The following is a 287312-nucleotide window of genomic DNA, read 5'->3' as shown; positions in this document are numbered from 1 at the left end:
TTGGTCATGGTGTATGATCCTTTTGATATACTGTTGAATTCTGTTTGCTAATATTTTATTGAGTATTTTTGCATCTACATTCATCAGGGATATTGGTCTGTAATTTTCTTTTTTGGTGGGGTCTTTGCCTGGTTTTGGTATTAGGGTGATGTTGGCTTCATAGAATGAGTTTGGGAGTATTCCCTGCTCTTCTATTTTTTGGAACACTTTAAGGAGAATGGGTATTATGTCTTCTCTGTGTGTCTGATAGAATTCCGAGGTAAATCCGTCCGGCCCCGGGGTTTTGTTCTTGGGTAGTTTTTTGATTACCGTTTCAATTTCTTTGTTCGTAATTGGTTTGTTTAACTTTTGTGTTTCTTGCTTGGTCAGTCTTGGGAGGTTGTATTTTTCTAGGAAGTTGTCCATTTCTTCTAGGTTTTCCAGCTTGTTGGCATATAGGTGTTCATAGTAGTCTTTAATAATTCTTTGTATTTCTGTGGAGTCATGATTTTTCCATTCTCATTTCTGATTATGTTGATTTGTGTTGATTCTCTTTTTCACTTAATAAGTTTGGCTAGAGGCTTATCTATTTTGTTTAGTTTCTCAAAGAACCAGCTCTTGGTTTCATTGATTTTTGCTATTGTTTTATTCTTCTCAATTTTGTTTATTTCTTCTCTGATCTTTATTATGTCTCTCCTTCTGCTGACTTTAGGCCTCATTTGTTCTTTTTTTTCCAGTTTCGATAATTGTGATGTTAGACTATTCATTTGGGATTGTTCTTCCTTCTTCAAGTGTGCCTGTATTGCTATATACTTTCCTCTTAAGACTGCTTTCCCTGCATCCCACAGAAGTTGGGGCTTTGTGTTGTTGTTGTCATTTGTTTCTATATATTCCTTGATCTCTATTTTGATTTGTTCATTGATCCATTGATTATTTAGTAGCATGTTGTTAAGCCTCCATGTGTTTGTGAGCCTTTTTGTTTTCTTTGTAGAATTTATTTCTAGTTTTATACCTTTGTGGTCTGAAAAATTGGTTGGTAGAATTTCAATATTTTGGAATTTACTGAGGCTCTTTTTGTGAGCTAGTATGTGGTCTATTCTGGAGAATGTTCCATGTGCACTTGAGAAGAATGTATATCCTGTTGCTTTTGGATGTAGAGTTCTATAGATGTCTATTAGGTCCATCTGTTCTAGTGTGTTGTTCAGTGCCTATGTGTCCTTACTTATTTTCTGCCCGGTGGATCTATCCTTTGGGGTGAGTGGTGTGTTGAAGTCTCCTACAATGAATGCATTGCAGTCTATTTCTCCCTTTAGTTCTGTTAGTATTTGTTTCACATATGCTGGTGCTGCTGTATTGGGTGCATATATATTTAGAATGGTTATATCCTCTTGTTGGACTGAGCCCTTTATCATTATGTAGTGTCCTTCTTTATCTCTTGTTACTTTCTTTGTTTTGAAGTCTATTTTGTCTGATATTAGTACTGCAACCCCTGCTTTCTTCTCACTGTTGTTTGCCTGAAATATGGTTTTCCATCCCTTGACTTTTAGTCTGTGCTTGTCTTTGGGTTTAAGGTGAGTTTCTTGTAAGCAGCATATAGATGGTTCTTGCTTTTTTATCCATTCTATTACTCTGTGTCTTTTGATTGGTGCATTAAGTCCATTTACATTGAGGGTGACTATTGAGAGATATGTACTTATTGCCATTGCAGCCTTTAGGTTCGTGGTTACCAAAGGACCAAGGTTAGCTTCTTTAGTATCTTACTGCCTACCTTAGCTCGCAATTGAGCTGTTATATACACTGTCTGGAGATTCTTTTCTTCTCTCCCTTCTTATTCCTCCTCCTCCATTCTTCATATGTTGTGTGTTTTTTTCTGTGCTCTTTTTAGGAGTGCTCCCATCTAGAGCAGTCCCTGTAGGATGCCCTGTAGAGGTGGTTTGTGGGAAGCAAATTCCCTCAGCTTTTGCTTGTCTGGGAATTGTTTAATCCCACAATCATATTTAAATGATAGTCATGCTGGATACAGTATCCTTGGTTCAAGGCCCTTCTGTTTCATTGCATTAAATATATCATGCCATTCTCTTCTGGCCTGTAGGGTTTCTGTCGAGAAGTCTGATGTTAGCCTGATGGGTTTTCCTTTATAGGTGACCTTTTTCTCTCTAGCTGCCTTTAAAACTCTTTCCTTGTCCTTGATCCTTGCCATTTTAATTACTATGTGTCTTGGTGTTGTCCTCTTTGGATCCTTTCTTTTGGGGGTTCTGTGTATTTCCGTGGTCTGTTCGATTATTTCCTCCCCCAGTTTGGGGAAGTTTTCAGCAATTATTTCTTCAAAGAGACTTTCTATCCCTTTTCCTCTTTCTTCTTCTTCTGGTACCCCTATAATACGAATAATATTCCTTTTGGATTGGTCACATATTTCTCTTAGTGTTGTTTCATTCCTGGAGATCCTTTTATCTCTCTCTATGTCAGCTTCTATACGTTCCTGTTCTCTGGCTTGTATTCCTTCAATTGCCTCTTGCATCTTATCCATTCTGCTTATAAGTCCTTCCAGGGATTGTTTCACTTCTGTAATCTCCTTCCTGACATCTGTGATCTCTCTCCGGACTTCATCCCATTGCTCTTGCATTTTTCTCTGCATCTCTGTCAGCATATTCATGATTTTTATTTTGAATTCTTTTTTCAGGAGGACTGGTTAGGTCTGTCTCCTTCTCAGGTGTTGTCTCTGTGATCTTTGTCTGCCTGTAGTTTTGCCTTTTCATGGTGATAGAGATAGTTTGCAGAGCTGGTACAAGTGACCTCTGGGAGAGCTTTCCTTCTTGTTGGTTTGTGGCCTTCCTCTCCTGGGAGAATAGCGACCTCTAGTGGCTTATGCTTGTCAGCTGTGCACAGACAGGGCTTCTGCTACCTGCCCATTTGCTATGGAGTTTATCTCCTCTGTTGCTGTGGGTGTGGCCTGGCTGGGGCTGCTCCTCCAAAGTGGTGGAGCCCCGTTGGAGGGGGAGTGGCCGGGAGGCTATTTATCTCCGTGAGGGGCCTCTGTGCTCCCTGTTGCCCAGGGGGTTAGAGTGCTCAGAGATACCCAGATTCCCTGCCTCTGGTCTAAGTGTCCTGTCCTGCCCCTTTAAGACTTCCAAAAAGCACTCTCCAAAGCAAAACAACAACATCAACAATGAAAGAGGGAAAAAAAAAAAAGGAAAAAACGCGCGATTTTCTTTGTCCTCAGGCGCCGGTCCCAGGCACCTGCTCACCAGCCCTGCCGCCCTGCCTCCCTGGCACTGGAGTCCCTGTCCCCTAAGGCCTCCAAAAAGCACTTGCCAAAAAGAAAAAAAAAGGGAGAAACGCGTGATTTTATTTTTCCTCAGGCGCTGGTCCCAGGCACCCGCCCGCCGGTCTTGCTGCCCTGCCTCCCTGGTATTGGTGTCCCCGTCTCTCCAAGGGTTCCAAAATGCACTCGCAAAAAAAAAAAAAAGGGAAGAACGTGTGATTTTCTTTGTCCTCAGGCACTGGCCCTAGGCCCCCGCCCACCGGTCCCACCGCCCTGCCTCCCTAGTAGTAGAAAAACACGCGATTTTCTTTGTCCCCAGGTGCTGGTCTCAGGCACCCGCTCACCAGTCTTGCTGCCTTGTTTCGCTGGTATTGGGGTCCCTGTCTCTTTAAGGCTTCCAAAAAGCAGTCGCCAAAAAGAAAAAAATAAGGGGGAAAAATGCGCGATTTTCTCCGTCCTCAGGCGCTGGTCTCAGGCACCCACCCACCAGTCCCGCCGCCCTGCCTCCCTGGCATCTGGGTGCCCGTCCCTTTAAGGCTTCCAAAAAGCACTCGCCAAAAAAAAATTGGCAAAACACGCGATATTCTTTGTCCTCAGGCGCCGGTCCCAGGCACCCACTCACCGGTCCTGCTGCCCTACCTCCCTAGCATCGGGGTCCCTGTCCCTTTAAGGCTTCCAAAAAGCACTTGTGAAAAAAAAACGCTCCGGTTTCTTTCCACCCACCGGGAGCCGGGGGGAGGGGCGCTCGGGTCCGCCGGGCTGGGTCTTGTATCTTACCCCCTTCGCAAGGCGCTGGGTTCTTGCATGTGTGGATGTGGTCTGGATGTTGTCCTGTGTCCTCTGGTCTCTATTTTAGGAAGAGTTTTCTTTGTTATATTTTCATAGATCTATTTGTTTTTGGGAGGAGATTTCCACTGCTCTACTCACGCCGTCATCTTGGCTCCGCCTCTGAAGATAATCTATTTAAAAAAAAATACTTATTATTCCAAGGTCTTAGAATTTTATCTGTATTTGATAATTTAAAAATTCTAAGATATGCTTAAACTTGGGTCATTCATTGCTTACTGATTTTTTCCCCCAAAAAGTAGTTTACTCCTTCAGGGTGCTTTCACACATCTATTTTTTGGCTTTTCAATATATTTTATTTTTGTATACTTTATGTACACATAAAGCTGTTACTTCAGTTCCAGTTGTCATTTTTTTCATGAATAATGTTTAGGCTTGATTATTTATTTTTGTTGCAGAAATTCGAGGGTTCACTCTGCCATAGGCTCTGGTCTAGCTACATGTCCATCACATGCAATTTCTCCCATAAATTGCTCCTCTGAGAATTTCCCTCTGTTCTGGTTTGATTTGTGACGTACTTTCAGTTTCTTTGCAATTCTTTTGTATCCTGCTCCTGTGTCTTTTCTTTTCACCTCAGCTTGTTATTCTCTTATCTTTTCATGTTTTATTCTTAAGAATACTTGTCCCTGTTTTTCCATTCTTTTGAGAATACCAGAAAGTTTTATGAATTAGTTTCCTGATTCTTGCATTAAATAATTTTCAGAAGTATGTTCTGTCCCTGGATCTTTGGATTGAGTTTCCTTCTCTCTCATTCTGCTGTATTATTTTAGACCCCGTTTGGTTTATTTCCTTTACTTTGGGATCTCTATGAATAATGGCTGTGTTGACTCAGAGCTTGCCAAAGATTTTGAGAATTGCTCCTAGCATTCACCACATCCCCTCTTCAGGTCTGCTGTGGATGTGTCCGGTTCTCTGCTTGTGGTAAACATCTATTGTTTTTGCTTCTTACGGCCCCACCTCTTTTAAGAACTTGGCCTCTCCCCTCCTCCATCCACAGTGGCAGTTTTGCACCACATTATCCCACCTCTGGGCCACTTTTAGGGCACCTGACTAAGGCTAGGCTATTCACTCTTTTCATACGAATTTGGAAATAGGAAAGACAAGCAGTGATATGTTTCTCTTTGACTGAAACTGTAACATAAAAGTTAGAAATTGTTTGCAGCCATATTTTCTATATACGGTTTGGAGAAGTGGAGAAAGCTGATCTAGAGAGAGAAAACAAAGATGGGTAAAACAGAAAAACAGGGAGAAACACAGATGAGAAGGGACAATATGGGCAGGGGGAGGTGAAAGAACCCTGAGGTGTTGGATTGGAGTTCAGAAGTATCAACATGAACTCATGGGTATGCATAATATATAAAATCTCCAGTTGGATACAGAGATGATTGATGTATATGTATGCATTTCCTTGGAGGAATGAATGAATTCAGGCAGGGGCAAGAAAAGCACAAAATGAGCCTGAAATATCTTATTGTGCTAGAAAGTAAGGTAGTTTTCAAAGAGTTATGTTTACAATGGCATCAATAAGAACAAAACACCTAGGAATAAAATTAACTACGGAGGTGAAGGCTTGTACATTGAAGATTATAAGACATTAATGAAGGAAACAGGAAGACACAAACCCATGGTTTGGAAGAATTAATATTGTTAAATGTCAATACGTTGAAAGGCAACTACAGATTCAATGCAATCCTGATAAAAATTTCAATGGCATTTTTCACAGAAATAGAACAAGGAGTCCTAAAATTTGTGTGGAATCCCAAAAGATCCTTAAGAGCCAAAGCAATCTTGAGAAAGAAGAACTAAGCTGGAGGTATAACACTACCTTTCAAACTTTATTATAAAGCTATCATAAAGAAGAGGATGATATTGGCATAAAAAGAAACCCATAAACTAATGGAACATGATAGAGAGCCCAGAGATAAATCCATGAATATATGGTCAATTAATTTATAACAAAGGAGCCAAGAATATACTATGGGGAAAAGATTGTCTCTTTAATAAATGGTGTTGGGGAAACTGGTGGACAGCCACATGCAGAAGAATGAAACTGGATCCCTCTTATACCGTACACAAAATCAACTCAAGATGAACTAAAGACTTGAACATAAGACCTGAAGCCATGTAAGTCCTAGAAGAAAACATATGAGGTAAGCTCCTTGACATTGGTCTTGGCAATGTTTTTTTGGCTTTGACACCAAAAGCAAAGGCAACAAAAGCAAAAACCAACAAGTGGGACTAGATCAAACTGAAAGGCTTATGCACAGCAAAGTCTTAGGTAGGGTTTGAAAGGTTTCTTCACAGTGAAGTTACTCCTCCCCGACCCTGCCCCTTTTTAGTCTACTCTTACTATGTGTAGTCCACCTTTAAGGAGTGGGAATTATGTTCTAGCCCCTAGAGGGTGGAACGTCTACATAAATTACAGTTGACTTTGGACAGTGCAATGGGTAGGGGCACCAACCCCCACACCATTGAAAATCTGTGCATAACTTTTGGCTACCCCAAAACTTTACTCATAGCCTGCTGTTGGCCAGAAGCCTTACTGATAGTATAAATGGTCAACAGATATTTTGTATGTCATATGTATTATGCATTGTATTCTTACAATAAAGTAAGCTAGGGAAAAGAACATGTTAAGAAAGTGATAATGAAGAGAAAATGCATTTACAGTACTGTACATATTGGGGAAAGGCCACATAAGTGGACCCGTGCAGTTCAAACCCCTGTTGCCCAGGGTCAGCTGTAACTGGACTTCTGGCTAGGTTCCTTTGTCTTTTGGGTCTAGTTTTGGGGATAAGTTCCCAAGTATTTTCAATTCTTATATTGAGTTTTTCATTTCTGGCATCATATTTTTAATCTCTGGTGTTGCCTTTTTTGTCCGTTGCTTGTTTGCTTTTTATGATTACCTGTTCTTATCTCATGTATGAAGTATTTTCTCTTATTTTTGCTGAAGTTTTTGCCCTGCAAACATTTTCTTCAAGTTGCCTTTGTCTGTTTGGGCCCCTAGCTTTCATATCTTTCAGTTCTTCCTCTGATCGCCTGATACTTGGCTGTCCCTTCAGATGTGAGAGGCTCTTGGAAGCCCTGGGTGGGAGGCTAAGCTGTTTTCTGTGGGTGCACTCTCAGCTGTTCCGGTTGTGTTGCTTCATTAGGGAGCTCCCAAAGTCGGTATGGATAGGTCTAGTTTCTTGCTCTGATTGGATGTCCCAGAGAAGCTTTCCTAATTTCCTTCCTGAAGTTACATGTCTGCTGTCAGTGATTTGGATGCCAAGAGGGAGAAGAAGCATAACGTTCTCAACATTAGGATCCTAAATTTTCCTTTAACCCCCTATTTTCCATATCCCTTCTCCACCACTGCAACTGTACCGTGGTGTTCCATGGTCCAGAGACCCTAAGTTTTTACCTTCTTCAGGGAACAAACTTCAGTGTTCTGCCTGGAAAGAAGGAAGGAGCAAAGATCAGCGGCATCTAGAGATCTCAGAATCTCAGACTTCTGTTCTGATTTTAGCTCTACCTTTACGCCTACTTCCAGAGATAGCTGGGCTATCCAGTGTTCCATGATGCAATGTAACCAGGTTGCTTCTCTTATGTCTCTACTTTTTTCTTGATACTTAAATTTCTGCAGACTGCTAAGTCAGTTACACGTTCATCCATCTGACTTTCAGCTTCCAACATTTTGTTCTATTTCTCTCCAGATCTCTTTGTCTTATGGGAGAGGAAGAGGAGAATAATAGGTACATGTTCAGTCTTCTGTCTTTAACCAGGAGCTCTTAAGATCTGGATACTCTAGTTCACGTCTCCTTCATGTTTGCATAGAGGAAGCCTTGTGCACTTGTACAGAATTAAACACAGGGTAAGAAGGTAGCATTTGTTTGGGCATAGTTGACCACCCTTCCCACCATTATTCTGATTTCTTCTGAGAGATACCAGGAACTCACTGAACTAAGTGGTCAGCTCTGTGGTACAAATTAAGAATTAAGGCTACTTTATAACTGTGAAAAATATTTCATTAATTGTAAATATTTCATTAGATTTTTCTAAGGCCCTATTTGGAAAGAAAGTAACTGCAAAGTTTTGTGAAAGTAAGGGTTGACTTTTTTCTGAGCCTGGATTATAAGAGCCACTCTGCTACCTGTAAATGGCTTTCCCTTTTCTCTCATGGAGGTAGGGTGCTACCTACAAATAGCATCTTTTAAATTCTGCAGTAGACAAGGAATGGTATTTGTGGCCAGCAGCATGCACCACTGCAGTAACTAAAGGCGCTAACTGGTTCAAGCACGCAACGTAGCATGCCTTCCCAGAGGGTGATTTTCCTCTCCTAAAGTGGGATTGTTTCCAATCTCATGATGTAATTTTTGGGTAGACTAGACCGATAGCATAATAGAAAAAAAAAAGGCAATCTACTGCAAGCCGTTGGAGGTGAAAATACTCTGTTCTGTTCCATGCCTACAACAACTTGCTTATGGGACAACACCTCCCAGGCTGCAATAGTGCATTTCTCAGGCTCCCAGCTGTGGGCTCCCTGGGCCTTGGGGCCCCTCTGGATGGACATAGAAAATTTGGCGAGAAGGGTTGGAGTGAATGGGAGTAGGATGTTCATCCCCAAACCAAGAACACAGTACATCACATGTGGAAGAGGAATGCCTTTCGCTTCCTGGATGTTAGTGAATTAGGAGGGAGGCAATGAGGGTCGAAATGAGGCTTTACAGCCTTTTTTGAGAAGGTCTTTATTTTATAAAGCAAGATCTAAGATAGGGTTGTCAGAAGTTCTGTGCAAGAAATATGGACCCTTATCCATAAGTGTGGGAAATACATTTTTAGTCAAAATATTTAAACATTTCAACTGATATTTTGTGCCTTTTAGAAAGAATGATTTCACTGCACATGAACCTCATGAAAAAAGATGGCAAAATTGAGTAGTTCATTTTACACATTTCCAACTCACATCCTGCTCCCCTCATCCACACATTATTATTTCTATTGAAAAATCTTTTCACACCTTCATTTGAGACAGGAACTGATACACAACATGAACACCATTTCAACAAATGGCAACACAAAAGTCAAGAAGAAATACATCAGGTCTATTTTCCAAAACAATAAAAATGTGATTAATAATAAAAGACATTTGCAGTTTGTAAATTTTCATTTTGCTGGGCAGAAAGCCAAAATTCTGGATAATCAGTTTAATATAGGACACTCAGAAGCTGGCTGGCAAAGGAAGGTTTTTCTCATTCTCCTCCCTTGGGTTTGTGGTCAGTGGCTATTTGTCCAAACTGTGACAGAGGCCTTCAGGGAACTGTCGGTGATGTTTCTCAGGCCCAAGCCTGGGAAGGGCCTGGAGGTGCCAACCCTGCCCTTTGCTCTCCTGGGGCCAGCACGCTCAGAGAGGAGGCCCAGGAAAAGTGGGTCAGACCCTGGGGGGTTCTCTAACCATTGCTGAGTGTTAAACAACTTCAAGCTACAGATCTCAGCTGTTTGTCTTAGCTCAGGTGAATTAGAGAGGTTATGTTACAGGCCTTCCTACTCTTTTTCAGGTTTCAGATTCAGGTAGGTGAGTATATTATTTTTCAAACTGAAGCATTTCATCAGTGAGACTCTTATTAAAAAAAGTAGTCACCAAACAATAGTGTTCTGCCTCTCTATGATTAATTGGTGGATCCCCTACCTAATTAACTAAAGCAAATTTCAGATTTGCTTCATTGCTGCCCTTCTGAGTGTTCTTGGCTCAGAACAGATGCTTTCCACTCTCTCCCCAGAACCTCCCCCACGCAGCCTTTGGAAACCCAGCTCACGTCCTCTATTCAGGCCTTGCCGTCCGCATGTCTATCAGAGCTCTTTCACAGACCGGTGGCCCTGACCAGTACTTGCCAGTGGCTGCCTTGTTCTCCAGAACCACCCCAAATCTCAACTCCCAGCTTCCTTCTCGCCTTGCAGCTCCAAGGGTGGTTCAAACATGGGTTAGTTTTCCTGGATTCCCAAAGCCTTTGCTTGCACCTTCTAGGAACGTTCCCTTCTCTGATGGCTGAGATAGCTCTTTGTGGGGAAATGCTAGAAGTTTCCTCTGAGCAAGGTCATGAGAAGCTCCCTCAAGTTTTGTATGACACCGTTTGATCTTCCTTACTGCTGCTGTCTCATTCAAAAAAGACTGGAATCCCCCATGGATGAGAGAATGAAAAATACCCGTGGTCCTCCCTTTTTCTTTATAAATGAAAAATTCCCCGTAAGTTACAGTCTACATGAACGTTAAGTGATTATATTGATAATATGGTGAAACCAACATTTTAGATTAGACTATAAAACATGAATTAAAATCTGCAGATATTTATTCCACATTTGACAGGCTCAATGAACCCACTTACAAAGAGTTGGGCAAAACTCTGATGGACATTCTGACCTGTGCGGTTACATATATGGGGTATGTGTCTATATGTATATATACATACATTGCCCATATATGTTTATTCTATGTATATGTACACATATGTATTTGATACATATACACATTCATGACTACTTACATGCATTGAAGACTAAAAAATATCTTTCATTTGTTTTGTTCTTTAAAATCTGGAGTTGGGGTTTGCACGGGGTCATCAGCCCATCTGTAAATTTTGAAGTGCTTTTATCCACACTAGTTTGATCCATCAAACCTGAGAGTAAGACAACTCACCAGTTTTAGTTCTATGTTATGAATGAATTGTTATCTCTATCAATGCTAACCACTTTCTCTGTCAACAACTTGGGAGAGGATCCAGGCTTTGTGACTTTGAGCCTTTACTTAAGTGCTTTTCTCCTCGTTCCCAGCTTGGCAGCAAACTCCCCCAAAACTGCAGTCATTTTATATGATTGCACATCACTTTTATTGAGTTGGAATTTTAATAATAACAAGCCGATAAGTAATTATAAAACAAGTTGGAAAATTCAGTTAATGTAGGTGATGCTTACTAACTTAAATGTAAAGATAGTTTAAAATGGTTTATTCTCATTGAGTTCAGGGAAGTTCTGTTTGTTTTAAAATTTTGCATTGTTTGCTTTTTAAGCGCTTTTGCTTCATAACCCAAGAAGCTTTATTCACTTGAGGTAGGGCAGAGATATATGGTACAGTCATCATGATTAATTTTACCTGTGTATGATGAAACTGCCAAGATATAAACAGTATAGAAAGAACAGGAAGGACCCCATCTTAAGGCTAAGATTCCATTTTAAAAACCAGGGAGTTAGGAGGTAAGATTCCTAACATTTTATGGTAATCAGCCGATAACTTATCCTATCTTAAGGCAAGGCAAGTAGTCCTAAATGGTATGTCCCCACTGCTTGAGGGTAATAACTATCGTGGAGAAGAACAGATCAAGAAATTCCTTGTGCTAAGTTTATCTTACAAAGTATCTAGAAGACAGACTACAGGTGATGACACGATATCTCTCACTGGAGGTAGGCACCCTGAGACCATAAGTCAGCCTATGCTCCTCCTGGCCCTTTGCCCCATTCTTGAAAGTCTCAAAAGCTGTCTTCTAAGCCCTTCAGCATGCCTCTTCTCTGAGGTTGCCTGCACTCTCTTTCTTTGAGTGTATACTTTGCCTTAAATAAAGACTTCTCACTGCTCAATTTACTGTGTTTTGTCTCTGTGCTCTTCCATTGTAAGTGTCTTTGTTATTTTGCTATTTCATTCAATTTGCTAGAGGGAGGAAAGGGAAGTTCATTGAACCCCTGCTCAGAATAAGGGCAGATCCCTTCAGCACTAACTAGGCTTCACTCTTGCTGTTCTACTTCAGACAAGTAGGGAAGGACTACTGAGAGCTCTGATTTGGGCTTGCAAGTTCCCATTGCCTGGGTGACCGGACAGGATGCTGTAACATCATGCTGTTTAGTAGCCTGCCTGAAAATCTCCTTTCTTTGCCTTTGGGAAGTTTTCAGAACATAATCTCACTCCATCTCGTGCTCTGTGGCTCCCCCAAATCCTAGGGTGGTAAGGCACTTGTTCTACGCTGTGCAGATTCAAGTGGACACTGGGCACCAGGTGACCACAGCTTCAGGAGTTGGCAAGGGATCTGCCATACACCAAGCAGGAGTTCAATGAGCCCCCTTTCCTCCCTGTGTTCTCCCTTGCTCTCTGTTGCCTGCATGGCTGCTGCAGTTAATTGCTACTCTAATGAATTCCTTCCTTACCTACACTCCTCAGACCTGTCTGAGAATCCTTTCTCAATCAGAGTCAAGAATCCTCCCCTGATCAGGCTGAGGTTTCACCTAGTGCACAAGGACAGACCTCCCCAGACGCAGCTGCCCGACAACACACTGTTTCTGAGAAGGGTGGAAAATTTGCATATGTGCTGGTTTCAGCAAAACATTTTTGGGTTTCTGTGTAAAGTGTATGTAAAATATTTACTGTATGGCGTCACCCAAGAGAAGTGGTACACATTGCCAATTTTGGACATTTTGTGATTATAGCCAGAGAATGCTAAATGGAATAGAGGGTAAGGGAAAGTTTTAAAGCCTTAACTACCCAAACAACTGAGGCATTCAGGCATTCAGGCCAGAGGTCTCCAAGCCCTGTGGCTTCTCTGGACACTGGGTTGACCAGAACAGCAGTGCACACAGTCAAAGCTTGACCTTATTTCCTCTGGGGGTCCCTTTCCTTCTTCTGGATGGAAGGTTTTTTCCACAGGCCTGTTCTAGTCGGGAATTCACTGCAGCAGGCCGTTGTCACTACCTTCCAAATATATTTCTTCTTGTCCAGGCTTCAAGGGAGATTGGCTGCAGAAAGGAAAAGTTGGGACTATCTAAAAGCAGGATGAGAAAACTGAAAAATCTGCTGAAAAGGCCATGTTCCTGAGAACTCCTTGGGAAACGCTTCGACCGCAGGGTGGGCGAAGGGATTAGACCCAGCCCCCTCCCCCCCCCCCAGGGGAGACACAGCGTGCTCATTCAGCTCAGGGCTCTTTCTGCCCCCTTTTCCCTGGGGAGTGAAGAGGAGAGAGGGCAGCCCTGTCCCCGGGTTCCCCAAGGAACAAACGGGAGGTTGCCCGAGGTGAAAGGTTAGACACTGGCGTCAATAAAATGAAGGGGATTTTGGGGAGGAGGCGTAGGTCAGCAGGGAAGTTGGGAAAGAGGCGGGGGGGGGGGGTAGGTGAGAGCGCTGGCATGCCTGTCTGGGAGTTGAGAGAAACCAGACTGAACGCCCCTCCCTCCAGCAGCTGTTGCCCTAAACGCGTGCACGGGTGGCTGTGCTCCTCTGTGACCCTGCCCCGTCCAGCGAGGCCGTTGGCCTTTGCCTCGGTGCTGCAGCATCACGCACAGCCCCGCCCGGAAGATGCCTGTTAGTTGCCCTGCCCCTGCCTAGACTGGGTCCTGCGGAGGTGCTGCTCGCCAGGCCGTGCCCTGGGGCGTGGGCCCCAGCTTGTCCTGTGGTCCTGCTGGCTACTTATTCCCTATCCTAACGGTAGGATCGAGTTTTGGATGAAGGCCCAAATCAATTTCAGAATAAAATCTGAAACTGGGGGAGAATGAAGCAGGGGCTTGTTGAAAGTGAGCCCCCTTGAAAACATGGAGTTTGAGAAAATAATTCATGGAATGATTTTGCGCTTCTCTTCTGTATGTATATTTTCCTGAAAACATTCCAAAAGATTTTGCTAATTGTTAGTACACTGGGGCAAGTGTGTGGCCTCACAGAGTGCGTGCTCGTCCTTGTAAGGCCTGTTGCTTGTTCAGAAAGAAAGGCGGTTTTCTTCTCTTGGAGTCTTGTTCCCCACTACGGACTCTTCCTGGAGAGCTGATGAGAGGCTCTACTCAGAGCTTAGGAGAAAAGCCCAATCACCTCTTGTACCGCATTCAGGCTGGGTGCCAGGACGCCTCCTTAGAGCCGTCCGCCCTGAAGTCAAGCGGGGGAAAGTATGCTCTGTCCTGGGGTGACGTGGAGGTACGCTTCCATCAGGGGGCCTGGCTGGGAGGGGCCTATCTGGCGGTGATGTTCTGATTTCCTTATTTGCTAGGTTCACCCCACCTTCCTACCTGAATGTAACACCTCCCCACTTTGGCTTGTATTTTCTTACTATAAAGTGGGGGCGGGAAAAAAGGATGATTTCTTTCTTTGTACGACCCAGGGCTACAGCGATGGCTGTGAAACTGTTAGGGCTCAAAGAAGACAAAGAGAAAAAGCAGCAGAGAATCACTAGGCAGGACAAGGGCAGGAAGCAATCCGGGGAAAGGACCCTCAGGGAGGAGGCGGGAAAGGAAAGCTGGGAGAAGGAGAAGAAAGAGGACAGGGGGAAGCAGAGAGGAGGTGAGTAGCAGGGAGGGATGCAGGCAGAGAAGGGGCAAGGGGAAGAATGATTCTCGTGTTGGGGAGGGTGGGGGGGCGGGCGCGCTGAGAGCTCCTGGGGACACAGGGAGTTGGGTCTGAAAATCTTCAGGGATCCATTTTTTCAGATGTCCTGGGGCCAGAACTCAGTGCTCGGAAAACCCAGGGAGTATTCTTCTGCGGTGCCTGGGACCCGAAGGATGGCAGGGAAACCCTCTGCAGGCCCGGGAAGTAATATATTCCAGCCTAAGGCTTGTTATGGGAACACAAAGCCTGAGGCCCTGTCAGGAGGGGACAGATTCTCAGGTTGCAGGGAGAATTGGTAAGTGTCCAAAGGAGGATAAAACTCCACTGTGCGTGAAATCATACATATATATATATATATATATGTACATGTATATGTATGTGTATATGTATATGTGTAAATTTAAAACACATTAAGATTTTACTTGCTATAGGACAATGTATTAAAAAAATCACTGTAAAAACTAGAAATGCCAAGCCACCACTGCCATGATGGAGTCATGAGTGAGCGTGTCCAGCCCTGACCTTCAAAACACAGGGCCGCTCTGTGTGTGGGGAGGCCCTGGTGAGCCCTGAAGGGTCCTTCAGCTCCGCTGTGGGGCGGCGCACTGCCTTATAACCGTCCTCTATCTCCAGCCCCGAATGGAGACGCGCAGTTTTGCACATGGTCTGATGCTGGGATGGAGTATTTCAAGCCGTGCAGTTCTGGGAAATCAAGGAAGGGACAGATTTCCCCACTGGGCCTCAGTGACTCGGCCTCAGGCCTGCTCCCCGGGTGGGAGCTTCCAGGGCAGCTTTGCTTTCCCTTTATTTCTCCGGGGGAGATTCTGAAGACCCCCCACCCCCAAGGGACCTTGCCCTGGGGAGCCCCCACTTGGCGCCTGGGCCTCCGGCTGCTCTCTTCATCCGCGAAAGGAGAAGCTGGGACGCCTGCCGCTAGGACTGAACCGGGGGAGGGCTGGCAAAATGCAAACATCTCCCTGCCCCCCGTGTGCCCCCACTTCCCATCCCTGCCGCACCCCCATGCTGCTGGTAATGCAGGGTGTAATCTCACTTCTAAACACAGAATTACAGAAACCAGGGGAAAAAGCCTCGAAAGGAATAATTAATTTCTGCTTCCTCATGCAAATCCTCTGGCCAGTCACTTAAGGCTCAGAGCAGCACCAATTCAGCTCCTGTGCAAATTCCAAACTGAAGGCATTTAGAAAAGAAGAGAGACCGAGAGGAGAGAAATTGAATGGATTTACTTTTCTAAGAACCAGAATTAACAAAGGTTCCATTTTCCATGGTTATGGGTCTGGCTAGACAGCCCTCACTGACAAGCTCTTCAAACACATGTGCTGGCCTGTTGAAAAGGCCTCGGTGTTGACTGACAGATAATTGAAGTGACAAATTGTTTCATTGTATTTGGCAGGCAGAGTGCTGTAGTAGATAATTACGGGGAACAGAGGCGCTCTGGGATCTCAGGTCACAAGACATGCCTGACCCCATTTTCTGAAAACTCTGAATGGGGTTCTGGGTCTCACAGGACCAGAATGTGAGGCTGCCCCTTTTTTTGTTGCAGTGGAGTTTTTTTTCTTCCCGTTTCCCCTCCCCCTCGGCCTCCACCCTCCACCCCAACCCCTTTTAAGACCTCATGATTAAGATCTGAAGAATATATAGAGACCTCCAGCACTGAGGAAACTCACCCCCCACCACCCCCGAGTCCATGCCTTTTAGGAGAACAGCTTGTGCATTTTATCCTAGGTAGCAAGTTTGCAAACTCTTCCTCTTATCAGCTGCCCACCGTGGCCTGAACAGAGGCTGGCTGTCCTGGAGGGCCAGGGCCTGGGGACAGATGAGTCACTTCAAATAGTTTCGGGACTGCAGTACATCCTGGCAGGATAAGGGGAGCAGAAATTCTGTGTGGCTTTGTGGCATGGGATGTTCTGTAATGCCAACAGCTCTTCCTGACTTTAGTTTTCTGGAAGGACAATTTGGGGATGGAAGAGGTCTAAAGATTATTCCCTAGTAGGACTTTTATTTTCCAGGTGAGCCCCCAGAGCCACCCAGACCTCAGGTGGAGAACAGGACCTCAGCTTGTGGGATTCCCTGTCCAGTGCTCTTTCCCCAGTCCGCAGCGCCTCCTGGGAGATGATGATGTAAAACAGTTCATTCAGTACAAATAACAATGTCCCCTTGGCCTTTGGGGCTCCCCGCACTGCTGGATGATCCTGAAGAAACTGGCAGTAACTTCTCTCCAACAACGTTCAGCCTCCTGGGTGGAGAGGCTGGAGAGGGGGCTTTGTCCCACAGGGAACTTCCCGCAGACCCCCGAAGCTCTGTCTCAGAGCAGAGGAGGCCCTGATGGGTTGCTGGGAGCCCAGGGCAACCAGAGGGGCTGGTGAAGAGGCTCCTACTTATAGGGGGAAGTGAACACCGGTCTTTCTGCTTCTGGCACAGCAGCCTTGGGCCTGCAGGCTCCCGGGTGAGGCAGACAGGAGGAGACGGGCTGTAAGGATTTGCAGCATAAACCTTGTTCGTGTTCTACAGAGCTTTGATGTGAACTGAACACTCACTTTCTTTTTAAACAGAAAGTTTTTAGAATTAGGCCAATTCTTTTTATTTTTTATTTTTTATAATAGGTAGTATAAGTAGATATATATATAAAGAAAATTGTTTTCAAGAAGTCTGAAATTATTTTTTTCTATTGCAGATAAATTATAAGACTGGTTCCATACTATAATAGTAAGTATTTTCTATTATTACATGATAAATTTCAAACAGAAAGGCCAGTAGTAAAGACAAATAGATACCTTTAATTCTTATATGTAAATAAGGCTTAAACCATATAGATATATAAATCATTTTGCCATTTTCCTTTAAATGTTTGGATATATTCTTGCTCTTCCTGAGAATAATTTGTTCTACATGTAGACAACATTAAACATATTGTAATAGAGCATAGATAGCAAAGAGTATGAAATAATCCAGGTACTTTTAGATGATTAAGTAGATTGTGGATAGTGGCATTTAAAGAAATTTTCACTCATAGAGGTGTATGCTTTAATTGATAATGTTGATGGAAATTCTAATTCTGCATTTATATTTTTAATACATTGCTTTTATTCAGACACCAGTATTTATTCAATGGACAGAACCATGAGGTACCCACTGAAAGTGGAAAGAGTATAAAATGTTCAGATTAAGGCCAGAGTTTTATGCAACATACTTGAAGTGGTTTGGATTTTCCTTATATCTTTCAATGCAGTCTGTGTCAATTAAAGATTCTTTTGCTTCTTCAGATCAGTAGGCTCTAGTTTCTGCACTAAGTTCCTTCCCTCTGTTGCATAGAACTTCCTTGTTTCTTCTAGGAATTTATTCTCAAAAGATTCTTGGTAAATTTCCAAATCAGAAGGCATATTTAAAAGTCTTTGAATCAAACATTGATCAGCCACTTCACCATTTCTTTCTTTTTCTGTCAACAGAAGAGTCCCATCTATAGTCTTGCTCTGAATGTTCTGATCACAAATTATGTGTGATTTAAATAATTCAAGCCCCATGTCCCAAATGGAAGATAGCACTGGAATCCAAAAAACGTAAGCTCTATCTAGGAACAGAAAAATGTTACTAATCATGATCTTTTGTTACCATGGTGAAAGAAGGGGTGCACCCTTCCTGGAAGTACTGCACTACCAGGCTGATGCTGCAGGGGAAGGAGCAAGCTCCTACTCCAATTTCCTGCTGCAAAAACCCATTTAATATATTGTTCTCAGATAGAGGATGTATCAGATATTAAACTGATAAGAACAGATACTACACTTGATCTTAGCCAAAAGGCGGACAAGCAATTAGGCCAATTCTTAAGATTCATTATTTTCTGCTGAATTTTCATCCCCTCCAACAGTAACTTAAAAAAAAAAGACCTCTCCAGTGTTGTGTTGCCATTCTCTGAGTCAAACCTTCTGCGCTCTAAGCTCAGGACTGGTTTTACAAAGAAAACTGTCAAACCCCTTTTATTGATTGATGTGTAGGAGGAGATACATTCTTAATGGAAGGCATTAATTAGAGAGATCATGAGTTTGAGGGAAGGGGGATAGAGATAGCATAGGGTTGGAAATGAATAAAATGGTTTTAGAATCTTGGGGTAAGGGAAGAATATGGTACTACTCTGTGTTAGACGAAGATGGCTGCCATCAGTTCCCTCCCCCCCTGTGTTGCATACTTCTTGTCTTACCAAGAGGTGGAATAGAATTCTCTGCCTCTGGAGTCCAGACTGACCTTAATGCCTTGCGTGAACAACAAGTATGGAGGAAGTGACTCCAGGGACTTCTAAGGCCAAGTCTGCAGCTTCTGTCTACGCCCTTTGGGACATTCCTTCTTGAGACCCAGCCGCCATGCCATGAAAAGCCCTATGGAGACGCCACATGAAGGTGCTCTGGTCACTAACCACAGCTGACCTCCAGCTGACAGTGTCCACTCAGCCACTAAGTGCACCATCTTGGACGTCCAGTCTAGAAAAGCCTTTAGATAACTCTAGCCCTGGCCCCTGTCTATCTGATTTACAACCCCATGAGAGATCTGCCCAGCTGATCCAGTCAACAGATCCATGAGAGACAATAATAAATTGTTCACCACAAATTTTGGAGTGTTTGTTAACCAGCAAGTTAACCAGAACAATAACACTTTTGTCCCTAAAGCTTTGCCTCTGGGAAGGTGCTAGAGAAGAGGCTCTCCAGAAGAGGTGGGAGAAATCAAGCACAGTCTACCCACAGCACCCAAAGCAAAGACCTGGGAGAAAGGGACACAGAAATTGCAGTGCGCCCAAGGACCTTGCCCAGCAGCTGACATAGGACATGCAGCTGGCCTTAAATGCTTTGAAGCACTAGGAAAAAACCTGCATTTTTCTCTCCTTTTTACGACAAGAATGCTTTTCCTCATGAAACAGATCTAAAGGATTCATCGTGATAGGAAGCAACACCCTGCCCCCTCCCCAACTCGAATCCACAGGCCACTCTGGCTGGCAGGCTAGCCTGCCTGGGGCCTCAGCCCAGGGCTCTGTGTCTGAAGAAGGAGATGGTGCAGGACCCACCCACCCACTTCTAATTGTCTTTTCTGAAAGAACAAAGAAGAGATGGACATTCCTCGAGAAAACCCACTATGAAAAATTCACGTTTGATAGTAAGTAAATCGACGTTATTCATACAAGCACACTTTAAATATAATTTGATATTAAAAAAATAACCAAGCTAGCGTTACTTCAGGCCATATTATTTACTCTGTGAAGTGAGAAGAACAGATGTTTATAACAAGGGAATCTAGCAGAATGTACCTCAGTTTAAAGACAAAGGGAGCCCTTGATTGATTTCTCACAGGCGGAGACATTTTTCTACCTTCTGAAGCTAAAAACAAACAACCAAAGAGGTGAACAAATGCAGGCTTTCGACAGTCAATTCACTTCACCAAGTACTTTTTAAAGAACGCATGTGTGCCTGGTGGAATATGCCAAAGATTTGCAAATTAGTGCAGGCTAGGGAAAAAGCCATCTTCAAAAATATAACAGGATGATACTAATTTTGCCATTTTAAAAGGCTGTAAGATGAGACAGATTCTTCAGTTCTTTGTTCCACACCATTTCTAGAATAATAGACTGATAGTCTTAGGTCTCAGGAATGGAAAATGAATTTTGCTAAATTGTCTGGGAAGAAATGTCTAGATCTGGAAAGACCTTTACATGGTAAGTTAAACTTCTGCCTCAGGCAAATTTGTTCTCAGGGTAAATCAAAATCAAACCTAAACAATCAAAATGAACAAACCAGGGGAAAAAAAGAACCCCAGCCCCTCCCCCAAACAAAAATCCAACAAAAACAAAAGGAAAGTGAAGAAAAATTTAAAAATAAAAGGCTTTGTGGAAGGAAACTACAGATAGAGTAGAGGGGAAAATGGGAGTCCAATTAGATTGATTCCATTCAATTCAACCCCTCCCAACCCAGTCCAACCCAACCCAACACCCAACCCAGTCCAGTCTGACCTAATCCAATCCATTCCAACCCAACCCAGCCCAGTCCAATCCAATAAATATTTATTGAGTGCCTACTGTGCGTTGGCAGAGTGTTACATTCTGCAGATTTAGATTTGAGTCAGTTTCTGCTCCTGGGAACCTATATTTGCAACATCTACAGAGGGCCATTCATACATAAAAAATGGCTCCGGCTAGCCCACGGGTTCCTGGCTCTCTGGGAAAGCCCTGTCCGTATGGCCCCATCTTTGCGCTGCCGGGTTTAGCACAGGGCCTTCTTGCCTCTGCATGGAAGGGGTACCACTGCTCTGTTGGCATGTTTGTGGGGGTATGTGGTGGCTGGTCAGGTATAACCTATCTTTCCCAGCACATCTGCTAGAGCTTGAATTTCATTAAAATCCCTTTTTTCTCTCCCCACTGTCAGTTTAGCACAAATAATACTTATTAAAGTCCTTTGCCCACTATCGAAATAAAATATAGCCAGAGAGCTAAAGCACAGCTGGTCCATTGAGAGCTGACTGAAGCTGGGTAAGACTAATAATTCAAAACAGATGAACAGGACAGCAAATACTATGGGCCAGTATCCCAGGCTGACCCGACCTTTGGAACTTGCTGAAAGTTATCCTTGAAATTCCCCAGAACTCCTTGAATAACTTCTGTAAAAGGCTTATTTATCACAAAGTTATAAATAATATGTGCTAGGTATTTGCCCCATCTATTGAGAAAATGAATTAGGCTAGAAGACATGAGCTCAGTGGCTGAGCTGGGGGTGGGGGTGGAGTGGCCAGGTTTGTGCGGTGACTGTTCACAGTTCTGGGCAGAAACAGGAGAGAGGCTTCAGCTTTCCATCTTCCATATGTGGAGGGGGCTGGGAGGCAAAGATAGAGCTCTCAAGGAATTTGGTTCAATACAGCAGATTTTAATTTCATTGCTTCTACACAGAGGTGGCTGTAGATGGCTGTCAAGAGACATAGCTCTGGTAAATAATTCAAGTGATACTTTTACAATCACCAAATTGTTTCTGGGCAAGAATCCCAAATTTCTGCCCAAAGAGCTATAGATGTTCTGGGACTGCCTTCTGTGAAAGCTGGGGGCTTGATGCATGCATTCATTCATTCAACAGATCTGTCCAAAGGCATAGTCCCTAGGTCTTTGGGGAATATAAAGATATAAAGGACTAAGTTACATCTTTCAAGGAATCAGCAGCAGGGAGAAAGGAAAATACACGAACACAATGTGGAAAGTGATAAGCATCTCAGGGCAGGGATGAAGGTAGAGCTACAGGTACTCAGAGGAGTGTGAGATGACTTCCCGCTCATAGGGCGTGGGGTGGCAGGAGGGGCAGGGTGGGACATGAGAGGATTTCTGGAGGAGGCCCCACTGGGCAGGCTCTGAAAGTGGGCAGGATTTGGCAGGGAAGAGGTGAATTCTTCCAGGCTGAAGGGAGTGTGAGACATATACAGAGACACATACAAGGTTTGGCCCCAAACAGGCTATGAATTTTAAAAGGTGGTGGTAGTGATTAAGGAACTAGGGCCAGAAGACTCTAACAATAGCCCTTAACAGCTGTGAGGAAGATGCTCAGGATTGAAGAGGAAGGGTTGATACACAGGTATTACGGGAGGTATGTAGTTCACAACTAATTGTGTGGGCCTTGGGGGAGGGGAAGGAAGCTGGATTCTCAAGCAATAATGTTAAGATCATTTCCTCTCTTGAGCATGTGCTGCCATTGAAGACAAACCTCACCCTTCAAGCTGTCTGCTGGGAATTGGGGAAGAGTTGAGACATTAGCAAGACACACCTGCTTGGGGGAGCACATCACAAAGGACAGCGTCTTATGCTGATGACAAATGGGGAGAAGGAAAGGTTCTAGGGTGTTTGCAGGTGAAGGAGAAATAGCTAGTGGGGGGAGAGGATGAAGATAGGGAGGGGGATGACACTCATAGTTGAGGTGTAAGAAAAGGAGGGATACCTGAGCCTGTGGGGGGAGAAATAAGATACGGTAAATGGATGCCCAGAAAGACTTAGAGAAGGAAATGGAGGGAGCTCGGTCCTCACTCTGGTGATGTCAGTGAGCAGAAAGGGCGACTTGGAGATCTTGGGTGTAGTGGGTGCTACGCACAGGTTGGTAGGGAACCGGGGGTCAAAACCTCCTGCATAATGTTTTGCCTCTGCTTTTATTCTGTACCAAGGACCAGCTGGGGGCTGTGCCTCTTCCATTTGTTCCTTGGAGAACGGAGCTCGGAATTAGGTAATTGAATTGTTTGGTTTCGCTAGGGAAGCTGGGGTTGGTGACAGCATGATGGCTGATAGATTGGGGAAGGCAGGTTGTGCATGGCCGGGGAGCTCTGCCTTGGGGATGCTCTGAAGATCCTCCCTTGCTTTTCTGTTGTTTTTTTTTAGTGGCTTCCGTGTGTTGACTACCAGGATCCTTTCTGCATGGCATAGGATTTGCAGTTGCAATGATGACAGCACTCAGGTGCTTATCATAGATTTCATCCTTGTCCTAGAGCATTAGAGTTACCAGGTAGCTTGGAGGTCATGCTGGCCAGGCGCCCCCAACCTGTCAATCCAGCAAACCAGATCTGGACTTAATCTCCCAGCAGCTCCCACCCTGAGAAGCCCTCCAGCTTAAGGAGGGAAGGGAACACGGTGGTGTACCTTGAATAGTGTATCCCCTCTCCAGTGCAGATAGTGATGTGGGCTTCAGAGAAGCAAGGACATGTGCCTCACAATAGGTCCAGGAACCACTCATTTAGAACACCCTCCACCTGACAACATCATGAGTATAGGGCCCAGTGCCTGGCACGGAACAGATACCCAATAAATATTTGTTGAAATAAACAAGTGAGGAAATTAATGAATTATGTTATGATTAGAGAAAGAAAAAGATTGGAGGAGTTAGGGTTTTTGGTTTTTAGTTTCCTCTCACTGCATCTATATGCCTTTTCTTTCTTAACATCATGTTCTTTAATAACATTGTACCTTAAAGATCTGTATGTCTTTCTCGTGCTTCCTCTCAAATTTCCTGTATTTCTCCCCAGGCCCGAGGACCTCAATATTCTTTAGGCACTTTGAGTGTTAGACCTGCATTCACTGTCTCCCTCACTCCTTGTTCATTCACTCCTTCTTTTCTTTCTTTCATTGTGTAGTTTATTCACTTGCACATCCATTAAAATTTTTATTGACCACTGATTAAAGAAGAGATATTCTTGATGTCCTTGTAAAAGGAATATAGTAGCTAAAGAAGCCTGCTTGGTAGTTCATTGAACCCTTGCCGTAGACTGCAGAAATGGCCACAAATTCATCCCTCCTCGGATTGACACCTGCTTCCTTCCTGTCTACCTCTGACTGCCCTCCCACTCAGTGCCTGGGCCTTATCACATGACTTGCTTTGGCTGCTGTGAAACAAGCAGAGGCTGAAATCACGTGTGTGGTGGGACTTGTTCCCTGTTTTGGAAACCTGGAACTGTCAACCTGAGCTGGCTTCTGCTGATGGGAGACACGTGGCCCAGGTGCCTCTGTCATCCCAGCCAATAGCCTGCCAACACCCAGATGTGTGAGTGACGGACCCCATGAAGCCTCAGAGCTGCTTGTTTTATGGCGATAGCTAACTGATATGACACCGTTCCTCATTATCCTTGGAGAGCCATGATAAAGGAGGGGCTAATGTATTTCTAACCAAAAATTTATTCTTGTGCCAAGAGTTGCCATACTTACAGCTCCAGATAATTTCATAGGGGCCAGTTACAAATCTTTTTGTTTTTTGTTTTTTTAAATCATGTTCACACTCTCCTGAAAGCCACTTGCTCTTTTAAAAACCTCTGGGCATGAAATCAACAATCAGTATTTATTGGATTCCCAGTCATAGATAAGAAGACACAAGGTGTGAGAAGTCGTCACTAGGTTCCCAGGTTTGATGGGAGTAGACACACCAGAGGCAGAGATGAGTATTTAAGGGTGCACAGGAGCCCTCTGCTTCAACCAAGGAACCCTGCACACTGTACTCTGTTCTGGGCAGCTCAGGGTGCCCCGACCGTACCCTGTGCAGCAGGATCCTTCGTCCTTGAGAGGCCAGAGGTGCCTATCCTGCTATGGGGCCACAAGGGGCAACATCTCTGTGTGACCACTCAGGATTCTTCCCTGGGCAAGGGCAGGATCTCAGTCTCTAGGCACAAAGGTCCAGCTGAGGAGTCATGCTTTGTTGTACTGAGGGGCTCTTTCCAGAGGGCCAGGCCGGAGCCTGCGTGTGGAGTGCTCTGTGCTCCGTGGGCTCTGCACTGGGGCAGGTGAGGCTTGCAGGGCAGGAGAGGACCAGCTCTGTACTGGTTGCCACACAGGATGTGAAGGAGAAGCAGTAGCAATACAGAGATAAATTGTATGGGCGAGGATCATGGTAATGCAATGGTAGTAGTAGCCACGCTGGACTCAGGGGGCTGCCCAGCACAGCTGGCAGAAGGGATGGAACTCACCGCACCTCACAGCTGGGTTTGCATGCATCCTGTTGTGGGCCGGCCCTTGTCAGGAAAAGGTAGAATTTACATTCACACCCCTTTCTCTGGGCCCTCCCACCTCCACATTCAGGCTCCTTAGTCTCCCTGACAGCCCTTGAACACCCAATGCCCCCTCCCCAAATCAAAGTGTCCCCATCCTCTGCTGTAATTCTTGTGGGCTCTGTTCTCTACTAACAGACAGTTTAGCCCTGATAGAAGTAGCCCCCCGAATCTGTCCCTTAGCGCATATATCCCCATCCCAGATAACAGGGGCAGACAGTTTGCAGGGCTCCTGGAGAAGGCCCAGAGGCCTCGAGGCTCAGGCTGGAACTCAGCTTGTACCTGGGGCTCACAGAGGAAACCCTCAAACAGATGGGGTCTCATTGCCTTTCAAACGGTCATGGACGTGGCAATTCTGGCTTCCTCTGTGTGTCTGATGCTGACTTCTGGGAGCAGACAGTCTGACTTGGGCAAAGTCAGGGGCTCTGGAGGCCTCTTAGAAGCTCTGTGACTTAACAGTTTTATGGAGTGTCTCGACTTCAGTATTTCTCATCTGGTAAAATGGAAAAATGATACCTATGGTGCAAACTTGCTGTGAGAATCTGAAAGAATATGTGGAAAGTGCATCCTGCTGTGGGTCTGCCACGGCAGCGTTGGGATGAGGGCACCTCTTGACAGAAGCCTGGGGTGTGAAGACGGGGAGCACCCCACGGGGCGAGCCTGTAGACCTGGCTCTGGGGCCAGACCCATGGGCTTGGGTGCTGGCTCTACTGCATGCTAGACATGACTGAGGAAAGTGCTTTTCTGGGCCTCAGTCTCCTTATCTGTAGGGACAGCATTGGTCCCTACGTTGCAGGGACTAAATGCAGCATCTCAGGCATGTGATGGAGCTGGCGTGGTGCCCAGCTGAAAAGATGGCCAGAGAGACAGGCCATGCGCTGAAGACATTTTGGGCTTTATTTGTCTCCATCCTTCCCAAGCTATTTTGGAGCTGCTGTCTCGGCTGCAAGCCCTGTGGAGCAAAGCCGTAGGGCCTGAGTTGTCCAGTGATGGCAGGTGCCTGCCCCGTATCCTTCAGCTCCAGAGGACAATGTCTGGGTGGTCTCAGAGGCTGAGGGGCCAAAGATCTCTCCTGAGGAACAGAGCGACCGCCCGAGGCCTAGGGGGCTGCACTGAGGCCTCTCCAGGAGTGACTGCCAGGGATGGGGAGAGGGCTGGAAAGCTGGAGGAAGGCAAGGGGGCCGAATGTTCATTTAGCACCTGCACCGTCTCCATGTATTGTCCCAGCCACCCAGCCAGGGTGTGTCATTACCGTCCCCGCTTTACAGATGAGGACCCTGCTCCCCTGCTGAGGTCCCACAGCGAGCTGGTGGTGGGAAAGACACGGGCACTTCTGCTCTGTCCTGTTGGGCAGTGGCCTGCAACACTGTGCACACGTCTTCAGTGACCAGGGAGGGGAAAACAGGCAGTGTGAACCCGGGGCTACCTGGGACCCTTTGGGGTATGGGTTCTGAATCAGATCAGTCACTCATATAGGCCTGGGACAGCCTGCATGGGAGGGCTGCTGTGCTCGCTGACTTGGGGGGAGTCAACAGTGCTGCCATTACTAAAGCTGACCCTGAAATTCTAGATGCTAACGCTCCCTTCTTTTTTCTTTTTTTCTGGAACTGTCCTTGACCACAATTTGAATGTCAGTTAGTTTTCTTGAACTGTTTCTCTTTTTCCTCCAGAAAAGGTAAAAGATCTAAAACCAAATCAAACCAAATAAAAATAAACAGCCCTAAAGCTTGGTGGATGTGAATCTCAGTGCACAGGGTCCTGGTTGACGGAAGCATCATTTCCGCATGCAGCTTTTCTTGCCGTGACTCCATGTTGGCTTTTGTGCATCTGTATGGCAGGGAGAATTTGTGCCTGCCGGTGACATCCAGCGCCTCCCTGGCTGATTGTTTGTGTCCCCCGCTGTGTGTGGTCGCTGTTAACTTCTGGGTGTCAGGGCCATGGAATGAAGGGCTGGCATACCGGTCTGTCCCCCAAGGGTTTCCTGTGGGGGCAGCAGCCCTTGAAGGGGAGTATTTCCTGGGGCAGGGCCAGCCCTTCTCCACCTTGGCGTATGTTTTCCTCATGTGTGATGAACGCCCTGAAGGGAGGCCTCAGGCAGGGGGTGAGGGGCAGGAGGAAGCCATGCAGAGAAGGGCTTTTCCCACCCCACCTTCAGTGAGCCAGGCCTCTGGTCACTAAGTAGGACACTGCGGACCCCCAGGACAAAGGGCTGTGTTCACACACTCCTTGTTTCTTCATTCAACCTTCCTTCCTTCACTCCCTCCCTCGCCTCTTCTGTGCACCTATCCACCGGTCCTTCCAGCCTTCGATGCCATTGTGCAAGAATTATTGGGGAAAGAGACAAGACTAGTTTGTAAGAGCCTCCAACTTAGGAAGATGGACGAGACAATCACCCCACATACAGCCAAGTAGAAAAACAGCAGAGCCGTGTACAGAGTACAAATTGCCGTGAGATTTCAGAGAGGAGATTTTGCTGATGTGGGTCAGGAAGGAGGAGGTCACTGAGTTGAACTTGAGGGGTAGGTGAGGGGGTTTCCAATGGTGGAGGGGATAGGATTAGCCTTTTAGGAGACAAAAATAACAACAGTAAATGTTGGAAGGCGAGAAGCTGGTGGAACAGGGAAAGGTGAGCTGTTGGGCTTGGCTGCAGAGTAGGCAGAGAAGCTGCAGGGAGAGTGCTGAGCCGAAGTGCACAGACCCCATGTCAGGCTTGGGTGCAGCAGGACGGATTCTTTATGGGTCTTCTCAGATGCCCAGTGGGTAAGTCTACACCCATCTCACTCTGGGACCTGTAGGCGTCCTTGCTGGGGCCCTTGCTGGTCAGGTTTGGCCAGCCAGCCTCCCTCTTCCCAGTTGGCTTCCTCCCCTTCCTGTCCCAGAATCTTTGGCAATGGCCAATCCGTGCCACACACAGGAAGGTGGGAATCTAGCCAAGGAACTTCCAGGCATGGCTAGCTGACTGATGATGGGCGGCCCATATGGAAGCAGACCATTGGCCAGAAGAACTTTTTAAAGTCTCTGGGATGCAGAGTTTGAGGCAATTAAACTTCATCAGTGACAAAGGCGGACATGGCTTAGTGGGTGTACGTGTCCCAGCTATGACCGTCCTTTTTAATGAGAGGTTGGCCTCCTTCTTAGGGTACTTTCAGGAGTGTTGAAATAATTGTCCACAAGAATCATTCCTCCATCTCCAGTGCCTCAAATGGGCACCAGTAAGCATTCTTTTGGTTTAAGGAATCAAGGCTCCCAGCTTGTAAGTCTGAGAAGGGTAACATGTTGAGAACTGTTGGGTCCCTAACCCCTGAAGAAATGGTTTCCTTAGGTTACCTAATCCAATGCTAACAGCTTCTGAGATCACCTAGAACTGAAGAAATATGGAGTACTTTTAGCAAACATTTAACAACACCTACTGCATGCAAAAGCTATGCTAGAGCTGGGGTTGGGGAGTAAAGATGAACACACCTCAGTCACTGCTATAGATATGCGAAGGGTCCTGCCATCCAGCAGAGAAGCAAGAGCATGGCTAACGTTTTGTAGGCGATGAGTGGTGTTTGACAGGCAGTGTTGTGTTTTGAAAATGCTTTAACACCCTTAAATGCACGAATTTACCCTTATAGGAGAGTTACTGGGATTGTTACCATTTTAGGCTGAGGAAACATGCTCAGAAACTTATGTAAACAGTGTTAAGAATCAAATGAAGGCGGGCTGGGGCCTGGGTGGGAGTTAGGGAGGGGCAGAATGGCATGCAGGCTCAGCTAGACTCCAGCTTCCGTTTTATAACTATGGGTGGAGAGGCCCTTCTGAAATACTACCTGGGTCGTGAGAACCAATCAGACCATGGGGCAGGAGAGCAAAGCAGGCAGGAGCCAGGGCAGCCCCTGGGCATGGGCTCAGCAGGGTGGCTAGCCACAGGAGGGACCAAGCCTTGCTTGTCTCAACAAACCCACGCTGGCATAGTGCTTGGTGCCTGGAAGGCCCTCAGTTCATGCTCTTCTTTTCTTATCAGCAAATTTGGGGAACAGGACCAAAAGATGTGAGTGTGGAGGTTTACTAAATTGTAGGGTTAACTCAATCAGACCAAGCCCACATCCCCTCCCAGGTGGGACCTGCCAGCTCCCCGATACAGGAGATGACCTGCCAAACTCCCACCCTTGGTGCCATGGTAAGTACTGAGGCAGCCCTGAAACTGATTGAAAATAAGTATCTCCCTGGTGGGTCCTGGGCAGATGTGTGAGTGTGCGTGAGTGCCCGTGAGTGTGCTGTGCATGGGTGCACACACTCAACCAAGCTCTTTCAGTCCCATGCAGACGTGGGGGCTCCTTTCCCTGGAAGGTCGCTGACAGGCCAGTCTCCCATTCAGAGGTCGGAGAAGAGACATTAATCTTCTTGACACAGCAGTGGTGGGGGAGGGTGCTGGGGGCCAGAATCCCTCAAGCTGGGGCACCCTTGTGAGCAGAGGGATCCTTGCCTTTTTTTAGCTGTGTGAATGAGCTGTAGCTCATAGGCCCAGGCATAAGAAAGTCAGGGGAGGGGGTCTTGAAGAAAATCAAGTAATATCATAAAAAGCAAAAGTCATCTCTCCTTTTTCTTCTTACCGCTTTCTCAGGAGTGGGATGAGGTGGAGGTGTCCCTGTGCCCGCAGAAGAACTCTGAAGTATCTTCCAAAAACAGACACCTTTGTTCTCAGCAGGAGGCAGTGGAGTGGGCAGGGTGAGGGGGGCTTGAGCTGCAGAAAGGGCGGGCCTGGGGAAGCCTCAGCTCATAAGCAGAACGTGACATATACAGTCGGCAGCTTCTACACACTTCTGGTGAGCTGGGGAGCCTTGCCTCTCCTCTCTGGGGTCCTCCCTTACCTGGGTGCCCTCCTGTGCTCAAGCTGGGGGCCTCACCTCTGCTCTGCGGGGTCCATCCTTACCTGGGTGCCCTCCTGTGCTCGAGCTGGGGGCCTCGCCTCTGCTCTGTGGGGTCACTCCTTACCTGGGTGCCCTCCTGTGCTCGAGCTGGGAGCCTCGCCTCTGCTCTGTGGGGTCCTCCCTTACCTGGGTGCCCTCCTGTGGTCAAGCTGGGGGCCTCACCTCTGCTCTGCGGGGTCCATCCTTACCTGGGTGCCCTCCTGTGCTCGAGCTGGGGGCCTCGCCTCTGCTCTGTGGGGTCCATCCTTACCTGGGTGCCCTCCTGTGCTCGAGCTGGGGGGCCTGCACCTCTGTTGTTTGGGGTCCTCCCTTACCTGGGTGCCCTCCTGTACTCTTCCTCTCTGTTAACCTGGGCTCTATCTGCAGCCATAGCACTAGCTGACCAAGAAGAACCAGGATCCAGAGGCTGGAGAGGCCCATAGGGGTCCTTCCTCCAGATTAGGTGTCACTGATCTGGAAAGAGAAAGGCTGGATTTGAAGGGAGCAAAGGGGAAGGTGGCCAGTGTCCAGATGCATCAGTTCCCGTGCCGTAGGATAAAGAGGCAAGTGGCTGTCGCACGCTGTGGCTGCTTCCCTCACTGTGTCATGAGCAGGCCACCTGCTTTCTGCCCCTTGCCCTAACCCCACCCTTCCCCGAGCTGGAGCACCCAGCCGCCTCTTCTCCGGCTAGCCCTGATGTAACCCAGCGTAGGTTCTGCCTGCTTCCTGCAGACTCCAGCCAAGTCCAGCCAAGCATCAGTCCCCCATCATGCCTTGACTGTTTCCTGTGTGACAGCCCTGGCCTCTAAGGGCTTTCCCCTCTTGTTGGGGAGTTGGAACTGTGCTTTACCTGCCATCAGGTCCCAAGGGAAATGTCACTTCTTCTGAGAGGCCTTCCCTGATCTAAGCCTTCCAGATATAATCACCTTGTTTGATTTTTTTTCCTTAGCACTTCACACTTTGTTACCATCTTCTTGTGTGTGTGCTTTTCTCGCCTCCTGCCTCTAGAAAGTAGGGCAAGAAAGCAAATTGCCTGCCTGTTCACTACAGTGGCCCCAGTGCGTAGGACAGTGCCTGGCACATTGTAGACCCTCAAAAAATGTGATTTGAATAAATGACTGACTGAATCCTCTTTCTCCCCAGTGTGGTAACCAAAGCACATTTGCTAATGGGGATTGAACAAATGGCTCACAGGGAAAGCAAACGGCACAGTGAGAGAGGGAAGAGGGAACTGTTAGGAGAGGGCTTGCAGCAGACCCAGGACTAGGGCTTGGGCCTCTTCACCCCACCCGTTGGTGACTCTGGGCAGACCTACCAGCCTCCCTGGGGCCCTTCCTCCTGTGATTCTAGGGCTCCGGAGGTGAGAGCACTTGAGATGCCTGGGCTGGCCAGCGGACCTGCCTGGGCAGCCTGTGCCCTGCATGCAGGGGAGCTTGGATGCACCTGGAGGCTACAAGGCTGTTCATGGAGCCACTGGAGCAGGCTTCATTAGTGAGGGGAGGGAGGAGGAACAAAGGGCAACCTTCCCAGTTATTAATAAGGCAGCAACCCCATCCATCTTAATGAGTCAGGGCAGAAAAAACCACGCTAGGCAGCCAAGGACACAATGGGACACAATGGAGACTTTGCTTTCTTTGTACAAAGGAGGAAAGAAAGACAGACAGAGAGGAAAAAGCCATGCAGATTGGAAAGCCGTTCCAAACAGCCACCTCCACGCACCTCGTAGATGTCACTCTGCAGCCACAGTGGTTTGGAATACACAGAGGGTTTGATGGTGGTCCTTTGCTGGGCCCTGCAGTGGGATGGGGCAAGCAGGGGGCAGAGTGACCCCCATCCTAGAGAGAGCCTTTGATTTCTGGGCACAGTGTGGCTCAGTGTGGCTGATGATCTCTGGCTGAGTGACACAGGACCTGCTAGGTTAAATGGGAGCTGAAAAGCTTCGTTAACCTTTTCGGTCATAGCTCCCATCCTTCATCCCACCCCACTCCTGCCAACACCTGTCAAAGATTTCCTGGGCCCCGCATCTCAGTTCTACTCACCAGCGCTGTGTGGCTCTGGGGAAATCACTGAACATCTCACCCTCTGATTTTCAGAACTAATTTACCTCCTAGACTTGCTGAGATTATGCTGTGCTTCTATCTGTATAAATGACCATCAAAGTGACTGACACAAAGGAGGCCTTCAGCAGCGCCCAGCAGACTCAGAATGGGAATCTTTTTCCAGCTGGTGGACAGGCTAGCGAGGTGTCCTCCAGGAGGCTGGGAATATCCGGGAGCAGGTCCCCCTGTTTACTCTGATTGTCTCCAGTTTAGCACAGGGGCCCACACAGAACAGCTGAGTGAATGACTCAAAGGCTGGAACTATAATCACTTTATCAAGATAAGGTGCTGACCAAGGGTCAGTTGCACCTTGCCAGGTGGAGAGTTGTGCTTCCTTCTGCAGAACGTTCCCTCTGTGTGGAGGCCCCACCAGCCCTGTGTTTCCTGCCCTCCTGCAGAGCAGGCCTCCCCCTCCCACCCTCACACGCTGCAAGGTCCAGCAGGAGCACCAGCCATGCCAGGCCACTTCTGGTTAGTAATCTCCACCTGTGTAGGAGCTGTGGGGGCTGTGGGTGGCAGAGGAGCTGTGGGGATCCTGGTTCCGGGGGTCCCAGGTCTGTACCCTAGCACAGGGCCTGGAGGCAGGACAGGGAGGGTTCTGGGGAGAAGAGGCTCACACTCCCATACTGATGCCCTGCAGAGGAGCTGTGGCTGGGTCCCAGTTAGATCAGGATCCCTGCCCGCGATTGCTGTGCGCTGCCAGGAGCCTCATCAGCTTGGCGGGAAACCCCAGCGAGCCTTGCTGGGTCCGGCCGCACGCCCAGACACTGCCCAATGCCCACAGCACCTCCTTCTCTCACTGGGTCACACAGAGCTTGTCCGGCATTTCCTCAGAACAAACACCCCCAGGCCTCAGCAGGAAACCCAAGTACCCTCTGTGGCACTCAAGGAAGTGTTTCCACCACCCTCCTGCCCTAGGACACGGTTCAGTCCAAACGGGAAAGGTGTGTTTTGTGTGGCAAGTTGTTACAGGATGAATTCCTGCAGCCTGGAAAGAGTGGCTGCCAGGTGCTCTCCCGGTACAGCAGGTATAGGGCCTTCCAGGTCTCCCCTCCTGGCATAGCCATTTATGGGTGGAGAACCTCAGGCTGGGCTGCTCCATGCCCAGTGTGGCCAGGAAGGTGGAGGGGCCTGGGGTGGGTGTGCTGGGAGGGAGTTCAGAGGCCTGGCATCTGCCTGCTGTGTGACCTCAAGCTGGAGATGAACCTTTCTGAGCCTGTTTCAAACCCTGCTCTGCTCCGTGTTCAGAGTCAGAGCTGGTGAAAGCAGCTTAGAAATCTTTCTTTTGTGAGGATGTGTGGTGCAATGAGCAGGCACCCAGACTGTGCCGGGATGTCCTGGGACGGCAGGAGGCCTCAAAGCAGACTGGGGTGGAAAGAGGTGATGCGGAGCAGCTGGGGTGGGGACCCACATCAAGGGCAGGACTTTGCACGTAGTAGGAGCTCATTAAGTATTTGTTGATTGATTGTTGGCCCAAGAGTTCTCTCTCCATACTTCACTTCTGTGTGGTCTGGACAGAGGCAGAAGATAACTCCCTATGCATCCTGACCTGGACAATGGGGGCAATTATCCAGAAAATGTGAGCCATGGCCCACCTCCCTCCCACATCGAGTCTTTTGCAATAATTACCTAACAGTTCACATGAAGCAGGATTTTTAAGAACTTATGTAATTGAGGCTAATATTAGAGATTCACATTGTTCTTTCTGGCTAAGAAAAACCTTTCTGCTATTTACCATCTTTTTTTCTTTAAAATTTATATATATACATGTATCTTTTTTCTCAAAAGTAGTATATGGTCATTGTGGGAATTTTAAAACATGAAGAAAAGCAAAAGGAAGACCATTTAAGTTATTTATGATTCCAACAAGCAGAAAAAGTTAACATTTCAGCATAGCTGTTTCCAGGATTTTCAACTACTGATTTCTTTCTTCCTCTCCTTCCCTTCCTCCCATCTTCTTTCTAGTCATTCTGCAAATTTTGAGTCATTATATGTATATATGTATTTATCCTATAAATACATAAATATTTGTATCCTATGTTCTGCATATGACATTCATTCATTCATTCAGCCTTTATTTATTGAGTGCTTACTAAATAAATACCAGGGCATAGCTGGGAACAAAACTGGTACAAATCTCTGCCCTTGGGAAGCTTGCATTTTGACGGTGGTGGTTGGGTGAAGATAGACAATAAAATAAACCAGCATGTTAGAAGCTCCTAAGTAGGTAGGAAGATAGAGCAGGAAAAGGGGTTCAGGTGTGGCAGAGGGGGCTGGGTGCAACTGTAAATGTGAAACACCTCTCCCCTCTCTGAGCAGGGGAGGTCTGAGTCTGAATGAGCAGGGCAATAGTCTCCTAAAATGCTCCACCTTCAATATCCAGGCTTTGGGTGCTTGGCCATGACTATCTCAGGTGCACACAAAAAGTCTAGGCAAACTTTTTGTATCAGTCATATTGGTAATGCAGTCGCCAAGAAGAAAAATGCAAAGGAAAGTGCTAAAAGCTTCTGACCCAGTCCTGAGTTTTTCCTTTATGATGATGACAGAATGTCCAGAGCAGCAAAGAGAATGTGTTGGGGGGAAGGCAGTGCTGGTTCGGGGGACACTGCAAGCACCTGCTCATCCCAGCTTTGCCAATGTGGTGGCTCATGTCTTCCCGCTTTGACATACATGTTAGAGGAAAAAGCAAACCACATCAGTTTGTGGTGCTGGCTTTGGTTATTCCATCCTGATCTTTGCCAAAGTTCACAGTTTCCATGAATCTCTGCATTGGCTTTTCAGTTTCTTGAGTCCTGTGTTTTCAGAGTTCCTAATGGAGTATGTAGTGGTCAAGGCAGTGTGGTCAGTTTTCTCTTACATGAAATTTGAAAGTTTGAAGGGGTCTAGAGCTTACCTGGCCCAACTTCCCCATAAATTAAGGACCCAAGGCGCAGAGAGGTGAGGAGATGGCAAATGTCGCTTGGACTCCTGGGCCTGGGAAACTAGACTCTTAACCTAGGGCCCTGTCCACGACTGTGTGTCCCACCTAGGTTGGTGTTATCCACAGCACCATTGCCTTCCAGCAGACGAGCTGGTTTCTCCTACGTAAAACTCCAGCTGTTCTGGAGTCAGCCACTGGACCAGGTCCCTCAAATTAAAAATGAAATCTCTCTTGCCTCTTTCCGGGGGCAGTTTCTTGGCGTGCTCTGGACTCTGCCCAGGGATGGGCCCGAGTGGCCAGTGTGGCCTCCAGGCTCTTTTCTGGGCATTGGGGTGCTTTGAGGATGTCGCCTGGCCCTGGTGGCCCAGCGCCTATTAGCCAACCCCTGGGAAGCCCTGAATATGGACTTTGTCTGGCAGGCTCCACTTTGCTCCAAAAGGACTAAAGACAGTCATTTGGCAAAAATCAGCTCAGTTGCCACCATTGTTCTTAAAGAGGCAGCCTGAATGAGCTGGGGACTAATGTATTCTATTATGCCCGGGCTGCATTCCACAGCCACCCCCGCACCCAAGGGTCCCCCTGCAGCCCCATCAGGCCCCAGAGGGGAGCTGCCCAGCCTGCTGATGGGCCCATGGGTGTCTCAGCTCCCAGGAAGAGCTGTGGGGAAGGCATGCCATCTGGAACCACTGTGGTGGGAAGAAAGGGCACTGAGAGTGGCCGAGAGCCCAGTAAGGGAGCCAGCAGTGGAAATGAAAGATGGTCTTAGCTGTAGAGAGGAGCAGGGAGTGGCGGGGAGCTTCAAGAGCCTGGGCACAGTGCCCCTGCCCCACCCTGACTCCCTCCCTCGCCTCTGCTCTGCGGGGTGGTCACGGTCCTGCAGCACGTGGCTGTGGCACCTTCCCCTCTGCAGCCTGCTGCCCAGCAGGAGCAGGCCTCTGGAGAAACAAGAGGGCTCGCGGGACTCGTTGTCAGCAGTCTGCAGAGTTCTTGTTCCAGGGTCAGTTGCACCCAAACTGAGAGAAATATGATGTGTGAGACTTACGGGGAGAGGGGTCTGGAGACAGAGAGCCGGGGCCTCCCCATATGTCATATGTGCCCTTTCAAGCACTGATGGGGGGCTTGTGGAGGCTCTGGGACATTCGCTCTGCATCCTTGTGTTTGCCAAAGCTAAGCCTCCATCCAGGGCTCCCTTCACCTCAGGGGGCTGGAGGAGACCTCACCGGAGTAGAAAGGAGGGAAGGCCAGGTGCCCCAGCAACAAGGCAAAGACTTGGAAGTGTGGCTTTCCTGGCCCCAGGGCTGGGTGAGCTCATTCTCAGAGCCCTCTCTCTTTTAGAACCTTGGCACTGCCTGGCTTTACCTCCCAGCCACCCTCTCTAATCTGTTACAAGTGTACTTGTTCACATAGCCAATGACCCAACCTCGGGGAGGATGCCGGGAGGCTGGGAGCAGACGTGTTTAGGATAGTTTGGGTGGGTTGAGGGCGTGGACAAAATTCTGGGGAGAGACAGAATCGTCCCTAACCTGACAGAGTTATAAACTAAGGGATTTGGGGGTGTGGAGTGCCACGCCACAGCAGGGAGGGGTGGATCCTGGAGGGCTTGTTGGAGGCGGGGGTCTGTGCTCCTAGCATGTCTATCAGTGCCTCTCAGGTGCTGGATGCGTGTGGGCAGATGTCCTGCCTGTGACCCCAGCCCTTTCCTCTGGACAGGCTGTCCCTTGGTCATTTCTGATGGGTCTCTTTCCTCCCCACCCCTACACTTTTAGGGCTTTGGGCAGATATCTTAGATGTCCTCTTTTTCCCACAGGTCCTGGCCCAGGCCAAGGTTACAGCAAGAGAAAAGAAAGGATGGAATTCAATTCTAATCTGAAATCCCCCTGAATTGTGAGGAGGCAGTTTCCTTGGAGTGGAGATGCAAATGCAACCAAAACTCTGGGAATGTGGGTGAGGTAAAATCATGTAGGATTTAGAGCGTTTTATCCTCCAGAAAGAGTATTTTATTCTCCTGTCAAGGCATCAATGACAATGGCAACAAAAGGAAACACAAGTGATGGTGTTTAGAATTATGTGGCAATTTAGGAAGCAGCCGGTTATATATTTATGGACTGAACTGGCTGGAAAACTCCTCACACCCGAGGAGTTAATGCAGACCTTGCAAAGTGCTCCCAGGCTCAGTGGCTCTACTTGGGAAGTTGTTATTTATGAGCTTTGTGCTGTACATCAAGCGATTTGGTGGTCTAGACTGCAGTTAAAAATAACAAAAGAACAGAAGGGTTTGTTTGATGGACAAATTGTGCTTTTCTGGGGGTTGGGGGCTATGGCTCTCTTGTAACACTGGAAGTGTTAGAAGAATTGATAAAAGTCGGCATTTGTAGGGTGACGGGTACTAAGAATGATAGAGCACGGAGCCGCAGGATTACAGATGCTCCCTATACACGGCTGCTTCTGTCCCAGCAGGTGCGGAAGGCACAGGGTGCGTGCGCCCCAGACTGCAGCTGTCAGCCTCCGAGGGGCTCAGGGGCAGCGGTCCTTGACTGCCTGCATTTCCTGGAACATCTCTGCAGAGCTGCTTCCTCAAGACAACAGTTGCCTGTCCCCATTTTTTTGCCTGATAACTTGATTTCATTTCACTGTCAAGGGGTTGTCTGAATGCTCTGGACTTTGGGTGGCTGAGGACCCTCAAGTAGTTCAGTTTCCTCCTCTGGAAAGCAGGGGTCCCTAAGGCCCTTCAGTGGGGTGTTGACCTGATGGATATGGAGCAATGCAAATGCGTGTGTGTGTGTGACAAACCCACTGACCCTTAACCAATGGGGGTTTGCAGCAGCAGGAATTGAAAAGGAGAGACAGACTTCCAGGCACATGGAAGAATCTCTTAGCATCATGCTTCTCATCCTTAAATCTGTTCAGGATTCACCCAGGAATCTTGTTAAAAATGCAAACTCTGATCGAACAGGTCTTTGGTGGGGCCCGAGACTTTTGCCTTCTGACAAGTTCCCAGAAGATATTGATGCTTCTTGTCTGGGGACCCCATTTGGAAGAGCAAAGTCCTTGGAGACAGTAAAAAACTGAATTTTCAGCCTCTGAGCTTCCTCCTGCTATGAGATTCTCTAACCTATAGACCCGTGTCAGTGTTATTTCTAGTGCATGAAAGAAAAAACCTGAATGGCTTCGTATTTCAACAACTGAAGAAGAGAGATAGGTCTCACCTAACAAGATTCCTGGGTGGGCCACTCAGGTCATTCCTATGATCCAGGTTCCTTCCAATTTTCTCTTCCTTCATCCTAGTGTGTGAGCATTTATCTTCATGCTTGTGGCCTCATGGTTACAAGATACCTGCTGTACTACTTGGCATCACATCTGAATTCTAGGCAGGAAGAGGGAGATGGGTCAAGGCGCATGTCTTCTGAGTCTGTTTCAAAATGTTTTCTAGGGTGTCCCACTTACCGTCCCGCACTTCTCACTGCTCAGAGCTGGGTCATAGGACCAATCTCACCCAGTGATCACATATGGACTGTGTACCTATCATGTGGCAGATACTGGGCTAAATACTGGAGGTACAAGGATAAAAAGATATAGTTTCTGTCCTCGAGAAGCTTCTGGAGAAGCTCTAGACATGTAAATAAACAAAGGGTGTTTGAGGACAGGTGGTCAGGTAGCTGTGGTGCAGAGAGGTGGAGAGAGGGCTGCCCTGGCCACTTTGAGCTGGGAGACTCTGGGGAGTGGCCAGCCCAGAGAAGGTGGAGAGCTGAGTCTTGGATACAGGACAGGGGCTGGGAGGACAGCAAGCCTGCAGGGCAGCATGAGCACAGGTGGAGATGTGCTGGGCAGTTCAGTGCACTCTAAGAGCCACGTTTCCACTCACACCTCTGATGGAATGACCTTGTGCTGGGATCCAGCTGCCACACACCTGGAGGGCTACACAGGTGGTGGTCATCTGGCACCCAATCTGACTGGTCATGCCATACTGGGTTTAAAATTTTTTTAATGTCACCCCTTGAGAGAGCATGGAACTCTGGAAATGTCCAGGCCCTCCACAGGACCGCAGATAAACCTCCCACCTAGTACCCTGGGCCAGCGCTTCATAGCTCTTTCTCTCACTTGTGTACAATGTGAACCCCTGCTTTCTGTAGGGCCCACACTCTTTTCCTCCCTGAAACATTACTTCTGAACATCCACAGGACAGCAGGTCAGCCACACGTGGTTCATGGGCAGCTGCCAGCACAATGTTCTGTGGCTGCCTCTGCAACCCAGGACAGGCGTGGTCACACCCTGTGCAGCAGCCCCACATCCCCAGCTTCCGGCCCCTGCAGGCACTCACTGCTCTACACTTCTCCTTTCCTGTCCCAGGACCCCACAGGAAGACACCTCATGTGCTGGCCCAGACCTTCAGACCTGTCTCATCATCCTCTCCCTCTTTCAAAATCACATTTTCCTTCTAGCTGGCCTCTTGGAAGAGTCTGATAAATGCATTCATGATTAGACATTAAGGATGCCAAAGGCTATCGGGGTTTCTCTTTCTGGGGATCAGCACTTAAAATAGCAATTAGACTAGTGCAGGATTATTGGGATTAGGACCCCAAAATCTAAGTTACTGACCTGAGTCTGTCCCACACCAGAGTTCTGTAGTAGCTGGACTGCTGGTAAAAGTTCCACCACTCTGAACCTCTGGGTCTTCTTCTGTAAAATGGGAATAACGAACTTCTGCGAGCTCAGAAGGTTTTCTGTGAGGCCCAAATTTGATAGTGCCTGGAGAGTGCACAGTGGGGAAGACTACAGAAGGCAGTGGGAACGGTACGGTGCCTTAGATGGGGGGAGTAGTGCCGCTGGGTGGGGAGGCTTTCCAGCCCACAGCCCGAGACCTGGCCGCGCACACAGCCAGCCTGGAGGGGCGGGAAGGGCTCTCCTGAGGGGTGGAGGTGGTGATGGGTGCTCCCCGACTCCTCCTCCGGCCCCTCGTGTGTATGCAGTTGTTCTGGCTCGTCTGGCGCGCCTGCCACGAAGGGTTAGGGAAATAAGCACATGGCTCCTTGGGGAATGCGTCCTGCCACTGGGCCACTGCCTTCCCTGAGCAATGTCTGCAGATTTATGGGCCTCCTGTCACCCAAGCATGCGCCACTTCACTTTCACTTCCCCCACACCGGAGGGGAAGGCGGCCCCAGAGGCCTGGTTTTACTGCTCTGGTGTCCCAGCCAAGCCTCCAGGTCTGAAGCTGGGACCGGGCACCAGGTGTCACACGCCTTCCAGATTCTCTTGCCTCTGTCCACTCCCAGGGACTGTCAGAAACTTCAGAAAACCCCTGCCTTCTAGGTACCAGCCTCTGTTTTTAGCAGGATTGTTAGGGCCTGGGGGTCAGGGTCCATGCAGAATTTACAGGGAGTTCGTCTGCTTCTGGGAAGTGGCCACTACATTCACCAACCTGCCCACCACCCACCCAGTGGCCCTGGGGCATGAGTGAGGTGCTTCGGCGGCTGGCTGTGGCATCCGTCCACAAGGTTGGCCCTGAGACAGAAGGAGGGTCATAAAAAAGACCCACCCTCTATGTACAATCTTTGTATAAGGTGCTGATGGTCAGCTGCCTTAGGATTCAAAGGTAGGTAGGATTTTCCTTTCCTGCAGACACAGAGAGCCATGTGAGTGCTTCATGCTTACTGGGTTCTCAGGAAACTGCAGTCAATGCTCAGACACAGTACCTCTCATAGTCAGGGTATTCACATATCTGCCTCTCTCTTCTACAGATAGAAGCCCGCAATGCAGTGAAGGGCCTTGCTGGGCATTTGCTGTATGAGTGCAAGAAAGTAAGATCCTGGCCTCTAAGAGCTCACAGTCACGTAGCAGATACCCCAAAGCATGTGGTTCTAAAAGCTGGACAGGAATGCCATAACGAGGTGTGCAGGGGTGCTCTGGGAGAAGAGAGCTGTCAATCAGGGTGGGGGTGGAGAAGGGAAAGGATGGGACCGGAGAGGGTCAGACAAGGCTGCCGGGAGGAGGCAATGCTCGAAGGCTGAGCAGGTGGGCTTGCCAGATAAAATACAGGACACTTAGTTCAATTTTAATTTCAGTTAAACAAGAAATAATTTGTAGTGTAAGTATGTCCCATGCAATATTTGGGACATACTTGTACTAAAATGTTAAAACACAAGCACTGTATTTTATTTCCTGATGCAGCAGGGTAGACAGTCATAGTTCTGTTTACAGAACTCTAAGGGCAGAGGGTTAAAGTGGCAGTCACCCAGCCTGTGACTGTCGGGGCCAAGCTGGGTCCCCAAGCGGCCTCCCAGGTGCCTCCTGGTGGAGCTGAGATCTTCTTTGCCCTTCCTGTCTCTGGGCCAGAATGCCTTTCCCAGAATCACACGGGACCCACCGCCACCCCGCTGCAGGCAGGAGCCCGGCTGCCCTGTTGCACTGCTCCTGGCTGATGGGAGGAGGGTGCTGCCTGTTTCTTTGGAGTGTCAGAAAATCACTGATGGTATGATAATGGAATGGGCAGGAGGAACAGTCTGGAAGGGCTCCCCTGTATGCTTTGCCCCAGTTTTTCTAGGGAAGGGCAGGAAGGAGTTCTGTGTGACGGAAGAGCACCATGTAGGCACCTGGGAGGCCCCTCGGGGACCCTGCTTGGCCAGGACAGTCAGCTCAGGGCAACGGGGAGACTGGAGAATGGCTGCTTCAGCTGGGGTTGTGAAGCGACAGGGAATGCACTGCCAACTTTCATGCAAAGGTATCTGCCAGTGTGGAAAAGTCAGAACTTTTTGGAAATGAAAAGCACATGTTGAAAGTTGTATTTTGCCCGTTTGGTTAAACCCATCTAGGAGGGAAGATGCTCCTGGCTCACAGAGCCAATATTCAAGAACCCTGGATTCTGGGAGCTCTGTCATACCAATAGCATATAACAACCTTTCTTCTAGAACTTTTTCCTCTGAACACACACATTCTTGCCATTAGGGAAGGGAGATTGGACTTTGAAAGGCAAGGTTTGACAGTACAAAAAAGGAAAAAAACTGTGTCAGCTCTAAAATGCAGTCTTGGGGCTGTTCCCCCTGGCACTGTTATACAATATGTGACTGGCAGCAGGCAGTGGGTCTTCAAAATCCCAGTTGTGGGTTAAAGTTTATCAGAGGGACTGAGACCTGGAGTCCTCCCTTTCTGGCTGGACCTCGGTGGAGGATCCCCAAATGCACAGGGTTTAGGATTCCGGGGTCTTACTTATGCCCACATGCCTTATCTGTTCTCAAGACAATTGTGTTCCTGGCATGGGCCAGGAGGCCTCTCTCTAAAGCAGAAAGATGGGGTGGGGAGTTGGGGACTGAGGGTTCATGAGAACAACCAGATACAGGCTCGGTCCTTCCATGAATGATTCCCAAATCAGGAGTATTTGAAATTACTCCTGACTTGAGACCTCCAGGATGGGTGGAGGTGTAGTCACCTGGACTAATTTCCAGAATTTTCCTTGTGGGCAGACCCAAGTCCTCTTGCCATTCAGGGAAACCACAAACATGAGTGGAGGTCCTTTAAGCTTGGATTCAAAGGTGAGAGGATGTTATTTACAAACACAATTCCTTTCAATGAGTGAGTAAACAGTCACATTTGGCTTGGGACTGAGGGCCTGGCTGTAGGAGAGAAAAGGACCCCCTACCAAACAGCATTTTTCTCTAAATGCCCCTTGAATTGAGACAGAGTTGCGCGGTCTCCTGCGGTCTATTCTCAGGGAGGAATGTCTTCCCCAGCTTCTCCGCTGAGCATTACCAATTGTTTAGGGGTTAACCCTTTGCCACCCAAAGTCTTTCTTGCTCTCTCTCTCTCTCCATCTCTTTCCCTCCATTCTGCCCCTCTTGCTTTAGTGTCCCTCTCCTGAGCCCAGCCATGGCCGAGAGGTTGACCATCTTCCTTCCGCAGATGCTTCCCACGAGCACAGTGGGCTCACAATCTCTGTGTGGGCACGAGTGCTTTAAGAAAAGAGCCTCACTTCCTCACAAACTCTAGTAGTTTTACTTGGAATCTGTCCATCTAGAAATTAGGTCTGCAGAGTCCAGAGCAAGTCCCCAGAGCTTTATAAACAAGCTGGCCAGCAAGGCAGCACCTCCTATGGTGTCTGCCTTGAGCTCTAAGATCTGTGGCCCATTTGCAATGTGGGGTGGCACCACACTGTTCAGGTACCGTTTTCAGTATCTTTGGCTCACTCTAGCCACACGTCAGGATACAAGCAGCCAGAGACCCAGACAACATCACAGCTGCTGTCTCCTGTCCGTAGGGTTAGTCCTGGTCACACACCCAGCTTTCTGGAGATTGAACCTCCCATTCCATGGAATGTTTGAAATATACATAGAAGTCCCAGAAACTCTGAGATGGCTAGTGCAGAGAAACTTCTGTTCCTGACAGTAGGAGAGTGCGTGAAGGCCTGGCTGTGTGCTTCTGCTAATAATCTCGTCATGCCTGCTGCCTTAACGGGGACCCTCGGTTTTGACTGAGGTTCCTGGGCCAGCCCTGAATGTAGCATGTGTGCCTGAGTGATGGACTTGATATTTACACAAGCCACGCTGATAAGTGCACATGTGTTTTTAATGTTTTGGCTTTCTACACCACAAACATGTCAGTGTGTGTATGCGTGCTCACACAGACATGCTGTTGGGCTGGGGCTTGAGTAGGGTTTTTTCCTTTCTCTTTTTTTTTTGCTCTCCTCCAAAGCTGATACCTTTGTGAGTAGTATTTCCCGCCACACATTTACCTACTGCCTTAGGAGTGTTTGAGGGCCATCATCCAGTTGCCCCAGCTGGAAAGGTGCTGCAGTTTTAAACCGGCAAACAGCCCAGCCACAGTCTCCCCTTGTCTTGGCGGGGGCGGGGCGGGCGGGCTGGGGTCTTGGAGCACCCCTCCGTGGGCTTTGCCTTCCCCGAGTCCCGGTTGGTTGGGAAAACATATCCTCTTTGTACTGCAGCGCCGGAGAACAAAACAGAGGAGGTGAGCTGCTTGTCTGCTGGTCGGCTGCTTGAAATTAGGAAAAAGTGTAAATGAAATTAGAAAAAAGCGTAAAAAGAAAATTCTCATGCCTTTGCAAGTCCTGTTGAGGTTCCTTGCTTTTCGGCAGCCAACTAATGTCAAATCCAGCGCTAAACATCCTCTTCACCCAGCCCACGCCTCTAACTATTCCCTCTTTCTTCTCTTTCCCTGCCTTTGTCGTCTTCTTTCCCCTCTTCTTCTTTCTTGTATTTATTTTCTTGGTTTTGTTTCTTGAGGGGTGTTGACCTGTGCTTGGGTCTAGTAAACCGAACCCTCTCCAGAGTGAAGCGATTGGTTGATCGAGCCGGTGACGGACGTGCCGGAGGAGCGCGGCCCGGGCCGCGGGGAGCTGATTGGCTGCGCGCGGAGGCTCCGAGGGCTTTGCAACCGGAGCGCGGGGCACTCGCGTCCTGCAGCCTCGGGAGTCGGTGCCGCGCGTCGTCCGCCGCCCGCCGCCCGCCGCCCTCCGCGCGCCCCCGCCCCGCGCCAGCTCCCGCCGCCGCGCGCCCGCAGGCCGAGGGCCGCCACCCGCCGAGCTCCGGGCCGGAGCGCGCGGCCGCCGAGCCGGGCCGCGGTGGGGACGGCGCCCTTTGTCCCCCCGAGACTCCGGAAAGTTTGCGGCGGGACGCACGCGGGGAGGCGGCCGGGGCAGCCCCGACGTCGCGGGAGCGAGTGCGCCGAGCCAGCATGGGCAGCGGGCGCGGCGCGGGGGGCCGCGGCGGGGCCGCCCCAGGCGTGCTGCTGGCTCTGGCCGCCGCGCTCCTGGCCCCCGGCTCGGCCAGCGAGTACGACTACGTGAGCTTCCAGTCGGACATCGGCTCGTACCAGAGCGGGCGCTTCTACACCAAGCCGCCGCAGTGCGTGGACATCCCGGTGGACCTGCGGCTGTGCCACAACGTGGGTTACAAGAAGATGGTACTGCCCAACCTGCTGGAGCACGAGACCATGGCCGAGGTGAAGCAGCAGGCCAGCAGCTGGGTGCCCCTGCTCAACAAGAACTGCCACATCGGCACCCAGGTCTTCCTCTGCTCGCTCTTCGCGCCCGTGTGCCTCGACCGGCCCATCTACCCGTGCCGCTGGCTCTGCGAGGCCGTGCGCGACTCGTGTGAGCCGGTCATGCAGTTCTTCGGATTCTACTGGCCGGAGATGCTCAAGTGCGACAAGTTCCCCGAGGGCGACGTCTGCATCGCCATGACCCCGCCCAATGCCACCGAAGCCTCCAAGCCCCAGGGTAAGGCCGCCCCTCCCTCGCCCGCGCGACCCCCGCCCGGGGCGGTGGGGCCCCGGGGCTGCAGCGGGCGCGGCAGACACCCCTGCCACCCCGACCTGCGCCCCTGCTCTCTGTCCCCCGCAGTTCGGACGTGCTTCCTAGAGTTTGCTCTCCAACTGCAGAGTGAGTTTTTGAAAGCCTCTGGTCCGTCCGAGGTGTCGCTTAGCGCCTCTCGCGACCCAGGCGCGCAGCGGGCTGGTCCCGCGGCGGCGGCCGCGCACACACTCGGCGCGGGTCCTGGAGCGGCTCTGCCTGGGACGCACTCTCGCTTTTCCATACTTGGAACGACGTCTTACGCTCCCAATAAAAGGAGAGCTCTTCTCACTGGGAGGGAACCGAGTCCCTGTCGAAGTTTTAAACATCCTAAACGGGATGCCCCAGGAGGAGAAAAGAAATCACCCCAAACCTAAAGTGTAGAAAGCTCAGATAGGTTGAGAAAACGCTGACGCACAGCTTTATTTTCATATGTTCGATGAGGATTTGTTATTTTTTTTAAAAACTTTCTTTAGCTAGTTTTGCCCCGAGCAGCAACAGGACTGCTGCAGAAGGTTTAGGAGCTGAGGGGATTTCCGGTTCTCCATCCCTTCCAGGTAACTGCTTCGGGAGGGTTGGGGGATGGAAAGCCTCTTCCCTTGCCTGCGGGCACACCTCTGCTTCTCTCATTTACACAAATCCTCAGGTAATTAGAAAGATAAAAATGTAATGAGCTCATTGTTCATCTCTCTTTGGGGGAATGGGGCTCGGCATTTGGAGTCTATCCTAACAGCCCTGGAGGGGGCCCGAGGCTCCTCTCCGACACCCTCTCACTTAGAAGTTCTGAGTGGGAGGGGAAAAAAAATCCGAGAGGCTAAAAACAACAAAAAAAGCAAAAACCCAGCGCAGTGGCCTGACGTTTATGGAACGCGAATTCATCCCTGAATTCTTCCGAAGCAGAGCTGAAGCCCAAAGATGTGGGGAGAGCCGGGGATGGGAAGCCCCAGCCAGGTGCGCCCAGCACAGGGGCTCAGGTGGACGGCCTTCTGAGGAAGGGGCGCAGGCTGCTTGCTGACTTGGCTAATCCTCACGTGATGCCGGAAAGAGAAATGTCCACTGAGGCGCGTGCTCGCCCCGAGTCGGGGAGGGGCCCGCAAGGGGGAAAGGGGTTCCCCGAAGTTTGAATGCTCTTGGAAGCAGTCAAGGAAGGAGGTGAAGGGTCCAGAGTGACCACGTTAGGTGGCGTGGGCTGGGCCGGGGGGGAAGGCCGCAGTGGCCAGGTCTGGACACCTCTGCTCTCCGTTTCCCGGGTGTCTGCACAGGCTTAACCTTCGGGGAAGTGCGGCCCTTTCGGAGCGAGAACTGGGTAATTACCTAGAGCAAACAGAACACTTCGTGTTCTGCGGGTGTGAGCCATCCCCTGCAGGCCACAGGATTTTCCTTCTCCTCCTCCGCAGGGAGATTAGCCCAGCCCAGCCCCGGAGGCCCTGGCCAGCTCAGCCGCCCTTCCAACCGTCTCATTCTGGGACAGCTGGTGGACGCAAAGTGAAGACTTTTGGGGGACATCTTCCGAGGGGGAAGATGGGAGGAATGCTGGGGTGCCTATTTAGGAAGGGGAAAGAAATCTCCCGACTCAATTCCCCAAAGGGCTGGGGTGGAGTGGGGAACACTGAATAATTGCTGTCTTCTCAAAGCCTTTGACTCCCTGGCTGCTGTTTCACTGTCTACTCCCTTCTCCGTCTGGTGCACCACCCTCCCTTCTCCTTCCCGCCATCCCAGGAGGGCCCAGGGAGTCACCTTCCCAAGACCAGAGAAAAGCTGAGAAAACCAGTCACGTGTGGGGCTTGGGCACTGCCTCTCTCCTCAGCGTGCTGAGGTTTCTCCCAGGACTGCAGCCCCGCGGTGGGAAGGAGCACCACATGACACCTCTGGAGCCCCGGGGCCCTGTCAGCTGAGCGTGCAGGGCATGGAGGTGGAGGGCTGTGTGTGTGTGTGTGGTGTGTGTGTGTGTGTGTGTGTGTGTACGCACGCATGCGCCCATGTGCCCTCACACATCTGTCTGAGGGCAGGTTGAGACAACCCAGACCACTGGTTCTCATAACCTTAACGGTTGGTGGCTCTAGAGCAAGAGCTGCTACTTTTGGATGAAAATAAGCCCACACGCTCTACTTTTATTCTCTGTTCTTTTTATTCTTAAAGCTGAGTTTTCAAAGCGATGTCATATCTGTGCATGCTGTGAACTGCTTTCTGTTCACACAATGGGGCTTGTGATGATTTCATATAATTTGGGCAGGTTTTTTTGTGGCCACGTATTGTTAAAGGCAAACTTGATAACAAGAACTGAGTCAAAAGACACTTTCCCCCCTCAAACGCCGATGCTCAAGCTGTATTAGCCTCTGTGATGGGCAAGACAGTCAGTCTTTTTCAAGGAAAATTATTTCTAGATCTTGCAGTTACATTAGACTTACCTACTCCCAGCCAATGAACCATTCCTCCACCTTGCTAGGTTCTATGGGTTAAAGTTGTATGAATGAGCACATACTTGGAATGTTGTGTTGTTTAGGTCTGTTGTGCATTAAATTGGCCCTGCTGTTTGAGTCACAGACACCAGAGACCATGGTGCCCTTGTTTTCCCTGAGAGCCTTCCTTAGGGTTCCTTCTTTGAGAATCCAGGAGCTGGCCAGGGATGACCTGTTCTGTGTATGTGTGTGTGTGTGTGTGTGTGTGTGTGTGTGTGTGTGTGTGTGTGCTTGTGTGTGCATGTGTGTGAGATAGAAGAGTGCTATATGCATATGTGCATTGATTTTTTAAAAATTTACTTAATCCTGATTCCAGTGTTGAACTTTCTCCTTATTCTCCCTCAAGTTTTAATGAAACACAAAATCTTTCAGCTTTTTGGTTCCTTTGCTTTAAATATTATATTCAATATACCTTAAAACACTGATTTAGTTATACCTCTCAGACGGTGACTGGGTTGATTTCTTCTGCAGAGGCAGCTGGTGGGGCCCCAGGGACCCACTGGAGGGGCACAGATTAATATTGCATTACACATTCTTCTCTTCTCTGGTGACGCTGCTCCAGTCAGCTGTAAGAAAAGTCGAGGTGGGGAAAGCCATGTTGAGAATACACAGAGCTCACCCCAATAAGCTCTTGCTGTCCTGAAGGCCAAAGTAATTGATAGGGCTGAGGAAAATGCCCCTTTTGGGGACCAGAGCCCTTGGCTGCCAGTGGGGTAAGAGAACCCTGTCCAGAGATGATGTTTATGGACAGACAGAGCCCTAGCGTTTATATTCTGATAACCCTGGCCTCCTACCTCTTTGGTCAAGATTATGTTAATAGAAACTTGCAATGTGATAACTTCCATGTAAAGAAAAATAAATAAGGAAAAGCACCAAGCACAGTTCGCTCTCCCAGTAAAGGTAACATGGCCCTTCCCATATTGCAAGACTTCCTTTGCCTGCTTTCCTCCCCATGGAAGCAGAAACTGTAATGCAAAATTCTGGGTCAGTTTTTCTCTTTGTCAGAAACACTGCTTCCAGAACTTAGTCTCAAGTTCTGGCTGAAGAGCAAATTTCCAATATCTGGGCCAGAAGACAGTCACCTAGTCTTCTGCTTGGTGTGTGACTGGTTCTTGTTGCACTGAGAATCTGGACAGTGTTTGACCATGGGTACAGAGCCAAGGTGGGAGAGGAATCTGCCAATAAAGACTTCGGTGTGCCGTCTCTGCGGGACCGTGTGGAACCCTGCTTGGAAGTAGTGGTGACTGTACATTGCCTCCCACTACTGCCAGCTTGCTGGCCAATTGTTGATCAACTGTGTCCTGTGGCCTGGCAGGACTGTGTAACTCCCTCCTTATCATCCACTGGGGGAGGCTTTGCCCATTTCAAAGGGAAGCTCACTGAGGAAGGAGATGCTGCTAGAGAAGCTACTGGAGAAGGAAGCAGAGGAGGAGGACAAAGAGACTTACATCTGAGTGAAGGTTGCTCAGTAACTCAGGTCACAGGTGACTGTCCTGTGCTCAACTCCAGCTTGACCAGGCCTCCAGTGCTGTGCCAGAGTTGGAGTGCCCTTATATTATGCAAGTGCTTTCCTGGGTCATGGATAAAACCCAAGTTGTCTGTTAGATAATGAGGGTATTGATAGTGGTGATGGTGGTGGTGGTGGTGATGGTGATGGTGGTGGTGATGGTTGTGATGGTGGTGATGATGGTTATGGTTATAGTGGTGACGGTGATGATGGTGGTGATGGCAGAGATGGTGATGGTGGTGATGATGATAGTGATGGTGATGATGATGGTGGTCGTGATGGCGGTGATGGTGGTGGTGATGGTGGCAATGGTGGTGGTGATGGTGAGGACGGTGATGATGGTGTTGATGGTGATGGTTGGGGTGACGATGGTGGTCGTGATGGTTGTGATGGTGATGGTGGTGATGACAGTAGTAATGGTGGTGATGGTGGTTATGACAGTGGTGATGGTGGTGATGGTAATGATGGTGGTGATGATAGTAGTAATGGTGGTGATGATGGTGGTGATGGTGACGACGGTGGTGATGGTGGTGGTGGTAATGATGGTGGCGATGATAGTAATGGGGGTAGTGATGATGGTGGTGATGGTGGTGATGGTGATGACAGTGGTAATGGTGGTGGTGGTGGTGATGATAAGCCACCCCATCCTCTGGAGATTCTCCTGTACCACTTTCTCCCTGCTCTCCCAGAGAGACACTTTACTTCCCAGATATCCCACTAGGGTCAGTAGCATTTGGGCTTGGAGAAGGCCTGTGCCCTGGCGTCAGAAGTCACCTCCCCTGGTGCTTAGCCACCTCCCAGTGGCCCTCTGCCAGCCAGCCACACCTCTTCAAAGCACTTCACAGCGTCATGAAAACACCTTCAGGGGGTCTCCCCCCTCCAGCTCTGGCCTCCCATTTGGCAGCTCTGGCTAGTGCTGCCCCGGCCCCCACCCAGCTGTGCCTGCGTCCGGCCGGCGGGAACTTGTGCTGCAGTAGCCCTTTTGTAGAGAGATATTCAGGCTGTGGCTGGCGTTTGTGAGTCTGGCTGAGTGTCTTTTTGGCTCCTAGAGAGCCGGTCAGATTGATGAGCTGTCTTGGTGGGAACTGGGGAAGGGGAAGGGGCAAAGAATCAGAGGTGGGTATTTAAAGGGAGAGGGGAAGAAAGAACAGGAAACAACTGGATTAGATGTGTTTCCAGGGACCCATCACACCCAATCAAATCCAGTTCGTAGAATCTGTCCCTACCAGCCCCAGGTGATGTTGGTTTAAATAGTTGTGTCTTATTCCACAGCTCAAGCCCCAAATTTTCAAGAAATGCTATTTCTGTTTATGGCCTTAGGTCCTGGGCTCCAGGACTCTTCTTTTCAGAACTTGCAGAAGACCTCTGACCACTTTCAGCCAGACCCTGGCCTGATCTCTTCCTCAGGGGAAGCTCCCCCTCACACTGCCTCCCGGTAACTCACAGCTCCTGTTTCTCCCCATTTCCCTTCCTAGGCACAGCTGTGTGTCCTCCATGTGACAACGAGTTGAAATCTGAAGCCATAATTGAACATCTCTGTGCGAGCGAGTTTGGTAAGAAAGCACCCCGGGCTACCTCGGGAGGATTGGCTTCCCCTGGCAACTCCTGGCCATGGTTCCTGGGGACTAGACAGCCTGCTGACGCATCATTTTGGATCCTTATATTCTCTAACTCCATCCTCCTCAAATGGCTGCTTCTCTCAGCTGCGGGAAGACTAGATTGGGGATGGGGGAATGCTGTCTAGTTTTTATTAATATCAAACATTACTTCTGTCTTTCCGTGCTTATGCTCATGGAACAGGTTTTGGGGAAACCTCTCTAGGAGTGGAGAGAGGCTGACTTGGGGACAGAAGCAGAGGAGCTAGGGGAAAACACCCCTCTTGGACGCCACCAGGAGGTACAGCTACCTCCAGCGTGGGCTACCCTCCCTCCGCACCGCCTCTTCCCCCGCCCACCCCTAGGTGTCAGCACCTCTCTGCCAAGGATCTGCAGCAGCTACCCGCCTGGGGGGCTTTCCCAGGAGGCTCCCCAGTTCACTCCTGGTTAAAGGGAACCCTGAGTCAGCACTTACAGCCCCCGGAGAAGGGCAGGATGTGGCCTGGGGAGCACAGTTCAGGGAACCTTTCAGGGATGGTCCCTTGTAGCCTGCCCTGCAGAAGGCCCCAGCTCCAGACACACTGGAGCTCTTCTCTGGGAAAAGTACATGTCAACCGTATCCATTTGAAGGCTGACTCTCTAGAGGCTGCCTCTGTCTTATATGGAGGCTCAGGCCAGGCTGCCTTTGCCCGAGGATAGGTTCAGCCAGCATGTTTCTCATGATTCCTGCATTGTGTCCCCAAGGCTGGATTTCATGCAGAATTCTTACTGGGAAAAGCAGAACGGTAGGTAATGTGAGTCTTCATGTCCATTTAGAGCCACTTGCTCCATGTTTTCACTAACAAAACACCATAAGGTATGCGAAAAGGCCTTGTCATGGCAAAGTGCCATGTCAGAGTGAGCCACACACGCACGTGCATGGACACACAGTTCAAGGGAATTGTACATATGACATATATTCTCAGGGTGTTTGTCATGACGACTGAAAACAAGTTTGGGAAATCAGCCCCTTCACTCCAGGCAGCTTCTAGAATGGGTACGTTTTGCGTGCTTTGTTTCTGCATCACGTGTCTGCCTGCCCCTGCTTCTGGGTGGAGGATGGCAGGACCTCTTCTAGGAAGATTTGGTCTACTATGCATGTTGCTGCTTGAGTTTGAGTCATACCCTTTTTTCTTGCCATTTTAAAGGAACTCAGAAATGTAGAGGGCACTGACAGGGATGTGAGCAAACCCTGATCACCCTTCCACCTAACGTCGGTAACACTGGCTTCCTGTTGCTCATGCTTGTTTCCTTGGGGGTACTGACGGCCTGGCTGAGCCTGGCACTGTGCTGTTATAAAGTCTGGCTGCACAGCCCCATGCTGCTGTAGCAACAAGCCTTTCTCCCACTACTGGGGCTGAGATTCCTTCCTGAAGATGCGTTTGGACATAGAGGAAAAGGACATAAATCAAATCAGACATTCTGACGAGAAACCTTTTGGTGCATGGCCAGGGCAGGAAGAATCTGCCGAGATATGGCTGTACTTCCGAAGAATCCTTCTAAGGGATAACTGAGGGGCTGCTTTTAGATTTCACTGATCCTCTCAGATACGGTAAATCAGCACACCCACTTTTAGAAGTCAGCCCCCCTGACATTTCAGCAAACCCAGATAATCTTTTTAGAGGAAACTCTGAAAGGGAATATATTAGCTGATGTTTCATGCTCATGTGATTTTGAGTGGGCTCAGTTCCTGAGAGAAACATCATGGAAAGCCCAAGAACTGAGTGTGTGAAGGTGACTAGCAGGCCTGCCTTCCTATTAGGGAACTCAAATTCAGTGTATCCAGTCATGCATTGATTTATGTTCTCATCCACTCAACATTTCTTGAGTGCAAAGCAATGAGCTAGATAAAAAATACTTAGCTCCAATGAATTAAGATTTAATTAAACGTTTTAGCTCCGACCAAATCAGTGATTTCATAGAGAGTTGTATTGTCTTCATGCAACTCCCTGGTGCAAGAGGAGGCTGTGGAAACTCAAGGTCAAAGTTGATTTGAAGCTGGTCTCAGAAGAGAACCTGTGCCTTTGTGCTCAGAACTTACCAACCTGAACTTGTCCACAGGTCTCCTCCCTCCTCCCACCAAAATCCTGGTAGCCAGGGACTTTTTGGCAACTAAACTATAGACAGTCCCTAGGTATGTGCTGACGAGACAGGCCTTGGGCAAGACATTGAATGTGGAAGGTTGACCCCACAGTGTACAGCAAGATTTAGAGGGTGCTCAGTAACCCACCCGGGGATGGACATCCTGCCCCATGGCAGCAGGTACTTACTAGGTCAGCAAGCCAGTTGGGAGGGAGGGGAAATCTTATTTTAATAACCAATCACTTCTTGGCAAATCTAAGTGATTAGCTGTCTGGGACTGGGCCCCTTTAGCCCTGAAATTATTTTCTTCTTGGAGTCACAGAACTTTTGAGTTCCTTTTGGAACCTATCGGCATCTTATCAAGACCACTAATTTCATGAATTAGGAATCTGGCTTTCCCAGCTGGAGTTCTTTTCCTCCCTGCCCTGCTGTCTTCCTCATTTAAGAGAAGACAAAGAGCCGCTGGGCTTTGCCCAGAAGCATTTATCTCCTCTGCATGGGTGTGGTGTCTGCCAGGTTCTCTGAACTGGATGCAGGAGAGACGTTTTGCTTTTTTGTTTGTAATATTATAAGGCCATAAATAGGTTTTCCTCCCCACTCTCCTCTGAGGGGGCTGAGCTTAGCTCTGCCCTTCTTAGCACCCTGGAGAATGCTGCCTTGTTGAGAAACTTGTTTCCTGCTTGGTTCATTTTCAAGTAAGTGAGGCGGTCAGCCACACTGATGGGATTCAGTTAGGAAACAAATTCAGCAATGCAAGCAGACACACAACAGAGAAGAAAAGGAATGTTTTACTGCCCACTTAGGGGTCAGGCTTTGCATTAAGTGGCCCTCACATCTCCATTGGGCAGACGTCAGGTTGTCAAAAGGCTCTCTGTGAGCTCCCGGAACTGGGGGCACAGCCTTCTGGGTCAGTGTGTGCCCTTGCCCTTCTGCCAACACATCTGTGGACTCCTGCAGCCTCTGTGGGGCTGGGCATGCCCAACCATTACCCCTCCCTGCACAGGGCCTTTTAACTCACTGGCAGGTCTGCGTGGCCACTGGTGTCCACCCGTGCACTGTACCCTTCAGTTCAGAGCAGGTATTTTTCCCCCCAACAGGGAAAAGCATCAGTAGAAACACCTGTGTGCTGATGCTCAGGAACGCAGCTAGATTCGCCTGGATCAAGCACCAGATGTGCAAAGCCAAAGTTAGGGTGGTGCAAAGTCTCCGAATTCAGCATGGTGGCCAGCCTGCCTGCTGTGCTTGGATCGGGATGCCCTCCTTAGTATTTTCTTTCTGCTTTTCCTGCTCTAGGACAAGAGGGTGCCAGTATAGTACTTGCAAGCTGCCACATAGGTAATTCTGCTGCTAACAACTCAGTGCCCAGAGCTGCCTTGACTCAGGTTAGCTTATCTCAGGGCTGTGAGGGTCTCATTTACAATTGCTGTGAGGTTAGGACCCTGCCTCAGGCCACCCTCTAGCTTCTTCTCCAGTATCTGTAAATACCTGCAAGCTTTTCTGCTAGAAGAGTGCACGATGATATACTTCTGCTAAGGCAGCTCAGATTTCCTCTCCTACTAGCTTCTCCTGCTTTTTGAGCTTGAGAGTTCAGGTGGCAACTTTTCTAGCCGGGTGTTTTCTTGCAATGGAAAAAGATTTCTTTGCCCCCAGAAATTTTCCTTGCTTTCTGGAAGGATTTTTCTTTCCCATTTATATGTTTCCTCATATAAAGTAAAGCAGTACTTTGCAACAGCAAAATGAGTCAAATAGGAAAGAAAACAAATCAGCTCCCACCGTGAGCATTTGGGAGTATTTCCTAGAAGAAATATTTTCCGAGGTTCCTGAACCTTCACTAATTTGTTCTCACTCTGCTTTGCTCATCTTTCAAGGTGTCTTGGCTGTGCTGCTGTTTGGAGGCACTGTCCTTTACTCTAAAAGGCACTTTGATCTCTTGCAAGAAGCAGGTTCTGTCTTTCCAAACTAAATCTTGGGAAAGGACTGGGTGCCAGCACCATAATTCTAACATCTGTAAGCTTCTTGAGAGCAGGGTCTGTACCTTGTACCATATTTTACCTGATGTAAGATACCCAGAAATTGTGAGACGTGCTATTCATTTTGTACCCCTGACAAAGAAAACACACTTCATGTTAAGAGGTGAAGATCATCTGTCTTAGAATGAACAAACAAGGCCTGTGTGTGCTTAAATAGCCCCTGAACAGTGTCTTATACATGGTAGGCATAAAATAAATTTTTGGTGGGAGAGTATATGAATGATGAGATGGGAAATTGGACTGCCTTATTTATAAAAGGGCAGAGCTCCTTTCCAAGTGAATATGTGCAGCATGTTTTTTAAGTTCGAGGAAAACCACATGACCTGTCTTGGGTGACTGAGTGTATATGTGTATATGTAAAAAACAAAACAAAAGTCTGACATCCAGGAATCTAGTTCCATCAAAGTAAAATTAAATAGACACAGGAGAGGGAACTGTTACCCTGGGGTGGAGTTGGCAGGCTGAGAACACTGGTTTTTATGGTCACTGAAGATCTCTAAAATACATCTCCCATCCGCAGATCTATAAATTCTTGGAACAAGTCATTAAGGCATTTCTTGTGTGGGAAAACATGGGGGGTCAGGTGCATTAAGTGCCCCAGAGTGTGGCCCTTGCTTACGGCCTGTGCCCCTTTCTAAGTAAGAAGCCTTCCCATGCATGGGGTGGGCTCTGCAGGGTGGAGGCCATGCAGAGCCAGAGGCCTTGGAAGCCTTTGAGTTGGCTGGGCAAGTTGTGATGTCAACTCACAACTCACAAGCTCAGCCGTGGTCTCCGTCGGAGAGTTCCCGATCAGGCCCCCAACCGGGCTTCTGGCCAGAGGAGTCAGGCCCTGAACATTCTGGACTAAGGTCACCAGGGACCACTTTGCACTCTGAAGCCACGCTGAGAAACCGTGAGAAAAAGCTGGGCAAAGAGCCAGGTTTCCTGTCTGGGGGATGTGTGCACTGTCTCTCCATCTCTGATTCTTTTTGGGCTCTGAGTGGCAGGAAGACACTTAGATCAGGCAAATGTCGATGAGAAACACTTTTCTTTAGCATATTTGAACCTGGGAAAGTGGCTGCTGTGTGAGGAAGGACACAGAGGCCCAGGTCTGTGGATAGGGCAGGGCAGGGGTTTTCTAGAAACAGTCCGTCCTCTAACAATGTATGTATGCCCTGCAACACTAGGCATATCTCTTGACCCCTCCAGACCTCAGTCTCCGCCCATGAAGGGCAGTTAAATTGCAGGTATAGGTTTTGTTGAGGAGCAAGTGAGGTGTCATGTCAGGAACCCAGCCCTGGGCGGGCACACAGTCTGCCCTCTAGATGTTCACTGCTGTGCCCTTCTCAGGGAGGGAAGTAGCTCAGCCATGTGCCCGGCAGACGAGGCCTCCCTTCGAGGCTGTCGCCAAAGAAGTGAGAGGTGCATTTCAGAAGACCTGGCCTCTGGTCTCAGTGCATTTATTGAGATCTTTCCTGAGCTGCCTCCTGTTTTCAGTCTTTCCCACTCCTTGCATCCTGCTGGAATGATTGCTCTTCTTTGTGCTAAGATTTGGGTTTGGGCATGACCGGTTCAGGGTCGGCTGGCACATGAGCTTCCTCCTTTGTGGTTAAGTCAGCTAGGTTCTCTGGGCAGCGGTCAGTTGCCACACAGCATGGTTTGGGTGTCCTTCGATGTACTCTGCAAGCTGTAATTCTGTGATTCTCTGTCGTGAGTGGCCCTGCCTCCTTGCTTAGCCCTCCCTATCTTTTTCTTTTGTTAATTTATTTTTGAAAATATATGTAATATAAAACTTGCCGTCTTAACCCTTTTTAAGTGTACAGCTCAGTGGCGTTAAGCATATGCATTGTGCAACCGTTACCACCATCTGTCCTTGTTTACTTCACATCATCCCAGACTGAAACTCTGCCCCCATTAACACTAATCCCTGTTTCCCCCCACCAGGCCCTGGAAACACTGGTCCACTTTCTGCCGGTGAAGTCGGCTCTTCTAGGTGCTGCGTATAAATGGGCTCATACAGCATTTGTCCTTCTGGGCCTGGTTTACTTCACTTAGCAAAATGTCCTCCTTATCATTTGATGGATGTGTAAACGCCCCTGGAGAAGGGAAGCCAGGGGAAGGATTTACCCTCAAGTTCACCTCAGTTCTCTGAGGCTTTTCTGGGGTAAGGGATGCAGTGGGGCGGGTACTGCTCACAGCCCACACAAGTGGCCCATTTCTTTGGGGGCTGCCTTGCTCTCCTGTACCCCTCTGTCATTCTAAAGGTACACTGAGCTGGGCAGGACCTCAAAGATCAGCTGGTCCAGAGCTCTCATGTTACAGAAGGAGGAAGGTAAGACTCAGATAAAGGAGTTAGTCATCTGGTTGCCCCGGGCCCCTCTGCCTGGCATCACTTACAGCGCTGGATCCCGCCAGCACTTACCTGCATAGCCAGTCCAGATTCCACACCCTTCCTCCGTCAGGTCCTCTCACGCCTGGCACGCTCCCATCCTGCCAGGGATGGTGAGGACGCTCCTGGGAAGGGGGCTTACAATACTCCACCATTGCTTTCAGAATTTGGAGCTTAGAACTGGACTGATGTGTGTGCCTAACACCTGGAAAATGTTCAGCAATCATTAGTTTCTTCCTTTGTGGATAGGCAGGCAGTGGAGTAGTGCAGAAAAACAGGCTTCAGGCCAGACAGACTTGGATTAAATCCCATCCCTGTAAGCTCAGTAACCACGAGAAAGTTTCGTAGCCTCCCTGAACCTGTCTTCTCACTGGTAAAACATGGATGGTGACTCCTGTGTTGTGGGGAGAAGGGAATCAATCGTGTTTCATCCCTGGAATATGATCGCTGCTCAATCCATAATAATTGGTATTTCTTCTTATTGGAAAGAATTGCTTCGAGATGGAAATTAAACCAGGTAGGAGGATTCTAGCACTAATGAAATCAGCTGGTGTGGCAAAACATGGAAGGAAATGGAATGGGATGTCCTGGTTAATTGTCCGGTTAATGGAGGATTAAACTGAAGAAGCCTTTTAAAAAACCCGTTCGGAAAACCTTGAAAAGTTTTATTCAGCTTTTAGGTATGAAAGTTAAAACCAAAACAAACCAAAACCCAACCCAAATCAAACCAAACCAGAAACAATGTGTATAGCCTAGAAGTCAGGAGATCTGGGTGTGAGTTAGATGGCCTCCCCTAAGTCATTGTAAAACTGGAAGCCCTCAGACAGTTTGCAGAACATGCAGAGCTTGGACAGAGCATAGACTGGTCCAAGGACACGCTCACTGGAGTTTTTTCTTTTGTTTTTGTGTGAATTTTAGAAGTCTTATTCCTCATATGAGTTTTCTACTCATGAGTTAGTGGGTCTGTTTAAGAGAGATGTTAGGGCCTTTGTGTACCCTGCTTCTCTATGCCCGCCTTCTTCTCAGGCAGTATCTCCAGGGCATTTTTTTTTCCCCCCAACAGCTGCCTTGTGATATTTGTGATTTGCATCCCCTTTAACTTAAAAAAAAAAAAGGCTATATTCAGAAGCAAATGAGCATTTAAGTATTGGTAAATTTCTTCCAGTTTTGCACAATTGAGCCAGAAGCTCCAATCTATATATTTTTTAAGAACAAATGGCCAAAGAAATGTCAGGCCCTTGCCCTGCCCCAGCCTGCTTAGAGCAGCCAATTAAACATGCATTAGCTTTGCAAGGCTTCTCAAAGGCCTATAGATTGCATTTGAAATCTTTGTTTAGTCTTTCATGAACACTGTCACTCGGATGATTTATCAAAGAAAGTTGTTTATCTGGCAGTAAAATAAACTCCGGGCCTGTTCAGACTAAGATTTCCCGTGAATTTCTACCAAGGTAAACACGGTTAACTGGCAGGTTGCAAATTCCGTGTGAAAGCCAGACACATACAATAAATATTTGAGCCTCAGCTTTGCTGTGTAAGAGGCCCAGCCTGTCACTAGTGCTGTCACTCGCGCCATGCCGCAGAGGACCTGGCACTGCAGCCTGCTTGGCCGGGCCACCAGAAGCAAGGACCAGCCTGGCCCATGTACGCAGGTGCGTCCCCTGCTGCTTGGGCCTCCCCGGGCTTGAGTGCCACTTGGTGCTGGCCCTGGGGACTTCCTGGTTCAGAGGGGGCAACCCTCGGGATGGCTTCCCTCAGCAGCCCACAAACAGCCTGTGATGAGTTAGGCGGGACGTGAACCAGAAGCAGCCAGCTTAGGTTTCTAAGAAAATAGACCTTTGTTGGACCAAATCGGCCGGGGGCTGGGACATGTTGAATGATTGGGAGCCGGGGCCAAGGCTTGGTGGAGGGAGGCGAAATCACCTTGTGAATTCTGTGGGGCTGGAATCCGAGTGGCGGGAAGTGTTCGGGTGCTTCCCCAGGGTCTCTTGCTTGGTGGTGGTTGGGAGAGATCCATTTGGGCAGAGAGAGTGCCGGTCCGGCTCTGGGAGCACCGCCGGGGTAAGCGAACCAGGGCCTGTTTGAGTGAGTGAAAGGGACAGTTGGATGGTGATGGAGGGCAAGAGGTGAAATGAAGCCCCTGGGCCTCCCACAGGAGGGTATTGTGGCACGTGTCCATCATGGCTTTCAGGTAGGGACCACTGAGGTGTAAATTGCTTGTTCCCAGTCCTGGTCCCAGAATCTGGAGCTCGTGGATGGTCAGCCTGGGGTTGGGTTTAAGGGCCGAGGTTCAAGGTGTTTGTGGGCATCTCCTGTAATATCCCCACTGCCTGGGCTTGTGCACAGAGCCCCGTGCTCACATTTGCTTTGAGAGTGAATGGTGTCAGTCTTTCAGGGTTGGAGGGGCCTCTGGTGTGTGAGGCCAGGCTGTTCTGACAGCTCTGTAGGTGTCAATGTGTGGTAATAGATGCTTACCGGCTTGCAGGGCTTTAGGGGAATAAAGGAGTATTTCTTTAAGGCAGGAATTAAGCGGAATCATTTATAAATTCTGAAAGGATGCCTGTGAGTTGTGAAGAGATGCCAAAAGAGTCCTTCGGCAGTGGGGAAAAATCAGCTCCCCTAAACTTTATTCATGCTCCCGCAGGCAGAATAAGAGAGGGGCCTTCTCTCTCTTTCTCGTTTTCTCTGGCTCTTCCATCAGCGTTTTCCCCAGGATGTTTCCTTCCGGGAGGACCTCAGATACACTGTCCTCAGTTTGTGATTCCTTTGGAAATTAGTTCTCACTGATATCGTCTGGACACAGATCCATTCAGCTTCTGGAAATGGCTACCTGGCTGAAGGAAACCCATACCTCTGTGTCTGTGGTGGCAGAGCTGGGCCTGGGGTGTGGGATGAGCACTTTAAACCCTCAGAGACAGCTGGCACCCAGGAGCGAGCCCCCCGAGGCTGCACCCTACCGGGCTTCCTTTGGTCTGCCGGTGCCTGAACGACTTCAAGACTCGGGTGGGTGAGGCAGGCCACGCCCCCCTGGTTTGCCTCTGTTTTCCTGTAACTTCAGATGCTTTAACGTGTAGTTCTGACTTTCAAGCCCGAAGGAGGGAGGAGTCTTCCGTGGGGACTGGAGAAATTCAGGGCCGCTTCCTGGAGAAGATGAGTATTCTAACTTCAGGCTTAAGTTTCATGGAAAAAGCAAAGAAAGGCATTCCTGGTATCTGGAAATGAGGGCTGGGAAAGGGAGCTACGACTCAAAACAAATAGTATTTCTTAAGTGCCAAAACTTAATTTGGTAAATAAATGCAGGTAAAGAATGTCATTTATCAGTTCCAGCAACTGAGTGTCCTGGATTAGGGCCTGCCGGGGCCAAGAACTGTGAGACTCCAAGCTGGACCGAGGTGTGATGGAAATCGCTGCTCAGCCTGACTCCCCACCGACATCTAATTCCAGCTGGAAGCGCGGTGGGCCCCACTGGAGTGGCAGTTGGCGTGAACAGGCATGTAGCAGTGGTGACCCATTCGGTGTGACTGTGGGCTTGAGTCAGAGACATCACCCGGCGGGCCACAGTTGCAGGAGGGAAGGTCAGCTGATAAGTATGGTTGTCTGCTCTGGGCAAGGTGCTGAGAAGTGGAAAGGACGAGAACAGCCTCTAACCTCCACAACGATCCGTGGCTGCTTCCACCCAGAAGGAGCAGAGCTCCCTGGCAAGTCACAGCCTTTGTTCTGAGAAGGAAAGGCACAAAGGGGCACAGGTGCCTACAGGGTGCCAAGTGCCAGCCAGCACCCATCCTCTCACGTTACAGCTTCTTTACTCTGAACACATCTTCATTTCAGAACAGGTGTGAGATGTGTGCGTGTGTGCGTGTGTTCTTTGGCAAACCTGTCTGCAGAAGGTACATACATGCCCTTGCAGATTTAATTCAACAGACGATGTTTGGGTTCCGGCCGAGCCCGCAGCCAGGCGAGTACTGTACACTGCATATGCTGACTTTGTGGTCAACATCCGAGGGGTTCCAGCTGTGCACACACATTACTTCATGTGTATCATTTCTTCCTGGAGCCTGGGAAGTGGGGAGCCCCACGGTCAGAGCCAGAGAGAATGTCTTCTTCCCTCCAGGTGCCCTGCACCCTGCCGGGAGCCCTTGGTAAGAAAGGTAAAACCTCAGTTTGCCAGAAGATAGTGCTTTACCTGTGCACGTAAGTACAGGTGGGAGAGGTTTTCAGTAGTCCAGTTCTGCCCTGTGCATGGTGACTTTTCCACGGGATTCTCAGTGAGAAGCCTGGCACAGAGCCACCACGGCGGGTGAGAGCACCATGCTTTGTCATGCCGCTGTCTGACTGGATAGGTGTTTTGGAGGTGGGCTGGGGTATGCCCAGTGAGAGTTCTTGGGGGGACTGGAGCACTTCCCCCTCCCTGTCCCTGGGGCTGGCATGAAGCCAAAGCTTTGACATCATCAGGGCTTCCCAAAGGTGTCCCTGTTCTGCCTCTGAGGCCCGGGCACCTGGCACTTGAGTCCTTCTCCACATGGGTTGCCTTGCCCTTGAGATGGACATGCCTCGGTGCACTCATTGCCTGTGTCAGAGATGGAATAAACGCCTGCTGAACTGCATTGGGGCTGTATCACCCATCACACTCAGTGCTGGTTGGTGCATGTAAAGATGGGGTTTCTGCCCTCGGAAGGCTTACCGTCTGGGGGGCTGTAGAAGAGAAAACAGATAAATATAAGACCATGTCATGAAATGCTGGAATTCCTGGAGTGCCAAGCAGTGGGCTCCATGGGAGCCTGGAGGAGGGAATGGCTCTTCCTGGGGAAGGCCAGGAATGGGCCCAGAGAGGAGGTACCTTGTGCTCGCCTCCGAGGAATTGGGAGGCATTATCAGGCCAGAGGAAGGCTGTGCCAAGTGGAGTGCCCAGCAGACACGAAGACAAGGAGGTGTGATGCTGCCTGTGTACCCTGGGGACTGGGGACTTTGTGGTGAGCTTACACGGTGCATGGTGTCGCGTATCTAGAAACGAGATGGACAAAGTAGGCAAGCTGGTTCATGAAGGGCCTGAGTGCCCCGGTAAAGGAGGGGGCATCTGTCTAGTTGGCGATGAAGAGACATTAAGAGCCTATTTTGAACTGTTACTGTACATCCTAAAAGCAGACCTTGGAGGGGGAGCGGGAGAGGAGGAGGCCTGAAGGAGGCGCTCAAGAATGCAGAGTGCCCAGGTGCTAAGGGCAGAGCTGCGGGCCTCGGGGGCAGGAGGGTCTGTGGTGGGGGTGGGGAAGAGGGAGCCCTTCCAGTGACGTCCCTTAAGAGCAGCTCAGGGCAGTGCTGGCCAACCCTGGGCCAGCCCGGGCCACCTACTGCAGGGAGTCCCTGAAGGCTGGCCTGCTGGGGTCAGCATGCGACCTGGCAGCCAGGCCCTCTGCTGCGGTCAGCGCCCCTAGAAAACCTTTGTTCTGGTCATGCTTGTGGGAGTTGGAGCCTGTAATCAACTCATATGTGGGACACCGCAGAGCTGGTCATTACTGAGAGCAGTTGTCATTAGAAGCTGTTATAAACTGCCCTGACTTTTCTCTCCAGACCTTGTTAGTGGCCCGGGCTGGCAGCAGACGCCCCTACCCTGGAGCCAGCCTTGTACTTGTGGGATGAGTAATGGCATTAGTCAGGGCCTGACGGCTGGGTCAGCTCAGATGTGTGGGGCTTTCTGGAGGGAGAGGCAAGAGGGGCTGTAGCTGCAATAAGGACATGGGATGAGGCCTTGGATGGGGTGTGTGTATGTGGGGGCAGCTCTGAAGTGTGTAGATGCACATGTGTAGCACAATGGGCCGTGTGTACATGCACACATGTGCTTGTCTGTGTGTGCACAGCATGTCCACCTGGAGAGCATGACCACACCAGTCAGCTGCCCGCACAGCTACTGGAAGCCTGCCTCTGACAGCTGCCCTGGCCTTTCCCTGTGCATAGCCTCCAGCATCAGAGGTCAGAAGCCTTCTCCTTGCCCCAACGTTCCAGAGAGAGGCCTTTGAGAACATGCTCCTGTTTCCTCTGACTCAGGACTGCTTTAGAGAGGCCCTTTGGGAAGAAGCCTTTATGCAGATCCAGGGCCATCTTTGTGCATTTGGGGAACACTCCTGGAGTCTTGGAGTTTTGTCTGTGTCTTGCCCATGGGTTTCAGTCCCTGGCAAGTTCTCTATGGATTCAGTGTGACCAAAGAAATGACAGTAGAATGTTCTTTGGGGTGAAAGGTTTTATTACCCGGCTTGTTCTCCGACGGTAGGCCAAACACTAACATCTCTGCCTCCACCCAGAGCACTGGGCCGAGCTCTCTATATAGCCTAATAATAGCTTATTGCCTAAAGGTGTGGAAGTGGTAGCCTAGCAACAGGCCAGTTACATCATCAGGTGGTTTAAGTTCAGTGAGGATCCTGGCCATAGGAACCCCAACTGCCCCACAGTCTGTTAATCCAAATTTGTGCAGGTTTTATGTTTGCCGCAAGTCTGTTCAGAAGTACCGGTTCCCTGGGCAAGAGTCACTTAGCAGATCTCAGTGGTTGGCTGGGATGTCATAAAGGGCATGGTGTAACCCAAGGATTTAAGACATACATGTGAAAGAACGTGCATAGCCTTAGGAGTCATGCAGACCCGAGTTCCAGGCCTGTGTCTACCATTGTCTGTGATAGCTCAGGCAACTGACTTAACTGCTCCGTGACTCTGTTTACCCACTAGTCAAAAACACATAAACACTTCTGTGATGGGATAGAGGGAACACACATCTGGAGTCCTGGGGTCTAATTCCCACGCTGACACTGAACCACTCTGTGACTCGTGCCAGTTGGTTAAAGCCTGTTTCTTTAGCAAATTGAAGGCATCACTCAAGTGAAACTCTCAGGCTACTCCCAGCTCTGAAATCATCTGGTTTGGTTGAGGAAACACTCTGTGACTTGGTTTCTTTTATTTTTTTAGGTAAAGGATGAAATTAAAATCCATTTTTTTTGTACTGGAATATAATTGGTAAGAATATCATATTGGTTTCAGGTGTACATAGTTCCTAGTGATTCACCCATTATATACATTACCCAAAGCTCATGTGGTGCTGATAGCTCCCCTGCTATGGTACTGAGACAGTGCAGTGTTACTGGTTATATTCTCTCTGCTGTATTTCCATTCCTGTGACTCATTTGTTTTATAATTGGAAGTTTATACCTCATTACTGCCTTTGCCTCTTCCCTCCACCTCCTCTGCAGTGACCTGTTTCTTGATAGACTCTCTCTGCTGGCCCCTGCCTGCTCCCCAGCTGGCCCAGGAGCCCTCAGCCTTCATAAGAGACACCTGGGCTGAGAGTGAGCACAGGTGAAAAGGGGGCTCTACTAGCCCTACTTGAAGGTGGGCTGGGGAGGGGTCTCAGGACCACTGGGAGGGCAGGGCATTGTTGCACTGGGGAGAGCAGGTCCCCACATCCTTGAGGACTGGTCTCTCCTTGGAATTCCTCTGCAACGGCTGCCTGGGCTCTTTCTTCCCTCCGCTTACTCAGGCAGGGAGGGTACAGTAGCCACTTTGCCTGCCTGGGAACACGGAGCCTGCTGGGAAAGCTGTTTGGAAGCATGGGACGCTTGCTTTCTGAACCTCAGCCTCCAGCTGTCATGCCCGCCCCACAATTTATCAGTTATAAACTTTGGTCAAGTCCGGTGTCTCTGTCAGCCAGACAGAGATAATCATGCACGCTTCTCAGAACTGGTGTGTGGGCCCCCTGAGTTGTCCCAAAGCATCCTGGGAGTGAGAGTGCCAGTTCACACCTAACATGTTGCTCACCCCATGGCAATTGGGCACATATGTCATCTTACTGCTGTGCTGGACATCCCCAGGAAAGTTTCTGCTCAAGGAGGGGGCTGTCAGCATGCCCAGCACGGCTGTTTTTCCCCTAAAGCATTTATAACAAAGTCATACACTTGGCTTTCCTTAAAAAGGAAAGAGGGTGAATGTGTTTTACAGATACACCAAATCTGACCCAGGATAGTAATGGGAATGTTTTTCTCAGAGTTGCCTAAGAAGAGTGCTAGAGGTTATTAAAATGCAGGCTGATCTAACCCCAAATGTCTCCAGGCTCACAAAGGCAGCCACTATTAACTGAAGCCTGAGGTGCAAACCTTGGGTGGGAGAGGATGCTTGGGAAATGTGGGCCTGCACGTTGTGCCAGCCTTGCCCCCAAAGAGGCGACAGTGGTCACGGCAGGCCCTGGTGCTGACGTGGCACACCTGGGGGGTGTCCATCCTGCAGTGGTGACTGACCTGTGCTTTTACTGGCACTCTGCTGTTCCCCTGCGCTGATGCCAGCATGTGGAATGTGTTCAGTGTCCCTTTGGCACTTAGTGGCCCGTGGCAGATAGTTTGTGCAGGAAGGAGCTCTGAAAAGGGGGCAGGGGTGCTGCCAAGCCATGATACCTTGATGTTCTGAGGTCAGGTTGGGTGTTTCCCACTTCCTAAGAGGCCTGGCAGTTCCCTGTCCATATTGTCCCTCAAAAGGACAAGTCTGTGTCTTTGGAGACAAGGTGACAAGACACTAGAGAGCTGAGGCTGTCTGGCTCAGCAGAGGGGAGACGTGTTCTGGTAGAAGCCAGCTTGTTGAGGAAATGAAACCTTGGTCCCCAGGTAGTGAGTCCCCACCATAGGAGCCCTCCAACGCTGGCCGGCCTGTTGCCGTGGTGCAGAGCCTCCCTTCTCTCGAAGGTGTCAGTTTTCCTGAGGAAGGTGGAAGAATGAACTGGGCCGCAGCGTATCGGTCACCCGGCAACATGGGTGCCACCCTTGCAGTGTGTGTCTGTTCCATCCCCGACCTCGCGAGCAGCTGCCTCTCCAGCAAGGAAAGGGGCAAATTCTGGGTGTGAGGCGCAGAACCCCGAAGTCGGTCTGAGTTGCGTGTCTTTGCGATGGAGACCAGATGGCTGGGAGCATTCTGGCCGGCCCCCTCGGAACCGTGCTCCAGTTGCCAGAGAGGAGGCCAGGCGGGCCTGGAACGAAATGCAGGCCCCGGGCTGGGCCTCCCTCCTCTGCTCTGTGCTACTGACCTTTCCTGCAGACAGGCAGGCCTAGCTGGCCCACCCCCAACCTGCTGGTATCAGTTTTCCTGGTGACTTTTTTAAAAACTCCTTTTCTGCCTTCACAGTGGTGGAACTGTGTGTGTGCTGGGGGAGGGTGGTGAGAAGGCTGAACAGGAAGCTGCCCCTTCTCTGGGAAGGAGGAGAATCAATAGATGGTGTTGATTTTTCCCTGTGACTGACAGCTCTTTGCCTGGAGCCTTCTTTTCTTACAGACTTAATGTGTCTTCTGGCAGATTTCCTCCTCTTGAGTGATTATTCAGGGCAGGGAACAGCAAGCGTGGAAGGGACGTGGGCCTTTCCCTTTCTTTTGCTAATCGTCCCATCCTGGTCCCCTGTCCAGGAGTGGGCTGGTGAGTGGGACCTGGTTTAGGCCAGCTGACAACGCTCCCCTGCGCGCCCTCCAGGGTCCTTCGAGTGGGGAACCCCACTTGAAGCCTAGAAGCTGTGCCTCCCAGGGAGTGCTCAGCATGGAAGTTCCTGGGGGGCCCAGACCCCAGGAAACTCAGGCAGGACCCTGGCAGGTGGCCCCCCTTCTGGGGCAGCCTTGGGGGCTGGTGGCACCCCCAGGTCAGATCTGGTGGCATGAGGCTGGGGAGCCTGTGTCCGTGCTGCTCCGTAATGAGGGCGCTCAGGGGAGCCTGTCCTGTCCTAACCCCCACCTCACCTCATTCTCCTCAGAGGAAAGCAGGCCCGTGACTCACCTGCACAGGCCCCAGGATTGCTCAGCACAAGTTTCCTGAGTTGGAGGCAGTGGATGCTGGGCCGTTGCCTGCTGCTGCTTAGCTGATGGGTGGTCCTGGGCCAGAGCGAGGGGCTGGGCAGCCCTTCTCCAGCTCTCGTTGAAGTGGGTGGGGGGCTGGCAGAGGAGGCTCTGGCCTTCCTCCCTCCTGTAGCCACCCTTCTTGAAGGAAGCGACCTGATAGTGAGCCGGGTGCACTTCCTCAGCCTGGTGGAGCCTGGTTTTTGGGGTTTTGGACATCGACACAGGGAGGGGTTGCTCACACTTGGAGGAGGGAAGGGAGGCCGCGTGACCACACAAGCTGGGGCCTCAGGGGCTGCGAGGTTGGCTTACTGAGACAGGGTGTCTGTGAAGACACAAAAATGAGAGAGACAGGGCTTGGGGACAAGAGAGAACACGGTGGCCATGGGCTGTGGGGGCTCCTGGTTCCTGGCCTGACCCCCTGCTGACTGCTGAGTCTGTCACTGTTTCCTCTCGGCTTCCATTTTCTGACCTCTGAAATGAGACTGGCTGATGGCCTCTAAATGCTGTTCTGTTCCAAGAATCTGTGCTTCCAGAGAAGTCCTCTTAGTGCTCTTCAAACCTCTCTTCCAAGGCAGTCTTACCCTGAACTCTACCATGCAAAGCCCGTCAGCACGGCCGCTGGGTTGGAAGAGCAGGGCCCACCTGATTTGCACTGTTGAGAAGTTCCTGGAGCCTGGGAAAGGGGTCTGAGCTCTGGGAGGAAGCACAGAAATGTTCCATTGAGACCCTCGTGCTCTGTTTTCTTCCTGGATGGGACATTGGGGTCTTTACCAAATGTCCCCTGGTCTGGCAGCCTGTGGGTGCAAATAATGCCATTTCTAACCAAACCATGCTAGTCTGTGGGCCTGCATCTGCTGGAGCTCTCCACCTGCCTGCTGGAGGCTCCTCACCAGGAATCCTCCTTTGCAGGACATTCTGCTCTTGTGCACCCTTGCTGGGCTCCAGCAAGGCCCCGTGGGCTGAGGACAAGCTTTGCTGAGGTCTCGTGTCTGCTGCCCCTCAGAGCCTCTGTCCCTGCTGCTGGGGCCAAGCTGGAGCCCCCCTGAGCATTCCCAGTCCGGCTTCTGGTGAGCAGCTGCAGCAGTGCCCAACTGAGGCTCCCAGATCTCCCACAGCCCTGGGTGCTCTGTGCGGCCCAGGGATTCTCTGCAAGACGGGCCCTCTGGCACGGGTCCCCGGGGCCCTGCTGTTACAGCCTGGAGTGCTTACCCAGCCCGCAGTCTCCATACTGAGGCTGGTCCACAGGACAGCCACTGCGCTGTACCCAGGGCCACAGTTCCCTCTTCCCGGCAGGTCCTGCTCCTGGGTCTGAGCTGATGACCAAGACTTACTCCTCCAGGGTGTCTCCAGTGACTGACTTCACACTCGCTCAGGGATGTCACTCCCGGCACTTCCTCCAGATGGTCTGCATGTGCTTGGATCCCACACACTGGAATTCTAGGGTTTTTTTTCTCCAGAGAGTTCTCTGCACTCCTGTAACTGGTCAGTTGTAAACACGTAATGATGGTGGGGTCAGGGGTGGGGAGGGTTCAGACATCAGCTGTGCTCTGCCCTCCCCCCCAGGGACACCTGTGTACAGTGACAGGCTGGAGAGAACAGTCAGTCTTAGCAAAGGAATAAGTGCTAATCAACCCTGTGTATTTGTTGAACTCATCAATAGATACAAGAAAATTTGAGGGGATGAATTTTTTTTCCATGTAGGAAAAAACTATTGATCTGGGAGGTTTTTACAAGCTCAGCACCTGATTTTGGTCTGCCTTGATTCCTGCCATTGGATTGTCTTTAAGTAAGTCTTGAGAATGGCTGAGAAAAGCAATCTGGTGCCGGCATGTTTTCTGTCCAAGGACAGTTTCACTGGGTTTCCGGTCCAGCTACCAGGTCTGCCTGATATGGAAGACTTGATGTTTTCCCAGGAAAAGGCCCAGCGATCATTCCCATCTCATTTCAAATGGGGAAGCCACACCTTTGTAGGGGGACACGGAGGAGGGGATGCATGTGAGTCGCCGTGTATCTCTTTAATTCCAACACATGTCAGGGAAAAGTACTGTTTGCTGTAGCAAAGGGAAGAAGCAAAGATGTGGCTGTGTCCGGAAGCTCAAGAAATACAGATATTGAAATTTAAATGGCAGAAAGAGGTGGAAACCAGGCACAGAGTAAATGTTGTCAAAGATCACATACAAAAAGCAAAAACTGAAGTCCAGCAGTGCTCTTTTCTGTGAAATAGAATCTTCACTCTTTTGGCAGTGGGATGAAGAAGAATGAGATCACTGATAATCACAGAGCTTCTTGAACCAAGGGACTCATAGAAAATGAATCAAAATTCTAAGCTAGAGTAGTTCTGGCCTAAACACAGTGGAAAATGTTATCTGCACTTTCCTGCTTCTCCCGAAGCCATGGGGTTCTTAAAAATCAGGCACAGAAGTTCAGGAGAATAAGATAAATGAGTGGATGAGTAAGGTATAAATAAAAACATAAGTCTATACATATGTATTTTATATCTATGATTTATTTTTGAGGATATAATTGAGTTTTGAAAAAGTATATTCACATAATAGGAAACAAAAAGTGTACAAAACAGTAGATTTAAAAGCAAGAGGAAGGTCACTATTTTCAAAATACTTTCTGATATATGACCTTATTTATTGAGCTTATTTATTTATTTTTGAAGCATAGGCTGCCCTTCATTTTTTTGATATACAATATTATATTGGTTCAGGTGTACAACAGTGATTTGACATTTATATGCATTAGGAAATGCTCACTGTGATAGGTATGGTTACCATGTCACCACACAGAGTTATGACAGTATTATTGACTATATTTCTTATGCTGGCCTTTCATGCCTTTGACTAATTTACAGGAGCTTCTTTTTACTTTGTGCCTACCAACACTCCTATGAGGTATGGAGAGTAGTAGAATCCCTTGTTTTAGGTTGTGGAATATAAAGCTCAGAAAGCTTAAGTGATTTGCCCAAGGTCACACAGCAGAGCTGGGAGTCAAACACAGGGTAGCCAGGAGTCAAACCCTTCGTGTTTCTCGTAGCTGACTGGCTATGCCTGTGGGAGGCAGTCACGCAGTAGGATTGAGTTTGGCTGGTACTGGCTCATGAGGGCTGCCATCCCAGGTCACCACACGCTGGGAGGCTTGAACAACAGAAGCTTCTTTTCTCACAGTTCAGAAGTGCAAAACCTGGGTTCCTCCTGGAGGCTCTGGGTGGGCATCTGTTCCCAGCCTCTCCCCTACTTTAGGTGTTGGCCTGTAACTCCCGTCTGCTGCTGCCTGCACATGGCCTCTTTCCTGTGTGTCTCTGTGTCTCTCCTCTTATGAGGACACCAGCCACTGGATTTAGGATCTGCCTTTATCCAGTATGGCCTCATCTTAACTGGTTACATTGCAGAAGACTAGGCTGCATTTCCCAATGAGGAGGTCACGTCTGCGGTTTCAGGTGGACATGAATTTTGGGTGAACCCTATTCTAGAACCACTACAGGGTACTAGAGCCAACTTACCTGCTTGAATCCTGGCTCCAGGTCACTTACTAACTGGTGTCTTTTGTTTGCTAAATCCCCTTGTCTTAAAAGTAGTATCCCCTTTACCAGGTTGCCATAAAGATTAATGTAGGGCCCTTAGAACAGTGCCCGCCACTTGACAGTCATACCGAGGGATCGCCAGGGTGGACTGGGTAATTGACAGTAGAGGGTGGTGGTTGTCGGATGCGATGACCTCATAACAAAGCAAAGCCAGCTTGATGTGGGGGTGGGGTCCTGGTGTGTGCATCTGGGAGGGGTTTCCACCGAAGCATCACCAGTTGGCCATGGCTGGCTTGGCTGAGGAAATTCTAGACGTGAGGTGTTAACCCAGAGGATTCTGTCACACATGGCAGGGCTGACTCCTGGTAGCCACGGGGAGGCAGGGGGCAGCTGGAAAAACAGGCAGTGGCCCTGCTGTCTGGCTGTTGGGGACAGGGTGCGACCGGGCCCGATTTCTAACAACATGACAGGCATGCTTGTGAGTGGGGCCACAAGGGCACTGTCTGCAACGGCCGAGGTGAGAGGCTGTCTGCTGGGCCATGCAGGGCAAGTCGGTGCAGACATGGAGGGCACCGGCCCCCGAGGTGGCCCTTCAGGAACCTTGTCCTAACGGGTGATGAGGGGCTGTGGAGCCAGCCTCTCACCTCACTGTTGGCTCGGAGAGCTCTGTCCCCTGCACTCTGAGTTGTCCCAACAGCTCATTCTAAATTCTTGAGAAAAATGACCATTTGACAACTGTTTATTTCTTGAACAGTACGCACAATATGTGCATTCACTGGAGGGAGGAACTTTGGAGGGATCATAATCGGGGTGGATCTGAACACCAGAAACTGGTCTGCAGTGTTGCTGGGTGATCCCAGACCTCTGACTGCATCCTTCCCGATGGGCCACGTAAGTGAGGTTCTCCATACAGGGGTGCATCTCTCTCCTCTGAACACTGCACACAGCCCCTCAGGCTGCTGATCATAATTAGTGGGCACACATGCCACTCTAAGAATGGTTTCACAGCGAACCCTTGGTTTATGACCCGTCGGCACTGCGCCAGTCATTTATGTGGTATCTCTACATGATTGTCCACAGAAGATACAAATGGGTGCTGTTGTAGCACCTGACACCTGACAGGATGCTTCCCACTTACAGCTTATTTGGACTCTTGGGATGGTAGCCATGAGCTTAAACTTTGTGTTCGGAATGCAAGGTGACATTCGTCTCCCACTGTCCCGCCTGTGGCTGTCCTATCGATCCTCCCATGCTGACAGTGAGGGGTGCTGTGACCCCATTTCTCTAGCAAAGCCCTGCCTAGCCCCCCAGACTTGTCCAGCTTTGTAGCAGGGGAGGCCTGGGCGGTGGGGTGCAGAGGCCTCTGGGAGGAGCCACAGGAGAAAAGCCTCTCCTGGCTCCTCGGGTGGGCTCGGGGCTGGGGACAGGGACTGGGTGGGGCCCAGCCAGGGCATGGCTCTGAGGGCAAGCTCTCCCCATATCTGGGTATGGGCACCCATGCAGGGGTGCTTCCAGGAACTTGCCCTGGCATCCTGGCCTGTCTTTAGAGGACCTGGGCACATTAAAGAAAACCTGCTAGTCTGGAGCCCTGAACTTAGTAACCCTCAGAAAGTTTTTGCCACCTGAATTGCAGGAGTGCACCTGGGGGCTGGGGGCTTCTCCCCAGGCTCGGGCCTGGACACCTGCTTCCTGCTAAGCCTCAGTCCTGCAGTTCCCTAGTCTTGATACCCCACCAGACGTCACGTGGGCTCTGGGCCTGGGGCTGTGTGTTGCCTCCTGTGAATGTGTAATGGCAAGAAGGAGGAAGATTTTGGACATTGGCTTCTTTTTTTGGATGGGGGGTGCATTTATCTGGTTATTATGTATGTATCCTGTTCATGAAAAATATTGGAATAATTTTTATAAAGAGAAAAAGGACCACAGAATGATGGGTCGAAAAGTAAGATGGTGACCGCTGTTGTACTCAATGTTATTATGAGCTTGGCCGTGTTTTTGTTTTTTGTTTTTGATTCCACATATACAAAAACTAGTTTCAAATGGGCCAGAGTTTAAGTTTTAATTGTGCATTGGTGGCTTTTCTGGGCTTTCTGAGCTTGGTACTTTCGAGAAGTCTACAATGAATGCAAGAGGTGCTTCCCTCTCCGAATCCTTTAATACCTAGAACACTGTAGGGATGGAAAAGGGACAGCGAGTCCTGAGAATGTCCCCAGACCTGAAAGCAGCTTGCCTCGGTGAGGACGGACACCCCTGGACACCAGTCTCCTGTGTCGTGCCCCAGATAGCTCTGGGCCAATCACTGACGTCCTCGAGCCTCGGTTTCCTCACTAAACAGAGGGAACTGGGCTAGGGGCATAGGACTGTTTCCTGCTTGATGGGTCTCTGTCCCTTCGGTTCTGCTCTTCCTCAGCCAGCCCTGCCTGCGTTTCCCTGCCCTGTGCTGCTTACCCTCTGACCTATGCACGCCGGGCAGCTCTGGAAGCCAGGAGGACAGGAGTGGGGCTGGTCCCTTCTGTTCACCAGGCCCCTCGCCACTACCTCCAAGCCAGCCACACCTTTAAAATGTACCCACTCTTTACACAGGGACCAATTTCTTGTGCAGGTGGCCAAATATTCTGGTTTGCCCAGGAGCCGGTCCCAGTTTATTATCCCTGTTGTCCTGGCAGAGTAATTCACTGCCCTCTTTCTGTCTCAAAAGTGTCTGGATTCAGAAGCTCAGTTATATGGGAGTCTGTGCTTCCTCCCTCTTCCCAACCCCATGACCAGGCCTTCTCTGTGGTGACTGCTTCTGGAAACGTCATGTGGTGAGAAAGAATTTGGATTTTTTGATGGAAAGCCTGGTCAAATGCCTGTGGCTTCGAAGTTCTCACTTGGTGTCCCCTGGGATTTCTGTGAGGACCTGCTTGTCCTCCTGAGGCAGCAGAACTTCTTAAAAAGAGCTGAGAGTCCCCTCTGAACCCCTGTGGGTAAGCAGGACGCATTGTGAGCTGTAGGTTTTAAACATCTCAATTTGCCCAAATCTTGTTCTGAAAGAATTTGCTACTTTTTTGGAGAACTTTTTTTTTTCGGTTCATAACATGCAACATACTTATTGCATGGAACTGGGAAAACAGTGAAAAGCACAGTAAAAAGATTAGACATCAGCCCTATATACATCACCCAGAGACAGCTGCTGCAAAAATTGTGATATATTTCTCTTTGGATCATTGATATGCACACTTTTACATAGTTTTTTTTTTTCCAATTAACTTTTATATTGTAGGCATGTTTCCTCCCTAAATATCATCTTGCTTATTGATGCCATTCAAGGGTCTCATAGGCACTTTTCTGTTAGTACTTCTTTGGGACAGTGTTTAGGGTGAATTTGCTGGAGAACATTCTCTGCATGTTGAAGACAAGAAATATATATAGTGAGGCCTAGAGTGCAGAGGTCACCTGTCAAGCCTCATGCCGGGTGGCTGGTTCATGGGGACCTTTGCTAAGCCCCGTCTGTGCTGGAGGTGATGGGCGATGGCGGCTTTGCCTCAGTGACTTCCATGTGGTTGACATTCTGTGTGAGCTGTACTCCCTGGGATCAAATCCCAGCTCTGCCAGCTGGGGACCTTGGCAAAGTACTTGAATGTTGTGCCTCAGTTTCCTCATCAGCCAACAGATTATGATCAGCATATTGGTCCCATAGGGTTGGTAGAACATTCAGTGAGTTCATATGTGGAGAAATACTTGCCTGGTGTAGCCAAGTGCTTGACAACTGCTGCCTGTGGTCGTAGTCGGTGCTAACGCAGAGGTTTGTGCAAATAATTCCAGTCTCGCTGCCAGGCTGTGAACTTCAGGGCAGTGGTGCACTGTTGACATCCCTTTGCTCCTTTGTGTTGTCAGCGAACGTTAGACTGACCTCTGATGTGCTGGACGTACACTTGCTGGTGCAGACTTGGGTGGGCATGGCTCACACTCTGCATGAGCTCACAGCGGAGAGGGGACAGACTCACAGGTCATGATCATGCTACGCGGAAAAGCAGAGTTCAGACAGGGAGGGCCATAAAATGAAGGTTAAGGCTAGACTGGGCTTGGAAGGCTTCAAGGAGAAGATGGTCTGTAGCTTGGCCAGAAGGATGGGTAGGTAACACAAGCTTTGCTGGAGTGCATCCTCTGTCTTCAGAGGGATCAACTGAGAAAACTAAAAAGGGATACGAGCTAAGGTGTGTCTGCCCAGTTCTCAGAGGCACTGACTTGATAGTGTCTCTAGGGCTACCCCAGCCAAGGGCCCCAGGCCAACCAGGGGTCGGAGCACGCCCCAGGCCTCTTGTCCCATCTGCCAAATGGGATAGCATGAAGACTCACTAGCCACCATGCTTGGAGTGTGTTGAATGCTTTTCTGGGCTTCTCTTTGAATTTAGACAACTTTACCAGCAGACCTGGACTTGGGCCATTGTGTTCACTGCAGGTCCTGGGCTGTGGTCCAGGAAGCAAGGTCCTCAAGCAGTGTGAGCAGGTGAGGGCAGCAGTACCATCTGACATGGGGATGTTGGACAGGTTTCTGTATATGGCCGGATTTCAAGATAGAGGAAGGAAATATGAAGATTAGGAAAGATGGCCAGTTCAGGAATAGAAATGGAAATTAACTGGTCCACATGGCTGCACTGAGATCCAGAGAAGTCAAGCGACATAACCAGGTTTGTGCCAGGAGTTAGCGATGAAGTGTGAACCGGAAGCTGGAGTCTGCTGACTCTTGAATCCTTTCCTCTGAAACATGCTGCTTCATGCCACCGATGCTTTTATTTTCCTGACTTTGCAAGAATGCACCTCTGAGGAATGGGGGCCCCCTTGATGTTGGCAGTTCTGTGAATGCTGCTGGCCCAGCTTGCCCAGAGTCAGCTGGGGGTTGGACATGCCCATGTGATCTGCCTGACTTCAGCCTAAGCTTCAGAGAGTTTCCTGGGCTTCTAGGACGTGTAAATACCATTCAAGAAAGAGCCCTCAGAATGCCCCACCGAGACTAACTGAGCTGCCAGTCAACAAGCCCACCCCAATCCCACCCTCAGGCCCTTTGAGCCAGTGGTTCACAAGTGTGGGCCCCAGACTACACCAATACCACTCGGGGGCTTGTTCACAATGCATATTCTTGGGCCTCTTCCCATTGTTACTAAATCAGGAACTCTGGGAATGGCTTACCATCTGTGCTTTTAATGAGCCCTCCTGTTGATTCCGATGACACTAAAGGTTGAGGTCCCCTCTCTTAAGCATCTTCAGAGCTGGGGATGGCTCGTGGCTTTTCTGACTCACTGTTTCTGGAACCCTCTGTCATCTTCTTCCTTCCAGGAGACCATTCCACACTTTAGCTTGCCATTTGGGTGAGCACTGGGGGGTGGAATGGAGAGGAAGGGACACCCAGTGACCCTGCGGCAGGAAAATGGTTTGCCTTGGCACGTTTGCATGGGCCTGGAGCCAGGATCCCATCAATCCTCAGGCCTGACTTTATTCAAGCGAATCTCTTCTCCTGTGTGTCCTGCTTGGGGAGATGGGGAGGAGGGATACGGGGCTTACTGCTGCGGAGGGGCGGAGCTCTGTGCCCCTCTTGGAGGCCCACGCCCCTACTGCCAGGGCTGCCAAAGCACGTCTTCCCAGATAAAACCACACCAGGAAGCTCTTTGCTCTGAAAGTGGGGTTTTCATTTTGCACCATTAGCTTAAATCAGTGGGGATTTAACACAATCCATGAAATCAAGCAATTAGGCTGCGGGATTCCAGAGGGCGGGCATTGCCACTGCTCTGTGGGCCTGAGTGTGTCAGGAGGGCCCGTCAAGGGGCACATGCCACTCCTGCCTGGCACACCCCACCTCCCCAAGACTCCTGGGATCCAGGAAACGGGACAACTTCTAGTAAATAATGTGCCCCAAGTAAGTCACTCAGGACCATTTCCTACATCTGCTGTTTTTCATAAAGGAGAGAAAAAGCTGCTTTCAATCTTTTTTTAAAATTTGCGTTTGTGTTTACCCTTTTTCTTTTTATTGTAACGTGTGTCCTGTAGTCAGTAAATGCATGTAAGTATGCAGACTATGGGTTGTGGTCAGGGGAAGCTCCTTTCTTTGCTAAACGAATTAATGATGCCAAACTCTGGTCTGTGCTGGGAGCAGAGGTGTCTGTGAAGCTGCTGTTTGTTGCAGGGCCTTTGTGAGTAGGACTCATTTGAGGCCTGATGCCTCAGATGTTTGCCACGGTGCCCAGACCCTCTGCTGAGTGCTGGAAGGAGGCTGCGGTTTCTCCCAGCCACGCCCTTACCCAGAGTTGTCACCAAATCTCATTTGCACGGTTGGGTTTGAGGATGGCACTTTCTGCCTCGGGGTCGCCCACCCAAGAGATTTGTGAAAATGGGGCCAAGAAGTAGAAAATCAGGTCCTCTCTGTCTTTATGGCATAGAGAGGTCTTGCTGTTTGACCAGGCTTTTTCCTTTGGAGGGTCCGTGTGGGGCAAAGCATGTCCACTGAGCCCACCGGGTCAATGCATGGGGTGCCTGACTGTGGACCCTTCCTGACCCAAGGGGCTGGTAACAGACCAGTTGTAAAGTTTGACACTCTTACCCCCCTGCTCCCCAAATCGTCTTTTTGGGAACTTCAGCCCACTCTGCGAGAGAAAGTCATTGAGGAAAAAAAAGTAGGTCACTGGAAGTCAGGGTGTATGGTCTGCTCTCTGCCCCAGGGTGATTTTCATTAGCACAAATTAGAGAAAATGCATTCATGTGCTTGCCCAGTTGTCCCCAGAATCTGCCAGGACCTTATGCGTCCCCTCTTGCTTTCCTGCCCCTTGCTCAGAGGAACTGGGGCATAAAGCAGAGCTCTGGGTGCAGAGTCAGGGAGCTGGTTCTCACCATAGCTAAGGGAGCCTCCAGCTGCGTGATCTTGGACAGGTGACGTGAGCATCAGTTCACCCAGGTTTAATGTCCCTTCCAGTTCAAAGTAAATAATCCACATTCTAACCTGATGGCTTTTTAAAATTTGAACAGTGATTGGGGTGACTAGCTCTGTAGAATGCCCCTTCTTCCTAAATAAACGCTTGAAAAGGCAGAATACTTACTCAAACAAAACTCTTAAGAAGCCCAAATTTACACCAAGCTGCTCTAGTTGAATGGAGAGTGGAGGACGTGGAAATGTAATCTCTGTGGTTCTTTTGAGACCTCAAGTTTTGTGATTTATCTATATTTTATATACAATGAAGTTCCTAACTACACTATATGCTTTTTAAAAATTTAAGCTTTTTTGCTTCAAAATAAATGCAGTTTAAAAGGTCAAATGGCTATAAAGGCTTTTTTTTTTTGGTATCATTACAATTACATGAAGAACATTATGTTTACTAGGCTCCCCCCTTCACCAAGTCCCCCCCACAAGCCCCATTACAGTCACTGTCCATCAGCATAGTAAGATGCTGCAGAATTCCTACTCTGTCTTCTCTGTGTTGCACAGCTCTTCCCATGCCCCCCCCCCCCCACATTACACATGCTAATAGTAATCCCCCTTTTCTTTTTCCCCACCCTTGTCCCTCCCTTCCCACCCATCCTCCCCAGTCCCTTTCCCTTTGGTAACTGTTAGTCCATTCTTGGGTTCTGTGAGTCTGCTACTGTTTTGTTCCTTCAGTTTTTCTTTGTTCTTATACTCCACATATGAGTAAAATCATTTGGTATTTGTCTTTCTCCGCCTGGCTTATTTCACTGAGCATAATACCCTCTAGCTCCATCCATGTTGTTGCAAATGGTAGGATTTGTTTTCTTCTTATGGCTAAATAATATTCCATTGTGTATATGTACCACATCTTCTTTATCCATTCACCTACTGATGGACACTTAGGTTGCTTCCATTTCTTGGCTATTGTAAATAGTGCTGCGATAAACATAAGGGTGCATCTGTCTTTTTGAAACTGGGCTGCTGCATTCTTAGGGTAAATTCCCAGAAGTGGAATTCCTGGGTCAACTGGTATTTCTATTTTGAGCATTTTGAGGAATCTCCTTTACTGCTTTCCACAATGGTTGAACTAATTTACATTCCCACCAGCAGTGTAGGAGGGTTCCCCTTTCTCCACAGCCTAGCCAACATTTGTTGTTGTTTGTCTTTTGGTTGGTAGGGATCCTTACTGGTGTGAGGTGATATCTCATTGTGGTTTTAATTTGCATTTCTCTGAGTATAAAAGGCTTTTAACAAAACACTGCAGTCCTCTGTCCCCAGGCCTTCCCACCACAACTCCCCACAACCCAGAGGTAATAATTTTCAACTATTTTAGCTATTTCTTGTGATACTTAGCAAAATGGAATAAATATCATAATTTAATTTTTAACTTTTAGACATTACTGATTTTCTATCATTGAAAAAAGATTTGTCTCTTTTATTTCTTAATTTTAATTATTGGACATTACATTTTTAATTAGATTCTTAAGCTTGATTTTTTGACATTATTTATTAATTTCTTATTATTGAAGATAAAGATTTATCCCATTTCTCCTCATTCTTTCCAATATAGTTATATCAAATTTTTGGTTAAATTAATACTCCTTGCTTAATGTATTAAAATTATGTAAATATTATTTGCAGCTGAGCCCTGTAGTATACTGCAATTCTATTTTATCTTGTATACCTTTCTGCTTTCCCTTGACAGGGTTGTTGCCCTATTTTATTTTCTAGTTCCTTATGTTTGCATTATAAATTCATCTCTAAACTTCTGTGCAGGTGTACATCAGGTCATCTGTCTGGGCTGTCTGTCTAGACTGACTGGTTGAGCGTTAGGCCTGCCATACAGTTGTTCTGGAAGAGCTATTTGAAGATTTCCATTGCTTTTATTTTATGTTAGATCTTTGGTTTCCTGAATCCTATGTCTTGTTCTGCATATTTGTAGAGCATATCATGGAGTAGTTTCCTAAGAAAAGATATATAGAATATAACTTTTTTTTAACCATTGAATGTCTGAAGATATCTTTATTCTACTCGCACACTATTGACAGTTTGGCTCACTAGTGAATCTGGGAATTTTAAAGGCATTGATATATTATGGTCCAGCTTCTAGTGTTGCTGTTGATAAATCCAGTACCATTCTGATACCTGCTCCTTTATATTAGATGTATACTCTCTTTTTCTTTAGAGGATTTAAAAGTTCTCCTTATTCCTGGCATTTCTCAGTGTCATGATTCATTGGGCAGGACACTGTTTAATCTGAGAACTCATGGTCATTTCTGGAAAATTTTTCTTCTTTTATTTCTTTGGTATATCTCTCCCCTTTGTTTTCTTGTTTTTCTCCTAGTCAGATGTTGAAACTTCTGGATTAATCCTCCAACTTTTGTTTCTTTCTCCTATTTCCCATCTCTGTCATTGTGTTCAGCTTCCCAGGAAATTTTTTGAACCTTATCTTAAAGTACTTGTATTGCATTTTTTACTTCTGCTCCTATATTTTAAATTTCCAAACACTGTATTCTCTGAACATTCCTTTTAATAGCTCTCCTATTCTGGTTTTATAACTACAATGTCATACCTAGTATTATCTTTGAGATAAGTTTTCTTCTGTTTCTATGCTGTCTCTGTTATCTTTGAATTCTTTTATTGTAATGTGTGTATGTGTGTGTTTTGGTCTCTGCTGTTCACCTGTAGAGTCTTCCTTAGGTGCCTGTCAATCTTTGGCTGGCCATTTGAATTTAAGTGAAGCACTAAATTGGAGGCTTTATGTGGATGTGCATGGCCTGTGATTCGTTGGGCCTCATTTTAGAGTTGTGTTGAGGGAGGGTAGGACTTTTCTTTTGGGCTAGTAATTTCTTTAGATGGAAACCCTTCAATCCTCTGACAGGGTATGTAAGTGCAGTGTTCTAAGCTCTGAGAGTTTCACTATTTCCTACTATTTCACTATTTCAGACTTTCACTTAATTCTTTTGTGCCAGGACAGCACCTCCACACCCGGTCCTCCTGTGTGTCTGGAGTCCCTAAGCCCACAGTCCATCTGGTTCAAATCTTCTGTGTAGAATAAACTGCTTGGCTGCTGCTGGAGTTGGAGGGGCAGTCACCTGGCTTCCCAGGCCGGGCTGGTGGATCTGAGTGGCCTTGTACAGACTTTTTACCCATTCCTCTATTTAATACAACCTCTGTAATGGGGTTCAGAAGCACCTCATGGCCCCAATTCATGAGCATATCTGGGTCCTGCAGTGTGTATCGGCTTGTTTCTTCCTGGCACCCCTATCTGTAAGCAGTTAGGTTTCAGCTTTTCTTACTCTTGTCAAGCCAGGTTCCACCAGCCATTTGCTTTCTATTATACTGAATGTCAGTATGTTCTTGTATTCTTGCATGTGTTTATAACCTTTTTAAAACTATAACTTTAAACTGTTCAGAAAGGAATGGAAATGACTGTGTGAGCTCGATGTGCTATGTTTGGCTAGATGTGACTGGTGGTAACTCTTTAGGAACATTCCAGAACCTGGGTGATTGTCAGTATGGCAAACCTTTCCTTTTCACTTCCCATTGGTTTTAGCACTCTGGCATCTCCCTCGGCCCATTGATCCTGGCTTCCCAGGTCATCGGAGACCCCCTGATGGCCAGGTTGAGTGATCTGGTCTCATGCTCATTGTGGAACTGTGCAGCACTCGGGATTGAGCAGCATTTCCTCCACTTGGAGCACCTCCCTCCTTTGCTTTCTGAGACACGTGGTGCCTGGTTTTCCATCTGTGCCTCCGGTGACTTTTGCAAGGTGCTGCCCCTTCCTCTCACCCCACTGAAGGTGCTCCTGAGGGTCCCTCATTCGTCTCTTTTCTCTGCACTTTACTCTTCACTCTATTATCTGTAACCAGGTGAGTCACAAATCTGGTGTCTAGTTCTGCCCATTCCCACCTTTCCCATCAGATCCTTCCTGCACCCCTGCAGCAGTTCCATGTTATTGACTGCATAAGTGACTGGCTCTCGGCCAGTGGGTGCCTTCCATCCATGCACCCTGTCCCCACGATGGGGAGAATGGTGGTACTGAGAGTATAAGCAGGTCAGGAGGAAAAGATGGTTTTGACAAGAGTGTGGGTTTGGGATGGGTGTGATGAGTTTCCTGTTCTTATGTCAGCCTCAGAAATATGGCTAAGCTTCTGGGGTGACTACCGAGGAAGTATAGTTTATGAGCAAAAAAACATACAGTCTTAGGTGACTGAACGTAGGGTGAAACTTTGAGGGTCTGCCTACATAGGGGTGACTATAGCTGAGAAAGACCCAGGCAGCCCCTAATTCAACCTTAAGTTTTGAGTTTTCAGAGTTTCTGGGTCTCTGAATTCTGGCTGGCAGGAACCAGTGAGGTGGCTGCTGGGAGTAATATTCTACTCCTGGAGGATGTTAACTTGTTGCTAAGAAAACCAAACAAGTGTTTTGTTTATTGCCTGGTTATATTAGTTCAGGATCCAGCTGTTACAGGTTGCTGAGATCCAGGGCCTGGTTGGCAGTGTCCTGCAGGGTGAGAAGGGCACGTGGCCATGGGGGAGCAGAAGAACAGGGTGGGGGCTGGTGCTAGAGGTGAGCTTGCTGGCTCCCCAGTGTTGCCCAGCCCAGGCCCCCTGGGTGGTGGTACCGTTGAGCCAGCTGGCAGACTGCACTCTCCACTTTACGGATGGCAGACTGGGACTCGGTGCTCAAAAGCAGGCTTTGTAGTCACAGCATTAGAAGCCAGGCTCCAGCCCTCCAGCCCGTGCCCAGCTGCTGCTCCAGCTGCTGCCTCCTGGAGCTTCTCTGGTCTGCTCACCACCGCCATGTGCATTGCCAGCTGTGAGCACCATCCCTGGGTGAAACCCCTGGGGTCCAGGCACCGTCAGCATGGTGGGGGCCGGCTGGGGAGGGGGAGTGGTGCTCAGTCCCGGGCTCCTCCGGGGCCAGCTCCCACCCCTGTCCCAGAAGCCCCTGGGTGTGGCGGGGTGGGGGGTTGTCCACATATCCACAAGGCACAGGGAAATCAACCTGGGACAGCTAATCGCCTATCCAAACATTGTTGGTAATCTGCATCTCTAAAATAAACCCTTGAAAGATGGAAAGATGTTAGTAATTTCTGGCCATATGTGCCTCCTCCTTAGTCTCCCCACCTCGAAAAAGAAAGTGAGCCAATGGCAAGAAATAAAGAGTCTAATGCACAACACATTTCCATCATTTGATTTCCTCTTTCCCCTTGCTGTCCCCCACCTATGTAAACGAAATTCCTTTACACGGTCATGGCAAAGGAACATTAATTTTTGATTTGAGTTGTGATTAAAAGCAACACAATCAAAAGAGTGAAATAGTTTCCATTGAACCAGTATCATTTGAAGCGCGGTCATGGTATAGGAGGAAGGGGTGTGGTCTGGGGGTTAGGTGTGGGTCTAATTCTGATTTTCTCTTTCCCAAACCGTGACCTCGTGTTGTCATGACTTAACCCGAGTCCTTCCCCTTGATTGTAATAAATAATAACGATGTCTTCTTAGTATGATTACTGTGAGCCTTAGATAAGGAACCATGCATAAAGCACCTAACCTGGGCTCACCTACAGAATCCAGCACTTGAAAAATGATTGCTCATGGCTCTGCAAGAAAAGAGGGTGCCTGCCCACCTTGTCAGCTGAGGCAGGCATGCGTCCTGGTGATGTAAGGGACAGCCCCTCGAGCAACGCTTGGTTCCAGCCTTACGTAGCTTGGGAGTCATTGAATACTGAGGGGCCACTGCACAGAGGTCTTGTGAAGCAGAAGTGTTCCTACTGCCTTTGCCTTGCTGCAGCACAGTTTGCTGCCTCTCTCAGGGGTTTCTCCCAGTCCCCTTTGCTCTGTTTTGCAGAGGGGAGGCAGGGATGGGGACCTGACTTTGCCTAGGCCTGGCAGCAGGTCTCCTTTTGCTGGTCCCTCACTCAACCTCAGGGAGTCTTTTCTCATTCAGCGAGCCACAGACTGGGATGGCTAAAGTCTTTTCCTAAGTGAACCACCGGCTACAAGGTTTGCAAGCCGACCAGGGAAGCTACAGCGTGGCCGCCTGTTCGGCAGGGGGAGGTCCTGGAAGGGTGGTCTCTGCTGCTTTCTGTGGGCAGCCCCTTCCACCTGCTGGTCCCCATTACACTGTCCACAGTGTGCGTAGCATGATCAGAGAGTTTAAAGAAAGGAACTCACTGGGAAGCTGTTCTCAGCTCCCTCCCCCGTGTGCAGGAAGCCAGGCCCAGCTGAGAGGTCAGCGTTAACCCCAGGGGAGAGCTTTGTGCTGCTTAGCGCCCAGCTCCTGAACCCCCCACCACCCCTGGGAGTGAGACATTTCTTAAGAGGGTCCAGGCCCTGGGGATTGTCGGGGTTAAGTAGACTGCCAGAGCTGGAGCTCTGTTTGTAAGAATGAGAAAGCAGTGGGAGCGTGTTTAATTTACTGACACATTCGTTAAAGATTTGTTCCTAGGCTTTTCCCCCTCCTCCTTATTCTTAGGTTGGCCAAGGGTGTGTTTTCTAATCAACTTAATACTAAATACGAAAGCCTCACCAACACAGTTTTCCTGTGGTCAGAGTGAGCTCTTCCAACCAAGTCATTTCTGTTTCCTAAGCCAAGTCATTCTGACGTGTTGGTGGGACTGGGAAGAGGCTGAGCACCTCCCTTTGTTCTCCCAGGCCATTTAGTCAGGACTCTAAATTTTGGGTTCATTGTAAAGGATTTTCCAACTGTAGAGTTAGTGTGGACAGCACGGTGATGAAAGTGCACATTCAGACAGGCGTTTACGATTAGGACTGTGACTTTGGGCAAGCAAACTTAACCCCCTATGCCTCATGGACTTGTTAGGTCTAATTGAGAAAATCCACGGAAAATACTTAGCCCGCTTCCTGGCATGCCTTAAGCTTTCATAATTGTTAGCTCTTGTTTTTTAGTTCAGACTCAAGCCTTTCCTCCTGGAGTGTGGGTAGAAGCTTTGAGTTATTTGCAAGAGGGGGCTTGGTAGTTTTGAGTTCAGAAGAATTCTGAACATATAGAGTTCACCTACACTAGCATCTAGAAAATGATTTGACACTCCTTTGGACAGTGTCTGGGGATGGCCAGTCTTGGAGGGGAATTGGTTGTAATGGCGGTGTGTTTTTAGCACGCTTACACTGACTGAATGCCCACACATGGACTTATCTTTACCAGCAGACCCTGCGTAGCCATCACTCTTGTACATGGTCCACACACTGACATTAAAAAGGTGATAACTCAGGGTCTGGCTTCCCTCTCTGCAGGGAGCTGTGTGGAGAGCAGCAGAAGCCCCCGTTAGGTCTGAGGACATCCTCACCTGGATTCATCTGTCAGGACTTTCCCAGGACTTCACAGGCTAATATGTCTGGAGGTCAACAGAGTTTGGTCTGGGTGGGTCCACACCGTGGACAGAGCATTTGTGGCCCTCCTTAGTGGTGGATTTGTGGTGCAGAACATTAGCAGTTCCTGCTGCCAGAGCTCCCGGAGGCATGAGGCAGGGACTCTGATTCATCGGTGCTCATGTTGGACACTGACGTATGATGCTGTCAAGCATGACCATTTGAAGTGCCCGTTCACTTCCCCTTGCCAGGTGGGCACATGGAGATTTTGTCTGTCTTGTTTACAGCACCCAACTGCCTAGGAGTTTTAGGTCCTTTGGATATTAAAAAAGCTAAACCAGTAAGTTTCTGTTTTTAAAAGGGAACTCAGGGTTAAGTTTTTTCCTCTGGATGCTGAGGTCTCTAGCATTAGATTATGCATTCTATTAGAGTACAGATTTGTCTCTTTCAAAGCATGGTATGACGTTCAGAGTCGCTGCAGTAAAGAGACATGGAAGAAAAAAAAAGGAGAAAATAGCTACTGCCAAAAAAAATTAAAAGAATAAAAAAGATACTTGGTTCAGTTTTGCAAATTAATTTGAGATCCTCAGGGCACTCTGTGGTGACTGTCAGAGATACCCTTAGACCTCACCAAAGCAGGGGGCAGAAGCAGGATGGAAAGGCTGACCTAGACCTTGGTACGACCTTGACCCATCCTTACGACCACCTCTTCCTCCGACTTGCCCCCTGCCTCACCTCGCGCCCTCCCTCCAGCGGGAAGCCCGGGTTATCTTCAAGACGAAAAGCTGTGTTCTAAAATGCTCTCTCCCCTTGTCTCCCTTCCTCTCCCTGCCCTCACCCTCTCTAGCCCTGAGGATGAAAATAAAAGAAGTGAAGAAAGAAAATGGCGACAAAAAGATCGTCCCCAAGAAGAAGAAGCCCCTGAAGCTGGGGCCCATCAAGAAGAAGGAGCTGAAGAAGCTCGTCCTGTACCTGAAGAATGGGGCCGACTGCCCCTGTCACCAGCTGGACGACCTGAGCCACCACTTCCTCATCATGGGCCGCAAGGTGAAGAGCCAATACCTGCTGACGGCCATCCACAAGTGGGACAAGAAAAACAGGGAATTCAAAAACTTCATGAAGAAAATGAAAAATCACGAGTGTCCCACTTTCCAGTCGGTCTTTAAGTGATGGTCAGGGGCCGGCTGGGGCGCGAGCGGGGCTGAGCTCATGTCCCTGGAAGCTGGCGGCTGGCACGCCCTGCTGCTGCCGGTAGGGGGCGCTGTAACCCGGTTTGCTTCGCTCTCCCAGCTCCCGCCCCCTCCCCTCCAGCCGCGCTCCAGAGCCCAGGTAGCCAATATTTAAAGTCGCTCGCCCAGGTAAGAGGAGCCCCATTTAGATTAGGAAGCCTTTTCAGTCTACTGTGTGGACCAGCATGTCACTAGTAAAAGGAGGTGCGAAACCGTTTTCAGCCAGAGACGTACTCACTAAAAAAGAAAATGTTGCCAGTTTAAGGAAAAGGGAATTAGGCAAAAACCAAGTTCTGCAAATTTCTTTGTGTCCTTAAAAATTGCTTATGGATCTATCAGCTGATCTCTGCCTTTGAAACTAGAATATATAACTCCTGGTAAGAGGCCTTGCTTTCCGTTTCAGAGAATTTCTCTGTCCACCTGCTTTAGACAGAAACACACACACACACCCACACACACCACGTTTACAACTTTTAAGATCAATTCCAGAAAGGTAGAGGTGCAGGGGGGAAAAGCCGCAAAGACAGTGTGTCACAGAACAAAGGGAGGTTATGCCCGCCCTGGCTTCCCACGTGATTGTCCTTCCCTCTGAATCAGCTGGTGTCTGGTGCCCTGAGAAGCTGGCATCGGCCTCTATGCTGATCCACCCCCCAGATATGTGGAGGCTGCACCAGCCTGCCTGTGTGTGAGGAAAAGGCTGCACTGTGGCCACCGAACCAGTGGCAGGAGAGAGACGATTTTAAGACTGAGAAGGCAATGCTTAGTGGTTTTTGAAACACATAGCTCAAGAAACTAGAATATTCTAACTCCTCAAGAAGAAACAAAGAGGAAAAGATCTAGAACAGTCAGGCAAATTGCTAGTCAGGGTGAATTGTGATTGGGTGAAGAGCTGAGTGTTCTAATTTCCTCTGTTCACCTTTTTTTTTAAAGAGAACAACAAAAACCCTGTTTGCTTTTCCAGGTTTTGAAAATCTACATTGAATATTTGAAAGATGTGTTAAGACCAGGGTGTCCTGAAGCTTGATTCCTATAGGTCAAAGAAATTGAGAAGAGCCAACCTGTCTGTCCTCCTGCACTGAAAAAAAAGTGTTTGTTTTCATTCCTGCAGAAGGAAAGTCAAGCCACAAGTGTCCCCTTCCAAGGAGAGAGTTTAAAAGGCAGCACAAGTCTGCAGATTTTCCTAAAGGCTCTAAGATAGTTCTCAAAGCCTTGTGTTTAGTAAGTGCTGAACTAAAGCCCTTCACTTAAGCAACTTTATTACCTCTTGTTCAGTGTATAGGAAGTCATTCTAAACAATTAATGTTAATTTCTCCCCCAAGCCAGAGTCTTAATTCTCTGTAACATCTAGAGAACTTCTGCAATCACCCCTCTGGGCGAATGTTTATACCCAGTCGGGAGGCTGCAGTGAGACCGGGAAGTGTTACCCTGTAGCGCTGACCTGACAGAGAAACAGAGCGACATTCTATTAATGTCTGAAGACTGCAGTCTGAAAATCAGCCTGTGGACTTTGTTCCCTGCCTGAGGGAGATCCTGATATAATGAACCTCTCATGATTAGTGATCCCATCATTTTAACATTTTTTTTTTGTTATCTCTGACCTTTAATCACAAAGTGTGGGGGACCTTGTGTGATTTGCCTGTAATTTTGGAAAATTTTTTTAAAGTGTGTATATATATATATTAGTTAATTAGAAATAATTCTACTTTCCTGTTGTCACCTGAAATTCAGAGCAATTTCATGAATTGATGGATCTGAATCTTAGTTTTGGTTGATTAACTGAAGAGTTCAGTGATCACATGTCTCTTGCTCGTTTTGACAGCTTGTCATGCAATAGGGCCCTCTGTCCAAGGCAGAGGCCTTAAGGAGAGGGCTTTATGTTGGATGTTAGCAGCTACCCCAGAAAGATTATGGAAGAATAGGTGGTCATGCTGCACCTTTCTGAGTGGGAATTGCCAGGTAGAAAGTGGCATTTTTAGAAAGAGCCCCAAATAAAATGGAAATGTGAGGTATAGCTGCAGGTTTTCCCCAACCTCAAGAGTCCTAGGACTTTGAGTTTTGCTGGGGATTTGAGATGCCCACCAGCTTTGTCTGCATACATCAGCAATTTCAGGGTGCAGAGGGAGGCTATGGGCCTAGTGCTGCGTTTTTATCAAAAATCTTTGTTTTTCTCAACAAAGGATATAACCCAATCTATGTGCAGACTCGTTGGCCTGGCCACTGGTTTCCAATAGGTCTCTGCTGTCTGTATGTGACTTGGCAATTATTGATAATGCAGAGGTCATATGTGCAGAGGTTTCAGATAATCATTCTACGTAGAATCCTGTGAGGTCATTGGCAGAACTAAGCTCAACCTTTGAAGAATATCAGTAGTTATCTTGGAAGACAAAAAGAGAAGTGAGGATCCCAAGAACACTTTATTTTCAGGATATCCTGTGTAACTCTTGGCTCTTGCTGCTGGCGCATTACCCACCAGGACCCCCTAAGGCAGGATCCCATCCGAACACTGGTTGTCGCTTGGATCAGTAACACACAGAAACCCTTTTGCCCAAACCTAGAATCTGTGTTTCTCATCAGATTCCGAGTAACTAACTGCTCTGGTTGGAACTCCATAGATGCGGTGGGCTCAGATGATCTGTCTTAGAAACACACCTTCCCTAACTCCCTGAATAATGTACTCGCCGTTGCGACATCTCACCAGCAGGTACATAGGACACAGATGAAATTCCTGTTTCCTCTAGTTCCTTCCCATGGCCCTCCTTTCTTAGAATCTACATCTCTTACAAAAGCTTTGAATACTGTGAAAATGTTTTACATTCCATTTCATTTGTGTTGTTTTTTTAACTGCATTTTACCAGATGTTTTGATGTTATCACTTATGTTAATAGTGATTCCCATATGTGTTCATTTTACTTTCATGCTTTTCCTGCCATGTATCAATATTCACTTGACTAAAATCACACAATTAATCAATGATAACGTGCGTTGTTACTTTTTCCCCCGTGACAATATACTGCTCCCTGTCTTCCACTGCACACACATACACACACACACACACACACACACACACACACACACACACACACACACACACATCCCTCTTGAGTTTTGATGTGTCCATGATGTTTTCTGGTCCCAGTTTAATTGCTTTCAAAAGATAACTGGATATGGGTGGGCTGGAGGAGCACCTGGGAGCACACAGGGCACCCTTCCCCGGCCCACATTTACCATCTGCTCTCAGGAATAACTTCCAGAAGGGTTTCTGCCGGCTGTGCATGTTTCAGATCAGAGAGGAGGTTAAATACTCGCTCTACAAGAATGTCTTTTTCAACCGTGCCTGAGTTTCTTTCCCACAGTTTTGGTTTCAGATGCTCTTTCCCCTCCAGCTAATTTAATGTTGACATTACCAACTAAAATTTGAGAACTCTCTGGTATCTGGAGTCTTAAGACCCACATGCGACCTTCGAGGAGACCAGGACCATCCCTCTAATTCACAGAGAAGCTCAGATGTGAGATGGTTAGGGCTGCCCAAGAAGTCCAGGGCTCCCTGGTCAGTAGTGTCACTGGAACTAGAGCCCAGGGCTCCCGTTCCTGGTCATGTGGGACCACTGTCAGAATTACTGCTGAGCTCCCCTTTGGACCCAGCGCATGCCACTGGTCACGTGGGACCACTGCTGAGCCCAGGCTGTTTCAGATTAGGTAATATGCTTTTTGCCAAAGGAACTCCTGAATGTGACTTTTAATTCTGAAAGCAATTGCAGTGACAATTTCAGTTGTCATTGCCTGATTTACAAGGCACCCCCAAACCTCAAAACAACTGGCAGTTTTGCCTAGAAATGAGCAAATACTCCCAAGTCACCCCAAACCACACGTAAGCACACAGACAACATTTTTCAGGCATGGTATGAGGACTTGTGACAATTCCATTAACGTCGTGCTCCTTTGAAGATTTTCTCATACTAGTGAACCTGACTGGTGAACTAGTAATATGCTAGCTCAGCCAAGGGAAAAGTGGTGTCTCCTTTTATTTCCCTGTGGTTAATGAGAAGGAAAATCTCCTTTAGGCTGGGTGTGGATGTCCTTGTCACCCCACTGAAGCCCTTCCACCATGACCCATAACTTCCAGTTGCTGTTTTTGAAGTTTTTTTTTTTTCCTAACAAATCAACAAAAAGGTGATGAGGTATGTACAAAGGCATCTTGGCTTCAGCTGCTGGAGTTGCCTTGGAGTTTGGGGTGCCCAAGGGTCAGGACTGCTTGTGCCTGTGCCTGAGAGATGCTGACAGCACTATGACCGACAGCTGTGCCCTCTGTGGCACCTACTCCTCTCCAAGGAATTATACAGGCACCCTCCCACCCAGGGGCAGAGAGATGAGGGCCACCATGTCATCCAGGGTAGGTTGGTCTGCCTTCTCCAATCGGTCCAGAAGTGCCACCAAGTCACTTTCACTCCCAAGAAGAGAAATATGTGCCAATCATCCGACAGGATCAAAGGAAAAGGGAGGACCATTCTTAAATTAGCACGTGCCACAGAGGGGAAGTTGCTGATTCACAGTTTCTGTCTTCCACCCCTGCAAATTCAGATTCAGGTTTGTCAAAAAGGCTTCTGAACTTTGAAGTAATGTTCTTGGCTTCCCAGCAGTCCACTGGGTTTTAGTTTGCAAAACTTCCTAGCAGGACATAAGCGGCTCAGGGATGTGAGGCAGATTGTCTTTGGTATCTCCTTTCCTCTCTCCACACACTTCATATTGCTGCCGCCCTTTCTGATGTCCTACATACTGGTTAATAAAAGGGGTAAGTTAGATAGGTGAGGGAGGGAATGAGTCTAACGCTTTCCTTTATTGCTGGGCACATCGCCTCTCCGAGGAGTGCTTCTCAAACTTGAATGCGCGTAGGAGTCACTTGGCGACCTGTTAAAGTGCAGCTTCTGATTGGGTACGTCTGAGGCAGGGTGGGACTCTGTGTTTCTGATTGGCCCCAGGGTGAGGTGCAGGGCTGACGTGGGCGGGGCTGACGCTGCTGGTCCGCAGAACACACTTTGAGTAGTGAGGCTGGAAAGGATATGTGAGAAGGGCAGCCTGGGATCAGTGGTAATGCCCCCTCAGGGACCCTACGTGAAGCCCATGTCCTCAGGACTCAGCAAATTAACAATGCTTTGGGTCCGAAAGAAACCGTGGGAGAGTGGCAGTTAGATACGCATAGGGGGTGGCCAACGCTGTGAGTCCACAGTTAGACTTCACTTCTGTCCCAGGCCTTGAAGGCTGATACTTTCCCCTCAGACTCCCCTTACTCCGGAAACTCAAATTCCTTCCTTTCATTTCTTTCCTCACTCAAACAACTATTAGCAACCCAGCCCCCAGCCCTGGACCACCAGGGATCGTTGGAGTTAAACCAACTGGTGGTATTTACCTCGACAGCTAAAGTAATATTGGAATTTGACAACAGAATCGGAACTCTGCATGTTGCATTGCCCACATCTGGGCAGTTTCAAGCTCAGGGTTTGGGAGAGGCCAAGAAAAGGGGTGGCGGGTGGTGGAAATCTCAAGTATTTTGGAGGGGAAATCCCACCCCTTTGATGAATCGAGGACAGCCTACCCTGCAAGCTGACTCACTGGGAGAACAGGAGTGAGGCTTTTCTGTCAGCGCAGGCTCGGGAAGGCTGCTTTTTGAAGGTTTGGAGAAGACGGGTACCAGAACCAGCTCCGAATAGGAGCCAAAAGCGCCTGTGTCTGTATCCATCTGTGGACTATTTAGATAAGAAGGGCTGTACTTAATCATGGAGAGAGTTGTTTGCTTAAATAAAAGGCGGGAACGTTGCATGTGTGTAAGCAGAGAAAGGAGGTGGGAGGAAGGAGAAAGGATCCAGCAGTTTCCACAGCTGAAACCCCGTGCGGTTTCAGTTAGGATGACCTTCCCATCACCTGAGCTCCAGAACGGGTGGTCGGGGCTACGAGTCCTCATGGCCCTGTCCAGGGGACTTAAGCTAAGCTCTGCTGTGGGCAGCCGTGAGCTCCAAGCAATGCTCTTGCCCTTCTTCCTCTGCAAAGCCTGAGTCCTGGGCCCTGGAGCTGGAATAGTCCAGGAGCTCTGCTCATTGCTGGCCAGGTGGGATCCCGGGCCAGGGCTTCTCTGAGGTTCCCTGGATGTCAGGACTTAAATAAAGCAATCAAAACTCAGGACTGTATTAGATTTCTTTTCAAAAAAAAAAATCTTCTTTCACTCTGCTGATGAACTCTGTTAACCTTTTTAATAATTCACACTCACTGTCACTATTTGTACCTGGGAATGGACTGAGGGTAGGAAGTGGCTTAAGGGCCTCTGTTTCTCTTTTTGCTATCTAGTTCTCTGGGGAATTTTTACATCTCTGGGTAATTTTGCTTAGAAGATTAAGCCCATAATATGAAAAATAAAGATGTCACATGCTAAAATGTCACATGCCTGTTTCACAATGTGGCCTACAGACAGCCAGGGTGGGTTGCAGAGAAATAGCTGGATTCTTCCAGGGTCAGCACTCCCTCCCAAGGCTGGCAGCTGAGGCCACCAGAATCCAAATTTGGCTGCTTGTCTTGGCAGGTAACTCAGTGTGGATAAAATGAGAGTTCCTGTGGCCAGGATTCTCACCTGGCTGTGGTTGACTAGCTCACTGCACACCTGTGGGCACTACATGACTATTGACTCTATATAAAGAGCTCCACCCAGTGCTCTGGGTATGACACGGTGGCACAGCTGCAAGGCTGCAGGAGAGCAGAGCAGAGGCTGGAGTGGTGGCAGCACAGAGGACAGAGGCCCAGACGATGGCTGTGTGGGACGACTGTGCAGGACGGCTGTGCAGACAGAAGGGCCCAGAGGTGGAGACTGGCTTGCTGTGTGTAGACTCGCTCTGAGTGAATAGGATTTTGGTGACTGACCTGCCACCTGGAAATAAAGTTGGGTATAACCCTTTCACCCCAAGAACGTTTTGCTGTCAATTTCTTTGGTCACACTGAATGCATAGCAAACTTGCCCAGGGCTGAAACCCATTGACAAGACACTCAGTGACTTCTAGCAGCAGTGCCACCCTCCAGCATGGCCTGGGGTAGGCCTCTACTGAGGACAAAGACAGGAGGAGGCAGCTTGGAGTCAGCTGGAGAAAAAAATAAGCCCCAGCCTACAGGACTGCAGTGAATATCAGCCTGAAGCCTTGCTAGCTCTGCCCACAACTTGTCAACCACCACCACGTGTAAGTTCTGCGTCTCTCATAATTCTCTCAAGCTACCTCCTTATTTTCGGATGCCTCCCCGCGGCAGAGCCAGGACTGCCAGCTGTTTATGAGATGAAGGCTGGCGATAGGGAAGGAAGGCATCCCACGGGAGAGATGAAGCAGGGACAGTTTAGATGCCTACCAGGACCCGGAGGCTTGCGTTTATTTCCACTCAGTGGGCTGGAAGGCAAGAACTCACCTTTCCAACCCTTTGCAATGACTTGCCCATGCCAGGGAGCTTGATGAAAAACGGGACAGCTGGTGTGTCCCAGGCAGTTTGGCCCCTAGCAAAACATTGCCACCTGAGACCCTCCTGTTTGTGATCCTACCTCCAGCCCCGATCTGGAGAGCATAGCTCTACCCCAGGGGACCATTCTCTCCACTTCTAAGTGTTTCTCACCAGTCCTCAGGCTGAACCTACAGCAGGCCCAGAAAAAATCCTGCCCTCTTGTCTGACTCACTGTTTCCTCCCTGCCTAGTCGATGGAAATATGTTCATTCAGAAGAAGTGATTTCAACTGTAGGGGAAAGCAATCCAGCTTTAAATCAAGTCAAATGAAATTCATGTGTTTCAAAAGGCACACACATGCACACACACACCCAGGGAGGGGCACAGCTTGGCCCCAGGAGGACTGTTTTTTCAAAGTGCAAACTGTTTAGGGTCTAAATTTGTTGCTATCGTTTTTATAATCACTGTGATGTGTTGGGATGATTGTGAGTGGCATTGGGAATGTTTGTTCTCATGTAATTGCTTGTTTCCTACTGAACTTTCCATGTCAGGCTCTTTCATTGTTCTCATTATTGCCTCATATTCTGCCTGCCAGGGAGGGCCTGTCAGAGCGCCTTCGGGATGGTTGGTATTGATTAGGGAGTCTGTGTGCGTCTACCCCACCCCCAGGCGGGCCGTCAGGCAGCTGTCACAAGGCGGCCACAGGAATTCAGGGCTGTGAACTCCAGCTCTGTCCTGACCAGATGGGGTTCCTGGTTTTTGGGCCAAACACTGGGGGACAAGGGAGACTTGACAGGGGCCTGGCCTGCCTTCTGATTGTGGATTAGGCTAAATTTGGAGTGCATTTTGCACCTCCCCCTCCCTCTCCAAGGATTTCAGAGGAACCCTGACCCTTGTGTTTCTGATTCATGTGCACTTAGCTCATTAAAATGCTGATTTACAGAGGGGTGGTGGTGTCCAGACAAACCTCCAGAGCCTCTATCCCAGCCCAGCCTTTTTGGTGAAGAGGGTATGTGGGAAGAAGGAATCAAGAATTTTTCTCTTTGAACCAGAAAGTTACAGTCTATCAGGAATGAAACTTGGACAGGGAGGATGGGAACACAGACCTTTGGCATCGATCAGGTTCTCTGCTGGGTGATCAGATCCTCCTGGACCTCCTCAAGGCCCAGTCACTCTCCGGGCAGTGTGAGGTGTTTGAACCTGACCTGTGTTGAAAATGAGTCAGAGAACATACAGAGAAAGACCACCATCCATGTCTGTCTATGGAGAGAACTTGAAATTCTGGGATGAACACCCCATGCTTGCCACTTCATCTGAAATTCTCTTCTTTGCCTGATATTCCAGCCACCACTTTCCCTAAATACTAATTTACTCCTTTAAAAAACCCAATCCTTCCAGGAACTTAGGGTGCATTTTCTGATGGGGTATGCATAAAACCTGTTTGCGGTGGGGTCAAAGGAAGTTAGTGTATTAGAAAATCAGCCGTAGGTGACTTCTTGGGCCACGAGTCTTTTTTAGGAAGCCCTGAGGTTTTGTCCATTTCTCAGTTCTTTCAGGGGAGGACCTTAAAAAAAAAGTGGATCCATGAATTGGTGTGCAAAGAGCACATCTGTTTTCAGGGTGTGGATGGGTGTCTGTAGGTATGCATGTGGGTGTAAATCAGTGTCAGAGTCTGTAGGTGTTGGTGTTGGGAAGTGTGCACTTGAATTTGCATGTGTGTGTATGTGTGGAACTGTTCCAGAACATGGGAGGCCCATGCCCTCAGGCCTCCATCACAGTGGAGGGTTCCTGGCTATGTGCAGGATGGAAATCAAATGAGTACCAGGTACAGCAAGAGGCAAATTAATGAAGGAAAAGGCACAGAACATCCAGTAGCTGAGGCGGGCCACCCAGTCAGAGAGGCCCCTTCCCGGGGTTGGTGGGAACTTTTGCTGGAAGGACAAAGTGTATGCGAATTAGGGGGTGGCATAATAATGATTTCTCTGGGAAGATTCTTAGAAGAGGGGTCTTTTCCTTCTTAGGTGTCTCCTGGGGGCTGTCATGACAACTGTCCACTGCCATGTCGCTGATGGGCGTGATTTTTATTTTACTGGGTAAGTGAGAGTTTAATGAAGTTAGAGGTCTATTTCTGGTCAAATTGGATGCCTCCCTGGTCCTGTTGCTGGTCAGTCCTGTCTGGGAGGTCTCCCTGCATACTAGGTGAAACCTCAGCCCAGTGGGGGAGGATGGACCCTTGCCTCTGACTGGAAAGAATTCGCAATCAGGTGGAACAAGTGCAAGCAAGGAAGGAATTCATTAAAGTGGGAGAGGTAGCAAGTGTCAGAGCTGTGTCGTGCCAGGAAGAGTGGCCCCTTTACCTGTGCAGCCATGCAGGTAGTGGAGAGCTGAAAAGAACAGAGGGAGGAAAGGGAAGTCATTGAACTCCTGCTCAGCATAAGGGCGGGTCACTTACCGACTCCTAAAGTCAGGGCCACCTGGCATCCAGTGTCCGCTTGTATCTGCACTGTGTGGGAACTATGTCCTTATTCCCCCAGGACTGGGGAAGCTGTGGAGCTTGGGATGTAGTGAGTTTATGGTCTGAGAACTTTCCAAAGCAAAGGAAAGGAGATGTCAGGCAGGCTTCTAAGGACCATGATCCCACGGCTGTGTTTGAGATTAGAAAGCTGAATGAAATAGCAAAGTGATGGGGACACTTACCCCCGGTGGTGGTTGTTGGCAGGTTCCTGTCTTGAAAAAGAATTCAGAGACAAAAAGCATGATAGGCTTAAGCAGTAAGAAAGTATTAAGGCAAAATACCCACTAGAAGAGGGGGCGTTTGGGCAACCTCAGAGAGGAGGTGTACTTAAGGGTTTAGGTTTGGGGTTTTATAGTGCCTTTGGGGGTAGGGGTATAAGGCATGATGTACAGGTGATTAATAACTCCTTTGAAGTTTTGTCTTAAGAACAGAACGATTTAAGTGACTGTGTTTATCCAGATCTCGTCATTCTTTATCCATGTAGGTCCATTTATACTCTGGAGGTCTATTTTCTGTCCTGTTATAATATTACTTAATTGATTAAGGGGACTGGAAGAAGGGAGAATGAAATAGAGGTTAAGTTAAAGAATAAACTAGGCCTTTGTTTGCAGGCTAAGTAGATTTTCCAGTGGCATGATCCCATCCCACGTCTCTGCTCTGCCTCAGTATGACCTGACCTGCTTCCAACCCGTTTCTTCCACAGCTTGTCAGTTTCAGGCTCCTCTGCCCAGCTCTGCCCTCTGTTTTCCCATGAGCCACTAGCCAAAGCTGGCCAGACCTGATGTCACTCTACCATTCCTCTGTTTCTCATAATGGGGCTCTGAAATCAGGACCCCGGGGTTCTCTCATCCTCACAGGCCTCCTCCTCTGCGAGTAGCACCCTGCCTGATGTACACACAATGGGATGTTAAATTGTGTGGAGCCACATCTGCCTTGTGTTGATCCCATTTGATTCTGGGGTGTCTTTTAATCACTCAACCTGTTGGTAGTATCATGAGGCATGACACTGGTAGAATATACATTACACTATGCCTGCACATTATAACACGTGCTAGTGTTTTTTTTTTGTATAACATGAGCTCCATGTCACCACAGCCACTGTTCTTTGCATGTGGCTTGTACGCGAGTAACTTGTACTGGATGTTAAGGAAGAAGAGGGATGGGTGGGAATATCGGGGATTGAGTGCTGCAGTCGTGACCTGTGTGGGCCTCCCAGGAGAAAGGGAAATCACTCTGTAGGGGGAAGACGTTGGCCTGCCTCCCAACAGCTTTGCTGCCCCTGCCTGCAAGCCCCTTCCTCACCTTCTGTTGGCACAATTGGGTTGAAGTGTCTTCAGTTAAACTAGCTTTGTTTTTCCATTGTGAGAGCAAAGTGGTGAATTCATGCCAGTAGGTTTGACTGTGTTAAAGGTGGGTCTGGCTTCACAGACGGTGTCCAGCAGCTGCTGACATAGCAACAAAATTGGGGAAGAGCTGGCTTTCCAGTCTTTCTTTGGCAGAGGACCCAGCAGCTGACAATGGATCAGAATTAAGGCTCATAAAGCAGAGCGCCAGCCCCCAGAATGTGACATCCTTTCTCAGAAGATCTTTCAACTGCTTATCTCTCCACACAGTTCATTGTCTGCACATTTAGCTCACTCCTCTTGGGGCCACTTATTCACTGATTAGGTTTATCTTTTCTGGTGCAAGTGCTGAAGATCTGAGTTGGCCTGAAAACTTGGGAGGTTTTCTTCTACATACCCAGTTCATTTTGGATCTTTTCTGTGAACTTAATTTTTCCGGATTCTGTGCTGCAGGACTGGAAAAGCATACTCAGAAGGCAGGAAAAAAACCACAGCCAGCAACAGAACAAAACCCAGCCAGCAACAACAGAACAACAAAACCAAAAGCCCTAACTCCAAATTTAGCACAGGTCTGCAAAGAAAGGGTTCTGATAACCTCATGTACAAACTCTGACACACAAAGTAACAGAAAGGAGCATGAGCCCCTAACCTGATACACACCTTCTCCTTAGGGGTGGGCCTGGGAGATGGGGGCACACACATTTCATTCATCAGGACAGGCTTTTGTTTGGTTCTCTCTCACTTGGGGGCATCTCAGGAAGAGCCACGGTGTTGAAGTTGGCTTAAACTACTGTTCCTTCCAGGCAACAAAAGAAAAAAATAGATAAATTGGTACTATATTGAAGTTAAAAACTTCTGTGCTTCAAAGGACACAGTCAACAGAGTGAAAATATAACCCACTGAATGGGAACTTTGCAAATCATGTATGTGAGAAGGGGTTAATATCCAGAATACATAACGAATCCCTATTACTCAAAAACAAAAAACCAACCCAATTAAAAAATGGGCAAAGGACATGAATAGACATTTCTCCAAAGAAGACGTACAAATGGACAATAAGCACATGAAACGATGCTCAACCTCACCAGTCATTAGGGAAATGAAATTGAAACCACAGTGAGACACCACCTCACACCCATTGGGATGGCTATCAAAAAACCAGAAAATAACAAGTAGAAATTGGAACCCTTGTGCATTGTTGGTGGGAATGTAAAATAGTATAGCTTTTGTGGGAAATAATATAGTGATTCCTCAAAAAAATTAAAAACAATTATCATGTGATTCAGTAATTTCATTTTTGGGTATGTACTCAGAAAAACTGAAGGAAATGTCTGGAAGAGATATTGGCACACCTGTGTTCATAGCATCATTATTTACGATAGCCAAAAGGTAGATGGATGGATAAACAAAACATGGTCTATACATACAACGGAATATGACTCAGCTTTAAAAAGGAAAGGAATTCTGATACCTGCTTCAACATGGATGAACCTTGAGGACTTTATGCCAAGTGGAATAAGCCAGGACAAATACTGTGTAATCCCACTGACATGATGTGCCCGGAGTAATCAAACTCACAGAGACAGAAAGTAGAAGGGTGGTTGCCAAGGCCTGGGGGCAGGGGAAACAGGGGGACAAAGGGTTATTTAATGAGCAGAGTTTCAGGGCTGCAAGATGAAAAGCGTTCTGGAGATTGGCTGCACAATGTGAATGTACTTAAATTCACGCTACTGAACTATGCCCTGGGACATAGTTAAGAGGGGAAATTTTGTTATGTGCATTTACAATTCAAAATAATTTAAAAAAATTGTTCCTTCTCTCTCGGGCATTTCTGGGACAACAGAGGTTTTCCGAAGTCCAGGAATATGTGAGTTGAAGCTATGTGTGCGGCAGGCCCCTTTTTCTGAGTTACTTATGCAGTTGAGTGGCCTCTTAATGGAAACAAGTTTCACGGAGTGCGTTTTCCACCTCCTCCTGCTCAGCACAGTGGGGATCGCAGCGAGGAAAACAGCTACGCTCAAATCAAAAGTGGTCAGACGTCTCGCAGTGGCAGGACTTTCTAACCCCAGCAGGCAAGCTCTTCATCCTGCCCCCAACACACATGCTCACACATTCACTCATGCATGCACATGTATGCACATATACACACACAAATACACACTCATGTAAGCACACAGGCACACATACACACATACACAAAGGCTCACATATGTACACACACTCACACACACACAGGCATGCACACACAGGCTCACAGACCTGCACATGTACACACACAAGGAGGCTCAAAGGCACCTACATGTACACACACATAGGCTCACAGGCATGCACATGTACATACCTGCTTGCACATGCAGGCATGCACATGTGTGCACGCACCCAGCTCAGCAGACACACTTCCTGAGATGACACGATTGCCCTACCGCCCTGCTGGGCTGCAGTCCTGATGTGCCTCCCTGGCCCTCCCAGGATTTGGGCTGCCTGAGAGCGAGAGGCAAGGGCTTCCAGGGGCTGCCTAAAACCTCACAGGAGTGCAGTCCTGCTCCTGACTCTTGTGCACAGATGCAGCTTGGACCAAGGCCCCTGCCTTGGAGTGGAAATGTATCAATCAACGAGGCTCTTCAAAATCGCTACCATGACACTTAAGATTTCCTTACTTGCCTTTTTCCCCTCTGTTCACTTTCTTTTTGCTTTTCTCCTTTCCATTAAAAAAAAAAGTCATCTTCCTTCAAATCTTCCCCTGGGCCCCTCCCTGCCGCCACCCGCAGTCTTCCTACCCATTTCCTTGCTCTGTCCTCGTCTTTCTCTCTTCCTGGGCTCTCCCTCAGAGCCAGATAGGGTCCTTGGTGCAGGGACTCTCGTTTTGAGGTCCGACACTGCAGGTCCAGCTCAGGGACCCTCTGGCAGACTGGGCTATACTCAGGGAATCTGTCCCTGTTGTAGAAGGCCAGGCCACCTCCTTGACCCATGCAAAGCCAGATGGGGGGCTTTCCCTGTTGCTCAGACTGCCTGTGGCTAGGGTAACCTCTCTGATTCATGGCAGTAGGTACCAGGACCTCTCCAAGGGGCAGCTGATATGCAGTGGGCACCCTTGGTGATCCACCTTGGTGCATCCTCAGACATGGGAACAAAACCAGGCCATGACTGTTTTCCATCAGGTGACACATTCCTACCACAGTCGTCATCCTGCAATCAAGCCCTGGGCCCACCACACACATGGGGGCCTAAACAAGAGTGGTTTGCCTTCACACCATGCTAGCCTATCTCCCATCTGTCAAGTCCGCTTTCCCCTCATGGGACAACTGGCATGGGGTTCTAACACCCTGCTGGGCAGTATGAGGCCTGAGAGAGATGAGAGGGAATGGCCTGTGTGACTGAGATGGGGGACAGCTGGTGTCCTCATTTTCTGAAGCACTTAGAGAGGCACAGAGCCCTTGCAAAGGCTCCACTTAGCAACCAGCCACTTTCCTTAGTGCTGTTGGGACTTCTCTGGCGGGGGTCCACCAGGGCCTGGACCTTCCTGGCACTTGGGGCGGGAAGAACAGGCACACAGCTATTTATCCCTGCCCAGCCTGCTCCAACCAGGCCAAGAAAGAGAGGGTTCTGTTGTTTCCAATCATCACTAACAGCCAACTTTATTGGGTAGTTGCCATGCTGGGATTAGGAAGTTTGCAAAGCTGAAGCAGAAATGCATTCTGCCCTCAGGTACCTTACAGTCTCATGGACATAAGAAGCCCCAGTGCTGGGTTGGAAGTGAGGTGCACAGTGTGAGAAGTGGGGAGGGACTCCCTTGAGAGGCCTTGGGGCAATGCTCTCCTGGAGGACCTAAAAAGTGGGGCAGGTGGCATGATGTTGGGCCCCAGAGAGTGGGTAGGGCTGTATATGCCAAGTCAGGAAGAGCCCATCCCAGGCAGAGGGAATAGCACAGATGCTAAGAGAGCTTTAGGGCCCAGAGCTGATTCGGGGGGACCCACTGAGAATAAATACCTGGGAGACTGACCCAATCAGAAGCTGCTTCAAGGAGGCTGGAGAGACTGAAAGGTGCATCTGGGTGTGTCAGATGCCTGCAAGTTTTAGTGCCTGGCTGCAGGAGATATGTGGTGGCGGCCATGTAATAGTCCCTGGCGGGAGCTGCTAACACTGCCCATCACTGGCACATGAAGAAGTAAGCGTAGACATTGCTGTTAAATGGGGGTAACTTTATCAGGGGAATCTAATTTGAGCTTGTGTTTTGTAAGCTTTGTTTTTATTCAATTTTTTCGGAATCATTTGTTTTTATCATAGTTTACAGAATATAGTTCCATGAGAGCCTGGAAAGATAAAACAACTGATCTTTCCTGACACATGGTCTGAGTAGCACCACCTTAGCTTATCTGTGCTATTCTTCCCCAAATAGGCTCCATTTCCCCCGGCGACATGGGCTCAAACTGCGCACTGGTTGCTGAGGCGTGGTATCTGAAGCCTAGCTGGCTCCCTGTCCAGGTAGCCCTGAGAACACATGCCTGTCAGAGTCCCACGCAGCGGGGCTGAGGCGCCTGTGGCAGCAGGGTACACTCCGCATGGTGGACACTCATGAGTACTGAGGCGGACCTGGCCCGCAGTCCTGCTAGGCCAGGCCACCAGCATGGAGCCAGGAAAGGCCTGCTCTTTGCCTGTGACCTGCTGTAGTCCCATGTCTTTTCCTATAAGCTAGTCTCACATGTTGGATAGTTGTGCCTGGCCCATGGAATGAGCTGGCCTCGGTGTGAAGTGATTTTCCAACTATTGTCTTTCCCACCTGCTCAGCTGGATCCCTATTCCAGGAACTCATGTGAATTCCATGACCTCTGGTCCCTTGCAGGACTAAGGAGCAGCCTCATTTTGTGTACCGGATAGTCCAGACTTGCCTAAAAATTGCTAAGTTCTTATTCAAGGTCGACTTCTCCTCCCACCCCCACAGTCTGTGAAACCCACGATGGAGACAAGACGGGGGGCCTTTCCCCCTCCTTGTCCTGTCTTCCCTTCACTGGTTCTCCTGGTTGTCGGGGGGTGGGAGTTGGGGTCTGGGGAGGCAAACCTGGGTGAAGTCCTGGTCCTCGGCTAACACACAGAAGTCTGGAGTAAGTGTCCCCTCATCTGGCTGGTGCCCAAAGCTAGGCTCTTTTGCTCACGGGTACTTTTGTGGATTATTGGAAATCCTGCCCCCTAGTCACCCAGTGGAAATCTCCCTCTTCCAGCTGACGAGCAGCCCCTCGGTCCCGGGTTCTGTCTGGGTGCTGGAGGGGGCTTTAGTGAGGGTAGCCCTGAGATGGGTTCAGCCCAGCCAGCACTTCTGGCCCGGAGAAAAATTCTGGCAGTGTGGCCCCATCAGGCCTTAGGAAGCCACTCCCAGTGCATCATTTCCTCACACGGCCTGTCCAAATAACTCTCTGCCGACCCGACCCACCACCGCCCTTGGACAGCTCCTGCTGAGAGCCAGACAGCTGGCCCCAGGACCTCCGACCTCCCGGCGACACATGTTGTACTCCCCTAGAACTTTCCTGCTGACCTCTGCTCCAGTCCCAGGGCCCCTCTGCTGAGCTGGGGAGAGGGAGGGAGAACATGCTTGTTTGCCTTTGCCAAGCTGCCAATCTGCTTCTGAGAAGTACATTCTCACCAACCCTCTCCCTCACCCTCCTTTCCTTACCTTTTAAACTGAAGGAAGGCGATTGGTCCTGGCAGGAGACAGAAAACACATTATTTTAATGGAGAGAACATAATATAAATAATTACTGACAGTCGATTTTCAAAATTCATTGGAGAACCGAACAGGCAAAACAAAATGCCACAGTGTTACGGAGGTTCTAAGTCTAGGGAGCAGTTACCCCCGGTCAGGGGGCAGAGGGCAGAGGGCAGGGAGAGGAATCCTGAACATTTAGGAGCACTTCTCCCCGTAAGTTGTAGAAGCATCTGTGATGGACCTGTTGCCATATTCCACTAGAAAACTGGGTGAAATAGATGAAAGAGCTATGGTCAGACCTTGGGAAACAGGCAGATCAAGACCGTGGTGTCTGAGACAAGGAGGTGGAAGAGATGAGCTCCACCGTCGCCCTGGCTCTCTGCCAGGCATTTATTTCTGAACCACGGTGCAGGGAGGGAATCCACTCAGAAGCCGGGGTCCTGTTGAGGTTAGGAGACAGAGACTGGGGTTCAGGGAGGCTGAGGCAGATGGAATGTGTGAGATAGAACACCAGGGATGAAAGGATTATACAGGGAGAGAGCTCTAGAGATGTGCATGGGGCCCCCTGTGGCTGTGCAGAATGACATCCCAGGGCACAGCTGCTGAGGAATGAGCTGCTGCTGGCTGAAGTATTCGCAGGGCTCACACAAGACTGGGAATCACTCCATGCTACCAGCCAGTGCGGAGGAACCTTGTTCAATACCATAAGACTTAACTAACCTAGAATGAAAGCTGCTCTAGACCTCCTGAAAAAAAAAGATTTAACAAAAGCCCCAGAAGATTAAACTGGTATGTAAATAACTTACCTGACTGGCAGAATAAAGTCCAACACTCTTTAAAGAAATATAACAAAATCCATCATTCAAGCATGTGAAATTCAAATGACTGATATTTATTGATATGATAAGGAAGGCAGGAAACTATAAACCTACCAAAAAAAACAAAAAAAACTATTCAAAAGAAACAAACTCAGAAATAGACATAGTGGAAATAGCTAAAAAACTACTTTAATTTTCCCTGTCTTCACTCCCATTAGCATGGCTGAGCTTATTAACTCACTTACAAAGAACAGAGTATGGAATGGGAAAAATAGTAATTTTATAGCAAGAGACCTGGTAGACATTACCTTAATCAAGCAATTAAAGTTCACATCCCCAATGACATATTATATCAGTGATCTCCTGGTTGCATATCATGAGAAGAGCACTTTATCTCTGTGGTATTCTTCCAAAACACTCCATAAAATCCTGGTCTAAACACGAGAAACGCTAATGGAGGAACATTCTACAAAATATCTGACCAGTACTCTTCAAAGCTGTCACGATCATGAGAACAAGGAACGACTGAGAAATAGTCACAGTCCAGAGGAAACTAAGGAGGTATGATGACTAGATGCAACATGGATCCTGGATTGGATTCCAGAATAGAAAAGGACATTAGTGGAAAAACTGATGAAATCCAAGTAAAGTCTGGAGGTTAGTTCATAGCAATGTACCAATGTTAATCTCTTAGTTTTTACAAATGTGCCATGGTTATGTAAGCTGTAAATATTAGGGGAATATAGGGGTTGGGCATATACAGAAACTTTAAATCTGAAATAAAATTTCACTGTATGGGGATACAGCAGATAATATACGGCAGAAGAGATCAGGGGACTTGCAGATGTAGCAATAGAAACAAACTAAAGGAAGCACAAAGAGAAAAATGACTGAAAAAATTGAACAGAGTTTCAATGACATGCAGAACAATAAATCAGTCGCTCATCACATATGTAATCAGGGTCCCAGAGAGGGGAGGGGCAGAGTGAATATTTCAAGAAATAATGGCCAACAATTTCTGAAACTTCTGAGAACTGGAAATGTGTAAATCCAAAAAGCTCAGAGACCCCAAGTAGAAACATATACACAAAGAGAAGCACAGCAAGATGTATCATAATCAAATTGCTGAGAACACATGATAAAACAAAAGTCTTCGAAAAGTAGCAAAGGGAAAAGACACATTACTTTTAGATGAGCAAAATTCAGTTTGACTTCTTATCAGAAAGTACGCTAACCAGAAGACGGTGGAGTACCAGGGAAGGGAGTCTGTCAACCAAGAATTCTACACCAGTGGAAATGTCTTCCAACATAGAAGAGACATGAAGGCTTTTTTAGACAAACAGTAGCTGAAGGAATTTGTAGCCAGGAGATCTGAACTACTAGACACTTTAAAGGAAGTTTTTCAGGTACAAGACATACAATACTAGAGAGAAACTTGGATATACACCCAAAAAATGATGATGCTAGAAATTGTAAATACATTATATAAAGGGTATTTTTCATTTTTTAAATTTCTTTGAAAGATTATTGACTATTTAAGGCAAATGGAATAACAGTACACTGTGAGATTTACAATAAATGTATAAGTAAAATGTATGATAACAAGCACACAAAGTCTTGTTATGGACATGAAAGTATGTTGTGAGGGTTTTACATGGTGTGTGGTGAGGTGTAATATTGTTGGAAAATAAATGTGATAAAGATGCACATTGTAAAGCCTAGATCAATCTTCAGAATAATTAAGGAGGTATAACTAAAGCCAATAGCAGAGTCAAGTGCAATACTAAAGAGAAATCCCATTAATCACCAAGAAGGCATAAAAAGAGGGTAAAAAATGATACCAAGACTAGATGGGCAGATAGAAAAACACCAGATGGTGGATTTGAGCCTATCCATATCAATGATTACTTTAATGTAAATACTCTGAACTCCAGTTAAAACTCAGAGATGGTCACACCTGAGAAAGCAACACTTATCCGTGTGCAACCTATGTGCACTTTGACAGAGTCATGGGGGAAATTAGAAAATATTTTGAACAGAATGAAAATAAAGCCACAAAATCCAAAATTTGTGGGATGCAAAAAATGAAGCACTGAAAAGAAAATTTACAGCTTTAAATGCTTATATGAGGAAGGAAAGATTTAAATACTGCGTCTAAACATAGATGGACCTAGAGGATATTATGCTAAGTGAAATACGTCAGATAGAGAACGACAAATACCATATGATTTCACTTATATGGGGAAGCTAAAAAAACAGAATGAGTAAACAAACAAACAAAACAGAAATAGACTCATAAACACCGAGAACAGCCTGTGGCTGCCATAGGGGAGGGGAAGGAAGATGGGTAAAGAGGTGAAGGGGGAAAAATGAATGAGAATGATTGATATCTTGAGCTGGGTAATGTTGCATTACATGAGTGGGTACACGTGCCAAAATTCAGCAAGCTGTATGCTAAGATTTGTGCATTTTATTGTATGTACCTGAATAAAAGAGAAAAAAATGAATGACATTAAAATTAAAAATAAAATCCTGGATCTTAGTGTCTATCTTAAGAAAGTAGAAAAAGGGGAGCAACTTAGCCCAAAAGTAGCTAGAGGGAAGGAAATAATATATAAGAAAAGAATAGAAGTTGATGAAAGAGAAAGGATAAAAGAGGGTAAAATATTAAAGAGCCCCAAGCTAGATTTTTGCACAGCACAATAAAGTTAATAAACCTCTAGTTGACCTGAAGTAAAAAGAAGACAGAAATTGCCAATATTTAGAATAGATAGAAGATATCATTAGAGATCCCACAGGTATTAAAGGGATAATAAGAGGATATTATTTTAAAAACCTCATGTCCACAAATGTGATGCCCTAGCTGAAGGGGACAGTGCAATAAAAAAATCACCAGTGACCAATGTTGACTCAGGAAGAAATGAGAATCTGAAATGACCCAAATCCATCAAAGAAATTGAATTTGTAATAAAAAACTTTCCTATGAAGAACACACCAGGCCAGGATGGCTTCAATGGGGATTCTATCAAACATTTTAGGAAGAAATTAATTGAGACCTACACAAATTGAGAATGTAGAAGAGAGGGGACACTTCCCAATTCCTTTTGTAAGGCCATTCTTACTCAGGCTATTCTAGTCACCGTCCCTCACTGGCCAGCGCTCTGCTGGCCTCAGGTGACCTTGGCACTCCCCTAAGCCTGCCAAGGCCCATAGAGCATTCTAAAGCCGCCTCCTCTGAACACTGGTTGTGCTAAGGACCCCAGAACCTCATCACACAGCACGGAGATGCCCTTTAACATTCATGTGAATCAGTGTCCCCCAGTAGAAGACTGAAGTTCCTTGAGTGTACATGTTCTGTGCATCACAAGGTTCCACATACACCCTGCAGGCCCGACCTGGGCTTGAGTCCCTGTGTGGACCTTAGTAAAGGGTCTTCACTTATGAACATCCCAGCCCTTAGCCCTTCCCAGGCACTGTCACACTCCTCTCTCTCCTGGGTCAATCTCTCTCATTTTGAGAGAAGATGATGTGAATTTCATCCTGGTCAACAGTGACCCAGTAGGCTGTGGAAGGTTCCAGAATCCTGCTTCCCAGCCTTGTATCAGGTGCCCTTGTGGGTTCTTGCAGGCCCTTTGGGGACTGTGGATCCCAGGGTGCCTGGGCCATTCCCGTTACACCTGCTGTCTGCTGTAATTCTTAATAGCGCCCCTTTTCATTCTCACAGTCTCCCATTTGAATGATCAAGGTATGGTCACCTTGGAAGCCCATGGGAGGTGGAATTAGAGACTCAGGAATGTTGTTAAGGGTTGAATTGTGTCCCTGAAAAATTCATATTGGCCTGTGAACCTCCAGGACCTCCGAATGTGATCCTATCTGGAAAGAGGTCATTGCTAGTGTGATTGGCTAAGATGAGGGCATGCTGCAGTGGGGTGGGCCCCTAATGCAATATGACTGGTGTCCTAGACAAGGAACAGCATGTGAGACAGACCTGCCCCTGGGAGAGCACCCATGAACATGAGGGCAGGGATGGGGTGACACATCTGCAAGCCCAGGAACCTCACAGATGGCCAGCAAACTCCAGAAGCCAGGAGAGAAGCCTGGAACAGATTCTCCCACAATGCCTCAGACGGCCCTTTCCACTGACACCTTGAACTTGGACTTCCTGCCTGCAGCACTTTGAGACTGAACGCCTGTCGTTCTGAGCTACCCTAGCAAGCTGAAGCCCTGGAGAGAGCTTGCAGCGCACCTTCATGCCAGCCAAGGAACTGAAGTATGGAGAGGGTGAGGTGGCACCAGGCCACCCAGCTGTGAAGGGCAGAGTCGAGACACACCCAGGGCTCAGCATCCTCAGGACTCTTGCTCGTTGAAAGACTGAGGCCTAGTCCTCAGGAGCAGTCAGCTGCCCTGGGGGTGCCTTTCCAGTGGCCCTGCCCAGAAAGGGCCCCTGGAGCCAGAGATTTACCTCCCCTGAGTGGGTGTTCTGAGTCTGGGGCGTATGACTGTGCTCTGCTGGGCTGAGCGCCAGGGCCCAGGACCTTGGGCATTCAAGGGGGGTTGTGCAGACCCTCGAGCTGGGTGAGAGGCAATTGCACATCGCAACTTTCTCCCGTTCCTTCCTGTCCAGAGCTGGGTGCCTCCTTCTTGGCCCAAAGATCAAACTGTAGCCTGTAGATCAAGTTCTTGCTCAGATGATAAGCTGCCTGGTGCAGATTCTGGCACATTTCTTCAGAAAGTTTTGCTGGACAAATGGCTGAAAGAATGGTCATCGCAACTCATTTGCAAGCTCCCTGGGGGCAGGGACAGTCTCTGTCTTTGCAGAACTTGGCTCTGGGGCAGGGCTAGGCCGAGAGCAGGACCCCCTTCTTTCTTGTCCTGTGGTTCCTGTTTCTGCCAGGGATGCCTGCTACTTTGGGTCACCCAGATGCAAGCCCCACTTCCACAACAGTTGACATGGCCACTGTCCCACTGCTGTCCCAGGACTTGGCACTCGAGCCAGCCAGTGCACACCCTCCCCCCCACCCGGTTGCCTCTCACTCACACCCTGCACCGGGGCCCTTGTTAGCTGTCGGCTGGGCTGCTGTGAAAGGGGCTCTTCCACCTCAGGCGTAGAGAGCAACAGGTGGCCAGTGACAGCAAGCAGTCTGGTCACTGATATATTCCAACAGTGACTGTATGTAACAGTGCCAGGCACTTGATCAGACATGCAGTCTAGGAGGTAAATCTCACAGGAGAAGAATGACCATTCAGTGAATACTAAGTGACAAATCTTTGCCCGGCTTTGCCTGTGAGATTAACCTCCTAGACTGCACGTCTGATCAAGTTGCTTGGGACTCCAAAACTTCCAGTTATTCACTACAAATAAAGTGCATTTATCTATATAGTTTGGCCCCAAATTGGGTGGCTTCTATTCTGCATTTGCTGTTTATCATGCTCATACTATTCTGTATATATGTTTTTGGACTATTACTACACAGTATGTATCCATAGCCCTGTGTTATAATGGTAATAGCATAATTTTGCATTTTTTGAATTTTATTTAAATGGAATCACACATATGGACATATATATCACTCTCTGACTTTTAAAACCTGAACTCTGTGTGATATTCCATGTTGATAAGTGCCTGGATAGGGTCTGTGGATGAGTGCTTGTTAGGGTATGTATTTAAACCATATGCTCTGTTATAGGTATGGCCATAGTTTATAAATACTCCTATTGATGGATAAATAATTTGCTTCTATTTTCTGAAGAAATCTAACAAGTCTCTCTGGGCTCCATTTTCTTCTTAGTCCTTTCCTGATCTTTACAATAAACACCCAAAAATTGAATTATGAGGGAAGGCAGAAATTTTCTTAGCAGTTGGAGGAGATGGAAGTCCTTGAATACTTGCATTGAAATATGTTTCTCCCTTTTACACCAACATATGTATGGGGGGCCTTTCTGACTATGTGCCAGGATCTCTGCTAGGCACTCTTAGGATGCCATCCTGCATTAAATAGTCTGGACTCTGCCCTTATGGAGCTTACTGTCCAGTTGGAGAGACTGGCATGAAGGAAACGCAGAATTAGAAGATGTTCTAGAAGGAGTCAAGAAGTGATCATGACTGGAAAGGTGTTCTTTGGTTCAGTCTCAGCAGCATGAGCTCAGGCCACTGCGTGTCCTTCCTGAAGACCTGCCTCGGTGCTGCTGCAGGCTGGAGCATCGGTGATGAGCCATGCACGGTATGGCTGGTGCCCAAAGAGGAGAGGTGGGGCCAGGTATGCAATCCTGCTCCGATGTGAAGGAGGGTAAAGGCAGAGGCCTCCATGACTGGTGGGCTGGACACCGAGTAGGAGAGCTGTGTATACAGATGTCGACAAAGGTAAGTGTGAGAACTGGAGAAGAGGACCTCGGAGCCAACAGGAATGCCTGAGGCTTCCAGGTCTGGACACTAGGGCATTTAGGTCCAGCTGCATTTGTGGGAAGGGACAGTTTTCTTCCATAAATAATCATTACAGTGTAGCCTTATCCTCACAGGGAGACCTTCCCCAGCCAGTTTCAAGAGAACCATTTTCTGAACCTAGTACTGGACAGTATCTGGATGTAGACACATTCCCTCATATAATTATAATGATAACTAACCACGTATCAGGCGCCATTCTAATTGCTTTCTCGGTTTTAACTCATTTCATCTTCACAATGACCTCAGGGACTGGTGCACATGAGGAAGCAGGGCGCTGAAGGAGGAGGTAATTTTCCCAAGTTTCCATAGCAAAGAAATGCAGGAGCTGGGCCTTGAACTTGACTCTGAAAGCTTGGATGTGTGAGAGACAGGGTGGGCCAGCGGCTTAGGGCATGGTTTTTAAAGTCAGATTGCAAACCCTAGCTTTACAACAGGTGCCTCTCCAATGACAAGCAATTCCTTTCCTGAGAGAAATGAATTCATATGTTCAAACAGATACTTCTACAAAAATACTTGTGCCAGCCCTTTTCATAATAGCCCTGAAGGGAAAACAGCCCAAATGCCCATGAAGAGGATAATGGATAAGCAGAGAGAAACCAATCAACAATAAAAATGAGTGAGCTACTTACAGACCCAACAACATGGTTGAATCTCAAATGATTTATGCCATGTGAATAAAGGGCATCACTAAAAAGTACTTGCTCTATGATTCTATTTCTATAAAGTCCAAATATAGGCAAAAAGAGCCTATAGTGAAAGATAATCAGATAGTGGTTGCTGATGATGGTGGATATATTCTGTCATCTTGGTTTGGGTGGTGGTTACAAGAGTATATACAACTGTCAAAACTCATCAAATTGAATAAAGTTTCGTGAATTTTATTGTGTGTTAATTATGCTTTAATCAAAAATAGAATCTTGGCTTTGCTGCATCATGGTGGTGTGATCTGGTTTTTAGAGTTACCTTTCCTTCTAAGCTTGAGTTTCTTGTTTATAAATGAAGGACGCTGAGAGCTTTTCCAGTTCTTATATGTTGTGATTTTATTCATTTTCTTAATTGTCTAAAAGAAAATATAGGAGGACATGTAACTGACCTTGGAATGGGGAGAGTGTTACAAGTGTAAAGCTGTGGGATATATCATCTCACAGGAAACTGTTGTTAGATTTAATGACATAATGCAAACAAAAAAACCAGAACTGTGTATTAAAAAAAATCCCTCTATGATAAAAATGAAACTTGAATGAAAAAATGGCAAAAATATCTGCAGTGAATATGACAGAATATACAGCCTGAATTATTTAAAGTCGAAAAAAAGATAATAATTCTCTAATGAAAAACAACCAGAGAAAATGAATAAGCAGTTCCTAGAGGAAATCCAAATGGCCAGCAAACCTAAGAACTGGTCAATAGAACCATTAATCAAAGCACTATGAATCAGAATAATGAGATACCATTTCCTCCCATTAATCTGAAAAACATTAAAAGCACTGACTTGTTTTTATAGGGCCTTTGCACAAGCACATTGCTGATAGGACTATAAATTCTTACATTTCTGGAAACGATTTGGCAGTGAGAATTTTCTTAAAAATGTTTATGTCCTTTATCACAATAACCCCACTTTTAAGTATTTCCTAAAGGACATAATCAGAAATGTGATCAAAGACTTATGTATAAGGATGTTCATCACAGTCCTATATATAATAGTTAAAATTATAAACAACCTGAATGTCTAAAAATGTTATTTAGCTATAAATAGGGTGTTTTGAAAAAGTATTTAATGGCAATAAAATATTTATCATGAAATATGAAGAGAACAAAGCAGTGTCATAAAACTTATTCCATGTGATTCAATTTTATTTAAAAATACAGTTTCTATTTATATATCCAAAGAGAAAGACCTGGAAATGTCTACCCCAAAATGGTAGTAGGGGTTATCTTGAGGAGGAGAAGTGAGTTTTGGGTGATCATCATTTTCTTCTTAAACCTGTTAGCATATTATACCTCCAAATTTTCTACAATAAATTACTCTTTGACTTATTTTTAATGGAGAACTATTACTATTACTTTTATAATAAAAAAATAAAATCTTAAAAAAGAACAATTTTTTTTTTTGGCCAGATTTGAAGGCACAAGCTGGGCAGGCAGCTGCTCTGAGCCTGGCCAGGGGCAGGCAGCAGCCGCATTTTCGTGTGCCGGGTGTGGCTGGGCGCAATGGATGCCCTGCTGACATTTGTCATTGAGCCTGATGCAGTTCCTTAGGGACTCATCTCGCTGACCCAGGACCCAGAGGATCCACGTGCTCGTTGTCCTGAGCTGTGGCTTCCCTGTGTGTGGCTAATGCCTGTACCTCTGTGTCAAGCCAGCTATTCCTCAAACCCAGGAATCACCATGAACTGGAAGAGAATGTGTGTTTGGATCTGTGTAAACCTGTTTCCACTGGGAAAGTAACTAAATCACAGGGCATCCCCCATGCTGCCCAGCCCTGTGGGGAGTGAGGAATGGTAACTACGTCTATGGTAACTATGTCTACGTCCACAAAGAGTGGACCCCAACTAGCGCCCCTGCTTCCTGAGCTTGTGAAACATCCAACTGCATACCACATCTGGCTTGCCTGCACTCACCTGTCCTGTGTTCCAGCCCCCTCCTGTGCACAGACTCCATCAAGCCCATTTGGTCAGCTTGACAGGGCCTTACCTTACGCTCACACTGGGACCCCCCTGTCTTCGGCCCTGGGGCTTCCCTGAGGATGCTGAACCCTAGGGCCTCCTTGGCAGAGATGCTAAATGTCCATTAAAGCCCAGTGTAGCCTTGCTGTTGGAAAATAGCTACCCGTCCAGGAAGCACATTGCTCAAAGTCACAAAGCCAGTCCCAGGTAGAACCACAACCACACCCAGTGATCTCTGATGGGGAAACACTCGTGTCCCCTAACCTGCTTCTCGGGCTCAAATCCAAGCCAGGTCTCCGGCCTCTGCATCCTGGCCCTACTGTTTATCAGTGACTTTGGGGAGTCACATCAGCATTCTGAGACTCTGGTTTCCATGTGTAAAATGAAAGAAATATCTGACTGACTTATTTTAAAGGGTTATACTTTTTCAGGTCAAAGGAAGTACAAAAAATTTTAAAAGCAAGTATTTGTAAACTATTAGTTGATCATGAACTTACAGCTTAGAGGCTGTACCCATTTCTTCTAGCTGTTTTGACAGAGAAACCTTATCATCTCACTAGTTGAACATAATAAAGGGTTATTTCTCATTCATCTAGAATCCTATAAGTGGGGTCTGGGCTACGCTCCATCTGGGCATTCAGGGATCTGGGCTGATGGACCTTCTGGGCATGTGATTTCCAAGATTGCTCTGGGTGCCAACATCCTACCAGGAGAGGAGAGCATGGAAAGGGCACTTCTGTTTATCACCCACTGAAGTCTGGAAGAGGTCCAGCTGGTTTCACTAGTCATTCCACTGGTGAGAACTAATCACAGAGGGTCTGGGAAATGTGGTTCTGGATGGGTAACGGTTTTCCAACAGCAAGGCTATGCTGCGCTTTGATGGACGTTTAGCATCTCTGCCAAGGAGGCCCTATGGTTCAGCATCCTTCTTTATTTAAAGATGCAAACTAAGCCAAGATCGGTGACACCACTTACTCAGGGTCACAAACTTAATAAAGGACAGAGTAGGAGCATGAGCATGGGACTCCTGACTTGGGCCAAGAGTTACTGTCGTTATTCTTGGGAGGGAACTCATGGGATAAACTCTTTCTGTTCATTTTCCATTGTAAAGGCCCAGCAAAAACAAGCCTGGGTGACAGTCATCTCTGGGTTTTCTGTAACATTGCCCAAGCTTTGCTGACAATCCAGTTGAATTGGGGTTGCCAGGACCTGTTCCAGATGTCGCTTTGACTGAAATCCCTCTAGGCCTGCCTCTCCTTTGAGCTGTGTGCAGCTACCCTACTTTAATGATGTTGCAGAAAGGGTGGCCTCTTTCCAGGGGCAGAAGCAGGCAGGATGCCACAGGAATGCCTCTTGCTCCCCATGGAGGCAGGCCCATTGCTTTCCCCCTTCTCCACCCATTCGCTCCCCTCTTTCTTGCATCCATGGCTTGCTGCGGGCTGTCATGACCCTGCTGGTAAACATCAACAGAAAGGTTTTGTGGCTCACCATCTCCCCTTTCTCTCTTCCCACGGACATTTCTGAGGGACACGTGAAGAAGCGACAACTTCCCTTCCTTTGGACAGTTGACCAACACATCAATTTCTTTGTCTTTAGCTGGATGATGCCAGTGCAGGACAGGAATGCTGGCTTCCCTGGGCTGGTAAGCTGCTTTGATAATGTTCCTGGGACTTAATTCAAAGGTCTTTGGGACTTTAATAGGGGGATGAGTTCAGTGGCCATGACTCTCTGTTGTCATGTCACTGACACCAGACCTCAAGCTTTTTATCTCGTTTGGATCAAGGAAGGCCTCAGGACGCTGTCCATTTGCCCCAGTTCTAGAGACATCCAGGATCTCTGCTCTCCAACTCAGCAACATGCCTGTTTCCTTTCTCTACAATAGACCATTTCAGCCACACATAGTGTGGGTCACCTTTGGGTCCAGATTTCTGTCAAGCAAACTGTCAGAGTCACTAGCAGCTCCTTGGGTTAACACACTGACTCTGAAATCTGCTCCGTGGGCCACATCAATCAGTTTGGCCGGAACCAACCTTATTTTCCCTCCCGTCTGATCCCAGACCAGTGGGAGGTATTCCACACATTCCCAGCTTCTTATCAACATAATTGGCAAAATCGTGCAATTCTTTGGTGTACATCAGACTCCCTCAAGGCTCACACTTTGTGCTTTATCCTCCGGGGCCTGGGGCCTTGAGTCTGACTGTGAATCTGGAAGCCCTGAGAAATGGTGAAGGTATAACTAGGAGAGCATAGCTTTTTGCAAGGCAGCTGCCCCCGAGGAAGTCCCTGTAGGTCCTTTGGCCAAGGGGAGATCAGTCTCCCCATTCATGGGTGGGAGGACTGGAAAGGAGGTTTGGCAGAATTGAGGGGCTGGAATCTGCCCATATGGCTCTGTCCCAACTGTCAGGGTCCCTTGCCTTCGAAACCAATGTCCTAACTAACGTAAGAACCTCTGTGAGGCTGACAGTTCAATTTGTACTGCAATTTAGCTACCTGCAAAACTAGACTTTGGGATTAGTTTTAGTCTCAACCAAGTGGCTACAAGAGACAGGTTTATTTGGGGACCATAATAGAAATTTCAAGTCCCTTACATGAACCGTGACCTGGAAACGTAAAGCCCTGATCTCATCATTTTCTTTCCCTAACTTCTCTAGTGCACATAGAAACAATTAACCAGGTCCATTAAATTTATTTTCACTGAGATTTCCAGTGGCAGCAAATACTTGGTCACCAAATACTTGGTCACCAAAATTCTTGCTTTTTATAGGCACTTGATTTTAATATCTGGTAACTTAGGTACCTAGTTTGCCCCTGAATACCAAGGACTACCAGCACCCTATTTACCACTGGAAGCAGGGTCGTTAATGCCTTTAAATATAGTTGGGTCAGAAAGACAATTCCAGAAAAACCAGGCCTAATACAGAGAAACCATTCTTAGGGTCTGTTCCTCTGGAACCTTCCAATACCACATCCTGCATCGGACAAAGTTCGATCAGAGAAGCAGAACCGCTAGGGGCTGTACACAGTAAGAGATCCATTAGGGGAATTTGGCTGTAGGCTATCGTGGATGCTCTTTGAAAAGTTATTGCTTCTGAAACTGGCTCTGGACCCTGAAGCCAGCAGGGCAGGCATTCTGGAAAGATGGTCATCAAGTGGGGGAAGCAAGGACAGACTGGAACCTACACAGATGATCTAGAACTTGCAAGAATGAAGTGGAACCTATGCTGGTCTCTCAGCATCTATGCCTGTAACTTCGGTGATAGGCATTCGGCAGGAGAGACTGGTGCCCTTTGTCACAGAGCTAAAGCACGCCTGGCCCACAAGTTGAAGGTGCTGAGGGAGGCGATCTGGAAGGATCTGGCATTCCAGGCTTGGCTGCTTCCATGTCCTGAGGTGAGCTGCAGGGGAGTGACAGTGTGCCTGGGCTGTGACAGGCAAGCCACTGGTATGGAATCAGACTTTTGCTTTACTTCCAGTTCCTCGAAGTTGAGACCACACATATCCGGCACAGTCTCAAAGCTTGCGAAGTGCTATTCCTGAGCCTCCACTGTCCCTTCAAATGCTGACATCTCAGGAGACAAGGAACTTCTCAGCTGAGTCTCTGATAATGTTGCCGTGCCGCTTAGCTCTGCGCTGAAGCTCACACCTAGCTGGGGCAGTAAGACCTACCTCGGGGTGAGTGGGCGCTCTCTCTGGGGTCAGGGTTGAGAATAGTCACAGGCCTCCTGTCCCTTATGTCCACCTGCCTCAAGGTCCTTGGAGGACTCTGGCTGGGGTTCTGGGTGCCCATACCCAAATCCATGACACTGTTTCAACTTTGAAAAGTGCTTTCACCTGTATGTATTTTCCTGTTAGGTCAGAAACTGAAGCCTGAAGAGGCTTGACTAGTCCAAGTCATCTCCAAAGGCAGGGTTGTGTGAGGGTCCTGAGTCAGGCATCCTGGGTCGTTTTTACCTGCAGAGAATCTTGTTCAGGGCTAAGAGCCTTAGGCTGTTATGAATTTTCTCCCTGGCAACGTGGACAGGAATGTGCACAGCCAGGAAACAATCATGTTAATTACTTATCACTTCGGTTGCTTGGGAACCAATCATGCTTTGACACAAATCCAGGAGGCCCTCAAGCGGTTGGGTCTCCCGAGCAGCGCTTTGGAAATACACATCCTTAGAGGGAGGGCTTCATATTTTCAGAGGCATGCTTGGTGTGGGAAGCCGAGGAGTGCTGTGTGGGCTTCTGAAACCTACTCCTGCAATTATGAGCCACTCTTTTCTTTTGACACTCAGCGTAATGCCTGGGGATGACTGTTCTAATAAAAATTAATTTTTTCTGGCAAAGGGGCCTATATAGTTATAGTGATATGCAAATATTAGTTGAAGGCCTTAAAAATAGACTTAAATCCAATGTTGACATTAATTCAAGGGACTGTGTATCTTGGTGATTATAATTTATAGGCCTTTCTGGACTCTTTACAACAAAACTGTGTCCATATTCAATCAGAGGGCCCAGAGGAATTCTACAATGTACATCTTCTCAGAGCGAATTCTCCTCAAAGAACATCTTGGATCTTCTCCATGAAACAGTCATTTCCCATCATGGCCGGGCTGATGACACGTCTGCACCGCGGGTGAGCAGGGAAGGGAGAAGGTGAAGCGGCCACGCCTTTTGGATTCCTCCTGTTCAGCCATTACTTTTATCAGCCCCATTCTTTCACATTGGTAACATGCCAAGCAACTAGATCAATCTCCCAAATCAAACACTAAAATAAAATAACCTTCCAGTTCCAGATTTTTGAGAAGGCAGGTGGAATTTACATAAATCACCATGTCCTCTTTTGAATTCAGAAAGCTTTTTTTTCCCCACTGGTCAATTCACTTCTCAGCAGACAGGCTCAGCTCATGTTCCCAGCTGACCCCTGCCAAATAGGTCAGCAGAATGCAGAAGGTCCTCATCTGGACAGTGTTGTTTCCTGGCAAATCCAATATGCTCTTCTGCTTCTAGAGGCCCTCTTGCGTCTACTAGGATTAATGCCTAACACAGAGTAAGTGCTCATAAGTATTTGTAGTTGAGGGTGATGAAGGACTTTACCTCAACTGGGTAGGAGGCTTCCAACCTGATTATGGAGCAGCAGTATGATATACTCAGTCATTGGAACCAGCTATAATAAAAATCCATTTCTGAAAAACAGTAACTTTTCCAAGGGTTAATATGTGTGTCTTAGGCCTTCCTGGCCCCCACCCCCACCCCTCGGAAGTGCAGTTTTCATCTTCCATTGAAATCTATACAATTTTGGAAAGGAGGATGGGTACAAAAATAGGGAATTAAAAAGCACGTGTTTACTGAGTACTTAATGTACCCTGAGTACCACACTTGCACACATGGGAATACTGGGAATAGGCGAGATCTATGCTCTCAGGGAATCACGGTGCATCTGGGGAGAGATTCACCCGTAGAACTTGGTATGTGGTGTGGTTAACGCGTAGGGTGACTAGGGAGGTGAGAGTGGGCAGGGAATGTTCTAGGGCAGCTGGATGCTGAGCCAGGGCCTTGGACCGTTGATGGGATTCACAGGTGGAATGCAGAGGGAGGCTGAGAGAGCAGAGCAGGGTTCCCTGAGTGTCCAGGCGTCAACAGTAGCTAGTCACCACTTCAGGGAGAGAGATGCCGCCGTCCCTCGGTGGTTGTGTCTGTGGGACCCCCTCTCAATTCTGGCTCTTTCCTTGTTCAGGGCCAGTCTTGACCATGGCAAGCACATCTCATGATCCATCCTCTTTCCTTTCCAGCAGGTGGTCTTTCTGTCCATAAGCCAGGGGTCCTCTGACCTCGGTAGGGCTCTTCTCTTCCATCCTGCTGTGCGTACATCTAGATGGCTACTTAATTCTTCAGCATGTGGTCTGACTCCTCTGCTGAGGTCCCAAGTACCCAGGCAACCTCTGCCCTGAGAGCCGGGCCCCACTGCTTAAAGCTCTGTTGCGGGTGGGAACCTGTTCTACCAGAGGGGACAGAGGCAGCACCTGCGGCTGGGCACCTGCCCCTTGCACACCGCTTGCTGGGGCTCTGGCTGTGGGGTTGATCCCACCCTCTTGGGATGGCCCCAGGACCTATGGACCCATCCTTGCCAAGGCCAAGTGTCCCTGACTTCAGTGGGTCCTTGATGATGGTGCATGTATGAGCCAGTCATTGGGCACTCTGTGATGTTTTTTGCCTCCCCAAATCCAGGGAGGCATAAATTATTACACCCTTTTGTGGAGAATTGTGTCCCTAAAGAGATATGTTCAAGTCCTTACCCTCAGCACCTGTGAATATGACCTTATTTGGAAATAGGGTCTTTGTAAATGTAATCAAATTAAGAAGAGGACATACTGGAGGAGGTGGGCCCCAGATCCAATGGCTGCTGTCTTTATATGAGAAAGGAGAGGGAGATTCAGATACAGAGGCAGTCGTGGCAGAAAGGCCACATGGCAACAGAGACAGAGATTGGACTGGCACAGCTACAAGCTGAGGAACTGCCAGCAGTGGCCGGAAGCCAGGAGGAGGCAAGGGAGGCTCCTTCCCTGGGTCTACAGTGGGCGCACAGCCCTGCTCCAACCTGGATTTTGGACTTCTAGCCTCCAGAACTACAAAAGAATGTATTTCTGTTGTTTTAAGCCTCCCAATTGGTGGTACTTTGTTATGGCAGTCCTAGAAACTAATATGAGTGCTTTTTATGGCTAAAAAAATAAAGACTGAGAGAGTCAGTGACTTGCCGAGGGCACACAGATTAAGCGTTAGGCATGGACTTGAAGCCCACTTTCTGTTTCAAAGCCTGGGCTCTCTCCTGCAGACCACAGCTGGGGAGTCAGCAGCCTCACCTGCACATGGCGGGCCTCACCTGTGCACTGCGGGCCTCACCTGTGCACGGTGGGCCTCACTGCTAACCGTCCGCTCTTCTAATACCTCTCCCTCATCCAGATGCTTTCTACAGGATTTGGAAGGACATTTGTCACCTCACACATAACATGTGTCCTTGTATTAAGTCAAAAAGAGAGCTAAAAATTGCAGCCCATGTAAGCGAGGCTTCGGACAGGCCCTGCCAGCAGGTAGATTCGCACACATGGGAAGAGCTGTTTTGGTCACTGCACTGTACCCTCAAAGGAGCCGTAACTTGGAGAAGCTTGTACCTCCTTTGTGGAAGTTTAAAACTGATTCAATATGTAACAGCAAAGATGATTTTTTAAAATTCTTTCTCCTCTCGTGGTGCTCCTGGAATGTAGTTCAGCACAACAGGAATTAGGTCAAAGTGTGGTCCCCGAGGTAAAAGTTGATGCTGGTGCTGTTCTGGACAGTTGCCCAGGCTTCACCAGCAACCTGGGGGCCCCTGCTGCTTGCCTGCTGAGGTCTGGGAAGGGCCTGTGCCCCAGGAGCCGGGCTGCCAGCCCAGTGCTGTGACTGCAGCTGGCTGGACTTCAGGCACAAAGGACAGATGTTCCCTGCCCGGCAAGTTGACAAGCCCCTGTGTGCGCCAGGTGGCAGAGAATCAGCATCTGCAGTCTCTGATTCCAGGGGTTTAGGGTCTCAGTGAGGGCTCGGGATGCATTTCCCCAGATGAAAGGAGGCAGCCCGGCTTCAGGCTGGAGGAGGCCCGAGAGACGGCAGTGGGGCTGCCTCCTGGCTTGCAGCGGACGCGGGAGTCTTCCTGCAGAGAAGGGTGGGCAGGGCCCTGGCAGAGGCCCGCAATCTGGGATGCCTGAGGAGGAAGGTGCCCCTGAGGCAACCCAGAGCCCAGGGTGCTGATGGGGGAGCCACACGGGAGGCAGCAGAGTGCAAGATGCTGGCTGACGTTGGAAATCGGACGAGGGGCAGTCTGGCCACTGGCAGCTTCTTTTTCCTAGTTCTTAATGGGGAGCCTTGGGGCTGGAGGCGGTGTGGGAGCTGGGGACGTGGGCTGCGTCCATGACCCTTGCCAGCGGCGTGCCTTCCCTAAGGCTGGGAGGCGCCCAGAGCTGCTGTGGCTCGGTTGCTTTTCTTGAACTTACTGGATCATTATTTATGTACTTGCTTTGCTTTGTTTTGCAATATTAAGTTCTTAAGTCTGGTTATGAGAGCTAAAAGGCCCCTTGTGGGGAGGTGGGCTTGACTTAGTTTCTGGTTCAGCCATTCCTGTTCTTTGGGTAGGGTAGTGTGTGTGTGTGTGTGTGTGTGTGTGTGTGTGTGTGTGTGTGTGTGTGTGTGTGTGTGAAGTCTTTGTTCTGAGCGGACACACTCATAACCTTATGCCTACGTCTTCCGTGTCTGTAAGATATCTGAATAAATAAAGCACGGAGATTATTAGCCAATTTAGACCCCATGGCAGAAAATGAGAAAAGCCTTCTAAATTCTCTGCTAATGGTGACTTGGCCAGAACTCGCCCTGCAGTTGGTAGGCTGGCCGCCCTTCCTCTGACCCAAGCTTGCTCCCTGCTGCCCTTACCTAGACTGACTGAAGCCAGGGGAGCAGTGAGCCCCCTGCGCTTGGCTGCTGAGACCCCCAGAGAAGCAAGGAGGGGGCCAGCAGATGCTGCCTTTTCTGAAGCTGATAAGGTGCCCTCCCTGCCCTCAGTGCCCTGGTGGCTCTGGCGTTGGTTCCCATCCCCCTGGGCTCAGTGTCCCAATGCCCCTTCCCCTCCCAGCCTTGATTCTCCCCTGAGGCACCCCTGGGAGGAGCCTGACACGAGCCCTGAGGCACTTCATGGAAGTGCTGAGACTGGGGTTCCGACCCTGGCTCTGCCACTCACCGTGTGACCTTAACCTCCCCCAGCCTCAGTTTCTCTTCTGGGAAAACACCCGTGTCATGGGGGCTGTTCTGAAACTTAAATGGGGTGTTTGGCACCTAGTAGGGGCTATTGGGTCCCAAAGCCGGCTGCTGATTCCAGCTGGGAAGTCTTAGAGGATGAAGCACTCAGCCAGGTGTGCTCCTGGGGGCACCTCGGACTGGGGTACTGCCTAGCATCTCAGGACAGGAGTAGCTGAGTCAAACCTGAGGGCTGAGACAAAGAAAACCAGTTCCTTTCCTCCGAACTTTTGCTGTGGGTGCTCCGTCTTGCAAAGGACGGTTCTGGGGTAGTGTCAGATACTTCCCGCAGGCAGTCCTGGCGCTCTCACAGCCTTGTGATCTAAGGTGATGGAAGAAAGGGGAGCCTCCTCCACCCACAGAGTATTTATCCTTCCCTTTCCATTTTATGTTTTGCCCTCTCAATCATCCTAAATGTTTATTTAACGATGCTCAAAGACCTTTTAAGCTTCCTTGGTTTAATGTTTGCTAAACACCCTGTCACTTTCACTTCTACTGATAATTTCCTGCTTGCTGCAAAATGGCCTGTGCTTATGCACCGTCTGGAAACTCTTAATGAAATGACTAAAGGCTCAGCCCCTCAGCGATGGGCTCCCCACATGTGTGTGGTCAGCCCATGAGGTCAGGATCTCTGAAGCAGAGAAAGTGCAGAGGCATTCACTTGGAATTCAGGAGTTTCTAAGACTGTTGGCTAAAAGTTTCAGATAGATGGTGGCGGTTGTCAGAATCCGAGGCAGCAGCAATCTGGTGCCTCCTAGATGGCCCCAGGCCCGTGGTTTGGCCCAAAGCCTAGCCCAGAGTTTCTTCACCATGAGGCTAGACAGAAGGGCACGACCAGATCCCAGACGGTGGGTTGGTGTGCTTCCATGACATTCAGGTGCCGAGGAGCAGACATTGGCTCCTCAGGCCACAGGCTGAATGTTCAACCACATACCAAGCTTAGCTCACCTTCTGTGTGATCACCCTTTTTGTCCTAGTGGTCCTACATGGACAGCTCTAAAAAGATGGGCTCCAGGCCACCAGGGCAGTAGGGCACTGGACAGTATTGCCAACTGTGGTTGTACAGGTTGTGCACTGAGCAACTCTGGTGGGTAAGTCACATTGTAGTCTAAGTGAATGTCACTCTCTAGACCTGAGCAGAGACATGGATTAGCTCTAGACCCAGAAGCAAGCTGAGCAGTTCTGTGTCAAAGAACTGGGGCAAGGCTGATGGCGATATCTGCAAGGCCAGGACAAGGGGTCTTAGACAGGAACCTCCTCAACACACTAGCCTGAGCTCAGCCCCAGTGCAGCAGTTCCAGACTGGAAAGCTCCTGAGAGGAGTACAGTAACCTAGGATTGTTGGCACTGAAGCCAGGAGTCCATTCATTCATATTTTGAAAAATTCAAAGCGTTTCTCCCCTTCAAAGCTTACAGTGCAGTAGAAGTTATAAAACATCAAATCCCGGGCTGCATCAGGACTTCATGGTCAATAAGGTTACCAAAGAGCAAGAGTGAGAATATTTCAGAGCAGAGGCAGATCAGTTTCAGCTGGAGTGGTTAGGCAGCACTTCTGGAAAGAGATGCATCTCCACACACGGCTTGGAGAGTGGGTCAGTTTGCATGGGAGCGGGGGACCAGGGGAGCAAGTGTGAACCGCACTGGGGTGAGCAACAGAGGGCAGGAAGCAGGAGAGCATCGGCCTGGGTGCAGGAATGAGCAGGGGTGGCCATCCCCAGTCCACTCTCATGCCTAGTGATGGCAGACACTGAGTGAGGTAGCCAAGTGGGGCCAGATTTGAGAGACTTTAATTTGGGGGAGCAGTTTGGAATATATTTGTTGGGGATCCATAGAAGGCTCCTGGGTGGGACATGCTTAAGAAGGCTGTTCTGGGGGGCCTCCCTCCACAGTCTCTACCCAGAGCCTCCCAGCTTAGGGAGAGCTCGGGAGGTCCTAATGGGAGACCCTAGTGGGGAGTTAGTGAATTGGCTTAAGCTGCTACTCTGCCCTTCCCCAAGCCATGTTCCTTCCTCTCAGGGCCACGGTGGGCCATTCACGGGGACAGTGGGTAGCCATCCTCCCTGGAGGCTTAGCCAAATCTCTAACAGTGGCTGGTGCACAGTGGGTGAGCCCTGCTGACAGAGAGCCTGGCATTTCACATGCTCTGTACAGGCTTGTCCTGGCCATGGGCGGGTGAGGGGAGTCCAGGCAAGAACCTCAGTGAAGCCCAGGAGAAGGCTCAGCTACACAGGGGCTGCTACCACGCAGCCTCACTGTCAGGGTGGCAGTGTCCAGTGGCGTGCTGGAAGCTGCCACCTGACCATACACGCCAGAGCACACGTGTATCAGAGATGAGGCTGTGTGACCCAGCTGCGGCAGTGTGGGTACTTCAGCCCCAGCTAGTTTTAGGAGCATGCTGGTCTCCATGCTGGTCAGCTTTACTCTCTCAACCTCTCCTCTCCAGTTCGAGTCTTTGGAGAGCCTGCATCTCCTCCTGGCCAGGCTGGGGTTCCTCTGAGAGTCACCCCTGGGCTGCTTTCTTCTGTGAGCCTCCCTGTCCAGCTCCTCTTCTCAGTCTGAAAGCACACTGATGATGGACACGGGCATTGGGTTCACCCTGTTTCTATTCAGCCTGTCGGTGACCAAAGCCATCTGCTCCCAGTTACTGCTCCAGAGGCTGGGCAGCGGACTGACAGGGCTGTCGCCTGCGCTGATGGGGGAAGCCCACTGAGCTGTAGCTTCCCCAGAAAACCATCACTCATCTCCTTATCAGCCTGGAGGAGCTTCCACTGACCTTGGATGGTGACTGTCATCTGGTACACCCAGACCCATAGCATGAAAATAGCACAAGTGTTTCCACTGCAGCAGTTCTCAGTGCTGACTCCCTAGGCTCTTTTTGCAACCAGTGGGAATCTGTGCTCAGAACAACGGGGAAGTAGACAAGCAGTGCCAATCCTTGGTTTCTTGTGATTTTGGCATGCAACAGAGACCCTGGTGAAGCCACGATGTAGTACCATTTCAGAGCAAAGAAAGGCACTCCGAGGCCTCACAGATCTGTCAGACTCTGGACTGTGGAAGGTCCTAGAAATGACAGCCTTTCTCATCTCTGGGTTAGAAGACCTCTAACATATTCTGTTCCTTGGAGAATGGAGAACTTGAATTTCTCCATTCTCCTTAGTGGCCTTAAGCCGCTAAAGGTGGTTTAGCAATTCTCTTTCCTTCCCAGCTGAGAGGACTGAGTCACTGTTCATTGTATCCAAGAAGCATCTTAAATCTCTTCGTATGCCCTCCCTGGATGGACCTGGAGGAACCGAGGCCCAGGAGGCAGAGTGCTTCATTCAAGGTCACGTAACTAGTCAAGGAGAAGGTGGGCTTTGGAAACTGATCCCATGACTTCCAGCCCTATGTTCTTTGCACCCCACCAGACTGCCTTCCACACTCTGAACATGTATATCTCAGTCAGTGCCAGGAAAGAGGTGGAATTCCACCTTCTGGGCCTTGGAAAAGTAGCCTAAATCCACCCTCTCCCCATGCACACATTAGACAGACACAGCTGATTCTGATGGAAGGTGACGTCGAAAACAGCAATCCTGGAGCAGATGCCTGGCCTCAGCCTAACCTGTTAAATCAGAATGTCCCTTGTGGGAGGGCCCAGCTCTCCAGGTAATTCTGAAGTACAGCCAGCCTTGAGAACCAAGGTCCCATTAAGGCTTTCTGAGGCGCTACAGGACAACAGTACTTCTCTGGTGTGGGTTGGGGACAACTGGTGGCCTTTGTAGGGTGGCTTAGGGGAGAATCTTTGCTTTTCAGTTCTTTGGAGGCAGGATGGCTGATAATAAGGAAAGAACAGGTGGTAGTAGGTGAGACCTGGTGCCATAGAATGCAAGTTCTTTGAGGGCAGGAAAGCCCTTGTGTGTCCAGTCCTGGCATGGTGCTTGGTATGCTGTCCGCCTCTGTGACTGTTACTAAGTGAATGGGTGCAGCTGCCAAAGTTGTGGTCAGGGTGGAAAGGCCTCCAGCCTGCATTTTGGCTACTGCCTGTTCAATCCCAACAGATTCAGCCAAATTCAGGCGGCGCTCATGGAGCCTCTGCCGAGTGTGGTCCAGGGGCAAGGGCCAGGCGTATCTGCATGATCTGAGAGCTCTGACCTCCAGTCACCTCGCCCTGGAGAGGGAAACCTCGCAGCCAGGGCTCATGGAAGATTAGTGAACTGGGATCTGAATCACAAGAGCCAACCCAAGTCTTAGATTTTCCTCCAACGACCTTCTTAGGAAGTGATCGCATAGGTCTAGTAGTATGTGTGTGTGTGTGTGTGTGTGTGTGTGTGTGTGTGTGTGTGTGTGTGTATGTGTTTGGCAGAGAACTTCCCTGGGCAGTCCTGGAGTGCCCACTCATTTCTCTTGGCCCCTTAGCAGTGATTAGTATTTTCAGAGTGATTATCTCATCATTGGCAGTGAACTGTTCTGTAGATGAAGAAGGTGAGTATGGCCAAAGTCAATCCATCAATCCATCCATGGTTTGTTAGTAATATTGCCTGAGGCAGAGCAAATGGGCATGTACTTAAGTCCTCAAACAGGTGACTCACTGAAATGGAAAGAATTCAGCATGAAAGAGGGCAAGTCCCCTGGATGGTGGGGCTTGGAGGGGAGGTTAGCAGAATGTCAGAGCTTTTACAAAAGTGGAATTCAGAAAGGTAGGACTTCTGGAAAACGGTAAACCTTTTGGCCTCAGGGCAGTGAAGGGTGTTCTGATGTGGACTGTGAGTATGGGGGTTGGGGGTTGGGGGGGTGAAAGTCAAGTTCTGGGTAATCCTGTGTCTAAGTCAGGGATTCAGATGTTTAGCCAACTGGGAGACTGAGACCTGGAGATTTAAAAAAAAAAATTATTTTTCTTTCTAAGAATTGTGAAGAACCTGGCTTCTCTAAAATTGGAAAGTTTGTTACCTCTGAACCAGCCACCCCTCATGTGCCTGATAGTATAGTTTCTTTCTGGAGGGTGCAAACTCCTGTCAGCAGCGCCGCTTCAGCAAGCCTCCGAAATCCTGTCGGGCACCGTGCACCCTGCTCCTGGGGGTGCGCCTGTGCCCTCCAGGGCTTGTGCTCAGCCAGTGATTCCCCCTCAGACGCGGGGAGCTCTCCTGAGGGGCCCTGGGCCCGCCTCTCCCTTCTGTCTGGGAGCTGCGTGGCTCTCATGTGGCCACAGTCAAATCGCCCTGAAATTTGTCCAATCTCTTTGTAGTTTACAGTGCTTACCCTGCACCATCTCACTAGCTTCTCACAGCAGCCCTGGGCCACAGGGTGCGGGTTAATTTCACAGTCAACAGATTCACGGAGAGGGCAGCTGTCCAGGTTACTTCCTTTGAGAAGGAGACGGAAGCCCTCTGAGAGTAGGGCCCTGCCGGGAGTCTCCTGAAGGTGTTCCCAGCTCTTAGCAAAATGCCGGCCGTACGGTGGGTGCTCAGCGAAAGAATGAAAGAAGAACGGCTGTCAGGTAGGCACTTACGTTCCCTGTACATAAGTGAGGGGCAGGCTGGGCAGGCTTGCCTCCGGTCACCAGTGAGGGCACCGCGGGTGCCAGATGGGGGCCTTCTTGCCCCGGAGCCAACCCTTCCCCTGTCCACAGGCCTCCTGTCCAGGGCTGGTAAGAAGAGGTGCCCGAGGCGGTGTGGCCGCCGGAAGCCCTACCTGTCCCGAGGACAGTGGCTCGGAAGCAGGCTGGGGGCTTGTGTGTGTCATGAGCCCGTGCAGAGTAACCTAGAAGGCTTCCGGGAACTCTGGACCCCTTCCCAGAGCACCTCAGCCAGAGGGAGAGCCTCTCGAGCCGGAGCCGCCCGGGCTTGTTTGCCTCAGGAAGTAGCCCCTGGAGGACTGGGGTGGGGCCGGGCTGCTGGCCAGGACCCCGGGCTGCGGGCTGCGGGCTGCGGGCTGCGGGGCACTGGGGAGCAGAGCGTGAGCCTTGAGGGTAGGGATCTGCAGGGCATGGCCAACCAATCCCGCACGGAGCTTCTTCTTGCAAACAGCTTCCTGGGAAGGCTCCTGGTCAGCGGGTGGCTGCAGGGTGGCCTGGGGAGCCCCAGGAAGCAGTCCTGTGAGGGGAATGTGGTGACTAACGGAGACAGGCCCGGGCAGATGGGTGGCAGGCGTGCCTGGCACAGGCCAGGCTTCTGGCTGACGCCACACAGGCTCACGGCTGGGGCTGGCTGGGGCCCTTGAGGAGGGAGGTGCACGCCCCCTGTAGGTGGGCACTCATGGGGTTTCTCTCCACTCAGAAGGGGCTCTGTGTGGTCGAGCCCCGATCAGACAGGCACCTACCCCCTCCTCCTGAAATGGCCGGGAGGGGGCAAAGCACGAGTAAAGGGAGGGAGGCGCTGTGCTGGGAGACAAAGGGCGGGTGCCGGGAGGGTCTGCAGAAGCCCCATGTCTGACTCCTGGGCTGCTGGACCTGAAGCAGGTTTCAGAACTGCTCTGAACTGTTGCTTTCTCAGCCATATTGGGCACACAATAATACTGGGGACATAGTATCAGGGATATAATAATACTGGGAATATAGCATTAGGGATATAATAACAGGGACATGATAATATCAGGGATGTAGTATCAGGGACATAATAATATCAGTATGTAATAATATTGCTGACTTGGCTTCTTGCATTACAGAGTCACTGTGAAGATCAAATAAAGTCACATATGCACAGATTACTTGATAGACTGAAAAATGTTGTATGACCATAGGGATTTGACCTCTACCCAAGGGCTGGTAGCAGGCAGTGTTCTGGCCACGGGTACTGATGGCTGTGATCAGTGCCATCTCAGCTTTAGATGGGTCCTATGTCCTCTCAGGAGTTTTTCCTGATGACTACCTCCTTTGTCCCTCTGACTGTGATGCCTGGCACCTGCATCTTGGTGGCTGTACCTGTCCACAGCCCCATGCCACCCTGGGCTCTGTGGACGGTCACCCTGCCCTGTCAGGTCCTGGTGAGTGATGTCGCACAGGGCACTGGCCTCGGCAGAGGTACAGCTTTCTCTTCCTGCGATCGAGGATGTTTATAGTGCTGTTTGCTTTAGAGGATTGAAGCGAGATTCTGTATGAGAAAGTGCTAGAAAGCCATACCAATGTAAGTTTTTCTCAATGTCATTGATAAGCACCCTTCCTCAAGCCAGTAGGGAATGGGCAGTGACCGCTTCTGTGAGCCGCACTCCGGACGAGGTGTGCATGCCTTCCTCTTCCCTGCCCTTCCCTCTCTCTGCTCTGGGCATGTCCAGGGGCCACAGCATGGTGAATGCGGTCATACCTCAGAGCTGGGGCCCTCCCAGCTCCCCTGGATCTGCATGTATGTGGCCTCCATGGTATACACAGGAGCCCCAGCGCTCAGCCAGGCTCGGCCAGCAGACTCCCCAAAGAGACAAGGATGACAGACACTTCACAAAGAAAATAAGCCACACCGGCAGGTCACCTTGTGTTTTGACCGCCGCCCGGGAGGGCAGGCTCTTCCAGAGCTGTTTCCTGCTGCTGACTGACATTCCTCCTCACTGTGCCTGAGCTGTTGGCTACCCTGATGCTGAGGAAAAAGCTCTCACAAAGGAAAAAAAAAAGAAGTAAGATTTCCAAATGGGCAAGTCAGTGGTCAAGGTTAAGGGTCTGTTTCTTGGAAACAGCGCATACCTCTTGCGGGAGATTTGAGCAGATGTGAAGCGTGCACTGTTACAAAACTGAGCAGCAGCTACGTCTGTGGGTGTAGATGGGAAGCAGTGGGTGCCTAGAATTCAGCACACAGAGCACTTGTACTGGAATAAGGAGGGAGAAATTCCACGATCATTTGCAAGTAGATTGGGGGGGCACCAGATTTCATAATGATTATGGTTTCTTTCTCTTCTGCTTTGCTGAGCATGAGACCTTTACTTTAGTTCGGTGCTGAGCCATAGAGTAGCCACTAGCCAGCTGTGGCTGTTTAAATTTAAATTAATTGAAGTTGAATACACTTAAAGTCAGTTCCTTTAGCCCACTGGCCACATTTCCAGAGTCCAGAGGCACATCTGGCCCATGGCGTCTGTACCGAAGAGCGCAAATGCAGAATATTTCCACCATTGCACAAATTTCTTTTGGACAGTGCGGTTCTAATCTGCTCAGACATTCTTCTGCTCGGGGGTAGGAGGCCACAGCGGAAATGAGAAGAGTTATTTAAGAAATGCGAAGAGGAAGAACAACTTAATATTCAGCTGTTGACATTCAGAATCTGATCTTTTGACAATAAAATAGCTGAGCAAGTCAGGCTATTGTCTTGAAAAACACATTTCCACATCTCTTTCCCTCCCCCCTCTGACATTTCAACAACGGAGCCTGGACAACTTAGCCAGAGGTTTCTCTACAGCAGAGAGGAGAGCCAGGCTTAGCAGGAGCCAGGGCCGGGGTGGGTGGGGGGTGGACAGGGTGTGAGGGGGGATGGCAGAGCGTGTGTTCTGCCTGAAGAATGCAGACAGGAGACTGTAGGAGGTGGACTGAAGTATGTGACCCACTTCTGCTGAACAGGCCTTTCCAGGCTTGGGCTGCAGAGCGGCGGGGGTGTCAGGCAAGACGAGGGCCACACATCTGCCTGTGCAGCCACATTAAGGTCAACCTGTGGCACTGGTGGCCTCGGGAGACCGCAGGCTTGCCTTCTCAGGCGGCCTTTGGCCACCATGTGGTGTGGGTGCTGTGCTGGCATCTGCCATGGCAGGGGGAGGTGGCCCACTGTCAAGGCTGGACTTGCAGGACGTGGACTAGGTGGTGGGTGAGGCCGAGGCAGTCTGAAGGACATGCGTGATTCCGATGCGGATGGGCAGACCAGCTTGGCAGACACCTGCCCCACGGACTTCTCCTGGGCAGACAAAGGCTACCACCCAGCACGGAGGAGGCTGGGGACTCCAGACCCAAGGACTTCGGTCCGTTCGTGCTGACACAGGATGAATAAGCCCCCTTCCTCTCATGCACCCGGGACCGTCTCGTGGACAGAAGCAGGAGGAGGGCAAGTCCTGTCTTAGTAACTGAGAATTTTTATCCGAAAATATTTACAAGTCTGTATATTTCCTGAAAAAGCTGTTTGCATAATTGGCTAAGAGTAAGTCTGAACTGGATTTAGCTAATATTTTCTTGTTAACCAGTGGGTAGGGGCCCCAGAGGAGAAAGGTCAGATTAGCTATTGGCACACCAGAAGCACTGCGTTTCTCTGTCCTTCGGGGGGAGTGTGGGAGTTGAATCTAGAGACCCTGACATATAAGCAAGGACTGAGTTAATGCTCCACGGAAGATCAGACAGGGCGGGACACCAGCGAGGTGAGACCCAGAGAAAGGGGCCTGACTGCGTGATCACGGGGGCCTCAGCCACCCTGGTTCACAAGCATCTCCTTCATCCTGGTGAGGAGGAGGTGGGGCCTACGGTCAGCATCTAAGACTAAGCCATCGCACACGTCCTCCATGGCTAGTTGCATCACACCATCCCAGTTCAGATACTGCAAGTGACACAAAACCCAACCAAATTCACAAAAAAAGGGAGTTTACTGCTTCGTGTAACTTAAGAGTCCAGTAGTATTCTGTCCCAACTTCAGCTACAGTCAAATGCAGGGCTCAGCTGATGCCATCAAGTCCCAGTCTAAACTCCTCTCTCAGCTCTGCGGTTCTTCATCTCGGCTTCACTGCCGAGTAATTCCACGGGGCAATCCGGCCGCCAGCAGGTGCACACGCCCAGCAGGAACAGTGTGAGCCCTCCTCCCCAGAGTCCCATCAACTGTCTCATTGCTTTTCATTGGTCCTGACTGTGTCTGACATCCATCTTTCATCCAATTGCTGTGGCCAGGAGAATTCAGCGCTCTAACTGGCCACTCTGGCTCAGGGGTGGAGTTACCTCCACCTGTCACGCATGGGCAGATGGGGAGGGAGAAAGGATGCTGAGCAGTCCAAAGAGCTGGTGGGCTAAACTGTATTGAGGAATCATTAGGCAGGGCAGTGGATTTAATCATTCTCAAAACATTATTTTGTTGTTGTTGGGAGGACTTCGGCTTTGGGCATTGGTAGATAGGTTGTAGGTAGATGTCTACCTGAACCAATGTACTTCAGTGTTGTGGACAAGATTCTGATGCTGAGAGTGGACTGAAGGCGTGCTGTCTCACAGAATGTGCTAGAACACACTTGCGTTATGAAGGTGTCCTTGGCAGTGCTATTCTCCTGAGCCCATGAGAAATTCTGTGGCCAAAGGGTCATTAATGTCTAACTTCCTGTTTTATTCTGCTTGCAATTAAAAAAACCCAACCATTGGTGTCCCTGGAATTTGCCCTTGGGTCACAGCAAACTTTAAGATATTGTTGAGAAGATTGTGCATATTTGCATAAACTTTCAAGGTGAAATATTTTTAGTGTTTTCCTTGCGGCTGCCATTTCTTTCTTTCTTTTCTTTTCATTTACTACCTGTGAATCAAGCCCTGTAAGCCTGACGAGGACATAGGACCAAACAGCCCCTAAAACTCAGGAGAATGTACCAGTGGAGGCCTTGGCAGCGATCTACAACCAATCAAGGTCCCCAGACTGCATCTAGAGGGGTGGTAGTGGATTGATGGCAGGTGGTGTCCCTGCTAACTCATGTCTGCCTGAAACCTCACAATGTGACTTCATTTGGATACAGAGTTTTTGCAGATAAAATTTGTGAAGATGAGATCATACTGGATTAGAGTGGGCTCTAACTTCAACATCTGGCATCCTTATAAGAGGAGAGGTCATAGAGAGACACACACAGGGACGAAGGCCACAAGTGTGAGGAAGAGACCGAAGTTACAAGCAATCCTGGCAGCTAAAGCCAGGGGATGCCTAGGACTGCCAGAGCCACTGGAAGCTGGAGGAGATGAAGAAAGAGACTTCCCTGGAGCCTGCAGAGGGAGTGTGGCTCTGCTGACTCTTGATCATAGATGTCTAGCCTCCAGAACTGGAAGGAAACAAATTTCTGTTGCTATCAGTCACCCAGTTTGTGGTAATTTGTTACAACAGCCCAAGGAAACAAATACAGGGCTTTAAAAAAATTGAAGGCCTCGAGCAAAACAGAAATGATGACATAGGGATCCTCTTGGAGGTTCCTTGACAGGACCTGTTTGAAGGATTAATTTCTGCTTCAACAGTCTTGGTTTATCCACACTACATTCTTTTCTACAGCCACCGTATCTGGCCCTGAAGTTTGCTTGGTTCTAGGGGCAGAAACAAGCACACAGAAGCACTTTAGAGGAGCAGCAGCCCCGATCCAGTCATACACCAGCCCTGACATTGTCCAGCCGCAGTCAGAATCCTTCATTCTTTCCTTAAGTGCACACACACAAGTGCACACACCTAAGTATACACACACATAAGTATGCACGCAAGTACAAACACATGTGTTTTTAAGATTCAGTTGATCTTCATCATTTGTGGGTTCTGTGTTTATGAATTCGTCTACCCACTAAGATGTACTTGTAACCCCCAAATCAGTATTTCATGCTTTTTTGGCCATTTGTGAAAAGGCTAATGAAAAATCTGGGTTCTGATGTGCACATTCCCAGCTGAGGTCAAGCAAGGTGATCCTCTGTCTTCTTGTTTGATACTGTATACAGATGTCCTTTCTGCGAGGTCTTCAGTGCCACATTTTTTGCATTTCATGCTTCCTCTTGGTGGTTTTTTGCTGTTTAAAATGACCCCCATATGCGAGGCTAAAGTGCTCTCCAGCCCAGAGGGTAACTTCTGGAGAAGATGCATGTTTGATAAGCTTCATTCAGGCTGAGTTCCAGTACTGTTGGCTCTGACGTACATTAATGAGTCAACAATAAATATTTAAAAAGGTATTTTTACACAGAAACAGACATAAAATGAGGTTATAAATCAATAGGTCAAAGAGAACATGCAGCGACTGGCAGGACCCTAACCCTGTGTTCCCCTAGGAGCAATAGTTCTGTATTTACTAGTTCAGTGTTTGTAGAGACTTTATGCAGCATCACTACTGCAAATAACAAAGATCGATTGTGGATTTTTCATCTAGGCCCTATGATGGGAACGGGGATGAATTGACAAGTGTCCTTGAACTCCAGTGCTTCTGTCTGTGTAACAAAATGCAGAAAGCTCGGGAGCACTGGAGCTCTAGTGAGTTCAAGGTTCACAGCTGTGCCATTACTGCTGTCACTTAGCAAGCACCTTCAGAAGGCCCCTGGGTAGGAGCAGGCCATGCCAGGGTGAGGCAGGGCCTCACCCTCGAGAGCTGAGCATCATCACATGGTAGTGATCTACTCAGCAGCCCTCCCTGGCCCCATACAAAGCACAGAAACAAACCCAAAATACAACAACAAAAAAGGAAAAATTCACTCTCAAGTAGGAAAACAGAAATCAGAACACAAAACCATAAAAACAAACCACTCCTGAACAACGGGCATTTCAGAGGAACAGTGATTGGCTATAGACTCAGTGCAATGATGTCCCACCAGTGGGGAGAAGTTTCAGAGGGGGAGTAATAAGGAAGTCCACTCTCTGCTCTCTTGCAGATGTACTGGAGTCACTTTCCTTCCTGTAATCCTCATTAAAAACAGAACAACACAAAACCGAATAGCAAAGACCGAAGAAGGAGAAAAAGATAAAGGGTCTGTGTGTTCACTATACTAACTAATCTAAGGGCTTCACAAAACTAGTTAAGAGGTGGCTGTGAACATGAGAACACACAGACCTAGGTGCTTAGCTTTAAGGACATGCAGTGTTTCACCAGCTAGTAATTCAGAATTTTGATAATTCCAAGAGAATGGAGGCTGAAGTTTAAGCTGAAACTTGCCTGAAGAAATTTAACCTCAATAAATGACTCATTTCACACTAAAAAAGAAAATGACTCATAATGCAAATTAATATTGGAAAATTATTTACTCAAGGTGAATGTTAAAACTATTTAAATTAGCCTCGGGCAACTGGGGGCCAACTAGCCCCCATTTATGGGATTTTTAGTGCCTTTTCATGCAAAGTGCTCTGAAAACCAGCTCCCGCCATGCCACTGAGGAACCCTGGGTGAGTTACTTCAGATTCGCTTTGAGCTCGTTTCCTTCTAAGAAAATGTCCGAGGTCATTGCGAAAGTCAAATGACAATTCCCAGGAACGAGTCCCAGAAATTATAAAGGGCCATGCAAATGGTAGCAATGACTATTCCTGGAGCCCGTGAGTGATCCCCCAGGCTCACGCCATACCTCACCCTTCGCAGGCCCTGTGTTCCAGACCACCAGGTGTTCCCGATGCTGCTCTGGGCCTCAGTACAGGCCCTCCTCCTCCTTCTCATGTCCAAATGCTCCCTTTCCCTCAAGACCCAATTCTTGTCTCATTTCTTCCTCCAGTTGCATGAAACCTTTCCTGCCTGTGAACTCCTGTAGCGTGTTGTCGGCATATAGTTTAAGTCATGAGCCACAACACACCTTATATGGAAGCCATGTGGGTGAAAATTTTATGTTCCCTTACTGATCTGCAGGCTCCTTGAGGACCAGCGCTGTGTCTTATGGATGCTTCTCTCCCACACATTCCTTAGACCAGTGATGCCCACGTAGCATGTGCACAACAACTTCTTGAACGTTTTGTGCCTTCTCCAGACCGATGGACCCAGCCAGCCTCCTTCAAGAGTGGAAAGTATGGTTGTCTGGGGACTCTAGGTTGTGCAGATGTGGTCTGATTCGAGTGTTCTGGGAAGACTAATCCAGCCTCAAAGTACAGGTTGGAACCGTGATGGGCTGAAGACAATTGCAGGATAGTAGCTGGCATGGATTTGGGCTCAAAAGGGTCAGAGTCAGTGCAGTGGAAAATACCAGGGAAGAACATTCGTGACAATCCTGGCCAGAAAGGAGTTGTCTTGAGCTGTGTTTTTATAAATGTAGTAAGTATCAAACATTATTGATTGACTGCATGTTGCAGATAACATCTGTTCCCCTCTCTCCACCACCACCTGTATTCAGTTTGCCTCTGAAGGAGGAGCAAGGAATTCACAGAGGAGGAAGGAACCTTCTCCATCATCTGCCCCTGCCATGAAAAGCAGAGGGTGGATGACTATTAGGGAAGCTGTTGCCTGGCACCCTGTGGAGTCATTTTGGTCTTTACAGACAGGGACCTAGAAGTTAGCACTAGTGGCGGACAGAAATATTTGAGAGGCTTGGAGACTCTGTATTCAGGGAGAGCTGGTTCAGGGCCAGAAAGACACAGTGTAGCACCAGGCAGGGCTGCTGGCTCCTGTCCTGTCTTGCAGGAACCAGTCTTCCAGAGAATGGGAATGTTGGGGCTTGTGGAGTTGGCCTGGCAGAGGTTAGGTGAGGCTATGCCAAGAGGCCCTCTTGGGAGTAGCAAGGGCTAATGGGAGTATGAGTGGGGGCAGAATACAGAGGTTGTATGGGGGGGCACCTGAGAAGCAGCCCTTTAGAGTTCCCTGCAATGCTGGGGTACTCAGGGCCACGGAGTTCCTGCTACTGCTTGGTGGGTGACTGTGGGCCTGGCAAATGTTTGCATGCCATCTTGCTTCTGAAAGGGATTTGGTGAGGCTTGGGCACAAAAGAAATACCATTTATCACTGACAACTGGGGCACTTGGTTAAAACGTTTTATTTATGTTGATGACCAAAATTCAAATGTTACAAAAGTGTATACAGTGAAAAATCTATATCCAATCCCTCTTTCCCAGTCATCCAGTTTTCCTCCCTAGAGGCGATCGATACTAAATGTCTTGTGTGTCCTTAGAGATATTCTACATATATAAAAGTATATAATGTACTCTGTCACTGACTTTATTTTATTCTATTTTTTAATTTTGGTATCATTAATCTACAATTACATGAGCAACATTATGGTTACTAGATGCCCCCCTTCATCAAGTCCCCCCCACATACCCCATTACAGTCACTGTCCATCAGTGTAGTAAGATGTAGAATCACTACTTCTCTTCTCTGTGTTGTACAGCCCTCCCATGCCTCCGACCCACGACATTATACATGCTAATCATAATGCCCCTTTTTCCCCCTTATCCCTCCCTTCCCACCCATCCTCTTCAGTCCCTTTCCCTTTGGTAACTGTTAGTCCATTCTTGGGTTCTGTGAGTCTCCTGCTGTTTTGTCCCTTCAGTTTTTTTCTTTGTTCTTATACTCCACAGATGAGTGAAATCATTTGATACTTGTCTTTCTCCCCCTGGCTTATTTCACTGAGCATAATACCCTCCAGCTCCATCCATGTTGCTGCAAATGGTAGGATTTGTTTTCTTCTTATGGCTAAATAATATTCCATTGTGTATATATACCACATCTTCTTTATCCATTCACCTACTGATGGACACTTAGGTTGCTTCCATTTCTTGGCTATTGTAAAAAGTGCTGCAATAAACATAGGGGTGCATATGTCTTTTTTCAAACTGGGCTGCTGCATTCTTAGGGTTACTTCCTTAGAGTGGAATTCCTGGGTCAACTGGTATTTCTATTTTGAATTTTTTGAGGAATCTCCATACTGCTTTCCACAGTGGTTGAACTAATTTACATTCCCACCAGCAGTGTAGGAGGGTTCCCTTTTCTCCACAACCTTGCCAACATTTGTTCTTGTCTGTCTTTTGGATGGTGGCAATCTTACTGGTGTGAGATGATATCTCATTGTGGTTTTAATTTGCATTTCTCTGATGATTAGTGATGTGAAGCATATTTTCATGCCCTGCACTCTTTTTTGATACAGACATTATCTCCTTAACAGCACAGCACAGCATATCCCTGAAAACATCCTTCCCTATTGCTTTAAAAATAGCTGCGTAATATTCCATTGTATGATCAGACAGTAATTTTCTTAGGCAGTGCTGCCATTGATGAACATCTAGTCTTTCTTCCCAATATTCTGCTATTATAAACAGTACTATAATGAATAATCTTATACACACACACATATAATCTCACACATAGGTGGGAATATGTGTTTCTAAGGGGGTTGCTAGGTCAAAGGTGTGCACAGTTGTAATCTCTATGAGGATTGCTGAATTACACATCAGAGAGATTATACACGTCTACACTCCTGCCGGCAGCTGTGAGCACACCTGCTTTCTCATACCCTGGCTTGCAAAGCTACCAACAGGGTATGGTATCAAAGTTTTTTGACATGTGCCTTTCTGAAATGTGAAAAATGGTAGAGGTTGCAATTTCAAATTGCTTTTCACATTTTAGGAATGAGATTGAACATACCTTCCCATGCATAGGATCCATTTTTTATTTCCTTTCCTATGAACTGTGTGTTCATATCCTTTGCCCATTTTTCTGCTGGTGTTTGGTCTCTTCATTTTGCAGTGCTTTTTGTCTGTTAGGGAAATCTAAATTGCAAATATCTTCATCAACTTATGTGGTATAAGTCATTCTACATAACTTCATAAAACATAGTATTGACCTTGTTTAGCTACATTGTTTACTTAAAAAGTATGCAATTTCATTCCTGAGAAAAAAAACAAATTAAATATTCCCAATTGCAAAAGGCTTCTCTTTCAGATGCAGAGCAAAGTCATAAATAATGATTGAAATAGTCAAGAAACACAGAACACCTGGGTTTGGCACTTGTGAGTAACACAAGTAGATTTCAAAATCCGTAATTGAGTAAGCCAGAAGTGACGGATCAGTAAAATGATGAGAAATGGGGAGAGAGGCATGGGCAGGTGTTTGGCACAGGAAAGACAGGGGTGGGAATCGCTTTTGCTGCCTGGAAGAGAACCCTGCATGAAACAGGTGAGATTCAGGGGTCCCTGCAAGGAAGGAGCCGGGTGGTGATCTGGAGGTGGTTCCAGCTGCAAGGCAAGGTCTTAGGCCAAGTGTGCAGTGACTGTACCCAGTGCTAACAAAATCAAGGCCCTGTGTCTAGAAGGACCAGCTTTTTCACCAGCAAGCTCCCTCTGCCTCTTCTGTGGCTGGGGCCATAAATAAATCTGTGATCTCTTCCCCTGCTACCGCTAATCATTGCCCCAAGCCCCAGACTAGTCCTGAAGAAGCCGCACACCAGTGCTGAAGGTACAGGTCTAAGTCAGCCTGGAGGTAGGTAGCTCCACTTAGGCTGTTCCATCTCCCTCTTCCATGCCTGCCTTGTGCTCCATTCCTCTATTAAAATGCTAAGAAAAAGGAAAGAAGAAGCAAAGAATTTGTTTTACTCTAAAGAATAAGACTCACTGGCAGAGCGCAGGCCTGCTAAGCACAGTGGGCAGAGAGCAAGAGAACTTAAGGCCACCAAATGCAGGACCAAGATGTATCCTTGAGGCTCATGGATTTAGATACAGAGACAACTAACAGTGTTTGATAGCTGCTATAATTATCACTCAGTGAGCACTTTTTTGTTTATTAGATTGGTTAGATCCTTTAGTCCCTTTATATTTTAGCCCTGCAGAATTTCTGTGGTCAGACCTAAAATGTTGGAAATCTGCTCTTTTATGAGGTCTAGGAATGCATCCTTCCCAATTCCTCACTTTTTGTTCAGTCTCAGCTTCACAAATTCGGATACAAGTGCAGTTCAAATTCCGGAGAGAATTGGAATAGTCAAAGCCATCTTCAAGTGTGCTCTCAAGACCACCAATAAACAAGTTGTTTCTATAGCAATGTCATAACAACCCTCTGATCACCAGTTTGTGCCTGTGCACACATTCTTTCTAAGTCCTCCAATTGTCCAAGGTGTACGACACTCCTTGTTTGATAGATGAAGCAACCTGTGGAAAGGTTAAGTAATTGCCTGAGTTCATAAAGCTAATGAGTGACAGAGCTGGAATTTAAACCAAGTTCTGTAAAGCCAAAACCTGTTCAGCCACCAGTAACCTCTGCCACATTCTCTACTGCCAGGTATGTTTTCTAAACCACCAGATTTAGAGCTTTGTAGCACCTCAGGATTATTTCAATTTTTTAAACCCACAATACCAGGTCTTGATCTAAATGATAAACATTGTTCTCAAGATGCTGGCAACCTCACAAAGAGAATCACTACTTGTTCAAAGCAACTGGGAAGCAATTAAATACACACACACACATCTACAATGAATTGTTGAACTATAGGTTATAGATGACAAGGGCATTGAAGCTTAGAGATGAATTTGATACCATGAGCTGAAATCACTGGGGAATGCTTTCTGAAAGGACAAAATTTCTGTTTTGGACCTCAGAAGGTGATTAGGATTTTGAGAGGCTAAAAAGGGAGAAGAGGCTAATGTTGGCTTCAGGCAATGTGGTAGACTAGATGTCTTAGAAAACCTCCCCAAACAATAAGCTGAATTTGTTGGATACAAAATTCCTTTGAAATGCATCACTGAGTTTGCAAAAGGATAGGAGTAGTTCCTAAAGGCTAAAATCAGAGAATTGCTGATGCCTCTGGTACTCCTGGGTGCCTAGAGCAGGGACTGGCAAACATTTTCTGTAAAGGGCCAAATTGCAAATATTTTTGGTTTTATGAGCCCTTATGGTTTCTCAGTTGTAACTACTCAACTGTGCATTTGTAGTGTAAATGCAGCCCTAGACAATACAAAAACAAAAGGGTGTAGGAGGATTTCACTTGCAGTGAACTGGGATTGGGCCATGGGCCATACTTTCCCAATGTCTGATATAGAGTCTTGGAGTTTAATGCCTTTTGTAGATCTTCTGTTCCCGGGCTCACAGAAGGTGAGAAGATGGAACTGAGACAACCCTCACTCACATAAACAAGGTTCATGGAGAATGTGGACTAGGAGAATGTGGCCCCTGACAAAGGAAAACAGATGGGAAATTTGTTTTATGAAGTTGGGCTCTGGGTGAAAAAAGAAAAGTAGCTCCCCTGTGAATCTGTTGCTGTGGGTAGGTCTCCTTTCATGGTATTGGGGTTTAAATTTATATGACCTGTGCTGTACAGGAAACTTCAAGCTACACAATTAACTTAAAGTGGTTCTTGATTGGTTGTGCCTTAGGGCAGCTTACCAAACATGAGTTCATAAACCAAAATTGTAAACCACACAAGGAAACAAGTCACTGTGAGCAAGAGTCAGCAGAAACAATGTGTTTCTCTCAAGGATTTTGATGTATTATAATTCTTGGCTATAGAAAATGTCTTAAAAATGAAAGAGGGTTGAAAAAGAGAATAGAGGCTATTTCAGGGAAGAGGAAGAAGAGAAGCAAAGATTCAATGGTGGGGATGAGAACATGTTGAGGGGTAAGTAGGAAGTAGTCCTAGATAGTGTTCATCGGAGGGTACTAATGAATGAATGAAGTGCTCACATAGCACTCTGCTAGCAATAGAGGTGAGTAAGAGACATAGGCTCTGCCCTCAAGGAGGTTGCATCTAGGAGAATCAGGTAAATAAATCAACCCCATAAAATGTGGAAGGTACAGAGACAAAGGAGGAAGCTGTCTTTTCTACCAAGGCAGTTAGGGGGCAGCTTCTTGGAGAGCCTTATGCTTGAGCCAGGCTCTGAAAGATCTGTAGGGTAGGTGATGGTAAACTATTGAATGGTTTTAAGGAGGAAGGTAAAATGCAGACTTACAAATTTAAAAAAAAATTATGTCTGCCAAACAATGAGTAGAATGGAAAGTGAAGCAATGAGAGACAGGAAGAACAAATGTGATAGTGTTTGAATAGTCATAAACAGAAGAAGCAGAAGTTTGGGTGGATTTGAGCCATATTTTAGAATTTTGCCCATTTGGGCCTAGCAAATAGCAATGAACCAAGTTTAATAGCCGTAACTCCATTGACGACCCTGCAACCCCACACCAGCTCCTCCCAAGTGTTTCCAGGGTTCCCAGGGTTGTCTCACAAGTGTTCAGGAGTGAGTTGACTCCCCTGCCTGGCTCCTCCATGCCCTGCCCGTGGTTGTTGTGCTGTGACCTTGGCAGGGTGGGGCACGTGTTCATTCTTTGGTGCTGAGTGTCTGGAGAGAGTACTGCTCAGTCCCTAAGGGGTACACAGCTTTCATAAATTGGTCCTTTGAGTTTTGCTACAGCCTCCGTGCTCTCCATGAGACTCAGAGAGGACACTGGGGAAGAGGTCCACCCACCAGAGCCTATCCTCACTGTGTCCCTCACTTTGGACCACCCAGCCTGTTGTACCTGGCTCTGTAGGACATCCTGCAAGAGCCAAAACAGGGGTGTGCAGGAGAACTGGATTGGGTTGTCCCAGGATGTTTCTTAACCCCCATGCAATGGGCTTTGCTGAGCTTGCTCCCCACTTCCCTGGGGCACAAGAGGGCCGTCCACGCAATATGGGGCCAAGACTTCTGAGTCACCAATGAGACGTGGCAGAGAGGAGGCTGGAAGGTTTTCGGGATGAGTGGGAAAGATCATTGGAAAGATGAGGCAAGGTCTTTGATCCCTGCGTGAGGTGTCTATTTCCCACCACAGTGAGTGTTGCTCCAAGAGTGGACTGCTTTATGTCAGCCTCTGAAGTACAGGGGGAGTGGCTGAGAATTTCAATTTGGGGGCCCTCTGTGCAGCAGAAGTCTTGGGAAGGGGGCTTGGGGAGCTTACAGTTTTCACTAGTGTCCCTGGGTGACAGTTTGAGAATCTACATGCATTTCTGTAATGGAGTCCCTATGTCCCCCATCAGGTGACTGAAGTCTTTGAGTGTGAGTGGTGCACCCAATGCTCTTCTTACCTGCTTGCAAGCACGGGCACATGGATGGTACACAGTGCCCGCGCCCATCTGTTCACTCAGCTGAGCAAACCGATGGCGTGCTGACAGGGCAGTGACCCTGTTTACAAGCTGCCTCCTCTGACAGACATTTGGCACCCATTCATTTCCCTCTTGCTTGTTCATTCTGTGAACACTGACTGGTTCTCTCTCCAGGCCATGCGCTGTGTTGGAGGCTGAGTCTCACGGGAATTAAAATGACAGAGGGACGAGGGAGGAAGGAGCAGGGGGTGTGCCGTGCTAGCAGCGAGACTGCCCAGAAGACAGAGCCGCCCCAGAACTGGGAGAGTGAAAATCCCTTAGGATGTCTTTCTTAGTATGAGTTTTAATTTCTGCTTGTTCTGTCTCCCCAAATGAAGAAAGGCACCTCTATTCCCTAAATCCCAGCTCGGGGGCATGGCGGGCATTGTGAAGACTCTCAGAGTCAGGAGCTAAAGGGAAGCTTTATGTTCCACTGGGTCCTGTTTGATCTGTATCCCATCAGCAGGGGGGCTCCGAGCTCCTCTGGGTCCCCTTCCCTTCTCCAAGGGCACCCAGGAGGCCATGGGTTCTTTGACGTCCAAAGAGAGTTTGAATGGTACGCTGGTCCTCTGTGCCCAAGCGAGCTGCTGGCGGACGCTTCCCGCTCAAGTCAGGGCAGATGCGGGTTCCTCACCCCTCTCTGAAGCAGATCCCAAAGCTCTTAGGTGAAGGGTGAGCATGTTCCTTAATAAATTCCCCTTTTTCAGGGTCGCAGATGGGATTTTGGAACCTTGTTCACCTCCCTGCTCTCAACCTTATTCCTGACCAGAGAATCTCCTTAATTTTGGCTCCATCCCACTGAGGAATCCATAGTGGGCAAGCAGACCTTCAAGGACAGCCACACATGTGGGCAGAACTCATGAGGCATTGCTGAGCAGGAGCCTCTGAAGCCCACAACCTTGAGAACCTCAAAGGAGCAGATGCCCACAATCCCAGAAGGAAGCAAAGAGCATAATGGGGAACCGCCTGGCTCTTTGCCATTAGTTAAACATTTTAACGCTGAGTTGGGGCTGCCTCTGTGTTGCACAAAAATGCCAGGGGTCTGCACCTTCAGCTTTTGACCACATGTCTCCTGGGTGCCAGTGAGGCCTCAGGTCTGCCAGCTTAGGACAGGAGCTTTGGCTGCCCCCTGGCCGGGGTAGGGGGAGCAGGAGACAACTTTGCAGTTGCTCAATGCCACCAAGGGCAGTGTGATGTAAGCGTAGGAGGGCGTGTGTGTGTGTGTTTGCCTCCTTTGGTGGCTCAGTGACTTCAAGGAATGGGAGTTCAGAGCAAGAAAGAATGCAGTAAGGGAGGCAGGACCATCCCAGGATCCCTGGGAAAAGCTGTAGAGCTCACCTCACAGACCTGGAACATAGCTTGGGAACTGGAAAGATGCAGCCCTAGTCACTGGGCGGTTGTCTTCCGCTCTCTCCTCCCCAGCTTTGGCATCTATTTATTGGTCCCTTCCGATTACGGCAACTCAGAATACCTTAGTCTTTGCTTCTAGTGCTCAGGTGGCTACCAACCATCTTGTCCTCCATCCTTCACGAACATTTCAGTCTGTTGGCATAGGTCTTTGGCTTACTCACTGATTCGGCTACTCTTGGGTTCTCATGGCCTGTTTTTGAAGTACCCTCCCTCTCTCCAAAAGCTAGCTGTTGACTCATTCTCTGTATCTCCTGTTAAAGTCCAAGAGAAAGGGAATTTGATTAGGTTAAGTGAGCCATCCTCATCCTGTCCTGGCAACGATCTTTGCTCGTAGGCTGCTGTTCCATCTACAGACCTGCCAACCCAGGGACAGGAGCTTACCCACCTCTGTCAGCCAGGCTGGAGGCACCAGTGCCCTCTTCCGAGGAGGGCAATATGTACAAGAAAGCCTCTAAGGTTTATTCCCCAGATGGGTGCAGCAAATTGAGCAGTTTCCTCAAAAGGGGAATGTCAGTATCATGGCCATTTGGAAGAAGGGCCACTCAATGCAGTGGGCTTTGCGGGTGACAGACCCAGGCTAGGATTGTAATTCTACTTAGTAGCTGTGTGACCTTGGGTGAATTACTCAATCTTTCTGAGCTCAACTCCTCACCTGTAAAGATGGAGATGGAGATCCCAGATTGGACGGATGTGTGGATCAGAGATAAATTATCTCAAGTACCTAATAAATGGTGGGTGCTCAGGTGCTCATAAATAGCTTTGATTATGGCAGCACTAACAATGGTCTGTCTGATCTGGACTTTGCGTGTCACTGACATAATTTTGAATCCTGTGGTTCCTACAATGCCAACATTGGTAGTAAAAATGAGAGTAAAGTAGGTGCAGAAAGAGCATCATTAAGGAGCATTCAGAATGTGTTTCTGATTGTATGACAAGGGCTCATCTAAGTCTGACTGGAAATAAATGGCAAGATTGAAATGTTTCCTCTTCCACAAGGATGAATTCAACAAGGGTGACTTCACTTAATACTTGGAAATGAGAAACCAGACAAGATTTCTTTCTTTCTTTTTTTTAATTGAAATGTTGTAGATATACAATTTTATATTGGTTTCAGATATACAGCACAGTGGTTCAACAGTTCTCCATATAATTAAATCCTCACCCCCACTGGTGCAGTGACTGTCCCAGACAAGTTTTCTTGGCTAAGTCTCCTCTAATGATTTGTTGAAGAATATCTGCCATATCTTTGTAGTAAGACTATTTGAGTAGAGACTTTGAGAATCAGTGAAAATAGTGCAGAGATACAGCAGTAAGGTAAATGCAGCTTAGCAGTCAGAAGCCATAATGTCTGGTTATCAGGGTTTTACAGTTAACTGGCCTGGAGGTGAGAATGAGGTGGCAGGAGCTGTTACAATCAGCCACAACCAGCTCTGTGGAGAAGAAGTGGATCAAAACCAAGATATTTTTCCCCAGATATGATCCCCGAGAAAGAAACCCAGTGACTGCCCCAGGCTTCTTGATCACTTCCCTTGGCTGGTCTGGCACATATGCCACCCCTCTGCCTCTAAATCCAGGCCACTAGACAGAGCTTCTAGCCGATTCTTTCATGTGAAGAATTCCCAGGTGAACTGCATATAGCAGAACCAGACCTGTTGAGTATCAATGTGATTCCTCATATAAATTATCTTTCATAGGCAGAGAGCTCACACTGATCACTTATGAATGGTTTGTATTTCATCAGGCAGCTTCTCCGGCACCCACTTGGAGACGCTGGAGCCAGGGATTTTATGCCACTAACTGCGACGGATCATCCTGAAAGAATGGGTCAAGGAGGCCTCCTACCTCCAGTGTCTGCACTGCAGCTTTCTGAGTGTGACCTGGGGTTGGTCACGCCACAACTATCAGAATGTCACACTACGCATTCAGGCTTGTTGACAAATAGGTATGAGAATTACTGACACCTGATGGAATAATTCAGCATATACAACCATGTTAGGTTGTAGAAAGTGTGTTTTGTTTCTGTGGAAAATATTTTTCCAGCAGGTGATGAAGGCTGCTGTTTTGGGAGAAAAGTCTTTTTCCAGAAAGCTGCAAAAGCTATTTTGGGTAGAAATAAAGTGAGGCAGAAAAATGTAGCTTCAAGAAGGCTTCTTCTTTTAACTTTTCTGTAGAAAAGATAAATCACAAGCTGCTAGACCTTGAGGAGGTGAATGAATCCCAGACTCTACTAGTCTAAGAGACAGTATTGAAAATTCAATCGAATGTTCTCTTTTCCCACCTAGATTTCTGAAGGATGGAGGGACTTGGGAATGTCTGTCTGCAACCTTGTCCACTTTTACATTGATTTATGGGTTGAACACATATTTATTGAGCAATACCATGTGCCAGGCACTATTCTAAGTGTTGGAAATTTTGTAGCAAATAAGGCAGAAATATGCCGATTGATGCAAACTAGACTATATCCAATTTTTTTCCTGTTATGAACAGTGCTGTTAGAAACATTTTGCACTTCCTTTGAGCACAAAGAGCAACTTGTGTAAAAGTCTCTATGATGTATTTTTATGGGTTGCAGAGAATGCATATCTTCAACTTGACCATATATTGCTAAATCAGTCTATGAAGAGGTTGTCCAAATAAATTCCCAAGAGCAGGACATGAGTTCCACTGTTCCATAATATTGCCAATCCATCATACTGTCAGACATGAATTTTTGCAATCTTCTAAGTATATAATGGTATTTCACCATTGTCTTAATTTTTTTTCTTGAGTACTGGTGTAGCTGGGCATTCTTCATATATTTATTAGTCATTTGGATTTCCTATTCTCAGATACTCTCTTCAGGAATTTGGCTCATTTTGCTCATCCTTTTTTATTTTCTGAGGGCTGAATGCTTACTCTCTCATGTAAGAAGATTCCATGTATGTCTGGGTCTGTCTCTGGACCATTTTAACTGTCCTACATCTCTCTATTCCTGTACCAACACTTCCCTGTTTTTGTAGCTGTAGGGCATCCTCCATATTTACTTTATTCTTTAAAAGTTCCCTCACTATCCTTAACTGCTAGTTCTTCCATATAGTATATAGAATTAGCTTCTTAAACACTTCATATATCTGTGCCTTCTTTAAAGTTGTTTTATTGTTCTAACAACCTTATAGAAATATAAAATTACCATAAAATTCCTACCTTATAAAGTGTGTAATCCAGTAGTTTATATTCATAGAGCTGTGCAAACATCACTACTATTTAATTCTAGAACATTTTCATCTCCCCAAAAAGAAATCCCATACTTACTAGCAGTCACTTCCCAACTCTCTTCTAACTTATCCCCAGTCCCTGGTAACCACTAATTCATATTCTATCTCTAGAGATTTGCCTATTCTAGACATTTCATATTAATGGAATTGTATACCATGTGGCTTTTTGTGTTTGGCTTCTTTCACTTAGCATAAGGTTTTCAAGTGTCATCCATGTTGGATTAGGACTTCATTCTTTTTTATGGCCTACTAATATTCCATTTATGACTATACAATAGTTTGTTCACCTGTTTGTCAGTGGATGGGCATGTAACTTGTTCTCCTTTTTTTATTATGAATAATGCTACTCTGAACAATGGTGGTTCTTTATGAACAGGTTAGTTTCCTTTAAAGCACAAGAAATTTTACTATTGACAAAGTCCAATTTATCTACTTTTTCTTTTGTCACTTGTGCTTTGGGTGTTGTATCTAGGAAACCATGGCTACTACAGGGTCATGATGACCTCTGGTTTTCTTCTAACAGTTGTGCAGATTTAGCTCTTGGAGTTATGTCTGTGATGCATCTTGCGTTCAGTTTTTGTATATTTCATGAGGTCAGGATCTACCTTCACTCTTTTTCATGTGGCTATCCAGTTGTCTTAGCACCGTTTACTCAAAAGGCTGTACTTTCCCTGTTGAATTATTTTGGCACCTTTTTGTCAAACATCAGTTGAGCATAAATGTGGGGCTTCATTTCTGGACTCTCAATTCTATCCCGTCCAACTGTATGTCCATCCTGCTGCCAATACCATATATCCTGATTACTGTAGCTTTGTAGCAAGTTTTGATTTTGAGAAGCTTGAGTCCTCCAGGTTTGTTTTACTTTTTCAAGACTGTTTGGTTATTCTGGTTCCCTTTCATTTCCTTATGCATTTTGGGATCAGTTTCTGCAAACAAACAAAAAGGCAGCTAGGATTCTGGTAGGGATTGCATCAAATCTTTTGATCAATTTAGGGAGTATTGCTATCTGGACAATATTAAATCTTCCAGTTTGTGAACACAGATGTCTTTCCATTCATTTAGGTCCTATTTAATTTCTTTCAGCAATATTTTTTAGTGTTTGGTGAGAAATTCTGCATTTTCTTTAATTTTTGTCCTAAGTGGTTTGGTATTTCATTCTTAATGCAGTAGTAAGAGGAATTGTTTCCTTAATTCCATTTTCAGGTGGTTCATTGTTATATAGAAATACAGTTGATTTTTATATATCAACCTTATATCCTACAAACTTGCTGAACTCACTTATTAGTCCTAATGATATTTTTAAATTCCTTAGGATTTTCTAAATACAAAATTATGTCATCTGCAAACAGACATAGTTTCACTTCTTCCTTTTCAGTCTGGATGACTTTTATTTCTTTTTGTTGCCTATTGGCTCTGGCTAGAATCTCAATACACTATGGAATAAAAATAGCCAAAATGGATATCCTTGTGTTTTTCCTGATATTAGAGGGACAGCATTTATCTACTTTGTGATGTCTTTGTCTTGGTCTGGGATCAGGGTCATTTAGCATCATAAGATGAGTCAGGAAATGATCCTTCCTCTGTTGTTTCTCAGAAGGGTTTGTGAAGTGTTAGTGCTATTCCTTTAAATATTTGGTGGGTTCACTAATGGGCTTGGGATTTTTCTTTGTGGTGAGCTTTTGATGAATTCAATCTCTTCTCTTGTTATAGGTTTATTCATTTTTTCTATTTCTTCATGAGTCAGTTTTTGTAGTTTATGTCTTTCTAGGAATTTGTCTATTTCATCTAGGTTTTCTAATTTGTTGTGTAATTGTTCATAGCATACCTTATGGTTCTTTGAATTCTGTTTGGTTAATAAAATTTATTAACAGAATAAAAGAGTTGTGTCTTCTCTTTCTTTCCTTATTTTACTAATTTGAGACTTTTAATTTTTTATTTTTTAAATCTTGAAATCTTTTCTTTTTTAACCTTAAAGTTAAATTTTTTAAATCAAAATTTTGGTTAGTCTAGTTTAGTCAGTTTTGTTTGTCTTATTAAAGAGCCAACTTTGATTTTTGTTGATTTTTTTTTGTCTATTAGTTTTATATTCTCTATTTCATTTGATTCTGCTCTTTATGATTTCCTTCCTTCTGCTTGCTTTGCTCTTCTTTATCTAGTTTCATTTAAAGTTTGTTATGAGAAGGAAAGTATAATAAACAAAAATACATTTATACTGTCATATCATTAAGTGGTTACCTTTACCAATGCTCTTTATTTCTTTAAGTTGATTTGAGTTACTATCTAATGTCCTTTTATTTCAGCCTAATGGAGTCCTTTTGAGATTCTAAGGCAGGTGTGCTAAGGACAAAATTTCTCAGTCTCTCTTTATCTGAGATTAATTTCTCAAGGATCATTTTACTGGATATGGAATTCTTGGTTGGCATTCTTCTTTCAGCACTTTGAATACTTTATACCACTGCCTCTAATCTCCATGGCTTCTGATGAGAAGTCAGCTGTTAATCTTATTTAGGATCCCTTATATATGATGAATAGCTTTTCTCTTCAAGCTTCTCTTTTCATGTTTGTCTTTCAATAATTTGACTAGGATCTGTTTAGGTGTGAATGTCTTTAGGTTTATCCTATTTGGAGTTTGTTGAACTTCCTGGATGTGCAGTTTTAATACTGTATATCAAATTTGGGATGTTTTTAACTCTTATTTATTTAAGTATGCTTTCTGCCCTTTTCTCTCTCTCTCTCTCTCTCTGGGATTTCCATGATGGTGTCCTACAAGTTGGAGATTCTGTTCATTTACCTTCATTCTTTTATGATTGTTCTTCAAGCCAGATGCTCTCAATTGATCTGTCTTCAAGTACATTGACTCTTCTTCCACTTCACATCTGCTGCTGAGCCACTCTAATGAATTCTTCATTTTAGTTATTCATTTATTTTACCTTACAACACCAGAATTTTTATTTGTTTCTTTAAAAAAATTTCTCTCTCTTTATTGATAATCTCTATTTAGTGAGATATTATTTTCATACTTTCCTTTAATTCTTTAGATGTGGCTTCCTTTACTTTTTTGAGAATATTTATAAGAGCTCATTTAAAGTCTTTGTGTTGTAAGTCCCATGTTTGAGATTCCTCAGGGATAATTTCTATTGACTGCTTTCTTTCCCTTGTTTATGGGCCATGCTCTCCTGTTTATTTGCTTATCTTGCATTTTGTTGAAAACTGGATTTATAAAATAATATAATGTATTAACTTTAGAATTTACATTCTCTTCATAATTGTTGGTATTGGTTGTTATTATTTGTTTAGTGACTTTTCTTGACTAATTCTGCAAAGTCTGTATCCTTTGTCATGTGTAGCCACTAAATTCCTGCTTGGTTACCAAATTCCACCATTTGGTAAGCTAATGATTGGACAGAGATTTCCTTACATGCCATATATCAGTAAGTCTCGAACCTTTGCTGTGGGACTCTCTGCGCAGGTGTTGTAAAATTTTAATGCTCCAACAGATAGTTTACAACTCTGCCTTTGTCTTTTTCTCCTGCTTGCTTAGAGCTTAAGGGTCAACCAGAAGTGAAAGATTAAGGTCTTCTCAAGTCTTTCCTGGGCTTGGGCATAGCCTGATATATGCATGTGATCTTCTAGGTTAAAAATTGATTCTGACATTTGTTCCCAGTGTTCTCATGACTTTCATGGAGAACTGGATTTCAGAGGTTCATATTCTACCATTTGGAGAGTGCTTCTAGTCTGTCTCCCTGTGTGTGTGTGTGTGTGTATGATCTTGTACATGCATATAAAGACACATACACATAATCTTGCACACATTTTGTTAGATTTATTTCTGTACACTTTATATTTTGTGACGTTGTTAATGGTATATTTAAAAAATTACCATGGTGCTCACTCTGTGCATACATCCCTGGTGTGTCTGCGTGTGATAGAGATGAATCTCCTCTTCTCACAAGGACACCCATCAGAGTACACTATGGCTCAGCCTAGTGGCCTCATTAACTTAATCATTGCTTGCCCTCCTTTCAAGCAGCACTTATCAATGTCAAGCTCATCTAATCAGCCCCGTTCGTGATGGCAGAGCTCTTGGATGGCCCTTAGACATGAATGGAGCAGAAAAGGAAGATTTCACCACCGCTGTGATGTTGGCCTGTCTCACTTAGAACACCTCTTCTCCCCTTTTCCACTCATCCATGGCCCAACTCAAATCCCATTCCCTTTAAGTTTCCCTGAACCACAGTGCACTCATCTTCCTCCTCTGAATTCCTTGAAAGTTTCTTGGCATTATTTCTTTACTATTTACATGTATGTTTCCTTGTGTCACGTCTTGTATTGTTAATTTAGCTCTTATAATGTTCTTTTTTCATTAGGTAGTAAGTTTCTTCAGAATAGCGACCAGATCTTTATATTGTCTATAGCATGTATTCATAGTAATTACTGAAAAATACTATTTGAATATATTTATGGGTACGTTTATAAATGAACAAATGAATGAATGACTCAAATACAAGAAAACCGAACACACCTTGGTTTTTGAGTGTTTCTTTCTGGGGCCCTGGTGCTGAAGGCAGGAAGAAACGCAGAGCCATCTGAGCCCCGGGTATGTGTGATCACAACTCTGTGGGTAGGTCCCTGCTCCAGCAGTCCTCTGGGGTTTGTGTTACTCAGGAATTTGTCATATCACTCACTCCAACTCTCTTCCAAGGATAAATGGTACCCCTGACAACCAGGGTCCTCACGGCCTCTGTTTGGTTATTGAGCGCAGCCCCATGTTTACTCAAATGCTATCTCCAAGTAGCCAGGAGTGAAGTGCTGATTAACGACTCTTACTGTACATGGCAGTGGCACATAATCGCTTCCACATGCTCCTGAACTTCATGTTATATTGTTTCAGCCGCTAATTTTCAAAATCCCCAAGACAAGGTTTCTGCTCTGAAACATGTGCTTCAGACTTGCTCCTTTCTGCTCCGCTCTTCTAGAAAACTTACATGTGGTTTAATTCAGCAGCAGGAATGAAGGGGAGACGTGTACATAATTTTTCTCCCTCTTTTTCTCCTTCGAGTCCTGTTTCTGCCAAAGCCCTTGGCCGGGATCCAGAAATGGCACATTCAGTAATACCCAATGTGTTTAGGTGATATTTCATAATTACACTGTTGGGGAAATTGTTGCCTTGAGAATAATTCCTACGCGCCCCTTCGTGCACCTCCTGCCAAGGGGGAGAGGGATGCGAGAAGGTAGGAGAGAGAAAGAAAGGAGAGAGGAATATGAAATTTGTCTAACCTTGGTAAGGGGACACATTAGAGAAGATTTATAAAATAGTCAAGAACGAGTATTGTTAATGCTTTCAGGATACCTGCCAAATCTATGCTTGGACCTGACCCACTTCAGAAAGGAAACAGAAAACCCGACTCCGGGTATCTGGAAGGTGGAGCAGTAGATGGTGCTGTGGATGGAAACGTAGGGATGGCTCCGTGTCCTGCCACCCCGCATTCGTGAGTCCCCAGTGATGGCTGGTCCAGCATTGCTCCCTCAGGCCACCACTCTTTCCAGGGTCAGCATCTCACCTGGAAGCTGGGGTCTGAGACTCCAAGGGGAGCACAGTTGGGTAGCCCAAAGGAAAGGCATCTTGTGGGTGAAGAGAAAGAAGCCTAGTGCTAATGGCAGGTTAGATGGGGAGGCGCGATTAAAGGGTGGTTTCTTAGCTACAGCCACAGAGTCTATAGAGGCCAGGACTTCCTCTGAAGCAGCTTCTCCCCAGATTGGGTAGGAAACCCTAGGGACAGTGTTCAAGCAGCCTTCAATTTCTACAGCTTGTTTTAGGGAGCTTCACTGCACTTTGATAGCTAAGGCATTGGAAAGGGGCCCGTGCAGACCTCCCTCTATGTGGTTTTCATTCTAGATCTAAGCCCCTGGTGGGAGATGCCAGGGTACAGCTCAATCTCCAGGAAAATGTCATCACTGAAAAGGAGAGACATCTATTCAGGGTGGTCACCAGACTGGTGCTCCTTGGGGACCCCTGCAGAGCCTGGCAAGTAGACACCATCCCAGTCACGGGCATGTGCGTGAGAGCTCACTGAGCTCTGACTTGAACTGGTGACAGCTGCATAGGTGCTCATCTTCTTGTGATTTCCAGATCATTTGGGGTGGATCATTAGAGTAGTTTCAGCCAAGCGGAGCTTTTAGTTACAGTCCAAGATGTCGTTTCTGAACAAAACAAGTACAAATCATATTTTAAAGAACTCTATTCCAAGCCATCTTCAGATGCCAACCTTCCAAAGTGAGAGAAGGCAATCTCCCCAAACAAAATTAACCACCACCACCAAGGCAGCCTCTCCCTGCACCCCCTGAAGATCCCTGCTGGCTCCCTAACACCCTCACCCCACCCCCAGCTGGACTGTGAGCTCTGCAAGGACAGGAATTGTGGCCAGGTTTGTTCTTCCTTGAATTCCCAGCGCCTCATATAGGAGTTGGAATATAATCATCTCTGAAAAACTTCTTGATGAATGACTCAGCGAATGCATTAAAAAAACAACTGATTAGAAAAGAAATCAAGCAAGCAAGCAAAGGAAAAACAGCCAGGGAATAAAATCTGAAGACTTCCCAGCTCCATATAAGGAATGGGACGGGCCGAGTTGTGTAGCGGATCCCGCTCTGCAGGCGTGTAGTGTGCCACTGAATCCGTGAGTGGGTGGGGGGTGGTTTGTTTCCTCCTGGAATCTGCAATATTCTTGAATTGGAGTATCATTTACCTTCACTGATCTTAGCTGTTTCCGATGATTACTGGGGCAATAGATGTTAAGTGTTCTGTCACCAACCCCCACCTGTGGAGCCTAGAGGAAATGAGCCACAGTTATTTTAATAAAGTTTTTACATTTAGGGAGGCCCTATAGATACAAATTCAAAGCTGTTTTCTTGCTGTAAGTCTTCTGTTGGGCCAGAGTCATGGGCCAAGGCTCTTGCCACCATTTTCTGAATTCTCAGTTCCCATCATTTCTGCTCATGATGATCTTGGATCTTCCTGTGGGAGAACAGGTTGCCTGGCTAGCCCTTCTGAGACCTGGAATCCCACTAATAAAAGCCAGCAGGTAGATTTTGCTTGATCTAATTTATAAAGCATAAGGTTGGTGTTTTCAACAACTCCTCCTTGCATTGAGCCAAAGCAAACTCATTAAATACGTGTGCTGTCTGAGATCCTGCCTCATTTTAAGCCATGATAAAGTGCATTTCTCTGTGTCCCCTCCCCAAATCTCTGTTGTCTCCCCCAATGTAAGTGGCCCAGAGAAGCCGATAGGCTGAGCGGGGGAGGGAGATTTTAGACCAGATCACAACAGGCTTCCGGGCTGGGTGAGATGCCCAGGGTGAGTTGATTTACAGGAAAGGAACTTGGGAGGCCCCCTGATAGAACAAATCCACTCCCCTTAATTGACCTGGCTGGACTTTTTGTGACAGAGATTAAAAAACTGGGAGCAATTAGGTGGAGAAAGTAATAGGTTCTGTCATGTGAAGTATTTGTAACAAAGCCTCCAATAGAATTCCAAATCAAGAATTTTTGCTCTTGAAGCCAAAGAAGCCTTTGTTCTGGGACTGACATCATGGAACTATTTTTAGAGGCCAAGTCTTCCCTGGCTGGGGACCACTGGTTTGCTGTCCTCCCTTCCTGTCTCCAGGTCCCTTGTGCTACCCACCTCTTCCCCTGGCTGCCGGTCACCTACCGTCACCTGTCCATCCGAAACAGGACACATTTGTTTGTCAACAAACATTCCTATCATTTCCTAACTTCCCTGTGGACTCCTACACCCTCTGTGCAGGACCTGCGGTCGCAGGGGCAGAGGTGCGGAGGAGGCAGGCCCCTTACCGGTGGCAGCCCTCCTGCCCCGGGCTGTTTGGCATCTGTGTGCTTTGTAGTTTTCCCATCAGTTTTATTCATCTTCTTAATGTAATCTTCCAACCATACTACGCGGGACCTGGTATTCTAATAATGGGGAAACTGAGGACCAGAGACCAGAAGTCATTTTCCAAAGGTCATTTAAAGAGAGAACAGCCCAGGTTTCTCAGCTCCTATTTCAGCGTTTCCAGTAAGCCGAGCATGTTGGCTCAGCTGAGAAGAGGTTTCCAGGAAGATCCTGTCCATAGGGAGAAATGTCCTGCTTCGGCCCCGCCTCACCCACTGCAGAGACAGCTGAGCTGGGGCCCCGTCCTTCACACATGCTGGCTGCCTTCCACTCTGTCTGACTGCTGGGGAGTGGCTCCTGGGGTGGGCATGGCGCTGGGTTCCTCTTCTCATTCTCCCTTCCTCGTGGGACCCCTGTGGTAAACATAGATCTCACAGAACATGGGACAGCTTCCAAGCTGTCAGGGGAGGCAGCTCAGGGGCATACATCCATGAGACCAGAGTGGCCCCAGCCTGGCTTTAGTGAAGGGCACCCCCTCCAGGCAGACACAGTCCCAGGGCAGGGCTTGGGAGAGGAACCCGAGTGCCTTCAGCCTCCCCGGCTGGCTCTGTGAGTGCATTTATGTTATGAACACAAAGAAAATAGAGCTGGGACCTGCATTCCTCCCCGGTCCCATTAGCAGGGAGTCAGGGAAATCACAGCAGTGGAGGGCCAGCTGTGTAGGGGAGCACGGCCTGCCTGAGGATGCCTTACTCTCATCTTCCAGGCAGCGGCCTTCTGGAAGGATGAGTGGTATTTCCAGCTCTCAAGGGCAGCCAGGGCTCTGTGCTCTGGGGAGCTGGACAAACAAGTGTAGGCTTCTGCAGGGGAGGAGAGGGCTAATCCCAGGGTGGGGCTTCTCAGGTTGGAGGGGAGAGGTGACCCATCCCAAGGAAGGGTGTACTGGGTGGAAGACTGGAGGGGTGCTGGGCTCCTGGGAAGTGAGGGCCATGTTCTGCCCCACACAGTGGCAGGAGGTGGCAGGCCCTGGATGGCATGAGTAGGGAGATGTCTGGGCTGAACAGCAAGGGTCGTGTCCTTAAGAGCTATGAAAGGTTCTCGACTCTGTTCTCGGCCCGGAGCAGCAGAGCCCCCAGTCTTAGATGGACCACAGAGGCCTGGACACTGAGCACCATGCGATGACCACCAGGACTGCAGACAGAAGGCTTCCCCTATTTCTTAGATTATGTAAATCCCAGCATTTTTTTTTAATGATCTAGAGGAATTGAAACTGATTTAGGAGGCTGAGCCAGATTTAAATTCATTTAGAAAAATAAAAAAATGAGTTGTGCTTTGTGCCCAAGGTTTGTGGAATAAATTCATAATGCTTGCAAGTCCCAAGAGAGGCTTGTTTCTTCTTTAACCAGCCCATAGCCCTCCTTGGCCATCACTGCCAAGATGCATGTATGCGGACAGCCTCCTACCTTCATTTGAACTTCCTCCAACATAGCACAGTCGGACTGTCCTTTCTCAAAGTACTTCTTTTTCAAAGCAGCTGTGCTGTTAAAAATTTTCATTTGATGTCACCTGTAAAATGTCGGTGGGTATGTAAGAAAGTTCACAGAGAGATGTCTTTGAATTCCTTTAGATTCATCTTAACTTCTGGGGGTACTGCTGATCACCCAAGAACCAGACTTGGGTTAGAGGGAGAATGGGACTTGCCTCACCCGGAGAGGCAGAGGGGGCAGAGCCTGGGAAGGCAGCCCCTCTGAGAAAAATGCCTTTAATAAATGTCCTTTCTTGTCTCCAAGTCTCTGTCCTCATGCCCTGGATCTTCTGGGCAGTGTTTCAGAGCTTCTCTCCAATGTCACACCCCAGACTGGTGGAGGGGGCATCTGCCTGCCCTTTGTCTGGAGCAGCAGAGGAGCTGCACTGCGGCCTCCTTCCTCATCAGACCTTAGCAGCACTTAAATGGAGGTGGTTGTATGAGAAGAGATTATTCTTGCCACAGAGATGAAGTTTGCATCAGGTCCAAAGCATCACCACCCTGGGCTCCCCCCGCTTCTCCTGCTGCACCTGGAACTGATTCCGGGGATGGTTTTCAATATGAAACAGGGTGAAGTATTTCCTGTTCTACGTTCTGACACAAACTGTTTCAAATATTTGCTCTTGGACTAAACAAAACTCAACCTAGGGTAGCTTCATTCGCATTTGACCCGTCGTTATTATCCGTTTCGAGCCTCTGATGCAGAGAAGTGGAAGACTCCCTTTGATTCTGTCTTAGCACCGATCTCCCACTCACTCAGTCCCCTGGTAAACCTGGTCCACAGCAAACTTTGCAAAGATTGCCGACGTCGGTCTCTGCAAAGCTTCACAGAGTTACTGGGTCTCTCTAGGCCCCTTGCTGTTATAAGGCAGTGCTCCCAAGCTGTCCACGTGGCCTTGCAGTTTCTGGTAGGCCCTGCTCCCCAGGGACTGGCTGTCTTCTTCACCCACACTCTGGACATTGACTTCCAGAGTCTTTCGTTTTTCTCCTCCATCTGTTGACCAGAGGCTGTTGTTCTCTCATGAGGCCTGGCTGCCGGAGGCTCACTTCCCTTCCCTGTGCCGCAGAAGGCGCTCTTGAGGACCATTCACTCCAGAATCCTCTTGCTTTGTAGGGCCATGGATCCAGCTGGCTGCACCTCCCTCCTTTTCCCCTGCCTCCTGTGGCCTCAGGGGGCCTCATTAGCTGTGGTCCCCAGGGCCTTTGCTTTAGCCAGGCCTGTGCTCTCTCCAGTTTCTCCCTGGCTCCGTTCTCCTTTCCTTTAATGCTGGATAGCTTGTTATGACTGTCTTCTGTCCAGGAAATGTTCTTGTGCTTCTCTGGACAATGAGTCGTCCAAGCAACCAGGCTCCCAGAATAAAGGAGAGAGCAGGTGGCTTGTGAATCCTGGGAAACGTGCTTAGAAGCTCTGTCAAGGGCATTACCAGGGCTGGGCTGTTCGCCTTTGCTGAATGAGGCCTGGCGCTGCTGAACTGTGCATGGAGCTTATAGATACGCAGAGAGAATCCCCAGCAGGAATTGGGAAACGTGGGTCACGTCATGGTGGTTTCAAGTGAAGGTGTCAGCTTTTCCCTCTCGCCTATGGAGGAAGTAATAGGGATGCTGCTGCAAATCAAACCTCTGTGCATTTTGACTTGTTTTACTCTACCAGCTTTTGAAAAGTGGGATAATGATGTGGGGGAACTGTCACCCTGACTTAATTCTCTGTGCGGAGCTGAACACTCTGCTCTGGGAACCTTGGGAGAAATGTGAGGAAGAGGATATGAAGCATTGCCAGATAAATATCTCTGTCAGAAGGAAAGGAGATTATGGAAGAAAAAAAATTGAAAATAACCTAAGAGGCTCCATAACATGTGAAAACCCAAAACCAATAACCAGGAGTAAGCAGTGAAGACGGGAGGGGAGGGCATCAAAGAGACAATGTGGCTGCCTGTGATGCTTGCTGATGAGCTCAGATTTTAGGCCTGATCATACAAAAGATGGAAGAACGGCACATAAGCAGGCTGTTCCACATGAAATGTGTCAGAGAGATTCCAGATCACAGTGGGCTGTGGATTGTGAAATGTGCCAAACCAAATGGACCACTTGGAGTATAGAAATGACAACAGGATGAAGCCGGTACTTAGGACAGATTGATCATGGCTTGTGTATTTGCTGAAGAGCCTAGCTCCTTCTTGTTTGAAGAGCCAGAAGGGCTTTTAAGATGTTCTCGTCTGCAGTGGACTCTCTCCCATGTTTGCTCTTTCCTTGTCTGTTTACTAACAGAGCCCCTTGCCCTCCCCGTCTCCCATTTTTGCTTGAGCCCAGCACGTGGCCATCCAATTACAGACCGAATTTCCCAACCTTCTTGTAGCTAAGTGGCCACATGGCTATGTTCTTGGCGCTGTGGGATGGGAGTAGAATGAGATAGGCAGTCCTGGGTAATCTGAAAGAGGAGTGCCCTGGACTTTCCTTCTCCCCCTTTCTGCTACTTTGGCCCAGAGGAGGTCACATGACCACACAGCAGTGACTCATGAGCTTGGGTCTTTCTGAGCAGGGCTGACCCACCCACCCCTGAACTACTAAGGTCTAGAATAGATGAGAAAGATGCAAAAACATCTAATTTATTTCACTATTGTATTTTGGGGTGTTTTTTATTGTAATTGCTTAGCCTAATAAACCTTAATTAACACAGATTTGGACAGTCTCCTTTTGCAGAAGAGGAAAAGGGACCTGGGGAGTTTAAGTACTTTATGAAGCTCAAAGGGCTGATAAGTTAGTGGTAAGATGGGACCAGAACTCAGGTCTGCTCTTGTTGGTATAGTCTTCCTCTTTGTATTCCACCTTCTGACTCACAGAGCATAGAGCTTAGTCACCTTCTAGTTAGTATATCTTTTCCACTAAAGAGAATGATCTTCAATCTGGAGCTGGTAGAACAAATATGGACTAGAGGGTGGGTGTTTGGTAATGGGCTCCATGAATCACATGCCAGGGTACGGAAAACATGGCCCTTCGTAACAACTGCAGCCTCAGGCAAGGCTTTTCTTCTACAAGCCATGGGTATATTTTTACCTTGGACCCAGTCATTCAAACAAACTGTGGGTGAGGGAACCGTTCTGTGGCTCGGGGTTAGCCATGCCCACAGTGGCCAAGCTGGAGCCAGTGTGGCCTGGAGGAAGACCTCCCTTCCCAAAGCGTCTCCTTTGTCCGTGTACGGCCACAGCACCCGAATCCACTCCTAGAGATGGTTTCTTTAGCTCTTCAAGGCTTCCCTATTATCCAGAACTGTCTCCCTTCTTAAGAGTTTGTACATGTAGAGAAAAGTTGGTGAGAGGAGGAGATGGAGCCCAAGGTAAAGGCAGGCTCCCAACTAGACTTCACCCCCTTCTGAGCTTAGCCCGACTCGGTGGCAGCTCCCTGATTTCTCTGAGCCCTGACGGTGACACAGGCAGACAGGCAGGGCCACACTTGTGACAGGGATGACCAGCCCGCCAGACTGGGTCCCCGTGCCTCACCCTCACCAAGGGTGTGGCTGAACCCTGTCATCCCCCATGCATTTTGTACCTTCCAACACACACACACACACACACACACACACACACACACACACACACACACACAGAAAGCCTTGTTTTAGTAAAGTGGCCCATGCATCCCAAGATCTGCAGGGGGAGGCTGCCAGCTGGAGAACTAATGGTACAGTTCCAGTCCAAAGGCTGGCAGGCTCAGGACCCAGGAAGTGCTGATGTTTCAGTTCAACTCTGAGGGCAGGAAAATGCTGATGCTCCAGTTTGAAGGCCATTAGGCAGAAGGAATTCCTTCTCACTCAGGGGTGGGTCAGCAATTTTGTTCTGTGCAGGCGTTCAATGGATTGAGTGAAGCTCACCCACATCAGGCAGGACAGTCTGCTTTACTCAGTCTACCAATTTAAATGCTAATCTTACCCAAAACAACCCTCTCAGGAACACCCAGAATGCTTGTCTAAATATCTGGGTAACCTGATGGCCCAATTAAGTTGACACATAAAATTAACCATCACTGTCACTACTGCGTTGTCATTCTGCTGGAAAGGTAGGAGTGAATGTCATGTGGTGTGTGGCAGGGGGTGTTAAAAAGTGAATAGTTTCTGAATGTGACATCTACATTTTGTGCAAAATGCTGAACATAGATTAGGATTTTGAGTCAAGAGACTCAGAGGTTTAAAACTCTGGATTTTCAAACATATGTTAATTGAGATCCTTATTATTGACACGTAAGCCTGTCGCAAAACACACACACATACACGCGCACACCATCTGTCACATTGCACTGACCTGCAGAGCCATGAAGATATGATTGTTGTTTGAAGTCACTGAATTTCAGGGCAGTTTGTCATGCAGCACTTTTGTGGCAATCAGTAGCTTTGAAATTCCATAAATAAGAAATGAATTCTAAGTGTGATACTCATCAGGAGGGAGAACTATCGGGAAATATGAAAGTATCTCATACAACAACTTGACTTCCACTGGAGGACTAAGGATGGTTTTTATGAAGAAGGAATCTTTAAGCTAAGACCCAAAGCTTGAGTCAGAACTAAGTAAACAAAGTGATGTTGGTTGAAAAGGAAGAACCTTCCAGGCAGGGGACCAGCAGATACAAGGTCCTGGAGGCGTTGAGCACATTTGAAGAACTGAAGGAAGGCCATGTGGCTGGAGCTCAGAGACCACGAAGTGCTTGGGAACCATGTTAAGCATTGCCTTCTTTTTTCGCTAGTCATAATCGGGACCATGTAAGGAGTTTTAAGTTAGGGAGTGCATGATTAGATTTGCATTTCTGCAACAATTCTCTGCATGGCATGGAGCATGGACATAAGCAGGGCAGCGTGGTGTGGGAAGACCAGATAGGCAGCTGTTTTATCAGTGACTTAGGTGAGAGTCACAGGGGGCCGGGATGGAGGAGTATTTAGGTGACAGAGATGACAAGATTTGGTAATTGATGAAATGAAGGCTGGAGGAAGGGTGGTGACAAAATTGCTCCCAGGCTTCTGGCATGAATCCTTGGTGAATCTGGTCTGGGTGTGGAGAAAACTGGAGGAGGGGCAGGTCTGGGGGAAAGTCATGGGCTCTCTTTGTATGAAGTTAGGCAAGTGATAGCCTCTGAGCTTCTGGTTTTTGTCTGTAAAACAGAAATGATTCTCTGCTGTTGGATTGTTGAGAAGATCAGGTGAGATCATGCTGGTGAAGTACCTTTGCGAATCAGCATGCAGAGCTTGGAGCAGGATCCTATTATTGCAGCAGAGATAGAAGGGGGAGGTGGGAGAAACAGGGATTGATGAGCTGGAGGAGGTAAAGGGCAGGTTGACCTTGAACCAAATTCGTCTAGTCTTCTTGGGAAAAACCAATGGAGGGGAAAAAGCCAAGCCTGGAGACCTCATCCAAGATGTTCTTTTTCTAACCAGTTGCAGACCCCAGGCCCCTGCCAGCCCTGCCCTTTGTAATTGCTTCAGGCTGGGAGCAGAGAACAGTTCCCGCTCCTGAGCACCACCATTCGGACACACTGGCTCCATGAGTCCCGGTAGGAACACGTCTTCCGCACACCATGGAAAATCCTTGAGGTTAGACCCTGCTGGTGAAGATCTGGGGTGCGGTGGGCCCGGGAGCCAAGGGACTGATGAGATCCTGCTGTTCAGGATTATGCAACTTTAACCTGCTCAGAGGAGAACAGTGTGGGCTGCTTTTGCTGTGCCCCACAAACCACAGGGTTTCTGGAGAGGCCAATGACAATTTTTATTTATTTAAAAAACATTCACTGGCCTGCCCTGGCCATATTCCGCCTGATTTCAACAAATGAAATTACTGTCCAAGTAGTTGCCGAGGGCAGTGTAGGAGTCCTTAATTTCTCATTCTTTTGCCCCCCACCCCATCAGGCATTAAGAACTACCAAGTCTACCTCCCAGACATATTCGAAGCCCCATCCTCTCCACACCCACTGCCAGGACACAAAGCGTTTTCATCTGTCTGAACTACTGCAGACGCTGCCCTCCATCCCACTCACAAACAGCAGCTCACACCTTTTCAGTGTAAACAGTCCACTGCTCTTCTGCTTGGATGGCCCCATTGGCTTTCCCAACTTAGAAGCAAAGTCAAACTCCGTGCCATGGCCCACGAGGCCCTGCATGACCTAGCCCCTGCTCACCTCTCTGACTCCAGTTCACATCGCATGGGGGTACTGGAAATATTCACTGTTTGGTTCTGGTCCATTTGCCCAATTAGGGCGGACAACTGGCCAATCAGAAGAGATGTTAGACCCCCAGAGGCACCTCAGTACTGCCACCTACTGGCGGAGTATTAGGCCTACTCACCACTGAGTCACAGACACTGCTCCTCCCCACCCCCGGCACCCCCGTTTGGTTCCTCAACCAGAGAAGGTTGTTATTGCCCTTGAACTTTGCCCTAGCTCTCACCTCTGTCCCCTTGGCCTAGCACTCTCGTCCTGCAGCTTCTCATGAGGCTTACACTTCCCCATCATCCAGGACTCAGCCCCCCGTTTAAAAGATCTCACTGTCCCTCCAATCTCCTTCTCCATCACTTGGCCAAAGTCCTCTCATCACGGCGTCCTGTGATGAATTACATGCTGGTTTCCTTTCATTGCCTGTAGATACATTGTGGTCAGTCTCCGGTAGATTGCAGGGTCCAGGAAGAGAGGGCGTTGGGTGCATCGTGTATCTCAGGAACGGTGCCTGGCACAGAGCCGGCACTCAGGTCCAGTAATCAGCAGGTAAAGAGCACATCCTAAGAGTGAGGCAGTGTGCTCGGCTCAGGGTGTGGACGGAAGGCGGGAGCCATCAAGGGGAGCCACAGTGGCCCGCAGCGGGGCTGCCGTGCGAGCGAGCACAGGGTGGTGGACAGCGTGGGCTGCCCGTGAGCGTCCTCAGGACCTCAGGATTCTCAGCCAGAACCTGGGGGACGGGGAGGAGAAGTGGTGTTAGATCCCAGCGCGGTGGCCTTGTTAAGGCAAGGACAGCAGACCGTGCTTCGAGAGGCTGAAAGGCATCACGAGGAGCTGCTTTAAAACGATCTCCGCCCTAGGCGCTGTGAGGCGGTCAGCATGCTCGCTGGGAGAAGTTAACTCCGCCCTCCCACAAAGGGGTCGATGTCAGCTCCACCCTTCAATGGTACCGATGTAGGCGGGGACGTTCTCCACAGCAACACGGTTCTCAGACGTCAGCGATTCGTCTCAGTTCGGACACCATACACCTGGAGACAGCATCAGATCCCACAGGCTCAGGGCTAAGCCCCGTAAGACTGCCATCAGCCTCAGATGCCAAGTGCAAGCTCACGTGGTCACCTGTGCTTTTGACTGACCTGCTACACCTACCACCCCTCCTTGGGTTCCATTAATTTTCCAGGGAGGCTCAGAGAACTCGGAGACATTTAGCTTACTAGATCACTAGTTTTATTATAGGAGGATGTAACATATAAAAGGAAGAGATGCACAGGGCGAGGGATGCGGGAAGGGCATTGGAGCTTCCATGCCCTCTCCCAGGGAACCGCTCTGCTCACATCTCCTCAAGCTCACCGGCCCTGAGGCTCTCTGAACCCCTGTCCTTTGGGTTTTCAGGGAGGCCTCGTCCCAAAGGCATGGTTGATTAAATCATTGGCCATTGGTGCTTGAACTCAATCTCCAGCCTCTCCGCCTCTCCCCCCTCCCTGGAGGTCAAGGGGTCGGACTGAAAGTGCCAGCCCTAAGATCCCTCGCTGTTTCCAATCCTAAAGTGACCTAGAAGAATTCCAGAAGTCACCTCATTAACATAACAAAAACACCTTTTTACCTCTCATTGCTGAGGAAATTCCAAGGGTTTGCGAGCTCTGTGCCAGAGGCAGAACACAGACCAAACACGTTTCTCTTTATAATCACAGTATCACAGCCTGGGAGAGGGTTTACAATATATGCACCAAGTCACCCAATCATATGGATTCTTTTAACAGCCCCCCGTTAAAGGGGGAGCCCAACTTTGCTCCTCCTCCCAGTCCACCTCATACATGGATTCCAGATGCTTTTCCATGTCACCACTCAACCTGCAAGTCCCTGCCACTGTGGGCTCGGGGCCGGACGTCCCGCCTGGGGTGTGCGTCCTGACCCAGTGGGCTGCAAAGAGCACTGGGCTTTGGGCCAGATGCACTGATGTAGAATCTCGCTCATCCAGGGACCCGTTGCCACCCCAGAAAGCCTTGTCGCCTCTAGGAGTCCTTCCCCTTATCAGCCCGCAGGGCAGTGGCACCTAAATCTCTCAGTCTGTATGCAGAGCTCTCCCACCCGAAGCCCCTTGCAGTCTCTGCAGAGAGCAGAACCAGCTCGGCCAGCCTCTGAGCATTTTGGGAGCAGGGGCCGGGCTCCCGTCTCTCACAGAACCTCATCATGTCCTGAGCAAGGAGTTCATGGTCGTGAGCCTGGTGGCTGATGCCTCGCCACTCGGTCTTCTCTAACACTTCATACCTGATCCTGAGACGTGTAAGCGTGCCGGTCAGAACGGTGCTGCTCCCATGGTCCAGCCACCAGAAGCTGACTTGCTGTGGGGAGTCCCTTCCAAGGCTGGGCACCCCAGCTCATCCTGGAGAGAGGGCTGAGGGTGCCTGGAGGTGGCTGGGGGGACGGCCCGGGGCGAGCTGAGGTGAGGGGCTCACTGGAGGTTTGGGACCTCTGAAGGCGTCATAACATAGACAAAAAGTGATGGGATCTTTGGAAAACATCTCCAGAGCTGCAGGAGAGCTGAGCATGGTTTGGGGAGCTTCACAGAGCACGTGAGAAAGGCCCTGAAATCAGGAGGACATGGTTGAGCCTGCTGGTCCTTCCTCAGACAGGGTGTTAGCACTGCCCCAAGGCCCAGTCCACTGACCTGGCTTCTGTCGGGGTGCCTGAGGGGCCAGGGAGTCCCCCAGGAGTGAGGAAACCTGAGAGACAGATGGGGTTGTGGCAGGGAGTGGCCAGCTCGGTAAGAGAGCAGCTCCCAGACCTGCTTGGACCTCCCCAGGCCCATGGCTCTGTCCCTCCACAAACATGATTTTCAAGCAGGAAAACCTCTGGCAAGTTCCTGTCTCCAGTTGAAGTTCTGCTGGCAGGAGGGTTTAAGGTTTTAGTCAGGCTGGAAGAAATTTCAAACGGGGAGCCAAGTTGGGAGCAAACTCTGGGAGGAGGACGTCTAAGTCCCATGGGGCGTGTGCTTATTTTTGAAGATTGATTCCCATTTGGCACCAGCCGGGGATGGAATTGTGAAGTGGCGGTGCTCGGCCCAGGAGTGGCGGTGCCCCTAGCTCCGTCCCTCTCTCTCCCCTGCTCTTCCCCCTCCTTCCCCCCACCCCTCACCCCCGTCCTCCTGCCTTTCTCCATGCTCCCATTTGTCCTCAGCAAAGAATCTCAAGCTTGGCCTCATTTAGATATAAAAAAACTGATAATAGTTTACAAAATGAGATTTGACTTGAATGTGGGCTGACCTTAGGCTAAGGGAATGAAGGCCACATGGGTGGTATTTTAAGCCGCCTCTGATGCTCAGGGCCTGATGCTTCCCAGGGTGGACAGGTGAGGCAGTGGAGTGGGTTGCTTGCTCTCTTCGGTCATGTGGTCGCATGTTGTTGGGGTGGGAAGTGGTGTAGTGATTATTTTATCGTGGGGTTCTCGAAGGAAGAAGCAACGTGGTCAACCTGGAGGAGTCAGGCATCCATGCTATCAGCGTGTACCGTGGTTATTTGAAACAGGTGTTCCTACAACCAGACTTTGAGAAAAATACTGATCTAGTCCTGCATCTGACAGATGAGAAGCAAGCAGGGGAGAGGCCCCCAGGGTCATCTCCTGCCCCTGATTTAATGCCAGCACATTTGCATGAAGTTTCTGTGAGGGAAGACCAGGCCAGGGAGAGAGGATACTGGCATTCCAGCCTTGAGGGGCAAGCTGAGGTTGGCAGTTGGCGAATTTTGTCTTCTCCCCGTGATCTGCATCATGTCAGCAGGTGGAGGAATCCCTAACTCCTGCCCTCCTAATCCTGCCCTGCCTCTCTGCAGCTCTGTGCCTTCTTTTAGTGGAAAGGCCTGGTTTCTGCAAACAAGTGGTTTGAGTGCATTTGGAGAACCACTCCCATTTCACATGCAAACATGTTTTCATTTAATTCCAATACATTTTTGAGAGCAGTGGTGTGATTCTCATCTTACAGGTCCAGAGACTAAGCCTCAGGGCAGTGCATCAGCCTGCCCAAGGCCACCAGGCAGGAGAGCCAGAATTTGAGCCTAGGCCTGTGAAAGGCAATGCTTATCATCTTCCCATGAGACTGCAGCCCTGGAACAGATCCCTGGAAATAAAACATCTCTGTATCGCGGCTCCTTTGCAGAAATGGAATGGTGATCTGCCCAGTCCACCTTTGCACGCTGACGAAGCCATTTAGATGGTTAAGTCAAAGAAAAGTAAGTAACAGGCAAGAACAATAAAAACAATTCAAAGGAAGGAGTGGGAGGAACCAGGGAATTGCTTTTGGGCACATAGTAGGTGCTCAATGAACATAGGTCAGCTGGATGAATATGACCAATAATCCGGTGAGTGGAAAAGACAACAAAGTTTGCAGTAAACCCCATTTAGAGACAGTCCTGGAAGACATACAAATCAGGATAAATAAAAGGAAGTACTGTGGGTTCAAAGGTAGTAAATTTAGTGAGCTCAAGAGCCAGTGTGGATTGAAAATATAAATCTGTCCAGAAAAAAATAAATTTGCATGTGACGAACCCATAAAAATAACCAGGGGTAATGGCTCCTGCCTTGGAGGCCAAGGTCAAGTAGAAGAATCAGACCCTCCCCACAGTACCCCTGGGCTGAATAAGCAGTGTGCTAAATCTTGCGTTCTACAGCTAATGTTAACTTGAGAAAGTTCCCACTCCCTCCCTCTTTAGCTCTTTGGCACATTCTCACTGTTTTCTGGTTTTAGGGAGTCACCAGCTTGATACACTACAGGAAACCTGCATGAATTTTACATCCAATTTATGGAGCTCTGACTCTAATAGTGCCTGAATAATCTACTGTGAAGGCTGCTAAATGGGCCATATAATTCATCTGGAAATGACATGTCTGTCCTCGCTTTTGAGGGTGTCTGTGTGTCTGGGTGTGCTTTCTTTTTCAGTGTTTCTGTGATTGTACTGGAGAAGGGATGAGGGGCATGATCTTGGTGCCTCACTCATGTGTGACCAAAACGTTACTTCTTCCTAGTACAGTCAAGCAGGAAAGGACGTCTCTCTGAGGCCTGGCAACCACTGTTTTTTGCAGGTTCCTTCACCTCCTGCTCCTCACCTCCGGCCTTGGGCCTGCCCTCAAAAGGCAGGGTGGGACTTGTCAGTGACACCAGGCCTTGGTTCTAACCCCATACCCACTTGGGAAGCATTGCAACCTTTTGCTGACTGCTCTACAGCTGTAGGGATTGGCTGGCACTGTGTAGTGAACACTGGGGTCCCCTGGGGAGCACACCTGCTCTCCCCCACTCTCTGAGGCAATCCTGATTAATTTCCTCCTTTGGCTTGGTGGTGACAGCTGGCAGGTGGTGGGTTGACTCTTTCCCAGTTTGGAGTGCAGGTTTTCCTGGCCTTTTCACAAATCTGGACTATATTTCCTTGGCTTCCTCCTTGCTGAGGTTGGGGCAAAGGATTTGAGGCTGACCACTACCACCCAACACCACCCACTTTCTGCCCCCAGATGTGAGCTCCCCATCCCCATCTTTTATCCTCTTTATACCCCATTCCAAAGCCAATTCAGCATTTCCTGTTCAACCCACCAGGAGAAGACGCTCGGCCCCTCCAGAGCTCCAGAGCTCATGCAGCATTGACATTTGCTTGACATCTATTCCATCCAGCAGTCAGGAGCTCAGTGGTAAACAGATGGCACCCTGAAACCAGTGATTGCAGGCACATTTAATATAGGCAGTCTTACAAAGGTGTGGGAACAATGTAGGGATGGCATGAAAGATGGTGCGTGGCCCCTAAAGAGAGTGCAGGATGCTGTGAACACCCCTAAGCTTGAAGGAACACTGGCAGGGGACAGGATCAGAACCAGCCTGGGCAGCCCTTTGGTGGAGGGAAGCAGCCAGTTTCCGGTGACCCTGCAGGGCAGGAAGTGGGAGACTGAATTTCCTAATCTTCCTGCCCCTCTGCTTCCCGCTGGTGAGCCCCTCGGGAATCCAGAAGGCATAGTTCATTCCTGGGAGTGTAGGGCAGGGGGAGGAGCGTAGGAATTGGATCTGGAGGTAAACGTGGAAGATTTCCAAGGTGGCATATGTAGGAAACCATGTGCTCTGAGTTTCAGGGGAGACCACGGACATCCTCACAGACCCTTTCTGCTGACTGTGGTGGGCTTCTCCGCCCTTCGCTGTACCCGTCAGGTTTGTCCCTGTGCGTCTGGCTCCCCAGTCACGACACCCTCCAGAGCAGGGACTTTGTCCTGTGCAACTCTTTGCTCCCCGAGGGTTCTTAACGGATCTAAGGTCTGATTCACGTTTTTGGCTGAAACACACACAGGCAGGAAGGTGTTTGAGGGCGGGAAGAGTCCTACTCATTTCAGACTGAATGCCTTTGCAACCCCGGGGACTCTGATGGGGCCCAGAAGCTGGTCCCCAACTGTGACCCTGAGCAGATGCCTGTTTGTCGGTCTTGGTTTCCTTGATGCTGAAAGATCTGTTTAAATAAGGGGTTAGCAAATTATGGCCAAATCCACCTCCATCCTTTTTTGTAAATAAAGTTTAATTGGAACACAGCCACACTCAATTTTTACATATTCTCTACAGCTGCTTTCCAGTTACAACGGCAGAATTGAGTAACCCTGATACTGACCATGCCACCCACAAAACCAAAACATTTACTCTCCGGCCCTTTACAGAGAATGTTTGCTGACATGACCTCTGGTTCTATGATTTCCAAGTCCCCTCTGGATGGCGGGGGCCTGAGATCAGGCACTGCACCTTACATGGCTGTGTACCACCCAAGGCCTGTCCTCGTGGGAGGGAGGGCCTGGGGATGCTTTGACCCACCTTAGAGGCTGCCTGCAGCCAGGGCCATGTCCCCCTGCTTTTGCTCTCTGGTGCTGTGACTGAATCACAGCTAGGGGCAGGGTGGAGGTGCTGTGCATTCATCAGCCTCCTGAGCAGGCTCTGTTGACGGTGGATGGGAGCTAGGGGCTAACCAACCCTACTCCTCTGTCCCCAGGGGCCCCACCTGAGGGGTCCCCAGGAGATGAGAGACTGACCGTTAGCCCCCACCTCTACTCTTCCTTTCATGGGCTCACCTCCCCACTTCCTGCATCCCTTCTAGAATCAATTGCTTGCACCCAAATCCTCGTCCCAGAAGGTGCTTTGGGGGAAAACCAAACAAAGACATGCTCCGTAGTTCATGCACTCATCTTGTTCTTGAGGGCGATCACGTGCCTTGTGTGATCTGTCATGTTTTCCTACCACCAACAATGTTGTAGGAAATTTTAGCCAATGAAAAAAAGAAAACACAAAAACATGCAGCCAAGAGAGTGGCATGTGTGGTTCTCAGCACTGGGGCTGAAATCTGCGAACTGGGATCACCTGTGGGCCTTGTTCGCTTATCTGCGGAATTAGAGGATCACATTGCATGGCTCCCCTAGACCTCTTCCCATTCCAAAATGCTGTGAAATTGGATCCAAGCTTGTCCTGCTAATCTTAAGGCAGTAAGTAAAAGCAGACATGCTCACAATCTTAACTGCTGAGGTGTTTTGTGATAACAGACTGTTTTTGTCTTTCCTTAATATGATGGTGGGGGTGGGAAGGACATTGGTCCTGAGGAAAGACCAGAACTCAGAATTACGCAGGAATTAGGCAAACCTGTTGCTTCCCCATTATCGCCCATTCCCTCCCCCACATTCCTGACCTCACCTTTCCATCTCTTGAGCATCCACTTTAGAAAACTATGATTAGCATATAGCTGAAAAATAAGGGGTCCAATCCTACATCGCTTGGCTTCTGAAAGTAGGAAAATTTAGGGGAGTTTGTCCAGAAAGACTTAAACACTTCTTGGTAACCTGGGACATGACTTCTGTCTTGGTAAATTGTGCCCTTTGCCCCAAAACTCAAGGGTTTGAAGAGGACCTTTATTCATTTATTTATAACAAACATCAAATGCAAATATTTATTAAGTACTTGCTATGTGCCAGACACTGTGCTGGAGACAGGGATACAATGGTGAGAAAAAGACTGTTCTTGGGCAGAGGGACAGTCATTGGGCAGAGACTTTCCCAAATAAATATAACTTTACAAACCATGGTAAGTGCAGTGGAGAAAAGGCCCAGGCCAGCGCAGAATGTGTGATAGGTGCAGACATCACTTGGGGCAGGAGAGGGAGCTGGAGATGCGGGTGGGAGGGGTCATGAACCGGCCATGCATTCACTCATTTGTTCATCCATTCATGCATTAGTTCATTCATCCATCCATCCTTTAATTCATCCATGGGTTCACATCCATTCATTCATCCATTCAACCATCCATCCATTCATCCATTCAGTAAACATGAATTCCTGCTGTGTCTAGGCGCTCTTCCATGCTTTGCAGCTGCAGCAGTGGGACAAAATTCTTGCCCTTGAGAAGCTTAAATCCTAGTGGAGAAGGCGATCATGAGCAGACAAATGAATAAATACGTAATATAATTCAGGTGGAGGTGAGTGCTCTGAAGAGAAAGAAAGCTGAGGGTGGGTTAGAGGAGCCCGGGGCGAGGCAGGTGGGGGGAGAACATCAGACTGCATGGGTGGGGCCAGTGAGGGGTGACCACAGAGAGGTCTGACTTCAGGAGGGCCCTGCAATTCCACGAAGGGTCTGGACACATCCCAGGAGCGGTGCTGGCTTCCCTATCTCCTTATTCAGCCAAGAGGAGCAGAGAGCAAGAATCCCTTACTCATTCTGGCCATCAGAAAGTAATCAGGGAAGGGCCCAATGCTATCTTCCATTTTTAAACATTTTTATGTATTTATTTTCAGTCCTAGAAAATGAAGCAGAGTATGGATACAGATTTTAAAGAGAGAGAGAGAGGCATGACGGGAAGCGTTTCTGCCCCGGGACCCTTGCTGGCTTGGAGGGACAGGTGCACCTTAGTGCTCTTGTTAGCTGGGGCGGAACAGACCGTAAACCTGGAGACAAAGTGGCTGTGGCTGAGGCGTCTGCCCAGCTTGGCAAGTTCCCTGCAGGCGTTGCTAGGGCTGGAGGCAGCAGGACCAGGGTGTCAGTGGCAGGGGCTGTCAGAAGGGGGAGGCTCCTGGCATGGTGCCTTTTTGCATCAGTTTTCTATTGCTGTTATGTGGTGGGGCCTGGGTCCCCCACCCCAGCCCAGCCTTCAGTGTGTAGGAATGAACTTTAAGGCCCTGCAATGTGCACCACTCTTGCCTACCCAGGCTCCTTTTCCTACAGCCTGGTGCTTGGAAAAGTGTCCCATGAACACTGGGAAAGTCTGACCCTGGTGGCTCTCCTGAAGACTCCCTTCGAGTTTAGTTCTTCAGTTAAAGGGTGTGTCTGTAATAGTGTGTGTTTGTGCACTCATGTGTGTGCACACTTGCCTGCACGCCCACCCCCGTGCACATGGATTCATTGGTTTAACAATTATCTGTAGGGCGCAGTGCTAGTGCCAAAGAAGGATGGAACCCAGCTGCCTTTTTCAAGAAACTAACAGTTCAGTGGGGGCCGGAGACATAATTCAGTTATAACTCAGAATAAGTGTAAGATGCCTTGCAGCATGCCGCACTCAATTTTGGTGGGTCAGGAAGGGTTTGTGGCATAAGAGACCAGTCAGCATTTGACTCAAGGGACAGGTGAGCATATATGTGTGCGTATAAGAGACAGAGAGAGGAGACAGAGAGAGAGGGGAGACAGGAGAGGAGAATGGTACAGTTTAGAATCTTCTTCAGGACTATGTAAACTCAAAGCTCGACTTACAGAGGAACCCCCAAATGCCCCACAGGTTTTCATGGGACTGCTGGCATGCAGTTCACACATACTAGATCAACCATGTGGTTTTTAAGTTCCTATGTTAGTATCCTTAAGTTGTGAGTAATTGCATAAGACTGTGTTCCCTTGTTCTTTCTCACCATTAGAGGTGCTGTACAGTTGATTACAGCCCTACATGTAAACAACAGAGATGCACACATAGACCCATAATGAAGGGCAGATGCAATAGTTAACCAGGCCAGACTAGTCTCTGGGGTAGTGTTGTGGCTATAATACTGATTGCACTGATTTAAAATCAAGATTATTCAGTATCATCTGATTTATATGCCTTCAGGAAAGAAAGAGCAATTGGTAAAAGTAAATGTATTGGGTAAATACTACTGTTTTCTGATCCATTTGCTGAGAGTTTGATAAAAAGTCTTGATTGATGTGGCTTCAGGAAGAAAATGCTCTAGGATTTGGGAAAACGTGGCTTCCAGGGTGGAGGATCCTGGGAGCCTTCTGCCCTTTGTCCCCCAGGACATTTCCATCAGCATTTGGAAAATGTCTCCATCAGGGAACACTAAGCAGGCCTTCAACTCCTTCTCAAATTGGCAGCAGGGTGGGGTGCGGAGGGCAGATGGAGATGAAGGGAGCCTGTAGATTTGGGGGAATATGGAGCACTCTTTAAAGGTGGTACTTCAATGATACAGCCAGACTTCTAATGCTTTCCTGACCCTCTTTAGTCGAGAGCTATAGAGGGCTCTGCTGAGGCCTTGCCTGTCTGCTCCATCCTCTGGGCACACAGGGGTGCTGTGTCCTCACAGGCCAGGCCACTAACGAGCTCCGCAGGTGTGTATGTTTGTGTGTGGGGAGCTGCAGCCCCAGCCCACAGGACACAGTGGGAAACCGGAGGCTGCCCCAGACACCCAGAGACCCCTGAGACTCCCTCCAGAGAGCATCTGGGGACTGCTCACATCCACGCAGGGTGGCATGCCTGTGGGAGGAGGGACAGCAGCAGGGTGACAAAGTTCCAGTCCCAGATGCCAGTCCTGGGCGTCCTGTGGAACCGTGGTGCCATCTGATGGCCAAGATGGGGAATGAAGTGGGGACAAGGGAGGGTCAGGCGACAGTCTGCGTGGCTCCAGGTCTGCTCGGGAGTTTGTGTGGCAGGTTTAACATCAAAGGACCCACAGCCCTGAAAAAGGCAGCTGTGAAGGTGCCAGCTGCAGGGCTGGGGACCACAGCTACAGTGGGTGTATATTTTGGGGGACCTTCTATGTGTTCATTTCAATAAGGTTGAGGGGCAGGGAGTGTGTTGGGGGATAATCAAAAAACAGATCCAACTTTAACTTAAGTAAATCTACACCTCACTTGAAATGAACCTACAGAAAATGACATCGAGACAATATAATTGAACATGGATGGCCACCTGCTGTGGCCGGAAGCCCAGTGGTTGATCCTGGAAAGGGAGATGACAGAGGAGAAACCAAGCCAGGTGGTACATAGAGGGGAGGGGAGCCCAGGGTCAGGGCTGCATGGGGGAGAGGAGTTGGGCCCTGCACCACTGTGTGTGGGGGTGAAGTGGCACCCCCAAAAATGACAGCAATATTTGATGAACTGTCCCTGTGCCATTCAGTATTGCTTTTTTCAAGCATGTTTTCTTTCTAGCCTTAAAAACGGTCATGTTGTCTTAAAACGATGACTCTGAGGGCTGTTCTCAGGGGAAGCACTGCTCCCTGTGGCCCCGTCGGATGGCTAGGGGTGCTGAGCACCCTTGGAGGATGGATCAAGTTTGCATGGCTGCGAGTGAAGTCAGCCGAGGGGTTCTAGGAAGAGCCCCGGAGGGAGGGGCGGCAGGTCCTCATGAGTGAGAGGTGCTGGGACCTTGCTGGACACAGGTGGGGGCAGGTGGGCGGTGGTGCTGGAACCGGGCGGCCACCCTCAGGCTGCTGGAGGATTTCTTCACTGATCTAAAGCTCCTCCTCCGTTCGCCTGCCTCTTTCTCTACTAGATCTTCACTTCTTTCTACTATCTCTACAAGCTTGATGTCTTGGCCAAGTCCTTGACTGGGGGGAAAAAATCAAATTAAAGTTCCTTAAAAACTAGCCAGACTTTGAACTTTTTTTTCTGGCAAAGGTCCCTCCTTCAGGAAAGAATACCAGCTCCAATCACCCAGGAGGAAATTTCAGGCCGCCTCGTGGAGGTTTTGTGTGGGGCGGGTTATCTACAGGATGGCTGGAGGCTGCTCTCTCGGACCAGGGCAAGCCCTTTCTCTGTGACTCTCTGTGTTCAGACCCACAGGACACGAGGTCCTGGAATCCACTGCAAGTCTGTCTTGCTTTATGAATTGCTTGGGTTATTGGACCTTGGTAGGTCAAGTCATATTTAATTTGCCCAGGAAGGTTCCCTGTTTAAAGGATACTGTAGGTGAATCCTTTTATAGTATAAACAATATTATAGCATCATTAGGCTGCTGTGTAAATGTGGATTCTGAGTTTACTTAAGGTTGGACACACCCATACTGTCTAAATTCTGGACTGTGTATGAAGCATTTGCAGACCTGCTTCAGATGTGACTCATTTTTGTCTGCTGCGCACCTAGCACCCCAAGTTGAGTGCTCAATACATGCCAAAGGGAAGGTATTTTTGATCTACTGGGACTGAATGATAGTGCAAGACCAGCATTATCTACCAGGAATTGAGTGAATCCCATATGATAGAGAGGTCAGGCAGTTCCTCCCTTCCCGAGGCCAGCTTGATGCCATGCGGGGAGGGAGCGTCCGCACACGAGTTCAAATTTGGCCTCCCCATGGTGCCTGCACGGAGTGACTGCCAGCCGGGTTATCAGCTCCCAAGCCTCACTTCCCTCATCTATAACATTGGGCAAAAACCTCATTAGGAATGTCTGGATTCAGTGTGATAGATAATATGTACACAAGCTGTCATCATGTGAGAGCATCACAGGATGTAAACACTGACTTTTTGACCCGGATGTAAATCTCAGATGCCCGAACATGGCAGAGCACATCAACCCAGAGGAATGTCTAAAAGAGCTACCCAAAAACCCATTCCGTGATCTCTGAGTCCCCCACTGTGATGGGAATATAGAAAGGCCAGGAGCCTGAGAGTGGAGAGGTGTTTGTAGGGGGCCAGTACTCTGTCCTTTGTGTGAGCCCTGTCCTGCCCCAGAGAGGCTGCGGGAGTCCCAGCCTCTCCACAAAGTCAGGGATTGTGGGTGCTTCATCCTTTACTCAAGATGAGAGAGACAGAAGGAGAGGGAGAGAAAGAGTATCTTCACAGGACAACTCCCAGAGCTTGATACACATTCTGCAGAGCTGAGAATGCCATGTGCCAGGCTGGCCGCGCCTGGACTTGGAGTGGTCGGCGGCAGGATAGGGGAGTGGAGGCTGAGCTGGGTATGATCTGCTCTGAAGATGGAGCAGGGGACATGTGACTTTTTCTTATGGATGACGTGGGTCTCAAGGATCTCCGAGGTCTAGGGTGGCCCTCAGGACAGGGTGAGCTTGGCAGAGGGGAGCGTAGTCCACATCTGAGTAGTTCCATTTGGGCGGCCCGGCTTGGGAACCTCCGCAGAACCCACAGAGATGCCATCAGAGAGCTGGCTTTCATCAATTGCCTGGCTGGAGAGAGAGGCCCAGCACACGAGTGCATTCACACAGATGACAGCTATCCTGTCCCTTCTCCGGAGTCCCCAGCCCCTCCCTGTCTGACCTTGGCAGGATTCAAAACGGCAGTGAGTGAACAGCGAGAAGAGCAGAGAAAGGGAGCAGATGCACCTGCCTCCCCCTCCAGGTGGCTGTCCACCTGCTGTGGGCTTGTCCACGAGGGGGGTGAGGAAGGAAGTGTAGGGTAATATCTTGGGGAGGACCCTTGGTTTCTGAACTGAGAGTGCAGTGTGTGGCTTAGCCTGAACACAGCACTACCTCTGGGCTCAAAATGAGCAAAGACAAGTCATTAATTTGCTGAGTAAACTTTAATGGGCTAGTGGGAGTCGAGACATATGGAGGTGCCCTGCATCACATGCCACTAGCTGAGCTTGCTCAGGGCACCAGTCCTGCAAATGTAAGGCTGTGCTTTGTCCTAAGGGGCAGGCGGTGAGGTGGAGTAGGAGACTCAGGATCAGATTTATTTGCAACCACACATTAAAGACAGGAAAATTCTCAACGTGGACTCTGAGCTATTCCTCAGAAGAGAAGGGGAAGAGCAATAGAGTTGGGGGGAGCTGGTTTTGAGTCCCCTGGGTCACCGAGGGTGGATAGAGTACTGGTCAGCATGGGAATAATTGGCTTTGATCTCCCTTTCTGCAGAATTTCCAGTTCCACTGTTATGGAACAAAACTAATTGCACAGAGGCAAATTTGAGCCAGCCTCCTGTCTCCGTGTTCAGCTGCCTTATAATAAATCTTTCTGCAAAAAAACCCAAAAACCTGATTGCATGGCTCCTACCTGTAAGGCTCTTTGCACAACCAGGGCTCCCGGCATTTTACCGCTGGACTAGAACCTTCTTGGCTAGGAAGGAGCTCCTCCCTCCCTGTCTCTGTGGTCCTGGTCCTGCCAGCAGTCACTGCACCCTGCCTGCAGCCACGGGTGCAGATATGTGATTCAGATGGACCAAGAAGATTTTTCTTCTGTCAGGAATTGGAATGTTTAGTGAAGATGTCAGGAATAAAAGTGAGCTGGAGATGACTCATTCAGATGTCAGCAACAGAAGGGGACTGTTCACAGCTCCGGCTCCAGGAGTTCTCCAAATCTGCCCTTGCCCTGGTCTTTCCAATCACCTTGATGTCAACCTGTTTTTCCATTCATTCTAATTGTTAAGGTGGGCTTTTAAGGTTTTCAACCAGAGGCTCCAAAATGGAGACCGCATGGTTACATTGGAGCCCATTTTCTGAGTCGTTTCTGTACTGTTTGCATTGTTTGGTGGGATGGCAAGCATCTTAGAACCATGCAGCCTCCTCGGACAGTGGAGCACTTGGAAGCCATGGCTCCAGAGCTGGACTAAACTGGGAGGTCACCCTGTCCTCTCTCCATTTGGCAGGTGCAGAGACTGAGGCCCACACAGAGCAGAAGTGCTTGCCCAGCCTGCACAGCGGGCTTGCTTCCCAGTGACACCCTCGTTGCTGATACCGGCCTCTGTCCAGTGCACGCAGGCTGAAGGCACTCAGCCAGCAAGCACGGAGGCCTACACTGGGCATTAAGACTTTGGAAGGAGAGATGGGATTTTATATTTTCTTTCTGACCCATATCACCAGCAAGCGTATGTCCTAATATGTCACGGGAAGGAAGAGAGGGGTCGGCTTTACTAAATCTCTTCAGGGCTCTTGGTGTGAGAGACAGAAAGTGACCAGGCAGGCCTGTGATGGGAGTGGGGGAGGGGGAGGGAGTGGGGACCTGAGAGAGGGTCTCTTTCATACAAAGGACTCAGAAATCCCATCCACACATAGTCCTTCCAATCCCTGTGTCTCGATAAGTGCTGGAACATGATTTGATTTAATGGGGCTGTTATTGTCCTCCAAATCCTCCCTGCCCACCCCAGCTCCACCTGGCCGCCTGGGTACCACCCTTATTCTTGCTTGCTCACCAAGAATTCACTTTCAGGGAGATTTTAATGGCCAGTTTATAAGGATTGTCTCTTTTGAGACAGCATGGCTGGGATCATGTATAAACCATCTGCTTTTAAAACTAAGGAGAAAGGACCACTAAGAACATGTAAAAGATGCAGTTTACAGGCAGCAGAGCCTTGGCTGCCCCCGGGGAGGAGGCAGAAGCCCCTTTTCTATCCGGAAGTACAGGCATGGGTCCAGCCGGGAAGAAACAGGCCCCGTTTGAGAAGAAGGCTGCCTGGTCTTCAGCTTTCAGACGTCCGTGTCTCTGGGGGGCTGTTTCCTGTCTGTCATGGAAGTTGTAAGCTCTTGGTGTGTTTTCTTTTGCACTTGGAAATAAACAGAGCACCTGGATTTAATCAGTCAGGTGGTAAGAGAATCAGGCTCTGCGTAAGCTCCCACCCCAGGTAAGGGCTGTGGAGCAGGAGCAGCCAGGCGGCAGGAGGCTCGGGACAGTGTGGTTCCCTACGGGCTCGTTCGGAATGAGCGGCTTGGAGCCAGCTTCAGCCCAGGGGTCTGTTAGCGGTATATTCACGGCCAGTTCTCTCGGACACTGTGTGACCTCAGAGGGAGGGCTGTGGAGCTGGGCCTGCAGCACCGGGCAGGCCAAACCCTAGCTTCAAGTTTGCATTGGCATATGGGAATGCTTCATGAACCACAACGGCCCTTAAATCTGAAAACATTCTGGCATTTTCTTTGGGCTTAAAAAACTGCTTTAGGAAGAATTTGTTTTCTTCCAAACAAAGATACTTACTTTTGGATGCCTGCCCCTTCATTAAAGTCCTGAAGGGAGGTCACAGGCTGTGGTCTAATAAAGGACTGGCCCCCCTCCCCACACCACCCCCAGGCAGCAAACACGTGCCTTTCTGCCTGGGTGCCTGTCGGCTGCACGCGCGAGGATTGGCCGCAGATCCCAGAAAGGCGGCGGAGAGGAGTCACTTCCCCCATCACGCAGCAGTGAACCTAGTATCCACCTTGATAAGCCTCTACAATAGTTTGCACAAGCACCAGGAAGGAGAACGGAAGTGACTAGAAGCAGATAAGTCATTGAGACGACTCAGATTTGGCTCCTTCCTGCTCTGAAAGTGGCGTTTTGGAATCACTTGTGGATGTTTCCTGCATGGTGTCTCTGGGCCACAGCAGAATCTCTCACCAGGGTCCTCCATCCCTCTGTAGGCGAGAGGGAGGCATGAGGGCCATCAAGGGTCCACAAGAGGTTCAAACCCCAGCTGGCCAGTGGGGCCCAGGGCATTATTGGCAGCCCACCTCACATCCTTGTCTTCAGCTTCCGCTGTTGTTATTAACTATTTTGGAGCAGGAATTGTTTTTCTATTAATCTCACTTTGATAAAGCAAATCTATGGTTTTGTTTTTCTTTTTAAACTGGGTTTTCAAGATTGGAATGAGAGCTACAGAGAAGGCATAATTATTTTCTCTACTTGCTCTCTCCTTCTCCTTCCTTTCTTTGTGTTGTTTTTTTTTTACAGATACCAATGAAATATGGGGAAAAAAATCCAACAACTCTTTACTTTGTTTGCTAAAATCCACACGTTTTGGGACATCGTTGAATTCTAGATGTGTGGAATGCATCTCAGAGCTCATGATGGATAATGGTAAAAATGGCAATTGTGGAATTCTTTCCATGCATGTGATCATGCACACAAAAACAACCCAGGACAAGCTGTCAGTCAGTGCAGTTTACTCTGGTAATTGGGCTAGAGAGACTCACAAACCGTTGGCTTCCATTGGTAATTGCTTCAAACCAGAAGGATGATGTGATTCTCAAACAATCAGCAACTGAAGATTTTTCTTACTTTTTTAACTTTCAGAATGCTTCTAAAATCCTGGGCTTGTGATAATTTTTAGAATCCATGTAAACCCAAACCAAACCTATTTCATTTATTGAGACAGATCAGATGACAGGAAGAAAACAAAACATTCCTTTGGGGAAAACGAAGTCCAGTTTATATCCTTGAGGTAAGCGAGGAAATTATTCTTCCTCACCTCCTTTCTCAGACACATGTATCCTAAAATACTGTTCTGTGAAACTGGAATCAGGGAGGGCCAGAGGAGCAGAGAGGGAAATACAAGGAGAAATGACATGTGTATAAAATCACAGCACACGGAGAGGTGAAAATTACAGCTAACTTGTAGAGGGCCACATCCAGGAACCGTAAGGGTGGATTCACTGTAACACAGGAGCTAGGATTTGTGCTGTGGAGGGGAGGACCTGCAAGAACTTTTCTGCCTTTGTTTCGTTCTAACATTTCTTGACAGCAGGACCTTATTCTATTACCCCAAATTGCTCATGATACCAAGCTGGAAGACAAGAAACAATGAAGGCTCACAGCGCTCAGAATGATGGAACAAAGGACACAGTTAAACATGGGGCATTCAGTGTGCATGCATGTAAAACGCTGACCTTTGACCCAAAGATCAGCTTCTCTAGTGCAGCGGCCTGTGATGACTTGGATTAGTGGGGCCCCTATAAGGAACAGGAGAATAACTGCCCTGTTTAAAACCCCTTGGTGACTTCCCATTACCCCTGGGTTAAAGCCCAAGGCCTTAACCCTTTGTAAGACCCTGAAGTGTCTGGCACTGTAGTTTCACCAGGCCTCACTCTGCCTGCATCCACTATGGCTCAGCCACACTGCTCCCCTCAGTTTTGGATACAGCATGATATCTCTCCTCTCAGGGCTCTGCTCACACTGTTTCCATGCCTAGAATACTCTTGGCCCTGCACAGGGCTCAGTCTGAACAAGGCGCGTTGTTCATGCACAATGTACTGTGCTTCTATTATATGCCATTTGCTGTGCTGGATGCTAGACACATAAAGATAAACAAGCCAACCAAAGGCTGTCTACCTGCTTTTGCAGGGTGAGAGACGGGCAATCAGACGTGCGTTGTGTACTAAGTGATATGGTGAGAGGCATCGGTGCTGTAAGAACGTGAGCTGTGACCGAGCAGAGGTCTGGAGAAAGAGTAGGTGGTGCAGTCAGAGGGAACAGTATGTGCAAAAGTTCTGTAGTACTGGTAACACAGCATACTTAAGGAACTTAAAGAGGGCCAGTGTGTAAAGAACGTGGATGCAGTGGTGTGGTGTGGGGAGACACAGAAGGGGTTGACTCTTCATTTTCCATTACTGGGGCGGTGTTTGCACAGCCTGGATTATCACTAAAAGAGCTGTTCTAGAGGTGGTTCACACACGAGACATAAAGTTTAGCCAGAGCTGACATTTACTCAGCAAGTGTTCACTAGGCAGCTATGTGATGCTGCGCAGTGTGCTGGGTGCTGGAGACACACAGGCGGGTGTGGTCCTTGATCTCGAGGGGCAATACAGACAAATAAGCAAGCAGGGCAGTACAGGTGGAGTGCCCTCATTGCCTGGTGTAATATTGGGGCACACCAATCCCAGACCTGGGAGCTCAGCAGTGGCTGCCCCAGGAAGTAATGACTAGCTGACATTAGAAGTGTGACAGGCGGTTTGCCCAATGAATGGTCAGGAAGAAAGCTCCCTACAGACAGAGTCCCAGATCGCCTGGAAGTGCGCATTCCTCATCTTCATCAGTATTGGTATTTTAGTTCTTGGAAAGTTTAAGAACCAGGCTTCTACAAACAGGCCGGCCTCCTAAGCCCATCCCTTCCAAGCAGTGGGACAAGTGCCTTTTCTGAGCCTCACCTACTCAGGGAAGGGTAATAATATTCGGGACACTGAGTTGTCGTGAGAGTCAAATGAAATAGCAGAACAGGGGCCCAATAAAAGGGCCCCACCTCTTTCCTGGAAATATCTTATTTTATGTTGATGTCCCAAACAGCTGAAATCAGGGAGAGTGCACAAGCGTAGCCTTCTGTGGGAGGCAAGTTCAAACATGAATCCTTGATTCCCCCCTATGTGGGAAGAGGGGCTGGAATGTGGTGCCCAAACTGATCCATCTCACTGTGCCTCAAACACCAGGGTGTCTGTCTGTCTCTTGAAAATTATTCCATTTGGGGCTGGAGGAGGTTGTGTGGGAGACAACTGTCTATTCCCTTAATCTATCAACTGTTTCTCATTACATTCTTAATCTTCCAGGGCATATATGTAAATGCCGTTCTGGCATTCAATTATGAAACTCCCCCTACACCCATCTGCCAGCCACAGCCATAGCCTCTGTCCCACGATGCACAGTCTCCCTTAGCGGAGGGTCCACTGTAGGCCTCACCAAGTCCCCGGACATCAGTACAGGGCAGTTTTAGCATCCACACCTATTGCAGGATGGATACATCTTCTCCAATTTGTCTGTTAGAAACAATTTTACCTGTTATAGGACAGCACCACCAAAAAGACAAAGGGGCCCCTGGGTTTCCATGCCAACTGCTCTTGATGTGGCAGCTTTCCCCCTTGTTTCAGATGCAATTTGTTTCCATCCATCAGGATTCTGCATATCCAAGGCAGTGCGGCATCCTTACTGGACCCTTCCCCTCTGCGGAGGCTGAAGTTCTCCTAAAACGGAACTTTCCCTTAAAATGAGATGAACGAAGATGGCTCCCCTCTACTGCCTATTTACAAGAGAGGAACTTGAGGGTGAGAGAAAAACTACCTAGGGACAGTCTGACATGACACAGGTTCACTCTCGGGTTCTGTGAGGATCTGAGTAGGGAACACGGGCCAGGGAGGAGGTCAAGTGTCTTCAGTACAACAGTGGCCGATTTGTCAACAAGTCCATGTCACACAACCGGGAAGGACACCTACTCCCCAAGCTTCTTGGGAGCCTAGACTAGGAGACCATGTGGCCTTTGAGAGTAATTAACACACACAGTAGTGTGACGGGCTGCTCCTCAGTAACTGAGCAGAAATCTGCTCCTCAAATGCCACTGCTGATGGAGAAAGACAAAACCAGAAATGAGGTACCATGTGCCATTTGTAATCTGGGCTCATTTCAGCCCTGGGGTCTTGTGAAGGTCCCTTCTCCTGCCCTCCATGTCAGGAGAGGCGGGAGGAAAGGAAAATCCCATTAATATCTAGTAGGTTACAGGGATTGTCAGGAATAAGGGAGACCACAGGCCTGTGGCTTTGTTACTGACCCTGCCACCGGCACCCACCACCACGGCCCTGTGCCTTGCTGCCTGCGGCCGCTGTAGTAATGATCACCAAGTGCAGACCTGTGCATGGTGCTCCTCTCCTTTCGGCACTTTCTCGTCACTCTTAGGATACAAGCCCCATGTAATCTGACCCCCAGGGCCCTGTGCCATCCGGCCCCAGGGCCCCTGACTCACTGTCCCTTTCCACACCTCTCTCCCTTCTGTTCTCTCAGAGGCAGCCATGTAGGTCCCCTTCTGGCTTCTTGACTCCTTCTTCAAGGCTCTTACACACCTGATTTTCTCCACCTGGGCCATTTTTTCTACCTTTTCAAGCACGTTCACAACTACCTAATTTTTCCTGGTTTTCTTTGGGTGGGTCTCTGATGTACAGAATTGGCCTAATTATAGCCTTTGTTCCATCACACACTCTCACCGCTCGTCCATGCATGACCCACTTTCATACAGTTATTTTTTTTAATGGAGTAAGCACGTGCAGGCCTACCACCCCAAATGAGAGCCAGGCCCTCCCATTCTGTCTTGCTTCCCTTCACCTGTGGTCCCAAGCATCTCAAATCTGGTGTCCACTGTGTCCTTTCTGTCTGGTATATATTCTTAAAGGATAGACATATATGTAGTCATTTCAGTACTTTCGTGTTATTTGTAACCTGAATTCCTTGTGGCTGGTAATAAATTGGCTCTCTCTCTGTGACCAGTGGATTGAATGTGGGTGAGAAGAGTGGCAGAGCAATACATGCATGTATAAATCTGTGTGTATGTGTATAGTAGTTTATTTGGATTTTTAAACTTTTATTTTCTGAAAGAGTCTCATCTGCATGCAATCTTTTGGGACTTCCCTAAGATTCATCTACATCACTGGTAGTTTATGGGCCAAATACAGCCAGCTGCCTGTGTTTGTATGGCCTATAAGCTGAGAAGGCTTTTTAAATGTTTAAATAGTTGAAAAAAATCAAATGGTTTTTTTGTAACATATGAAATTCCACTTTCAGTGTCCATAAATAAAGTTTTATGGGAACACAGCCATGCCCTTCATTTACATACGTCTATGGCTGCGTTCATTCTATGGAGGAAGAGGTGAGTGACAGTGGTAGAGGCCATCTGGCTCCAGAAGCCTAAAATATTTGCTGGTTGGCCCTTTGTAGAAAAAGTGCAAATGCTCTACAATATTCCATAGTATGTTATTCCATTTCGTGGAAGAACTTCTGGTTGTTTGAGCTGAGAATTTGTTATTAATTTCTAACCTAATTGTGTTGCATTCAGAGCTCATGTTCTGTGTAACACTTCTTGAAATTTATTGAGATTTTCTTTATGATATGCATTATTGAGCTTTGGAAATCTACCATACATTCTCAAGGAGGGAAACTATGTATTCTCGAATGTTGGATCCAGAATTATATGTCCATGAGGACAAGCTTATTAATTGAGCTTTACAAGTCCTCTATATCCTTGATGCTTTTTTTTTCCTGGATCATTCAAAAACAAAGAAAGGTGTGTTGAAATATTCCAGTATGGTGGTGAACTTATTATTTCTCTGTGAGGATTTATCATTTTTATTGCTTTGTGTATTTTAAGACTTTTTTTTTAGGTGTATACATTTAAAAAATAGCATCTGTCTTAGTCTGTAATAACAAAAATTGCACAGACTAGGTGGCTTAGAAAGAACAAAAATTCACTTCTCACAGTTCTGGAGGCTTGGCATCCCAAGGTCAGGGTGCTGGCATGTTTGGTGTCTGGTGGGAGCCCATTTCCTGTTTCACAGATGGCTAATTGTGTTCTTCCTGCATCCTCACATGGTAGGAGAGTGAGGGAACTCTCTGCAGGTTTCTTCTATAATGCCTTTCACAAGGGCTCCAACCTCATGACCTAACCACTTCCCAGAGGGCCCACCTCCAAATACCATCACACTGGAAATTAAGTTTCAACATATGAATTTGAGAGGGATGCATTCAGTCTATAGCAATATCTTAGCAAATGGAAACTACCACCATTATGTAGTGGTCATCTCCCTCTCCAGATATTAGCTACATTACTATAAATAAAATTAACTATGTAGACATACAGACTTATGTAGATGAGTATAGATAAACCAACTTTCTAGTCCTGACAGTCATGGGTTTTCTCAATCAGTCAGAAGAAGGAGAGACTCCTATTGTGTGTCCCAGCAGGTCATCAGAGATGGCTGGTGTCCAGGTGATAGTTTCCAGCTGAGTCAGGAAGTCAGCAGGGCCCTGTTTATAGGACCTGCTGAGTGGAGGTCGGACTCTCCTCTGGAGTAGCCACACAAGCCAGGCCAGGGCGACCATGTGGTTAGGTGATGGGGCACTTGAGAACAGAACAGATGGTCTTGGCATTGGTCTCTAGGCAACATGATCTTGGCAAACCCATTAAAAACACACCACTAAGGCAGCCATGCCTTTACATTAAACATGGCAGGCCCCTGAGTTCAATTACCATATTATAGTCAGGTGACATGGTGCAGCTTTATATCAATCTAAACTTTTGAGAACTCAAGGGGTTGTCTAGTGACAAACTAAAAGTTTCATTGCAAACTAAGATCTAGGCCTCAGGTTGGGGACCTTTTTGACAAGTGGCCAAGTCCCTGTTATAAGTACTTACGATAACTGTACCTTTCTTTCATAGCATATTTTACAACCTTATTTTTATTTTTTCAGTATCTATTTACTGTCTGTTTCATTTAAATTGTAGCTCCAGTAGGGTAGGGGCTGTGTCTGTGTGCTCACAAATATACTCACAGTAGCTAGTGAACAGAATGCCTGGTTTATATTAAGTGCTCAATGAACTTGTATAGAATTAAATAGGCTTGACTTGAATAGCAGCTCAGAAATCTGCTAGCCTGGCTTCTGAGGCCAATCTCCTTACCTCAGGCCCTATGTACACCTATGTCCCTTCTTTTCTACATCACCCTAGTTGCAGAACCATTGCCAAAACATGCCCACTTTAAAGCAGTAGATTTTGGTTCACTGCAAGAAAGAATATTTGAACAGAGCCCCCAAGCAATGCAACAGACTTCCTTGTAAGGAATGTTCTCTGACAGTAGAACTGAGTCAGCTATGAGGAGAAAACTCAACACATAGATGGGGTAGGCCAAGAACTGAGGCTTTCTCCCCAGGGTTAAGCAGAGGCTGAATGTCCAACAGTCACGGCTTTGGTAGAAGGGATTCTGGCTGTGCCGGCAGCGGGGGTTGGCTTCCAGTCCTAGCATTCTGTGAGCTTCCCCCAGTCCTGCCTTGTCCAAATCCAACTCCTAGAGATGCTGCAGGGTTTTAGCATGAAAAGTTAAGAAAAAAGAAAAGAAAGATCACTTTAAATTGTGTAGATGGAGTTATGTCAGGTTGTATTCACTGTATTAGTTTCTTCTGCTGCTGCTGAAACAAATGAGGACAAGCGGAGTGCGGCCTCCAATACCACAAACGATCATCATAGGCGTCTGTAGATCAGAAGTCCGGTATGTCTCAGTGGGCTATAATCAAGGTGGGCACAGGACTGTTGTCTTTTCTGAAGGCTCTAGGGGAGGATCCATCTCTTTGCCTTCTCAGCTGCTGGAGGCCACCTGCAGTATTCAGCTTATGGTCCCTTCCTCTGTCCTCAAAGCTGGCTGTGTCGCATCTCTCTGACCTCATTCCTACAGTCACACCTTCCTCTCTGATGATGGCCAGGAAAGGTTCTCTGTGTTTCAGGACTCTCATGATTACATGGGACCCACCAGGATAACCCTGGACCGTCTCCCCCAGACCTTATTCACATCTGCAAAGTCCCTTTTGACACACAAAGCGAAACATTCACAGGTTCTGGGGATCAGGACTAGGGCATTTGGGTGTCGTGAATTCGCCTCCCGCATTTCCGGAGCCCTACCTTGTGACAGTTTGGGATTTCTTAGGCATCAACGAGGGGTGCTACATCTCTTCACTTTATAAAATGAAGTACACTGGACTTTTAAAGAGAGATGTAATTTTTAAATCCTTGCATATCTTCCAAGATCCAGATGTACATTTTCCACTTAATCAGAATGACAAAATTACACAAAATACTATTACCTGTAGAAACGGTTTGTATTCAGGGTGTGTAATGACATCAGCCAAGGCAGGTCTGGTTGAAACCGGCCCCTGCCTAGAGGGCTCAGACTTGCCTTTTGTCAGTGCCAAGACATGATGTGGCCTTGAGAGGCTCAGTCAAGGTAGTTAATGAATTAAGGAATTAATTAATTTGGATTTCAGGTGAGAGCATCTAGTTAATTATACTCCTTAGTGCACGGCATGCTCTCATAAACGGACTTGCAATGCTCATCTCTTAATTAATTCTTTCCTCTATTCCTCACCCCTGTTACCATCCCTCTCCCCATATGCACCTAGTCTGATGCATTTAATATACATGCTTGAATGTGTAGATGTGATCTCTGGTGGACCTACACAAGCCTTCTCAGGACAGACCCTAGGAGGGCTTTACACCTTGCAGCCCTCTGCACCTGTGATGTCATGAAGGACGGTGGCTGTCCTGGCTCCTAGCCCATCCGTGTGCTGCAAGCCTATCTGACCTCATGCTTACTCCAAACCTAATGAGTGTGGGCGGCATCTTGCTTTACCTCCCATTTCTCTGATTCCCAGGGAAATCAAACATCTCATATACTTGTTAGCCAAAAGAACTGAAGGTCTATCAGCTATGAGGAGAAGAATTAATATTCAGGCCCGTTTATCTGCTGCTTCTTGCATCGGAAGTGAATGTGGTGTCTGGAGACCTGGCTCTGAGGTCCTTTGACTAATGGACTGTCCTCTGAGTCATGGTAACTGTCCCTTCTACTGTCATGTCTACGGTTCAGGGTTAGTTTTCTTTTGCAAATTGTCCCGGCTATGGGGGGCTAGTGGGGACCAGGAGGAAGGCGGAACCTTGGGTATTACAGGACAGATTAGATTTTTGAGGGGGACATTCCAGTCATTAGATTTTGTGATTCTGCCTTTGTTCCCAGCAAGGACTTTCTCAGAGGCACCCTGGCACATGGATTACATACACTGACATCCACAGTGGGTTGGTGCGTCCTTCCTGCACCTCCGTTAACCTTAGCTGCATTGTGTTCCCTACTGCCTTGCCTTTCTCCTTGTCCCACTAGCCCAGTGATCTCATTTCTGGGCCCATATTAGAGCCCCCAAAGAGATCTTTCGATCTTTAGTTACCAAGGCTTCACCTCCACAGACAAGGTCTCAGTTGTCTGAGGTGGGAACAGGCATAGGTTGACCACCAAGAAGAAATCGGATAGCTACTCCACATGGACACCAGGAAGGGAATCTGAGAAATATAGGAGATCCCTTAGGGTATCTCTTAGTACTGTAGTGCCCTGTGGTTAGGCTTCATGGAAAATGGCAACTATACAATACAGGCAGAGCCAGTAATGGCCCAGACCCTTCAGGAATGAAGGATATTGTCCCTCCACAGGTGCAGAACCATGACCAGCTGAAGTGCTTGCTGAGGGCGAAGGAAATGCAAAATAGGTACTGGAAGAAGTTATAAACACCAGCTACAACCACATGACCAGTTACAGAACCATCATGAGTGTTTTCTCTTTACTTTGTTAGGAACGTGTCTGGGTGTGTACATGTCCACTTGTTGGCAGACACCTTGTTTTCCTCTCTTGTCTGCTTATCAGTAACAGAAGTTGTGTTGAATTTATATTATAGTATTTAAGTGTTGTTAATTTTACATCATAGTATTTAAGTTAAAAGATGGTAAGGAGAAGCTATCATGGGAAGATTTTACATCCACTTCTAGGGAGGGGGTCAGCACACTTCTGTTGTGTGCAGGATAGTTGTATACGTTAGGGGGAAGCATAGCCCTGTATCGTCTTCATTTGGAGATGAAATCTGGTTTAAAGAGATGTGCATGAGCACCAAGTGACAAGGGTGGCCTTGGGATGGTTAATTTGGTATGTCCATGGCTGGGCCATGGTATTCAATTTCTGCGAGGATGCTTTTCTGGGTGAGATTAACATTTAATTGATGGACTCTGAGTAAAGCAAATTGCTCTCCATGTGGGTTGGTCTTGTCTAGTCAGTTGAAGGCCTGAAGGGAACAAAGATTGACCTCCCCTGCACAAGAAGAAATTCTGCTCAACAGACAGCCTTTGGACTGAAATGCAGGCTCTTTCCTGGGCCTCCCAGCATTTGGGGTAGAAGCTGGTTACAGTTCCAGAAGCAGAGTGGTGACAGCGGTGGGTCCCGAGGAGACTCAGTAGTGTTTTGCAAGGCAGCTGCCTCAGGGGAGGCATTGCAGTTTCCTCTAGTAGCTCAGGGTGACAGCTCCAGCTCCCACATGAGCAGCATCTGTAGTTTTTTCAGCCTAAGGTTCTGACTGCTAGAGTTCAAGAAAGAGCACAGGAACAAGCAAAACAATGATTTAAAAAAGTAAAGTCCTAGAAACCCCCTAACTAGTCCCTGCCCTTCTGTCCCAGCACAGTGAGGGCCAGAGCGGAGTGACAATCATGTTAGAATCCATGTAGAACAGCCTCCCCACTCTGTACCCCAGGTGAGTGGGGCTGCTGAGGAGGATTGGGCTCCATTCAAAATGCCTGTAAGCCTCACCCAGTCCCCGCTCAGTGCAGGGCCCACTGCCCCCAATTTGGCCAACAACAAAGGCCTTCGTTGTTTAGGGCTTGGTATGTTCTCCCCTTTTCTTATCCTGATGCTGCACTGAAAAAGCCCTACAGACTACCCTTCAATAACTCTGGAAGCCTGGGAGAATTGGCCTGCCTCAGCAGAAAGAGAATGCAGAGCGGGAAGGGGGTGATCAGTCACTGCGTGGCGGGGCTCCAGGGCCGCTTCTCCCCACCTTCATCTTTCTTCAGCATTTGAATCTAGAGGCTCTTGTGAGGGGCCCAGCAGGACATTGGGGGGTGCCTGTGGAGAAGGGGAGCAGGCCTGGGTGACCCTCACATTTCTGAAGCTCTTTTAGGGACATGCATCCAGGTTTCAAAGACACATGTGTCCCGAGGGTCTCTGCTTCCTGCTGTGCTCTGTGGACTCCCATTTCCGGAGGCCAGCGGGAGTGTTAGGAAGTCTGTGGGCCCCTCCAGATAGTCAGGACAGAGGTTCGGGGGTGGAGGAGGCATGCCACATGCTCTGGACCCAGAAATGATCTTAGAACAATCTGGAATGATGGGGTTGGACCAGGGGAGGACATGGAGGCCCAGCGGCTTGTCCAAAGTCCCACAGGAGCAGAACAGAAATAAAGGGGCAGCCCTTTCTCACTCCCTGGGAGTAGTGGTCAGAGTGTCAGCCCAGTTCTGCCCCTCCAGCCACGCTCCCCTCACCTGCTTTCAGTGCTGTAAGTGTGTGCTCTCAAGGCATTGCAGCTTCCTCCTAGCCAAGCAAGAGGCAGGTGATAGGCTCACTGCTCAGCTTCCCTGATGCATGCTGGGAGAGCACAGGTGAGCCCTGTGTCCCCACAGGGTGGTCCCCTGGGAAGTGTCCCCTCCATGAACTGACCCCTCACCACCCCCAGGTTGCCTGGGAGAATGCACTCATTTCCTCCACCCCCCAGAACTTCAGGACTGGGGCTCCCTATTCCTGGTGGGCCTGGGGAGGCCTCCTTCCTCTTTAAGCTGCCACCAGCCAGCAAGATGGTTCAGGGGTGGGAACTGTCTTTCCTGAAGGTGGAGGGGGCTAGTGGGGACCAGGAGGAAGGCGGAAGATCTAAAGTGCACACCAGTGGCCTTTTCTTTCCAGGAAGAACTCACCTGCTAATCTCTTCACAAGCGGTTCCCTGCAGAGAACATCCTCTTTTCCTAACCTGTTCCCTGCATCTCTTGTTGGTTCTTTGCCACGAAGGGTTTTCTTCTCTGTCCTTCCTCAAGTAAATTTCCACTGTCTCAGAAACTTCACCTGTGGGAGGTGGGGGGGGGAGGGGTGATTAGTTGCCAAAAATACCACTTTGAGGTGGCCACTTGAAATTGGCAAGGGCCAGGTAAATCTTCAGCCAAGTTGGGCTGCTCTCAGTCTATCTGGCCACAGAATCAGAAACATAGATGGGCCCAAGGGGAGAGGTGTAGAAATAAGATTTTATGAAATATGGTGATTTAAATCTGAAGTTGTTATATTTATATATTCCTGGCTGTCTACATTGGATTGTGACTCCTAGAGCCCGCCTTTCATCACTGTATCTCCAGGGTCTGATTCAGTGCCAGGCTTGTAGTAACAGTGATGACTGGCATGTGTTAGTGCTTAAAATGTGCCAGGCTGTAGATAAAGTGAAGGTTGCTTTGGCCAGGATTCCCACCTGGCCCTGGTTGGCTTGCTCACTGCACACGTGTGGCCAGTATGTTGCTACTGACTCTGTATAAAGAGCTCCGCCCAGTGCTCTGGGCTGCAGGGCTGCAGGAGAGCAGAGGCTGGAGTGGTGGCAGTGCTGAGGACAGAGACTGAAACGGCCGTGGGGACAGAGGCCCAGAGGCAGAGACTGGCTTGCTGCGTGCAGACTTGCCCTGAGGTGAATGGGATTCTAGCATGTGAACTGCTGCGGTTAGAATAAATTTGGGGATAAACCCTTTCGCCCCAAGAACATTCCACTGTCATTGCTTGGTCTTACTGAATCCATAGTGAACTTGTCTGGGGCTGAAACCCATTGGCAAGACACAGGCACTGTGGTAAGTACTTTATGTCCTATATGAGCTACAGTGTTCCCACCAACTCAGTGAGGTGTGAATTGCTATATAATTCCCTTTTTGAAGATGGCACAGAGAGGTGAGGTAACTTGCCCAAAGTAACACAGCCAGTAAGTAGAGCTGGGATTCGAATGCAGGCATATACTGAAATACTACACAATACTTCCCCTCAGTGGTATAGGAGGTGTAGGGAAAATGCAAGTGCCTATGGCCAGGATCCTCACCTGACCCTAATCTACTTGATGATGTAATTGGCCTACTACTAGGCTACTGCTTCCACACCCATTGGCAATAAACCCTTTTATTGCCTGTGTTTGCTGTATAAAGAACTCCTCCCAGAGCTTGGGTGGAGCCTGGAGCAGAGACTGGAGTGGAGACAGAGACAGAGGTGAGGGCTTGCAGACTGCTGGGTGCAGACGGATTCTGGATTCGACCTGTCATCACAAGAATGAAGCTCAGTAGAAATCTTCTTACTTCCTAATGTTCCATGCTTGTTTTTTGGTCTCAGTGAATCCAGAGTGAATTTGCCAGAGCTACATCAGGGAACCCTTACTTGTTGACTTACTGAATGAATGAATGAATGAGCAATGAATGATCCATGGAAGAATGGGGCAGAGGAGGGAGGGCAGGAATTAGTAAGAGAACTAAAAAGATGCTCTACGCATCTGAATGTTAGGACTCAGCTGTCAGCTATGTGAGGAGGGGAAATCCAGTCTCTGTGTGCTCAGAGCCCTCCTGCTTTGAAACAGGCTTGCTACTCCATTTTGCCAGGTTACCTGTGGCCCATAGGACCTTCACAAGAAACTAGATTCTCCAACAGATTGTGAGTGGGGATTGACAATATGTTTGCTTAGTTTAGAAATACACAAAATGCTTTTTTCTTTGTTGGGAAAAAAAAGGAGGCTGGAGGGCTGAGAATACCCCCTGGGGATTGCATGGTGCAACATCTAGCTCTTACAAAGGGCCTGGTATGGGTTGATTGCATGTTGCAAAGAGCCTGGTATGGGTTGATTGCACGGTGTAGTATCTAGCTCTTACAAAAGGCCCAAAGCTTTATTGCAGTCCTACCCCCCATACCTGTGGGTGTGAGTATATTTACAAATAGGGTATTTGCAGAAGTTATCATAAGAGGAGGCCATTAGGGGGCCCTAAGCCAATAAGGCTGATGTCCTTGTAGATACGGGACAGGGTAGACTGCGGCGTCATGACCGAAGCAGAGTGGAATCATGCTGGCACTAGCTAGGGCTGCCTGGGTCCCATGGAGGCTGCGAGAGGCAAGGAGTGGCCCCCACCAGAGAACATGGCCCTGCTGACACCTTGCTGTCAGACTTCTAGTCTCCAGATCTGTGAGAGAATACGTTTCTGTGTAGGCCACCTAGCCTGTGTCCTTCCTCACAGCAGTCCCAGACTAGTACAGGACCTACTAGTATTTTTCATTTCCATGTCATCCCATGTCCTGATGGTAATTTCACCTTTTGCTCCCTGAAACCCCCTTCCATTTGCTCCGAGGGATGCTCACCAAGGTCAGAACCACCGTACCTGTCCATGCCATCCTGACCTGGACCGGTTTGGTAATTTAGTTGGAAATCCTTGAGAGGACTTCTCTGTGTTTCAGTGCTGGCACTCATCCTGGCTAGATGTGTAAGTTTACTGTTAAAAAATTGAAATGAGAAAATTCAAGGAGTGGCATTGATAGAGTGCTTCCTGTGTGCAGGCTTTACAAGGATTTTCTCACATCCTCACCACCATCCTGTAAATTAGTTACCATGAACTCAAACGTCCAAAGAAATCCACTGGGGAGAGGGGGCCCTACCCAGAAAGCAGCTCAGTTCCGACTGACTCTGCCGCTAGCCCAGCCTCCCCACGAGGCTGCTGCTTTGGGAAGCAGAGGGAAGGGAGAGGATGGGTCACAGGAGGCAATGCATTGGCTCTGTAGCAATAGTGTGCTGCATCCAGCCTGTACTGGGTCACAAGACCTGACTGGCAAACTTTCAGAATTTTTGCAGGCAGGTTGACGGTGTGCTGGTGGCTTGAAATTGGCCACAGAGTCCTCATCTCATAGAAACTGGCAATGCTACAAATCAGAGCTTCCCCTGCCCCGACGTCTGGGATGTGGACTTGGAACAGGACTTGAGGGGAGAGAGAAGGAAAGTGCAGAGGAGGCAGCCCTGAGCAGGGCAGCCTGAGGTTACTGAATAGGACTGCTCTGGTCTCACAGAAGGGGTGGTTGAAGTCATCCAAGACAAAAGCACCCGATTCTATAGGTGTGGGAAGGGCCAGTCCCTCCCTGGGAGGTGTGGAGCATTCTCCCAGGACCTCCTCAGTGGGTGGAGAAAAGCAGTCATCCAAGCTGTGCACCTCGCACCCCTAAACTACAGGTGCATGACTGGGAAAGGGGTCAACATCTAATCTAGTTAATGAGCACTTGGGGCCTCAATTCATAATGTAAAGAAGAGAGAGCGCAGTGATTCCCAAATCTGCCCCATCCTAATTACCTGTGGGGCCGAAAAAAAAAAACCCTGTGCCCACCCCCACCCTGGCTGCCACTTCCTCAGGTGGCCACTTGGCTCATGACCCCCTTCTCTGCATCTGGGCCCTGGGCAGCCACGTGTGCACTAAGTGGATCTGTGGCTAATGGATCTATGCATGGCCTTGATGCCAGTTGGCCCCCAGTCACATCTCTGTCTCCAAGAAACTTGGAATTTTGAGCTGAGCTCCATGGATACCAGACATCATTGATGATGATACGGGTCAATGGCAGCTCTTTCGAGCTGTGTTGCCCTGTATAGCAGCCATACGTGGCTACTGAGCACTTGAACTGTGACTAGTGCAAACTGGGATGGGCTGTGTGTGTAGAATACACACTGGATTTCAAAGGCTTGATATGGAAGAAAGGATTTAAAAGGTCTCATTAATAATTCTTTGAGTACATATTGAAGTGATACTATTTTGGGTATACCAAGTTAAAGAAAACACATCACCGAAATAAATTCCTGCTATCTCTTTTTACTTTTTAGATGTGGCTACTTGAAGATTTGAAATTACGAATGTAGTTCAAAACTGCTCTAGGGAAAGGGTCTGGGGCAGAGCAGCTTCTAGCCTCCACAGAGCCTGGGTTATTCGTTTCTTCCTGAGCCAGCCCAGCTTTCTTCCATCCTGTTCTTTGTTTGGTTTCCCCAGCCAGAGTAGTTTGCATTATTTGTAACCAGAAAGAATTTAGCTAATAGACCATCTGAACCTCAGTCTCTCTGGGCAATTGTTAGCTGATTCTGCAGCTCTTCCAGCGTTCCCAGCAGGTGGTGTTCAAGCACAGTCTGAAATGATGACACCTGGACTGCGCCATTCCTGCTTCCCCAGACCGGGGCCCTGCCTCTGTCTGGTGGGATCTTTAGCTCTGGCCACAAGAACCAGATGGAATTAGGAGGCTCTGCTGGTCAGGAAGGACTGCTGAGCTCCCTAGGGATCTGGTTAAAGTTGAGGTTGTGTTTAGGAGCTGGATTAAGTCACCAGAGCCTGAAGTTTAGAATAATAACGGCTTCATTGGACTCTCCCTGAAACTATAGGAAATCAAGGTTTGAAACAGCAAAGCACACATGATCACTGCTCCCCTCCCCCACCTCCCCTTCCATCCCCATCTGGCAGATCTGGGGCCTTCCATGTCTCTGCACCTAGCCTGGGAACCCTCACTTTGGAAGTGTGGTTTTCCTAAGACATTTCAGTTGTTCCAAGGTGTGAGATAAAACTCCCACAAAAACCTGTCAAGGGCTGGCTTTGGGGTAGGGTGCTCAAGGTGAGCTCACTGGCGTGACCGGAAGGTGTAGGTCAGATTCCAGGTGATTAGTCCCTTAGGGGCTGCCTGGTCCAGGCCCATTAATGAAAAATGACAGAAAGAGTTATTGACCTTTGAGGCATTCAACTCCACTCCACTGTACAGCTAAGCAGCTGCCATGGATCGGGCCAGGGAAGATTACATCCGTCCCACTGTCCCACTACGGAGACGCTGCAATAGTTTATTTTCAAAATAAGCCAAGAAAATGTGTCCAATGAATCCCTAAAACATGATATTTGCAGATAAGGTTGAAAACTGCCTTTGGCAATTTTTCACCCTCATTGTGATGGCAATTCCTTGGAAACAAGTTAGAGATTCTATGTAAATTTGACTGGTTACACTTAACATTCTTGGGAAGAGTAGGAATGGGATGATAAATAAAGACATTGCAAAGTTAATAATCTGAGAGAGAAACTCTTATTAAAATAAAAAAATGAGCTGAATTGCCATACTCACAGGAACTGTACAGTTTAATAAAATGAGATAAACCCCTAATGTGGTCCCTACAGCTCTGTGCTGAGTGGAAGATAAATGTAGGTAAGACAGGGCTCCTACCCTCGGGGAGCTTGTAATCAAATTGGTTACCAAGACAGACTTAAATATGGAGAAGCCACATTGCAATGCCAGAGAGCCAGAAACAGTGGGTGTGTTAAATAGGAATGGGTGGTGCAGTGTGTAGGGGGAGCAGAAACCTGTTTCCAGGGTGTTCCATTGCATCAAGTTTTCCAAGGCAGTTAATAGCTCAGTTCCCAACCTTTGCCCCACCCCCACCCACCGCTTCCCACGCCCTCACGCCCTCCCTTCTCAGAAGTGACCACCATGCCGTATAACTTCCCTGGTGAATTTTTATTACATATGTTTAAATAAAGAGCTGGAGCAAATGTGGCAAAATATAAACGTTTGGTGAATCTGGATAGTGGGTATTTGGTTGCGTTTTATCGTTTATCTGTATTTGACTGTATCCTTGAAACATTTCAAAAGTTAAAACATGGTAAGTGAACAGTATGTACAGTGTGTGACTAGTAAAATGTAGACTCAAAGAGAAAAAAAGAAGGAAAAAGAGAAAGAAGGATTTCAGAGAATGTGTAGGACTGCACGGTCACTTTGCGTAGAGAGATGTACACAGTCAGGAAGGGCTTGGCCAGGAAGAGGAAGTGTAAAGGAATGCAAAGAACATCAAATATCAGGATAAAGTTTAACTGCACCCTAGAGCAAACCACCCAGTTTACGTAGAAACTGCCTGAGGCTAACATTCCTGGACCCTACCCTAAGTTAGATAACTAGAAGTAAACGACCCCCTGGGGTCGAAACTCGTGATAAGTCACATAGGAATGCTTGTGCAAAGGTCAGGCACCTGGTGTGTCTCTGTTCCAATTTTATTGGCCAAAGTATAGAATGTGTTTCAAATTCATTGGTTAGAGTAATGTGCAAGCTCCAGTGCAATGACTGTAGAAATCCCATATAAACCATACCTAAAGTTGCTTGGGAGTCGGCAGCTCGGACTCAGCCTGCGTGTCAGGGGAGGTGCTGTAAACCCCAGCTAGCTGGCTGAATAAAGACTTTGCTTAGATTTACATCTCCGTGCCGGTGTAGTTTGTTCTCTAGAGAGGCCTCAGAGTCCAGGACCCTAACATTTTGGGGGCTCGTCCGGGATCCGAGCGACTTCCCTGAGAACAAGGGACAGCTGGAGGCAAGGTCTAATTGTCCGGACGGGGCAGTGTAATTTGAGGGTCACCCCCTCGTGTCTGCATAAATCCAGTATAAAGTGGGAGTCGCCATCCCGTGTCTGGTCTCGGGTTAGTGATCCCGAGTAAGGAAGTCCGGGTTGGTAATCCCGGCCCCCAGGTTAGTGACCCTGGGTGAAGCCCAGGTAACCAATCCTGGCCCTAAGGTCTGAGTGACTCGGCCTTAGGAAGGCAAGTCCGATCGGCAGGAATCTGGCGCCTGAGGAGGAAAAGGTCGAGTTCGTCACCCTGCGGCAGTCCGAGTGGACGCCTTTCAGGAGAGTCACGAGAGTCTTTGAGGATCCTGAAAGTGGTGAGTGTGGTGTGCACCAGAGTGAGAGAAGGACCTGTCCGAGCGAGTGCGATCAAATGTAGTGTGTGTGTTTGGTGATATTGTTAATTGTTTTATTGTGTTTTGGTTTATATTTCTTTTTGTGCTTTTCCCTTTAAGTTTCTCTTACTCTGAGGCTCTCCTGTTCTTTCCATCCCTCCTTTCTGCCACTAAATCATTCCCCTGCAGGCACAGGTCAGGCGATTAAGAGCCATTAGGGCGCCTGCCGCTAGAAGACTCCCATGACAGGATAAGGGGGTCACAGCCACGAATCCCAGATAAATTCGCGTCCCCCGCAGAAGAAAAACTGTGCAACGACAGGCACCTGTTCACAAGCACATACACCAGTCATCTTGTTTAAAGTGGCACTTCTACCTTTCGCCTTTGTCTTCCTTGTATTATTCACCATGGGCCAGACTCAGGCTACTCCTAAAGGTCTGATCCTTTCCCACTTTCTGAAGGTCAAGGAACAGGCCCTAAACATGAGTCTTAGTATCAAGGAAAGTAAGCTTAATACCTTTTGCTCAGTCAAGTGGCCCTCCTTTGGAGTAGGCTAGCCGACCCAGGGGTCTCTTTCCCTGGAACTTATTGACAAAGTCAAAGCCGTCATTTCTCGGCCAGACCCTGAGGGGCACCCTGACCAACTTCCCTATATTCTTGTCTAGGAGAATTTGGCCAAGAATCCCCCCTCCTGGCTAAGGCCCTTTTTGATGGGGAACTCTCATGTAGAACCACTTAAAACCTCCATCTTAGTTGCCCAGGAAGAGTTAAAACCCTCTGATCACAAAGCCAAGAACCCTGTGCGCCCGAGTGCGCCACCTGTTCTCCCTGATAGTTCCCTCTACCCGCCTCTGCCGATTGAGCAGCCACCCCCATATGCAGGAGAAGGGGGTGAAGCTGCCAGAGGGGTAGAAAACAAAGTTGGAGAGTCCAGCAGGAACCAGGCGGCCACAGCTTCCCCAGACTCTTCAGCAAGAGAAGGCAAGAGGTCAGAAAGAGCTTCCTCACGCTCCCCAGCCCTGGCCCCACGCTGGGCGCCAAATAGAGCAAGAAGAATGCAGTTGAGGCCTCGAGGGGCAAGGGAGCAAGAAAGGGAGGCTCCCTCCTCCACCTCAGAAGAAGCAGTGCCGGTTCTGCCCATACGTGCCATCAGTGCAGGCGGTCCGGGCGGAGCCCAGCAATATCAGTATTGGCCCTTTTCATCTAGTGACCTTTATAATTAGAGGACTCAGAATCCTCCCTTCTCAGAGGACTCCAAGTGCCTTATAAGTTTGGTAGAGTCCATTATGTTCACCCATTGTCCCACTTGAAACGACTGCCAGCAGTTACTCCGCACCCTCTTCACAACGGAAGAGCGAGAGCGCATCCTCAATGAAGCCAGAAAAATGTCCTCGGAGAAAATGGAAGACCTACTACCCTCCAGCCCATCATTGATGAGGCGTTTCCACTTACACGCCCAAACTGAGACTTTGGGATGGCAGAAGGTAGGGAGCGTCTCTGTGTCTACTGCCAGACTCTAATGACCAGTCTCCAGGCGGCCACCAATGGCCCACTAACCTAGCTAAGGTAAAAACTATTGTTCAGGGGGAGAAGGAAAGCCCAGCCGCGTATCTAGAGAAGCTTTTTGATGCTTACAGGCAATATACCCCCATAAACCCAGAGGCAGAGGAACATAGATCAGCTGTAGTCCTCTCATTTATCAACCAGGCAGCCCTCGATATCCGGAAGAAACTCCACAAGCGGGATGACTTGGGAGAGATCTCTATTAGAGAAATGCTGCAGCAAGCGGAGAAAGTCTTCAATGCTAGAGAGACTCCGGAGGATAGGGAAGAAAGGCTGAAGAAAGAGAAATAGGAAGTACAGGAGAAAAATAGGAAAGAAGACAGAGTTTCAGAAGAGGGAGAACAAGAAGCAGGGAGAAGAAATGGCTAAGATATTCTTAGCTGGGGTAAAAGAGAGCCCTAGATCACCTTGAAAAAAGAGGCCCCGCCCATCTCGGCTAGGACGAGATCAGTGCGCCCTGTGTAAGGGATATGGGCACTGGAAGAGAGAGTGCCCCAAAAAGAAAGAACAAGGGGGAGGGAACCCCTTTGAGACCCTCCACTTAAGAGAGGAAAATTGATGGGGACGGGGCTCAGCACCCCTCCCCGAGTCCTGGGTAACCCTGTGCGTGGAGGGGACTCCCATTGGGTTCATGGTAGATACTGGGGCACAGTATTCAGTTCTCAACCAAGCCCACGGCCCCCTAAACCCAGGATGCACAAGTATAGTCCAGGGAGCGACAGGGTCCAAGAAATGTGCCTAGACTACTAACAGAAGAGTAGACCTAGGAAAGCATCAGGTCTCCCACTCATTCCTGGTCATACCTGAGAGCCCCGCACCATTGCTGGGCAGAGACTTATTAACCAAAGTTGGGGCACACATCCATTTTGCACCCGAAGAGATAAAGATCATGGACAAAGAAGGGCAGCTCCTACAACCGGTGCATGTGCTAAGCCTATCCCTAGCCAATGAGCATTGCCTGTTTCAGGCAGATCAAGAAAAGGGGGGCCAGAGAGAAATGGACTCTTGGTTGCAGAAGTTCCCTTCTGCATGGGTCGAAACCGGAAGAATTGGTCTCGCCAAACATCTGCCCCCAGTTGTTGTTCAGCTCAAAGCCACGGCCCTGCCCATCCGAGTCCAGCAGTATCCAATACCAGAAGAGGCTAGGAAAGGGATAGCACCCCATATCCACCGACTGTTAGAAGCAGGAGTCCTCAAATCCTGCCAATCTGCATGGAATATGCCCCTGCTTCCAGTAAGGAAGCCTGGTGGCAGAGAATACCGACCGGTGCAAGACTTGCGAAAGGTTAATGAAAAGATTGAGGATATCCACTGCACAGTGCCCAACCCTTACACCCTGCTCAGCCACCTGCCACCCTCACATGTGTGGTATACTACTCTGGACCTGAAAGATGCCTTTTTCAGCATCCCCCTTTCTGAAGTTAGTCAGCCTTTGTTTGCCTTTGAGTAGCAAGAACCAGGGGGAGAAAGAAAAGGACAGCTTACCTGGACTAGGCTACCACAGGGTTTCAAGAATTCTCCCGCCTTATTCAATGAAGCCCTAAGCCAGGACCTGGAACCCTTTCGCAGGAGCCACCCCCATGTGACACTGCTGCAGTATGTGGATGACTTGTTGCTGGCCACTGAGACCCGTGAGGAGTGTGAAGAAGCCACGGAGAACTTGCTGGCTGAACTGGGCGAACTGGGATATCGAGCCAGTGCCAAGAAAGCCCACATCTGTCAAAGGTCAGTGATCTACCTGGGGTACAAAATATCTAACGGAGCCAGGTGGCTAACGCAAGCCATGAAACGAACTATTCTGACTATCCCCATCCCTTCCTCACCCCGGGGAGTGAGGGAATTTCTTAGCTCAGCCAGGTTCTGCAGGCTCTGGATTCCAGGGTACGCAGAAATAGCCCGACTGCTATACGAGGCGACCAAAGAAGGGCCGGGCTGGCAATGGACTCAAGAACAACAAGGGGCTTTTGACAGACTAAAAGAAGCTCTCCTCCGGGCCCCCGCCCTATCTTTACCAGACCCAGAAAAACCCTTCATCCTGTTTGTAGATGAAAAGAAAAGAGTGGCTAAAAGAGTCTTGGCTCAGCAGCTAAGCCCATAGAAAAGACCTGTGGCCTATTTGTCCAAGCGACTAGACCCAGTGGCCTCCGGATGGCCACCTTGTCTGCGTATCCTAGCAGCTATTGCTCTGCTGGTAAAAGAAGCAGACAAGCTTACCTTTGGCCAGAACCTGAGGGTGACAGCCCCACATACTGTAGAGGGGATCCTCAGGCATCCTCCAGGAAAATGGATGACGAATGCAAGACTCACCCATTACCAAAGGCTCTTACTAGATTCTCCACGAATTGCCTTCTCTGACCCGGTGACCCTAAATACTGCCACCCTTCTGCCGGACCCAGATCTGTCAACACCCATCCATGACTGTAGAGATATTCTTTCCAGAATTGTCCAGGTGCAAGCAGACTTAAAAGATGCCCTGTTACCGAACTGTGAACTAAATTGGTACACAGACGGGAGCAGCTTTGTGCAGGAGGGAGTCAGGAGAGCAGGTGCAGCAGTAGTAACCCACGAAAGAGAAGTTGTCTAGAGCGCAGCTCTTCCCCCTGGCACCTCAGCACAGAAGGTGGAACTTATTGCTCTCGCCGAGGCCCTGGAAAGAGCAGAAAGCAAGCGGGCCAACATCTACACAGATAGCAGGTATGCCTTTAGCACGGTCCATGTCCACGGTGCCATCTACCGGGAAAGAGGATTCCGCTTCGCGGAAAGAAAGGAAATGAGGAATTTACAAGAAGTCCAAAGATTACTAGCTGCCATCGAAAAACCGAAGGCGGTAGCAGTTATACATGTACCAGGCCACCAATCAAAGAAGACGCCTGAGGCCACCGGCAACAAACATGCTGATGCAGAAGCTAAGAAGGCGGCCCTCTCGGACTCCCTTGTGCTTGTGGCCCTCGAAATACCTATACCTGAACTGCCCGCCCTGCCACCCAAATTTGAGTATTCCCCTCAGGATCTTGAGTGGGTTAGGAAACAAGTCTCAGGGAAAGTAGTTGGGGAGGGAAATTAGAGTAGGGACAAAGAAAGAAGATTGGTCCTGCCAGAAGCACTGGGACAGTACATGCTTGCTAATCTGCATAAGTCCACCCATCTAGGCTGGAAAAAGTTGCTCAGCCTTTTCCAGTCCATGCAGTTGGTGTTTCCCCACCAGAATGAGGCAGCTTGTCAGATCACGAGAGAATGCAGCAGCTGTACAATGTTAAAACCAGCTCCAAGGGAGCCGCACCCAGCAGGTACTCTAGAAAGGGGGAGGGCTCCAGGGAAGAGCTGGGAAATAGACTTCACTGAAGTAAAACCAGAGAAGTATAGATACAAGTATTTGCTAGTTATGGTGGATACCTTCTCAGGGTAGGTGGAGGCCTTTCCAACCAAGCATGAGACCAGCCAGGTAGTAGCAAAGAAAGTAATTGAAGAGATCATACCCAGATATAAGGTCCCTGAAACCATAGGTTCCGATAACGGCCCGGCTTTCATTAGCAAAATCCTGCAGAGATTAGCCCTGGCTTTGGGGGTAGATTGGAAGTTACATTGTGCTTATAACCTGCAAAGCTCTAGGCAGGTAGAGAGAATGAATCGGACCTTGAAAGAGACCCTTTCTAAATTGGTATTGGAGACTGGCAGAAACTAGGTGATCCTCCTTCCCTTAGCCACCTTCCGCGCTCGGAACTCCCCCTATGTACATAGTTTAACTCCATTTGAGATAATGTATGGAGCTCCTCCACCCATAATTCGGCAAGTGCAGCTCCCCGGGACAGGGGACCCAGCCCCTGACTATCTGAATGTGTTGCATGCTCTTGCTAAAGTGCAACAGGAAATCTGGCTCCCGATTAGAGCATATTATGAGGGTGAGAAGATTCTGAGCCTGGAACATGGCATAGTCCCAGGAGATATGGTATAGGTCAAGAGACACCAAGTAAAGACTCTCCAACCCAAGTGGAAGGAACCTTATGTTGTGTTGTCTACCACCCCCACTGCTTTCAAAGTTGATGGTATCACTCCCTGGGTGCATCACACCCACGTTCGGAAGGTTCTGCCTCATAAAGATCCAGAAGCCTGGGAAGAAGAGTGGAAGGTGCGGCGGCATCCTGTGGACCCCCTAAAACTACACTTAAGCTGAAGACGAAGGAGATTCTGCTGATAAGTGCCTTAGTCACCATCTCCCAGCTTGAAGGCACCAACCCCCCTCAGCCATGACCTGACCTAGATGTTGGTAAATGGCGCAACTGGGGAAGTCATTGGTACCACGGAACACAGGGCACCACTCAGAACCTGGTGGCCTGACCTGTTTTTCTGCCTTTGACGGATCAACCAAGATTACTGGACCCTTTGGGGGCTGGGGCCCTACACCCCTCTGGATAGCGCCCAAGGATTTTATGCTTGCCCGAAAACAGGTGAAAGCGATGCATGTGAGTAGAAGGCCTTCTGGTGTGCTAGCTTGGACTGTGTAACCTCGAACAATGGGAGTCAGAAATGGCCAGTTACAAAAGAAAATGCAGTCAAATTTTCTTATGTCAACCAGAACGTCCCACGTCACGTGCCCAGGGACAAGGCTTGTGACCAAGATCAGGATTAAGTACGAATTCAGTTCACCGAGATGGGCAAAAAGACTGAAGTATCGCGCTAGATAAATGGGCTAATGTAAGAGATAAAGTACTATAAATCCTGGAGACATGGGGAAGAAAGCTCGACCCTCACCATTAAATTAACCGTGTCAGTTCCCATGCCAGTTCCCAACACCGCCGTAAGTCCCAACCAGGTTATAACTCCCCTGAACCCTTCAAATCAGAACAAGAGCCTGGGCCAAAAAGATAAGAAAATGTCAACCAGAACGCTGGCCCCAGAACCCATAAAAAAACCGGGTCCATCGACCTCTGAATTAAGGGCCCAGCATGCTCCCTCTAGATTAGATAACCCCCCTTGTAAGAAATGGTGCAAGCAACAGCAGAGACTTTGAACCACACCACTCCCTCCCTCGCCGATCCCTGTTGGTTATGCTACCCGGGTTCACCCCCCTTCTATGAGGTGATCGAGATAAATAGTTCCTACACTATCAATGACTCCTATCCCACTCACTGGGACAATAGACTGAGAGGACTCACGATCGCTCAGGTCTCAGTCACTGGTACATGTGTGGGCACAGTCCCAATAATTCAGAACCAGTTATGCTCTTCCTACACTTACACCACATGGGAACAGCATAAGTAGATTATCCCCTCCTCGGGTTGGTGGCTCTGTTCAGAATCAGGCCTCAGCCCAGCCTTACACACCTCTGTGCTTAATGCTAACAGTGAGTTTTGTGTACTTGTGGCCATTTTACCTCGCCTAATGTATCACTCTCATGAGTCCTTCCTTTCTAATTGGAAAGAAAGGCTGAGTTCCCACCGGGAAAAGAGAGAAGTCTTTACTGCCCTGACCATTGGGACCCTCTTCTCCCTAAGGATGGCAGGGGCAGGCACGGGGGTCGCAGCCCTTGTAACTGGAGAAAAGAAGCTCACAGCCCTGAGGCTGACTGTTGACAGGGACCTAGAACAACTTCGACAGACAATATCAGACCTGGAACAATCCCTTACCCCCTTGTCAGAAGTGGTTCTACAGAACCGAAGGGGCCTGGACCTCTTGTTTTTAAGAGAAAGTAGACTGTGCACAGCCTTAAAGGAAGAATGCTGTTTCTATGTAGACAAAACAAGTGCAGTAAGAGACTCCCTGGCCAAACTAAAGAAAGATCTAGAGAAGAGGCATAAAGAATATGAAAGTAGCGAAAGATAGTTTGAGTCTTAGTTCAAATACAAACCTTGGTTCGCTACCCTCCTCTCGGCCGTTGCAGGGCCACCGGTCATCCTGCTGTTATTGCTTATGATTGGCCCGTGCATAATTAACAAGCTTGTTAAGTTTGTGCAAGAAAAGATTGACACTGTTCAACTTTTAGTCCTACGTCAAAAGTATCAGGCCCTAGATGCCGCTGTGGAAGGTTCCTCAGTTTGATCAAGAAAAGGGGGGAATGTAAAGGAATGCAAAGAACATCAAATATCAGACTAAAGTTTAACTGCACCCTAGAGCAAAACCACCCAGTTTATGTAGAAACTGCCTGAGGCTAACATTCCTGGACCCTACCCTAAGTTAGATAACTAGAAGTAAATGACCTCCTTGGGGTCGAAACTCGTGATAAGTCACATAGGAATGCTTGTGCAAAGGTCAGGCACCTCGTGTGTCCCTGTTCCAATTTTATTGGCCAAAGTATAGAATGTGTTTCAAATTCATTGGTTAGAGTAATGTGCAAGCCCCAGTGCAATGACTGTAGAAATCCCATATAAACCATATCTAAAGTTGCTTGGGAGTTGCAGCTCGGTCTCAGCCTGTGTGTCAGGGGAGGTGCTGTCAACCCCAGCTAGCTGGCTGAATAAAGACTTTGCTTAGATTTACATCTCCGTGCCTGTGTAGTTTGTTCTCTAGAGAGGCCTCAGAGTCCAGGGCCCTAACAGAAGTAGGACATGGGTTTTTGAAAAATGGAGGAGAATGACCTGAGTGGGAAGAACGACCCTTCTCTGTAAAATGACAGGGTTAAACTTCATAAGCTCTAAATTCTCAGTCTGAGAGTTTATGCTATTTGTTCACTGACTCAGCCCACAGGCAATGTCTGGACACCTGCCCTGTGCAGTCAGTAAGGCGAGACGCCACAGGGGCTTCTGGGATGGGGACTCGGGAAGGCAGCCGCCCACCTGGAATCACCATCTCCATGCTCATAATTCATGGTCCTTAAATATGAAGAATTTACCGTAACTTTTCATCTATTTGTCTATCAATAAAATCTTATGTATCCTACTAAATTCTAAACTCCTTTAAGATGGAAACTATTTCTTACATTTCTCTGTATCTTCTACACTTTCCAGATAGGATTATATAAGTAAGAGGATATTCATGAACTACTCATTGAATGTCTGATTAACTTACTCATTTAAGTACTAATGGAGAAGCTATTGTGCCTAAAGCACAGAAGGGAGTACTCTGGAGATGCAAGGATAAAATAATCTCTATGTCTAAGCAGCTTTTCCTGTGGTAGGGGAAATAAGTTGGTATGATTCAATTATTGCAAAAGAGGAAGAAATAAGAACCAAAAGAATAGAATAAAAAAAGGGTTATATGGGTCAATTGGTTGCATAAAGTGACATATACATGGTCAAGCTTCTGGTTTCTGCTCAAGGAATATTCTGTGTGCTATTGTATATAATAGATGTGTTACTTTTGGGGGTGAGGAAACTTAAAAAGTACCTGGTTCCACTTCTTGTTAAACGGTATCGTCTGTCTTTCCACCTTCCCTTTCTCTGGTGCCTCCAACAGATTATTTGAATTTTCTTATTAACACCAGAAGAAATAGAAATAGAAACAGACACCATCAATTTCATCTTTGTTATGTTGCTCCTTGTTGGACATTTTACTGAAAGTTAAGATTAGACTAGAATCGAAACACATTCAAGTTCAACATGGTGGCACCTTATTTCTAATGAGCGAAGCACAGAATTAAGACTCAGTGCACACGCCTTTAAGTGCATGTCTTCTCACACTTGCAGTGACCCTCCAAAAGCTGAAAACAAGCAGCACAAGTAGATGTCCCTAATGGGACAGGCTCCCTGGGTTGGAGCAACAGGCAAATCAGTGCTGAGCCAAGCTCACATGCCATGACCTTTCTGTCATTACAATTTCTGGCTTTCAAGCCTTACACAAAATGCTCATATAGGTCAATGGCTGTAAGAATGGTAATTATGATAATAACAATAATAGGCAACCTTAGTTTCCAGGGCTTGCTATGTGCTTGCACTGTTCTAAGCACTTGACACAAATTAAGTCAATAATCCCAATGATAATCACACAAAGTGGATGCTAACAGGCTTGTGGTACACCGTAAGGGTTTAATACATGTTCATTTCCTTCTGTTTTCCTAAGTTACTCTCTCTGCAAATGTAGTTCTTGGTGGCTTTTTATCTCCTTCAGTTCCATAGTTCTACTTACGCAAGAAGCCAAATGAAATAAAGACCCCTGACTGCTCCACATTATCATTTCCAGTTATGTCCACCAATTTCCAAATACAGAAACTGGTGATTACCAAGTCATGATTGCATTTCATAGCAAGTAAGATAAATTTTTTCAGAAAACAGGATTGCCAGTGAAAACTCTTTAGGTCCTGGAATTGAAGCCCAATATTTTACAAGTCAGGTTTTATAAAGCCTACACAGTGGTTAAATGTCCACTAGCTTTTAGAGTCTAGGCAATCTGCTCACTGGGTCTTCATTAGCTCAAGGACTGGCTGAGTAACTCCTCTGAGCCACAGTTTCCTTGTCAGTTAAATGGGGGAAGATTGTAGGATTGTATCTTGTAAGGTTGCCAAGAGGACTTAATGAAGTAAAGTGCTTGGCAAAATGCTTGGCACATGGTGCAATGATTTGAGCTATTATTACCTGAAGATTAGTAAATAATAGATGTCTTTCAATTTCTTCCAAGATGTCACTCCCAGTACCCTAGTGAATGTGGTGCAGGGGTCAGATCACTCAACTTGGAGTTAGGAAGCTGGGCTTGCCCCCTACCACCACTCAACAGCACTGGACCTGAGACTGCACTGCTTAGCCTTAGCTTCCCCACTTGGAGGTTGGCTATAATGTTTGCCTTGCCCATTTTGCAGTTGTGTGGTTCTCCAAGGGATAGTTTGAAAGCACTTTGTTAGTTGTCTCTACTGAGCCAGATAGCTAGAAGGATCATTCCAGGGTCTATTTTCCATGTAAGGAAAAGTGTGGCCTATGGGGCCAAGTGGTCTGAAGTCAGATGCCAGTTTCTCTGCTTTCTGGGTTGTAGGATCCTGTGCAAAATTCTGAACCTCTCTGTGGCTCAGTGTTTACTCATCTGTAAAATGAGGGTACTAATAGTGTTTAATGAACTGTGGTGTGGATAAATGAATTAATGCAGGAAAGCACTTTGAATAGTCACCTGGTGTATTATGAGCTAAATGCTGTTATTATATTGTGTATTTTAAAATCTAAGAGTTGGATGACCTTAGCTTTATCATGCCTACTAGTTTAAACATTCCTTGAGGTTTACCTACGTGTCACTTGAAAGAACAAGAAAGTATTTTGAATGCTCTGGTGGTTTAGGCAGTAGTGTTCTCCCACTGATAGCATTTAAGTTCAAACACAGTTTTGGGAATTCCTGCATGAAGGGCCCCCACGAGTAAGATGGCAAACTTCCGGATTCTCTTTGGGGTCCTTGGTTCCCGCTGGCACCACCTGAAGCCCAATCACCTCTCGCTCCCCTCCCAATCCCAGCACCTAGCCAACAGCCACCAGCCCCATAGAAGTGACACCTCAATCAATTCATGCCCCTTCCTATATAACCCAGCACCTTTCCCTAATAAAGCGGAATTCTCCAGTGAATTGCTGCTGTGTGTCACTCCTTTCCTTTCACTGCACATTGGTGTTAAGGTGATGTCCCAAACTTTCCATCATCTGCCACTTGATACCATTGACCTAATCTTCCAGGAACTTATGTACGGCCTTCAATTTGTCTTGGGGTAGGTCCATGATTCCCAAACTCTGTGCTAAGGCACCCAGGCATCTTGATGAATTTGTAGGAGGACCATGGGATATTGGAACTGTGGGGGGAAGGTGGCATGTCAGACACCAGGATTTGCTCACCTCCTGATTTACTAGCTTGAGACAGTCCACAGTTTCAACATGATTGTGTTGATCACTTTTGATGGAAGGATATCCTTACAAGGCTGTTTTCTGATATAGCTGCTGAAGGGTAACCGAATGTGTCACCCCAAAACAGGGTGTAACAGAGTGCAGAGAGCATCAAGTCATGAAAAAGAACTAATGACACTTAACCTGACTGCCTAGAGCGAGAGCCACCCAGTCTTTTCTTGTGTAAATTACCTGAGGCTTCTGAGAAATGCGCCTACCCTAAGTTAGATAACTAGAAGTGGGCAACAGCCAGGGAACACCTGGGGATGTAACCCGTCATAAGTCACATAGACATGCTTGGGTAAGCAAGAGATAACAATTGAAGCGGGCAGGCAACTGGCGTGTTCCCTAAAAAGGTTACAATGTTTACCATTGGTTACAATATAGAATGTGTTTTAAACCTATTAGTTGTAGAACTGTGCGGGCTTTGACGTAACTGCTGTGAAGATCCTATATAATCAATACCCAAAGTTGCTTCGGGGTCGGCAGCTCGGACTCGGCCTGCGTGTCAGGGGAGGTGCCGTTGACCCCAGCTTGATGGCTGAATAAAGACTTTGCTTGGATTTTCATCTCCGTGTCTGTGTGTCTTGTTCGCTGGGAAACCCCCGAGTCCTAGACCCTAACATTTGGGCGATCATCTGGGATCCGTGCGGCTTCCCTGAGAACAAAGGACGGCTGGAGGCAAGGTCTAATTGTCCAGACGGGGCAGTGTAATTCGAGGGTCGCTGCGTCGTGTCTGCATAAATCCATTATAAAGCGGGAGTCGCCATCCTGTGTATAGTCTCGGGTTAGTGACCCTGAGTGAGAGAGTCCGGGTTGGTAGTCCCGGCCCCCGGGTTAGTGACCCTGAGTGAAGTCCAGGTGACTAATCCTGGCCCTACGGTCTGAGTGACTCGGCCTTAGGAAAGCAAGTCTGATCGGCAGGAACCTGGCGCCCGAGGAGGAAAGGATCGAGCTCGTCACCCTGCGGCAGTCCGAGTGGACGCCTTTTAGGAGAATCACGAGAGTTTTTGAGGATCCTGAAAGTGGTGAAGGTGGTGCGCACCAGAGTGAAAGAAAGACCGGTCCGAATGAGTGCGATCAGATGTGGTGTGTGTGCTTGGTGTTATCATTGACTGTTTATTGTGTTTTAGTTTCAGTTTATATTTTTTGCGTTTCTCATTTTAAGTTTCCTTGTTCTAAGGTTCTCCTGCTCTCTCCGTTCCTCCTTTCTGCCACTACATCATTCCCCGCGGGCACGGGTCAGGCAATTAAGAGCCATTAGGGCGCCCACTGCTAGAAGACTCCTGTGACAAGATAAGAAGGTCACAGCCGTGAATCCCAGATAAATTCGCGTCCCCCGCAGAAGAAAAACTGTGCAACGACAGGCACCCGTTCACAAGCACATACAACAGTCATCTTGTTTGAAGTGGCATCTTCATCCTTCACCTTTGTCTCCCTCATATTCTTTTTCTTCTTCTTTTTCACTATGGGTCAGACTCAGGCTACTCCTAAGAGTCTGATCCTTTCCCATTTCCCAGAAGTCAAGGAACAGGCCATAAATATGAGCCTTGGCATCAAGAAGGGTAAGCTCGACACCTTTTGCTCAGTCGAGTGGCCTTCCTTTGGAGTAAGCTAGCTGACCCAGGGGTCTCTTTCCCTGGACCTTATCGGCAAAGTCAAAACCATTATCTCCCAACCAGACCCTGAGGGCCACCCTGACCAACTCCCCTATATCTTGGTCTGGGAAAATCTAGCCGAGAACCCTCCATCCTGGCTGAGGCCTTTTCGTGGGTAAACTTCATACTGACCCACTAAAGACCTCCGTCCTAGTTGCTCAGGAAAATTTAAAGCCCTCTGATCGCAGGGCCAGAAATCCTGTGGGCCCGAGTGCGCCACCTGTCCTCCCCAATAGTTCTCCTCTCTACCCCCTTCTGCCGATTGAGCAGCCACCCCCATATGTGGAAGAGAGGGGTGAAGCCTCTGGAAGGATAGAAAACGAGGCTGGGGAACCCAGCGGGAACCAGACAGCCGCAGCTTCCCCAGACTCTTCAGCAGAGGGAGGCAGGAGGCCGGAAAGAGCTTCTCCACACTCCCCTGCCCTGGCCCCATGCTGGGGGCCAGGTAGAACAGGAGGAATGCAGTTAAGGCCTCGGGGGGCCAGGGAACAAGAAGGGGAGGCTCCCTCCTCCACCTCAGAAGGAGCAGTGCCGGTTCTGCCTGTACGTGCCATTGGTACAGGCATCGCTCAACAATATCAATACTGGCCCTTTTCATCTAGTGACCTCTATAATTGGAGGACTCAGAACCCTCCCTTCTCAGAGGACCCCAAGTGTCTTATAGGTCTAGTGGAGTCCATTATGTTTACCCATCGTCCCACATGGGATGACTGCCAGCAATTTTTCCGCACTCTCTTCACGACGGAAGAGCAAGAGCGTATCCTCAATGAGGCCAGGAAAAATGTCCTCGGAGAGAGTGGAAGACCCACTACCCTCCAGCCCATCATGGATGAGGCGTTCCCCCTTACGCGCCCGGATTGAGACTTCGGGACTGCAGAAGGTAGAGAGTGTCTCCGGGTCTACCACCAGACTCTGATGACCAGTCTCCGGGCGGCCGCCAGACGGCCCACTAACCTGGCTAAGGTAATAACTATTGTTCAGGGAGAAATGGAAAGCCGAGCCGCTTATCTGGAAAGGCTGTTTGACGCTTACAGACAGTACACCCCCATAAACCCGGAAGCAGAGGAACATAGGTCAGCTGTAGTCCTCTCATTCATCAACCATGCAGCCCCTGATATCCGGAGAAAACTCCACAAGCGGGAGGACCTGGGGGAGATCTCTATTAGAGAACCACTGCAGCAGGCGGAGAAGGTCTTCAATGCTAGAGAAACTCCGGAGGATAGAGAAGAAAGGCTGAGGAAAGAGAAATGGGTAATGCAGGAGAAAAATAGGAAGGAAGACAGAGAATTTCAGAAGAGGGAGAACAAGAAGCAGAGGGAGGAGATGGCCAGGATATTCCTGGCTGGTTGAAGGAGGGCCCTAGGCCACCTCGAGGAACAGGACCCCGCCAATCCCGACTAGGACGAGATCAATGCGCCCTGTGTAAGAGATATGGACATTGGAAGAGGGAGTGCCCCCAAAGGAGGGAACAAGGAAGAGGGAAACCTGTTAAGACCCTGCACCTAGGAGAGGAAGATTGATGGGGACGGGGCTCGGCACCCCTCCCCGAGTCCTGGGTAACCCTGTGTGTGGAGGGGACTCCCATTGGGTTCATGGTAGATACTGAGGCACAATATTCAGTTCTTAACCATGCCCACGGTCCCCTGAACCCAGGACGCACAAGTATAGTCCAGGGAGCGACAGGGTCCAAGAAATATGCCTGGACCACTAGCACAAAAGTGGACCTAAGAAGGCATCAGGTCTCTCACTCATTTCTGGTCATACCTGAGAGCCCCGCACCGTTGTTAGGTAGAGACTTACTAACCAAGGTTGGGGCGCACATTCATTTTGAACCCGAAGGGATGAATATCATGGACAAAGAAGGGCAGCCCCTACAACCGGCGCATGTGTTAACTCTGTCCCTGGCCGACGAACATCATCTGTTTCAGGCAGATCAAGAAAAGGGGGGCCGGGGAGAAATGGACTCTTGGTTAAAGAAGTTCCCTTATGCATGGGCTGAGGCTGGAGGAATTGGTCTCGCTAAACACCTATCCCCAGTCATTGTTCAACTCAAAGCCGTGGCTCTACCTATCCGGGTCTGGCAATATCCAATGCCGGAAGAGGCTAAGAAAGGGATAGCACCCCATATCCATAGACTGTTGGAGACAGGAATCCTTAAAACCTGCCAATCTGCATAGAATACACCCCTTCTTCCAGTGAAGAAGCCTGGCAGTAGAGATTACAGACCAGTGCAGGACTTGCAGAAAGTCAATGAGAGGGTAGAAGACATCCATCCTACAGTGCCCAACTCTTACACCCTACTCAGCCACCGGCCACCCACGCATGTGTAGTATACTACTCTGGACCTGAAAGACGCCTTCTTTAGTATCCCACTTTCTGAAGTTAGTCAGCCTTTGTTTGCCTTTGAGTGGCAAGAGCCGGGTGGGGGGGGGAGGCGGGGAAGAAAAGGGCAGCTTATCTGCAGGGCTTCAAGAACTCTCCCACCTTATTCAATGAAGCCTTAAGCCAGGACCTGGAGCCCTTTCACAGGAGCCACCCCCTTGTGACACTGCTGCAGTATGTAGATGACCTATTGCTGGCCACGGAAACCCGTGAAGAGTGCGAAGAAGCCACGGGGAACTTGCTGGCTGAACTGGGCGAACTGGGATATCGAGTCAGTGCCAAGAAAGTCCACATCTGTCAGAGGTCAGCGGTCTACTTGGGGTACAAAATATCTAATGGGGCCAGGTAGCTAACGCAGGCTATGAAACAAGCTATCCTGACTATCCCCATCCCTTCCTCATCCCAGAGAGTGAGAGAATTTCTTGGCTCAGTCAGGTTTTGCAGGCTCTGGATTCAGGGTACGCAGAAATAGCCTGACCGCTATATGAAGCGACCAAAGACGGGCCGGGCTGGCAATGGACTCAGGAACAACAAGAGGCTTTTGACAGACTAAAAGAAGCTCTCCTCCGGGCCCCCGCCCTATCTCTGCCAGACCCAGAAAAACCCTTTATCCTGTTTATAGATGAAAAGAAGAGAGTGGCTAAAGGAGTCCTGGCTCAGTGCTGGGCCCATGGAAAAGACCTGTGGCCTATTTGTCCAAGAGACTAGTCCCAGTGGCCTCCGGGTGGCCACCTTTTCTGCATATCCTAGCAGCTATCGCTCTACTGGTAAAGGAGGCAGACAAACTGACTTTTGGCCAGAACCTGAGAGTAACAGCCCCATATACCGTAGAGGGGATCCTCAAGCATCCTCCAGGAAAATAGATGATGAACGCAAGACTCACCCACTACCAAGGGCTCCTACTAGATTCTCCAAGAATCACCTTCTTTGACCCGGTAACCCTAAATCCTGCCACCCTTCTGCCGGACCCAGATCTGACGACCCCCATCCATGACTGTAGAGACATCCTTTCTGAAATTATCCAGGTGTGAGCAGACCTCAAAGACACACCGTTACCAAACTGTGATTAGTATATGGATGGGAGCAGCTTTGTGCAGGAGGGGGTCAGGAGAGCAGGCTCAGCAGTAGTAACCCACGAAGGGGAAGTTGTCTGGACCGCAGCTCTGCCCCCTGGCACCTCAGCACAGAAGGCGGAACTTATTGCTCTCGCTGAGGCCCTGGAAAGAGCAGAAGGCAAGTGAGCCAACATTTACACAGATAGCAGATATGCCTTTGGCACTGTCCATGTCCACGGTGCCATCTACCGAGAAAGAAGATTCCATTCTGCGGAAGAGAAGAGACTGAGGAATCTGCAAGAAGTCCAAAGACTACTAGCTGCTGTCGAAAAACCCAAAGTGGTAGCAGTTATACATGTACCGGGTCACCAATCAAAGAAGACACCTGAGGCCATCGGCAACAGCCATGCTGATGCGGAAGCTAAGAGGGCAGCCCTCTTGGACTCCCTTGTACTTGCAGCCCTCGAAATACTCATACCTGAACTGCCCGCCTTGCCACCCAAACCTGAGTATTCCCCCCAGGATCTTGAGTGGATTAAGAAACAAGTCTCGGGGAAAGTGTTTGAGGAGGGAAATTGGAGTAGGGACCAAGAAGGTAGGTTGATCCTGCCAGAAGTATTGGGGCAGTACATGCTTGCTAATCTGCATAAGTCCACCCATCTAGGCTGGAAAAAGCTGCTCAGCCTTTTCCAGTCCGCGCAGTTGGTGTTTCCCCACCAGAATGACGCAGCTCGTCAGATCACGAAAGAATGCAGTAGCTGTGCAATGCTAAGACCAGCCCCAAGAGGGCTGCACCCAGTAGGTACCCGGGAAAGGGGGAGGGCTCCAGGGAGGAATTGGGAAATAGACTTCACCGAAATAAAACCAGGGAAGTATGGATACAAGTATTTGCTGGTTATGGTAGATACTTTCTCTGGGTGGGTGGAGGCCTTTTCAACCAAGCATGAGACTAGCCAGGTAGTAGCAAAAAGATTAATTGAGGAAATCATCCCCAGATATGGGGTCCCTGAAGGAATAGGTTCCGATAACGGCCCGGCTTTCATTAGCAAAATCCTGCAAGGACTAGCCCTAGCTTTAGGAGTAGATTAGAAGTTACATTGTGCTTATAACCCACAAAGCTCTGGGCAGGTAGAAAGAATGAATCGGACCCTGAAGGAGACCCTTTCTAAATTAGTATTGGAGACTTGCGGGGACTGGGTGACCCTCCTTCCCTTAGCCATCTTCCGCACTCGGAACTCCCCCTATGTACATAGTTTAACTCCATGTGAGATAATGTACGGGGACCCTCCACCCATAACCCAGCAAGTGCAGCTTCCCAGTGCAGGGGACCCATCCCCTGACTATCTGTGTGTGTTGCAAGCTCTTGCTAAAGTGCAGCAGGAAATCTGGCCCCTGATCAGAGCATATTATGAGGGTGGGGAAATTCCGAGCCCGGAACATGGCATAGTCCCAGGGGATGTGGTATGGGTCAAAAGACACCAAGTGAGGACTCTCGAGCCCAGGTGGAAAGGACCTTACGTTGTATTGTTTACCACCCCCACTGCTCTTAAGGTTGATGGTATCGCTCCATGGGTGCACTACACCCACATTCAGATCCTACCTTGTAACGATCCAAGGAACTGAAAAGAAGAGTGGAAGGTGCAGCAGCATCCTGCCAATCCCCTAAAACTACACTTAAGCCGAAGATGAAAGAGATCCTGCTAATAAGCTCCTTAGTATGGATCTTCACGGGAGCCACATCTGTGGGGATCAGAGGCACCAACCCCCATCAACCAAGGAACCTGACCTGGATGCTGATTGATAGCGACAATGGGGAAGTCATCAACTCCACACAACGCAGTGCGCCAATCGGAACCTGGTGGCCTGACCTGTATTTCTGCTTTTGGCAGATCAACCCCGTTTACCGATCCATCCCTCCAAATTTGGCTCACTCCCATGGGTTTTATGCTTGCCCAGGAACAGGTAAAGGAAGGCACTGTTGGGGGGGGCATGTCTTCTTTTGTGCCAGCTGGGACTGTGTATCCTCGAATGATGGGGATTGGAGATGGACAGTTACAAAAATAGATTCTGTCAAATTTACTTATGTCAACAAGGGCATCCCTCATCACCAGCCTTGTGACAAGGCTTGTGACAAAACGGACCAGGATTGGGTAAGAGTTCAATTCACCGAGACGGGCAAAGACACTGAGGTATTGTGCTGGATAAACGGACTAGCGTGGAGAATAGTGTATTATAAATATGGGGGGCATGCCGGCTCGACTCTCATCATTAAATTAACCGTGTCAACTCCCACGGCCGCCGTAGGTCCCAACCCGGTTATAAATCCCCAGAAACCTTCAATCCAGGACAAGGGCCTGAGCAAAAAGGATGAGAAAATGCCGACCAGAACGCTTGCTCCAGAGCCCACGAGAGGACCAGGTCCATCGTCCTCTGGGTTATGGGCCCAGCACACTCCCTCCGGGTTAGATAATCCCATGTGGGAAATGGTGCAAGCAGTAGTAGAGACTCTTAACCACACCACTTCCTCCCTCACTGATCCCTGTTGGCTATGCTACCCAGGTTCACCCCCCTTCTATGAGGCAATTGGGATAAATGGCTCCTACACTATCAACAACTCCGATTCCACTTACTGGGACGGGAGACCGTGGGGATTTACAATTGCTCAAGTCTCAGTCATTGGTACGTGTGTAGGCACAGTCCCGACGACCCTGAGCCATTTATGCTCCTCCTATAATAACATTACGTGGGAGCAGGGAAAGTGGATTATACCTTCCTCGGCCTGGTGGCTCTGCTCAAAGACAGGCCTCACTCCAGCCCTATCCACCTCTGTGTTCAATGCTAACAGTGAGTTTTGTGTGCTGGTGGCCATTCTACCTCGCCTAATGTATCATTCTCATGAATCTGTCAGAGCTCCAGGCCTGCCACTCTGGCATCTTGATTATTGAGCTGCAGGAACTTGAAAAACAGCAAATTCAGAGAGAAATTTTCTCTGAATTCCTCTTCTCTGCCTAAAGACAGAACTTCCCAAAGGAACTCAGTTGTCATCAACCCCTTCCCAGGAGTTTGATTCCCAGGGAAAATGAACTCTTAGTGCAGCAGAGGAGACTAGAAGTTGACACCACACCCCAGATGCACTTTGTCACAGCTCCCGCCTGTTGTGCTAGGGGCTCATTCATCCTTACTAAAAATCATTTACTTTCCCCTAAAAGGTCCCTTTTCTCTATTAAGATGGCATTTGAACCAGAATTTTAAGCCACCTGGGAGAGTTACTCATTTTCCCCTGGGGATCTCCCACACACTCAGTAGGTACACATATTGTTAGGGTCTAGGACTCTGGGGTTTCCCAGAGAACAAGACACATGGACATGGAGATGAAAATCCAAGCAAAGTCTTTATTCAGCCAGCAAGCTGGGGTCGACGGCACCTCCCCTGACACGCAGGCTGAGTCCGAGCTGCCGACCCCAAAGCAACTTTGGGTATTGATTATATAGGATCTTCACAGCAGTTATATCAAAGCCCGCACAGTTCTACAACTAATAGGTTTAAAACACACTCTATATTGTAACCAATGGGAAACATTGTAACCTTTTTAGGGAACGCGCTAGTTGCCTGCCTGCTTCAATTGTTATCTCTTGCTTACCCAAGCATGTCTATGTGACTTATCACGGGTTACATTCCCAGGTGTTCCCTGGCTGTTGCCCACTTCTAGTTATCTAACTTAGGGTAGGCGCATTTCTCAGAAGCCTCGGGTAATTTACACAAGAAAAGACTGGGTGGCTCTCGCTCTAGGCAGTCAGGTTGTGTCATTAGTCCTTTTTCCTGACTTGATGCTCTCTGCACTCCGTTACAATATGAACAGACTTCTGTTTGTTTTTCTGTTGTTAATCTTTTACTACAGGAGTCCCAGCCAAGAAGTGAGAAAATTATTTTTCTTCTCTACACTGTGATAAAAACGAAGTCTCACAGGAAAAAATCAAAGGAAAACAGGACATGAGGTGGTGGAGCCCGACCATGTATACAGTGAGTGCACAGCCAAAGGTTAAGTAGTTGTGGTTAAGAATGAATTATTTTCCTTTCAATTTATAGATATTACTTTTTCAATTGGCTATTAAGTTTGTAGAACAAAAATATGTATTATGCTGTTTGGAACCAACTACTGAATAAACTGAATTGTTAGGTACCTCTTTTGGCCTGGAATACTGGAAAAATGTTACTGGGACACTGAGGGCACAGTGAATGTAGAGAATTTGGGAACTGCTGGCTATCTTTCAGGATTTTCTTTGAAAAAAGTACGTGAGGCAGGGCCTCATTTCAACAAGGGCCCGGAAGCTAATTTGTGTATGGTGGTAAAGCTTTGCAATCTCAGATTTATCTTTTGTACACACCCCTTGGTAGTACAGAGGACACCAGAACATACATGGAGGAGGTGGGGAAATCACATTTTCCATAATAAACTAGAAATGACTTCTTTACTTTGTAGTACATCCCTTTTGGCTTCTGGAAGTTTCTCTGCAGTTTATACAGAGTTTAGCTACTGATGAGCAATGTTGTTTTGTGAGCTTTGATTTGCACATGAATACCGTCCTACAGTCCTGAGGGAATGCAAAGCAGATACATTTGCAATTGAATATCCACTTAACATTTGATCTGGGTTTGAAGTCTCAATTTCTAGTCAACTGAATACTCTACTGGGACTCTTGCCCAGATGTGAGTCCCTGGGGATATAAATATTTTGTGCTTACAGTTTTGTGCTCCATCCTTTGAAGAGATGGGGGATAGAGAAGAGAGAATTGCCCTGTGAAATGCATGAACGTGCAAAGATGTAACTCCAGGGGGAAATTCTTGGGGCAAAATACCTTTGAAATCTAAATCAGTCAAAGGGAGAAGTGAAGTTAAGAAACCTGTTTATTTCTTACAAGCAGTCATCCTGTCTCTCTCCTAATTCAACAGCAGCAGAAGAGAGCTCCACCCAACCTCTCCCATACAGATAAGCCTTCACACACCTGTGTTATCACCTATCAATATGAAGATGGACTACTTTCTCCACCCCTTGGAAATACTTATTGATATGCAGATATACTAAAGCCAGGTGAGGGATTCTGGAAATATTGCAATTTTACCCACACCACCTTGTCCTCACACACTACAGTGACTTTTCTCTGCATTCATTTCCTTCATTTTTCTTTATCAAATATGTGCACACTGAGATATCAGATACCAATGGAAAAGTTGATGATGAAAAACAAGTGTCATGCTGCCCCCTCCAATCCAAATCCCATTTAATTCTCCCACAGAAATCTCTTGAATCTATTTTTTGAGGTCTTCTACTGGCTAGCTTCATAACTGTAAGTCCGGGGAGAGGAAATCCCGGGGCAAAATACCTCTAAAAATGTAAATCAATCAAGGGAGAAATAAAGTTTAAAACCCATTTTATTGCCTACAACCTACGTGGTCCAGGGCTGTCTTTCTTGAAAGGAAAGGAGCGACACACAGCAGCAATTCACCGGAGAGTTCCACTTTATTAGGGAAAGGTGCTGGGTTATATAGGAAGGGGCATGAATTGATTGAGGTGTCACTTCTACGGGGCTGTTGGCTGGTGGCTAGGTGCTGGGACTGGAAGGGGGGCGAGAGGTGATTGGGCTTCAGGTGGCGCCGGCGGGAACCGAGGACCCCGAAGAGAAGCCGGAAGTTTGCCATCTTACTGGTGGGGGCCCTACATTCCCCCCTTTCTCCTATATGGGGTTGTGGACGTTGCTTTCTCTCTGGCTGCTTCCTGCTGAACAAGGGCGGAGAAGGGAGTGAGGGCTTGAGGATTGGAAGGAAAGGGTTGATAGGACTCCCCACAGAAAGGATGAGTACATGTGGACTTCTTCAGGTTTGGAAATCAATGAAGGTTCCCTGTAACCATAGGTCGAGGACCTGTTGATTCCAATGGTGCCAAGAGGATATGGGTGTCAGGAGCCAGGCATCTGCGGCCATTGTTTCCAGGAACAGTTTCCAGTGGAGAGAGGGGTCCATCTCAGTGTGTGGTGAGGAGGTCACGTGAGGGTGAGGGATCTTCTGTGGCCAGAAGCTGGTAGTTCCTGAGTAAAAGCTGGTTGAAAGCTTGATTAGAGATTTTTCCGATTTGGGATTTGATGAACTTTATTATACAGGGTAAGAAGAGACAGGCGAGAAGAATGATTATTATGGGGCCTGCAGTGGGCTAGAGCCAGGTGAGGAGGGGATTTGTTAGTATTGAAGAGAATGGGTTGGAATTGGAAGCAGAGTGGAGGCTGGAGGCAAGGTCGGTGAGTTTGGTCATGTCAGTTTCTACAATGCCGGATTCGTTGATGTAATAGCAGCACTCTTCCCAGAGGAAGACGCAGGTGCCGCCCTTCTCGGCTGTAAGCAGATTTAGGGCCCGCCGGTTTTGAAGGGTGACTTTAGCTAGTGAACTGACCTGTCTTTGGAGAGAGGCTAGGGAATCGGCAGTGGATGTCAGGGATCCCTCAAGTTTGGCATTGAGATCTCTAACTGCCTATAGAGAGTGACCCAAGGCTTCTCCCGAAAACCCTGCCACAGTGGCTGAGGTGATCAACGAGATACTGACCATGATGGGAAGGAAAGCAGCTCTTTTTGTGCGCGAGGGCAGGGAGGTTGGAGCTCAAGAAATTCTGCCATGCTGTAAAGTGTAAGCTGTGGGATTAGGGTGACGAGAATGCAGGGTGTATCGGAGCTGAGAGGCAGTGAGTTGAAAAGACTGCCATTACACCAAAAGAAGTGTCCCAGTTGTGTAAAAGTCTTAGAGCCGGAGGTAGGCGTGTAGATAGAGAGGCAGTGAAGTGCACTGGAGGGGGGTGGAGTTGGGCCTACACAGTGGTGGATGGTGAGATTATCTGTGTATTCTGGTTCCCATAGGGGTATGCCTGCCAGAGGGCAGAGGGGTTGTCTTTCTGCATGGAAGGAGTAGTTGGAAATATTAAGGGGCACGGCGGCCAGCAGTGGGCGCTGTAGTGATGCACACAAGAAACAATTGGCGGTGTTAAGGGTGTGGTTGAGAAAGATGGTGGTGTCCTGAATGAGCTGTAACGAAGAGTAGGAGAAATGAGAAGAGGGGCGGGGATAAGAAGATGAAGAGGTGCCGTCAAGAGTTTGGATAATGACTTTTTCGGAATGTCTGCTATCTGATGCAACTTGAGAGATCTGGGAATGAGAGGGAACATACTTTTGAGAGATATGAAGGGTACCGTGGGGGATCGAGGACCCCCCCCGCCGTAGTAAACTGAGGCTGTGACTCTGGCAGCCCATCGAGACTCCCAGGGATCTGGGATTGAGAAGAAGAATGAGCCGATGGGATATTTCATGAAACGGTTTGAGGAGTAATACTGTGGGTACTGGAAGATACCCATGTAGTGAATGGCGCAAGACTAGTAGGGACATCTCCTGAAGGTGTCTGGCCATTGCCTGCAATAGGCTTGTTTTTGGTCATAGAGGAAGCAGAGGTAGGGAGAATAAGGGTAGCTGCTAATGAACACTTCAGTGGAGGGAGGAAAGTGGAGGTATAAAGGCTCAGAGCAGCTTTTTAGAGGGCAGTCTCGTGTGGCAATGAGGGCAGTAACTTTTGTTTGATGCTGTGTGTAAGTCTGTCTGACTTTGAATCGCCATACAAAGGAGGCTGGGGTGGCGGGGAAGACAATAAGAATGAGGAAAAAAGCAAGAGAGCAGTAAAGGAGGAAAAAGTCATGATTTGGGTATGGATGGCAAAGGGGGTGAACGGGATTTTGGAGGAAAGAGGACAGTAAGGTCAGGAATCTGGAGGGAGGGAGAGTCTGTAAACTTTTGTAGGTTAAGAGATCTTTTAGGTGATGTGGGGACAGAATGGTAAGGGGTGCCCTGAATGTCAGTTTATGAGCTGCCTTCTGCAAGAGCTGTCTAGCGACTAATGCTCGTAGGCACGGGGTCCATCTCCGAACTGTGGGGTCTAATTACTTGGAGAGATAAGCTACTGGGGCAAAGGATGGGCCATAATATTGGCCTAGGACTCCTAGAGCTTGACTGGACCTCTCATGAATGTATAATGAGAAGGGCTTTGACAAATCAGGAAGATGGAGAGCTGGAGCTTCCACAAGGGCTTGACGGAGCTTAATGAAGGAGTGTCGGGGTGAGGATGATAATGGTTCTTCAGGGGGGCCCTTGCTGAGGTCATATAGGGGTCTTGCCAATAGGGAGAAGTTAGGGATCCACGCTCTAAAATACCCAGCTAGGCCTAGAAAGGAAAGGATTTCTGTCTTGGTTTTGGGAACGGGCAGGTCAGAGAGGAGTCATTTTCTGTCTAAGGTAATGGACTTTCTTTGTTGAGACAGAAGGAATCCAAGGTAAGTGACAGAAGGGGAAGAGATTTGAGCTTTGACGGGGGATAACCCGGTAACTTCTGGAAGCTAGAAGGTTAAGTAGAGACGCAGTGTCAAGTTGAGACTGTTCCCACAAGGGACTGCATAGTAGAAGATCGTCTACATATTGTAATAAAGTGGACTCAGGGTGATCATGATGAAACTGTTTGAGGTCTTGAGCTAGGACTTGTCCAAAAATATGGGGACTATCTTGGAAGCCTTGTGGCAAAACTGTCCAAGTAAGTTGTTCAGAATGTCTGGTGCATGGGTCCGTCCAGGTGAAGATGAAAAAATCTTGGGAGCAGGGGTCTAGAGGGATAGAAAAAAATGCGTCCTTGAGATCTAGGACTGAGAAGTGGGATGCTGAGGCAGGGATCTGAGATAAAAGGGTGTATGGATTTGGAACTAAGGGATGGATAGGGACAACGGCCATGTTGATAAGGCGAAGGTCTTGGACAAGGCAGAAAGATCTGTTGGTTTTTTTTAACAGCTAATATGTGGGGGTATTAAATGGGGAGTGAGTGGGTCTGAGGTAATTTTTGTTTAAGAGATCTTGAATGATGGGTTGGAGACCTATGAGGGCTGAAGTGGTTTGGGGGTATTGGGCCTGACAGATATACTGAGAGGGGTCATGTAATTTGATAGAGGCAGGGGGACATAGGGCCACGGAGGGGCTTGTAATGTCCCAAACTTTGGGATTTACAGGGTGTATGAGGGCAGAACCGGAGCTTTCATTGGGTAGAGGGGGGTTGTCGGCTATGAGGGCCATCAGAAAGGGAGTACTGGGGGCTGTGGGAGTGGATATAGTTATGGAAATGTGGAGGAGGGAAAGGATGTCTCGTCCTAGTAAAGGGATGGGACACTGGGGCATAACCAGGAAGGAGTGGGAGAAAGGTATGGGATTGTCTAGGATTGTGCATAAAAGGGGGGGATTTAATGGGAAAATCTGTTTACCTCTTACCCTGACTATAGGAGTAATGGCTGGCGTGGTATGGCCCCGGTATTCTCGCAAGACTGAGAAGGTGGCTCCTGTATCTAGGAGGAAGGAGATGAGGTGACCGTCTTCTGTTAAAGTAACCCTGGGCTCCTGTTTGGTGATGGAAATGGTCGGGTGAGAAGCCCCCGGGCCCCATCAATCTTCTTCTGCCAGCCCCACTACGGCGGGCTTAGGATGGGGTTGTTCGTCCAGCCTCCCCTTTGGGTGGTTGGGCAATCAGACCCCCAGTGGCCCTTTTTGTGGCATCTGGGACATGGGGTGGTAGGAGTTCTGGGGGAGGGGCATGCCCTTGACCAATGTCCCTCTTTTCCGGACTTGAAACAAGCTCCTGGGGGGGCTTGTTTGTACAGGGGCGCCCAGGTTGTGGTTTTATCAGCTGGGCTAACATCTGGAAATTGGCCTGATCATCCTTTTGTTTACAGCGTTCTTTCTCCTCCTCCCGGTTATGGAAGAGTTCAAAGGCCACTGTTAGGATCTCAGTCTGTGGGGTAGCGGGGCCCTGTTCTAACTTTTTGAGTTTAGCTTTAATGTCGGGGTAGCTTTGAGCTAGGAAGTATGTCATAAGGACATGTTTTCCTTCAGGTGTTTCTGGGTCTAGGCTGGTATACTGTAATAGGGCTTGAGTGAGTCTGTCAAAGACTTTGGAGGGCGTTTCATCTCTCTTTTGAATTATGTCTTGGAGCTTTTGAAAATTGACTACTTTATGAGCTGCGTTTTTCAGACCTGCTATTAAGCAGGAGGCAAAAATATCTTGAGAGCGGAGACCTACGGCAGTGTTATAATCCCAGTGTGGGTCTTGTTCAGGGACAGCAGTTGGGCCAGGGGGATAGGTGGGGTCAGTCCTGTGGGTTTTGGTAGCGTGCATTTGGGCGAAGTCCTAAACTCATCTACGCTCTTCAGGGAGGAGAGTGTTGGCCAGAAGCATGAAAATGTCACGATGTGTGAGGCTGTAAGACTGGAGGGTCCATTAAAACTCCCTGATGTATGTCGTGGGATAAGTGGAAAAGGAACCTAGGCGTTTCTTTAGTTGGGCTAAATCTCCTAAGGAGAAAGGGGCGTGAACGCGCACAATGCCTTCGGATCTTGCTACTTCCCAGCGGGGGTCGATAATTTTGGGAGGCCCTCGGGCCCGAGTCTGAGGGGGACTGATGGGTTCTGGCTCAGTCTGTGGGGTGTGACGTGGTCTAGCTGCACCTATTCAAGCAGGTACTGAAGTGCGGAAGGGGGTCAAAGAAAATAAAGAAAGATAGAACCAGACCCACGTGTTGCCAGCCTGCAGCTCAGCTGCTTGCCTCTGCTGCTTTAGTTGGGCTTGAACTCATGACTCTGAGGTTAAGAGTCTCATGCTGTACTAACTGAGCTACAGCAGGGCTCCAGTTAATTGCTTATGGAATGTGTTGTTCTCTATTCTTGCTACATCGGCAAGTGGGAGAAGGGCAAAGCTAGAAGCAGGGGTGGTGTTTCTACACATCTTCAAGGTCTCCCTATTTTCAGAATGAGGAGTCTTGGCTCGTCTTCGAGGACAAGATATGTTTTTGTGGGCAGATAACTTCTAAGGACTGCACCGGTTGTTCTCTAGCTTGTGCTTTCCCATGCTGCGTTCAGACATGGGTGAAGGTGCTTTCCCATTCTCTCTACAAACATGTGAGAAGACAAAGGCGGTCCCTAACAGGGGAGAAACAGGTGATGAGGGCAAAGATGGAGGAGGCCCTTGGGACCTAGTTAAAGGGGGGGCTGAAAGGCTCAGGCTTAATCTGCGGGGGACGAAGGCAGAGGAGGTGAGATGGGGGAGGAGATGGTGGGGAAGGAAGGGAGAAGAGCTGTTGTAGGAGAAGAAGGGGAAGGGAGTGAACGGGAGGCTTCTGAGGGGGCGGCGGCTTGCAGGCTAGGAGGATTTGGGAGGGGGCGCGGGTAGGAGGAGGAGGAAAGCTTCGATATAGGGAATCTCCTTCCATTTTTTCAGGCACTGGCAGTAGTTAAAGAGATTGCAAGTGATGTTAGGATCAAGAGTTCCCCCTGCGGGCCATTGGTTGTTTTTGTCTAGGGGGTATGTTGGCCAATCTTGGGAGCAGTATTTACGGAGAAGTTTTGGTTTTATATCAGGCATCAGGGAGAGGGTAGCCAGATGCTTAAGCAGGCATTCAAGAGGTGAACTTTCAGGGAGGGATGAGGAGGCTCCCATGGCTAAAGGACAGAGAAGGAGACAAACAGGGGAAGACGAATGGAGATCCTCGGACTGGAAGCAGACTGCAAGGAGACAAAGGGCGTCCCCGATGATCCTTGGTGGTCTGCGGAAACTCGTATACGAGTTGGAATTTCTTAGGAAGTGTGGGTTGTCACCCAGACTTCCCTAAGAAGGCAGAGTGCTGGAGTCTCGAGGTACCTAGCGCTAGGAGTTTTCTGCGGACGGAGCAGAAGGAGGATGGGGGGAAAAGGGAGTGTTCTCATCCACAAAGGAGTCACCTCATTTATGGCTGTTGGAGGGGGGTGCCTGAGAGTCTGCCGCAGCCATGAAGGCCTGAGGCGGGGATTTATGGCTGTCGGAGGAGGGGCTTGAGGGTCCACCACAGCCGTGAAGGCCTGAGGCGGGGAGAGTTCCCTCCTCATCCCCAAGCGTCAGTGCCTTGCCAGATGATCACGGTCAATGGCACTGCGATAGCTCAGAGAAGAGTGGCCCACCCCAGGGAAATTTTGCTTAAAAAGTTTCAGCACTGATGGAAGGGACAGTGAATGCGTTTATAACTGTTGGAGGAGGGGCTTGAGCATCCGCCGCAGCCTTAAAGGCTTGAGGTGGGAATTTATGACTCTTGGAGGAGGGGCCTGAGGGTCCGCTGCAGCCGTGAAGGCCTGAGGTGGGGAGAGTTCCCTCCTCATCCCTGAGCATCAGGGCCTTGCCAGACGATCACGGTCAATGGCACTGCGATAGCTCGGGGAAGAGTGGCCCACTCCGGGGGGAAAACTTACCTAAAGGCCAGAGAGGAGTGGTGAGTGTGATAAGCCAGCACCGGAAAAAGAGGACGAGGGCAAGCTGCTGCTGGTGTCTGGGGGAAGACGGGGCCCAGTTGGGGTGTCCTGTCTCCCGGGTTTTGGCACCAATGAAAGGAAAGGAGCGACACACAGTAGCAATTCACCGGAGAGTTCTGCTTTATTAGGGAAAGGTGCTAGGTTATATAGGAAGGGGCATGAATTGATTGAGGTGTCACTTCTATGGGGCTGGTGGCTGTTGGCTAGGTGCTGGGATTGGGAGGGGGGCGAGAGGTGATTGGGCTTCAGGTGGCGCCGGCGGGAACTGAGGACCCCGAAGAGAAGCCAGAAGTTTGCCATCTTACTGGTGGGGGCCCTTCATTTCTCCCCTGCTCTGGAAGAAGCCAGCAAGCAAGCCAGCCCCTCCCCTTAACCTCTCAGGTTCAGATATGCCCTCAGTTGCCCAGGTCATTACCTATTGACATGGAGATGATCTTCTCTCCATCCCTGAGGATATGCAAGTACACCAAAGCCAGGCGAGATATTGTGGAAATGTTACAATTTTACCCACAGGCCATCCCTCCAGAAATCTTGCCTTACTATCTATCTTCTTGTTCCCCCTCTTCCACAATGGTCCCTGGGCGAGAAAACTGGAGCACTGTGACCAGACTAATGACTTAACAATAGCAACAGCAATAAAATCATGACAATCCTCAAGCCGGAGGATTCAGCCAGGTTTAAAGTCTTATGCACATTAAGTCCATAGCTCGTCCACTCCATAGGCAGGCAGGAGCTGAGGGTTCAGAGCAATCATCAGGCGGCAGCTGCAGCCATGGGGCGTATTCAGGCCACAAGGACTATAATAGAAAATAACCTTAAGAGCGATAAGATACATGTTTTAATGACACCAGCGTAGGCAAATCTTGACCATCAGTGGTCTGTGATAAAATAGCGGCAGGAATGGGATCTCATCCATGTCTAGTAGACCAGACCTCTAAAAACTGAAATTAGTCATGTTAGGGTCTAGGACTCTGGGGTTTCTCAGAGAACACGACACACGGACACGGAGATGAAAATCTAAGCAAAGTCTTTATTCAGCCAGCAAGCTGGGGTTGACAGCACCTCCCCTGACACACAGGCTGAGTCCGAGCTGCTGACCCCGAAGCAACTTTGGGTATTGATTATATAGGATCTTCACAGCAGTTACATCAAAGCTCACGCAGTTCTATAACTAATAGGTTTAAAACACACTCTATATTGTAACTAATGGGAAACATTGTAACTTTTTTAGGGAATGTGCCAGTTGCTTGCCCGCTTCAATTGTTATCTCTTGCTTACCTAAGCATGTCTATGTGACTTATCATAGGTTACATCTCCAGGCGTTTCTAGGCTCTTGCCCACTTCTAGTTATCTAACTTAGGGTAGGCGCATTTCTTAGAAGCCTCAGGTAATTTACACAAGAAAAGACTGGGTGGCTCTCACTCTAGGCAGTCAGGTTAAGTGTCATTAGTTCTTTTTCTTGACTTGATGCTCTCTGCACTCTGTTACATTTCCCCCCTTTTCTTGATCAGACTAAGGAATCTTTTGCAGCGGTGTCTAGGGCTTGATATTTTTGGTGAAGGACCAGGAGTTGGACGGTGTCAAACTTCTCTTGCACAAACTTAAGCAGCTTGTTTATTATACACGGGCCGATGGCAAGCAAAAACAGCAGGATGACTAGTGGCCCTGAAAAGACCGAGAGGAGGGTAGCAAACCATGGCTTGTGCTTGAACTAAGACTCAAACTAGCCTTCGCTGCTGCTGCTTTCATATTCTTTACGCTGCCTGTCAAGATCTTTTTTTTAGTTTGGCTAAGGAATCTCTGACTGCACCTGTCTTATCTACATAGAAACAGCATTCTTCTTTTAGGGCTGTGCATAGCCCACTTTCTTTTAAGAACAAGAGGTCTAGGCCTCTTCGGTTCTGTAGGACTACTTCTGACAAGGAGGTGAGGGATTGCTCTAGGTCTGATATTGACTGTCGGAGCTGTTCTAGGTCCTTGTTGACTGCTAGCTTCAGGGCTGTGAGCCCTTTTTCTCGTGTCACAAGGGCTGCGACTTCAGTGCCTGTCCCTGTTATCTCTAGGGAGAAGAGGGTCTCAGTGGTCAGGGTGGTAACAACTTCCCTCTTGCTCTGGTGGGGGGCTCAGCCTTTCTTTCTAATAAGAAAGGAGAGATTCATGAGAATGATACATTAGGTGAGGTAGAATGGCTACTAGCACACAAAACTCACTGTTAGCATTGAACACAGAGGTGGATAGGGCCAGAGTGAGGCTTGTCTTTGAGCAGAGCTACCAGCCCGAGGAGGGTATAATCTACTTTCTCTGCTCTTATGTAGTGTTATTATAGGAGGAGCATAACTGGCTCTGGGTTGTCGGGACTGTGCTTACACACGTACTAACAACTGAGACTTGAGCGATTGTAAGTCTCCATGGTCTCCCGTCTCAGTAAGTGGGATGGGAGTTGTTGATAGTGTAGGAGCTATTTATCTCAATTGCTTCATAGAAGTGGGGTGAACTTGGGTAGCATAGCTAACAGGGATTGGTGAGGGAGGAAGTGGTGTGGTTAAGAGTTTTTACTACTGCCTGCACTATTTCTCACATGGGATTGTCTAAATCGGAGGGAGTGTGCTGGGCCTATAACTTAGAGGTCGATGGACACGGTCTTCTCGTGGGCTCTGGAGCAAGCGTTCTGGTCGGCATTTTCTCATCTTTTTTGCTCAGGCCCTTGTCTTGGATTGAAGGTTTCTGGGGATTTATAACCGGGTTGGACTTACAGTGGCGGTGGGAGTTGACATGGTTAATTTAATGATGAGCGTCGAGCTGGCATGCTCCTCATATTTATAATACACTATTCTTTACCCTAGTCTGTTTATCTAGAGCGATACTTCAGTGTTTTTGCCAGTCTCGGTGAATTGAACTCTTACTTAATCTTGGTCCGTTTTGTCACAAGCCTTGGTTTTGTAAAGGGTCATAGGCTGGTGACAAGGGATGCCTTTGTTGACATAAGTAAATTTGACAGAATCTATTTTTGTAACTGTCTATCTCTAATCCCCATCGTTCGAGGTTACACAGTCTCAGCTGGCACAAAAGAAGTCATGCTCTCCCCCACAGTGCCTTCTTTTACTTGTTCTTGGGCAAACATAAAACTCATGGGAGTGAGCTAAATTTGGAGGGATGGATCGGTAAATGGGGTTGATCTGCCGAAAGGAGAAATACAGGTCAGGCTACCAGGTTCTGATTGGCGCACTGTGTTGTGTGGAGTTGATGACTTCTCTATTGTCGCTATCAATCAGCATCTAGGTCAGGTTCTTTGGTTGATGGGGGTTGGTGCTTCTGCTTTCTACAGATGTGGCTTTTGTGAAGATCTATACTAAGGAGCTTATTAGCAGGATCTCTTTCATCTTCGGCTTAAGTGTAGTTTTAGGGGATTGGCAGGATGCTGCTGCACTTTCTACTCTTTTTTTCGGTTCCTTGGATTGTTACGAGGTAGGATCTGAACGTGGGTGTGGTGCACTCATGGAGCGATACCATCAATCTTGAGAGCAGTAGGGGTGGTAAACAATACAATGTAAGGTCTTTTCTACTTGGGCTCGAGAGTCTTCACTTGGTGTCTTTTGACTCATACTATATCTTTTGGGACTATGCCATGTTCCGGGCTCGGAATTTTCTTGCCTTCATAATATGCTCTGATCAGGGGCTAGATTTCTTGCTGCACTTTAGCAAGAGCTTACAACACATTTAGATAGTCAGGGGATGGGTCTTTTGCACCGGGAAGCTGCACTCGCCGGGTTATGGGTGGAGGGGCCTTGTACATTATCTCAAATGGAGTTAAACTATGTACATAGGGGGAGTTCTGAGCGTGGAAGATGACTAAGGGAAGGAGGGTCACTCAGTCTCTGCTAGTCTTTAATACTAATTTAGAAAGGGTCTCTTTCAGGGTCTGATTCATTCTTTCTACCTGCTCAGAGCTTTGTGGGTTATAAGCACAATGTAACTTCTAATCTACTCTCAAAGCTAGGGCTAGTCCTTGCAGGATTTTGCTAACGAAAGCTGGGCCGTTATCGGAATTTATTGCTTCAGGGTCTCTATATCTGGGGATGATTTCTTCAATTAATCTTTTTGCTACTACTTGGCTAGTCTCATGCTTGGTTGGAAAGGCTTCTACTCACTCAGAGAAAGTATCTACTATAACTAGCAAATACTTGTATCTATACTTGTTTGGTTTTATTTCGGTGAAGTCTATTTCTCAATTTTTCTCTGGAGCTCTCTCTCTTTCCCAGGTACCTGCCGGGTGCAGCCCTCTTGGGGCTGGTCTTAGCATTGCACAGCTACTGCATTTTTTTGTGATCTGATGAGCTGCCTTATTCTGGTGGGGAAACACTAACTGCGCGGACTGGAAAAGGCTGAGCAGCTTTTTCCAGCCTAGATGGGTGGACTTATGCAGATTAGCAAGCACGTACTGCTTCAATGCTTCTGGCAGGATCAACTAACTTTCTTGGTCTCTACTCTAATTTCTCTCTCTAAACACTTTCCCCGAGACTTGTTTCTTAATCCACTCAAGATCCTGGGGGGAATACTCAGGCTTGGGTGGCAAGGTGGGCAGTTCAGGTATGGGTATTTCGAGGGCTGCAAGTACAAGGGAGTCCGAGAGGGCTGCCCTCTTTGCTTCTGCATCAGCATGGCTGTTGCCGATGGCTTCAGGTGTCTTCTTTGATTGGTGGCCCGGTACATGTATAACTGCTACCGCTTTGGGTTTTTTGACAGCAGCTAGTAGTCTTTGGACTTCTTGCAGATTCTTCAGTCCCTTCTCTTCTGCGGAACGGAATCTTCTTTCTCGGTAGATGGCACTGTGGACATGGACAGTGCCAAAGGCATATCTGCTATCTGTGTAAATGTTGGCTCGCTTGCTTTCTGCTCTTTCCAGGGCCTCAGCAAGAGCAATAAGTTCCGCCTTCTGTGCTGAGGTGCCAGGGGGCAGAGCTGCGGTCCAGACAACTTCCCCTTCATGGGTTACTACTGCTGAGCCTGCTCTCCTGACCCCCTCCTGCACAAAGCTGCTGTCATCTGTATACTAATTTAGCTCACAGTTTGGTAACAGTGTGTCTTTCAGGTCTGCTTGCACTTGGATAATTTCGGAAAGGATGTCTCTACAGTCATGGATGGGGGTCGTCAGATCTGGGTCTTGAAGAAGGGTGGCAGGATTTAGGGTTACCGGGTCAGAGAAGGCGATTCATGGAGAATGTAGTGGGAGCTTTTGGTAGTGGGTGAGTCTTGCATTCATCATCTATTTTCTTGGAGGATGCTTGAGGATCTCTTCTACAGTATGTGGGGCTGTTACTCTCAGGTTCTGGCTAAAAGTCAGCTTGTCTGCTTCTTTTACCAGTAGAGCAATAGCTGCTAGGATACGCAGACAAGGTGGCTACTCGAAGGCTACTTTGTTTAGCTGCTTGGACAAATAGGCCACAGGCCTTTTCTACGGGCCCAGCTGCTGACCCAGGACTCTTTTAGCCACTCTTTTCTTTTTATCTATAAACAGGATAAAGGGTTTTTCTGGGTCTGGCAGAGATAGGGCGGGGGCCCGGAGGAGAGCTTTTTTTAGTCTGTCAAAAGCTTCTTGTTGTTCCTGAGTCTATTGCCAGCCCGGCCTTTCTTTGGTCACTTCATATAGCGGTCGGGCTATTTCTGCGTACTCTGGAATCTAGAGCTTGCAAAACCCGGCTGAGTCAAGAAATTCTCTCACTCTCTGGGGTGAGGAAGGGACGGGGATAGTCAGGATAGTTTGTTTCATAGCCTGCATTAGCCACCTGGCCCCATTAGATATTTTGTACTCTAAGTAGACTACTGACTTCTGACAGATGTGGGCTTTTTTGGCGCTGGCTCGATATCTCAGTTTGCTCAGTTCAGCCAGCAAGTTCTCTGTGGCTTCTTCACACTCTTCACGGGTTTCTGTGGCCAGCAACAGGTCATCTACATACTGCAGCAGTGTCACAAGGGGGTGGCTCTTGCGAAAGGGCTCCAGGTCCTGGCTTAAGGCTTCATTGAATAAGGTGGGAGAGTTCTTGAAGCCCTGTGGTAGTCTAGTCCAGGTAAGCTGCTCTTTTCTTCTCTCTCCTGGCTCTTGCCACTCAAAGGCAAACAAAGGCTGACTAACTTCAGAGAGTGGGATACTAAAGAAGGCGTCTTTCAGGTCCAGAGTAGTATACTACACATGCGTGGGTGGCAGGTGGCTGAGTAGGATGTAAGGGTTGGGCACTGTAGGATGGATGTCTTCTACCCTCTCATTGACTTTCTGCAAGTCCTGCACTGGTCTGTAATCTCTACTGCCAGGCTTCTTCACTGGAAGCAGGGGTGTATTCTATGCAGATTGGCAGGTTTTAAGGATTCTTGTCTTTAACAGTTTATGGATATGGGGTGCTATCTCTTTCTTAGCTTCTTCCGGCATTGGATATTGCCGGACCTGGATGGGTAGAGCCACGGCTTTGAGTTGAACAATGACTGGGGATAGGTGTTTAGCAAGACTAATTCTTCTGGTCTTGGCTCATGCAGAAGGGAACCTCTGTAACTAAGAGTCTATTTCTCCCCGGCCCCCCTTTTCTTGATCTGCCTGAAACAGACGATGTTTGTCGGCCAGGGACAGAGTTAACTAACACATGTGCCGGTTGTATGGGCTGCCCTTCTTTGTCCATGATTTTTATCTTTTTGGGTTTAAAATGAATGCGTACCCCAACTTTGGTTAGTAAGTCTCTACCTAACAACGGTGCGGGGCTCTCAGGTATGACTAGAAATGAGTGAGAGACTTGATGCTTTTTTAGGTCTACTTTTCTGCTAGTGGTCCAGGCACATTTCTTGGACTTTGTCACTCTCTGGACTATACTTCTGTGTCCGGGGTTCAGGGCACTGTGGGCTTGGTTAAGAACTGAATATTGTGCCCTAGTATCTACTATGAACTTAATGGGAGTCTCTTCCATGCACAGGGTTACCTAGGACTTGGGGAGGGGTGCCGAGCCCCGTCTCTGTCTATCTTCTTCTCCTAGGTGCAGGGTCTTAACAGGGTTCCCTCTTCTTTGTTCTCTCTTTTGGGGGCACTCTTTCTTCTAATGTCTATATCTCTTACACAGGGCGCATTGATCTCGTCCTAGTTGGGATTGGTGGGGTCTTGTTCTTCGAGGTGGCTTAGGGCCTTTCTTCACCTCGGCCAGGAATATCTTGGCCATCTCTTCCTTCTGCTTCTTGTTTTCCCTCTTCTGAAATTCTCTGTCTTCCTTCTTATTTTTCTCTTGCATTACCCATTTCTCTTTCCTCAGCCTTTCTTCTCTATCTTCCACAGTTTCTCTAGCATTGAAGACTTTCTCTGCCTGCTGCAGCAGTTCTCCAATAGAGATCTCTCTCAGGTCTTCTCACTTGTGGAGTTTTCTCTGGATATTGGGGGCTGCCTGGTTGATGAATGAGAGGACTACAGCTGATCTATGTTCTTCTGCTTCTGAGTTTATGGGGGTATACTGCCTGTAAGCGTCAAACAGCCTTTCTAGATACGCGGCTGGGCTTTCTATTTTCTCTTGAACAACAGTTTTTACTTTAGCCAGGTTAGTGGGCCGTCTGGCAGCCGCCTGGAGACTGGTCATCAGAGTCTGGCGGTAGACCCGGAGATGCTCTTTACTTTCTGGTCTCGAAGTCTTAATCTGGGCGCGTAAGTGGGAACGCCTTATTGATGATGGGCTGGAGGGTAGTGGGTCTTCTATTCTCTCTGAGGACATTTTTCTTGGCCTCATTGAGGATACGCTCTCGCTCTTCTGTCGTGAAGAGAGTGTGGAGAAATTGCTGGCAGTTGTCCCATGTGGAATGACGGGTAAACATAATGGACTCTACTAGACCTATAAGACACTTGGGGTGCTCTGAGAAGGGAGGGTTTTGAGTCTTCTAATTATAGAGCTCACTAGATGAAAAGGGGTAGTATTGATATTGTTGAGCGATGCCTGTACCAATGGCATGCACAGGCAGAACCGGCATTGCTCTTTATGAGGTGGAGGAGGGAGCTTCTCTTTCTTGTTCTCTGGCTCCCCGAGGCTTTAACTGCATTCTTCTTCTTCTACGTGGCGCCCAGTGTGGGGCCAGGGTTGGGGAGTGTGGGGAAGCTCTTTCTAGCCTCCTGCTTCTCTCTGCTGAAGAGTTTGGGGAAGCTGCGGCTGCTTGGTTCTTGCTGGGTTCCCCAGCCTCGTTTTCTATCCTCCCGGCAGCTTCACCCCTTTCTTCTGCATACGGGGGTGGCTGCTCAATTGGCAGAAGTGGGTAGAGAGGAGAACTGTCGAGGAGGTCAGGCGGCGCACTTGGGCGCACAGGATTTCTGGCCCTGCAATCAGAGGGCTTTAAATTTTCTTGAGCAACTAGGACGGAGGTCTTTAGTGGGTCAATATGAGGTTTCTCCACTAAAAAGGGCCTCAGCTAGGATGGAGGGTTCTCGGCTAGATCTTCCCAGACCAAGATATAGGGGAGTTGGTCAGGGTGGCCCTCAGGGTCTGGTTGGGAGATAATGGTTTTGACTTTGCCGATAAGGTCCAGGGAAAGAGACCCCTGGGTCAGCCAGCTTACTCTAAAGGAAGGCTACTCGACTGAGCAAAAGGTGTCGAGCTTACCTTTCTTGATGCCAAGGCTCATATTTAAGGCCTGTTCCTTGACTTCTGGGAAATGGGAAAGGATTAGACTCTTAGGAGTAGCTTGAGTCTGACCTATAGTGAAAAAGAAGAAGAAAAAGAATATGAGGGAGACAAAGGCGAAGGATGAAGATGCCACTTCAAACAAGATGACTGTTGTATGTACTTGTGAACGGGTGCCTGTCGTTGCACAGTTTTTCTTCTGCGGGGGACGTGAATTTATCTGGGATTCACGGCTGTGACCTTCTTATCATGTCACAGGAGTCTTCTAGCGGCGGGCGCCCTAATGGCTCTTAATTGCCCAACCCATGGCATGGGAATGATGTAGTGGCAGAAAGGAGGAACGGAGAGAGCAGGAGAACCTGAGAACAAGGAAACTTAAAATGAGAAACGCAAAAAAATATAAACTGAAACTAAAACACAATAAAACAATCAATGATAATACTGAGCACACACACCACATCTGATCGCACTCGTTCGGACCGGTCCTTCTTTCACTCTGGTGCACATCACCTTCACCACTTTCAGGATCTTCAAAAACTCATGATTCTCCTGAAAGGCGTCCACTCGGACTGCCGCAGGGTGACGAGCTCGATCCTTTCTTCCTCGGGCGCCAGGTTCTTGCCAATTGGACTTGCTTTCCTAAGGCTGAGTCACTCAGACTCTAGGGCCAGGATTAGTCACCTGGACTTCACCCAGGGTCACTAACCCGGGGGCCGGGACTACCAACCCGGACTCTCTCACTCGGGGTCACTAACCCGAGACTACACATGGGATGGCGACTCCCGCTTTATAATGGATTTATGCAGACATGAGGGGGCAACCTTTGAATTACACTGCCCCTTCCGGACAATTAGACCTTGCCTCTAGCCATCCTTTGTTCTCAGGGAAGCTGAACGGATCTCGGACAAGCCCCCAAATGTTAGGGTCTAGGACTCTGGTGTTTCTCAGAGAACAAGACACACAAACATGTAGATGAAAATCTAAGCAAAGTCTTTATTCAGCCAGCAAGCTGGGGTCGACAGCCCCTCCACTGACATGCAGGCCGTGTCCGAGCTGCCGACCCCGAAGCAACTTTGGGTATTGATTATATAGGATCTTCACAGCAGTTACATCAAAGCCCACGCAGTTCTACATCTAAAAGGTTTAAAACACACTCTATGTTGTAACCAATGGGAAACATTGTAACCTTTTTAGGGAACGTGCCAGTTGCCTGCCTGCTTCAATTGTTATCTCTTGCTTACCTAAGCATGTCTATGTGACTTATCACGGGTTACATCTCCAGGCATTTCTAGGCTGTTGCCCACTTCTAGTTATCTAACTTAGGGTAGGTGCATTTCTCAGAAGCCTCAGGTAATTTACACAAGAAAAGTCTGGGTGGCTCTCGCTCTAGGCAGTCAGGTTATGTGTCATTAATTCTTTTTCTTGACTTGATGCTCTCTGCACTCTGTTACAGTCAAAGGGAGAAATAAAGTTTAAAACCTGCTTTTTGCTTACAAACTGCAGTCCAGGGCTGTCTCTCTCCCCTGCTCCTGAAGAAGCCAACAAGTAAGTAAGCCAGCCCCTCCTCTCAACCTCTCAGATTTAGACAAACCCTCGGCTGCCTCGGTCATTACCCATTGACATGCAGATGACCTTCTCTCCACCCCTGAGGATATGCAAATACACTAAAGCCAGGTGAGATATTCTGGAAGTGCTACAGTTTTACCCACAATAACTATAGTGTAACTCTAGGGGGGAGATATGGTGCAAAATACCTTTGAAAGTGAAATCAGTCAAAGGGAGAAATAAAGTTAAGAAACACATTAATTTCTCATAAGTAGTAGTCCTGCATCTCTCCAGACCTGGCTGCAGAAGAGAGCTCTGCCCAACCTTTCCAGTCCAGATAAGCCCTGTTTGCCCATGTAATTACCTATTGATATGGAGATAATACTTCTCTCCACCCCTTGGAAACACCTATTGATATGGAGATGCACCAAAGCCAGGCAAGAGATCCTGGAAGTACTGCGATTTTACCCACATATAGACAATGTTTATAATATACTTCCTTTTTTCATGACTTCTAAATTTTAGACAATGATTATTGATGTCTATGTGAAGAGGAAAATTTCTTCTATCCAATATGTCTTCATAGTTGGGGATTGTGATTTAACCAAGAGCAGATGGATAACAGGAGAGAATTTATTATGCAGGCCAGAGTACTCAGTAGTGGGTAACTGCTGAACAACCAGAGTGAAAGATTTATGCACCAAATTACAAAGATAGTTGGTGAAAGGAAAGGAATGACACACAGCAGCAATTCACCGGAGAATTCCGCTTTATTAGGGAAACGTGCTGGGTTATATAGGAAGGGGCATAGGGTGATGGTGGTGTTACTTCTATGGGGCTGGTGGCTGTTGGCTAGGTGCTGGGATTGGGAGGGGGGTGAGAGGTGATTGGGCTTCAGGTGGTGCCGGCGGGAACCGAGGACCCCGAAGAGAAGCCGGAAGTTTGCCACCTTACTGGTGGGGACCCTTCATTCCCCCCTTTCTCCTCTATGGGGTTGTGGACATTGCTTTCTCTCTGACTGCTTCCTGCTGAACAGGGGCGGAGAAGGGAGTGAGGGCTTGAGGATTGGGAAGAAAGGTTTGATAGGATTTCCCACAGTAAGGATGAGTAGATGTGGACTTCTTCAGGTTGGAAATCAATGAAGGTTCCCTGTAACCGTAGGTCGAGGACCTGTTGATTCCAATGGTGCCAAGAGGATATGGGTGTCAGGAGCCAGGCATCTGCGGCCATTGTTTCCAGGAACAGTTTCCAGTGGAGAGAGGGGTCCATCTCAGTGTGTGGTGAGGAGGTCACGTGAGGGTGAGGGATCTTCTGTGGCCAGAAGCTGGTAGTTCCTGAGTAAAAGCTGGTTGAAAGCTTGATTAGAGATTTTTCTGACTTGGGATTTGACGAACTTTATTATACAGGGTAAGAAGAGACAAGAGAGAAGAATGACTATTATGGGGCCTGCAATGGGCCAGACCCAGGTAAGGAGGGGGTTTGTTAGTATTGAAGAGAATGGTTTAGAATTGGAAGCAGAGTGGAGACTGGAGGCAAGGTCGGTGAGTTTGGTCATGTCAGTTTCTACAATGCCGGATTCGTTGATGTAATAGCAGCACTCTTCCCGGAGGAAGACGCAGGTGCCACCCTTCTCGGCTGTAAGCAGATCTAGGGCCTGCCGGTTTTGAAGGGTGACCTTAGCTAGTGAAGTGACCTGTCTTTGGAGAGAGGCCAGGGAATCGGTAGTGGATGTCAGGGCTCCCTCAAGTTTGCCGTTGAGATCTCTAACTGCCCATAGAGAGTGACCCAAGGCTCCTCCCAAAAACCCTGCCCCAGTGGCTGAGGTGATCAAAGAGATTCCGACCATGATGGGAAGGAAAGCAGCCCTTTTTGTGCACGAGGGCAAGGGAGGTTGGAGCTCAAGAAATTCTGCCATGCTGTAAAGTGTAAGCTGTGGGATTAGGGTGACGAGAATGCAGGGTGTTTCGGAGTTGAGAGGCAGTGAGTTGAAAAGACTGCCATTACACCAAAAGAAGTGTCCCAGTTGTTTAAAAGTCTTAGAGCCGGAGGTAGGGGTGTAGATGGAGAGGCAGTGAAGTGCGCTGGAGGAGGTGGAGTTGGGCCTACACAGTGGTGGATGGTGAGATTATCTGCGTATTCTGGTTCCCATAGGGGTATGTCTGCCAGGGGGTGGAGGGGTTGTCCTTCTGCATGGAAGGAATAGTTGGAATATTAAGGGGCATGGCGGCCAGCAGTGGGTGCTGTAGTGATGCGCACAAGAAACAATTGGTGGTGTTGAGGGTGTGGTTGAGAAAGATGGTGGTGTCTTGAATGAGCTGTAACCAAGAGTAGGAGGAATAAGAAGATGAAGAGGCGCCAGCAAGAGTTTGGATAATAACTTTTTCGGAATGTCTGATATCTGATGCAACTTGAGAGATCTGGGAGTGAGAGGGAACATACTCTCAAGAGATATGAAGGGTACCATGGGGGGTTGAAGACCCCCTTAGTAAACTGAGGCTGTGACTCCGGCAGCCCATCGAGAGTCCCAGGGATCTGGGATTGATAAGGAGAATGAGCTGTTGGGATATTTCATGAAACGGTTTGAGGAGTAATACTGTGGGTACTGGAAGTCACCCATGTAGTGAATGGCACAAGACCAGTAGGGACATCCCCCGTAGGTGTCTTGCCATCACTTGCAATAGGCTTGTCTTTGGTCATAGAGGATGCAGAGTTAGGGAGAATAAAGGTAGCTGTAAGTGAACACTTCGGTGGAGGGAGGAAAGTGGAGGTACAAAGGCTTAGAGCAGCCTTTCAGAGGGCAGTCTGATGTGGCAATGAGGGCAGTAACTTTTGTTTGATGCTGTGTGTAAGTCTGTCTGACTTTGAATCGCCATACAAAGGAGAGTGGGGTGGTGGGGAAGACAATAGGAATGAGGGAAAAAAGCGAGAGAGCAGTAAAGGAGGAAAAAGTCATGCTTCGGGTATGGATGGCAAAGAGGGTGCACAGGTGCACGGGAGATGTGGAGCTTCAAGGGATCAGAGGGATGAGGTGTGGTAGAGTAGACAGCATCTTGGACTGTATCTGAAGGACTCTGGATTGTGACTGATGGGTCTTGGGTGTCCAGAGAAGGTGGGTCCTGGGTATTTGGTTTCAACCTGGAGATATGAATCCAAGGGGTGACAGAGTTATCAGGCAGTGAGTGCTTGGCAGCCAAGGGGGTGCAGAGAATAACTGGGTGTGGACCTTCCCATTTTGGGGTGAGAGAGGGCCAATCCTCTGGTGGCTTATAAAACACTAGTTGGCTGGGCTGTAAGACAGGAGGATTTTGGGAGGCGGATGGATCAGGAAGGAGCCAATCCTGATATTTCCACAATTCAGTGCGGAGGAGAGAGATTAGTGGAAGGGCCATATTGGGAGGAATTGGTCCTTTGTGGGAAGGGAGCCCCGGGGGTAGAATCGGGTGGCCGTACATGATCTCAAAGGGTGACAAGAAGAAAGGTTTCTTTGGGAGGGCTCAAATGCGGAGTAGAGCTAAGGGAAGTAAGTGAACCCAGTCAAGGTGCAGTTCTAGAGATAGTTTGGTCAGGATGTCTTTTAGAGTCCTATTGGCTCTTTCTACTTTTCCTGAAGCTTGTGGTCGATAAGGACAATGTAAATGTCAGGGGAGGGAGAGTGACTTGGAGAGGTTCTGGATAATTTGGGCAGTGAACTCAGGGCCGTTCACTGATTGGAGGGAAGTGGGCATCCCGAACCTAGAAAAGATCTGGGTGAGGAGGATAGAGGCAACCTCAGACGCTTGTTTGTTAGTGGTGGGGAAAGCTTCGACCCATCCTGAAAATGTATCTACTAACACGAGTAGGTATCTGGTATGCCGTACAGGGGGCATGTTAGCGAAGTCTATTTGCCAATCTGCAGCGGGGACATTACCCCTTGCTTGATGAGCCGGGAAGGGTCGGGCTTTGAGGGGGGTATTAGGGTTAGTGCGTTGGCAGATGGTGCACTTGCAGGTGATTTGGTTAAGTAGGGTTTTGTCTTCAGGAGAGAGAGGAAAAAAAGACTGTAAAAAATGGATCAAGGATTGGGGGCTGGGATGGAACAGGTCATGTAAGAGGCGGAAGAGAGACTCTTTGTCCTGAGAGCAGAGGGCGTCTTGTGATAAGGCTAAAACCGCAAGGGCAGACGGATTGTTGTCTGGTGTGTTTTCTGATAGGGCAACTGACCGGGCTACTCTGTCGGCTTTGTTGTTACCTCTTGCAATGGGGGAGTCATCTTTTTGATGTGATTTGCAGTGGACTATGCCTAGTCGGTGTGGGAGTTGTGAAGCCCCTAGAAGTTTAGTAATTAAGGCTGAATTAGTTATGGAATTCCCTTTTGTGGTGAGGAGGCCTCGTTCTTTCCATACTGCCGCGTGGGACAAGAGAATGTGGAATACGTACTTGGAGTCAGTGTACAATGTGAGAGACGTGTCCTGGGCCAGAGTGCAAGCTCTGGTGGCTGCAATGAGTTTGGCCTGCTGATTGGTTGTACCAGGGGGTAGGGCTCGTGCCTCAATGACATCTTCGAGGGACACTACTGTGTATCCTGCGTAGTGGGTGCCCTCATGTTTAAAGGAGGACCCATCAGTAAACCAGATGAGGTCGGAGTGTGAGAGGGCTCCTTCGGAGATCGAGGAGTGGCACGGAAGGAAGTTGTGAAGGGCTTCTAGGCAATCATGAGAGGGAGTATGAGGAGAGTAGGGTAGAGGAAGAAGAGTGGCTGGATTCAGGGGCTCGCAGGGGAGGAAAGAAATGTTTGGATTTTGGAGGAAAGAGAATAGTAAGGTCAGGAGTCTGGAGGGAGGGAGAGTCTGTAAACTTTTGTAGGTTAAGAGATCTTTTAGGTGATGTGGGGACAGAATGGTAAGGGGCGCTCCGAATGTTAATTTATGAGCTTCTTTCTGCAAGAGCTATCCAGTGGCTAATGCCCGTAGGCAGGGGGCCTATCCCTGAACTGTGGGGTCTAATTGCTTGGAGAGATAAACTACTGGGGCAAAGGATGGGCCATAATATTGGCCTAGGACTCCTAGAGCTTGACTGGACCTCTCATGAATGTATAATGAGAAGGGCTTTGACAAATCAGGAAGATGGAGAGCTGGAGCTTCCACAAGGGCTTGACGGAGCTTAATGAAGGAGTGTCGGGGTGAGGATGATAATGGTTCTTCAGGGGGGCCCTTGCTGAGGTCATATAGGGGTCTTGCCAATAGGGAGAAGTTAGGGATCCACGCTCTAAAATACCCAGCTAGGCCTAGAAAGGAAAGGATTTCTGTCTTGGTTTTGGGAACGGGCAGGTCAGAGAGGAGTCATTTTCTGTCTAAGGTAATGGACTTTCTTTGTTGAGACAGAAGGAATCCAAGGTAAGTGACAGAAGGGGAAGAGATTTGAGCTTTGACGGGGGATACCCGGTAACCTCTGGAAGCTAGAAGGTTAAGTAGAGACGCAGTGTCAAGTTGAGACTGTTCCCACGAGGGACTGCAGAGTAGAAGATCGTCTACATATTGTAATAAAGTGGACTCAGGGTGATCATGATGAAACTGTTTGAGGTCTTGAGCTAGGACTTGTCCAAAAATATGGGGACTATCTTGGAAGCCTTGTGGCAAAACTGTCCAAGTAAGTTGTTCAGAATGTCTGGTGCATGGGTCCGTCCAGGTGAAGATGAAAAAATCTTGGGAGCAGGGGTCTAGAGGGATAGAAAAAAATGCGTCCTTGAGATCTAGGACTGAGAAGTGGGATGCTGAGGCAGGGATCTGAGATAAAAGGGTGTATGGATTTGGAACTAAGGGATGGATAGGGACAACGGCCATGTTGATAAGGCGAAGGTCTTGGACAAGGCAGAAAGATCTGTTGGTTTTTTTAACAGCTAATATGTGGGGGTATTAAATGGGGAGTGAGTGGGTCTGAGGTAATTTTTGTTTAAGAGATCTTGAATGATGGGTTGGAGACCTATGAGGGCTGAAGTGGTTTGGGGGTATTGGGCCTGACAGATATACTGAGAGGGGTCATGTAATTTGATAGAGGCAGGGGGACATAGGGCCACGGAGGGGCTTGTAATGTCCCAAACTTTGGGATTTACAGGGTGTATGAGGGCAGAACCGGAGCTTTCATTGGGTAGAGGGGGGTTGTCGGCTATGAGGGCCATCAGAAAGGGAGTACTGGGGGCTGTGGGAGTGGATATAGTTATGGAAATGTGGAGGAGGGAAAGGATGTCTCGTCCTAGTAAAGGGATGGGACACTGGGGCATAACCAGGAAGGAGTGGGAGAAAGGTATGGGATTGTCTAGGATTGTGCATAAAAGGGGGGGGTTTAATGGGAAAATCTGTTTACCTCTTACCCTGACTATAGGAGTAATGGCTGGCGTGGTATGGCCCCAGTATTCTCGCAAGACTGAGAAGGTGGCTCCTGTATCTAGGAGGAAGGAGATGAGGTGACCGTCTTCTGTTAAAGTAACCCTGGGCTCCTGTTTGGTGATGGAAATGGTCGGGTGAGAAGCCCCCGGGCCCCATCAATCTTCTTCTGCCAGCCCCACTACGGCGGGCTTAGGATGGGGTTGTTCGTCCAGCCTCCCCTTCGGGTGGTTGGGCAATCAGACCCCCAGTGGCCCTTTTTGTGGCATCTGGGACATGGGGTGGTAGGAGATCTGGGGGAGAGGCATGCCCTTGACCAACGTCCCTCTTTTCCGTACTTGAAACAAGCTCCTGGGGGGCACTTGTTTGTAGAAGGGCACCCAGGTTGTGGTTTTATCAGCTGGGCCAACATTTGGAAATTGGCTTGATCATCCTTTTGTTTACGGCGTTCTTTCTCCTCCTCCCGGTTATGGAAGACTTTAAAGGCCATTGTTAAGATCTCAGTCTGTGGGGTAGTGGGGCCCTGTTCTAACTTTTTGAGTTTAGCTTTAATGTCGGGGTAGCTTTGAGCTAGGAAGTATGTCATAAGGACATGTCTTCCTTTAGGTGTTTCTGGGTCCAGGCTGGTATACTGTAATAGGGCTTGAGTGAGTCTTTCTAAGAACTCGGAGGGGGTTTCATCTCTGTTTTGAATTATGTCTTGGAGTTTTTGAAAATTGACGACTTTACGAGCTGCCTTTTTCAGACCTGCTATTAAGCAGGAGGCAAAAATATCTCGAGAGCGGAGACCCACGGCGGTGTTATAATCCCAGTGTGGGTCTTGTTTGGGGACAGCAGTGGGGCCAAGGGAATAGGTGGGGTCAATCCTGTGGGTTTCAGTAGCGTGCGTTTGGGCGAAGTCCCAAACTCGTCTACGCTCTTCAGGGAGGAGAGTATTGGCCAGGAGCATGAAAATGTCATGATGTGTGAGGCTGTAAGACTGGAGGGTCCATTGAAACTCCCTGATGTATGTCGTGGGATCAGTGGAAAAGGAACCTCGGCGTTTCTCTAGTTGGGCTAAATCTCCTAAGGAGAAAGGGATGTGAACGTGCACGATGCCTTTGGATCCTGCTACTTCCCAGAGGGGGGGCGATAATTTTGGGAGGCCCTCGGGACCGGGTCTGAGGGGGACTGAAGGATTCTGGCTCAGGCTGTGTGGGGGAAACAGGTGATTGGGGCAAAGCCGCGATAATTTTGGGAGGCCCTCGGGACTGAGTCTGAGGGGGCAAAGACGGAGGAGGCTCCTGGAACTGAGTTAGAGGAGGGCTGAAAGGCTCAGGCTCGATCTGCGGGAGGGGGGAAGGTGAGGGGGACGGAAGAGGAGGGGGTGAGGAGGGGAAGGAGATGGTGCAGGGAGGGGAGGAGGGGGAAGGGAGAGGACGGGAGGCTTCTGCGGGGGTGGAGGCAGCGGCGGCGGCGGTGGCGGTAGAGGAAGGGGGAGGGGCTGTCGTAGGAGAAGAACAGGAAGGGAGAGGATGGGAGGCTTCCACGGCGGGGAAAGAGGCAGCAGCGGTGGCGGAGGGTGGAGGGGTTGTAGGAGGGGGAGGGGCCAAAGGAGGAAGTCTGTATGGTGGAGGCTCGTCGGCCAGGTCAAAGGTAATCGAAGAGGGACTGGGAGTGTGTGGAGGGGAGGGAGACGGCTTGCAGGCTAGGAGAACTTGGGGTGTGGAGTAGGTGGTGCAGAGGCTGGGATTTTGAGCTAGGGTGTGAAAAGCTTCGATATAGGGAATCTCCTTCCATTTTTTCAGGCACTGGCAGTAGTTAAAGAGATTGCGAGTGATGTTAGGATCAAGAGTTCCCCCTGTGGGCCATTGGTTGTTATTGTCTAGGGGGTATGTCGGCCAATCTTGGGAGCAATATTTACGGAGAAGTTTTGGTTTTATATCAGGCGTCAGGGAGAGGGTAGCCAGATGCTTAAGCAGGCATTCAAGAGGTGAACTTTCAGGGAGGGATGTGGAGGCTCCCATGGCTAAAGGACAGAGAAGGAGACAGACAGGGGAAGATGAACGGAGATCCTCGGACTGGAGGTAGATGGCAAGGAGACAAAGGGCGTCCCTGATGATCCTTGGTGGTCTGTGGAAACTCGTATACAAGTCAGAATTTCTTAGGAAGTGTGGGTCGTCACCCAGACTTCCCTAAGAAGGCAGTTTGCCGGAGTCACGAGGTACCTAGCGCTAGGAATTTTCGGCAGACAGAACAGATTTTGGCAGATAGAACAGAAGGAGGTGGGGAGGGGGAAGGGAGCGTTCTCATCTGCAAAGGAGTCACCTCATTTATGGCTGTTGGAGGGGGCTTGAGGGTCTGCCGCAGCTGTGAAGGCCTGAGGCGGGGATTTATGACTGTTGTAGGAGGGGCCTGAGGGTCCGCCGCAACCGTGAATGCCTGAGGCAGGGATTTATGACTGTCAGAGGAGGGGCCTGAGGGTCTGCTGCAGCTGTGAAGGCCTGAGGTGGGGATTTATGACTGTCGGAGGAGGGTCCTGAGGGTCTGCCGCAGCTGTGAAGGCTTGAGGCGGGGATTTATGACTGTCAGAGGAGGGGCCTGAGGGTCCGCCGCAGCTGTGAAGGCCTGAGGTGGGAAGAGTCCCCTCCTCATCCCCAAGCGTCAGGGCCTTGCCGGACGATCACGGTCAATGGCACTGCGATAGCTCGGGGAAGAGTGTCCCACCCTGGGGAAATTTTGCTTAAAAAGTTTAAGGCCTGAGGAGGGGATTTATGGCTGTTGGAGGAGAGGCCTGAGGGTCCGCCACAGCCGTGAAGGCCTGAGGTGGGGAGAGTTCCCTCCTCGGCCCCGAGCGTCAGGGCCTTGCTGGACGATCATGGTCAATGGCACTGCGATAGCTTGGGGAAGAGTGGCCCACTCTGGGGGAAAGCTTACCTAAAGGCCAGAGAGGAGTGGTGAGTGTGATGAGCCAGCGCTGGAAAAAGAGGATGAGGGCAAGCTGCTGCTGGTGTCGGGGGGAAGATGGGGCTCAGTTGGGGTGTTCCATCTCCCGGGTTTTGGCACCAATGAAAGGAAAGGAGTGACACACAGCAGCAATTCACTGGAGAATTCCGCTTTATTAGGGAAAGGTGCTGGGTTATATTGGAAGGGGCATAGGGTGATTGTGGTGTTACTTCTACGGGGCTGTTGACTGTTGGCTAGGTGCTGGGAATGGGAGGGGGGTGAGAGGTGATTGGGCTTCAGGTGGCGCCAGCGGGAACCGAGGACCCCGAAGAGAAGCTGGAAGTTTGCCGTCTTACTGGTGGGGACCATTCAGTTGGGGGTTAGGACTTCAAGGGGAAAGTATAGAAGGTTCTATTGGTCATTTTAATGTATAGTTGAATTCTCACTTTCCAATGCAAGGGCTAGTCTTCTTCCAAACAGGAAACTCCCTCAAGACAGAGCGGGGGCGACACTGAGGCAGGCAGATTGGCAGTTGTATTTTGGGGGAATTCTGCTTAAGTTTAGATTATATATTTTTTGCAGTGGTTTCTGATTTTTTTCACATATTTTCAATGTAAAGTTATTTCCATGCCACTTAGGTGGGCTGTTAATCCATTCATCTTCCCCATTTAAAACTTCCCAGGAAATTTTACAAACAAGGTGCTGGGTTGACTGCTATGGAGAGATGACATAGGTTAGTAATTGAGAGATAAGCAATCTTCAAAGGGATAGAAGAATGTAGCTTAGCATGAGAAAATACAAAGATGAAAGGTTGGAGCAGAGTATAAACCCAGTTTCTGAATCTGGAGAGCTAAACGTTGGGTTCAAAGACCTTTTAGGTGGTGGAGTGAGTACAGCAGTGGCAATTTGATGGGCTTTCTGGTTTTCCGTTTGAAGGTCTTGGGTGGTGGCACTGCACACATGATCTGTTGTGGTGATCAGCCCTTTGAAGTTTATGTAAGTCAACCATCTTCAGCTTGTAGGACTTTTTCAGATCCTTGCTGTGAAGGAGCAGTATGGGTAAAAACCCTCGCCTGGCTTTAGTGCATCTCCATACCAATAGGTGTTTCCAAGGGGTGGAGAGAAGTAGTTGACCTCCATATCAGTAAGAGATTACAAGGGTCAGCAAGGGCTTATCTGCACCAGAGAGGCTGGGTGGGGGCTCTTCTTCTGCAGCCTGGTCATGAGAGACACGGGGGAGCAGAAGTGATGACTGCTTGTAAGAAATAAACAGGTTTCTCCCACTTTATTTCTCCCTTTGATTTCGGTTTCAAAGGTATTTTGCCCGGGGATTTCCCCACCCCTGGAGTTTCAGGCAGTGAAAAGGCAATTTAAGTCCTGCAAGGATTTGGGCAGGCAGGCATTATTTTTCAGTGACACCGCATCAGTATGTTACGGGTTGAGTTTGAGTTTGTTCTCCTTGGTTCTTGTCCTGCCACAACAAAAAATTGAAAGGTGAGACACAGTAATGAAGCAGGGTGAAAGTTTTATTTGAATACATTCCCAGGGAGGAGCAGGCCAGAGTCAAGGTAGACAGAGGCCTCGATTCTTAGGCGGGAGGCCTGTATATTGCATCCTGGCTAGGAGGCGCCTCTTTGATTGACAAGGTGGGGTCATTTGATTGCTGGGTACCCTGTATAGCCAGCCCTGTCAGTGTGCATGTCCTTTCCTGTGATGAGGAGTGGTTTGGGAAGCTCAGTTTGTATCTGTGTTGGGACTTGGCTGGGATCAGTTCAGCGTGGTCCTGATAGGCAAGGAAGTTCCCTCCCTGCAACACCTGTGTTGTCTAAACAGGCAACGCTTGATTCCAGGTTAGCCATGTCCTGAACTCTTTGGCTTCTCCACTTGAATTTCTGTAAATCCTGACTTAGTCTTGTGGTATGATTTGAAAGGAATGTGACAACGCCATCAGAAACCTATACTTGAGAGTACCAGGCAGAGTTCTTTTCATGTGTTTCTGAGACTGTTCCTTTCAGTTAAGGGGAAAAGCTTCAGTCTGTAGCTGATGGCAGGTGCTTTCAGAGATGAACCAGAGTACATCAATAACTGTGAATGAAAAAAGACTTAAAAGGGTCACTATTAAAGATCTGTTAAGAGTTCATTACAAAAATGATGCAAGTGACTAAGAAATTTAGTTGTTTCTGTGACATACAACATTTAAAATAATAACTGGAATTGTGACTGATGGCATTATATCACTGCTGTCTAATATTGGGGAGAGCAGCATAAGGAAATACCATGGACAGTGAGGTCACTGATAAATTTCTAGGAATTTTGTATAATTCCCACTTACCCATAAAAATATAACCCAAGGAAAGTTAAGAATCTCTTCTTATTTGGTAATGCTTTTCCTACAGTGTAACATAAAAAATAAACTGAATTACATTCTAACAGTTCTCTTTTTAGAAGGTGACAGAACAAATCCTTTGAGATTTTCCAGGGACTCTCTGGGAAATCTCAAAATCAGCTTGAGAGAAAAATTTTATTTAGGATTGATTTGGGGAAGGGGAAATATCAAAAGTTTGAACATATAATTAAATATCAAAGTTCACTGTGAAGAAATACTTATCTATTTAAGCAAAGTAACAGTAAAAGATTTTAAAGGTAAACACAGGAGGTACATGTTTGATTACAAAAATGTCTTAGCTCTTTAAACAATGAGAAAATTTGTTTCTCTTAAGTAATGGAGGACATGATAAAGATAGCCCAGGAAATTATTCTGATAAGATACACAATCTGTTTCCTGGATGGATTACTATAATGGTAAAGAAAACCCTTTTCCAACCTTTTATGAAGGACAGAGTAATAACCCAAGAAATTTAGTCATTCTAAGAGAGAAAAACTTTAATTTTATACCAGTATGCCATTGATATTACACTCATTTTAAAACCTTACAAATAAATCCATTTAATCTTAGCCACCTTGATGACTTTCTTTTTTTTCTTCTTCTTTTTTTATCCTATAGACTTGCAACTTTCTATATCCATTCAGATTTTTCCCTTGCTTTCTTCTTTCTCATTCTGGAACAATCTTAAAACACTCCCGAGAAAAAAATTAGTGTCTTTTTCCCTTAACAAAAACATATCTTACATTTTTTGCATACAAAGTTTTTTTTCCCTCCACTCTTATTATTTCTAGTAGCTTTGTTTACATAATTGATTATAATTTTTAACTATTAGTGAACTTTATGATATGGAGAAAATTAGGAAGTAGACAATTTCAAATCGTCTCTCATATGTCAGCATTTAGTAGCAGATTAGCATAAATTTTATGAATATATATACCATCTCACATATTCTACAGGTATATGCTTCTTTAAATTAAAAAAAATATCAGTGTGGGAAAAGAGTATGTTTATCAGTGTGTTTAGAAAATGATTATTAACATATTTGGTTTCTTTTAAAAATAAATCAAAAGTATAAAAACTTCAATTTATTGTTCAGTAATGAATGTTTAGGAGTTTCTTATAATGATTTGAATTTTTAATGAATATCTATTATTTAAATTAACATAACTATAAGATTGCAAGTCACCAAAAAGAAAACTATGTTTAAGTAGATGTAATAAAACATGATTATTTCTCAAATAATTTTTAGAACAATGGCTCAAAATTTGACTAAATTCAAATTATAAATTATATAACCTTAAGCATATAATAGATATACTTATTAGCTAACAGATATAAGATTAGCTTATTTGACTAGTAACCTAGGTAGAATAAAATATATGTCTGAGTTATATTTAATGCTGATAATTCTGAAGATATACCCATTTTTATTAAATCAGTGGTATCAAATTAGTCTTATTTACTAAGGACTTATCAAAATACATGAACTTAAAAAGCATTTGAGCTAATATCTATATTTCTGAGAATTTAAATAATTTTTTTTGTTTATATGAGTGCTCATTTTTCTCTAGGCCAATTAGAATAGAGCTCCGTTCAGGGATTTTATAAATTAATTCAACATACTATGTGGGGGTAGGGAGATATCACATATACATAGTTATATGAACATATAGATTGATGGAAAAAGAGACGTTATGGCTTTCATTCTAAAATTGTAGACATGAGGTAGGCATAAACACAGTAATAGGTAAGTCACTAGTTTATTTAAGAGTTAGTTCCCATCTTTGCTCCTTTTTATATTTTTATCCAAATTGTGTTTCTGGCAGGTGGAACACATTAGGGTTATCTGCTCAGTATGAAGGCTAAGGCTTTTTAAAAATCAATATTTGTAGAGGAGATTATTAAGATATTAATTTGCCCTGATATGTAATCTTATGCAGGCCGTGGACTAAATTTTGGGCAAGGGGGCTGAGGAGGCATCACACAGCTGCTTAGGTGTCTCCAAAGCTCATCTGAGTTGCAAAACATTCAGTCTGTTTCCAGTTAACCTCTTTAATTTTAGGTGTCTGCTTTTGGGGGAGTCCCCGAGTCCTTTAAGGGCCCTGATGGAGCAGGGGGCCTAAAGCTTAAGTGACTAGGGCAAGTTTAAGGGCTGGATGGAGAAAGCAGGCTATTAGAAGAGCAGGTCTGAGAGATTTTTATTGAAGAAGCCATTGAAGTTGTTAGTGAGGGTTTGCTCAGAGGGGATATTGAGGAGGTAGTTCTGGGTGGTAGAACATTACATGTCATGGGGGGAGAAAGGGATTACAATTCAAAGTTGGTGGAGAAAATTGCACCATATCAATGGAAAAAAGTCCAGTTCCTGATTCTCTATTTTATCTTTAATGGTAGGTTCCGAGGTCTGACTGAGAATCAGCTGACCTGTCAGTCACCAACTACGAGCCCGCTAATCCATGATATGAGACAGGTGATACAGCAGTGGTGATTCTCAGCACTACGGAGGCGACGAGACAGGAAGGGATCTGGATTTAGACAGTCATGGAGAGCTGGTCGTAGTCCACAAAAATGTGCAGGTCTCCAGCCTGACAACTGTCTGCCCCTGGAAACAGACTCAACAATTGTCACCCCTTATCAGGGAAAAGCCAGGCAGAACATTCTCTCTGGTGTCTCTAATGCCAAGCTCTCAAGAAACAAAATAATAACACTTTTAGACAGCACAGTACAAACCAGTAACACAGAAGATAGTGAGAGAGATGATTGCTACATCTGGGACGGACTGATCCAAACCTAAGAGTCACAATGTCCAAAGAACTAGTTCTAGTCTAAAATTTTATCCTATAAATCTAAATTTCAATAATCCTACTTTAAAAAAAAAGAGAGAAAGAGAGGTCCTTACTACGCCTTCTCCACCAGACCTGAGCAAGGATCTGGGAGCCTGATTAATAAGAAAGCTGACTTTGCTGGCCCTAATCCCTGGGCTGCAGTCTGAGTCCCATCATTCACCCTTATTACCAAAAATGCTAGGAGGAAAACTTCCTTTACCCCTTAGATCCAAATGTGTGTGTGGGGGTGGTGGTGGTGGTGGTGGTGGGAGGGGCAGTCTGCAAATTAACAGGCAATAGACAGATGAACAGAAGAAACGTTTATCACACATGTGGCAGCAAGTTGCTCAGTAAAGGCTTAAGTACCAACCTAACCAGAAAGGGGAGTGGCCTAGGGCTTCAGTGGGATAGGATGGAGGAGCCAATCGATATTTTTGATGCTAAGGGGAAACTGACCTTACACTTCCCAGTCTAAGAAACAATCCTTCCACAATAGGACACTCTCGGAAGGGGGTCAATGGCAGCTGCATTTTGGGGGTGGAGTCTGCTTAAGTTTAGATAATGTTTTTCTCTGTGGCTGCTGATCATCAAATGTTTTCAGTTTAAAGTACTTTTCATGCCACTTACGTGAACTGTGAATCCCATTATCCAACATGTGCTGGAAAGTTTTAGCAAACATACACTCTATCCTTCTCTTTCCTGCCATCTTCTGTTGTTTAATATTGCGATTATTTTTGGTAGGTAGTTTTACAACATTAAATAATGTACTTTAATCATTAATTCTTTTTTTTTTTGAGAGGGCATCTCTCATATTTATTGATCAAATGGTTGTTAACAACAATAAAATTCTGTATAGGGGGGTCAATGCTCAATGCACAATCATTAATCCACCCCCAGCCTAATTCTCGTCAGTCTCCAATCTTCTGAAGCATAACGAACAAGTTCTTACATGGTGACCAAATTCTTACATGGTGAACAGTACAAGGGCAGTCATCACAGAAACTTTTGGTTTTGATCACTCATTATGAATTATAAACAATCAGGTCAAATATGAATATTCGTTTGATTTTTATACTTGATTTATATGTGAATCCCACATTTCTCCCTTTATTATTATTATTATTTTTTAAATAAAATGCTGAAGTGGTAGGTAGATGCAAGATGAAGGTAGAAAACATAGTTTAGTGTTGTAAGAGAGCAAATGTAGATGATCAGGTGTGTGCCTGTAGACTATGTGTTAATCCAAGCTAGACAAGGGCAATAATACATCCACGGATGCAGAAGATTTCTCTCAAAACAGGGGGGGGTGAGGTTCTAAGCCTCACCTCTGTTGATCCCCAATTTCTCACCTGATGGCCCCCCTGCGACTGTGCCTGTCTTAGGTTGTTCCTCCCTTGAGGAATCTTACCCATCTCTGGCTAACCAGTCGTCTTCCAGGGCCATACAGGGAAATGTAAAGTTTGTAAGTGAGAGAGAAGCCATATTGTTTGAAAAGCTTAGCTTTTTACTTCTTTGCAGATTTATGCCCTGTGGCTTCTATGCCCAGCATTTGTCTTGAGGTATCTTTACCACTTGGAGGAGTTATGATACTTGGTAAATTCGATATGAGGCACGAATTCTATTTAAGGGTTGTAATTAGGAAGGAAGAAGAAAAGCTATGGAGGTAGCAGATGGAAGAAAACATGGGAAGATTGATTATTTATTTGACATATCTTCTTGTAGAGTAACTTAAGCATGTATATGTTTCAAACTCCTAATTAAATTGTGCACACACATTGACATAATAGGAATACAATTACATAACCAAAGCAGATCTATAATTACCAGCTATCTCCAGTGAAGCCAAGAAAACCATTTAGGCACCCTAGGCATTTGTGAAAATTTGTCTATGATATGATGGATATTGTCCAACTGTACTTGAACAGTCTGAGAGAAATCAGACAAATTAAAACAACCCATTCCTGGGAACTGTTCACATCCCATATGTTCTTTTAACAGTAGATAGTCTGTAGTTGTAAGATTTTGTAGCGCTACAACTTGCACTTCTCCTAATTCTTGGTTGAGGTCCAACAGTATAGATCCAGTCAAATTTATTGTTTTACTGTATGCACAGACCAGCTCAGATATGTCCTTCATTCCAATGGCAAGTCCAGGAACCGGTGGGATGAATGCAGCTACACCTGCAGCATCGCCTGGATCTTTGTTGAGGTTTTTTGATCATCATCTTCTGGTATGTCTCTTCCAGAGAGTGCTGAAGTTGGAAGTTCTTCTTTATATCATATCTTAGTTCGTTTTCTGGGTAGCCAAATTAGGCTTTGATCCTCTGTATAAACACAAACAGACACTTTGCCCACACTTTGATATGCACTTTATACCATTGTGTAGAGAAAGGAATATTATCAGAAAAGTGTACATCCATAGCCAATTCTGTGACACCCTTTAAGTGATCAAAATTAAGGATATTTAAAGCATGCATTAATCATTGATTTACAGTTAGTTTTATCCTATCAGGGAGTAATCCCCCTTCTCTTTCTTTCTTTCTTTTTGTTTTCTTTAATCTACACTTATATGAAGAATATTATGTTTACTAGGCTCTCCCCTTTACCAGGTCTACCCTATAAACCCCTTTACAGTCAGTGTCCATCAGCATAGCAATATGTTGTAGAATCACTACTTGTCTTCTCTGTCTTGTATAGCCCTCCCCTTTCTCCCACCCCCCCATGCATGCTAATCTTAATACCCCTCTTCTTCTCCCCCCCCTTATCCCTCCCTACCCACCCATCCTCCCCAGTCCCTTTCCTGTTGGTACCTGTTAGTCCATTCTTGGGTTCTGTGATTCCGCTGCTGTTTTGTTCCTTCAGTTTTTCCTTTGTTCTTATACTCTACAGATGAGTGAAATCCTTTGGTATTTCTCTTTCTCTGCTTGGCTTATTTCACTGAGCATAATACCCTCCAGGTTCATCCATGTTGCTGCAAATGGTAGGATTTGCCCTCTTCTTATGGCTGAGTAGTATTCCATTGTGTAAATGTACCACATCTTCTTTATCCATTCATCTACCAATGGACATTTTTAGGTTGCTTCCAATTCTTGGCTATTGTAAATAGTGCTGCAATAAACATAGGGGTGCATCTGTCTTTCTCAAACTTGATTGCTGCGTTCTGAGGGTAAATTCCTAGGAGTGGAATTCCTGGGTCAAATGGTAAGTCTGTTTTGAGCATTTTGATGAACCTCCATACTGCTTTCCACAATGGTTGAACTAATTTGCATTCCCACCAAGAGTGTAGGAGGGTTCCCCTTTCTCGACAGCCTCGCCAACATTTGTTGTTGTTTGTCTTTTGGATGGCAGCCATCCTTACTGGTGTGAGGTGATACCTCATTGTAGTTTTAATTTGCATTTCTCTGATAATTAGAGACGTGGAGCATCTTTTCATGTGTCTGTTGGCCATGTGTATTTCTTTTTTGGAGAACTGTCTGTTCAGTTCCTCTGCCCATTTTTTAATTGGGTTATTTGATTTTTGTTTGTTGAGGCGTGGGAGCTCTTTATATATTTTGGACGTCAAGCCTTTTTCGGATCTGTCATTTACAAATATATTCTCCCATACGATAGGGTTCCTTTTTGTTCTATTGATGGTGTCTTTTGCTATACAGAAGCTTTTCAGCTTAATATAGTCCCACTTGTTCATTTTTGCTGTTGTTTTCCTTGTCCGGGGAGATATGTTCAAGAAGAGGTCACTCATGTTTATGTCTAAGAGGTTTTTGCCTATGTTTTTTCCATGAGTTTAATGGTTTCATGACTTACATTCAGGTCTTTGATCCATTTTGAGTTTACCTTTGTATATGGGGTTAGACAATGGTCCAGTTTCATTCTCCTACATGTAGCTGTCCAGTTTTGCCAGCACCATCTGTTGAAGAGACTGTCATTTCACCATTGTATGTCCATGGCTCCTTTATCAAATATTAATTGACCATATATGTTTGGGTTAATGTCTGGAGTCTCTAGTCTGTTCCACTGGTCTGTGGCTCTGTTCTTGTGACAGTACCAAATTGTCTTGATTACTATGGCTTTATAGTAGAGCTTGAAGTTGGGGAGTGAGATCCCCCCTCCTTTATTCTTCTTTCTCAGGATTGCTTTGGCTATTCGGGGTCTTTGGTGTTTCCATATGAATTTTTGAATTATTTGTTCCAATTCATTGAAGAATGTTGCTGGTAATTTGATAGGGATTGCATCAAATCTGTATATTGCTTTGGGCAGGATGGCCATTTTGACAATATTGATTCTTCCTATCCATGAGCATGGGATGAGTTTCCATTTGTTAGTGTCCCCTTTAATTTCTCTTAAGAGTGATTTGTAGTTTTCAGAGTATAGGTCATTCACTTCTTTGGTTAGATTTATTCCTAGGTATTTTATTCTTTTTGATGCAATTGTGAATGGAATTATTTTCCTAATTTCTCTTTCTGTTGGTTCATTGTTAGTATATAGGAAAGCTACAGATTTCTGTGTGTTAATTTTGTATCCTGCAACTTTGCTGTATTCTGATATCAGTTCTAGTAGTTTTGGGGTGGAGTCTTTAGGGTTTTTTATGTACAATATCATGTCATCTGCAGATAGTGACAGTTTAACTTTTTCTTTACCAATCTGGATTCCTTGTATTTCTTTGTTTTGTCTGATTGCCGTGGCTAGGACCTCCAGTACTATGTTAAATAACAGTGGGGAGAGTGGGCATCCCTGTCTAGTTCCCGATCTCAGAGGAAAAGCTTTCACCTTCTCGCTGTTCAGTATAATGTTGGCTGTGGGTTTATGATATATGGCCTTTATTATGTTGAGGCATTTGCCCTCTATTCCCATTTTGCTGAGAGTTTTTATCATGAATGGATGTTGAATTTGTCAAATGCTTTTTCAGCATCTATGGAGATGTTCATGTGGATTTTGTCTTTCTTTTTGTTGATGTGGTGGATGATGTTGATGGATTTTCGAATGTTGTACCATCCTTGCATCCCTGGGATGAATCCCACTTGGTCATGGTGTATGATCCTTTTGATATACTTTTGAATTCGGTTTGCTAATATTTTATTGAGTATTTTTGCATCTACATTCATCAGGGATATTGGTCTGTAATTTTCTTTTTTGGTGGGGTCTTTTCCTGGTTTTGGTATTAGGGTGATGTTGGCTTCATAGAATGAGTTTGGGAGTATTCCCTCCTCTTCTATTTTTTGGAAAACTTTAAGGAGAATGGGTATTGTGTCTTCTCTGTGTGTCTGATAAAATTCCAAGGTAAATCCGTCCGGCCCCGGGGTTTTGTTCTTGGGTAGTTTTTTGATTACCGTTTCAATTTCTTTGCTCATAAATGGTTTGTTTAACTTTTGTGTTTCTTGCTTGGTCAGTCTTGGGAGGTTGTATTTTTCTAGGAAGTTGTCCATTTCTTCTAGGTTTTCCAGCTTGTTGGCATATAGGTTTTCATAGTAGTCTTTAATAATTCTTTGTATTTCTGTGGAGTCTGTCATGATTTTTGCATTCTCATTTCTGATTCTGTTGATTTGTGTTGATTCTATTTTTCTCTTAATAAGTTTGGCTAGAGTCTTATCTATTTTGTTTATTTTCTCAAAGAACCAGCTCTTGGTTTCGTTGATTTTTGCTATTGTTTTATTCTTCTCAATTTTGTTTATTTCTTCTATGATCTTTATTATGTCCCTCCTGCTGCTGACTTTAGGCCTCATTTGTTCTTCTTTTTCCAATTTTGATAATTGTGATGTTAGACTATTCATTTCGGATTGTTCTTCCTTCTTCAAGTGTGCCTGGATCACTTTATACTTTCCTCTTAGGACTGCTTTTGCTGCGTCCCACAGAAGTTGGTGCTTTGTGTTGTTGTTGTCATTTGTTTCTATATATTCCTTGATCTCTATTTTAATTTGTTCATTGATCCATTGATTATTTAGGAGCATGTTGTTAAGCCTCCATGTGTTTGTGAGCCTTTTTGTTTTCTTTGTAGAATTTATTTCTACTTTTATACCTTTGTGGTCTGAAAAATTTGTTGGTAGAATTTCAATATTTTGGATTTTGCTGAGGCTCTTTTTGTGGGCTAGTATGTGGTCTATTCTGGAGAATGTTCCATGTGCACTTGAGAAGAATGTATATCCTGTTGCTTTTGGATGTAGAGTTCTATAGATGTCTATTAGGTCCATCTGCTCTACTGTGTTGTTCAGTGCTTCCGTGTCCTTACTTATTTTCTGCCTGGTGGATCTATCTTTTGGGGTGAGTGGTGTGTTGAAGTCTCCTAAAATGAATGCATTGCAGTCTATTTCCCCCTTTAGTTCTGTTAGTATTTGTTTCACATATGCTGGTGCTCCTGTGTTGGGTGCATATATATTTAGAATGGTTATATCCTCTTGTTGGACTGAACCCTTTGTCATTATGTAGTGTCTTTCTTTACCTTTTGTTACTTTCTTTGTTTTGAAGTCTATTTTGTCTGATATTAGTACTGCAACCCCTGCTTTCTTCTCGCTGTTTTTTGCCTGAAATGTTTTTCCATTCCTTGACTTTTAGTCTGTACATGTCTTTGGGTTTGAGGTGAGTTTCTTGTAAGCAGCATATAGATGGGTCTTGCTTTTTTATCCATTCTATTACTCTGTGTCTTTTGATTGGTGCATTCAGTCCATTTACATTTAGGGTGACTATTGAAAGATATGTACTTATTGCCATTGCAGGCTTTAAATTCGTGGTTACCAAAGGTTCAAGGTTAGCCTCTTTAGTATCTTACTGTCTAACTTTCCTCGCTTATTGAGCTGTTATATACACTGTCTGGAGATTCTTTTCTTCTCTCCCTTCTTATTCCTCCTCCTCCATTGTTCATATGGTGGGTGTTTTGTTCTGTGCTCTTTCTAGGAGTGCTCCCATCTAGAGCAGTCCCTGTAAGATGCCCTGTAGAGGTGGTTTGTGGGAAGCAAATTCCCTCAGCTTTTGCTTGTCTGGAAATTGTTTAATCCTGCTATCATATTTAAATGATAGTCGTGCTGGATACAGTATCCTTGGTTCAAGGCCGTTCTGTTTCATTGCATTAAAAATATCATGCCATTCTCTTCTTGCCTGTATGGTTTCTGTTGAGAAGTCTGATGTTAGCCTGAGAAAAAGGTGGCCACTTGTGTTTCTTTTGTTCTCTGGCGCCGGTCTCCGATACCTGCTTGCTGGTCTTGCTGCCCTGTTTCCCTAGTATTTGGGTCCCTGTCCCTTTAAGACTTCCAAAAAGGACTCACCTCAACAAAACAACAACAATAACAACAACAAAAAAGTTGGTTGCTCACGTTTCTTTTGTTCTCTGGCGTCGGTCTCCGATACCCGCTCACTGTTCTTGCTGCCCTGTTTCCCTAGTATCCAGGACCCGGTGCATGCACTGTGTCTGCGCTCTGGTCCAGATGGCTGGGGCTGGGTGCTCAGCAGTCCTGGGCTCCTTCTCCCTCTCACTCAGACCTGTCTACTCCCGCCGGGAGCTGGGGGGAGGGGCGCTCGGGACCCGCCAGACCAGGGCTTGTATCTTACCCCCTTGGCGAGGTGCTGGGTTCTCGCAGGTGTGGATGTGGTCTGGATGTTGTCCTGTGTCCTCTGGTCTCTTATTTTAGGAAGAGTTGTCTTTGTTATATTTTCATAGATATATGTGGTTTTGGGAGGAGATTTCCACTGCTCTACTCACGCTGCCGCCATCCGGGCTCTGCCCTCTCTTATCATTAATTCTTATTTCATCAGTTTATACCTCCATTCACATTTTATGATTAAGATATCAGGATTCCTGCACTTTCTCTGGCCCTTTTCTCACTCCCCACTTCTGTTGGTTGCACTGAAGTTTACCACCTTCCGTTGTTTACATTTAGTTTCTCTCCTGGAACCACAACCAAATTTAATCTCAAAAGTTCAAAACCAATAAACAGTTTTAAGTAAAGGCTACTAAATTCAGGTCACATGATGTGAGTCTACTTTGAATGAGTATGGGATCTCTAGAGAGGACGTGGGTTCCACCTACAGACACTGTTGCCATTCATAGAAGAATGTTCCTAATGCAAGATAACATTTTTATCATGTGAGAAGTAAGAGAAACCTCATTGACATGGGTTTGGGAAGCCAGCACGAGGAGCTCTCACTCCATTACATCTCAACTGCAGACCCCACCAGAAGGAAGAGAGGGAACTCCTTGCAAGTAATACTGTTTTAGCTAGTTTCCTACACAGCACAGGGAAGGAAGGGCTTCTTCCCCCAGCAACAGCCCAGCCAATGAGACACTGTCACATCTCAGCCAGTCAGAGACCATGATAAGTGAGACTCCCAATTTCCTCCAATGGAGTTTTTGCTTAGAACAGTCCTCCCAACTTAGGCCCTTTCCTGTATAAAATAGAGTTCCTCTCCTTTGTTCTCCAGACTTGCCTGTGGGTTTGCTGCAGGGTGTACATCCTGACTTGCAATTTCCTGCTATTCCGGAATAAACGTGTTTTGTGAAAAAAATAACTGATAGCTTTATTTTTAAGGTTAATGTAAGATAAATTCTAGCCAAAATAAGCAGGCGAAGAGAGGCAACAAAGGGCTGGGTAGTTTATTTGAACGCAATACCCGGGCGAGATTTCCCAGTCTGTAGAAATGGAGGCTGGGGAAGCTGTGCATCAGTAGACAGGCAGCAAGTTTTTAAAGAAGGTAGGGGGAGGCAGAGCTTAGATTTACAGCCGCATGAGGATTGGCTAGCTCAAGGCACATTTTTCAGGTTGGCAGGAGGCAGCAGCCAGGGACTTTGGCACGTCATCATTGTCCGATGTGCTCTCTCCTCCCTCCGGTGTCTCCAGCCTCACAGTTAACATTCTCATTCCCCATGGTTGCCCCAAATCCTGCCATAATTCACTTACCCTCTTATTTTGGCTATGTTTGCATGTATATCTTTTCTTCATTTCTAATTACTTCTCTTTTTCTATCTTTGGTGTCTTTTTTGCTATCTCCTAAGTTGTTTCTAAGGTTGCAATGATATTTCCTATTTTATCAAATCTTATCCTCCCCTTCTTTTGTTTCCTGGATACCTCCCAGAACTTCCCGATAAAGGATGCATGGGGTGTAAACCTTCTGAGTCCTTGCATGTCTCAGATTACTTTCATTCTCTGTCCACAGTTGATTACTTATTTCCTGGTTGACAGAATTCTAGAATTAAAATTTCCATTAGAAATTGGAAGGCTTTGCTGTTATCTTATAGTCACCAGTGATGCTGACTAGTAATTGGATGCCAGTCTGATTCTTGTTTCTTTCAGGTGATTTATTTTTCCTCATGGAAGTCCTTAGGGTTTTCTCTTTAACCCTGGTGTTCTAGAATTTCACACTACTAGGTCATTTATTGAGTTGTACCTTCAGTAGGTATTCACAGAAAGCGTCCCTTTATCTGGAGAAAATTTCTTTTTTCTCTGATTATTTCTTAGACTCTTGGTCTCTTTCTGGGGGCATTTATTAGATGAACTTCCTGAATTAATCCCTATGTCTCTTCATTTCCATTTTAATTTTTCCCCCTTCTACCTATTGAGAAATTTCTCCTACATTATTCTCTGGCACATCTCTTGAATTTCCTCAACTCTCATCAGCCGTAGTGTAAATCTCAAAAGTGTCTTGTTTTCTGATTGTCTTTTTTTAAGGCATGTTTTTATTGTTTAGACATATATCTTTTTGAATAGGATGTTTTTAAAGTGCTTCTCTGTTCCCTGAGTTGTTTCTGTTCTTCTGGTTCATTTTCTTTTAAAATTCTGTTTAGAATGGAGATATTTGATGCTCTTCATATTTCTGGTGATCTCTGCCTTTCTGTTCACATTCCAGGTAAAAGGATTGTGTATCCAGGGGGCTTCCTGTGGTGCTAAGTAGCCTGGTTCCTGTCTGGACGCATCCCACGGAGGGCACTTCTTACCAGGAACTCTGTACGGGGCAAAGCAGGGTACCTGGCAAGCTTTTGCTTCAGCTGAGCAAGAAAGGAGTCAGCTGTTAGATTGCAGGTCTCCTTGACCTCCATGCTTGAGAGAAAGCCCGATTCTGTCACCAATATTCACACCAGAAAACTAACTTTCCCCAAGTTTATCTGGTTTATTTAGATAAGACTTGGATAGTGCAATATTAGTGGTGAAGATAGGGTGATTAATTTTTTTAGGGATCCAGCTAGGGACACGGTTTTACTAGACAAAACAAAGAAACACCAAAACCAAATCCAATAAAACCCCCCACCCTCACTCCCAAAAAAACCCCATAAAACCAAAAACCAAAAGTCAATACCCCAAACCCCATAGTAGTGTAATATATAGAATTATAACTATATGTGTTATAATGTAACAAAAATATGAAAAACAAGTGCCTACTTGAAACTATATGTTACTCTGTAGTATTTACTTTTCTGTTTCATACATGCTATTTAAACAAAACAACAGGTGGACTAGTTAACAGTGGTAATTATTAGGAATTAATAGTAAAGTAACTAATACTAAATGATTAATTGAAAGTCATTGATAGTAATTAAACAAATAATATGTGAGGGAAAATAGAATGACATTTTTATGAGTTTTTTTCTATCTGATACAATTTATTTTAATCATATTTTTGGAACTGTGTATTGTGCATTTAAGTTTTTTAGGCTGTATTATTGTACATTCTAAGATACATAAAGGGGAACATAATAGGAATAAATAGCTATAACCTATATTTAATTTAAAAACCTGACATTTTTTTTCTGTCCCATGACGCAACTGGATATTTTTACTCTTTCTCTTTCCTTTTCCAGTAATACTTCTTGATATTGCTTGCAGCTTTGAGCACAGCTTCTTTTCTTTTATGTATTGGTAAAACAGCACAGTCTCCTGCACCTCTTCTCCTCTCAAGTCCACGTTATATCAATTTCTGGTGGCAGGTGGATATGTAATAACTTGTGAAATATCCTTTCAATAAAAGCATTTGACCTTAAGGTAGAGTTTTACTTACTAGCAACAGCAGGTGTTTAGACTGGCAGGAATGAGTTTCCAGCTTTCCAAAAATGTTCATTCACTTTGCATCTAGAGGCTTGCTCTGGTGGACCTGTGAACAGCTACTTTGCATCTAAAAATTTGTCAGAGAGGCTATCCAGATCTAAAATGTCCATCATTTTTTAACACCCTGAAGCACCTCGAGGGCCATCATAAATTAAATCTCTCTTGGGGAAAATGGTTTTATGACAAAGAAGTAATTTGAACTTGTGAAATCAAGGCTGAATTCTAAAATAAATTACAGTTTTAGTAAACAAATTGAGAAAATCCTATTTAACTTGGCTGCTCACTTCTGGTAACAATTTTTTGAGTTCTGAAGGAGTCATTTCCAAAAATATGCATCTTTCTCTCTCTCTCTCTCTCTCTTTTTTTTTTTTTTTTTTTTGCTGTATGACTTTTTTTTGGTGTCATAAATCTATAATTACATGAGCAACATTATTGTTACTAGACTGCCCCTTCACCAAGTCCCCCCCACAAACCCCATTACAGTCACTGTCCATCAGCATAGTAAGATGCTATAGAATCACTACTTGTCTTCTCTGTGTTGTACAGCCTGCCCTGTGCTCCCCCCATACATTATGTCTGCTAATCATAATGCCCCTATTTCCCCCTTATCCCTCCCTTCCCACCCACCCTCCCCAGTCCCTTTCCCTTTGGTAACTGTTAGTCCATTCTTGGGTTCTGTGATTCAGCTGCTGTTTTGTTCTTTCAGTTTTTTTCTTTCTTCTTATACGCCACAGATGAGTGAAATCATTTGATACTTGTCTTTTTCCGCCTGATTTATTTCACTGAGAATAATACCCTCTAGCTTCATCCATGTTGTTGCAAATGGTAGGATTTGTTTTCTTCTAATTTCTGAATAATATTCCATTGTGTATATGTACCACATCTTCTTTATCCATTCATCTACTGATGGACACTTAGGTTGCTTCCATTTCTTGGCTATTGTAAATAGTGCTGCAACAAACGTAGGGGTGCATATGTCTTTTTCAAACTGGGCTGCTGCATTCTTAGGGTAAATTCCTAGGAATGGAATTCCTGGGTCAAATGGTATTTCTATTTTGAGTTTTTTGAGGAACCTCCATACTGCTTTTCACAATGGTTGAACTGATTTACATTCCCACCAGCAGTGTAGGAGGGTTCCCCTTTTTCCACATCCTCGCCAACATTTGTTGTTGTTTGTCTTTTGGATGGTGGTCATCCTGACTGGTGTGAGGCAATATCTCATTGTGGTTTTAATTTGCATTTCTCTGATGATTAGTGATGTGGGACATCTTTTCATGTGCCTGTTGACCATCTGAATTTCTTCTTTGGAGAAGTGTCTGATCAGCTTCTCTGTCCATTTTGTAATTGGATTATTTGCGTTTTATTTGTTGAGGTGCGTGAGCTCTTTATATATTTTGGATGTCAACCCTTTATCGGATATGTCATTTATTAATATATTCTCCAATACTGTAGGATGTCTTTTTGTTCTATTGATGGTGTCCTTTGCTGTACAGAAGCTTTCCAGCTTGATATAGACCTGCTTGTTCATTTTTGCTTTTGTTTCCCTTGCTCAGGGAGATATGTTCATGAAGAAGTTGCTCATGTTTATGTCTAAGGAATTTTTGCCTATGTTTTTTCCTAAGAGTTTTATGGTTTCATGACTTACATTCAGGTCTTTGATCCATTTCGAATTTACTTCTGTGGATGGAGTTAGACAATGATCCAGTTTCATTCTCTTATATATAGCTGTCCAGTTTTGCCAACACCAGCTGTTGAAGAGGTTGTCATTTCCTCATCTAACATCCATGGCTCCTTTATCATATATTAATTGACCATATATGTTTGGATTAATATCTGGACTATCTATTCTGTTCCATTGGTCTGTGGGTCTGTTCCTATGCTAGTACCAAATTGTCTTGATTACTGTTGCTTTGTAATAGAGCTTGAAGTTGGAAAGTGAGATCCCCCAACTTTTATTCTTCCTTCTCAGAATTGCTTTGGCTATTCAGGGTCTTTTGTAGTTCCATATGAATTTTAAAACTATTTGTTCCAGTTCATTGAGGAATGCTGTTGGTATTTTGATAGGGATTGCATTGAATCTGTAGATTGCTTTAGTCAGGATGATCATTTTGACAATATTAATTCTTCCTAGCCAAGAGCATGGGATGAGTTTCCATTTGTTAGTGTACTCTTTAATTTCTCTTAAGAGTGTCTTGTGGTTTTCAGGGTATAGTAGGTCTTTCACTTCCTTGGTTAGGTTTATTCCTAGGTATTTTTTTCTTTTTGATGCAATTGTGAATGGAATTGTTTTCCTGATTTCTTTTTCTATTAGTTCATTGTTAGTGTATAGGAAAGCAACAGATTTCTGTGTATTGATTTTGTATCCTGCAACTTTGCTGAATTCCGATATTAGTTGTAGTAGTTTGGGAGTAGAGTTTTTAGGGTTTTTTATGTACAATATCATATCATCTGCAGATAGTGACAGTTTGACTTCTTCTTTAACGATATGGATGCCTTGTATTTCTTTGTTTTGTCTGATTGCCATGGCTAGGACCTTCAGTACTATGTTGAATAACAGTGGGGAGAGTGGGCATCCCTGTCTTGTTCCTGATCTTACGTGAAAAGCTTTCAGCTTCTCGCTGTTAAGTATGATGTTGGCTGTGGGTTTATCATATATGGCTTTTATTATGTTGAGGTACTTGCCCTCTATACCCATTTTGTTGAGAATTTTTATCATGAATGGATGTTGAATTTTTGTCAAATGCTTTTTCAGCATCTATGGAGATGATCATGTGGTTTTTGTCCTTCTTTTTGTTGATGTGGTGGATGATGTTGATGGATTTTTGAATGTTGTACCAGCCTTGCATCCCTGAGATGAATCCCACTTGATCCTGGTGTATGATCCTCTTGCTGTATTTTTGAATTTGGTTTGCTAATATTTTGTTGAGTATTTTTACATCTATGTTCATCAGGGATATTGGTGTGTAATTTTATTTTTTGGTCGGGTTTTTGCCTGGTTTTGGTATTAGGGTGATGCTGGCTTCATAGAATGAGTTTGGAAGTATTCCCTCCTCCTCTATTTTTCAGAAAACTTTAAGGAGAATGGGTATTATGTGTTCTCTAAATGTCTGATAAAATTCAGTGGTGAACCCATCTGTTCTGGGTTTTTTTGTCTTGGGTAGTTTTTTGATTATCGATTCACTTTTGTTGCTGGTAATTGGTTTGTTTAGATTTTCTGTTCCTTCCTTGGTCAGTCTTGGAAGGTTGTATATTTCCAGGAAGTTGTCCATTTCTCCTAGGTTTTCCAGCTTGTTAGCATATAGATTTTCATAGTATTCTCTAATAATTCCTTGTATTTCTGTGGTGTCCATTGTGATTTTTCCTTTCTCATTTCTGATTCTGTTTATGCATGTAGATTCTCTTTTTCTCTTAATCAGTGTGGCTAGGGGTTTATCTATTTTGTTTATTTTCTCAAAGAACCAGCTTTTTAATTTTTCTATTGTTTTATTCTTCTCAATTTTCTTTATTTCTTCTCTGATCTTTATTATGTCCCTCCCTCTGCTGACTTTAGGCCTCAATTGTTCTTCTTTTTCCAGTTTCAATAATTGTGAATTTAGACTATTCATTTGCGAATGTTCTTCCTTCTTTAAATATGCCTGGATTGCTATATACTTTCCTCTTAGAACTGCCTTTGCTGCATCCCACAGAAGTTGGGGCTTTGTGCTGTTGTTGTCATTTGTCTCCATATATTGCTTGATCTCTGTTTTAATTTAGTCATTGATCTGTTGATTATTTAGGAGCATGTTGTTAAGCTTCCATGTGTTTGTGAGTCTTTTTGTCTTCTTTGTACAACTTATTTCTAGTTTTATACCTTTGTGATCTGAGAAGTTGGTAGAATTGCAATCTTTTTGAATTTACTAAGGCTCTTTTTGTGGCCTAGTTTGTGGTCTATTCTGGAAAATGTTCCATGTGTACTTGAGAAGAATGTGTATCCTGCTGCTTTTGGGTGTAGAGGTCTGTAGATGTCTGTTAGGTCCAACTGTTCTAGTGTGTTGTTCAGTGCCTCTGTGTCCTTACTTATTTTCTGTCTGGTTGATCTGTCCTTTGGAGTGAATGGTGTGTTGAAGTCTCCTAAAATGAATGCATTGCATTCTATTTCCTCCTTTAATTCTGTTAGTATTTGTTTCACATATGTTGGTGCTCCTGTGTTGGGTGCATATATATATTTATAATGGTTATATCCTCTTGTTGGACTGCCCCCTTTATCATTACATCATGTCTTTCTTTATCTCTTGTTATTTTCTTTGTTTTGAAGTCTATTTTGTCTTATACAAGTACTACAACACCTGCTTTTTTCTCCCTATTGTTTGCATGAAATATCTTTTTCTGTCCCTTCACTTTTAGTCTGTGTATGTCTTTGGGTTTGAGGTGAATCTCTTGTAGGCAGCATAGACATGGGTCTTGCTTTTTATCTTCTGTTACTCTGTGTCTTTTGATTGGTGCATTCAGTCTATTTACATTTAGTGTGATTATCAATAGATATGTAATTATTGCCATTGCAGGCTTTGGTTTCATGGATACCAAAGGTTCAAGGTTAGCTTCTATACTATCTGACTGTCTAGCTTAACTCTCTTATTAAGCTATTATAAATACAGTCTGATGATTCTTTATTTCTCTCCCTTCTTATTCTTCCTCCTCTATTCTTTATAAGTTAAGTGTTCTATTCTGTACTCTTTTGTGTTTCCTTTGACTGCTTTTGTGGATAGTTGATTTTATTTTTTGCCTTTAGTTAGTATTTGGTTGGTCTACTTTCTTTGCTCTGATTTTATTTTCTTTGGTGACATCTATTTAGCCTTAAGTGTGCTTCCATCTAGAGCCATTCCTTTAAAATATCCTGTAGAGGTGGTTTGTTGGAAGCAAATTCCCTCAACTTTTGCTTTTGTGGAAATTGTTTAATCCCTCCTTCAAATTTAAATTATAATCGTGCTGGATATAGTATTCTTGGTTCAAGGCCCTTCTGTTTCATTGCATTAAATATATCATGCATTAAATAAACTTCTTCTGGCCTGTAGGTTTCTGTTTGGAATTCTGATGATAACCTGATGGGTTTTCCTTTGTAGGTGATCTTTTTTCTCTCTCTGGCTGCTTTTAATACTATGTCCTTGTCTTTGATCTTTGCCATTTTAATTATTATATGTCTTGGTGTTGTCCTCCTTGGGTCCCTTGTGTTGGGAGATCTGTGGGATTCCATGGTCTGAGAGACTGTTTCCTTCTACAGCTTGGGGAAGTTTTCAGCAATTATTTCTTCAAAGACACTTTGTATCCCTTTTTCTCTCTCTTCTTCTTCTGGCACCCCTATAATGTGAATATTGTTTCATTTGGATTGGTCACACAGTTCTCTTAGTATTCTTTCATTCCTGGAGATCCTTTCATCTCTCTCTGCCTCAGCTTCTCTGCGTTCCTGTTCTCTGATTTCTATTCCATTAACAGTCTCTTGCACCTTGCCCAGTCTGCTCTTAAGACCTTCTATTGATTGCTTATTTCTGTTATCTCCCTCCAGACTTCATCCCTTAGCTCTTGCATATTTCTCTGCAGGTCCATCAGCATGTTTGTGATTTCTATTTTGAATTCTTTTTCAGGACGATTGGTTATATCTATCTCACCAGGCCCTCTCTCTGGGGTTGTCTGAGTGATTTTTGACTGGACCAGATTTTTCTGACTTTTCATGGTGATAGAAGTGGTTGCAGGCAGGTCACGTGTATGTCAGCTGGGAGAACAAAGTCCTTTCCTGCTTTCTGGTTGCCTTGCCCTTCTCCGCTGCCTGTGTCAGTTACCTGCACACAAGGAGAAGTCTCTGGGATAATCTCCAGAGCTGCCATGGGCAGGGAAGCCCTCGGGATAGCCTAGACCCCTGCTTGGGCTGGCAGATGCACTGGGTGTGTTCTCCGGTGAGAACTGTGCCCCTTTGTGTCTTCCAGACCTTGCTCCAGCTTCTGCTTAGTATGCCAGTTACCTGCACACAGAGAACAGTCTCTGGGATAGTCTTCTGAGCTACCGTGGGTGGGGCAGCCTTCAGGATAGCCTAGCACACTGCAGGGGTTGTACCCATGCTGGGTGTGTTCTCCTGCCAAAATGGCACCCCTTCATGCCTTCTGGACCTTGCTCTGGCTTCCTCTGTCTGTACCAGGCAGCTGCATACTGGTGGCAGCCTGTGGGTCTGGCCCAGGTGCCTGCACACTGGGAGGAGACTGTGTGGTTGCTGTGGGTGGGGCTGTTCTCCCACTGTGGTGGGTCAGCTGGTTTGCTTGCAGGGCCCATGGGGGGGAAATGAGTGGCAGGCTGCTTATTGCCGTGAGGGGCTTCGGGGCTGCATTACCCCCCTGGGGGTTAGGGCTCCTGAAGTTCCTTAAGATTCCCAGCCTACTGTGCTGAGTGTGCTGGGACGATTTTGTCCATCTGTTAAGCCCTTGTCCCTTTAAGACTTTTAAAAAGGACCCGCTTTTCTTTTGTCCCAGGGGAGCTGGCTGTGGAGACCCACTTGCAGTCTCTGTCTTGGATTTTACTTTTCCTTTTCTCTAATATCCAGTACACCATGCAATGTGTGTCTGTGCTCCCGGTGCAGATTACTAGGGCTGGTTATTTAGCAGTCATGGGCTCCCTCTCCCTTCCCACTTTGATTCTTTTCCTCCCATTGGTGAGCTGGGGTGGGGGGAGTGCTTGGGTCCTTACCCTTTTTGTGAGATGCTGAGTTCTCGCAGGTGTAGATGTAGCCTGGCTGTTGTACTGTATCTTCTGGTCTCTCTTTTACAAATAATTGCATTTGTTGCATTTTCAAAAATATATATTGTTTTGGGAGGAAATTTCTGCCACCCTACTCACGCTGCCATCTTGAGCCCTTCATCACACTGCCGTACGGCTTTTTATTGCCATCGGTGCATTCTCTTCTAGGATCTTTATGGTTTCTTCACAGATCATCAGTCTGCTTTGGAGAAACAGCATATAAATCTCTGTTTCACTTACAGAGAAAATGAAGTAAAACTTAAAATTTTTTTCTCTCTTCTTATCTTCAATAAATTTCCATTCCAGAGAAGGACATTCTTCTTGCCTCACATTTAGAAAATATGATTTTATGGCAGGCTAATTTTTTAACTTATTTTCCATGGCTGGCAACAATGATAGCCATCTTTTAGATAAGAAGATACCTTCTTCTCCTTTTATAATGTCAGAAATCTCATTAAGTGTCTCTGCGTATTTTGAAGAACATGAAAAATCATCAAAAACTTTCATTATGAAAGTCTCAATATCAGAGATAAGCAAGCCACATTCTTTTTTAGAAGTGTTCCATACAAAGTGTAAAGGACACATAACAGGTACGATCCTTTCATTTTCTTTGGTTAGAAGTATACAGACTGAATGGAATTTGCCAAAATTTACATTTGTGTGTTCTGCCAAATATGCAGACAGATGAGCAGAGTCTGGTTTTATTTGGACAAAACTATTGACTGAGGTGGCTTGAAATTCCACTGTTAAGATCAAAGCACTTAAAAGCTGGGGGAGCATTTTTTTAGTTGCTGCAATTCAGAGTCTCACTGGACTACAGTAGAAAGCCTGTTCACAGGTAAGATCCTACAGAATGAGTGCCCAGTATGAGGGACCAATGCAAGACTTACCAAAGTTTCCCCTTTTGTGCACCCACAGGGCACTTAAATTGCATTTTCCTAATCTGGATAGGTAATTTTACTACTTCCCTCAATTTCATAGAGCAATCCAGGAAGGATACAATAATGTGTGTGTTTGCATGGTATACTCAAAATAACTCAGCAGCCACTATTTGGACTGAGCATTGGTGTCTTTTTGGGAAGCAGAAAACTTTTGGTGGATTCAGAAGTATTTGCCTGTCCCATCCCATACACTTGAAATTCAGTCTCCCTCTGGGCTCTTGCACCCCCTTCTCCACCATACCCGAATTCTTTTTGGCATACTGTGCAGCATGCTCTGTTTTGGTCATTTACTTCCCTAATCCATTTCAACATGTCCTTCCATTTGTCATTAAAATTTGACCTTCTTGTTCAGCGGTGGCCGGGGCACATGGGTATGAGTGTTGTAATTATTCTCACTTTCATTATATGAACTTCAAGAAAACATGATTGCTCTTAGAAAACTTATTTTCTGAGAACTCTTAGAAAAAATATTCACAATGTGCAAAACTAAACCAGTACTGTTTAAATACAAACCATAGCAGTTCCTCCAGAAGCAAAGTCAAAATTACCATATACTTGCACACTTAAATCATGTCACTCAGGTTTATGAAACAGCAGAGGATCCGTTATTGTGAACCAGAAATCGTGGGCACCAACCTCAGGAGACAGGGGAAACGACAATGGCAACATCTGTGGAAGGCAAATAATTGGTGCCATGTCCATTTGATGCTAAAGAGAGTGTTGCTTTCAGCCTCCACTTTTAGGGCCACTGTCTGGTTTTGTACTTTCCTCCAATCTCCCACACGCATGGTGGAAAGCCAGGACTTTTCACATCTAGGACATATTTCCCAGGATGTGGAACCAGCGCAGTCCTGAGCTAAATGAGGTAGAGGTTACCTTAGAAAAGTCTCCATGGGGAAAAGAGTGGTAGTAGGGGTACAATGGTCCTCCATACAGACCTGTTGTTAACCCTCAGCTTTCAGCCCCACTTGTCAGTTACCCTTCAAGTTGGTTCAGGCCTATGGATCACAGGCAGGCTGACAGACTGAGCCCTCCTCTGAGACCTGGTCTAGGCCAGAGGTTCCCAAGCATGTTGGTCTCTGGACTTTATATTCTTAAAAATTATTGAGTGCCTCTCAGTAGTTTAAATTATCTGGGTTATATCTATCAATACTTACTGTATCAGAAATTTAAAATAATTATTTATCCATTTATTTAAAAGTAATAATAAGCTCAGGACATATTAACAGAAAAAGCATATTTTTTCCTCATGAAAAATAATGATACTGTTCTATATTTTTGCACATCTCTTGAATGATTGGATTATTACAAGTCATCTGGATTTTCATACCTACTGAGGCATTCAATCTGCTCTGATAGGTTGTTTTGGTTAGAATATATAAAGTTTGACCTCACACAGATATATAGCTGGAAAAGGGAGGAGTATTTTAATAGCCTTTCTAGATAATTCTGTATATTCTCCAATTCTACACCCGAACGTAAAGGTCAAAATTAATAAAATCCACAATTTTACTGTTCCAACATGTAATGACTGCTACATTTTTAAGGGAAAATTTTTTCTTGAAAGTTCATGGGAATGGATAATACAATGACTGCCAGTATGCCTTGATTTGTAATTTAGCCTCTGCAGTTTTACCTACCATTTTGTACTCTTCATGCAGATGTCAACAAAAAAAAATATCTTAGTATTATTATGAAACTATAATAACGACCTACGGACCCTCTGAAAGGATCTGGGGGGCCCCCAGATTTCTGCAGCCTGAGCTGTAAGACCTGCTCATCTAGGCTATGTCTTTCATGGCCTATTTTATCCATCAGCTAATTCCCATCCACTTTTTTTTCACAAGTATTTTGAATTTTCTTCTTGCTATAGGTTTATTCCACAGTGCATTTCAGTTCTCTATTACAGTGGAATCCCGCTGGGCTGAGAGAGAGCAGCTGTGTGTTTGCCACATTGAAACATAAGCCCTCACGTCTCTTTTGAATGTTTGCCCTGAGAACCGTAAAATACACACTAAAAATTTCAACAAATGTATAAAATATTCTTTTGCAAACACGTTCATTTATTAAATGGAATATTTTTAAAGTTCAACACCAAGAAGTTATCTGTTCTCATTTACATGGACTCCAACCTGTTGGAGGTGGTCCTGGAGAGGACATAATCCATGAGTGGACCTGGGTGGTCGGGGGCTCCTCACCCTATTTCCATCCTTGGATTGTGCATTCTGCCCACTGTTTGCAGAGTAGAGCTGTTTCAGGGGGGCAGTCTTGAGAGAGTAAGGTGTCTGGAGACCATTTGGTGGGTGAGCAGATCTACTTGTCTTGTGACAACTCTAGATAAGCCTTGTGTAAGTTCTGTGGCTTATTAAACCTGCTACCTACCCATCTAGAGGGGTCTGCCTCTTTCTCAGGTCTCTTCCTGCTCTCTGTGTATGGTGGCCAGTTTCAGATTTCACCTGGGAAGCCCCTGAGGTTTCAAACTAACTCCTCAGCCAGAACTGGTTCTCATTTGTAAGGTTGGGTGGGGCCTTAGAAACCCCGGTGACTGGTCAGCATATGAACCCATGGAGAAGGGTATCTTCCTTTGAGCCTATACAATAAAAGGCTGGCTCAGCAGGTGTAGATTGTTCAAACTCTACACATTAAAAAGACATTCTGGCTCTTGACGGTTATTCTAAGATAACCTCCAAGCCCTTGGAATATCCTGCCTAATAAAAGTGTGTCCGCTGACCTGGGTCCTTGAGCCACACCAGGTAGGTTATGCTAACAGTGTAATTTATGCTGAGGGCCTTGGGTCACACACATCTGCTTGACCTCTGGAACGGCTGGAGACAGAGGACTGTGGTCAACTATGTGGGTGCTCCATGCCGATGTGACAGACCCCAGTAAAAGTCCTGGGTACCAAGGCTCAGGTGAGCTTCCCAGGTTGGCGATACTTTGTGCTGCTGTCACACATGGTGTTGTCACAGTCGGGTAAGGACAACGAGGGGCTCATGCATGGTTTCTCTCTCCTGGACTCTGCCTTCTATGCCTTTACCTTTGCTGGTTGTTGCTGGTGTCCTTTGGCTGTCATAAGCTATAGCTGTGAGCACAATAGCTTTTCTAGGTTCTGCAAGTCCTAGAGAATCACTGAACCTGAGGGTGGTCTTGGGGACCCTGACAACAGATCCCTTCTGCTCACTATGCCATTCCCTAAATTACCTTAAAAAGAAGTTAGGTACAGGTGCTGCCTACCCTCAAGGAATTCATGGTTAGTGAGAGAAGTGGTTAATACCCTCAAAGTGTAATACAATATACACAGCAAGGGGATACTGTAATATAGAGTCACAAGATCACATGGGTTAGAAAAGAAAGGGATCTATCTCACTGGGGAATTTTGACACCAGGGTGGGGGTGCTAGAAATATATTAAAACTGATGGGACAAAAAAAATTCTGATTTGCATTTAGGAATAGGAACAACTGTCAGCCAGATACTGAATCAGAAAGTCCAATATCTGTAGTTCTCCCTTTCTGACCTTTTCTTCCTTTTTATTTTGTTCTTGCTTGAATTCTTTGCCATCTGGCCGGCTCTATCAAATGTATCAAAGACATCTGATATTTTTTACACTTTGACAGAAACTCACTCACACCAGTAAGTTCTGCCTTTAGGTTTTTGTATCTAGCAGCCTGTTATCTGTAACTGGGGTCTGGGAGACCTCTGCCTCTGTTTAGAGCAACATCTGGCAATAGTATAGTAGTATTTTTAGAGGAGAGATAGACTCCTGGCCCCCAAACTCATTGTTGCCAAGGCTGCTTGGGGAAGTGAATCTGCTTTAGTTTGTCTGGGGGCTGAATTAGGTTAGAAGAAACAGTGGGGTACCAGGCCATCTCCTTCCCCTTCCCCAGCCCCCAGTTATAACCCATCTTATCTCTCAAATCTAAGACTCCCACACACACAGCAGTCTCCCCATGCCATCTCCTCTCCTGTCTATTTTCTCTGTGTGACTATGACCTCTGGGCAGGCTACCCAGGGCTCAAGACCCAGAGTTTCTGATGCCTGGGCTTTCAAGCTCCCAGGGTGTCCAGCTTGGGGAAGGTGATCTGGAGGCAGCTGCCGAGACAGTGTGTTGTGTGTGTGTGTGTGTGTGTGTGTTGATGGGGGTTTATTATGTGAGAGTTTCTGGGTTACATGGAGGCTCAAATGAAACATCTCTAAGTTTCCAGCTCAACTTCAAAATTCTAAGGATATTTGATTGAATGGGACCTGAAAAATAACATTGATGTCAATTATAAATAACGCAGACTATCAAGAAAACAAAAATCTACACTTTGACTTTCTGTGTGGAATATTATCAACAACAGTCATTTATGAACATGACTGACCATTTAAGCTCATTTACTAGGCAACACGGTAACACTTGTATATAGTAGTCAACACATCACTTTCTTGGTTACAGTTTCCCTGCTCGATGAACTTTTCATTATTTCTCCTTTGGACATGGTGGTTGTCTACTCATGACCTGAAGTAAGTGCAGGGGAGCATGGCATGGGAAGACTGTATCGATGGACGTGCCATTTGGTGCTGTTACGGTTTCACATTCTAGGTTGTTTGCAAATTCCACATAATTGCTCATTCAGTGCATGCTGCAATGTCTGCTGTTTCTGCAGAGAAATCAGGGGCAAACAGGGACAGACTGTGAGGAGGTGTTTACAGCTCTTGCCTCAGAGAAGTTTTCTCAGATGGTGAGGAAGTGGCCACTTGGAGAGCCCCTCCAGGGCAGGGAGCCACCCAGCACAGGCATGGCTGGGAAAACCAGCTGCAGGCCCCTGCAGGGCAGGACCTGCTGAGGACCCTCCTGTCCTCTCTCCTGACCTTGCCCTGCATCCCCACCCAGCCCCACTGTTCCCTGGCCCCACCCCATTTCACCCCACTCTTTGTTTCTGTATTGGACAAAAGGGAACTTTCCTGCAAGGTCACTCGTAAGACACGCCCCTTCCTTATCACTTCCTGGGCTGACCCTGGCTTCTTTAGGTCCCATACTGCCTGCTGGCCCCCCAAGAGTGGTCCTGGCGGCTGGTGTTTTGGAGGGGATCCTGACCACGCTTTTGAGTTCTGACCTTAACTCTATATTCACCTTGTCTCTAGAGAGTTTCCCCTCGGAATGACTATCAGTAAATGCTCTGCTTCTGTGCTTCTCTCCAAAATGAAATTGGGTCAAATGTCCTACCGAAGAGCCTGCTTTCATATAGACCAGAAGTAGCACCTCAGGCAGATGGGAATACACCTTGTTAAGGCACCAGCCTCTGAGGAGGGTCTCTTTACGCTGGACCCCATGATCCTGACTGGAACGATAAGGGGCTTTCCCTGGGGCTGGTTAAACATGACTGGAAAACATCTTTTTCTTGTGATTTACAGAATGGCTGCATGGTAGTTAGTGTGGAATAAAGATTTGGAACCAAAACCACTGTCCAAATGGCCACAGTCCCATTTCCTAACTATGAAAACTGGCTAATTCACGTACCACCATGCCTCAATCATTTCACCTTAACAAGGGCAGTCATTTCATAGGGCTGTGGTGCTGAAACCTGGGGGTCTAAAGACAGCAGAATAGTTGTTCTCCCAGTTTTGGGGCTGGAAGTCGGCAATCCAGATTGTCAGGCCTAGCTCCCTCTGGAGCCTCAGGGGGAGAGGACATCTTGCTTCTCTCCCCCAGCGTCTGAGGGCTCCCGGCATGCTTGGGGCTCCTTGTCTTGTAGCCACATCACTCCCCTCGCATGGCCTGGATGTCTTCACACTGCCCACCCTCTGCGTGTAACAGTCTCTGGCCAAATTTCCCCTGGTGAGGATGCTGCCCACACAACGGGGTATAATTCAACTATACAAAGAAATGAGCCCTTGAGCCGTGAAAAGACACGGATAAATCTTAAATGCAGATTAAGTGAAAGAAGCCAATTTGAAAAGTCTACTTACTGTGTGATTCTAACCCTATGACATTCCAGAAAAGGCAACATTATGGAGACAGTAAAAGGTTTGGCAGTTGCTGGGGGCGTGGGGGAAGGAGGGATGGATAGATGGAACACTGGTGGGGGGGCATTCAGGGCAATGGAACTGCTCCGTATGATAGTGTGATGGTGGACACACATCATTAGCACGTTTGCTAAAACTATAGAACGTACAACACAAAGAGTGAACCCTAATGTCAACTGTGGACTTTAGTTAATAGTAACATGTCAATGATGGCACATGAATTATAACACATGTGCCACACTGATGCAAGATGTTACTAACAAGGAAAACGGTTTAAAAAGCAAGGAGGGTGAAGACATACAGGTAACACAGCAAACTGCAGAAGGGTGCATGCCACACTTGTATTTTATATATAATACATACGATTTCCTGTCTGTTTTAAAATGATCTCTTAAGTTGCCTCTGATAAGAGGAGTGGCTGAGGACAGAGATTGAATGGAGACTTATTGTATCGTCCTTGTGTACATTCTGAAGTCTACCTATGTCTCACACTTGTAATACCTATTCAAAATAAGTAAGATTATAAGCATAACAGAAGGAAAAGAGAATCACTCAGATACCCAGACTGCACCCCAGATTGGTGAAATCACTATGTCTGGGAGCACAGTCCAGGCAGTATTTTCTAAAGCCGCTCCGGTTACTTAGATATGAACCTCTGCATTAGAGAAATGTTTGCAAACCCTTGGTTCTTGCACCAGACTCAGCATGGCGGGGCCACGCTCTTGTGGTGTGGGCAGGTAAAGCAGGGTCAGTGCCCAGGGGTCTCTGAGAGTCAGCTTGCGCCTGGATTCCAGTAGTCTGCAAACCCATTTCCCAGGGGATCCCAACCAGCACCCCCTTCCTGATTTAATTCGGGTTTTCCAGAATAGTTGCAAAAGCAAGACAAATCCATTTCCTTGTAGCCAGCTGTATTCATTACAGCGAATTCTGCGTCAGCCTGGCTGCGATTGCTCATGGTTCAGCTCTTGAGAACTTGTCGAGTATATGGTTAATGTCAGCCCTTCTCACGCGCAAGTGGCTGGGATCTGCGCTCTTGACGTGCTGGCAATGGGAACAGCACGGCAGGGGTGTTGAAGGCATTATCCAGGCAGCCTTGGATTTGAATTCTCACCACTGCTGGCCAGCTTGTCTTGGACCTGTGCTTTCTTATGGAGGTTAAGCTGGCAGCCTCACAGCACTTTTTGGGTGGCACCATTAAATTCTGCAAGAATTCAAGGCCAGTATGGGCAACACTTGAATTTATTATAATTTCAGATAATATATGGAAAAGCTAAAAATTGTGCTTTTTAATTTAAAAAACCTTAAACTTCAGAGCCAGGCTGTAAGGGTACAAAGATGAGAGATAAACTCCACCACTACCAGCCCCCAACCCCCTTTCAGCAATTCTCATGTATAAAGTCAGCACAGAACCTGACTGAGTTAACATCTGGGAAAGCCAAGGAACTAATTAGGCTCATTCCAAAGCAATATTTCAACAATTAAGAAAAAGATGTCTGTTGTTTGTGCCTTCCCGAGTCTACCTGATACCCTGCCCCTCCTGTCTTTTTCTTCCTGTGATTGTACAAGTGCTTCCTTATCAGCCTGCTGCTCCCTGTCTAGGATGTGATGAGAGGAATTGGGTTGGAAATCTGTTCTGCATTTTATGTGCATCCTGTCCAAACTATTGTGTTTAAAAATGCCTGTGCTGTTTAATCTAATTTGCTGTTCTTGGGAGTGAGGGGTTACGAAACTTGGGGGGTGGCAAACGAACATGCAAATCTAGTCAAATTGATGTGGCCCTGCCCCTCAGGAGGCCACCGGGACTTCGGGGCAGAAATGCTTGCTGCAGCTCCTGCAGGTGCCAGGGTCCGCTGGGCTTGATAAGGTGGTGGAGATGGGAAGGAGGTCATTAGGTGTCTGCCCTCCAGGAACTGATGGCCTCGCAGAGGTCTCCAGCTGTGAATAACCCTAAGGTTGACTCCCTTGGCACCCCCACCCCTACTGCATGTAATCACAGCCGTTTTGCGTCTGGAAACCTCACTGCATGCTTGGGGACCCAGAAGCACAGAGAGGCAGCTGCTGTTGTCCCTGGTCACTCAGCACATCAGTGGTCCTTCTGATAGTAGATGCCAGCGCTCTGTCAGTATTGTTCTTCTTGGGTAAGAAAATAACAGTTGAGAAAGTCTACACACTGTTCAAGCCATCCACACTTGAGGGCTAGGGGGCTGGATTGGTTTGTCTTGATCAAACATCCATAATAGAAAACTTATAAAGCCAAATTCTTTACTTTCATTTTCAGTTACCTATGTGTTAAACACAGTTGTCAGAGGAGAGAGGGGAAAATGATGAGACCGCCCTGCCTTGGAGAACATTACAAAATGCTTCAAGGACCAGAGAGAATTCACACCTGGTCAGCTGCTCAGCACTCCATTCCCGTGTTCCCTGTTTAGTAAAAATAGCCAAAGTTCCTGTCATCCAGGATAAAGAAACTACTGTGAGTTATCAACCAAGTTTGTGCCGATGAGTTCTGACTCTCAGTAGACTGACACCTGGGTTCATTGTGCTAATGACAACATCTGAAGTTCTTCACTTGAATGGATGTATCTCCCTTCAAGGAGAAAAAGGGAGTTGGCACCTTCCATGGAGACAAGACAACTGACCTTGGGGGTGCCTTAGGGTTGGGAAGGGCTCACTAGACACATGGTATGTCTGCCAGTAAGAGTCTACTCCAGCATTGTTTCAGGGGAAATGCCAGGGGGAGGAAGATGTTCATGCAGATTTGGGTACAATGATGTTTTTCTAAAATTTCATCCTCCGAGAATCACTTTGGATTACACCCAAGGCCAGTATTAGTCCTCTCCCTCCCATCATCCTGTCATGTCCAGTTCTGATCCTGCGCCTTCTCTGTTGGGAGCTTGGTAACTGGAGCAAGGCCTTCTGGGAACCTTGGCTCTATTCTGCAGCTTGCCAAGCTCCAAGCATCAATTTACTGGAAATTTTAACTTTTTTGGAAGGAAGGTTTTTGTTTTCTTCTTCTTTTTTTTTAATGTCTTTATGGCAAGACTGGAAGACATCAACTATTTTGAAGAAAACTCATGGCTTTGGGAGAATAATATTTAGGGGATAGCAACTATCCTGCCTTAACACTACCACTTCTACCCCAAAACGCACCCCCTCCTCCACGCTGCCCTCAGGCATTCTCTTGCTTCTGGTCTCACCAAAACCCCCCAGTCAGATGGAGCAGACAGGCTCCTGAAAAGAAAATGTTGAGCAGTGCCTGGGAAATCAGCTGATTTCTCACTTTTGGTTTGGCTCTAACTGCCCACAGAATAATGAGAAGCTCTAAAATGGTTTCTCATGGTTTGAATGGTGATGTCTTCTCTATTTCCTGGCCCTCCCTCACCATCTCCTTCTCTTACAATAAAATCAGCTCTCTGAAGTGGAAAACAGTCGAGTTGTTGATGGAGAACAAATCTTGGCTGTTGCAGGGCACTCCCAGATTTTTCTCATCCCTTTTGACCCATGTGCAATAATAGAGAATGGATGCAAGTCTGGTGCCAGAGAAGAATAAAGAGGCTGAAACATCTTAGTTTGGGGCAGAGTTAGTTTGTGCCTCTTGGACCAGCATCCAGTTTGGTTCAGCATTGGTTCGATTCTTCCTTTTTAAATGAAAGGTTATCAGTAATAGTTACATTAAATAAGCCTGATGATTTTGGTGGCCTTCCTCTTCTCTTGGCTGTTTCAACTTTTGCCGTGGCCTTATTGAGTAGCATGTGACATGCATGTGTGGTGGTCTTATCTGGAAGATGACCAACAGTGACATGCATCTCTTTTCCCAACCCTTCCAGTGGAAAGACAGACTAGAATGTCTGTCCATCAAGGTCTGAGAAAAAGGAGCTCGCTGGGGGCAGGAGCTGCTAAGCACAGCGAGGTCCTCAGGTCGCGAGTGGTGGTACGAAGTCTTTACTCCTGTACCCATGCGACCACTCGGGGCATCGGCCCACTTTCTGAGACCTGTGCTGTGGCCTGGATAAAGGAAGCCTCTGGCCGCTAGTTGGCTTGTTGGAAAACATGAGAAATTATGGGTTAGGTGTGTGTGAAGTGGGTGCTGGGAAATAGAGGCTGAATGTGTATAACAGGCAGCATGAGTAGTGAGTAGCTTAAACACTTCAGCTACAATAATTGTGTCATTCATCTTATGGAGCAATGTAACTAATATATATATACATTTTTTGAATGATTTTTATTTTGCACTAAACCCATGTACACAAAAGAGCTGAAAAATTAAGTGCATATTTAAGATAAAATGAAATACTAAATTTCTGTTGCTTAAGAAAGTTGGTGATGAACGTGTGATGTGCACACAGTGTTGGCTGGCCTCCGCTGTCCAGCATGAGACCACCACGGGATCCGTGTCCACCCCGAAACCTCCAATGTGATAAAGAAAAGTCCAAATTTACTTCAAAATGACTCTAGCAGTTATTATAAGAAGCCTAGATGAGGCTTTAGAAAATACGTTTCTAAATACCTAAGGGTATTACTTTTCAATTGTATCAGTGTATTTATTTATATCATTTATATCTTGTGAACTCCAGTCATTTAAAATTTGTATTAAGAATTTATTTAAACAGCTTTTTGAGGTATAAATGATATGCAATAAACTGCACATATTTAATGTCTACACCTTGATGAGTTTGGATATATGCCTATACCCACGAAACCATCACCACCAGCAAGGTAATATGCATATTACTAAAAATTTCCTTTTTCTTTTTTTTTTTGTGGCAAGAACACTTAACATGAAATTTACCGGTGATGCACATTTTGCTGGATTGAAGGTCGGGAAGGAAATGTTCTGCTTCTTGACAGAGCCTCGCACCTTCGTTACATGTCTGCATTTTTGGCAGCGGGGGAAGATGGTGATTACTGGTTCAGCCGGGCTGGGGAAACAACTCATAATGTCATGTGCTTATAGAAACGACGCTTGTTTGAGTTGAGAGCAGAGAGCAGGTCAGTGACACCCTGAATGTCCAGCTGAGACAGTGACGCCTGAGAGGAGTGAAGTGACCCTCCCAAGGGTCAGAGGTGAGACTCTGCCTTCCGGAAGTCCTGGGCCATGTCCAGCGCCTTGTCCCCTTGAGCCTCCCATGTCTCCAAGAATGAAATCGATACCCAAGGAGTGGTCTCTCTTGATTCAGGTTTGCCGGGACCCTAACCGGCTCCCACCCCTGCTCCCCAGGGAGGATGTGGGCGTGGCTGGGAGGAGGGCGGAGCTCCGTGGGGCTTTGACGGCGCCCTACTAGTCCTGGGTCTCCCGCCTCCCGACTTCACTGGATGCTCTTGTACTTGTTTGATCGCTGCTTTCTGATCTCACTGAAAGGTTCCTGATATTCTTCACACCCCTCATATATTCTCTTCCGTTGGGTGGTTTCTTACCTCCCACGTCCTCATCAAACATTACACCCTGATACCCAAATTACTCTCTTCAGTAAAGCCTCTTCCCTTGGCCCCCGAGGCCTGCAGGGCATCCACGTACCTTCCCCAGGAGGTAACTGACGGACCCACGTCTGCGTCATGCCCCTTCTCTTAATTGGCTCTGCAAGAAACTGGCATGCAAGACCCGCCTCCACCAGCCTCCAGCCTCATTTAACTCCACACCGCGGTACCACTGAGCACCCTTTATTCCCTCCCCTCCCGTGTGCACACAGCTGCCACAGCTTTTAGTTCTCAACCCTTTCTGCACCAACATGTCAACATAAAGAAGGCACTAGTATCCATAGCAGCTTTTCACAAAAAGAGTCTCCTAGGAAAAGAGGTATCGCATGTTCCTACAGAGAGGACGTGCCAGAATCGTGGTGGGGAGGATGTGGAGTTTAAGCCCCTGGGGTCACCTTGCTTGTCAGCTTTCCTGCCCCCATCCCAACAAGGGAATTTTGTCCCTCACTGAAAATAGCTGTTTAAGGCAGATAAGACAGCCCACCCTTTCCCCATGTGGACAGAGGCTCCATTGTCCCTCGCGGATTTCTGCTCCCTCAGGCAACACGATCTCTCTCTGTTGCCCTGAGACAGAGTTCATTTCAGAGCCTGACTGGTTTCTGGTTTAACCGATGTGGAGTTAATAAAGCACACCCTGTTCCCTGGACTGCAGCTCTCTCGATGGCAGGATCCTCACATCACTTTCACGGACATATTAAGTTGCAGCCCAGAAGCCAAATCTTCTACTCTTTGTAAACTTGATGGAAAGCCAGGGAGGCAGCTACAGGTAAACGAACAAGAGTGGTTGTGTGCCTGGAGTTATTAAGTTTTCTTTGGGGGCAGTCTCAGAAAAATGCTCCTATGCCTTATCTTAGAGTAATAGGTTTTGAATCAGAATGGGCCTCAGAGGATATCAGAATCTTACACGCAGGGTAGAGATCCCCTCTTCAGTGACCCTCGTAAATGGTTCTTTCCATCATTTTTTTAATGCACTCCTAGGGTCAGGGAGATTGAGGCATCCCTTCATTATCAGAAACAGCCAATGTGAGCAAGTGCTCACTTCATAGTTGGCTAAAAATACCATCTCTTTCAAGCATAAGCTTTGGGATGGAACCCAACGTCAACTTTCCCCCTATTCGTTTCTTGTGGATATATATGGGCAGAGCTAGGTGATTCCATTTGGAGGTCTCAGAAATGGGGCCTCTGAATCCGGTGCCCACATACCCTGTGTTTATTTGCATAGCATCAACTACAAGCATTGTATTCTATTGTTAGGCTGAATATTGCCTTCACAGTCTCCACTCACTTTTCAGCATGAGCATATCCTAGATGGTATTTATTCCAATTAGTGATGATTGATTGAAAAGAAGTGTAATGATAAAAAGATAGTATCAATTCAGTAATCCCTTTAAAGGGATTTTTTTCTAAACACAACAGCATTTATGTGCACTCAAAAATTCATCTATAAGTATAGAACATTATTCATTCATCTGAAGTTAATTTCTGCTCCTTAGCTCTCCTGAAAAAAGTCTGTGATCTGTCCAGCCATCTGAGTTCTAGAATGTTGGAAATTAATTATTATGTGCAATGTTTTGGTTAGAAAATTGGGTTACTTGGTGCTGGGAATATGCCTCTATTGTGAATTATACTTTTTTCTACATTTCTGTTTTCTTACTTTCCCTAGTGTTTCTGAGAATCACCTTTCTCTGCTCTTGATGACTCTCTGCCCCACCTCCGCATGTCCTCAGTGCTGAGTAAGCCCTCAGGGTGGACAAAGTCAATCATGGTTGCATGACCAAGAGTCTTAAGTCTTCCTGGGACTCATCAGGTGCCGTGGGGGGCAATCTGAGACAGTGGTACAGTCACAGGTTCAGGGGGTGAAGAACTGGGCTCTAATGAGTGCCACCATTCCTGTGTGGCCGTGAGCAATTTATCATACTGTACTTCTCCAAGCTTTGTTTCTCTCCTTGTTAAAGGAGGACAGTAATGCTGTTTATCTCATGGGGGTGTGGGGGTTGACAGCGTTGATGAGTAGACCTAGCACAGTGTCTACAAGTCCTCGGCATTGTCTTATCATTTTTCTTCTCCATTTCTTTCTTCTCTACCTTCTTTTGTCATTACCACCGTTATTGTCATCCATACTCCAGGAGTGACACTTGGCCATACCCAGGGATGCCCCTTGGCATGGGATACATTGGGGCAACCAGAGTCCCATGACTTGAGAAGAGGGGTCCCTTGAAGTGACAATCACTGAAGAACTGAGTGGTTGGATGACAGCTAATAATAGTGGCCTGAAGCTCACAAGACTAGCTCTCAGCTGCAAAGTGCTGCCCCACCATTACTGGGACCAGAGGTCAGTAAACTTGCCACAGGAGAGATGGCAAATCTTTTCTGTTTTGCAGGTCACGCAGTCTCCTTCTTGTGACTGTACAACCCCGTCATTGAGTGAAAGCAGCCAAAGGCAATTTGTGAATGGATGGGCACGTGGTGTCCTTTACTGATGGACACAAATTTGAATTTCATTGAACTTTCATGTTATGTAATATTCTTTTCTTTTTAACCATTAAACATTTTAAATAATGAAAACTGCAAAAATCCTTCTTAGGTCATGGGCTATATAAAAAACAGGCCAGCTGACTGGATGTGGCCCATAGACTAATTTGCCAGCTCAGTCAGTTTGGCACAACTCTTTTCTTCCACCTACACCTCTGGTGACAACCTTTACTTATTCAGGGCCCTTTTGATGTTCTCCTGGAGAGGCCTGCTGGGGAGAGGGATTTGCCCTGGGCTCCATCCCTCTTCAGGGAAGGCCCTTGCTCAAGGACAGAGTGGGGCAGGACCCCACCAAGCAGCAGGGCTGGGGCTGGACGGTCCTCTCAGGCTAAGACTGGAGGGATGGGAAACCTCAAGGGCAAATAAGGCAGATCCTAACTCTGGCTGCGCCTCCCCAGCAGGTCTGAAATATCCTCTTTTGCCTTCCTGTAGGGATACCTCCTAGGAGTGCTTTCCCCAGACTATGTCCTCTTATTGCATGGAGAGGCTTGTAAGGGATGGTGGAAGGAGAGGAAACTCTTTGCAGCCAGTGAGGCAACTTCACAAGGAGTTTCCTAGAGACACATCGTTGAGTTATTTATAACTTGCTTTGTCGTCTTCCACCAAGAACGTTTTCCTGGCTTGGAACCTTGAGCAAGTACACTGGAAGATTAGACCTGGAAGATGCTGGGGCTGCACAGGAGCCCTCCAAGATCTGACGGCAGCCAGGGGTGCCTGCTGGGCCGGAAATGACGCCAGGTTCTTCCTGGGGAAGCTGGCTTTTCTCTAGGGAAGGAACTGCCCCGGCTTCTTTGGCAATCTGCTCTTGCTCTGTCCAGACGAAAATGCTATTTTTTTTTCTGATTAAAAAAAGGGAACAAGAGAATACACTCCTAGCTGAAGATACATCAAAATTTAGCTTCAGCCTTGCTATTCTGCTAAAATCTGTTATCTGATGTTGACTGGGGCCTATGGAAATGTAACAGCCTTCTGCTGACCTCAGAGTCATTTCTGCTGTCTCCGGACATGCGAAATCAGCGATCACGTGACCACACCAACTAACAGCATATTGAATGCTCCACATGTTCACATGGCATATGACTTGAATTTATTATTAGTAAGGGGGTAGTCACTTTCATATAAAGTTAATCATTCTAGATCTAACTTGGAGTGAGAGATCTTAGAAGCTTTATATGTTGAAATTCTATCCAATCAGTAAAATGCTAAATAATTAATATTTGTAAAAGCTGTAACTTTGATATACTAATTACTGAGTACTTTCAAACTCTTAAACAGGGAAATACACTGACTTTTATAGCAGTTTAAGAGACAGGATCTAAGGAGCATAGCTTCAGGAAGGATGCTAATATACTTTATGAGACAGCCAATATTTGTTAACATTTAATAATGATACAAGATAGAACGATAGAGATTTATTATATGATATTTCAATTCTATATAAGTGGTGTTCTAACATTCAAAACATTAAAAAGTCTCGAAAAACTGTGTTTGACTTTGTCATTTAATTCCATGAAGGCCATGAATTCTTTTAAGACAAAGTGCTGTCTGTGGGCTTTTTTCATATTTTGTGAAGAAGAATTCAAAGCAGATTTTCAGCTTCATAAATATAAAACTTCATGAGGAGAAAAACTCCAAGGTCATATACCATGACCCCCCCCAAACTTCGATCCAAACATAGTCAAGAATGTAAAAAGTCTGTAGGGAAAACAAAGAAAGTGTGAGATAAAAATGAGATCCCCCTGAACATCTATCTTGCTGCTTCTTCTATCAACCTTGATTGAAAGTGAAGTTCTATTTTGCAGACTATTATTATTCCTACATGACGGTATTAAACTTTTCAGATTGACTTCTAAAATGCCTCATGTTAAGAATACAATAATTTATCTTTTGAATTCAAATCAGCCTGTTCCAGGCTGATTCTGTATTTCTGAAGTGCATTGTATGTGGATACTGTTTTGAGGTTAGTCGCAGGTTGATTTTTCACACTTGAGCATTTGGTACTTGACTAAAATGCTTTCAGCTTCCTCTCGGGGCTGGAGCCCTGTCCGGCGCCTGCTCACAGGGACGGCAGAGCCAGTGAGGGCACCAGCAGTCAGCGGGACGTGTCTGTGCAGGGAGGTTGGCAAGGGGGACTAGCTTTAGTGTCCATGTGGGAAAAGAGGGGAAAGTTTGCAAAAACATGACGTGACTTCCAAGAACCTGACCACCAGCCAGAGAATTGTGCTTTCTGTGTGTCAGGGAGATAATGTGTTAGATCTCACTAGTTTTGTTTATTTTTTTTCCTTTATGATATATTCTCTCACCTTTATCTCCTTATTCATAGGTAGAGACCAGGCAAGATAGAGACTTAGAAAGGACAGGTATCTCTCTCTTGATTTCGTGCCAGAGCACCAATATGAATTCCTCTTTTGAGAGGAATTCCTTACATTTTTGTCACATTCTGTGAGAGCCCTTAGCATGTGTTATCTAACTTACCCTTACAATAAAGCTGTTCGGCAGGCTTCATTATGACCCCGATTTTATGAATGGGGAGATGGATGTTCAGACTGCCCCATGATTTGCCCAAAGGCACACCACCCTGGAGAGCTGACATGCAGCCTTGGGGCCTCTGACTCCTGGTTTTTATATTTTCTTTAAGGTGGTGTTTCTCTACCTTCATAGAAAAAGGTCCATTTCCTATTTTGAGAAACTTAAAAATTCCCTTTTCTTCTTTAATGTTCACTACAGATGACTTTCTCTGCCGAGCCTGCTGTGCTATTAAGATTACCTAGATTTACAAATATACACAGTGAAACTACATATAGGACACTCCCTTCCCTCTTACCTTACATCTCTGTGTCAGAAACACTGCCTTTGTATTACACTGCTCCTGTCATTTTGGTTCGTCTTTATGATGGTCACAAAGGCCACCAATCTTTTAACGTCTGAAGTTCCACTTCTTGGTCACCAATTATTATTCATGTGTTGATAAGCTAGAACCCAGCTTCAAATTAATTTTCAATAAACATATAAAAGAACGTATATATTCCCTCATATATAAAGGTCTTCCAGACATCAAAAACAGTGGCTATGCAAACATTCTTGGGTCATGAGCTGCTCCCTCAGAAGCCTCTAAATGCAGCGGCACTGTCTTAAGGTGCTTATTTTCGGAGAGAAACATGAAGGCAACTGGTTCTTGTTCAATTTACGTAACTTAAAAAAAAAAACTGTGCTTTGTTTTTCTCTGAATTAAGGGCTTTTAAGACCTTTCCTTTAATCTTTGCATAGAAAATTGCCAATGTCTATGTGTAAGTTCTCTTTAAACTAATCTTTGTTGTGGGGCCTTTTATCTGCGTGTTTTTTGTCCTGGTCTGTGTTTTCTAGAA

At 47.3% G+C, this 287312-nt stretch overlaps 1 protein-coding gene, 2 long non-coding RNA genes and 1 other non-coding gene across 5 annotated transcripts; 3 read left to right on the top strand and 1 right to left on the bottom strand.

The window, feature by feature from the left end:
• Positions 1 to 18049: 18049 nt before the first annotated feature.
• On the bottom strand, positions 18050 to 18239 carry LOC118970570 (U2 spliceosomal RNA). The gene has a single exon (XR_005058625.1). It is a non-coding gene; the product is annotated as a U2 spliceosomal RNA (small nuclear RNA).
• A 14058-nt stretch (positions 18240 to 32297) lies between these two features.
• On the top strand, positions 32298 to 37911 carry LOC140844769 (uncharacterized). Its single transcript, XR_012123259.1, has 3 exons — positions 32298 to 32421; positions 36678 to 36819; positions 37328 to 37911. It is a non-coding gene; the product is annotated as an uncharacterized lncRNA (long non-coding RNA).
• A 6348-nt stretch (positions 37912 to 44259) lies between these two features.
• On the top strand, positions 44260 to 89079 carry SFRP1 (secreted frizzled related protein 1). Of its 2 annotated transcripts, XM_017656444.3 has the most exons (3): positions 44266 to 45092; positions 50606 to 50683; positions 85722 to 89079. In XM_017656444.3, the coding sequence occupies exons 1-3, from the start codon at positions 44549 to 44551 to the stop codon at positions 86042 to 86044; spliced, it is 945 nt and encodes a 314-aa protein (XP_017511933.2). In that variant the 5' UTR covers positions 44266 to 44548; the 3' UTR covers positions 86045 to 89079. The 2 variants fall into 2 exon arrangements, with proteins under 2 accessions (XP_073074933.1, XP_017511933.2); XM_073218832.1 differs by lacking the exon at positions 50606 to 50683 and having other exon boundaries at positions 44260 to 45092.
• Positions 89080 to 127054: 37975 nt separating this feature from the next.
• On the top strand, positions 127055 to 285396 carry LOC118970569 (uncharacterized). Its single transcript, XR_005058623.2, has 7 exons — positions 127055 to 127317; positions 218054 to 218175; positions 219106 to 219244; positions 278219 to 278413; positions 280895 to 282181; positions 283079 to 283747; positions 284380 to 285396. It is a non-coding gene; the product is annotated as an uncharacterized lncRNA (long non-coding RNA).
• Positions 285397 to 287312: the final 1916 nt, after the last annotated feature.

Source organism: Manis javanica, chromosome 12 (genome assembly GCF_040802235.1).
Source record: "Manis javanica isolate MJ-LG chromosome 12, MJ_LKY, whole genome shotgun sequence".
In the NCBI taxonomy this organism is placed as follows: domain Eukaryota; kingdom Metazoa; phylum Chordata; class Mammalia; order Pholidota; family Manidae; genus Manis; species Manis javanica.
The sequence above is the reverse complement of the archived record's forward strand: the minus strand, read 5'-3'. Positions and strand labels throughout refer to the sequence as shown.

What these genes read in the sequence shown, in the direction of transcription:
- SFRP1 (XM_017656444.3), top strand. Translation starts at nt 44,549, where the DNA reads ATGGGCAGCGGGCGCGGCGCGGGGGGCCGCGGCGGGGCCGCCCCAGGC. An exon ending in CGAAGCCTCCAAGCCCCAGG is followed by an intron (nt 45,093 to 50,605) that starts GTAAGGCCGCCC and finishes TTCCCTTCCTAG; the next exon opens with GCACAGCTGTGTGTCCTCCA. An exon ending in TCTCTGTGCGAGCGAGTTTG is followed by an intron (nt 50,684 to 85,721) that starts GTAAGAAAGCAC and finishes CACCCTCTCTAG; the next exon opens with CCCTGAGGATGAAAATAAAA.